This window comes from Eumetopias jubatus, unplaced genomic scaffold (assembly GCF_037043125.1).
Source record: "Eumetopias jubatus isolate StellerSeaLion01/CBP00866 unplaced genomic scaffold, mEumJub1_p1.0 scaffold_13, whole genome shotgun sequence".
NCBI lineage: Eukaryota > Metazoa > Chordata > Mammalia > Carnivora > Otariidae > Eumetopias > Eumetopias jubatus.
In genome coordinates this window covers 92,271,836-92,560,193 of record NW_028274819.1, presented here as the reverse complement: position 1 = coordinate 92,560,193, position 288,358 = coordinate 92,271,836, and the positions used below count along the sequence as shown (strand labels likewise).

At 42.3% G+C, this 288,358-nt stretch overlaps 10 protein-coding genes and 1 pseudogene across 17 annotated transcripts; 6 read left to right on the top strand and 5 right to left on the bottom strand.

The window, feature by feature from the left end:
- Positions 1-3,821: 3,821 nt before the first annotated feature.
- LOC148162679 (sperm acrosomal protein FSA-ACR.1-like) lies at positions 3,822-5,699 on the bottom strand. The gene is made up of 3 exons (XM_088017514.1): positions 5,633-5,699; positions 4,160-4,288; positions 3,822-3,979 (listed from the first exon to the last, which is right to left on the bottom strand). The coding sequence occupies exons 1-3, from the start codon at positions 5,697-5,699 to the stop codon at positions 3,822-3,824; spliced, it is 354 nt and encodes a 117-aa protein (XP_087873640.1).
- A 32,392-nt stretch (positions 5,700-38,091) lies between these two features.
- On the top strand, positions 38,092-40,129 carry PATE1 (prostate and testis expressed 1). The gene is made up of 3 exons (XM_028125931.1): positions 38,092-38,171; positions 39,083-39,273; positions 39,996-40,129. Exons 1-3 carry the CDS (start codon positions 38,092-38,094, stop codon positions 40,127-40,129), a joined length of 405 nt encoding a protein of 134 aa, XP_027981732.1.
- Positions 40,130-68,743: 28,614 nt separating this feature from the next.
- LOC114226031 (prostate and testis expressed protein 2) lies at positions 68,744-145,153 on the bottom strand. 3 transcript variants are annotated; one of them, XM_088017847.1, is made up of 4 exons: positions 145,057-145,153; positions 102,272-102,451; positions 77,455-77,583; positions 68,744-69,340 (listed from the first exon to the last, which is right to left on the bottom strand). In XM_088017847.1, the coding sequence occupies exons 2-4, from the start codon at positions 102,351-102,353 to the stop codon at positions 68,886-68,888; spliced, it is 666 nt and encodes a 221-aa protein (XP_087873973.1). In that variant the 5' UTR covers positions 102,354-102,451; positions 145,057-145,153; the 3' UTR covers positions 68,744-68,885. The 3 variants fall into 3 exon arrangements, 2 of the variants coding, with proteins under 2 accessions (XP_087873973.1, XP_087873974.1); XM_088017848.1 differs by lacking the exons at positions 68,744-69,340; positions 102,272-102,451; positions 145,057-145,153 and adding exons at positions 77,009-77,145; positions 78,031-78,054; positions 78,199-78,250; XR_015766654.1 differs by lacking the exons at positions 68,744-69,340; positions 77,455-77,583; positions 145,057-145,153 and adding an exon at positions 101,753-102,122 and having other exon boundaries at positions 102,272-102,358.
- On the top strand, positions 107,519-109,761 carry LOC114225974 (prostate and testis expressed protein 3). Its single transcript, XM_028125853.1, has 3 exons — positions 107,519-107,567; positions 109,000-109,122; positions 109,637-109,761. The coding sequence occupies exons 1-3, from the start codon at positions 107,519-107,521 to the stop codon at positions 109,759-109,761; spliced, it is 297 nt and encodes a 98-aa protein (XP_027981654.1).
- On the bottom strand, positions 122,847-127,726 carry LOC148162678 (prostate and testis expressed protein 13-like). The gene is made up of 4 exons (XM_088017849.1): positions 124,130-127,726; positions 123,978-124,001; positions 123,477-123,617; positions 122,847-123,156 (listed from the first exon to the last, which is right to left on the bottom strand). The coding sequence occupies exons 1-4, from the start codon at positions 124,191-124,193 to the stop codon at positions 122,954-122,956; spliced, it is 432 nt and encodes a 143-aa protein (XP_087873975.1). The 5' UTR covers positions 124,194-127,726; the 3' UTR covers positions 122,847-122,953.
- Positions 145,154-145,350: 197 nt separating the features above from the next.
- Positions 145,351-158,182, top strand: HYLS1 (HYLS1 centriolar and ciliogenesis associated). 5 transcript variants are annotated; one of them, XM_028125975.2, is made up of 4 exons: positions 145,351-145,434; positions 148,442-148,491; positions 153,886-154,003; positions 156,888-158,182. In XM_028125975.2, the coding sequence occupies exons 3-4, from the start codon at positions 153,990-153,992 to the stop codon at positions 157,810-157,812; spliced, it is 939 nt and encodes a 312-aa protein (XP_027981776.1). In that variant the 5' UTR covers positions 145,351-145,434; positions 148,442-148,491; positions 153,886-153,989; the 3' UTR covers positions 157,813-158,182. The 5 variants fall into 5 exon arrangements, with proteins under 5 accessions (XP_027981776.1, XP_027981778.1, XP_027981775.1 ...); XM_028125977.2 differs by lacking the exon at positions 148,442-148,491 and having other exon boundaries at positions 156,891-158,182; XM_028125974.2 differs by lacking the exon at positions 148,442-148,491.
- Positions 150,407-160,241, bottom strand: PUS3 (pseudouridine synthase 3). Its single transcript, XM_028125972.2, has 5 exons — positions 160,200-160,241; positions 152,956-153,380; positions 152,278-152,843; positions 151,195-151,385; positions 150,407-151,051 (listed from the first exon to the last, which is right to left on the bottom strand). The coding sequence occupies exons 2-5, from the start codon at positions 153,328-153,330 to the stop codon at positions 150,741-150,743; spliced, it is 1,443 nt and encodes a 480-aa protein (XP_027981773.1). The 5' UTR covers positions 153,331-153,380; positions 160,200-160,241; the 3' UTR covers positions 150,407-150,740.
- Positions 160,242-161,610: 1,369 nt separating this feature from the next.
- Positions 161,611-180,457, top strand: DDX25 (DEAD-box helicase 25). 2 transcript variants are annotated; one of them, XM_028125940.2, is made up of 12 exons: positions 161,611-161,673; positions 162,294-162,360; positions 162,664-162,708; positions 163,222-163,357; positions 165,121-165,213; positions 165,298-165,400; positions 166,873-166,987; positions 167,963-168,140; positions 175,365-175,602; positions 176,678-176,840; positions 178,918-179,106; positions 180,396-180,457. In XM_028125940.2, the coding sequence occupies exons 1-12, from the start codon at positions 161,611-161,613 to the stop codon at positions 180,455-180,457; spliced, it is 1,452 nt and encodes a 483-aa protein (XP_027981741.1). The 2 variants fall into 2 exon arrangements, with proteins under 2 accessions (XP_027981741.1, XP_087873551.1); XM_088017425.1 differs by having other exon boundaries at positions 161,611-161,763.
- A 6,271-nt stretch (positions 180,458-186,728) lies between these two features.
- On the top strand, positions 186,729-187,597 carry LOC114226032 (zona pellucida-binding protein 2 pseudogene; annotated as a pseudogene).
- A 16,413-nt stretch (positions 187,598-204,010) lies between these two features.
- Positions 204,011-213,279, top strand: VSIG10L2 (V-set and immunoglobulin domain containing 10 like 2). The gene is given in 16 exon segments (XM_028125933.2): positions 204,011-204,092; positions 205,580-205,710; positions 205,712-205,932; positions 206,160-206,404; positions 206,407-206,436; positions 207,993-208,226; positions 209,164-209,293; positions 209,295-209,407; positions 210,842-210,864; positions 210,866-211,142; positions 211,503-211,619; positions 211,622-211,800; positions 212,469-212,592; positions 212,897-212,921; positions 213,000-213,052; positions 213,182-213,279. Coding segments are annotated over 16 exon segments (2,082 nt in total).
- Positions 213,280-217,939: 4,660 nt separating this feature from the next.
- Positions 217,940-277,242, bottom strand: CDON (cell adhesion associated, oncogene regulated). Its single transcript, XM_028125950.1, has 19 exons — positions 277,164-277,242; positions 275,212-275,484; positions 273,596-273,742; positions 272,600-272,743; positions 271,671-271,958; positions 269,699-269,968; positions 263,632-263,982; positions 257,714-258,003; positions 256,213-256,387; positions 254,299-254,427; positions 250,535-250,738; positions 248,580-248,761; positions 247,682-247,787; positions 242,517-242,639; positions 238,967-239,188; positions 236,781-237,061; positions 233,830-233,909; positions 218,790-219,061; positions 217,940-218,187 (listed from the first exon to the last, which is right to left on the bottom strand). Exons 1-19 carry the CDS (start codon positions 277,240-277,242, stop codon positions 218,024-218,026), a joined length of 3,780 nt encoding a protein of 1,259 aa, XP_027981751.1. The 3' UTR covers positions 217,940-218,023.
- Positions 277,243-288,358: the final 11,116 nt, after the last annotated feature.

Sequence of the window (288,358 nt, the reverse complement as noted above, 5' to 3'; positions counted from 1 at the left end):
ATGAACTATAAACTTCAGCTGAGAAGTTTTATGTCCACCTAAAAATTTACTAGGTGGTAGGAGGGGAGTTGTGGACAGTGAGAGAGACAAACCATTTGCCACATGGAATAAAGTCAGGTTATACATAGAAGCCAGGTGTCACCTGTTTTAGAGCCCCATACCTAGCATCCAGTGCCATCTGCTCTTTTTTTTCTTTTTTTTTAAAGATTTTCTTTATTTATTTGAGAGAGAGAGCTGGGGGGAGGGGCAGAGGCAGAGGGAGAAGCACACTCCCCACTGAGCAGGGAGCCCGACATGGGGCTCGATCCCAGGACCCCGAGATCATGACCTGAGCTGAAGGCTGACACTTAACCAATGGAGCCACCCAGTCACCCCCCATCTAGTCTTTCTTATCAAACAACTTCCCACAAACTCACATAAAAACTCACCCAAGGAGATAGTTATCACTCCTATCCACAGGGATTGGTCTGCCCTGGGTCTTCTAAGAGTAGCCCAGTCCCAGGGAAAAACAACATAAGGTCCCAGAGGTCCTGACACTGACTCTTCATTCATCTCCCTGCTGTCAATGAGTCACAAACCCTTTTCAGCTTACTCTAGCCAAACAAGAGGAGGAATCTGAGAGCACACTTTTCCCCACTGGCTCTTCCCACACCACTTTCCCAAGCTTCCCTGGCACTTCCAGAATCAGAAAGGGACCATGCTAGTTTGGAGGCCTGTCACTCCTGAAAGTTTCCGGGAAAGGGAATTCACAAAGCAGCCCACTCACACCCCAGGATCACAGGACAGCAACCGCAGGGGAAGGAAACTGGAGTGTTCTCTGCTCATGCTCAAGAACACAAAGGGCAAAAACCACTCTGCAGCCAGCTGACCACTGCCTGACTTCATGAAGGCCAGTGTCAGGCTAAAGCACCAGGCTCTGGAGCCTGCCCCTGCCTGAGGGTGCCTGAGAGCTTTGGACAAACAGGCCTCTACTCTGATGGTTCTTGGTGGGGTGAGGCAGAGGGGAACTGAGAGTAGGGTTCCTGGTTGCCCCCGATCCCTCCCCTGAAGGAGGTGAGCTGGGAGGGAGTCTGAAAGGATAGGCTGGAGCAAGATCTAAGCTGGTTTAAGACAAATCAGGAGTCTGAGGCCTCCTCTGGGGTCTTGACCTTGGCCACCAAAGAACAGTTGACATTCAACATCCATACTCTTCGCACAATCCTACCTTATAAAACATGTGTTTAAAAACTGACATATGTGTAGGTGTATATATTGCCAAGTATGTACGCATCCACATCATGAGAAGTCCTGTATGATCTACCCAAAATTTATAATATTAATTACTAAGTATTGGTTTGGGTGGGGTTTTTTTTCAATAATTAAAAACAATTTTAGAACAGTTTTAGACTTAGTGAAAAATTGCAAAGACAATATGCAGTTTTTCAGCCCATTTCACCCGCTGTTAACAGTTTACATTATCTTGGTACTTTTGTGACAACTCATGAAAAAATAGTGACTCATTATTATTAACTAAACTCCATGTTGTGTTCAGATTTCTGCAGCTTCCTGCCTAATGTCTTGTTTCTCTTCCAAAATACTTCATCTTTTTCATTCCTCATGTTTCTTCATCTCCTCTGGGCTGGGACAGTATTTCAGAATTTCCTTGTTTTTTGTAACGTTGATCATTTTGAAGATAAGCATGCAGATATTTTGCAGGATGCTCCTCAGCTTGGGTGTGTCTGATGTTTTTCTCACAGTTAGATTAGGGTTATGATACGATGGCAGGAGAACCACAGAGGTGAAGTGCTGTTCTCATCCCAGCCAACCAAAGGTGTATGCTATCGCCCCGCCGTATCACTGTGGATGTTAACCTTGACCCCCTGAGTCCGGTGTGTCAGGCCACGCCACCATAAGTTTGCATTTTTCCCCTTTCCATATGGTATCCTTTGAAAGCAAGTCACTAAATGTAGCCCATTACATCTGTTTTTAACTTTTCTGTTAACTTATCTGTATTTTTCAGATATTTTGCAATAGTTAGGATTTAGCTTGTTCATGAGAGTATGGCTAATAAGGCAGCTTTTAAAAGAGAAAAAGGCCTCTTGCTGGTCTGGCCTCTCTCACCCTGACCCATCCATATCTCTCTCTTTAGTACAGCAGGACCCAACTAGATAAGCTTAATGTAGACTGGAGTGCTTGAGTTGGGTTTTATGACTGTGGATGCTTATGGGGTTATTCCTGATGTTTTCAAGTTTAAGGACAAGGCTGTGTTCCACAATGGCTGATCCAACTGGCTGTACCTTTATCTCCTCAATTTCAGAATGGAAAAAAAATCCATCAAAAATATTCACATTTGACATTCTGAAAATAAAAGTCAGTATTGAAAAGATATTCTTAAGAGTTCCAAAAAATATTAGCTAAATAAAAATCACACAGAATGAATTTGTATTTGTTAGTTTATAAGAGAAATAAAACACTCCTCTTTGTTTTAATTTATGAATGAAAATTATAAGCTTATGTTAAATAAGGAATTTAACAAGACAATGGTCTCCATTTTTGTATCATGGCAGGTTAGGGAAAGAGAATGAAGGGAAGAGATAAGGACAGAGGAAATGTAATATAAAGGGAAAAAGAAAGAGAGGTCAAAAGAGTGGGAAGAATACATATAGAAGTGGTGATAGAGGTTTTAAAATACACATTGAAAAGATAATAAGATGGTGACAAATATTCCTATAAAAATAATAACAGAAGCATTTTACACTAAAAAGAAGATACAAATCTTTCCTTGCCTAAGAACGTATGAAATTCACTGTTCTTATAAAAGATACTGTCCCACTTTCTCAGTTCCTCCCAAGCTCCTTGGAAGAGCTGCCCATACTCCCTATGTCCTCCTGTCACGGTCCCTTCATTCCTCAACCCTCTGCCATGTGACTCCTGTGCCATTTCTCCTTTCAACCTGCTCTGCCAATCACCTGCCGGTTGTCACAGAAAACAGATAGCGATGCTCCTCTGTCCTGGGTCCCCACCTGCTTCTGTGGCCTTCACCCACTTTCTTTTTTTTTTTTTAAGATTTTATTTATTTATTTGAGAGAGAGAGAGAGAATGAGAGACGGAGAGCATGAGAGGGAAGAGGGTCAGGAGGGAGAAGCAGACCCCCCGCTGATCAGGGAGCCCGATGTGGGACTCGATCCCGGGACTCCAGGATCATGACCTGAGCCAAAGGCAGTCGCTTCACCAACTGAGCCACCCAGGCGCCCCTTCACCCACTTTCTATTCCCATGGTCTCCTGTGTCTGTGATTCGCCAGCCCTGTTCCCACTCCCCTCCCCGGACAATGGAAGCCATCAGTAGGTTCAGAGAATGTGCGTAGCATCCAAAGCTGGTGAGCCCATCTCTGCTGCCGCAGGCCTTGGCACCTTCTTCTCTGTCCATCTGCCAGTGGGACAGGTTTTCCTGAGTTTTCCACTGACCCCTCCAACTCCTGATGTGCGAAATGGAACCCCTGCCCTGTCTGGGTACATCACAGTCACTCCTGAGTTGTGGGACTAGAAACCAGGCAGCCTGTCAGCCAGAGAAGCCAAGTGTTTGTGAAGGAGGAGGAGATACAGGGTGAGGAGAGCTGCATTTGCAGGTGAGATGACACCAAGGGTGACCAGACAGTGTCTGGTGTTGGGGGGGCAAGAGCCCGTGGGCAGGAGGGAAGTGAGGAGGGGAACTGGGAGGAGACGGGAAGATGTTGCGTGCTCCTCAGGAGCACATGTGGAGGGAGAGAGGCCCAGAGAGGGTCAAGGATGGCCAAGGATGGGGACGGGGGAGTGGACACCTCCACCAACAGGGGAAGAACAGTTAGCGAGGCTTCCAGTACAACGACTTCCCTCTGTACTTATTGCAGAAATCTTGACCTTTACAGCAAAAGCTTGAAACCTTCAGGTCCCCACGTATCAGTTTCCAGGACTTACACTCATTGGAGCAGTCCAGCTGAGTGTGGTTGTAGCGAAATCCATCTGGAAGAGAAGGACGCTCATACTCAGGGTCAGAGAGCAATAGTTGGAGCTCAAAGAAAGGATTTTCCCCAACCATGCCCAGTGTGGCCTCCAGACAGGGGCACATCACTCTCACCTTCCTGACAGCGTCAAGAGGCAGGCACCTGCTCAAGCCAGTAGACCCTGATTCAATGTCGTTACCTCTTATATTGAAATAGAATATATCCCTGGTTCTGCATCCTGGGCCTTCCTCCACGGTGCAGTTGCCTTTGCCTGCCTTACATTTGCCCTTTCTAAAAAGACTGCAGACCATACACGTTGTGGCTGGAGCTGTGGAGAAACAGACATGAGCCTCGGGTGGAATGAACTCAGGCTGAGGTGTGCTAGGACACCTTAGGACCCAGGAGTTTAGGGACACAGCATGACTCTAAATACTTCCTCCACACATAATTTGGGGCAGGAAATATTCCCACTAGGTTCCTTCCATTGGATATTTAGGGAAAAGTGGTCTTCCACATAGTGATCTCAAAATCTATTAAGGATAAATAACTGTATGTATACTTCATGAGTGAATTGCATGGTATGTGAATTATATTGCACTAAAACAGTTTACCAAAAATAACCTTGAGCAAAAATATAAGATGTTACCTGCCAGGTGATGTGAGAGATACTAGCAAGTGAGAAATAAGGATAAAAGGCATGGGTTCTGACAAGGCAAGTGAAATTTCCAACCTTGCACCGAACAACACTAAGTGATTATCTTTCTTTAACTTTTGTTCCCTAGGAGCCTAGCTGACCCCCTGCCCCCCACCGGTACCAGCTCTGTGCTCACGTGCTCATAAAAATCTAAAAGAGGGGGTGCCTGGGTGGCTCAGTCAGTTAAGCGTCTGCCTTCGGCTCAGATCATGATCCCAGGGTCCTGGGATCGAGCCTCACATTGGACTCCCTGCTCAATGGGAAGTCTGCTTCTCCCTCTCCCTCTGCTGCTCTCCCTACTTGTGCTCTCTCTCTCTCTCTCTGTCAGATAAATAAATAAAATATTTAAAAAAAATCTAAAACAGGTTACTATGTGAAGGGTCTCCTCTTAGCTGTGGAGTCATTGTGCAGAAGACAACCAAGCACTTGCCTACAGCCACCCTGGGTCAGGGTCACCGGGAGGAAATGGGTGAGAATAAGGATTACACTGGCTTGATGTTGAGCAGGTAGATTTTAGTCTCCAGAGATCTCCTAGCCAAACGCCAAAATTTATCCAAAGTACCTACATGTCTAAGTGAAAAGACTGCTGTGAAAATATTGGTTCAAAATCAGCCATCTAATTACCTCTTCTGGCTCCATTACGGCCCCTAGGCTGCTTCTTTATAGAAAGTCTTGAGCTACCGTTGGCTCTGCTCCTTAGGGCCATCCCAGCCAGCCCCAAGGCCCTAAAGTGGGAAGAGCCCTCGGCCCCAATCTGCCCCAAAGGAGTGACTGACTCCACTCTGAGATCTTAGGAAGGAACCTGAACTCTTTCCCTGGGAGTAGTCGGGGTGGGGACAGCAGACAGAGACCTTAAACCCTTTGGGGGGGTGCAGATCATCCCAGAACCTCATCCTTAACCCTGTTCCCTCCCAGCCAGCTCAGGCCACCACCCTGGGGCTGCTCCCTCACCCCTGCCCGGCCGCCCCAGGGCCTCACCCACTCCTTGGAAGAACACAAAAGGGAAGACTGCCAGCAGCAGGAGCAGGAGCAGGGACTTGTCCATCTCAGTTTGGGACGGCAGCAAGATGCACAGGCTGGCTGGAGAAGGAAGCAGACTGCCCAGCAAGGGCGAGGACAGATTGTTCTAGAACCTGGACTTGACTGCTCCCAAGCTGTGGGCAGAAGCTTCCTTTTGTGTACCCACCAAGGCAGGTTTCACCGCCGCCCAGGCCCAGGAAAGGCTCCCACAGACCTAGCCCCATTGGATACTTCCAAGGACAGAGGATGTCCCACGTGCCCCTCCTGTTCCCTTGAGACTGCCTCTGGCTGAGTGGGGGAGCTGCTGCTTGGCTGGATCTGCTGGGCCCTCAGCAGTCCCTGCCCCTTCACTCTCTGGACATCCCACTGTGCCAGGTCCAAGACAGGGGTTTATGTGGGCAGGGCTTTGCTAACTACCCATTTCCTCTGGGTGCAAAGTCCCGTATGACCACCTCCCCACCAGTTCCATGGCCCAAGCCAGTCCTCAGCCTGGTGGACACCCTGCTTCAGGCCTCAGGTTGTGTTCATCACAGGAGTGGTCCGTACCTTCTTCTGTCCCTTCCCTCTCCCTATGTTGTGCTCATAGTTAGGCCCCTCTCAAAACTGAATCAGTGTTGACAGTGGTGGGGATAGTCATAATAGCAAATATTTACTCAGTTGAAAAGGGGATGAGGAAGGAGTAGAAAACAGGGAAACAGGTACAAACTTCCATTTATAAAATAAGTAAGTGATGGGGATGTCATGTACAGCATGGTGATGACAGTTAATAACAGTATTGTATATTTGAAAATTGCCAAGAAAGTAAATCTTAAAAGTTCTCATCACAAAGAGAAAAAACTTTTTGTAACCAGGTAAGGTGACAGATGTTGACTAGACTTATGGTGATCATTTCACAATATATATAAATATCGAATCATATGGTATACACTTGTTCTGTGCTGGTCTCAGCCTATCAGTCAATAACCAATAGTGTGGTTGGCCCATCCCTTATAACTGCAAAATACCCTTCAGCAGCAACCATCAGGGAACTTTGAAAAAAATAGGTTGATTACTTACAAGACCTGGACATGACACAACATACCTGGGGCCACACAGTGAGGGTGGGGGTGGGGGAGGCGAGCGCATGCACATGTCTGCTTTTCTTGAGGTTGACTGTGGGGTTAGGGTTTATTGGTAAGTTAAAACATAAGAATAGGAGATTGAAGTGCGGGAAGAGGAAAAAAACAAGTGTCACAAACAGTCAGTTATCAAAATCAACCAAGATCTCTTTTTTAAAAAAAACATTTTTTAATTTAAATTCAATTAATTAACATATAATGTATTATTGGTTTCAGAAGTATAGGCCTGTGATTCATCAGTCTTATATAATACCCAGGGCTCATTACATCATGTGCCCTCCTTAATGTCCATCACCCACCCCATTCCCCTCCCCTCCAACAACCCTCAGTTTTTTCCCTATGATTAAGACTTTCTTATAGTTTATCTCCCTCTCTGATTTCATCTTGTTTTATTTTTCCTCTCTTCCCCGATGATCCTATGTTTTGTTTCTTAAATTTCACATATCAGTGAGATCATGATACTTGTCTTTCTCTGACTGACATATTTCGCTTAGCATAATACCCTCTAGTTCCAACCACGTCGTTGCAAATGGCAAGATTTCATTTTTTTGATGCCTGCATGGTATTCCATGGTTTATATACCACATCTTCTTTATCCATCCGTCAATGGACATCTGGGCTCTTTCCATGGTTTGGCTATTGTGGACAATGCTGCTGTAAACATTGGGGTGCAGGTGCCCCTTTGGATCACTACATTTGTATCTTTGGAGTAAATACCCAGTAGTGCAACTGCTGGATCATAGGGGTAGCTCTATTTTCAACTTTTTGAGGAACATCCATACTGTTTTCCAGAGTGGCTGCACCAGCTTGCATTCCCACCAACAGTGTAAGAGGGTTCCCCTTTCTCCACATCTTCGCCAACATCTGTCATTTCCTGACTTGTTAATTTTAGCCATTCTGACTGGTGTGAGGTGGTATCTTGTGGTTTTGATTTGTATTTCTCTGATGCTGAGTGATGTGGAGCATTTTTTCATGTGTCTGTTGGCCGTTTGGATGTCTGCTTTGGAGAAATGTCTGTTCATGTCTTCTGCCCATTTCTTGACTGAATTATTTGTTCTTTGGGTGTTGAGTTTGATAAGTTCTTTATATATTGTGCATACTAGTCCTTTATCTGATAAGACATTTGCAAATATTTTCTCCCATTCTGTCGGTTGTCTTTGATTTTGTCGACTATTTCCTTTGCTGTGCAAAAGCTTTTTATCTTGATGAAGTGCCAATAGTTCATTTTTGCCTTTGTTTCCCTTGCCTTTGGAGATGTGCCTAGCAAGAAGTTGCTGTGGCTGAGGTCAAAGAGGTTGCTGTCTGTGTTGTCCTCTAGGATTTTGATGGACTCTTGTCTCACATTTAGGTCTTTCATCCATTTTGAGTCTACTTTTGTGTGTGGTGTAAGGAAATGGTCCAGTTTCATTCTTCTGCATGTGGCTGTCCAATTTTCCCAACATCATTTGTTGAAGAGACTGTCTTTTTTCCTTTGGACATTCTTTCCTGCTTTGTTGAAGATTAGTTGACCATATTGTTGAGGGCCCATTTCAGAGCTCTCTATTCTCTTCCATTGATCTATATGTCTGTTTTTGTGCCAGTACCATACTGTCTTGATGATTACAGCTTTGTAATAGAGCTTGAAGTCCAGAATTGTGATGCCACCAATTTGGTTTTCTTTTTCAACATTCCTTTGGCTATTCGGGGTCTTTTCTGGTTCTGTACAAATTTTAGGATTATTTGTTTTTCAGCTCTGTGAAAAAAGTTGATGGTATTTTGATAGGGATTGCATTGAATGTGTAGATTGCTCTAGGCAGCATAGACATTTTCACAATATTTGTTCTTCCATTCCATGAGTATGAACGTTTTTCCATTTCTTTGTGTCTTCCGCAATTTCTTTCATGGGTATTTTATAGTTTTCTGAGTACAGATCTTTTGCTTCTTTTTAGGTTTATTCCTAGGTATCTTATGGTTTGGGGTGCAATTGTAAATGGGATCTACTCCTTAATTTCTCTGTCTTCTGTCTCACTGTTGGTGTATAGAAATGCAACTGATTTCTGTGCACTGATTTTATATCCTGCCACTTTGCTGAATTCCTTTATGAGTTCTAGCAATCTTGGGGTGGAGTCTTTTGGGTTTTCTACATAGATTGTCATGTCATCTGCAAAGATGAGAGTTTGACTTCTTCTTTGCTGATTTGGATGCCTTTTATTTCTTTTTGGTGTCTGACTGCTGAGGCTAGGACTTCCAGTACTATGTTGAACAGCAGTGAAAATGAACCAAGATCTCTGACACAAAAGAGTCTCAGTGGAGGCAGGAGGCCAGGCTTTTGATATAGTATATGGCTGGCTATGTGTTTATTCCAGATGAAATGCCTCCTTGAAATGGATGCCTTGGCCATCAAAACTTAAGTCAGGCACTTGAGTTACAAAAAAAAAAAAATGAAAAATGAAAACAAAAAACCCCAGAAAAACAAATATGTTATATGCCAATTATATTTCCATTTTAAAAAATAATTTAAAAAGAAAATGGGGAAAACAAATTTTAAACAAATCATTAGAACTGTCAAAGAGCAGCTTTGTTCTTCCGTAGCATTGTTTTACTGAAGACATGCTGTTCTGTGCAAACTTGAAGAATGTCACGAGGATGATGCCTAATGTGATAGGACACATGGTTGGAAAAGGACATGGTATCACCTGGGGAATCAAGGCAAAGAGAGTGAACACAGAAAATAATGATCTGGTCAGACCTCCTTGTTGAAACTTATGCTCCTCGAACATCCTGCTGGTGCTTCCTAAGGAGAGGATTGTGGAATTCCTGTCGAATGATGTACCTGTTCTGTGTAGCTTGCTGACAATAAATGAACCTTCTTTTAAAGATTTAGGGGGATGCGGCCCCACTGGAAATTGTCCATGGCTGCTATAGAATGACAGCAAAATACAATGGAAGTGGTAACTGACTGCGAAGTCCCACTTGTATATCTGGGACCAGCCAGGAATCAGGTGGAGACCTCACAGGCTCAGTCTGTACCAGTAAACGGTGTGATCACCTGACAGAAGAATCTACCGCCCTAGATTCCTGGATGGCTTTCCTTCATCTGCTCTTTCAGTCAAGCTTCCTCAATGCCACCCTGTCATGTCTCTCCCTCAGGTGCACAGGAAGGTTATCTGACATGGTGGAATTGTGCTGGATGGCACATGCATGTCGCTGAATGATGTGTTATGGATGTTTCCTGGCTTTTTAGGAGAGGAGACATCAGAGGTCCATTAAAGATTGAGAGCTTGACAGATGTCACATATTAAATTTATCTGAGCCCATGAGGGCCTCCCTCCATACTCCTGAAGTTGGGAAAGAGCCTAATTCATGACTTCAGTCCAAGCTTATTTACTAAATTATTCCTTTTACTCCCAATGTGCCCCAGTCTGGAGGATAAATTATGCAACCAGCCTACTCAGAGGTGACCAGGCACAATCTCTCACCCAGTGCAGGAACCTCCTCCTCTGCAGCATCCAGACAGCCGGCATCCAGAACCACCACACTTCCAGGCCCACGTCAGTCCCCATCAGATCTTCCTGTCATGTGTCTAGGCTGAGACCCAACAGGGGAGTGCCTTGGCCAGAGCACAGACTCAGAAGTCAGACCCATCTGGGTTTGAAGCCTCATTCCAACACCAACCCTGGCTAGTTATTACTCTATAATCCCTCAATTTCCTCATTGAGGAAATAGGAACTATAATAGCACTTACGTCATTATGTTACTGGTTCAATTCTTCCTATTAACTTTCTGTTCAATTATTCACTAAAGAATCCAGTTAAGGAAAATTTAATTTAATAATCAGTACTAGGAAATATCACAAGCTTATAGTTAGTGATGCCTAGTCTCTGCCTGTGCGGTCAGCAGTCCTAACTTCACTCCCAGCACACACACACTGACACACACATTCCTCCATATGGACATGCCCTTCCCTTCCCCCAACAGCACACAAAGGCCACAGCTACCTTGCCTCTCCCAAAGGCAGGCTGAGTCCCTGATCCACCATCTCCCATCACGTCCCTCCCTCTCGTTCATGTTCTATCCCGGGAACCTGCTGCCACCATCCAGACCAATGACAAATTGTAGCAGCAAGAACCGGAGTGTTACTTTATGAGGCAGTGAACAGGCTGCCCGGCCACTGGCCCTTCATGGATTCCCAAATTACCACCGTGAACATGTGTCTTCTTCCAACGTGTCTCCTGTGGATTCCATGCAGTTTCATCCATGATGCACAGTGTAATCTGATGGAAGAGCCGCTTACCCTGGAATGCTGATTATAAAACCCATAGGGATAAACCCCCTGGACCCAGCCCCTAAATCTCTCCTGTCTGGCTGGCCCTGCCCACCCCCCCAGCACCATCCCCCCCCCCCCACCGCTTTCCTCTCCACCATCGACACCGACCACGAATGCGCTCCAGCCATTCTTCAATCATTCTTCACCCATCACGGCTCAGCAGCCAGGACATCTCTGGTGTGATGTGGGCTTGGGGCAGGGAAGAATGCGTATGTGGTGGGGAGGGGTACGCACGGGGGCAGAAAGCACTAGGGAAATCAAACTCTTGAGTCTTTGTGTCCTTTTCTCAGATGACATCATTGTAAACTTTCTTTCTGACGTATCAGGGCCAAGCAGGGAGGTGATAAACCATCCGTTACTCACATAGTGATGGGTGGCCTGCCGAGCTAGTAGCAAGTTTATGCTTTATGCAGTGACTCACAGTTCATGCACTGCAGAAACCAGAACTCAAACTACGTCCATTGCAACTATGCCGGCAATTCAGGTATATTGGATGCAAGCAAAGTGGGGGCTCCTGTTTGTGATGTGATGCCCTTCAGCTCATACTCGGTCTTCATACCTGAACTTGCGACTACCTTCCCAAGGCGAGACATCACCACCTGCACCCCAACAACGCCTGACCCCTGGTACTCTTGCCTGCTGCACCCTTGTCATACTACAGTGTCTCCTGAGCCCCCCCATGGACCTGCCTCTCTCCATGGTGGGATGCAGTGAGACAGGAGAGAGCACAGGGAACTCAAGGCTCTGAGAGTGTCAGAGTCCCAGCAGACATCATCATGATAAGGTCAGTGCCCCATTGAGGCCACGTACTCAACAAACACCTTTCTTCTCACTATCTGTTCAGAGACCACTCCCCCAGGTTCCCCGACCTCTCTAAAAAACAAAACACATTTCACCAACTGGAGGTTTACTCTGAGGCACTCTCTAAACAAGGAAAGACAGCAGAGCCTGAGACTCCCTGGAGGAGGGGGTTACGTCTGGAGGAGGGGGTTACGTGTGGAGGAGCACTGAGCTGCTCAAAAGACACTGATAGTAGAAATGCTCTGTCCACAGTTGGTACCTGCCCATCCCCCCCCCCCCCAAGGACTGGTGTAAGTTTTGTAAGAGCCCCAGGAAAGCTGGTCCTTGGAATGGTAGGCTGTTTAGGGGACCTCCTTTCTGAGGATAATGGACAAGCTGTTGGTGCTGAGTTCACACTTCTGCTCTGGGGAGCGCTGGGGGGCGGGGATTCTTCTGGAAAGATTACACTGACCACTGAAGGAAGGGTTGCCTCTGCCACATTTTCATTGTCTTTCCATAAAATACATTTTAAAAATAAATAAATAAAATGCAACAAAAAAAAGACTGTAATAGAGTGATCAACCCCCTCCAACTGGCCCTGGGGCTTTACTGGTTCTGGCACCAAAAGCCTCATGTCCCAGAAAACCCCTTTCTTCCAGGCAGATCAGGAAGGTTTACATTTATGCACATGAAAATAAACCTGGAAGCATAGAGACTAAAATATTTATATTGATTAACCCTGGTTAATCACTGAGCTAATCACTGGTTAATAGACTATCTTTTATTTTAATTTTATTATGCATGATCTTATATATATTTTTAAATTGTCTACAGTGACCAAGTTTTCATTTGCTAAATAGGAAAATTATTTTAAAATAATATCAATTCCTTTCATTGGTCTGGACTTCATCATCATTTGGCCATCCCTGAACCTCTGGAATGGGACCAGACCCAAATCTACCCGTAAAGGCTGGAGATTTTGTGTTGGTGGTTGTTGCTGTTGGTGGTGGTACTCTTCTATTGGTGTAGAGAAATCACCAGACCCTAGCCTAGCCAGACTCGCCCATCTTCTGTTTCTGTCCTTTCTGATTCTCATTATTTTTAAAAGTTCACAAAAAACATAATCTTAACAACCTGAGCATAAAATATATATTCATGGAAACTTCTTTATGAGAAAGAAAATGTTTTAAACTAATTATAAGCACAAATGAATTAAAATGGGGAAAGATTAAAAAATAGATTCAATAACAAAATAAATAATAAAAATATCCTTTATTTCACATCAAGCCTAGTTTTTAGAAAGAGGGGGAAGTAGAAAGGGAGAGACAAAAGAACCAAAAAGAAAAAGAGAAAGAGGAGAGACTTGAAATGTGATAGGACTCAAGAAAGAAGGGGAGAGATAATCTAAAGGAAACTTAAAGATACAAAAAAAGGACATAGAGGAATAAAAACAGAGATTTATAAACCCATGAGATAGACTTTCTGCACTAATGCGAGGAAAGAAAAAGAGAAAAAAAGAAAACCATCTTTGCCTTCAACGTGCTAAAATCTTTCTTCCTTAAAAAAAAAAAGATCCTTTGCTTCTGCACTCCCTCTAGCTACCATGCCATGATCCATTCTCTTCTCAATGTTTCCTTGGAGTTTCTGAAGTCCATACAAGATGGGAAAATAGTTCTAATGGGGATGTATGATGATAGAGCAACCAAACTCAGTGATGAGGCATTGAATTGGGGAGCACATCTATCACTAATCTTGATTTTAGAGACAAATGTGTTCCTGTCTCACACTGAGGTCTTTCATCCATTTTGAGTTTATCTTTTTGTATGGTGTTAGAGAATGGTCAAATTTCATTCTTCTGTATAGAGCTGGCCAATTTTCCCAGCATAATTTATTGAAGAGACTGTCTTTTTTCCATTGTGTATTTTTTCCTGCTTTGTCGAAGATTCTTTGACCATAGAGTTGAGGGTCCATATCTGGGCTCTCTATTCTGTTCCGTGGGTCTATATGTCTGTTTTTGTGTTGGTACCATGCTGTCTTGGTGATCACTGCTTTGTAATATAGCTTGATGGGACTGGAGGAGATTATGCTAAGTGAAATAAGTCAAGCAGAGAACGATAATTATCATATGGTTTCACTTATTCGTGGAACATAAGGAATAGCATGGAGGACATTAGGAGAAGGAAGGGAAAATGAAGGGGGGGATATCGGAGGGGGAGATGAACCACGAGAGACTATGGACGCTGAGAAACAAACTGAGGGTTTTAGAGGGGAGGGCGGTGGGGAGATGGGTTAGCCCGGTGATGGGTATTAAGGAGGGCACGTACTGCATGGAACATTGGGTGTTACACAAAAACAATGAAGCATGGATCACTACATCAAAAACTAATGATGTGGGTGCCTGGGTGGCTCAGTTGGTTAAGCGACTGCCTCGGCTCAGGTCATGATCCTGGAGTCCCGGGATTGAGTCCCGCATCGGGCTCCCTGCTCGGCAGGGAGTCTGCTTCTCCCTCTGACCCTCTTCTCTCTTGTGCTATCTCTCATTCTCTCTCTCTCAAATCAATAAATAACATCTTTAAAAAAAAACTAATGATGTATTGTATGGTGAGTAACATAACATAATAAAATAATAAAAAAAAGATAGAGACAAGTGGGTCTTCTGTGGTGGGAAAAACATTAAGATAAAAAGCCCATTTGAGCAGCACATAAAGAACACTAAGGACGCAAACAAATATGAAGGATGGCCCAAGGTTGCTGAAATGAAAGGATGCATCCCCCCGAAGCAAGACAATTGTGGAGAAAATTGAAGAAAGTGCACTATCAGTATTGATGGGAGAAACTTCGTGTAAATATTTGAAGAACATGCAGCCATCTCGGTGTGTGAAGGAGCACTATCTTTTTGATATCAGGATTATTTATTGCTAATGTAAATAGACATCTTTGTAAATAGTCATCATGAACAAATGTGCAAATCACTGAGCCATTTCTAAGCACATTTTAGTACCGTGTTTAGACTGCTATGGTAATGACAACTTTTGATTCTAAAAGCATACTCAATGGATAACTGAACAGATTGTGGGAAAAAAATATATATATATACATATATACATATACATATGTATATACGTATATATATATATACACACTGGTAGTTTTATTATCCTGAGTCTGTCTACGATCTATCTATCATCTGTCATCTATCTATCTATATACTGGTGGCTATGAAAGTCTATCATGGAATACTATAGATTTTAGGGAGACCTTGTTTTCTTTTATATATAGATATAGCATTTTGATGATAGTATCTTTTTTTTTGATGATAGTATCTTTTAAAGTAGAAAGCTATTTGGCTTAGTCATGTGTGAAATACTACTTTATAGTCTGACCCCTGCTATACCTCTTTTCTTTAGCTTTCTTTCCCTTCCCAAGAAACCTAGAAATAAAATATGAAAGCACAAACTTTAAATATACACAGTACAAAGTAAGTATATAAGTGTAGATGATACTGAGGACCATAGCTTGCTGGGTTTTGTGTTAGCAATGTGAATACCTGATTTTGCAGAAGCTATTTCGAGTGAGGCAGGGGTTGGCCTCTCCACAGCACTGGGGAAGCAGACCAGTCCCTTTCTCACCCTAACCAGGTAATTCAGGACAGCCCTGTTAGTATATTGAAAGCAATACTGGTATATATTTTCCTTATTTGATTGTTATCAGCATGGACCAGGTGGTCTGGGAAGAGGCATGCTTTAATATCACAGCAATTTTGATTTATAAACCAAGAAATTAATTCTGTATTTACTTCATTGAACTTCATAATAGCAATTTTGGCCTGAAGATAGAGTGACATTTAGAAAAATCTTAATGACTGAGTGGATTGGTAACATTTAAAAAATAATTTGATTTGAACCAAAGTGACTTTATACCCAATTCTACATAAAATATCAGAGATCTAACTTTTTTGTTAACTTTAATTGTTCACCAGATGACTCAAAAATTGTTTTAGGGCACTAAATATCTACTGTGTATGACATCTTTTAAACTGGTATATAGGCAAATTTAATGATCAAACCACCATTCATAATAAAAGGCAGCACTTAAATTTTTTTTAATTTTATTATGTTATGTTAGTCACCATACAATACATCATTAGTTTTTGATGTAGTGATCCACGATCCATTGTTTTCGTATAATACCCAGTGCTCCATGCAGTACGTGCCCTCCTTAATACCCATCACCGAGCTAACCCATCTCCCCACCGCCCTCCCCTCTAAAACCCTCAGTTTGTTTCTCAGAGTCCATAGTCTCTCATGGTTCATCTCTCCCTCCAATTTCCCTCCCTTCATTTTTCCCTTCCTTCTCCTAATGTCCTCCATGCTGTTCCTTATGTTCCACAAATAAGTGAAACCATATGATAATTGACTTTCTCTGCTTGACTTATTTCACTTAGCATAATCTCCTCCAGTCTCATCCATGTGGATGTAAAAGTTGAATATTCCTCCTTTCTGATGGCTGAGGAATATTCCTTTGTATATATGGACCACATCTTCTCTATCCATTCATCTGTTGAAGGGCATCTCAGCTCTTTTCACAGTTTAGCTATTGCAGACGTTGCTGCTATGAACATTGGGGTGCATATGGCCCTTCTTTTCACTACATCTGTGTCTTTGGGGTAAATACCCAGGCGTGCAATTGCTGAGTTCTAGGGTAGCTCTATTTTTAAATTTTTGAGGAAACTCCACACTGTTTTCCAAAGTGGCTGTACCAACTTGCATTCCCACCAACAGTGTAAGAGGGTTCCCCTTTCTCCACAACCTCTCCAACATTTGTTGTTTCTTTCCCTGTCCATTTTTGCCATTCTAACTGGTGTAAGGTGGTATCTCAATGTGGTTTTGATTTGAATTTCCCTGATGGCTAATGATGATGAACACTTTTTCATGTGTCTGTTAGCCATTTGTATGGAATTTTTAAAAGTTTTTTATTTATTAATTTTATTTGAGACAGAGTGTGAGCGTGAGAGGAGGGAGGAGCAGAGGAAGAGGAAGAGACAGAATCTGAAGCCATCTCCCCACTGAGCACAAATCCCCCATGCAGGGCTCAATCTCAGGATCCTGAGATCATGACCTGAGCTGAAACCAAGAATTGGATGCTTAACCGCCTGAGCCACCCAGTGGCCCAGCACTTAAATTCTGAATCTAAATTTTAGATGACTCATATATACATATAAAAACCCCAAAAGTAGTATTTTCTATTTTGCCATAAGCCAAATTAAAAACATTCAGCTACATTTTTCTTTTTTGTTGTTCAGCTGTTTCTTAAATATTATTGAGCTTTGGGCTACTTCCTCAAACTGAATGTAATTCATGAATCAATGCACCTTACACATTTAAACAATTTTTGTAAATTTCTCAGATTTTTGTGCTTATAAGCTAAATCACATTCAGCATGTATGTTTTGACATTTGAAATACTTCCCACAATTCTGTAAATTAAAAGAATAAGTATTTTACAGTTCCAGGAATTGTGAAATAAATGTTACCTTAAAAAGATGAAAATAAAGGTATTGGCTTTGCATTATGAAAAAATTAAAATAAAAATAAAATCTATTATGGTTTCCTCCATCCACATTGTAGGTACAGTAAATATTTGGTAAAGGATAGTGGGGCAGGACATAGAATTGTAATCCTTACAGTATAGTAATTAATAGTGTATACTCTGTCCCCAGAATCAGGCTTTAAATCCCAACTATAGCACATTTAGCTCTATGAGCTTGGACAAAGTACTTTATGCTTCTATTTCCTCATTTGTCAAATGGAATAATGACAGTATTTACCTCATTGAGCTGCGATGAATTTTTAAATGATGCAACACATGTCCAATGTTTAAAAGAATGTCTGACAATTAGCAATTGCTCAAACAACATTTGTTCTTCTTTGGGAAAGTAAAGTAGGGAGAGGTTGAAATCAATTAGGATGTGAGAGGGAGAAGACTGTAATAAGTGTATAAGTTATCCCCATTAGTGAATTTGTCCAAAAACAATTTATTAATTACCAACCACATGCCAGGTGCTGTGTTAGATGCAGTGATTCCAGTAAGGAGTGAGACCCAACTTTTCCCAAGGAGTTCACTCTCTAAGTGGGAAGACACCCTGCATGAGGAGCTTTGGTCCACAATTCCTACAACTCAACACCAAAAAACAAGCAATCCGATTCAAAAATGGGCAAAGGACATGAATAGGCATTTCTCCAAAAAATATGTTCAAATGGCCAATAAGCACCTGAAAAAAATGCTCATCAGGAGTCATTAGGAAAATGCATATCCATTAGGGTGGCTCTTATAAACTAATCAAATAACAACAACAAGCAGAAAGTAACAAGCATTGGTGAAGAAGGGGACGAATTGGATCCTCATGAGAATGTAAAGTGGTACAGCCATGTAGAAAATAGTTGGACGATTCCTCAAAAGGTTAATTACCATATAATCCAGCAAGTCCCCCACTAGGTATATAACCAAAAGAATTGAAAAGAAGGATGCAAACAGATATGTGTACACCAATGTTCACAGAAGCATTATTTATAACAGCTAAAGGTGAAGGCAACACAAATGTCCATCAACAAATGAATGGGAAGAGAAAGCATGGATTATATATGACATATAACAAAATATTGTTAAGCCATACAAAGGAATAAAATTCTGACACGTGCTAAAATATGCATGAACCTTGAAAACACACTCAGTTAAACAAGCCAGACAAAAAGGACAAACATTGGGTGCCTGGGTGGCTCAGATGGTTAAGCGTCTGCCTTCGGCTCAGGTCATGATCCCGGGGTCCTGGGATCGAGTCCCGCATCGGGCTCCCTGCTCAGTGGGAAGCCTGCTTCTCCCTCTGCCTTTCTCTCTCTCTCTCTCTGTCTCTCATGAATAAATAAATAAAAAAAAACTTTTAAAAAAAGGACAAACATTGTATAATTCCACTTGTACGAGATACATAGAACAGACAGAGTCATAAAGTCAAAAAGCAGAATGGATGTTATCAGGGAAGACAGAGAAATGGGGAGTTACTTTGTAAGGGAGACTCAGTTTCTGTCTGAGATGATGAAAATATTCTGGAAAAGGATGGTGGCCATGGCTGCAGAATGCTGTGGATGTACTTAATGTCACTGGATGTACCAAAATGGTAAATTTTGTGTTATTTATATTTTACCATGATTAAAAAAAATAATGGGCATGGTCTTGGTTTTCTGTTATTGTGCCATAGAACCCTCTGATTTAGGAGCTATATTATAATATGATTCTGACTTCTGACGGTGGGCACTTCGTACTAGGGAGTTAATATGTGCCAGCCACTGTGTAAAGTGCTTTTCATGCGTTTTATCATTTGATCTTTACAAGAGCCATGGGAGGAAGTTTCCATCAACCCCAGTGTGTAGAGGGGGAAATGAAAGTTTGAGAAGCTTGGGGAATATTCCTGCAATCCATGTCACTGAGTGGTGAGCTGCAATTAGAGCCCAGATCCCTCTGCCCTGCTCTGCTGCTTCTGGTTTTCTGTGGCGGAGGCATTTCGGGCCATCTGCTGGGACCTGGGCCAGAACTTGGGGAAGGAAACTGAGCCCAGGAGTCTGGAGCTGAGTAGAGAGCCCTTGCTTGTCACCTTTTATCTCAGTCTAGCTCATCCTAGTGCCATAATAACTGTGTGACATTGGGTGAATGATTTCATCTCTCTGTTTCAGATTCCTCATCTGTAAATAGGACTATCCTATATCCTATCATATGAAATGCCTAGCAAGTAAGAAGAATAGCAACAGCTTCCATTCACTGAGTCATTACAATGTTCCAAGCACTGTGTTGGGGGCTCCTTATAGATACCATCCCTTTTAATTGTCACATGATGATACAAAGGACATATATATATATATGACTTCCATTTTATAGGAGAAGAAACTTAGAATCAGGGTGGTTAAGTGTCTTCTGGCCCAGAATCCTGCAGCCAGCCCGTGTCAGAGTGCTGCACTGCCTACCGGGCTCTGTTTGAAGCCAAAGCTTGTGCCCTCCACCACTTGGCTCTTCCACCTCCATGGACCATGCAGTAAAGAAGACACAGGGGTGAGTTAGAGCAGAGCCTGATGGCTGGGCCGAGGGGGGAAGGGAGGCCTGGGCCAGACTTAGGAGACCAGGGCTGTCAGAGGGAAGGAAAGGAAGCCAGGACTGGGCCACAGTGATGGTGGTGATGGTGCCAGTCCTCTGAGAACCCTCATGGGGCACTCATTTCTATTTTTTATTAATTAATTAATTAGAGAGAGAGTGAGCATGAGTGGGGGGGCAGGCAGAGGGAGAGGGAGAAGCAGACTCCTCACTGAGCAGGGAGCCCAACACAGGGCTCGATCCCAGGACCCTGGGATTACAACCTGAGCAGAAGGCGGACGCTTAAAGGACTGAGCCACCCACGTGCCCCAGGGCACTCATTTCTAAAGTGTAGAATGAGCATGGGCAGATGCCTCTGTCACTTACCTGCTGTGCACATTCTACAAAGTTAATGAACCTCTCTGACCCATAATTTTTTCACCTGTGAAATGGAGGTTATAACCTCATTGCATTGGAGGGTTTATGGGGTGATGCCTAAAATCACCAGTCCAGCACTTGCCATGTAGTTGATAAGAAACAGCAGATACCTGTGCTTAATATATACCTAAAAGCTATGAAATCAATCCTCATATTCACAGTGTAATGTGGGAGGTGGCTGTGGTACAGAGAAGCTAAGGAGTTGCTCAAGTTCTTTAGGGCTCGTGAGAGAGTGGTGTGTGATTCAGATTCAGGCAATCTTCTTCAGAATATGTGGTCTTTAATACCAAGTCATACAACAACCAGAACATGTCCCTTCCCACTGTCTCCATCATATCTTCTCATCCCAATCAGCCCCAAGAAGGCAGAGGATGATCCGTGGGAAGCCAGTGTCTCTTGCCGGGCCCTCCTTATTTCTGGGACCTCCTCAGGCCTAGAGTGTCATTGACCTGGTGGGATTTAGGATCTGAGACATTTGGGAAATGATTTGGGGAGCTTTGCCAGCATCCCTTCCTTGTTATCTGGCTCACTATTGCAACAGCCAAGGAGTTCCCCTACACATGGTCTCTGTGTTCATTAGAGTTGCTATTGTCATCTATTCAGGGCCCCCAGGTGTCCCAGTGCAGACTCCCCCTTTTTCTTTTTCTCACCCCACCTAGCCTTGGGGTTTGGCATCCAGCCAGAAGAGCAGAACCAGACGACCGGGCTGGCTGGGGCTTACTTGGGCCCAGACGGCGTTTCAAAGTTGCATCACATCCCTTCTTCAACCACAGCTCATTTCTCTTGGGCCTCTTGTCTCTTAGGAGACAGTGAGAGCGAAGGCATTTCTGGAAGTTGATGTTTGCTCAGGAAGGATGGGCAGGATGACGTTTGGAGGAGATCCCTGCAAATCAGCTGAAGAGGTCTGGCTGCATTGGGACAGGGTTGAATGGAACATGCTCCTTCACGTTCAAGCTATTGCAGTAGCTTTCATTACAACAGAAGAACACATTTTTCTCCCCATTGGTGATGCGGACATATTCCACACATCTTTTGGGGCAGCCCAGGGTGGAAAACTGATAGGAGTATTCTGAAGAGCGACAGAGAGGCCCAGGTTAGACTTGGTACGTGAGGGCATGTGGCTGAGAAAGCAGTCCCTGCCTTCCCCCCGTCCCCTGAGGCAGAACCTGAGACTTGCAGCCCCTCCATACCAGGGACAGTCTCCTTCCGGGACAACTCACCCCATCCCCAACACCCCCACACCTTTACAGCAAAGGATCTGCCACAGCTGTACTGTCTTAGGGATTCAGTCACTGAATATCAGGGATGGATGGGAATTTGGAAGTCAACCATAAAACCGGATCGTTGTATAGACGAAGGCATTTGAACTCAGAGAAGGCAAGTAACGTGCCCTAGACTATTGGCTGAGTGAAGCCAGAGCTGGTGAGACTAGACAATTCTGACTCCAGATCTAGTGCACCCCCCCTTTTTATTTTGCCAGAACAATCATAAAATTCGATCTCCCATCGCCCTCCTTCTCCTGTCCTCATCTTACCGCCAGTGAATTGTTGAATATACACTTCTTTGGTCTGGCATGCAAAGTCAGGGTATCTGGATCGACAGGAACCTAAGTTCTTTCTGCAGTTCTTGCCAACAAATTCATCGCAGGAAGTGCAAACTGTCCCTGTAAGAACTGGACATTATGTGAGAAGTATAGGGTGAGACCTAGGCAAGCCAAGTCGTGAGGGGAGAGGGAGGGGTCATCACTGCTGATATTGAGACGGAGACCATGACCCTTGACTTTCCAGACTTCCCTCATCCATCCTCCAAGGACCCTCCCTGCAGAGCCCAAATTTATCAAGAAGACAGGTTTTAGGAGTCACACAGTTGCCAGGAAGCCGTCTCCTTTCTTTCCAGGATCAGCCTGCAGCTGTGGCTTCTGAAGGAGACACTGATATAGGCATTTCTTGCTGGTAGGGATGGGCATGGTTGGCTAAGAGAGAAGACCCAGGGTCCGGTGGGGGGAAAGAAGGAGGAGGATGTCTCTTCTGAATTATTTATCCAGACTTGGGTCTTAGTTGAAAGAAAGGGTGATGTGGCTCTCTACCTTGTCTATCTGTAGACCTCAGTGATTCTGCGTCGTCCCTCCCCCTCACACCGTTCCTAGAGTGAGAGTTTGGTGAAGCTCCTGGACAGCAGCAGTAGCAGGGTCCCCAGAAGAGTTTCCATGGGGGTTGGGAGGGGAGTTTGCAGCAGCCAGAGAGGCTCAGGGCCCGGACACCATCAACCCTGTCAGGACTTTCTAGGACATTACTCCCTGCACCCATCCTCCTGCCCCCTCTGCCTCCCTGCCATGGGACTCACCCACTGTGGAAGACCAGCCCAGAACCAGGATGGCTCCTGGAAATAGGAAGAACAGGAGCCAGTCCATGTATGTTGAGGAAAGGTTGATGAGGCAGGCAATCTAGCTCCAGGAAGGGCTCGGCCACGGAGCACAAGACAGGATGTGGGACGGAGAAGATGCTGTCTCTTCCTCTGTGAGTTACATCCTGGTCTGTGAGAGGTGCAGTTCATTTACCTGTCCGGGGAGGCCCTGCCTCTGAGAGAGTGGGCATTGTGCCACCTCTTCCCACTCCACAGCCAATGCAGGGCCTGAGCCAAGAAACTTGCACAGGAAAAGGGTGACCTTAACTCTCAAAGGAAGACAAGATAGCGACCACCTCATCCCAAAGAAGGCAAGGGATCTCCGTGAGGCAGAGATGGAAGCCACCTTCAGATTCTACAGTTTTTCTGGCTACCAACTGCCCTCACTGAGCCCTGGCACCAGGCTTTGCCCCACAGGCATGCAAGTGCGTGGCACACTCCCGTGTTGTGTTGGATTGCTTGATTCAGCCAAACCACATAACATGGTTATAGGACTCGATTACTTTCAGAGCGTTTCACAGTATAGTCCACCTAATACTCTCAAACCCATTCAGAGGAAGAATTGGTCACCATTGACTAGAAGAAGGGAACACCAATTTATGGAAGGGGGATAACGTAAAGAAGTGCAGGATTTGACTAAGCAGAATCAAGATCAATGGCGTTCCATAATGAGAAAAAGGTGCACGTGAAGTTCTAGAGATGGGAACCTATGTCACAGATCAGATGCTTTTCTCATAATGTCTTCATCTGGTTTTGGTATCAAGGTAATTATGGCTCCATTAAAGGAGTTTGGACAAATGAACTCTTCAATTTTCTGGAAGATTTTTTCTGGAATTAGTAGTATACCTTCCTGAAATGTTTCACAGAGTTCACCAGGGAAGCCATCTGGGCTTCCCTTGTGAGGTTTTTAACTACGGAGTCAATATCTTTCATGGATAGAAGTCTATTTATGACTTTTGGAGTGTCCTTTGGTACTTGGAGTCCTTTGGGACTGCCCATCATCTAGCACAATAAGCACCAGATGAGTTTGCCTATTATAGTTTGCTTTTGTGAGGACTTAAGATAATCTATTTGCAGTGTTTGCAACACTGAGAAGGTGCTTAGAATTAGTCATTTTTTTTAAGATTTTACTTTTTTTGAGAGAGAGAGCACACGGAGAGGGAGAGGCGGAGGGAGAGGGAGAAGCAGACTCCCCATTGAATAGGGAGCCTGACGTGGTGCTTGATCCCAGGACCCTGAGATTGTGACATGAGCCAAAGGCAGACCCTTAACCTACTGAGCCACCCAGGCGCCCCTATAGTAATTATTATTGCTATCTTCTAAGGAGAAAAAGAACCATGTTTAGTGACGGCAAAAACATTCTCGAGGTGAATTTTACATTATAGAATGGCAGAAATTCAAAAGATTCAAATACTAACCCTCCTTCTGTGGCTCTAGCAAGGAGTTGCCGGTGAGAGGTGGGTGTCCTGCATTCTAGTTGGAGACTCTTCCAGTAGCTCTGCCCTGGTCACAGAGCCCTCCGATGTGAGGAGCAGGCTAAGTCACACTGAGTGGGTCCCACATGTCTTCTGGTTCTGGAGGACTAAGGTGATTCCTCAGTTAATTCTGATGGAGGTCCTAGAGGAAAACTCTTGAGACATTGACCCTGGACTGTTTTCTCTCCTTGAAGCATCTTTCTACCCATTTCACAGGTTTGGAAATGGAGGCTAAAAAGGTTAAGTGATTTGCTAAAGTCAAAATGCTAGGGAGCAGAGCTGTGATTGAAGCTTAGGCCTGCCCCAAAACCCATGCAACTTTAATTTATTTTTACATTTCAGCAATATAGAATTATAATTGACAAATAAAATTGGAAAATATTTAAAGTATACATCATGGTGGTTTGATACACACACACACACACACACACACACACATTGTGAAAGATTTCCCCATCCCCCATCTAGATAGTTAACATATCCATCATCTCACATATTTATCTTTTTGGCGGGGCAGAGGGGGATGTGAGAACATTTAAGTCCTACTTACTTTCTTGGCAAATTTCAATTATACAATACAATGTTGTCAATAGTCTCCATGGTTTACATTAGATCTTCACACCTTATTCCTCTTATAGTTGAAAGTTTGTACCTTTTTATGAATCTGTCCCTATTTTCCCCACTCCTCCCCACCCCTGGCAACCACTCTTCCACCCTCTGTTTATATAAATTCGATTTTTTTTTTTTAGATTACACATGTAAGTGGTACCATGCAGTGTCTGTCTGGCTTATTTCACTCAGCATAATGTCCTCAAGGTCCATCCTTGCAGCTTTTTTTTTTTTTTTAGAGCAAGAGAGAGGGTAGGGGGAGGGGCAGAAGGGGAGAGAAAATCTCCAGCAGACTCCCTGCTGAGCATGGAGCCTGACGCGGGGCTCGGTCTCATAACCTGGAGATCACAACCTAAGCCAAAATTAAAAGTCCAGCCCTTAACCGACTGAACCACCCAGGTGCCCCGTCCATGCAGCTTTTAATCACTATGCCAGACGATGTGTGTAAAGCGATGACCCGGTGACTCGGACACAGCAGGGACTCGCTTAGCATTTTTTTCTGTTTGCTGTCCATCCGAAGCACAGACATAACTCTCTGCTGTCTGAGCAGAGGTCAGTAAGTTGAATGTTAAAATATTCTGGAGCACGGAAGTCTGCAAGGAAAGCCAGAGGGGCCAGTCAGTGTGTAGTGGACCAGGGAAGTGCACCTTTTCATAAGTATCAAGGCGAGGACGCAGGATCAGCCTGCTCTCACTACTGAAAGGGCAGGAGAGGGGGCATGTAGCTCACTGGGCAAGAAGATCCTCTTGTGAGCCAGGCATTCTGCATTTAAATCCTTGCTCAACCTCTTGACAGCGCTCTGATCTTCAGCAAATTAGTAACTTCTCTAAGGTCCATTTCCTGAATGGTAAAGTGGAGGTACTACTAGTATCCACAGGACACGCTCGTTGTGATGATTGAATGAGCTAATATAGACAAAGCTATCAGAGCAGTTTTGGGCGAGCCGCTAGTATTTCTAGTTGACCTAAGCTGGGCTGGGGGCAGAGGAAAGGGTCGCTCCAGGATGGGAGACATGGTGTGATGTCACCCATGAAAGTCTGGCACGACAAGCAGGCTCAGGCCGAACTGCACCATGCGATCGTGTCCTGGGGAGAGAACCACACTGATGGGGTTTTAGCCTGGAACACTTGTGGGAGTCTCACCCGCCACGGCCCTAAGCACCTTGCACAGCTCATGATTCCTTACGAGTCTGGGGATCAGGGATCGTCCCTGTTTCTAGATGCTGAAGCTGAGACTCTTCATAAACAGAAGAGCTGAGATCTGAGGCACAATCAATCTGATTCTACTGCGTAAGCTCTTACAGTTGTGGATAAAGCCTTGTGAGTAAGGTGCCGAAGAGGCTTGGCACCCTGAAAGGAAGCTGGGATGAAGCCACTAGAGAGAGGAGTGTGTGGACTTACGGAGAAGGCAGAGCAATGGGGGGACTCTGTCTTTGGAAGGAAACGTGCCTGCTTTCTTAGGCCCTGCCCGACGGGGACCAGCCACAGGCTGCAAGGCAGTCTTCCATGTTCCATCTGGCAATGACTCTTTTTCTCCTTGGGGCCTTTTAAGTATTATTTCTACTTTAGACCTCTTGGCTGACCCCCGCACCCTCACCACCAGCTTTTACTCTTCTCTCTACGGACCCGAGAAGGACCGTTGTCATTGCCCAAAGTACTAGGAGCCCCACTTCCTGGAGGAGGCTGAGGGTTCTGAGAGCATTGCTTAGCATGGCGGTGGAGGGGCTACAGCAGAGTTGAGGAGACCAAACCCCTGGGTGCCAGGGGTCCAAACAAGGGTACATTCTCTCGTTTGCTCCCAACCACAAGCCTCTGAGGGAGGTAACAGGCTGGTTACTTTAGGGGTGAGGAAACAGAGCTCCGGGAAGCGGTGACCCAAGGGGATGAGGACTCCCGGAGCCCTGTGCTTATTGGGACCAGACCGAACAATCTCTTCAGCCTTCAACATAATTTAGGGTGGTTGGGGCATGCTTGGGGATGGGGGTGGGGCTTCAAAATTTATTACCTGGACACAACCCAACCCTACCCCAAGCCCAAATTCCTCCCCATCTCAGACTATTATGGCAAACCCACCCCCTGAGAAGATGAGGGGAAAACGTGTGGCCATCTTTAGCCAGAGGAGAAGTGACTTTTCGGGAGTCCAAGTCTGGGGGTTTTCTAACTGCCTTTGTACTCAGGACTCAAGGAGTGTGTCCAAATACAACAGGCTGCAGAGAATCTGAGGGAGAGGAGGAGTGGGGCTCTTCACCCTTTCCCAGCTCTTACGGCTCCCTCCGGGCCCCAGAACTCAGTGCCATCTCCCTAAACTGTTGCTGTAGCTGAGAAAGAAATTTGGGAAGCTAATTCCTACTGAGGTGTTTTGTTTGTTTTTTAAGATTTTATTTTTTTAAATAATCTCTACCCCCAACGTGGGCCTCGAACTCACAACCTTGTGATCAAGAGTCACATGTTCTACCCACTGAGCCAGCCAGGCAACTCCCCCCCCCGCCTGTAGTGTTTTTGGCACAAGACCACCTAGGTGTATTCCCATGTATTTAATACATAGTGAAGATCTCAACACTCCAGAACTCAACACACACCGAAGGAGGGTAACTGTTAGCCCAAAGGAGTGACTGCGGACGATGAGCCCAGCTCTGTGCCATCTGGGCCCAACCATGAAATAGTTATGATGATAATAATAATGATAAAATAGCAGCCACTCACTGAATAGTCATTGTGTGTCAGGCACTGTGCTCAATTTTGTATGTATTATCTCATTTAAGTATCATAACAACTTCATTATTATTCCCTTTCAGGTGAGGAACTGAGGTCCGGCAATGTTAAATATCTCAAACAGGTGTCTTTTCTTTTTTTTTAATTTTTAAAATTTTTAAAATTTAAATTCAATTAGCCAACTGATAGTACGTCATTAGTTTTGGGTGTAGTGTTCAAAAAATTATCAGCATCATTTGTAGTCAGTGGCAGAGTTGGGATTCATATCCAAGTCTGCTTAACTCCGAGCACGAGCTTTTAATCACTTTGAATGGAGCAATGGCCACTTTAAGGAGAAGCAACTGGCTAAGGTGAAGGTGGCCCCTTTAGGAGAAGGATTCTTTGGGGTATCCTCTGGGCATGTGTTGAGAGCTAAGGAGGGAGGAACTCTATCGTGTAAGTTACAGCATGGACTTGGTGTTCACTTTTTTCATGGCTTTGTCGTGTTTCTATTTTCTTTAAAGACTTTAGTTATATAATTGAGACAGAGCACGAGAAAGAGAGAGAGAGAGAGCATGCAAGCGTCAGCGGGGGGTGGTGGGGTAGGGGCAGAGAGAGAGAGGGAGAAGCAGGTTCCCCGGTGAGCAAGGAGCCTAATGTGGGCTTGATCCCAGGACCCTGGAATCATGACCTGAGCTGAAAGCAGACGCTTAACCGAGGCACCCAAGTGCCCCATCTTGTTTCTATCTTACTGGGGTTTAATCATTTCATTTAGCCTGGGGGTAGGGCTCAAGGTCTCTGCCATCTCCTTCTCTTGGCCACTTCCCTTACCCTTTCGGGGGTATTCTCTTCATCTTCCTGAGCTTGTTTTCCCTCAGGGTGGTCACTGTGAACTTTAGTGGCAGGTTGATGGGATGACCGGTCATGGGCAGAGAGATTAACACCCACCTTGACCGGCTTCTTTCTCAGCCCCAGGCTCAGAGTGTCCCGTACCTCACTGTTACATTGTGGCTCCCAATGTACCAGGACCGAGGGATGGGGATGTACGGAATATGTTTTCTTGAGCCATTGCCTCAAGGTTTCAGTTAATTTTCATTGCCCAGTCCTGGCAAAGGTGCTACCCAAAATATGTTTAATGAACTGTTAAACTAAGCCCATGTCTTCCTAGTTGACATCAGTACTCCCTCTGCACAGGCATAGACAACAATCAGTTCACGTGTGCTTCTCAAGCTCCTACCCTTGGCCCAGCCCTGTCCTAAGCATGCTGGAGAATGCAAGTGAACATAAGTTAAGTCCCCAGAGGTGCTAACAATCTAGTAGAGAAAAATGAGGCTAGATGGAGGAAATAGTCCCAATGTTAAAAGAGATTTCAGTGCCCCAAAAGTATTTTTTTTTTCCCAGCGGCATCTCCCTTGAAGGGAGCTTTACAGAGGTAGGGGATTAGAGAGCCATATTCATGTGGTGCAGGGGTTGGGGGGGAGGTGGGGAGTGGAAGGAGAGGAGGAATATTAGGGAAATACAAGTACTGGGAAAGACAGAGAGAAGAGTGGGGGATGGGTGAGGTTGGGAGCTGATTGTTTGGAGGGTATGAAGTTGGTATGAGATGGGATATGTAATCAGTTGTCTGATTTTGGACATGTTGAATTTGAGATGCCCATTCAAATGGAGACAAGAGAAGTCAGAGAAGGGTTCAAGGGAGGGAGGTAAAGATTTGTGGGGCATCAGATAATTAATAGGGCAAGAAGACCAAGGGCCTATCGTGTCCATAGCCTCAGGTTTTGGGTGCTGAAAAGAAAAAATAAAAACCTGAAACTCAAGGGGCGCCTGGGTGGCTCAGTTGGTTAAGCGTCTGCTTTCGGCTCAGGTCATGATCCCGTGGTCCTGGGATCGAGCCCCAGGTCGGGATCCCTGCTTAGCGGGAAGCCTGTTTCTCCCTCTCCCTCTGCCTGCTGCTCCCCCTGCTTGTGCTCTCTCTCTGTCAAATGAATAAATAAAATCTTTAAAAAACAACCTGAAACTCAAGCCACTAGGTATGATTATCATTATTACTATTACTTCTGGCAGTGGTGCTGCTCTGGTGGTTTGGGACAGTGGCCAGACGCCCCCTTGTAGAGAGGTTGTGCCAGATAAGCCGTCTTTGCTGTCTGGCTTCCACACTGTAGCCGATGCTCTGCCTGAGCTGCTCACGAGGACTCGTCCTGGAGGAGTGTGGGTGGATGTGTGCCTGCTAATGGCCCTCTGAGCAGCAGCCCACACCAGGGGGGGTCGGGATCATGGAAGTGCCAAGAAGATGGCCTCCGACCTAACACGCCAAAAAGCCAAGTGGTGGCACTGAATGGTAGGAGGTGGGACGGAAGACATGTTGGGAAGCAGCAAATAGTGAACACCAGAAAAATGACTTGATAATTAAAAAAAAAAAAGAAATTATGATTCAAATCATGCCCCATTATACCTGTGATACTAGACTGTTGGCTCTTGCAACCGTTTTGAAATTATGGAGACATGGGTACCCCAGGGGATCTGAGCAGAGAGTCCTCCGCATAACACCTTTGGACATGCATTCCAGACTTCTGTTTGGGGGAGGAAGGTTTCTGGGCCCAGGAGTGGGGTATGGAGGTGTTACAAGTATCTCACTTCCTTATACTATGTGTGAGCATATATCCTCAGGACATTTCTAAGACATCCTCTTTCTAGCCTTGGTTCTGAAACATTTGGGCATACGTCTAAATCTTTGAAATGATAAGAGCTGGTTTTTTTCTTCCTGGAGTAGACGGGTATCTTCCAAATGTACCTTTTACCCCTTTCCCACCCACCTCTGAAGGGCGCCAAGAGCTCAGTGCTCCTTGTTCCCTTTTCTCATCTGATTAAGTTTTTCACCTCTCAACTGCTGCCCATCTGGACTTCAGTGATCAGAAACCACTGTAGCTCAAGGCCCCAAGGAGAAGATGTTTTGTTCCTCTAACCCCAAGGGCTGGGTCCCAGGCTCTTCTTGGAACACTGGTCCTGTGTTTGTCAGGAGGACATGCCATTGAACTACTGTGTCCACAACCCACCTCCCCCACCCCCCTCTGGAGCTACATGAACCCCACTCCCACCGCCCAGCATCATCACCCCTCCTTGAGAGCAGGGATCCAATCGGACCTCCCCCCTGCACTTCAGTCCCTGACCAGGGGATGCCTTTCTCTCAGGGCTCCTCTTCTTGACTTTATACAATCCCCCCTTCTGCAGTTTTGTCATGTTACTCCTTCCTAGGCGTTTGCCCTCAGGTTGAAGTGCTTAAAACAGTCTCTCCTTCCAGCTCCCAGATCCTTCTTCCTTCATTTCTCCATGCAGCTCCGGTGTCCCAGCTCTGGAACCACAGCCTTCCTTTACTCAAAGGAGCAGAGACAAAGCTTTCTTCTCTGATCCAGGGCTCATAAGACTCTGTTTCAGTGCATTGAACTCAGCACCTGCTTCCATACTGAGAAAAGAATGGGCCCCAGGTCAGCGGCAGGAAAGCCATGTGGGAATGGAGAAGGGGAGTCAGGACAGCATGGAGACAAGCAGATGGGACTCTGTCACTGGTTTAATGTGGAATGGGAGAGAAGGAAGAGTCCAAGCTCGGACTACGCTCACATCATGACTCTCAGCTGTGCTGTGGGAACACACAGAAGTCAGAGGAGGTGTCTTGGAAGAAGGAACACTTACACCAAGACCTGAAGGTGTATAGGCACTTTCCTAGAAGGGAAGTGGGGAAAGCACGTGCAAGAGAGAAGGAGGCTTCTGCCTGGGACTGAGGAAGGTTCTCCATCGAGCCTAGGGTGCTAGTTGGGTGGGGCTGTCTGCAGAGGGGTGACCAGCAGTGAGCACCCCTCCACCCAGGGAGCTTCCCAGGACCCCTTGGGCTTTCCTGCAATGACCCAGGGGCTCAACTGTCTTTCTTTCCTCCCCAGATTGCCACTACCCGCTGCATCTTATGGAGATTTTCTCCATTTATGTCTGGCCATGAAATAGGCCCCGAGGCTTCCTCTCCCGCGTACACTTTTCAGTTTTGGGATTTTCCTGCCAATCAATTCAAACACAGGAATAGTGCAAGAGTTTTTAAAATCTTCCCACACTCTTATAATCTATGAAAACCTGCTACTGTCTTTCCATGGTTGACCGCTATCGCATCATGATCAGGAGGCAGATGAAACTCTGTTTAGACCTGGATTCTCCACTTGCTGGTCGTGTGACCCTGTGTGTGTCCTTCAGCCTCCCTACCTTCAGCTTTTGCCCTGGGGAAAAAATAGTATCTATCAGGAAAAACTGCAGGGACTAAATTAGTATATATAAGCTATTTAATTGTTTTTAAATGTCATACCTTTTTAAAAAAGATTTTATTTCTTTATTTATCAGAGAGAGAGAGAGAACAAGCAGGGGGAGGGGCAGGCAGAGGGAGAGGGAGAAGCAGGCTCCCTGCTGAGCAGGGAGCCGGATACGGGACTTGATCCCAGGACCCTGGGATCATGACCTGAGCCGACGGCAGATGCTTAACTGACTGAGCCACCCAGGCACCCCACTTCTTGGGATTCTTAAATTATATCAAAATGAATTGTATCAAAATAAAAAAATTTCAATAGCTTGTTTGATTTTTTTTGAGACTTCATTGAATCTATAGGTCTAGAGGAAATTAATTTATATTATTGAATCTTCCATTCAGTAATCATGGTCTGTTTCTCCATTTATTTTTGGATCTTAGTTGGCTTTTCTTAATTATGCTATTTTCTCTTCAGAGAAATTATACAGCTTGTATTAATTAGATTTATTCTTATATACTTAATATATTTCATACTATTTAAAACTTCATTTTTAAACATTTTTTTGCTAGACAGTTCATTCCTTTTTTAAAGATTTATTTATTTATTTATTTTAGAGAGAGAGAGAGAGAGAGAGCACAAGTGGGAGAGGCAGACAGAGAATCCCAAGCAGACTCCGCACTGAGTGTGGAGCCTGACGTGGGGCTCAATCTCAGGACCCTGAGATCACAAACCGCTGAAGCCATAAATTGTACGCTTTTAACTGACTGCATCACCTAGGCACCCCTAGACAATTCATTCTTTATTCCTTTTCATCTGGCTTCCTCTTCTCTCCTTTATTCTTCTCACTGAGGACATGAATGACCTCTATGTGCTCAATCATATGGGAACCTTTCAGGCTTCATTTTCACTTAATCTTAGTAGATGTCTTAGTAGATGAATTTGTACATCATCCTTCCTGTGTTTGGGTGATGCTTTTTTATGAACCTCTTGAGTACCAAGGATACTGCTGGCCCAAAGATAACATGTCTGTGTTTTCCTGGGTTCAATTAGAACACTAGACCCACCTCTGAACATTCAAGAAGATTGACCATGGAGGAGAATTCTGGAGCTGAGATCACTGGAGGATGGGCTGAAGGACCTAAGGAGGTCTGAAGTGTGTGAGGACTCTGTAGACCTGTGGAAACAGATGGCAGCATCAGGAAGCTCCTCTCCTCCTCCTCCTTGAGTGTAGTTGACACACAATATTGCATTAGTTGCAGGTGTACAACATCGAGATTGGACAGGTTTATACATTATGCTCTGCTCACCACAAGTGTAGCTGCCATCTGTCATATACAACACTGTTACAGTAGCTTCGACTGTATTCCCTGTGCTGTGCTTTTTATTCCTGGGATTTATTCATTCCATAACTGGAAGTTTGTACCTTCCACTCCCCTCCACCCATTTTGCGCATCCCTCCCTACTACTCCCCTCTGATAACCATCAGTTTGTTTTCTGTATTTATAGGTCTTATTCTGCTTTTTGTTTGTTTGTTTGTTTCTTTCTTTCTTTTTTCTTTTTTTTTAGATTCCATATATGAGAGAAATCATGATATTTGTCTTTCTTTGCCTGACTTATTTCACTTAGTGTAATACCCTCTAGGTCTATTTCTCTAAGTGCAGATTTTTTTTAAAAAAAGATTTTATTTATTTATTTGAGAGAGTGAGCCAGAGAGAGAGCATGAGTGGGGGGTGGGGCAGAGGGAGAAACAGACTCCCCACTAAGTAGGAAGCCCAATGTGGAGCTCGATCCCGGGATCCTGGGATCATGAACTGAGCCAAAGGCAGCCACTTAACCGACTGAGCCACCCAGGTGCCCCTCCAAGTGCAGATTTGTTGATGGCATTACTATTGCCTAACAATGTCTTTATTTCACTTTATTCCTGAAGAAATAGAATTCCTCTGGATATAGAATTCTATGCTGGCAGTCGTCTGTTTCCAGCATATTGAAGATATCATCCTACTAATTTCTAGTTTCCGTTGTTCTGACTGAGAATTCAGCTGCCAGTCAAACACTCTTTTGCAGGTATTATGTTTTTTGTCTTCTGATTACTTTTAACATTTTTTCACTTTCTTGGACTCTCTGAAATTTCACTGTAATGCTGGATTTGAAATTTTTTCTTGCTTAGGGTTTTTTTCAGGCTTCTTGAATCTCTGAGCTGATGACTTCCATTGGTACTGAAAGTTCTCAGCCCTAAAATTCACACAATGGAATATGACATAGAAAAAACGTGAGGCTTCATACAAAAACATGAATAATTCCTAGGATGAAAACTGTTTGACTCCATTTATACCAGTCTTCAAAAACAAGCAAAAACATAGTGTGGTGGGGTGCCTGGGTGGCTCAGTAGGTTAAGTGTCTGCCTTTGGCTCAGGTCATGATCCCAGGGTCCTGGGATGGAGCCCCGCGTCGGGCTCCCTGCTCAGCGGGGAGTCTGCTCCTCCCTCTCCCTCTGTCCCCCTGCTCATGCTCTCTCTCTCACTCTCTCTCTCTATCAAATAAATAAATAAAATCTTTAAAAATATATAGTGTGGTAAAACTATAAAACCAAACAATGGTTAAATTAAGTTCCATAAGAGAAAGGATGTTTCCCACTAGAGGAAATAGGAGAATGTAGTTAGGGAAGGAGCAGTTGGTGTGGGGAATTTTCTGTGGTTTTGGCAATATTAAATTTCATGACCTGGTTCATTGTCAATGATTTAAGAAATGCACTTATGTTTTCTACTCTTTTTTGCATGTGTATTATTTTTCATCAGTATAAAATATAAAGACTCCACTCTACACACACACTCTCTCTCTCTCACATACACACACACACATACACGCACACACACAGGAAATAGTGGGAAATCTGCTTTGGTCAACTGGTCAGGGACAGTCTCTGAACACAGAGAGATTATTTTTGTAATCTGAAGGGATTCATTTAAATAGTATGTTGAAAATCGAGCAATATAGAGAGCTATGTGCCACCATGGGAGTGCCTGAGGTTTTGCAAAGAGATCTCTGAGCATGGCCTTTGTGTTCTGGCGACTTTCCCATGGAAAGCACAAGAGGATTCCCTAATTTCTCCTCAGCTGAGGTCATCCCTCGAGTGAGTTCTCCTGGTGAGAGCTAGGTTTGTTGATAACAGTGTATTGAAAGTAGAGGAGATTTTTTTGAGCTGTAAGCCGTAAGAGGAACAATGGGTAGATGATTAATTACTTCTGCACTTTTGAATCCTAGGCTTAGCTCCCTAGTCATGTCAATGTCCACGCTCTCTTCTCTGGCCCTCAGAATCATAGGAGGGAACCATCTAGGGAACTGTGGACATATTGAACAATTCTGAGAGTCCCAGGAAATCCCTTGGGATTGTGAGTCTCATGATAGAAAAGAATACACACCTAAAGACTCCCCAGATACACTTCTTTTATGTTCTTTCTTGGACCTGTTCATATTGTCTGAAAAGTACCTGTTCTCACATCCTTCCATAGGGTAGAACTCCTCTGATTTCATCTCGTCTCAGTTACTCAAGGCTGTGCTGGTCGCTGGCCTGAGGGAAAAGAGACAGGCTGTTCTGATCGGACCATTTTCCCAAACCCTGATTTAGAAGAAACTGTTCTGTCCCTCCTAGATCACTGGAACAAGTCCCGTGGGTGCTGGGAAGAGCCCAGGAGCCTAAGGCCATTGGTGCTGCACCGAACAATAATTGGAGTTTGAGACTCCTCATACGTGGGATCTGCCTCAGCGGAGGTCTCCTTCCTCAGATCCCGATGGTATTCACCTCCAGCCCCATGAACCTATTCAAAAAGGTCATTATGTGAAAATATCTTAATTACCAATTATTTTCTGGATATTTTGCTGTATTCCCCGTGCAGAGTAGATCTGTTTCTTTTAAAAGTAATGATAACTTGGGGGGCTTGGTGGCTCAGTCGGTTAAGCTTCCGACTCTTGATTTCTGCCCAGGTCGTGATCTCGGGGTCCTGGGATGGAGCCCTGCATCGGGCTCCGTGCTCAGTGGGGAGTCTGCTTGAGGATTTTCTCTCTCCCTCGGCCTCCGCCCCTCCCCCTGCTATGTACGCCCATGCTCTCTCTGTCTCTAAATAAATAAATCTTAAAAAAATAAAAATAATGATACCTTAGAATTGGAAAGTGAATTTCCATTCAAAAAAACATTTTGTTTTTACTGTCTTACATGGCAACATTGGAGATGCAAACCAAAAATGCTAGTACATAATCAAAACAGCTTCTAATCATACACACAAAGATGCAGTTGGGCACCTACCTAGTCACTCTCAGAGTTGAGTAGTTGGGACAATCTTCTGGACTGACAAGTGGACCCCCAGAACTTTGTGGTGGTGAGAAGAGAAAGCATCATGAGCAAAGGGATTGTGACTGACTTATGTAAATTTCAGGGCAATCAGCAAAAGGGATTCATTCCTGAATACTGTGAAGTCATAGGTCTGAAATATATGACATAAAATGAATTATGTGGGCTGCCTTAGGAGGATAAGACGAGAGTTGGGGGCACTGAAAAATGAAAGAGGGGGCCCAGTAGGAAAATCAGGTATTATGGGTTACTCAGGCTGGAAGTATGAATTTGAGGAGACTTTCGGAGAAAAGAAGTCAATAAAATAGGGTTCAACTATAAGCTAGGAATCCAGGTGGATCACTAAGGCTGAGAGAGGAAAATTCTGGTTTAGGAAAAGTGGTATCATCGTAGCACAAGAGTGTCATCAGGGGAAGAGACAGTTTCTGATGAGGTGGAGGAAGAGAGCATTTCCTCCTTTCTTGTGGGCTACCATTAGCCAAACAATGAAAGATGGAATTCCTAGGAGGTAAAGAAGGGACAGCTCAGAAGGTTAGAGAAAGGAATGTAAAGATGGAAGAGAAGATGCTAAATTCCAGGGCAATGGGAGGAGGGAAAGGGAGAGATCTGTTCGTAAATATGCAGAACACAAAAATCAGTGATGTTGTGTGTGTGTGTGTGTGTGTGTGTGTGTGTGTGTGTGTGTGTGTGTGTAGGGAACACATAAATACTCAATGGTCTCACTTCAAAACTTGACCAGGGTCCTAGGTGCCCTGGGTAAGCAGTTAACTAGTTATAACCTCCGATATACCATGGAGGAAATCCCCCCCACACGTCACTCTTGTCCCCCAGGTCTTCAGCCAACATCTGGCTTAGACCAAGATCCCACTTTGCTTCTGTAGCCCTAAATTGTGCCCCATTGTAATCTGCTTCCTTCCGGTTGCTGTTTCTCTCCCTCTATTGCTTTGCAAAAGCACAGTCCTTTCCTTCAGTTCCTTGCGATGACAACAGAGACAAGTCTCCCACCTGTTAAAGGTATAGGAATAACTGAAGGAAACTACCAGAAAACTTAGAATGAGACTCTAGGTGCGGCTGTTCCTAGAATCCACCAGCTCAATCCCTTCCATGGGAATTGTACCTCCAGTCACCTCTCTGACTGAATACCTAGCACTTCTCAGAGTTGAGGTAACCCCTGCCCCTAATACCTGGCCTGACACCAAGTGGGAAGGACCAGCTACCTTCACTCCAGGAGGAATCTCAGACCTCTGTCTCCTAACAAAATCTGTCTCAACCTCTGGGAAACTCCCAAGAATGGGAAGTAGCTTCCTCCTCAGCTCTCAGTGTCAGGGTCTGCTTTGTCCCAGGGTGCCTAAGTGTGAAACTGGCCCCTCCTGAGAATCCTTGGTCAGTGTCCCTGAGTCTAACCTTCCACTTCTCTCCTCCACTCCCCACAGGTATGCCTTTTTAAGGGTCTATGCTCGGCACCCTTTCTGTGTTGCCATGCTTCGTGCTCATGGACTCAGCTCTAATGAGCACCTTGGCATAGATGACTCTGAGTCCTACCCACCTAGCTCTGACTTAACCTCGTTTTCTCCCACAGTGTGGTTTCATGAAAAAAAAAAAAAACACAGAACATGGCACCCTGGGTGGTCAGACTGGAATAAATCAGGTCCAGGACTTACCTCATGGGTCCTTTTTCTCCCCAGTTCTCCAAAAAGAGAAACTACAGAGTCACTGGTTTCCCTAGGAGCTGAGTACGCCTTTCCAGCATTCCTGTAGTGTCCCCACCCCTAACCCTTCCTGGGGAAGCCCAGCCTGGCAGAGGTATAAATAGGCACCTGGCAGCTTCCTGCCCTAACCTGCTCCTTTTTCTTTTCAAAATGGACAAGCCCCTGCTTTTGGGACTCCCCCTCCTGCTCAGCTGCCTTAGAAGTGAGTCCCTAGCGTTGACGTTGGTGAGGTGGGTCCAGGATAGGGGAATGGGTCAGAGCTCCCTTGACGGAGGGGCTCTTATGGGAGCCTCATGAACGTTCTATACCATGCCTTTCACCTCCAATGCATCACATCCCTTCACCAGAGGCTTAGTCTCCCCCTTAGAGCAGGAAATAGGTGGATTATAAAGGAATTGAGATTTTCATAGAAGTTGCGAGTTGGGGTTTGTAAAATGAGGTCTGCTGAGCACGTATCTCTTTCCCCAACAGTACTCTCTGGGTCACTGTATGACGGCGAACACACAAGTGAGTAGAAATAGATGATGGTGTGGGAGGGGAAGACGGGAGGAGGGAGGAGATGAGCCAGGCAGAGCGGGCATTGGGTGTTGAAAGGAAGCCAGAGATAGACCTTGCGTTTATCTTTCTCCTGTGGTCTGTGCTGTAGGGGCGGGTAGGGTATCCGTGAGGCCCCACGGAGGTGAAGGGAACTGAAAGGAAGGAGGAGGTGCAGAGATGCCAGGAGGCAGGTGCCAAGGCTTTGGAGGGACAGAAAGAGCCTAGCGTGGACCCCAGGTGAACCGCACAGGAGGGAGCCCGTGTGCGGCAAGCCTGACAGGGGCCCCGTGCGGGGCTAAATCTCGGACGAAATTGCAGATTTCGTTTTGTTTTTTCTTGGCAGCACAGTGCATGAGCTATTTGTTGCTGATAACCACTACTACAGTGAGTATGAAGAGGACCTGATTATCTCCGTCTTAAGTTCATTCTTTTCCTTGCCCCGCCCCCTTTCTTTCCCCTCCCATTTTTCCCAGCCCAATCTCTCGAGACCATAAACGCCCGTCCCTCTCCTGGCTTAGCCTCTCTTCATAGAGGCAGATGCCCACACTCCACGGGCCTCTGGGTAAGCCTTCCCAGGACTCCAAGCCGACTTCCCATCTCAAAGGGGAGGCGGGTTTTCTCGTGGCAGCGGGAGGTCGCTTCTCATTTCCATTCCTGGTTTCCCGGCCCCAATGACAGAAATCATTCAGTGTAGGATGTGCCACTTGCAGTTTCCAGGAGAGAGGTGTTCCAGAGGCAGAGGAATATGCTCTGCTACAGAAGATGAGAGTTGCACGACTGGGAGGATTTTCAAGAGTAAGTTGGGGGACAGGGGTGGGGGAAGCTGACCAGACATAGGAGCCCTAGGAAACAGCAGGGACCTTATTTTGCCCCAGGCAGCCCCAGCCCCGGGATGCCTGATCTCTCCCTACCCCCATCATAGACCATCATGAAAAATAGGTGGAGGTGGTCACGGAGGGGTGGGGATCTATAGCTATGGTACCCATATTTTGAGAAGCCTGCAGAAAGCAGGGAGACTGGGTGAAGAGGAAGAGGGGAGGCACAATATGGCCAGTGGAGAGCAGGTGCTTGTTGGAGTGGGGAGAGCAGCTCCTTGTCTGTCCATGCCTGGACCTTCATGGTGGTGGTTTTAAACTGTGGAGATAGAGGGGCCAATGTGAGCAATAGACTCGGGTTAAATGGCCCTCTCGGTTGTTCTACGGTTCGTGTTAAGCGAACACTTGGCATTTATAACCCTGACTTAAACCAGTGTTAAGATTCTCCACTGAAAACATTCAGCTTTGGAAATCCCTCCGTTGCTGCTGTCATCACCTCCCCACCCCTGAGAACTTTTGCAAACTGTTCTGCCCCTGCTTTCCTTCCCGGAAGCCCTCAACGTGCAACATCTTGCAGTTCTGCATGTTTGAATAACAGAGACTTGAACTACACACAAGGTTGTTCTTGTCGGCTGGTAGGGGCTGGTAAGAAGTTTCTTTGCGGAAGCCTATTTGCTAATCTGTTTCTCCTTCCTCCTGCAGAAGATGGGACTCTGTGGTTAACCTTCATGGGCTGCCTGAAAAACTGTGCTAATGTGGACAAAATAAAATGGAGTGTCTACTTGGTGAACTTCAGGTGCTGCAGGGGCTATGACCTATGCAATGAAACCCTGTAGATGTTGCTTGTCCTTTGGGGGCTCCAATCGCTGGATGACATTATTGCCTCAGCCTCCTCCCAATGATTTCCTAGAAAGCCACGTTTCGGATTGCCAAACACGTGGTCCTGCCTTCTGCTTATGTGAGAAAAAGTCCTCTCCTTTTCTAGATTTTCCATCTTAGTCCCTGGTAGTGGTGGTGATGGAGTGGGGGGAAAACAAAACACTTTGAGAGTAAAACCAATGTCTCCTGCAGGTTCTTACGAACCTGTCACTTTGTACGAAAGTTGCTTCAGGATAAGAAGACTAGAGACGCCTGGGTGGCTCAGTCAGTTAAGCACCTGACTCTTGATTTTAGCTCCGGTCATGATCTCAGTGTCTTGAGATCAAGCCCTGCCTCGGGTTCTGGGTTGGGCGTGGAGCCTGCTTAAGATTCTCTCTCCCTCTCCCTCTGCCCACCCCCCATCACACGCTCCCTCTCTCTCTCTCAAAAAACAAAAACAAAAACAAAAATAAGTCAAGCAGAGAGTCAACTATCCTATGGTTTCACTTATTTGTGGAACATAAGGAATGGCATGGAGGACATTAGGAGAAGGAAAGGAAAATGAAGGGGGGAGTCAGAGGGAGAGATGAACCATGAGAGATGATGGACTCTGAAAAACAAACTGAGGGTTCTAGAGGGGAGGGCGGTGGGGGGATGGGTTAGCCTGGTGATGGGTATTAAGGAGGGCACGTTCTGCATGGAGCACTGGGTGTTATACGCAAACAATGGATCGTAGATCACCACATGGAAAACTAATGATGTCATGTATGGTGACTAACGTAACATAATAAAATTTAAAAAAAAAACAACAAGGGAGATGAGAATAGGTCAATTCTTTTCCTGGCTTTCCCCCTTCTTTCTGTGGTAGGATATGTTCTTTTCTTTTCTTTCTTTCTTCTTTTTAAATGTTTCTCTCTCTCGATATTATCCTTTTTATCACACTCCCACTAAAGCACATAACCCTGGCCTCGTAGGGAGGAGAGTAGCAAAGTGAAAAGAGATAGCTTGGGTCTTCTTGAATTTTGTTCACGAATGCTATTCCCAGAGTGAGGAGAAGGGTAGAGCTTAGAAAAGAATTTGCATCAGGAATTCTGAAGAGAGAAAGTTTTTCTGCCTTCTAGAAATGAGACTCTCTTTGGGGGTAGGCGTGGGAGAAGAGAAGCGGGTATCTAGGGAGTCTAGAGATAGTAACTTGCACCCTGATTGCCTGGCAACCTCACAGGAAGGCATCAACCCCTAGATTCGGAAGAGCTACAGGATACTTCCAAGGAGATGAGACCAGAAGCAGCCACACAAATATTCCCATGTGTCTAGCATGGCATGGAAGAAGCTGAAATCGGTGAGATCTGAGCAAGGCATGTGAGTCTAGCCACTGGACATCTCAACAGTAACCTCTGTACAGGGCTGTGCCCATGAGCAGATGCCTCCCCCCTCCCCCACCTCACGAACACTCAGGCTTTCCACTCTGTGTGGTTCTAGCACCCCGGGAAAAATAGGAGTGAGCATGCTCACGCACATGGAGACTGATTTCTAAGAAACTGGTAGGGTGAGGCCTATTTATTTGATTATATAAATATAAGCTCATTTTCCTATTTTTGTTGAACTGATTATAATTCATTACTGCCGCACATATTTTAATGTTTAGATTTGGTCAGCAAGAGTCACTTCAAGCTTGTTCCTGTGTCCTTTCAATATTCTTCATCGTTCTTGGAACATTTCCTTATATCTGCCCCAGCCAAATGTTCCAGGCTCATTTGGTACTTTCCCTCTAGGAAGCCCTGCTTCTTTTCAGCGGGAAAGTTATTTAGAAACCAAAATTGGGGTACTAGGTATGCACATGGCTCCTGGAGTGTCACTGCCCTTAGGGCTTCGCCGTGGCCAAAGTTGAAGAATACATGTGTGTATGTACACGTGCAAGTGTGCGTGTGCGTGCACACACACACACCCCCACACATGCACACTTCCATCTAGAATTTATTCTAGTTTTTTTTCTCTTGCCATATTTATAAATCCCTTCTGTGGTGCTGAGAAACTGGGCTCCTATTATCTTCAATACATTTCTTGTTTTGTTATTCCCCTCTGTACAAGACCGAGCTCCCATTGCCATCACCTGACCCCCTTGGGCTCCAGCATCCCCCCCACAGGCTACTACCAGTGTTATCCCCATGTGCAGATACCCTCCCCGCAACTTTCAGGTGCCAAATCCTTTTTTGGGTCACCATGCACCCCACTTACATATCAATGTTCCTTACCAGCCTGCCACTGCTGTCCACCACACAAGTTGCCCTCCTCACGCAGCTTGGACTCCAATGACCAACTGGACCAAGTGGCCCCTGCTCAATCCACTCAGTCACCAACTGCCCAGGTTTGCCCACATCTACCACCAGAGCACTCAGCAGGGACACTCTCCTCGCCATAGCAGACTCTGACAATCTGCACTAGAGTGCGTGGACGTTGTCCTCACCCACTTGGACTTCCAATAGTCTGTGTTGCGCCTATACCCAGTAACCTCCTTCATGGAGATCTACCTTGCTCAGCCCAAATGGCTTTTAGACTGAATTCTTAGAAAAGGAAGCTGAACATTTAAAAAGTTTTTTTTTTTCTGGGGCACCTAGGTGGCTCAGTCAGTTAAGTGTTGGACTATTGGTTTCAGCTCAGGTCATCATCTCAGCGGGGAGTCTGCTGGAGATTCTCTCCCTCTTTCCCTCCCCCAACTCGCGTGTGTGCATGCGTGGGGGGGGCGCACGTGCACGCATGCGCATGCTCTCTCTCTCTCTCTCTCTCTCTCAAATAAATAAATCTTTAAAAAGTTTTTCTATTCTGCTTTTTCATAGTTTCTATCATTTCCCTCATTTCTTGTAGTTGCACTTTGAAATACTGAGTTTCTATCCATTTTGAAGCCATATTTTCCTGACATCCTTTTGTTTTCTGTAAGTACGGTGTTCAGTGCACTTGTCTCATAACATTATTATATGGGGTTTATTTGCAGTTTTTTGTGTTATACATGCTTAAATTAAATGTGTTTTCCCGGGAAGATCTGCATGTTGGGGCTGGCGGTGGATGGGGGGAGCCTTCCTAACTTCATCTCTTGAAGGCATTGAAAGGAAAGTAGTTAAAATTCTTCACCTCTCTAGAGCAACCTCTACAGTGATTTCCAAGATTTGCTACCTGCCATCCCCTTTCCCACCAGGATTCAAACTTTCTCTTAAAACTTTCTTGTTGCTTCCCTGCTCAATTTCATTTCTACCGACAGTTCCTTTCTTCCTCGGAATGGAACTCTATGTTTGTGGGAGGGATTTTAGTGGCATATTTTCTATATTTCTGAGATCTTTGAGGCCACCCTAGCAGATCCTGCTTTGGTGTATGGCACCTTCTTTTTGCTGTCCTAGGTATTCTGCCTTACTGGTAAGGGAATTTGTGGAGGTCCATAAACCACGCTGCTGTCTCTAACTTGTCCCAACTGGAAGACCACAGGCCTACCTTGATGGTCCTAAGCAAAGATTTAAAATCAGCCCAGGAAGTTTAAGGCAGGTGCTTTCAACCTCCAGCCTCACAGCCTTTTCCCAGTTGTGGCTTACTGTGTTCTTCCGGAGGCTATTTCCTCCTCCTGACGGACAGTGGGCAGGTTTTCCTGCCTCATCAATCTGTGATAGAACTATAACTAGAGAGATGCACCCAAAGTGCTGAAAGAGTACAAATAATGTTTATGTTTCCAGTTTTTCTTTGTCACTGTTAGCAGCACCCTCAGAATAAATCAGGCGATCCATACGTCTGTGTTGAATACTTACAGGGCATATTTTGAAATATTCAGCAGTTGTTTCAGAGCTCTGTCCATAAAAAACATGAGATCAAATAGTAAGCCCCGGATCATATAATATATCAATATAGAGTATATCATATCTCTATATGAGGTTCTGGAGCCAGCCTCCTAGTATTTCAGTCCAACCATGACTGGTGCAAAATTTGTGAGCAGAACAAAAGTTTTGAGGTGTGGTTTTCTGAGAACTGGTCGATCATGAACACATTTCTATTGGGCTTCTATGATTTTACACACATTTCTACAAAAGAAACCCTGTTTTCCTACTATTAGTAATCCTCCAGATTTCTAGTTCCATAGAATTGGTTTGTCTTCCTTTGATCAATTTTTCCAGTCTAAGTCTGCCACCAAGTAAGGAATCTTTGGCCAGACGAGTGTTCTGGACTGGAATCTAGAACTAGAGTACATGTTCAGGGTCTGTCTTCCCTCATTGTTTCCTCTACTTCCTATCCCTTTCCCCCCCAAAATGTGAAGAACAGAGATGTACTCTACTTAAGCAAGAAAATTAGGAGGTGATGGGGTATTGTAAATGGGGCAATAGGGGAGTCAGAATCTCATGGAAATCCAAGATAGGAAACATAATAGGACGGGCTCCAAAAGATCAGACCTGGAGGGCCAGTCTGGGTATGAGGAAGCTCTGGGGATTTTGCCACAATGGTTTATGAAGCTTCCCTTCAAACTCAGCTATAAAATTGTGCCAGTGAGTCTCCTTCTGTCTGTATCACTCAGTGTCTATCTGCTAGTCTTCCTGCTACTGGTCACCTTCTTCACCTTCTATATTGTTTCTCTTCTCTAATTTGAAGTTTCCAATTTTGACTGGTTTGGGACCATTCTAGGCACTAACCACACATCATAGTAATGCCTCTGTGAATCACTTCATTGTTGGAATCTACAGCCAGCCTCTCCATTCTATCCATATAAATGGAATAACCAACCCTGAATGGAAGTGTCTACCATATTCTCTCCTCAAGATGCTAAAGTATAATATGCCTGCTAACATGACACAATCTGGGGCAAATCCCAGCATACATATATTGCAAATATTTCAAAATTAATTTGAATTTTAAAATGTTTTATTATATCTATGTAAATACAATGTGGTAGAAAGCAATAAGCAATTATAACCCTGGATCAGGAGGGAAATTACTTAACCTGGGATAATATTATATTTGTATATATAATTATTCAGTTAAAAAAGAAATATAATAGTTTCTGTAGATTCTAACACATAGGAAGGCAAACATGGTAAAAGAAAAGTTTAACCTAAAGTGAGCGAACAATAATTTAGGGATTCATTTTTGTCATTTCATAGCTTATTATTTTTGTTAGAACACTACAGTGAAGTCTGAAACTCATCTCCCCTTGACATAATCTGTTGCAGGGTTGTGCCAGTAAACACTCAGCTTTTTATCAATGAGTTCACTGAATGCAAGGTAACATTTAAATATTTTTCAGAACTGGGCGGTAGAGTATTCCTCACATGCCAGGAGACAGAGTAGTTGGTCGACAATGAGGCCAAGTGCTTATTCTGATGTTCTTGGCTTTGACCATGAAAGCAAGATAAGATCATTGGAAACATGGTAGCTTAGGGCTGTGTATCAGGTGTAGCTGTGGTCGGTACAGTTTCCCCAAAATGATGCAGGCACAAAGACTCTCTTGTCTAGTTCATTGACTATTCCTTTTGTGGAAGTTCGAGTTTTCTCACTTTACATTTACTTTCTCAAGCCCTTGCTTAATACAAGCTCTTCTTGCCCTCCACCAAATACTTCTTCTATCCTTCTCTCAAATATTTCTTCTAAAATGTCTTGTGATTTCTTTTTTTTTAAGATTTATTTATTTATTTATTTATTTATTTATTTATTTATTTGACAGAGAGAGAGGGAGACAGCGAGAGAGGGAACAGAAGCAAGGGGAGTGGAAGAGGAAGAAGCAGGTTTCCCACTGAGCAGGGAGCCTGATGCGGGGCTCGATCCCAGAACCCTGGGATCATGACCTGAGCCGAAGGCAGACGCTTAACGACTGAGCCACCCAGGCACCCCTCTTGTGATTTCTTGTCCCTATTTCTATCCAGTCTACTTTCTCTTGATTTTTACTCAGAAGCTATACTAGAAAAATACTTTGTTCTCTTTGACAGAGATTTTACCCCAGATTTAGCATCAGAACTTAAGGACAGTTACAGATCATCAAGCGGTATCAAGTGGTAAAGACAGAGGAATCCAAGTAGAAGGCAGAGATGGGTGTTCCCATTTTCCTCTTAATGAAAGCGCTGACACAGGAAATACAGAGCTCCCATGGGTAGATCTACTGGGACAGAGTGCAGAGTAGGGTCTGTGTTTTGAGATAATGTGCAATGATGTTGCCATTGTGTAGGGGAAGGGCAAAGATTACTGGGAGAGATAGTTTAACTTCATTCACCATTAATTTATTTTGGTTGGATTTCATCATGTTTAAGGTAATCTAAATCTTCTCCATACAGCATTGACTTATCCAAATTATCCTTTCCAGTATTACACATGTGTTTATTAGTGCAGCAATGTGTTTCTCTCAGTAAGTCATGGTATACTTGGAACATTCCCGCTTCACAAGCTTTACAAGACAGTTTTGTAAAATGAAACAGATATCTCCCTAAAGAGAGGAAAAAAAGCAAATGTGATCACCTTGCTTAATCAAACCGTCTTCCCAGCAATAACATCTTTCCAAAACCTCATTGGTTTTCTGTGGATGGGAAAGAGCCCCAAAGCTGTGCCTACATCTCATCTAGGTCTCTCTGGACAGGATCAGGCAAAAGCCATCTGCCTCCCACATAGACTCCACCCCAGGTGGGTGTATGGAGAATTCCACTTTCCCCAGTCTCTCCTGTGGTCTCAAATTCCCTCCACACCTTGACTGCAAGGAAGGTGGGCACCACTGGTAATGTCTTGTGTCTCTCTTTAATCCCCACTTACCTGTAACTCGATCCGCATAGTAATAGTGCTCTGTGGTACAACTCCTGTTGTATGGCAGGAATAAATTAAACTTCCAGCAGCGTTTCATATGACTACGGCATTTGAATCCATCAAAGAAATCACATTCATGGCAAAATCGAATCCCTAAAGAAACGAGGAAAGATTGAAAGCAGAGCACTAGGGAAAGTAATTCTGCTTCAGAAGCCTGCCCCACCTGTCAACATTTACACTGGTGAGGTGTAGACCTCATAAGAAGGAAGTTGATATCTTTCCCAACTTCTGCCAGGGGTCCTTACTCCCTTGAGATGGTAACAACCATGACCCCAAGGATTCAAGCCTCCTCCCTCTTCACCCAAGAATGGGGGCAGAAAAAAGACACAAGAGCAGTGAGTGAGAGTAGAATATAGTCAGGGAGGGTAGAGAGACAGTGTTTGAAAAGATCAGGAATATCTCCTCTCATCGTGGCATTATCCAAAACCTGTGAACCAACTGCACCATACATTTCGATTTTGAGCCACCGTCCTCTGTGAAAAGAAGAAGAAAAATTCTCCTTGAGCCTTTTTACAGCAGCCCAAAAAGTCAAGGTTAGAAACCATCTCCCTTTCCTCCCCTCATAACATCTCACCACCCATCACTGCCTCCCTCACCAGGCTTTACCTTCATCCATGAAGACCAATGTGAATATGCTCAGCAGAAGCAACTGCAACAGTCTGAGGCTCATTCCTGAGATGGTCCCAGTGGGAGGCTCCAGCTTTATTTATTCCCATCACGTGCCCTCAGGCATCCCATTAGATCACAGAATCATAAATTTCAGATCAAGCCACCTGAATCCTCTCTACAATGTTCCCAGAAGAGGGTACATCCTGTCTGTGGGTTTGCATTCCTCCAGATACTTAGAACTCAGCCCATCCAGACACCCCATTTCATTTTATTAGATCTAGCATAAGGTACTAATTAACACTGGCAGAGAATCTCTCTTGCTAGTACCTCTTCACTTCGCTTGTAGTTCTGGATGTTGGCCTACAAAGAGCGTGTCTAACCCCACATCCACAGGACTGCCTTTCACATATGACAAAGCTGGGATCACTGAGCATCTGTGAGGGAATTGCTCAGTCCCTTTCAAGTAGAACCATCTGGGACACTGGCCTCAGTGTGACCTCCAGCAGTACTACACCCCTGCCAAAGTGGGTCATCAGGACCAGAGCCTGATACTCCAGATGTGGTCCGACTGCCCAGTGTAGCACCACTCTGAGAGATGGATGGAACACTTCAAGAAAGAGGGGTGAAGAGGTTTAGATGATCTGTTTCCCTTGAGCTTTATTCATTAATTTGTCCAAGGGAGACAAAGACCAGAAATGGTTACAGTGGGAGAGACTTACACTGGGGATGATGGGGAGAGAGCAACACATATTTGGATTAGTCACTAGAAATGGGGTATGAGGGAAGGAAAGCAGCAGGGAGACCTGGAAAGGAGTTTTCTCATCAGTTCTCTGCCTTTTTACCTCCCTCTTTCAACTACTAAGTGTCACTTGATTAGTGAGACTTGCCAACGTACTCATGGGTAAACAGGAAATATTTGGACATATGTGCAAAACTCCCTGACCACGCTCGCCATGTCCCTTTCCTGTTTTCTCCCACATGTTTAACCTGGTTTGTCATTTGAAGGCTTTTCCTTATTTATGTTTCTTCTCTCTTTCCCCTCTCAAGGATGAAAGTGCCATGAATGCAAGATATTTCTGTGTTGTGTTCACTGCTTTCTCCTCAGCACCTAGAAAGAGGCCTTGCACCTATGAGATAATCAAAACTATCTGGTGAAAACATGAATGCATCGTTGGCCTGGTTAACCTGAGAGGCACAATAATTCCCAGTTCACAGGATGACACTCCTTGCCTACCTTGTGGTTGGTGGTCACCATAGAGAAGACAGACATTGATAATGGCAGGTTCCCGTCTTGGGGAAAAGAGTGAGTATGGGGCCCATTTATCTTGAGTGAATTCATTCCCAGAGTCAGACACAGGCTACCCAAATGTGATCCCCCACCATAATCTTCCCCTGCACATCGGGGATGGAAGGTTAAGTGTGCTACCTGCCTACTATGTGATCTTAAACAAGTTGCTCCCTTCTCTGTGCCTCTGGGACCTCACAGGTGGAAACAAGGACTGCCAGAGGTACATCAGATGTAGTTGTTAGGACTTAAGAAATTCACATATGAAGGGGCACCTGGGTGGCTCAGTCGGTTAGGCATCCGCCTTCAGCTCGGGTCATGGTCTTGGGGTCTTGGGATCGAGCCCCATGTCGAGCTCCCCGATTGCTGGGGGAGTCTGCTTGTCCCTCTCCCTCTGACTCTCCCCCTGCAACACATACTTTTGTTCTCCCTCTCTCCCTCATAAATAAAATACATATATAAAAAAAAGAAATTCACATATGGATAATGGTCAGGAAGACCCTACTTAGTGTCAAACATTCTTTAGGCATGTATGCACTTGATTTATTTGAATTCTCTGAACAATTGCACAGGTTAGAAAGAATTGACCTCATCTTCCAGTTGAAGCCCAAGGGCACTTAGAGAGGAAATATTTTTCCCCAGGGAACAAAGTGCATATCTGTTTGATTGGGTTGGCCATTATCTTTCCATTACCGTTTCCTTCTCTTTACAATCTGGAGAAGGGTTCCCAGGATTGGAGATGACTGTGGGGAGAGAGGAAGGGAGAACAGGTAAGAAAAAGTCTGTCTCCATTAAAACATAAAATAAAAAAAGAATCTCTCTCTGCCTGGCAGAGACAATATTCACAAACTAACTCCCACTGAAACTAGGGCGTCCTGCAAGCCTGCCTGGGATCTCAGGGACCACATTCATGAGTCTTGCATTGGGAGCGTGTGAGACACAGGCACCAATCCATGGATAGAAGTCCGGAGGGTCTGAGTTGGGAGAACCAAGCTTATGCTTGGAAGCAAAGGACCCCGTGTTCTGGCTGGGAAGATGCTCCTGCACCATGATCTGGCAACCAGGGATTAAGATCGGCCGTGATTTCCAAGCTTTGTGCATCGTGTCTCTCTCCCTGTGTTCATCCAGGCAACTTTGAACAACATTCTATTTGAAATAGAAGTAACAGAAATTGTGGAAACACACCAAACTTCTAAGAAGTACATAAAACTCCCTTTGTGCTTCCAAATCTGAGAAAAACTGTGAACATTTGCCATTACCTCCATACGAGAATACTTCTGTGCATATACCACAAGTTCACGTTCCTAACAACTGTCATAGTTGACACGGTATGTGTGAGGTTGTGATTTGTTATTGTGGGAAGGGTGCCTTTATCACCGGACCTCTCTTCCCCTCCTAGAATGTGAGGCCCAGAGATGGCGGGAGGTTCAGGAGCTGGTGCCCTGGTAACTCCCTTTAAAAAGGTTAACACCAGAGTCTGCCTTCCAGGCTCAGCCAGAAGCTTTGGCCAGCTGCTTAGCCCTTCAACACCTCTCACCTGAGGATCTCAGTGTGGGCCCCAGACAGACCTTGGACACCTGTGGCCACCTCTCCCTCCCACAGATAGAGAGGATGTGCTCTGTAGCCATTCTTTCCTCCCGCCTCCATATTTGAGCCCTGGAAGCAGGTTCCCAGCCCTCCGCGCTCGTGGAGCTGAGAGTCTGCACCTTCTCCCCTCCTCTCCTGGCTCCTGTTCAAAGCCCTTCCACCCTGCTGTCCCTTCCTCCATGGGAGGTTGTAGGACATGCTGTCCTGCTCCTGCTCTGCTCTTGCCCTGGCCAGAGGCTCACTCTGTACCCACGCCCTGTGTCTGCAGATGGAGGAGTAGGTAATGGACTTGAGGCCACATCAGTTCCTTTGTAGTCAGCCCGAGGTTGGGCTCACCTTGCCCTTGCAGGAGGACCCTGAAAGGGCAGGGGATGCAGGGAAAAAGAAAATAAAAACAGAACCCACCTCCCCACCGCCCCCACCGATCCCAAAGAAAGTTCCCTGCAGTTAGCAATATCCTCTTCCGCCAGTTCTGCCTCCAACCAGCACTTCCCTGGCCCTGCTCAGCAGGGAGCCCACCCGAGTGGGATCATCTGATCCCAGGTGAGCTCATGAGAAGAGGGAGACTTGCTCTGTGACAGGGCTCCCTCCGAGCTCCCACACAGGCAGGAAGAAGGAAGTGTGTGATGGATGTCCAGTCCCATTTCTTCTCCTGTGACCATTTCTTCTGCATGTGACAGCAAACCTGCCTCACTCCCAGGCCTGCAGGGGACATGGGGTCTGGCTGACTAGCTCTCCTGGCCTGCAGTCCACCTAGGCCTGCCTCAGACCCACGCTCCCCCTAGCGGCCGGACCCACCCCACCACACTGCCCTGCATGGCTGGGTCTCACCCCAGAAACCCTTGGCCCCCTCCCGCTTCCTCAGCCCAAATCAGCCTCCTGACCCAGCCCCACTTCCCCCTTTAACTGTCCTCCAGACTTTCTAGCCATGGGTGGCCTGGAAGGTACCATTTTCCCAAACGAGTGAATGAGTTGGGCATAGAAGCCACAGAGCCCCATGTCTTTCTTTTATGCCTAAGAGACAGGACTGAACTGAAATTTCGTGACAATGTCAAGGCAGAGGGAGATCTTGAACCGGGTCCTCTCAGCTGTGAAGTCAGGGATCATGTCTGACCGGTGACAGAAGCAAGGAACAGGAATTCGGGCTCAGACATGGATTTTTGGTCACCCCTTCTCATTGGTTCAGCTCCTACCACATGTGCTGCTTAGGACCTTAACTCACCTAACATAGTTGACAGGGGATCGATTGTGGGGAGGCCAGGAGTAACGATGGACTTCTTCACCGGGACTCCTCCTAAGCTTTCTGCGTGACCCCCTTTCCTGAGGCTCTTCCTAGATGGAGTCAGCAGGATCTCAGTCTCCAAGGCAGAGAGGGCTTTGCCCTGAGGCCATTCCCCAGAGCCCTGTTCCACTGCCCCAGCCTACTGCCTTCCAGCCCCTTGCTCTGGCCGTTGCCCACCACATCTTGGAGTGATAAGTACAGGATGGGAGGCTCCCGTCAGCCACCCCCAAACAGCAGTTCTAGACCAATTTCCAGGACTGAGGTCACAGTAGATGTGCTTCCCTCTTCAGGCTGCTCAGACTTTGACAAGTCAGGCTGAAGAAGAGGGACTGAAAGTTATACTGCCCCCTAGCCGTCACTTCTGCATGTTCTCGTCTACCCAAGAATACCCAAGCGTGAGGGCCTTGAGAGGGAGAACATCCACTTTAACTTCATTTGAATTTGCTCTGAAACTGCATTGGGAAGAATGGGGGCTGAAACCCCAAACATAACAATGTGGGATCCATTCTCTCTATTTTTCCCAGGCTATGAGTGAGCCAGCTGCGTGCTCATCAGGGCTACCAGTATAGAAAGCTGAATGATAGGGCTGAAATAAGAACTAAGAACGTGAAACACTTGGTATTTCTAGCTCTCCATAGTAGCCCAGACCTCTGAGCCAGGGTCGGAAACTTCAACCCGCAGGAGCCAGTCTCGAGAAAATCATCCGCCCGTAGAAGAGTGGGCTTGGACCTGCAGGTGCTCCTCTGGCGTGGGATGAGGAAAAACCTGACAGCAAGGGCAGCAAGCAGGAGTGTCCTGATAAAGGTTGACTGCTAAGACACACTAAGGCTTAGATTTGGCTTGTGTGTGGAAGTGCGCGCAAGAACTGTTTCTTCCAGAATAGACTTTGAATGTGGGGACTAAGATTCAGGGCAGAGTCTGATTTTCCTTGGTGGGTAAATAGCACAGATGTTCACTGAGCTCTGATACTGAGCCTGGATGAGACTGGTCCTTACTCTATAATTTTGGATGGCCACGGTCTGGGGAAACATCCAGGGAATGCACAGACATCTCAAAAAGCTCATTTTAAATGACTAGAGTAGTTCTCTTTGTGTCTCAGCTTCATTGGTAGAGTCACCAACTCTCAGAGCTTTGCTGGCCATCTACAGGAGCCCTTCTAGATGTTCCAGACTTCTGGGAATAGGTCATCTTCCCTAGGTTGCTGGGGGAGGGGAAGAGGAGGTAGTTGGGGGGGAAAGGGAAGGGAAGGGGATATAATAGCCTACTGGGAGTATCAAGATTTGGGGGAAACAATCTATATTTTGCACATGTCTGGCTCAGGAAAAATTTCCCAAGCTTTAACACACTGCAATGGGAACTTTATCAATGACTCAATCATTTCCTGAAGGCCCCGGATCATGTGAACTCACACATCACCCTCTGTTAGATAGGAAGGTCAAAAATTCCCGTCATGCATACTACAGTTAGTGACTAGATCCAGGACCTCAGCAAGAGAGCAATAGAGAACTTCAGTTGCAGAGGGAGGGAGGGGAAGACGTCGCCCCCTAATCTGGAGGCTCCCAGTTACTGCCCGTAAATCGGCCATCAAGATTTCTATTGCTTGCCCTCCCAGCGTCTCATCCGTGTATGCCCGTGCTGCCTCTGACAATCTCTCTGCCTCTCCTTTTTCCACCCTTTTCTTACTGGCCTTGCCTTTGCTTTGGCATTCAAAGACATCACTCTTCCCACCCAATCTTGATTGGGGGGACGGGTAGAACAGGCTAAGATCCTTTATCTCTAACCAGCTGTGACGGCTGCTGTTACCTCAACTACCTGTTCATCCTGGATTTGCTGCCTTCTCCCTCCATCTGCACAGGGGCCATTTAACATCTTAAGTCTCTTATCATTTAGATAACATGCGTTATCTACTTACCTGAATGTACCGTTATATGAATTTCTTTTCCATTATGTGAAATTTCTTGGGACATTTTTAATGTAGCAGATAGAGGAATGACACAGAAACTATTGCATTGTGTTTCACAAAATTTATATATTTATGATGAGCAACCCACTCTGCCACCCCACTCCCATATGCCAAGACTCACACAAGCACCTTTCTGACTCCTGATTCATTTGGGGATATAATAAAATTTACAACTCTTGCTATCTCTCTTCATACATAGGCAACAATGTAGAAATCCCCTGTTTAAAATGGTAGCCTTCCAAAGCAGAGTAGTAGATCCAAAACTTCAGCTCAGACTTTTGCAGCCAATCTTGGGCCTCGTTTTTATGTGCCTGAACTTCTCATTGAAGTTTGAAACAGGAGGATGAATAAGGAGTTCCTTGTAAAACTGAACGTACCGTTTTATTTATTTAAAGATTTTATTCATTTATTTATTTATTTTTAAGATTTTTATTTATTTATTTAACAGAGATAGAGAGAGAGCACAAGTAGGCAGAGTGGCAGACAGAGGGAGAGGGAGAAGAAGACTCTCCGCGGAGCTGAGAGCCTGATGCGGGGCTTGATCCTGGGACCCTGGGTTCATGACCTGAGCCTAAGGCAGACACTTAACCGACTGAGCCACCCAGGCGCCCCTAAAACTGAGCATATAAATGAAAAGTTTATCCTCAGAACTGATGGGATTCCATGAGATTATAATCAATTTGAACCAGGGCCTAGTGTGGAAATGAGATGGTACTGAGAACCAATTATAGTACTAATCTGAATTAGGAGTGAATTTAAGACTAATCTCCTTTTCTTGCAAATATATTTGCACGATGAGCCCTTTGAAGGAGGAGTTTCCAGAAGTGCAGAAATAGAACTTGGAGAGGAGAACTCTGTGGTTGGTTGGTTGGTTGGTTGGTTGGTTTTGACAGGAGTAGTTTGAATTGCTGCTGGATCAAACCACTGAGATGTAGCAACTGGTTCCTCTCTTGAACCAGAAGGGCAGCTGGGTGTGACGGAGAGTGGCTGGGTCTGGCATTCGACCCTGCCTGGGGTTTCAGGGCAGCTGGTGCCTGCGGCTAGTTGGCCAATCCTCAACAACCCTAGAATAGAAACTTTGTTTTGTTCATCATCTTAGAGACAGAACATTCACTCCTGGCTACCTACTACAAGAAAACCCAAAATGTTTTTGCTTCTCTTACCACAGTTGGATACATTATTGCAAAGTCAGTACAGATAGGGAACATGGGAACATGGTTGGGGGATTCAGGACTTATTGGAGAAGACTTCTGAGGCTTGGAATAGTGAAACATTACTGGAGGCTCTGGGACTGGCGGATGTGGAACCAAGGAAAGGTCTATTTGGTCTTTTACGTGATTTTTCTCTTCTGCCTCCTGCAGAAATCAACCTGACCCATTATACCCTGGGTACTGCCCTATCTAGGAATAAAGCAAGATTTGGTATGGAAAAAAGGAAAACTAAACTAAAATAATAATCACATGCATGGTCTGACATTTTATTTATTTATTTATTTTTATTTATTTATTTTAGGTAAGCTCTCTGCCCAACATGGGGCTTGAACTCACAACCCCAAGATCAAGAGTCACATGCCTTACTGAATGAGCCAACCAGGCACCCCTGGTCTGATATTTTTAAACAGATCATGGAACATAACATCCCCTCATCAACCAGGGAGTTTATTTTGAGAAAGGGTTTTCCAAATTCCTTCATCTTTCATTTGTAATGGAACCTGGGGGACACATATCAGAAAATTCTCTTATGGCATAAAAGGACTGCTTCATTCCCCATCAGCCTATGATGCCGGCGGTCAGAGGAAGAGAGGAGAGGAGTGCGAGCAGGATAGCAAAATGTCCCCATTGCCTGTCCCCAACAGGCAGAGAAAAAGGTCACTGTACTGACCGTGGTGATTTAGTTTGATCACAAGGGGGAGTTTAAGTTGTAACTACACAATGGGGGCAAGAAAAACGAAATTTGAAAATCAGGATTTGTTGGAAGATCTTAATTATTCCCCTGCTCAATAATCTCGTTGAATAGGAAACACAATAAAGACAAAATGACCGAGGATTGAGATCTTGCAAGAATGAGGGCCACCAGGTCAGGAAGCCCCTCCAGTTGAGACACCAGCCGAAGTGAGAGAACAGGGAATACAGGTGTGGAGATGCAACTGGAATGACCGACCTTCTTAGTTACGGAAGTGGGGATTGTGGCGCCTACTTCATATTGCTTCGTCAATTCAATGATCTCCCTTGCCCCCCACTAGAAAGAGCCCTGGCAGTGGCTATCTCACGGTTGTTGGTGGTAGTATGATTGAATCGCTATCACCTCCCAAGGATAAGGCTGTAATGGGAATTTTTGTACCCCTTTGCTGGGAATGTAAAGCTTCTACCCAGGTGAAGGAGAATGGATGCTGAGAGATAAAAGGGGTGGGATGTGCTCGTTTTCTTCCATTTACCCCCTTCCAGATCAATTCTCCACCCTTTTCTACCTGCTATCTGACTCCTATGATATATGGATTCATATTATATATGGCCCCAAAGCCTCTGGGCTCTATTTGAGCATGGCCAATGGGAAGCTTCTGCAGATCAGTAGGGATGGAGTAGTTGTGAGGTCCCAGTCTTTAGTCTCTAGGTTCCTTCTTTAAAACATGGCCTCAGGCTAGCTCTGCCCCCATAAAAAGTCTCCACCAAACACGCCTTCCATGTCCAGCAACATCCTTCTCCCTTTCTTCTGCGGATTAGGGACGCTGACAATCCAAATGCCTCTTCAATTTTTGAACTAGCCTGGTGGTTTCCTTATTCCTTGTACAAACCTCTACACATAAAACTCATTGAATTTTTTTTTAGTTTTTTTTATAATTTTTATTGTTATGTTAATCACCATACATTACATCATTAGTTTTTGATGTAGTGTTCCATGATTCATTGTTTGTGTATAATACCCAGGGCTCCATGCAGAACGTACCCTCTTTAATACCCATCACCAGGCTAACCCAGCCCCACACCGCCTCCCCTCTAGAACCCTCAGTTTGTTTTTCAGAGTCCATCATCTCCAATGGTTTGTCTCCCCCTCCGACTTACTCCGCTTCATTCTTCCCCTCCTGCTATCTTCTTCTTTTTTTTCTTAACATATATTGCATTATTTGTTTCAGAAGTACCGATCCGTGATTCATCAGTCTTGTACAATTCACAGCGCTCACCATAGCACATACCCTCCCCAATGTCTATCACCCAGCCACCCAATTCCTCCCACCCCCCACCACTCCAGCAACCCTCAGTTTGTTTCCTGAGATTAAGAATTCCTCCTATCAGTGAGGTCATATGATACATGTCTTTCTCTGATTGACTTATTTCACTCAGCATAACACCCTCCAGTTCCATCCACGTCATTGCAAATGGCAAGATCTCATTCCTTTTGATGGCTGCATAATATTCCATTGTGGATATATACCACTTCTTCTTTATCCATTCATCTGTCGATGGACATCTTGGCTCTTTCCACAGTTTGGCTATTGCGGACATTGCTGCTATAAACATTGGGGTGCACGTACCCCTTCGGGTCCCTACATTTGTATCTTTGTGGTAAATACCCAGTAGTGCAATTGCTGGATCGTAGGGTAGCTCTATTTTCAACTGTTTGAGGAACATCCATACTGTTTTCCAGAGTGGTTGCACCAGCTTGCATTCCCACCAACAGTGTAGGAGGGTTCCCCTTTCTCCGCATCCCCGCCAACATCTGTCATTTCCTGACTTGTTAATTTTAGCCATTCTGACTGGTGTGAGGTGGTATCTCATTGAGGTTTTGATTTGGATTTCCCTGATGCCGAGCGATGCTGAGCACTTTTTCATGTGTCTGTTGGCCATTTGGATGTCTTCTTTGGAAAAATGTCTGTTCATGTCTTCTGCCCATTTCTTGATTGGATTCTTTGTTCTTTGGGTGTTGCGTTTGATAAGTTCTTTAGAGATTTTGGATACTAGCCCTTTATCTGGTATGTCATTTGCAAATATTTTCTCCCATTCTGTCGGTTGTCTTTTGGTTTTGTGGCCTGTTCCTTTTGTTGTGCAAAAGCTTTTTATCTTGATGAAATCCCAATAGTTCATTTTTGCCCTGGCTTCCCTTGCCTTTGGCGATGTTTCTAGGAAGAAGTTGCTGCGGCTGAGGTCGAAGAGGTTGCTGCCTGTGTTCTCCTTTAGGATTTTGATGGACTCCTGTCTCACGTTTAGGTCTTTCAACCATTTGGAGTCTATTTTTGTGTGTGGTGTAAGGAAGTGGTCCAGTTTCATTCTTCTGCATGTGGCTGTCCAATTTTCCCAACACCATTTGTTGAAGAGACTCTTTTTGCCATTGGACATTCTTTCCTGCTTTGTCAAAGATGAGTTGACCATAGAGTTGAGGGTCCATTTCTGGGCTCTCAATTCTGTTCCATTGATCCATGTGTCTGTTTTTGTGCCAGTACCATACTGTCTTGATGATGACAGCTTTGAAATAGAGCCGGAAGTCCGGAATTGTGATGCCGCCAGCTTTGCTTTTCTGTTTCAATATTCCTCTGGCTATTCGGGGTCTCTTCTGGTTCCATACAAATTTTAGGATTATTTGTTCCATTTCTTTGAAAAAGGTGGATGGTATTTTGATGGGGATTGCATTGAATGTGTAGATTGCTCTAGGTAGCACTGACATCTTCACAATGTTTGTTCTTCCAATCCATGAGCATGGAACGTTTTTCCATTTCTTTGTGTCTTCTTCAATTTCTTTCATGAGCATTTTATAGTTTTCTGAGTACAGATCCTTTGCCTCTTTGGTTAGATTTATTCCTAGGTATCTTATGGTTTGGGGTGCAATTGTAAATGGGATCGACTCCTTGATTTGTCTCTCTTCTGTCTTGTTGTTGGTGTATAGGAATGCCACTGATTTCTGTGCACTGATTTTATAGCCTGCTACTTGACTGAATTCCTGTATGAGTTCTAGCAGTTTTGGGGTGGAGTCTTTTGGGTTTTCCACATACAGTATCATATCATCTGCAAAGAGTGAGAGTTTGACTTCCTCTTTGCCGATTTGGATGCCTTTGATTTCTTTTTGTTGTCTGATTGCTGTGGCTAGGACTTCTAATACTATGTTGAATAGCACTGGTGAGAGTGGACATCCCTGCCACATTCCTGACCTTAGGGGAAAAGCTCTCGGCTTTTCCCCATTGAGAATGATATTCGCTGTAGGTTTGTCATAGATGGCTTTTATGATATTGAGGTATGTACCCTCTATCCCTATACTCTGAAGAGTTTTGATCGAGAAAGGATGCTGTACTTTGTCAAATGCTTTTTCTGCATCTATTGAGAGGATCATATGATTCTTGTTCTTTCTTTTGTTAATGTATTGTATCACATTGATTGATTTGCGGATGTTGAACCAACCTTGCAGCCCAGGGATAAATCCCACTTGGTCGTGGTGAATAATCCTTCTAATGGACTGTTGGATCCTATTGGCTAGTATTTTGGTGAGAATTTTTGCATCCATGTTCATCAAGGATATTGGTCTGTAATTCTCCTTTTTGATGGGATCTTTGTCTGGTTTTGGGATCAAGGTAATGGTGGCCTCATAAAAGGAGTTTGGAAGTTTTCCTTCCATTTCTATTTTTTGGAACAGTTTCAGGAGAATAGGTATTAATTCTTCTTGAAATGTTTGGTAGAATTCCCCTGGGAAGCCATCTGGCCCTGGGCTTTTGTTTGTTGGGAGATTTTTGATGACTGCTTCAATTTCCTTAGTGGTGATAGGTCTATTCAGGTTTTCTATTTCTTCCTGGCTCAATTTTGGTAGTTGATACATCTCTAGGAATGCACCCATTTCTTCCAGGTTATCTAATTTGCTGGCATAGAGTTGCTCATAATATGTTCTTATAATTGTTTGTATTTCTTTGGTGTTGGTTGTGATCTCTCCTCTTTCATTCATGATTTTGTTGATTTGGGTCATTTCTCTTTTCTTTTTGATAAGTCTGGCCAGGGGTTTATCAATCTTGTTAATTCTTTCAAAGAACCAGCTCTTAGTTTTGTTGATCTGTTCTACTGTTCTTTTGGTTTCTATTTCATTGATTTCTGCTCTGATCTTTATTAGTTCTCTTCTCCTGCTGGGTTTAGGCTTTATTTGCTGTTCTTTCTCCAGCTCCATTAGGTGTAAGGTTAGGTTGGGTATTTGAGACCTTTCTTGTTTCTTGAGAAAGGCTTGTATTGCTATATACTTTCGTCTCAGGACTGCCTTTGCTGTATCCCAAAGATTTTGAACAGTTGTGTTTTCATTTTCATTGGTTTCCATGAATTTTTTAAATTCTTCTTTAATTTCCTGGTTAACCCATTCATTCTTTAGTAGGATGCTCTTTAGCCTCCATGTATTTGAGTTCTTTCCGACTTTCCTCTTGTGATTGAGTTCTAGTTTCAAAGCACTGTGGTCCGAAAATATGCAGGGAATGATCCCAATCTTTTGGTACCGGTTGAGACCTGATTTGTGATCTAGGATGTGATCAATTCTGGAGAATGTTCCATGGGCACTAGAGAAGAATGTGTATTCCGTTGCTTTGGAATGGAATGTTCTGAATATGTCTGTGAAGTCCATTTGGTCCAGTGTTTCATTTAAAGTCTTTATTTTCTTGTTGATCTTTTGCTTAGATGATCTGTCCATTTCAGTCAGGGGGGTGTTAAAGTCCCCCACTATCATTGTATTGTTGTCAATGTGTTTCTTTGCTTTTGTTGTTAATTGCCTTATATAATTGGCTGCTCCCATGTTCGGGGCATAGATATTCACAATTGTTAGATCTTCTTGTTGGATAGACCCTTTAAGTAGGATATAGTGTCCTTCTTCATCTCTTATTACAGTCTTTGTTTTAAAATCTAATTTGTCTGATATAAGGATTGCCACCGCAGCTTTCTTTTGGTGTCCATTAGCATGGTAAATGGTTTTCCACCCCCTCACTTTCAATCTGGTGCTGTCTTTGGGTCTAAAATGAGTCTCTTGCAAACAGCATATTGATGGGTCTTGATTTTTAATCCAATCTGATAGCCTGTGTCTTTTGATTGGGGCATTGAGCCCATTTACATTCAGGGTAACTATTGAAAGATATGAATTTAGTGTCATTGTATTGCCTGTAAGGTGACTGTGACTGTATATTGTCTGTGTTCCTTTCTGATCTATGCTGCTTTTAGGGTCTCTCTTTGCTTAGAGGACCCCTTTCAATATTTCATGGAGGGCTGGTTTTGTGTTTGCCAATTCCTTTAGTGTTTGTTTGTCCTGGAAGCTTTTTATTTCTCCTTCAATTTTCAATGACAGCCTAGCTGGATATAATATTCTTGGCTGCCTATTTTTCTCGTTTAGTGCCCTGAAGATATCATGCCAGTCCTTTCTGGCCTGCCAGGTCTCTGTGGATAGGTCTGTTGCCAATCTAATGTTTCTACCATTGTAAGTTACATATCTCTTCTCCCGAGCGGCTTTCAGGATTTTCTCTTTGTCTCTGAGACTCGTGAGTTTTATTAAATGTCGGGGTGTTGACCTATTTTTATTGAATTTGAGAGGGGTTCTCTGTGCCTCCTGGATTTTGTTGCCTGTTTCCTTCCCCACATTAGGGAAGTTCTCTGCTATAATTTGCTCCAATATACCTTCTGCCCCTCTCTCTCTTTCTTCTTCTTCTGGGATCCCAATTATTCTAATGTTGTTTCATTTTATCGTATTGCTTATCTCTCAAATTCTGCCCTCGTGATCCTGTAGTTGTTTATTCCTCTTTTTCTCAGCCTCTTTATTTTCCATCATTGTGTCTTCTATATCGCTGATTCTCTCTTCTGCCTCATTTATCCTAGCAGTTAGTGCCCCCATTTTTGATTGCACCTCACTAATAGCCTTTTTGATTTCAACTTGGTTAGATTTTAGTTCTTTTATTTCTCCAGAAAGGGTTTCTCTAATAACTTCCACACTTTTTTCAAGCCCAGGTAGTATCTTTAAAGTCATGATTCTGAACTCTAGGTCCGACATCGTACTAATGTCCCTATTGAGTAGGTCCCTGGCAGACGGTACTACCTCTTGTTCTTTTTGCTGAGGTGATTTTTTTCGTCTTGTCATTTTGTCCAGAGGAGAATAGATGAATGAGAGAACAAAATGCTAACAGGTTAACAACGTTCCCAGCAAATATACTCTATACAAATCAAAGACCTGAAACAAGGTGAAAAGAAAGAGAAAGAAAGAAAAAAGAAAGAGAAAAGAAAAAGATAAAAACAAACAAAAACAGAACAAAACAAAAAAAAACAGAATATGATCAAATATGATCAGGCTAGCGCATAGATCAGTGCCACACACTAGATTTTGGGTGTATTTTGGTCTGTTAGAAGAAAGTGCCTCCTAAAATTTTAAAGGAAGAAAGACTTATCTATGTACAAAATAAGGGTTGATACAATGAAGGGATGGAAGATGACTGTAAAGATGAAAATTATAAAAGATTTTATAAAAGGAATTGATAAGATAAGAAGTTGTTTGAAAAAAGAAAGAAGATTTTTAAAAAAAAGAAAAAAAAAGGGAGAGAATGTGATCAGGCAGGAGACTAGAACAAGGCCATACACTAGTGATTTGGGGTATATTTTGATCCGTTAGAAGAAACTGTATCTCAAAATTTTAAAGAGAGAACAACTTATATATATATGCCAAAAATAAGGGCAACTACTATGAAGGGATAAAGTATGAGTCTAAAAATGAAAAATAAAAAATATTTTTTTAAAAAAAGGGATTGATAAGATGTTGGTTGAAAAAGGGAAAAAGAAAAATTCAAAAAAAAAAACAGCTAAAAAAATATTAATTTTGAAAAACTAATGAATCATGGTAAAAAAGCCATGAATTCTATATGCAGTATTTCCCTAGCGCTGGAGTTCTCCCGTTCTCCTTGATCGGTAAACTTGGTCTTGGCTTGCTGGCTGTTCGTGCTGCTCTTCTGGGGGAGGGGCCTGTTGCCGTGGTTCCCTAAAGTCTTTGCGGAGGCGGAATTGCCCCGCCCTTGTCGGTCCAGGCTAAGCAAGCTGCTCGGGTTTTCTCTCAGGAGCTTTTGTTCCCTGCAAGCTCTCAGTACAGCTTTGGAGGACTAGAGTGAAAATGGTGGCCTCCCAATCTCCACCCGGAGGAGCTGAGAACTCGGGGCCCCGCTCCTCAGTGCACCCCCAGAGAAAAGCAGTCACTCCCGTGTCCCCGGTCTCCGGCCGCACTCCGTGCTCACCCAGCCTGTGACCGAGCGTTTCTATCTCTGGCACCCGACCCCGTGTGGAGTCTCCAAACCCAGCAGATCCCTGCGGTGCACTCCCGCGCTGCTCCTCTTGGGGGAGGAAGGGGAGTCTCCCTGGATCTGCCGCTTGTTGGGTCCCTGCTGGCAGAGCAGTAGCCCGACTGGGCCGCGGATCACAGTTTATGGCAACCCCGAGCTGAGAGCCCGCACCTCAGCTCCGTCTCTGCAGCCGGCTTCCCCGCTCCGATACCTGGGAGCTCTGCCGCACTCAGGCACCCCCGGTCTTTCTGTGACCCCGAGGGTCCTGAGACCACACTGTCCCACGAGGGTTCCACCCTCAGCTTAGCCACTGGAGTGATGTCCCTCAGCGGAGCCGACTTCTATAAGTTCCGATTTTGTGCTCCGCAGCTCTATCACTTGCCAGAAGCGGCCGATGGCAACCCCCTCCCCCGCCATCTATCCTCCCGAATATTGCCTCAGATTCACTTCTCCGCACGTCCTACCTTCCAGTAAGTGGTCGCTTCTCTGTTCAGAGAGTTGTTGCTACTCTCTTCTTCGATCTCCTGTTGAGTTCGTAGGTGTTCAGAATGGTTTGATCCCTATTCAGCTGAATTCCTGAGACCAGAGGAAATCCAGGTCTCCTACTCCTCCACCGTCTTGCTCTGCCCCCCTCCAGAATACACATTCTTTTCAAGTGCACATGGAACATTCTCCAAAATAGATCACATATTAGGTCCCAAAACAGGCCTCAACAAATACAAAAAGACTGAAGTCATAGCATACAACTTTTCTGACCACAATGCTATGAAACTAGAAGTTAACCTAAGAAAAAATGTGGAAAGGCCACAAATACACAGAGGTTAAACAACATTTTACTAGACAATGAATGGGTCAACCAGGAAATCAAAGAAGAAATTTAAAAATACATGGAAACAAATGAAAATGAAAACCTTTGGAAGTAAGAGGGAAAGTATATGGTAATATAAGCCTACTTCAAGAAGCAAGAAAAATTTCATATAAATAATCTAACCTTATATCTGCAGGAGGTAGAAAAGAAGAAAAATGAAGCCTAAAGCCAGAAGAAGGAAGGAAATAATAAAGATTAGAGCAGAAATAAATGATATAAAAACTAAAGAAAACAGAACAGATCAATGAAACTAGGAGCTGGTTCTTTGAAAAAAAAAATAACAAAAATGATAGATCTATAGCCAGACTTACCAAAAAGCAGAGAAAGGACTCAAATAAATAAAATCATGAATGAAAGAGGAGAGATCACAATTAATGCCATAAAAAATACAAGTATAAGAGAATATTATGAAAAACTACATGCCAACAAACTGGGCAATCTGGAAGAAATGGATACAGTCCTAGAAACATATAAATTACCAAAACTGAGGGGCACTTGGATGAGTCAGTCGGTTAAGCATCCAACTCTTGGTTTCAGCTCAGATCATGATCTCAGGGTCATGAGATCCAGCTCCCTCTTTGGACTCCACACTGGGCATGGAGCCTGCTTAAGATTCTTTCTCTACCTCTGCCTCCCCTGCCGCTCATGCTCTTTCTCTCTCAAAAAAAAAAAAAAAGAAAAGAAAAAAAGGAAAAAAATTACCAAAACTGAAAGAGGAAGAAATAGAAAACTTGAACAGACCAATAACCAGAAAAGAGATTGAATCAGTAATCAAAAACTCCCGGGGCACCTGGGTGGCTCAGTCGTTAAGCGTCTGCCTTCGGTTCAGGTCATGATCCCAGAGTCCTGGGATCGAGCCCCGCATCGGGCTCCCTGCTCGGCGGGAAGCCTGCTTCTCCCTCTTCCACTCCCCCTGCTTGTGTTCCCTCTCTTGCTCTTTCTCTCTCTGTGAAATAAATAAATAAAATCTTAAAAAAAAAAAAACTCCCAACAAACAGAAGTCCAGGACCAGATGGCTTCGCAAGTAAATTCTACCAAACATTTAAAGAAGAGTTAATATCTATTCTTCTCAAACTATTCCAAAAAATAGAAGTGGAAGGAAAACTTCCAAATACATTCTATAAGGCCAACTATTACCCTGATACCAAAACCAGATAAAGACATCCCTACAAAAGAGAACTGCAGGCCAATGTTTCTGATGTACACAGATGCAAAAATTCTCACTAAAATACTAGCAAACCAAATCTAAGAATACATTTAAAAAAAAACATCCATCACGATCAAGTGGGATTTATCCCTGGGTAGCAAGGGTGATAGTAACGTGATATACCACATTAATAAAAAAAAAGGATAAGAACCACATGATCCTGTCAACAGATGCAGAAAAAGCATTTGACAAAGTACAGTATCCATTCATGATAAAAACACTCAACAAAGTAAGTTTAGAGGGAACATAAAACATACTAAAGGCCATATATGAAAAACCCACAGCTAATATTATCCTTAAATGGAGAAGAACTGAGAACTTTTCCTCTATAGTCAGGAATACAGGGATGTCAACTCTCACCACTGTTATTTAACATAGTACTGGAAGTCCTAGCCACAGCAATCAGACTATAAAAAGAAATAAAGGTCATCCAAATCGGCAAAGAAGTAAAACTTTCAATATTTGCAGATGACATGATACTATATATAGAAAACCCAAAAGATTCCACCAAAAGACTGCTAGAACTAATAAACAAATTCAGTAAAGTTAGAAGATAAAAAATCAACGTACAGAAATCTGTTGCATTTCTATACACCAACAAGGAAGCAGCAGAAAGTGAAATTAAGGTATCAAACCCATTTACAATTGCACCAAAAACAAGAAGATACTTTGGAATAAACCTAACCAAAGGGGTGAAAAACCTGCACTCTGAAAACTATACAACACTCATGAAAGAAATTGAAGATGACATAAAGAAATTGAAGGACATTCCATGCTCATGGATCAGAAGAACAAATATTGTTAAAATGTCTATACTACCCAAAGCAATCTACACTTTTAATGCACCTTAGTAGCATTTTCCACAGAACTAGAACAAACAATCCTATAATTTGTATGGAACCACAAAAGACCCCCCAAATAGCCAATGAAACCTTGAAAAAGAAAAGCAAAGTTGGACACATCAAAATTCTGGACATCAAGTCCTATTTAAAACATGTAGCAATCAAAATAATATGGTACTGGCACAAAAATAGACACATAGATCAACAGAACAGAATAGAAAACCCAGAAATGAACCCACAACTATATGGTCAATTAGGCTTCTACTAAGCAGGAAAGACTATCCAATGGGAAAAAGACTGTCTCTTCAACAAATGGTGTTGGGAACACTGGACAGCCACATGCAAAAGAATGAAACTGGACCACTTTCTTACACCATACACAAAAAGATATTCAATATGGATTAAAGATCTAAATGGGAGACGTGAAACCATAAAAATCCCAGAAAAGAACACAGGCAGTAATTTCTTTGACATGGGCCATAGCAATTTCTTTCTAGATATGTCTCCTGAGGCAAGGGAAACAAAAACAAAAATAAACTATTGGGACTACATCAAAATAAAAAGCTTCTGCACAGTGAAGAAGCAATCAACAAAACTAAAAGGCAACCTACTGAATGGGAGAAGATATTTGCAAATGACATATCTGATAAAGAGTTAGTATCCAAACTATATAAAGAACTTATAAAACTCAACACCCAAAAAATGAATAATCTAATTTAAAAATGGGCAGAAGACATGAATAGACATTTTTCCAAAGAAGATATACAGATGGCCAGCAGACACATGAAAAGATGCTCAACATCATGTATCATCAGGGAAATGCAAATCAAAACTACAGTGAGATATCACCTTACACCTGTCAGAATGGCTAAAACCAATGACACAAGAAACAACAGATGTTGGTGAGGATGCAGAGAAATGGGAACCCTCTTGCACTGCTGGTGGGAATGCAAACTGGTGCAGCCACTCTGGAAAACAGTATGGAGGTTCCTCAAAATGTTGAAAATAGAACTACCCTGTGATCCAGCAATTGCTCTACTAAATACCTAGTAAGGTATTTAACCAAAGAATACAAAAATACGAATTCAAAGGGATCCATGAACCTCGAATGTTTATAGCAGCATTATCTATAATAGCCAAGATGTGGAAACAGCCCAAGTGCCCTTTGACCGATGAATGTATAAAGAATACATGGAATATTAGTCATAAAAAAGAATGAAATCTTGCCATTTGCAGCAACGTGGATGGAGCTAGAGAGTACTATGCTTCATAAAATAAGTCAGTCAGGAAAGACAAATGCCATATGATTTCACTTGTATGTGGACTTTAAGAAACAAAACAAACGAGCAAAAGGGGGAAAATAGAGAGAGAGGGAGGCAAACCAAGAGACAGTCTCTTAACTATACAAAACAAACTGATGGTTACCAGAGGGGAGGTGGGTGGGGGGGATGGGGGAAAATAGGTGTTAGGGATAAAGGAGGGCACTTGTTGTGATGAGCACTGGGTGTTGTATGGAAGTGTTGAATCACTATATTGTACACCTGAAATTAATTTTAACACTGTATGTTAACTGGGAATTTAAATAAAAACTTTTTAAAAAGCCACAAAGCTCACTGTTCTTACCAAAAGTCTTTCTAAAATAAACTTCTCAGAGTGTTGCAAGCCTGTGGTTAATATCCACAGTTTGAAAAAAGTTGATTTCGGCCATTTTTGCTAGTGTTCTCACTGCTTTTATGGAGAAGCACTCTATTGGTGGTTCTTTACCATTCTGGAAGAGTTTCTCAGGACAAGCTTTTGAAAGGAGGAAGAAAGAATAACATTTTGTTTGCCAGTTCAGTTAACTTTATAGCTTCATTGATGAGAAGGTAAAATATTCAATATAAACATGAAGTCTTTTTTTTAAATTTAATTTTGTTATGTTAATCACCATACATACATCATTAGTTTTTGATGTAGTGTTCCATGATTCATTGTTTGTATATAACACCCACTGCTCCATTCAATACGTGCCCTCTTTATTTTTTTATTTTTTAATAATTTTTATTGTTATGTTAATCACCATACATTACATCATTAGTTTTTGATGTAGTGTTCCATGATTCATTGTTTGTGCATAACACCCAGTGCTCCACGCAGAATGTGCCCTCTTTAATACCCATCACCAGGCTAACCCATCCCCCCACCCCCCTCCCCTCTAGAACCTTCAGTTTGTTTCTCAGAGTCCATAGTCTCTCATGGTTCGTCTCGCCCTCCGAATTCCCCCCTTCATTTTTTCCTTCCTATTATCTTCTTCTTTTTTTTTATAACATATAAGGTATTATTTGTTTCAGAGGTACAGATCTGTGATTCAACAGTCTTACACAATTCACAGCACTCACCATAGCACATACCCTCCCCAATGTCTATCACCCAGCCACCCCATCCCTCCCACCCCCCACCACTCCAGCAACCCTCACTTTGTTTCCTGAGATTAAGAATTCCTCATATCAGTGAGGTCATATGATACATGTTTTTCTCTGATTGACTTATTTTGCCTAGCATAATACCCTCTAGTTCCATCCACATCATTGCAAATGGCAAATTCCGTTTTTGGAGGTTCCTCAAAAAGTTGCAAGTACAGCTACCCTACGACCCAGCAATTTCATTACTGGGTATTTACCCCAAAGATACAAATGTAGTGATCCAAAGGGGTATGTGCACCCCAGTGTTTATAGCAGCAATGTCCACAATAGCCAAACTATGGAAAGAGCCAAGATGTCCATCAACAGATGAATGGATAAAGAAGATGTGGTATATATTTACAATGGAATATTAAACATGAAGTCTTTTTTTTTTTTTTTGGTTGTCAAATGATCCTTTATTGAAACATTTTCCTTTGTAGTTAACTAGCTGGGCATTCCACTGCACCACTGTTGATGTCATGAGGGTGGTGGCCGTCAACATTGCAGCCCACAGACTGGGCAGTCCCCAGTATTTCTTTAATGGTTACAGAGAGTGCTCTGGCTAAAGATCGGTGTCGCATCTGTCAGGCAATATTGACAATCTCATCAAAAGTAATATTTCTACTGTGCTTAATGTTTTTCTGCTTCTTTCTGTCTCTTGGTGGTTCCTTGAGGGCTTTGATAATCAGGGCAGAGGCAGAAGGTACCACTTCAATCCGTGCCTGTCTGTTCTGAATGGTCAGTTTCACCGTAATCCTTAGACCCTTCCAATCACTGGTTGCCTTGGCGATGTAATCACCAACCTTTTTTGGAGACAGACCCAGCGGGCCGATCTCCGGGGCCAGGGCAGACGTGGCACTGACTTCGCCACCGGTGCACCTCAGGTACACGACTTTGATCTTGTTGGGGTCGAACTGAGGCGGCATGGTGGAGCTGGCTGGTGTCGGATGAACCCGGATTCGGGACGACTGAAGAAAGTTGCACCTTTGCCTCCCTGAGCCGAAAGCCAAAAGTAAACATGAAGTCTTAAATAATAGATCTGTAAAAACATGAAATAGGTTGCACAGGTAAGTAATTAAACTGGATTATCTTTCAGTTACAATTTAACTCTGATTTCCTGTGAGTTTTAGTGCCTGGTTTTATTCAAGTACTCAATAAGTATTTTTTGGAAAGAATCCTCATTAATATTTAGAATATATCAGTTTGTTTTTCTAATTTCTTCCTAACCTCTCACTAAAATCTAATTCCATAATTTACTAACATAGGTAGGGTTGGTTATAAGAATCTTTATTATTTTATATGTGGAGATGAGACTGACTTGTAAAATCTAGAACAATGAAATTCTTGTTTTTAAAATTGTCTATTACCAATAGTCAAATTTTGGGGCACCTGAGTGGCTCAGCCGCTAAGTGTCTGCCTTCAGCTCAGGTCATGATCTCAGGGTCCTGGGATCGAGCCCTGCATTGGGCTCCCTGCTCGGCGGGAAGCCTGCTTTTCCCTCTCCCACTCCCCCTGCTTGTGGTCCCTCTCTCACTGTGTCTCTCTCTGTCAAATAAATAAATAAAATCTTTAAAAAACCCAAATAGTCAAATTTGGTATTTGCCTGTCTCTATCTTGTTTAATGTCCACACCACTGACTAGAGTTTGGCAAAGAGAATTTTCCATAAAACTTGGGATGCCTGAGTGGCTCAGTCGGTTAAGCATCTGCCTTCAGCTCAGGTCATGATGCCAGGGTCCTGGGATCAAGCCCCACATTGGACTCCCTGCTCAGAGGGGAGTCTGCTTTTCCCTCTCCCTCTGCCCTCACCCGCACCCCCAGCTCGTGCTCTCTCTCTCGCTCTGCTCTCTCACTCTCAAATAAATAAGTAAATAAAATCTTCAAAACAAAGAGAATATGCCATAAAATTCAAGAGCATTCATTGAACATGCTATGTGTTAATTTGCCATTTGTTGCTCCAAAATTTCAAAAGGAAAATAATTCATATATAACTTGTAGGTTTTGAGTACTGTGAAATAATATTTTTTTGCAATGCTATATTCTCATAAGTTATAACTCACTATTCAATTCCCACTTTATAAAATATTTGTCAAGTGAAAGGAAACTACATAATCCAGCTACTGATCTGTTTATCATGATTGCTTCTGATCAATACCGAAGAAATGTCACTTTAACCTCAGTAGTTTGTCAAGAACATTTCACATATTCCTTATCTGGAAAATCAAAGTAGTTGTCTCTTATAAGAGATTTGTTCATGCTTCCCAATTCAAGATTGGGAAGCAATCAGTATAGCTTCCCAAGCTATATTCATGCTTCCCAGTTCAAGAATGAATATCTAATTTTCTGGGTTACTGGGCAATTTAGTGGAATTGTTAATAACAGGGAATCTAGGTCAGACAGATATTGAATGCATTCTGGCAGTGCCTTTGCAAATTGTTTTTTTTCCTTAGAAAACTTCAATATCTGGGGGCACCTGGGTGGCTCAGTGGGTTAAGCATCTGCCTTTGGCTCAGGTCATGATCCTGGGGTCCTGGGATTGAACCCTGCCTTGGGCTCCCTGCTCAGTGAGGAGTCTGCTTCTCCCTCTCCCTCTGCCCCTCCCTCCCACTTGTGTTCTCTCTCTCTTTCAAATAAATAAGTAAAATCTTAAAAAAAAGAAAGAAAGGAAACTTCTATATCTATAAGACTCAGTTTCTGCATCTGGGTAGTAAAGACGATGAAAATACCCATCTGTGTTTTAGAAGGTTGAGATGAGATGTATGTACATTGCTAAGCACTTGGAAAGTGCTCAAAATACTTTAAATTATTATCTGGTTCCTAGAGCAATAAAAATGATACTGAAGTTGGTGTGAGTTGGCTTTATACATACCTATACAATGATAAATGGAACTGAGGAAAAATTTTGGTAGTTCCAGGGTTTTGTATTATTGACTGGTCTTTCATCGGTACCTTTGCTATGCTTGCAACATGAGTGATGATTTTATTATCTGTTTTTACCAAGCCTAGCAGATTACCAGCAGTATCATAACTGAAAAGAAAGCTAAACAATCTTCTACTTTGATGTCTCTGATTCACTGAATAATATGGTGTATTCCTATTTAAATTATTTATATCCTTTATTTAATTTTTAAAATAAAAATCAAGCTTCTGTTTTGGGGGACAAGACACACACAGACTGCCCTGAAATGTCAGAACCCTGGGAGGGCTCCCAGGGAGTCCGCCTGTGTGTTCAGATGGACCAGCTCCTGAGCACATTGCTTCTTCCTGCACCTGCTGCCCTCCTGTTTCTATCCCCTCTAGAATTGGTATGAGCAGGGGGGCACACAGCCCATTAAAAAAAGAAAAGAAAAGAAAAGAAAAGAAAAGAAAAGAAAAGAAAAGAAAAGAAAAGAAAAAAGAAGGAAGGACAAAAATGTAGAGTACCTATCATATTACTATTATAGGAATTTTTGGTCAAATGGTTCCTTATTATATTTTTTCACCCCTCTGTTGAGATTCCCTACTGTTCATTCATGTCTGTCTTTTGCTATAAGTTCTTGAGAATATAATAGGAATTTAAATTCCTTGTCTGTTAATTCCAACATCTGGGTTGCTCTAAGGTCTTTTTATATTGATTCTCTGAAACTTTCTCCACGGCTTTACTTTCATAGGAAAAGAAAATAAACTTATGCTAGAAAAGTGTATCATTCAATGCTTAAAACTACATTACATTAAATAGATAATGCATTAAAAATGTACAATTTTCCACTATTAAAATTTGATGAATTAAAAAAAGTTGATTGAGAGAGAGGTAGGTAGATAATAGATTTTAAATGAAAATGGGATTAAACTAAACTATTTTAAAACCTTTTTTTTTACTGAACATATTCTAACATGTTTTCAAATCAATAAATTTGTATTGAGGGGCACCTGGGGGCTCAGTCGGTTAAGTGTCTGCCTTTGGCTCTGGTCATGATCTCCGGGTCCTGGGATCAAGCCCTGCATTGGGCTCTCTGCTCGGCAGGGAGTCAACTTCTCCCTCTCACTCTCCCTCTGTGCTCTCTCTCTCTCTCAAATTAAAAAACAAAACAAAACAAAATTTGTATTGATATTATATCACTTCTAAGGATGCATGGTATTTCAGTATATGGATGTATCATGTTTGATTTAGGCAATCCTGATTATTTCTACTTTTTGACTTTTATTACCAACACTGCCATAAAGCTTGTTTCCTCACGTGTATTTTTTTATCTTGTCTCATTCTTTCCCCTCAAATTAAAATTATTTTCTTGTGATTTGTTTTTAATTGAGGTATAATTGACATACAAAGTTATACTAGTTTCAGGTGTAAAACATCATGATTCGATATTTGTATATATTGTGAAATGATCACTAAATAAGTCTAATTAATATCCATCACCACATACACAATTTTTTTCTTGTAATGAGAACCTTTAGGATTTACTCTCTTAGCAACTTTCAAATATGCAAAACAGTATCATTAACTGCAGTCACCATGCTGTACATTAGATCTCCGTGAGTTACTTATTTTGTAACTGGAAGTTTGTAGCTTTTGATTCCCTTCACCCGTTTCATCCATCCCCTACGCTCTACTTCTGGCAACCACCAATCTGCTTTCTTGTTCTTTGCATCTATGAGCTTGTTTTGTTGTTTTTGTGGGTTTTCTTTGTTTTGATTTTAGATTCCACATATATGTGAGATCATGTGGTATTTGTCTTTCTCTCTGTCTGACTTATTTCACTTAGCATAATGCCCTCAGCTTCCATCCATGTTGTTGTAAATGGCAAGGTTTCATTCTTTTTTATGGCTGAATAATATTCCATTTATATATATATATAGTGACTCACACATACACGCACACATATATATATGATTGATAAAGCTTCACCATGTCAATTTAAGGAATTATGGGCTCTTGACGTTGCCAGTTGTTCCTGATTGGCCCTTTGATGTATGTGCATGTATACATACACACCCACACCCACCCACACACACACTTCTGTATGTGGTCAAATCTATCAAACTTGTCCTGTTTTGTGATTGATGTTCTGATTAGAAAAGCTTCTCTGTCACTAGATTATATGAATATTTATAAATATTTTTAATATAGTAATGAGCTTAGAATAAGAGAGCACTTTGGGATTATGTAGATATTGGATCCAACATCAGCTGCGCCATTAACTAGTTGTAACAAACTGTATTTTCCGAAGATGGCTGCAACAATTTCTCCCATACCACAGGCTCTTCTATAACTTTGCTATGCTCCTATCAAAAAGTGGAACTTGGCCAGGCTTGTGACTCACTTGTAAGCAATAGACTGTATCGGAAGTAATGATGCATGATTTCCAAAGCTAGCCCATAAAATGTGATGCAATTTCCACTTTGTTAGAATACACACTTGCCTTTAGAGCCCTAAGCTTCTGTTTAAGAAGTCTGGAGGCTCCATGCTGTGAAGAGGCCCAAGAAACATGAAGGGTCCATATGGAGGTATTCTGACCACCAGCCCCCAGTGACATCACAACTTATACCAGCATCAACTATAAAGACATGTGAGTGAAGACACCTCAATATGATTCCAGTCTCTAGTTCTTGAATCACCTCCACACTCTGAGTCTTCCCAGTTGAGGTCCCAGACATCATGGAGCAAAGACAAGTTATCCCCACTCTACTTTCTGAACTGTGACCATAGTACCAGTCAATACAATAATATTTTTATTCAGCAATAATAACTGGAAAACCATGTGACACTTGTCAAATTACTAGACTTGTCCAGACTTGTCAACTTATCCAGTTAGCATCTGGGAAACCAATCTGTTCTTCAGGTTTCTCCTCTATTAAATTGTCTTACAATAATAGCTACTTCATAGGGAGCTGTGAAGATTAAATGAGATCATACATGAAAAGTACTTAACATGTGTCTAGCACACTCTAAGAGGTCAAACAATAATAGTCATGACAGTACTTAAAAGTAAGGTTTTTTGTTTATTATGTTTAAATCTTTAATACATGTGAAATTTATTTTGGTCTAATATGTAAGGTTGTATGAATTATTTACCAGTTAACTCTAAGCTAACACTTAGATTAGTAGTCAAATTACCACCTTTTAAAAGATATGCAAAGCAGTTCCTAGGTGGCCCAGTCATTAAGCATCTGCCTTCAGCTCAGGTCATGATCCCAGGGTCCTGGGATCGAGCCCTGCATCGGGCTCCCTGCTCAGCAGGAAGCCTGCTTCTCCCTCTTCCACTCCTCCTGCTTGTGTTCCCTCTCTCGCTGTGTCTCTGTCAAATAAATAAATAAAATCTTTTTAAAAAAATAAAAGACATGTGAAGAAAATTCTCCTGCATCACTATGTGCAGATATGGAAGAAGAGCATGTGTGTATCAGAGGAGTGATACTTGGGGGTCGTATCATGTGGATAAAGAAATTTTCACCTAGGTCTTATTGTGTTCATTTGTTCAAGTTGGAAAATGGAACTAAGAAGAAAATCCCAAGATGGGGTGAGCCAAAAGAAAATCTCCAAGCTTAGAGCACTTTTATCTAGGCAGTAAGGAAACCCAATAAGAAAGATTCTCCTCATTCACGAGGAGGAGTGCATTGACACACCTGTACACACTGTCACTCTTAGGTGTCAAAATATAACTTCATTTTCTAACCTAACTTATCTTGTTTTAGAGCTCCATTCCTAGTGATGGTGGAAAACATTTGGTCTTCTCAGCTTACAATTTTGAGGGGGTGGGAACGGAAGCAAAAGAGGTCAGGGAGAAAATGTTAATAAGAACACGGTCTCAGCTGGAGATGGGCTTTAGCCAAATCTCATGGAAAAGCTCTGAAACACAAAATGCGCCACAGACTTAGTCCCATCTTGATGCAAGGAGTCAGCCGTTTATTGGCTGAGGTCTTTGCTCACGTTGGGAGCTTAGCATCTGGGCAAGGCAGCTCCCATTTGGCAGAGGGCAAATCTACAGAGTAGTAAATAGCTATGAGATACCATGAGCTAACTATCAATGCAGCTGGATGGCAGAAGCACTGATCAGCTAGGAGGATTTGGGCTGGATACCAAAACCAAATGAAAATCATTCACTACATTAAAAAAAAAAATTCAGTGCTCTGATGCTGAGAATGCCAACATTTACTCTTGGACCATCGAGGAAAGATTTTATAACTAGAACCCTCTTTTCGTTCAACAAAGCCAAGCTTTGTCCAAACACTGATTCACAAATATTTTTAAAGTCTGTTTTGAGACCCAATGCAAAACAATGATCTCTCTCTTTTTTCCCCTAGACTGATGTCTCCCATCCCCAATGATTCAATGGGTGAGTGAGCCCATACACAACTAGGAATAAAAACATGTTGTTTCCCTAACTCAAAATATCCATGTTACACTGGCTTTTCCAATCTGCTTGTCCATTTTCAAAAGGTTGTCTTCGTATCTTTCTTCATCCTGGCTCCATAAAAAATCCCAATTGAGAATTCCTCAGAAAGGATCATTTTCTCAGACGCAGACAGAGCACACCAAATTACTCAAGTAGAGGGGTGGTTGGTTTACTGTTAAAAATTTTATGTGGCCTAATGAGGGAGGAAAAAGCTCATGGAAATCCAGGACCAGGAACTTCAGTGTGCCTCATAAGGAGAGAAATGCCAGAGTTATTCTGTACCCAAGGAAGCTTCACCACCTTGGCCACACTCCATCATCAGTGCTACTCCATTTATCTCTGCCTATTTACTTCACTCAGTGTCTGCTGGCTTCTCTTCCCACCACTACTAACTTCTGCTCTCTTACACCCTCCGTTTACTCATAACTTCATCTTATAGGGGACACTTTCTAACTATAACACTACCTATGGCATCTCTGTTCATTCTATTATCTTCAACTACCATGCCATCTGCTTTATTATTCACATTTTCTCCTTCATTCTTCCCCTGCTCCTTCATTCTTATAAGGAGTACTGGCCATCTTTGCACAAGGTTTCCATTCCCAATTAAATCACCTAATTCAATCTGCAGCTGGATGGCCACCTGGCCAGCCCGGGCCCTGATAATTCAAGCCAATTTTACCCACACCAAATTGTCTCTCAAATCTTAGTTTCCACAAACTGAAAGTCCCCTACAATTTTCTTGATGCCTCATCCCTATGCCCGTCCAGGTTCTTTTGGCCTGAGATTCCCTTCCTCCAAGAGCTCTACCAAAGAAAGATATGACTCATGTTGCCAACAAATTGGGAAGCCAGCATTATTCCTCTTTTATCTCCATAACCCATGGGTAAAAGGAGAGCACCAAGAGATGTTAGGGCTAATCTAAAGAGAATCTCAACTCCAACCAGAGGAGTGGATATAGAGGAACATAAAGCATGGTCACAGAGTTCTCAGTGCGAGTTTTGGATTATTTTGACCCAATTCTTTGCATTACCATATAGGAGATAATAAATAACCAGTTCCAAATCGAACCCTATCTGTGGCAACCCTATTTCCATCATAAGGAAATCAAAACTGCCGGATGTGAGCAACAGAGATTTGCAAAACTTCAGTCTAGTCTAGTCCTCCATCATTAATGAGACTCAGCTACCTTCCACTCTCTCTCCTTGTGACTTTCACCAACTGGCTTTCTCACTCTCTACCATTGGTTGGAAAAAAAGATCAAAGTACAGGTTTGGGGGAAGAGATAAAGGGGATGGTTGCTTGAAGAATGAGCCAATCCAAGAAAGATGCAGAACTAGACTCCCTCAGGGAGGTTGCAATAGTTACTATGTTTGCAACATATGAGCTCTGTTCTTTTTTCAAAACTCAAGAAGTTGATGTCCTCACAATTGGTCATACATGACAGTTTGGAATAATAATACATACTCCGCCCTGAGGAAATGAAAGAGAGAGAACACAAGTGTAATGACTCTATTTCCTCCTATCATGTTCCCAGGCATGACCTCTCCTCAGAGCTTCACTAACCTTTTGCTAAGCCCAAATGAGCTACAAGGCTGAGTCTATTCAGAAAATGGATTGTATTTCCCCAACTGATAAGAGACACCAACCTTTCCTTTACCCAATATTGTCTTAAGGAAAAGTCCATCTTTGCCATCCCCTACTCAGGACCACCCCATCTTTACCCACCCACTCACTCACGCACAGGTGGTTATTTCTTGGCCACTCTCTACCGCACCTTACCTTTTCTCGTAAGGAAGTAAAGGTTCTCAACAGCACAGGACTGTTGGTACTTTAGGGTACAGGTCTTCATGATGTCATAGCATAACCCAAGATGATATTTTTCACATTCATAGCATGCCTTTGTAGTCTCTGCCAGACACAGAAAGAGGTGCTTAAAGGATGGAGTCTGAAGATTCTCCAGGCCTGTGGGTTTCTCTATAGGAACTTATTATTGCCTAGGGGTTCCTAATCTTTCTTTGACCATTGACTTCTTTGATAATCTTTTGAACAACAACTTATACAGACATGAATCAATTATTGTATCTGATCTCAAAAGATCAGAGTTCCTATGAAATTTATCTATGGACCCATTATTTAACCTGATGGTATCATCCAGTAATGCAGAAAAGGAAGCAAAGAAAGAGATTTCAGCTTCCTTCTTCCAAAAATGGACTAAATTAGTTTGCAAAGAGATAAAACTCCTAGGATTGTAGAGTAAGAATGGATTATAGCCCTCTCTGAAGATTGAGAGGTTTTGTCTTCAACATGTCACAAATGACCTGTTTCCCAAGGACTGTAGATTAGACATAGTTGTACCTCTCAGATATTCCTGCATTTCACCTGGGGGGAAAAAAAAAGAAAAGTCTTCTTTGTCATAATCTCACACACATCTGCCAAAGGCCGAAAAACCAACTGTGGAAATTTCCCCTTCCCCAGCCCATCTCTTAATCAACAACCAGCTCTCCCTCTACCTCTAGGACTTACCCTTACTTGAGCAGACCAGAAAGATTATGCCGAGCAGAAACACAACAAACATCCTGGAACTTTTGTCATGTACAGTTTTCTGTGGAAAGTCCTGGTTGATCTCCACCAGTGGTCTGTCCTTGGGCTATTCATCCAAATCATATAATCATAAAATTTCAGGACAGATAGTACCTCAATGTTCCCAGACTAAGCCACCAACATGTCTCACTACCCCTAAGGCATCTAATTTTTTTAGATTATTTATTTATTTGAGAGAGAGAGCGAGAGAGAGAGAGCATGAGCAGAGGGGAGGAGTGGTGGGAGAGGGAGAAGCAGATGCCCCGCTGAGCAGGGAGCCCGATGTGGGCTCGATCCCAGGACCCTGAGATCATGACCTGAGCTGAAGGCAGATGCTTAACCAATTGAGCCACCCAGGTGCCCACCCCGCTCCGCAAAGCATCTATTTAAAAATTCTCCTGAATGATAAGATCAATGGTACAAATTATATAATCTATACTATTATATAGAATATATTATAATATGTAACATAATATTGTTATATTTTATGTTATATATTATTGTATTTATCATGTTATTATTTTATATATTGTTACATATAACAATAATCTATATTATAATCTAAAATATAATATATACCATACTCCACTATAATATATAATATACATGTATATAATTTCTAAGCCTTGTGCTTTGCAAGTAGAATCAAATTTCTCTCCTACATTTTAATCTTTCAGGTATTTCAAGACAGGATTTGGACATCTAGTTCTTTTTATCTCTCTTCACTAACCTGGTCACTCTCCTCAGAATAATTTCAGATTTGTCTTTGTCTCACAGAGACTGAGGCACCAGGGACTAAGCTCAGACTCCAGGTGTAGTCTGGATGTGGGGGGACCATTGGAGTACCCCTTTTGTGGTGGAGGAAAGGGAAACTTCAGGAAAAAGGTGAGGAAAGGTAAAATTTGTCTAGTTTGTCCTCAGGTGTTGTCAACTAATTGATTTTTTTATTGATATTCTAATTAAATAATTTCTAAGCATATACCAAATGCCAATATCACAGGAAGAGAAGATGCCAAGCAACCAGGACATGAATCAGTGGCCTCACAGAGGTTAAAGTCTAGTTAAAGAGATCAAAAGGACATCAAGCACAGTTGGCTGCAGACATCTAGATGAGGGACATTCAAATTTGACTGCCTGACCGGGGAAAGTTTCCATGAAGAAGGGGGGTTGAGCAGGACTTCGAGGGCTAGCAATGTGTTAGCTGGAAAAGGTGAGTAGGGACAGGCACCCAAAGGAACAGAAATGTCAAAAGTACAGAGAGGTCAAACAGCCTGTCACACTGCGAAGAGAGTGGGTCATGTGGCTGCAGAGACATGAGTGAGCTAGAAACTCACACCCAGAGGGACACCGCTTGGTGGATGTGATGGTGTATGGGTGAAGGGAGGGGTTCAAGGGGACATTGCACTGGTCTTGCTGCTGAGACTCCTCGCTTATAGGATGAAATTTCTTGCTCACTACTGTTCAATTGCAAGATGTCAGTGAAAAGAGCCATTTTTCCTAGAGTGGGGAAAGATAGGAAAGTACCCACTCCTCTGCACCAATACTGAATTCTGGAGAGGACCTCCCTTAATCCCAAACTTAAGTTTGTGATACATATAGGCTCAAATTCTGACTCTGCTGTTTGCCAACAATGTGTCTTTGGGTGAGTTACTGATGTTGAGACTAATTGTCATCTCTCATAGGATCAGTATTAGGATTATATTAAAGTTTGTGAAAAAAAGAAGCTCATATCTGTTAAGGCCCTAGAAACCATCAAGCACTAACTCCCTGTGCAGTGCTTACAATTTCAGAAGCAGCATGGGCCCTTTCACCAGGATAGGCCTCAGAAACTTCCATCATAAGGGGTCATATACAGGAAAGGACATCTGGCTAGGAAAGGCATAGGGTTATGGCTTATAGCTGTGGTTTTGGCATTCAAGGGGCAAGAGCCTGGCTGTGAGGGTGGTACCAGGAGCATCATGTCAAGGGTTAGCTTTCAATAAGGCTGACATTTGGTTTTGGGTGTTCAAAAAGATGGGAAGTTAGTAACCATCTCTTCTAGAATGGACTTTGAAGGCAGAGAGTCAGATTCAGAACTAGCTGTCTAATTTGCCTTGGGTAAGTGAGCAGCGAGGAACAAGTTGAGTTCTGACTCACTAAGATTGGGTAAGAATTGGGTCCATTCTTATAGCTTAGGGTATGCTCCATATGTCGATGACATGCAATTTTACAACTGTCTCAGACCCCTATTCTGAGTTCCAGACTCCCGTCTACAAATAACCCTTCCACTTCAGAAGGCTCCCAAGTACCATAATTTCAGACTGTCTCAAAATGAAATTGTAATCCTTCTGATTCACTAAACCTACTCCTACTTCAGAGTTTAAGAGTCTCGATAAACCTGGGAATAATTCTTTATAGATCCCTTTGCCTCATCCTCAAAGAGAATCTAACAGCAAGTCTTCTCCATTCTACCTACTAACTTCTCACATGGGTTTATTTTTCTCTGTCCACTGCCACTATCATAATCCAATCTGTCTTCATCTCTTGCCTGGTCCAAGCAATAACCTTATTTTTTGGCCTGCCAGCTTCTACTCTTGCCCTATTATAGTCAATTCTCTATAAGGGAGTCAGAGAGCCCTTTTACAGATCATACATAAATGCCGCACTCCTGCTCAAAACTCTCCAGTGATTTTTCCTCACACCTTGAAGAAAATCCAAAGCTGCTCCCACAGCCTACAAAATCTTCCCCAATCTGAGCAAAGGCGACTCTCTCTCTCTTATTTCTTGCCACAATCCCCTTGCTCACTCATATGTCACTCTCTCAGTCCTGGTGAATCTCTCTGTCTCTGAAAGACATGTATCATATGTCTCACTGATATGAGGAATTCTTAATCTCAGGAAACAAACTGAGGGTTGCTGGAGTGGTGGGGGGTGGGAGGGATGGGGTGGCTGGGTGATAGACATTGGGGAGGGTATGTGCTATGGTGAGCGCTGTGAATTGGGCAAGACTGTTGAATCACAGATCTGCACTTCTGAAACAAATAATGCAATATATGTTAAGAAAAAAAAAGAAGATAGCAGGAGGGGAAGAATGAAGGGGAGTAAGCTGGAGGGGGAGACGAACCATGAAAGACAATGGACTCTGAAAAACAAACTGAGGGTTCTAGAGGGGAGGCGGGTGGGGGATGGGTTAGCCTGGTGATGGGTATTAAAGAGGGCACGTTCTGCGTGGAGCCCTGGTTGTTATGCACAAACAATGAATCATGGAACACTACATCTGAAACTAATGATGTAATGTATGGTGATTAACATAACAATAAAAAATTAAAAAAATATCTCTGTCTCTGTTTTAAATATTTTATTTATTTGAGAGAGCGCATGCACAAGCAGGGGGCGAGGCTGAGGGAGGGGGAGAAGCAGACTCCCCACTGAGCAGGGAGCCTGACGTGGGGCTTGATCCCAGGACCCTGAGATCATAACGTGAGCTGAAGGCAGATGCTTAACTGACTGAACCACCCACGTGCCCCTCAGTCCTGATAAATCTTTAGAAAATGTCAACATCCCTTCTCCATCCTTTCCCCTGCTTTACTTTTTAATTGTAACTCTCACTACCTGACCTTACATAACTATTTGGTCACTTGTTTGATTCCTTGACTAGAACAAAGCAAGAACTTGGTTTTATTTACCACTGCATCCCCAGCATCTGGAGGCTTGGAACATAGGAAACACCCCCAAAATATTTGTGGAACAAATGACTCATAATCTTCCCACATGCACTCTTGCATCCTTCTAGTCCATTCTTACAGAGCAACCAGGTTTATCAGATTGATATTTTTAAAACTATAATAAGGAGGTAAAAGTGAGGCTCTGAGTTCCAGCTAGGATCCCAAAATGCTTGTAGGTGGCAAGTATTTTTACATTTCAAAGTGAAGTGTTGTGCTACTTGTGCAGATTGACAAAGAAAATAAATGAAAACCAGTTTCAATATCTAGGGCCCTTTGACCACCTAGAAGGAGTAAAGATATAAACACTAATGTGTCAAAGATAACAGGAGGGTTTTTTTTATAGTCTTGGGGGGGATGCCTTTCAAGATATGGCTCAAAATATATAACCATAAAAAACTGTATATGTTTGGCTACATTTTAAAAAACTTCTGAAGCCGGGGGTGGGGTGGGGAACCAACCACTAAATCGTAAGCAAAGTCCAAATAACAGCTAAGCAACCAGTTACAAAATATTTGCAACTCATAATGCAGACTGAGGACTAACTCTTCCTATGATACAACAAAATCCTAAAAATTGATTAGAAAAATATTAACAATTCAAGAAGAAAGGTAGATGGTTAATGATAACATTAGCTCACAGAAAAACAAATAAAAATGGTTCTTAGGCATATAAAATGTGCTGAGCCTTACTTATAATTTGAGAAATGTGAATTGAAACTAAACTCAGATACTATTTTGACATTACAGATTGGCAATCATCGGAATCTGATAACACTCCCAAATTGGTGAGGTTGGAATAAAGCCACACTCTCAGACATTGCTATTGGAGGGTAAGTGAATACATCAGTAAAGAGGAAAATTAGACAGTGGTTATCAAAATTATAAAGATCTAGAGATCTGACCCAAGTCATTCGGTGGAGTTAGCCTTGCATATCTGTGAAAAGGTGAATATACCTAGTTCTTTATAGCTTGATAATTGCAAGATTGAAAACAACTTATACTGATCTCATTTACATGTGAAATCTAAAAAGAAAAAAGTCAAACTCATAGAAATAGAAACTAGAATGGTGGTTACGAGCGGCTCAGGGTGGGAGAAATGAAGATGTTGGCCCAAGGGTACAAGCTTTTGGGTATAAGATGATGTTCTGGGGATCTAATAATGTACAGCATCGTGATGATTGTTAACAATAGTAGATCTTATAGCAGGAGGGGAAGAATGAAGGGGAGTAAGTCGGAGGGGGAGAGGAATCATGAGAGACGATGGACTCTGAAAAACAAACTGAGGGTTCTAGAGGGGAGGGGGGTGGGGGGATGGGTTAGCCTGGTGATGGGTATTAAGGAGGGCACGTTCTGCGTGGAGCACTGGGTGTTATGCACAAACAATGAATCATGGAACACTACATCAAAAACTAATGATGTAATGTATGGTGATTAACATAACAATAAATATATATAAATAAAAAACAATAGTAGATCTTAAGCATTCTCACCACATATATATACATGCACACATGTGTGCACGCACACACAAAGGTAATTATGTGAGGTGATGGATATGCTAATTAACCTGATTACGTGATCATTTCACAATGTTTATGGATAGCAAATTATCACATTGTACATTTTCAATATGTATAATTTTGTTTGTTACATATAACAAACAATAAAGCTGGGGGAAGAAAGAAGAGAAAGTCTATGGACCAGTTGGGAATAGCTAAATAAATTATTATACACCCACACGATGGAATGTTATGCAGGTAGAAAAAAAGAATGAAAAAGGTTTTTTTGAAGTGAATTTTAGTAACACATCAAATATACCTTTTAGGCTAAATGAGCAACATCTTATTCAGCTGAAGCTGAATTTAACCATCATAAAATGATCTAGGAAATGAGGATAAGGCTGAAATTTTATCAAAAAATCATTATGAAACTATTACATAAAAATAGAGATTGATTTGAAAAGCTTGCTATTATAGTTCAAGTACAGTACTTTCTCAACACCATCAGCTTTTAAATTACTCCTCTGGCCACTATTCTGTATATTTGCAATACCGAATATCAGCCCATTTTTAACTGAATTTAGTAAAGGAATAAAAAAACTGTAAGCCAGCACTGCCAGTCATAGATACTGATGAATGTCATATTACTATCTGGATTTGGGGCATTTCTTTCCCTCTAATAATAATTAACTAAAAAACAATGATCTCTTCAACTCCTGGTCAATGGTGATGATGCAATCTCACTGAAGTCATCCCATAAACTGAAACTCTGCATACTGCTTCATCATCCAGGTTAAGAAATAGAACTTTGGGGGTGCCTGGGTGGCTCAGTCGTTAAGCGTCTGCCTTGGGCTCAGGTCATGATCCCAGGGTCCTGGGATCGAGCCCCACATCGGGCTCACTGATCGGCAGGAAGCCTACTTCTCCCTCTCCCACTCCCTCTGCTTGTGTTCCCTCTCTTGCTGTTGTCTCTCTCTCAAATAAATAAATAAAATCTTAAAAATAAATAAATAGAACTTTGCCAGTACCCCCAGAAGCCTCTCCATGTTGCCCATCCCAGTCTCAGCCCTTTCCTTTATTCCCAAAGTATCCACTATTCTGAATTTTGTAGGAATCACTTTTTTCTGTTTCTTTATGATTTTATCACCCAAATATGTATCCCAGGAAACTATAGCTTAATCTCACCCAGTTGTTGTTTTTCTTTAATTTAGTATGCTTTGGAGACTTTTAAATTATAGGTACTTGAAATTTACCTATTGAAAAATCAAGACTGTTTGATCTGTAGAGTTTCCCACAGCCATATTTTGATGACAGCAAACTCATGGTTCAGTTAAATACGTTCTTATGTCCTCATATTTCTAGTTCAAACCAGATCCATAGGCTTGATCAGACTCAGATGCGATCCCTTTGGAAAGACAACAGGTGATACGTTGTTGTTTAATCAAGGGACAGAATACGTCTGGGCTTCTCTTTCTTTGTGATGTTAGCAGACATTTGTGCTTATTATTTAGATCCATAATCCATCAGATTTTCAAAATGGTGATTTTTTTTTCAAGTTTTTATTTAAATTCCAGTTGGCTAATCTACAGTGTGATATCAGTTTCAGGTGTACAATTGAGTGATTCAACACTTATGTACATCATCTGGTGCACATCACAAGTGCCCTCTCCTCCGGTAACCATCAGTTTGTTCTCTATAGTTAAGAGTCTGTTTCTTGGTTTCCCTCTCGTCCCCCTCCCCCACATCATGTTCGTTTGTTTTGTTTATTAAATTCCACATATGATTGAAATCGTATGGTATTTGTCTTTTTTCTGACTGACTTATTTCGCTTAGCATAATAACTCTCTAGTTCCATCCATGTCATTGCAAATGGCAAGATTTCATTCTTTTTGATGGGTGAATAATATTCCCTTTGTATATCGATACCACATCTTTGTATCTCTTCATAAGTTGATGGACATTTGGGCTCTATCCATAATTTGACTATTGTAGACAATGCAGCCATAAACATCGGGGTGCCTGTATCGCTTCAATTACTGTTTTTGTATCCTTTGGGTAAATATCTAGTAGTGCAATGGCTGGATCATATGATAGTTCTACTTTTAACATTTTGAGGAATTTCCGTACTGTTTTTCCCAGTAGCTGCACCAGTGTGCATTCCAAAATGGTGATATTTAATCTCCCAACTTATTTTTAGTTGTTAGCAGGAATAATTTTATAAAGAGACACTTTCCTCATCTACAATTTGGTTAACCAGTGGTTCCATTCTATGGCTCTCTTTTTTTTAAGACTTTATTTATTTATTTATTTGACAGAGAGAGACACAGCGAGAGAGGGAACACAAGCAGGGGGAGTGGGAGAGGGAGAAGCAGGCTTCCCGCAGAGCAGGGAGCCCAATGTGGGGCTCGATCCCAGGACCCTGGGATCATACCTGAGTCGAAGGCAGATACTTAACGACTGAGCCACCCAGGGGCCCCCATTCTATGGCTCTTGATTACCCTCCAAAAGTAACCATTTTTTTCTTTTTCTTTTTTTTTAATTGTTTATTGTTACGTTAATCACCATACATTACATCATTTGTTTTTGATGTAGTGTTCCATGATTCATTGTTTGCGCATAACACCCAGTGCTCCACGCAGAATGTGCCCTCTTTAATACCCATCACCAGGCTAACCCATCCCCCCACCCTCCTCCCCTCTAGAACCCTCAGTTTGTTTTTCAGAGTCCATCATCTCTCATGGTTCGTCTCCCCCTCCGATTTACTCCCCTTCATTCTTCCCTTCCTGCTATCTTCTTCTTTTTCTTTTTTCTTAACATATGTTGAATTATTTGTTTCAGAAGTACAGATCTGTGATTCAACAGTCTTGCACAATTCACAGCACTCACCATAGCACATACCCTACCCAATGTCTATCACGCAGCCACCCCATCCCTCCCACCCCCCACCACTCCAGCAACCCTCAGTTTGTTTCCTGAGATTAAGAATTCCTCCTATCAGTGAGGTCATATGATACATGTCTTTCTCTGATTGACTTATTTCACTCAGCATAACACCCTCCAGTTCCATCCACGTCGTTGCAAATGGCAAGATCTCATTCCTTTTGATGGCTGCATAATATTCCATTGTGGATATATACCACTTCTTCTTTATCCATTCATCTGTCGATGGACATCTTGGCTCTTTCCACAGTTTGGCTATTGTGGACATTGCTGCTATAAACATTGGGGTGCACGTACCCCTTCGGATCCCTACATTTGTATCTTTGTGGTAAATACCCAGTAGTGCAATTGCTGGATCGTAGGGTAGCTCTATTTTCAACTGTTTGAGGAACCTCCATACTGTTTTCCAGAGCGGTTGCACCAGCTTCCATTCCCACCAACAGTGTAGGAGGGTTCCCCTTTCTCTGCATCCCCGCCAACATCTGTCATTTCCTGACTTGTTAATTTTAGCCATTCTGACTGGTGTGAGGTGGTATCTCATTGAGGTTTTGATGTGGATTTCCCTGATGCTGAGCGCTGCTGAGCACTTTTTCATGTGTCTGTTGGCCATTTGGATGTCTTCTTTGGGAAAATGTCTGTTCATGTCTTCTGCCCATTTCTTGATTGGATTCTTTGTTCTTTGGGTGTTGCGTTTGATAAGTTCTTTAGAGATTTTGGATACTAGCCCTTTATCTGATATGTCATTTGCAAATATTTTCTCCCATTCTGTCGGTTGTCTTTTGGTTTTGTGGCCTGTTCCTTTTGCTGTGCAAAAGCTTTTTATCTTGATGAAATCCCAATAGTTCATTTTTGCCCTGGCTTCCCTTGCCTTTGGCGATGTTTCTAGGAAGAAGTTGCTGTGGCTGAGGTCGAAGAGGTTGCTGCCTGTGTTCTCCTTTAGGATTTTGATGGACTCCTGTCTCACGTTTAAGTCTTTCAACCATTTGGAGTCTATTTTTGTGTGTGGTGTAAGGAAGTGGTCCAGTTTCATTCTTCTGCATGTGGCTGTCCAATTTTCCCAACACCATTTGTTGAAGAGACTGTCTTTTTGCCATTGGACATTCTTTCCTGCTTTGTCAAAGATGAGTTGACCATAGAGTTGAGGGTCCATTTCTGGGCTCTCGATTCTGTTCCATTGATCCATGTGTCTCTTTTTGTGCCAGTACCATACTGTCTTGATGATGACAGCTTTGTAATAGAGCCGGAAGTCCGGATTTGTGATGCCGCCAGCTTTGCTTTTCTCTTTCAATATTCCTCTGGCTATTCGGGGTCTCTTCTGGTTCCATACAAATTTTAGGATTATTTGTTCCATTTCTTTGAAAAAGGTGGATGGTATTTTGATGGGGATTGCATTGAATGTGTAGATTGCTCTAGGTAGCACTGACATCTTCACAATGTTTGTTCTTCCAATCCATGAGCATGGAACGTTTTTCCATTTCTTTGTGTCTTCTTCAATTTCTTTCATGAGCATTTTATAGTTTTCTGAGTACAGATCCTTTGCCTCTTTGGTTAGATTTATTCCTAGGTATCTTATGGTTTGGGGTGCAATTGTAAATGGGATCGACTCCTTGGTTTGTCTCTTCTGTCTTGTTGTTGGTGTATAGGAATGCCACTGATTTCTGTGCACTGATTTTATAGCCTGCTACTTGACTGAATTCCTGTATGAGTTCTAGCAGTTTTGGGGTGGAGTCTTTTGGGTTTTCCACATACAGTATCATATCATCTGCAAAGAGTGAGAGTTTGACTTCCTCTTTGCCGATTTGGATGCCTTTGATTTCTTTTTGTTGTCTGATTGCTGTGGCTAGGACTTCTAATACTATGTTGAATAGCACTGGTGAGAGTGGACATCCCTGCCGCGTTCCTGACCTTAGGGGAAAAGCTCTCAGCCTTTCCCCATTGAGAATGATATTCGCTGTAGGTTTTTCATAGATGGCTTTTATGATATTGAGGTATGTACCCTCTATCCCTATACTCTGAAGAGTTTTGATCGAGAAAGGATGCTGTACTTTGTCAAATGCTTTTTCTGCATCTATTGAGAGGATCATATGATTCTTGTTCTTTCTTTTGTTAATGTATTGTATCACATTGATTGATTTGCGGATGTTGAACCAACATTTATCCCTGCAGCCCAGGGATAAATCCCACTTGGTCGTGGTGAATAATCCTTTTAATGGACTGTTGGATCCTATTGGCTAGTATTTTGGTGAGAATTTTTGCATCCATGTTCATCAAGGATATTGGTCTGTAATTCTCCTTTTTGATGGGGTCTTTGTCTGGTTTTGGGATCAAGGTAATGGTGGCCTCATAAAAGGAGTTTGGAAGTTTTCCTTCCATTTCTATTTTTTGGAACAGTTTCAGGAGAATAGGTATTAATTCTTCTTGAAATGTTTGGTAGAATTCCCCTGGGAAGCCATCTGGCCCTGGGCTTTTGTTTGTTGGGAGATTTTTGATGACTGCTTCAATTTCCTTAGTGGTGATAGGTCTATTCAGGTTTTCTATTTCTTCCTGGTTCAATTTTGGTAGTTGATACATCTCTAGGAATGCACCCATTTCTTCCAGGTTATCTAATTTGCTGGCATAGAGTTGCTCATAATATGTTCTTATAATTGTTTGTATTTCTTTGGTGTTGGTTGTGATCTCTCCTCTTTCATTCATGATTTTGTTGATTTGGGTCATTTCTCTTTTCTTTTTGATAAGTCTGGCCAGGGGTTTATCAATCTTGTTAATTCTTTCAAAGAACCAGCTCTTAGTTTTGTTGATCTGTTCTACTGTTCTTTTGGTTTCTATTTCATTGATTTCTGCTCTGATCTTTCTTATTTCTCTTCTCCTGCTGGGTTTAGGCTTTATTTGCTGTTCTTTCTCCAGCTCCTTTAGGTATAGGGTTAGGTTGTGTATTTGAGAACCAATTTTTTCTAATATCATTTTGAACTCATGAATTCAAACATATTTTATCAGTTTCAATATACTACATTTCTCATCATTACTAAACCTCAAATTATCACATCTTTATGGGAGCCATTTGAAGTTGCCTCTATTTAACCCTTGAGCTGTTTGATAATTATCCAATTATATGGTATGGAAAGATGTTCCAGTCATCTTGTACATTGCTTGCCCCTGACTTGAAATTCAAGAAATTCTGTTCTTTTGTAGTCAGAAATGCTATTTCAGGACCAGAATCTTCTTACCTCTGAATTGATCATTATTCCTAAAATTTTTCAGGGAATAAATAGATAAATAGATGTTAAATACCTTGTGAGTACCATGATATTTTCAATTCAAATACAGGACAACAAAGGTTTTACTCAACTTCTTTTTTTTTATAAGTATATCTCTCTTGTTTCACACTGAAAATTCTGGTTTTCAAGGACATAGAATAAAATTAGAATTATCTATAACATGCATAACATAAAATTATATTTATATGAATTATAATATTGGAATATATAAAATAGAATAAAATTAGAATCGAATACAGTTAGAATATCCCATAATCAATTGTTTGCTTTATCCCACATTACACACACAACGGTCTAAAAATAACAATGTTAATATTACCACCACCAACTATGATTACTAAAATAGTTTTAAAATTTTGCATATGCTCTCCACTTCCCAACAATCATCAGGTTTTTTTTAAATGATTGTATTATATCTGCATCCTATCCTAGAGCCATTACATGCTATCCTCTCTGGCTTTTAATTTTCACTGAATCTTTGTTCTACTAGCAGGTTTACACTGAAACTCCACCAGTAATTCATATGTTGAGGTCTCTCTAGTCATTTCCTTTATTCAAAGCATTTTTTTTCAATGGATTCTTTAGAAATGGCTTATGGGAATAATAATTCTGAAATTCCTGTATGTTCAAACAATGTATGTTTTTTGCACTTGAAAGTGAATTTTGCTAAGTACAGAATCCTTGGTTGACATTTTCTTCCCTTACATACCATAAACATATTACTTCCTTCACAAAGGTCTAATGATTAACCGATTTTCTGTCCCTTGTAAGTTATGGACATTGGCCTAAAAGCTCAGAGGATATTTTTTTCCTTTTTTTTTTTAAGTTTGGTAATTTTACAAGAATATGTCTTGATGTTGAGCTAAGTTGTTGTCTAAGTTGCTAGCATCAGTGACACAGTGGGCTGTTCCAGTGTGAAGTTTCAAGTCTTTTAAAGTCATTTCAGAAAAGTGTTTTATTATGATTATAAATTTTTATTATTCTGTTCTTTTTCCTTGGTTTTCTTTTTTTTAGGAGCTTCTCTTATCTGTATATTGAACCTTTTTGTTTATTTAAAAAAATTATAATCTTTTGGGGCGCCTGGGTGGCTCAGTCGTTAAGCATCTGCCTTCAGCTCAGGTCATGATCCCATGGTCCTGGGATCAAGCCCTGCATTGGGATCCCTGCTCCGCGGGAAGCCTGCTTCTCCCTCTCCCACTCCCCCTGCTTGTGTTCCCTCTCTTGCTGTGTCTCTCTCTGTCAAATAAATAAATAAAATATTTTTTAAAAATTATAACCTTTTAAAATCTATAAACCTCATTTCTTTTAGATTTTAAAATTTCTACCTTTTCCACTTTCTATTTTTCTTAGGTCAATATTTCACTATTTATGCTTATATTCTTTAACTTTGGTTAGTAGAGATGGTGCACCATGGACCCTGAGCATCACAAGGGTCTTCTTTTTGGGTGTATCAAGATGCAAGGCCTTGACCATGCTTTTCTCAAGCTATCACTCAGGGTTGTGTTCACAGAGAAAAATGTTGAAGGATACACTAACATCTCCCCCAGGACAAAGAGCAGGCTTGCTTCTACTTAGTAGGTAAGTGGTTGATTCCTTAAGCTCAGTATTCCCCAGCTGTGACACAAACCCACGGTGAGTGACATCTACCTGGCTCTCAGCTACACTGCCCTGTGGGACTCAGGGAACCTGGGCAAAATGGCGCTCTGGCTTCTGTTTTCACCATGAGAATAAAGTCCTTTGTCTCAACATCTTGCTCCCAGGAAAATAGGGGGGAAAAGCCACAGTAAAAAATTAAGTAAACATGTAGACTATAAAAATCCCACTTCTATGATCATAGTATAAAACTGTAACCTTTTACATCTGCACATGGACTAAAACTGGAAGTTGTATTAGAAAAAATAAAAATACTATCTTTAACTTCAAAAAATAAATAAAGTCCTTTGTCTCTGATCCAAGAGTTTTGTTTCTCCTACCAGCATCTCTAAAACAAGGACAAGCCAGCTTGTTAGCTTGCAAGTAGGGTAAAACCCTAGACCCTTCACTGTTCTTGACAGTCTGGGAGATGAGGATGAGATAGTGACAGGGACATGGCTTTCTGGAAGATGAAGGACAAGGGTTCCCATGGGATTGGGTTAAGAGAAAGAGAAGACAGCTTGGGGTCCATTAGCAGGTGCTCTCACCCCAAGTGGAGGGAAGTAAGGGAACCCCCCCCTTCTCCTAGCTGTTGGTATTACTTTTCTATTGTTGCCTAACACATTACCATTCACACAATGGCTTAAAACAGCACAGATTTATGATCTCACAGTTTCTGTAGGTCTGAAGTGTGGGCACATTGTGACTGGATTCTCTGCTCAGGGTCTCACCAGGCTAAAATCAAGGTGTGTGATTCTCATCTGAAGCCGACAACCAGGGAACAGCTCAATCTGTCAGCCACTATGTGAGCGAGCTTGAAAGTGGATCCTCCCCAAGTCGAGCCACAGATGACTACAGCCTGGCCAACACCTTCATTATGTTTGTGAAAGGCTCTGAAGCCAAAGACCCAGCTAAGCCACACCGATTCCTAACCAAAAACTTTGAAATCATACATTTTGTTGTTCTAAGCCCCTAAGGTTTGGGAAATTGGCTATGGGGCAATAGGTAATGGAATATATTAGCATGTGTGGGGACAAAGGCACAGAGCCCCAGAGACTGGGAGTTATGTAGGCGTGAGGGGGGCACCTACAATAGTGAGACAAGGTGCCGAAGAGGGAGAAGCCTCCCACTGCTCCAGCCATCCCCTGCAGACGAGCTTCTCTTGCTCCCTGCGTGCACCACACTCCTGACCAGAGAGAAGCAATCTCCTTGCAAGTGTGTTTGTGTGTGTGTGTGTGTGTGTGTGTGTGTGTTAAACAATCTTGTCTTTTTCTTTTTCTTTTTTTTAATTTGATTTCATATGGATTTTTTTTTTTTAGATTTTATTTATTTATTCATGAGAGACAGAGAGAGAGAGAGAGAGAGAGAGGCAGAGGGAGAAGCAGGCTCCCAAGGACCGGGGAGCCCAATGCGGGACTCGATCCCAAGACCCTGGGATCATGACCTGAGCCGAAGGCAGACGCTTAACCATCTGAGCCACCCAGGCGCCCTTGTCTTTTTCCCATAGGGGAAAAAAAAAGCACCTGGATTCAAATGGCAAGATTTGGGAAAAACTTGCAGTGGGGCCCAAACAACCCAGCTGTGTTGGAAGATGTGCACCTAACTGTGGTCTACTCTCCACCTCTGAGCCCACAACACTAATGGCCTCTTTGAGCTACAGGTGCTGTGACCAATGACTGTCAGTTGGAGCTTCTGGCAACAAAGAAACAACATCCACCGGGAGATACTCTTTGGAGATTTGAATTTGTCACCTCCTTGACATGGCTCTAGCCCTTTTGAAAAGCAGCTATTGACCTGCTACAGAGTGCTTGTGAAAACTGAAGGCGGATCCAAGGGAGCCTTGTGATGTATTTTCTGGCCTGATATTCACATATGGGAGTGAGTCAACTCAGACTCAATAACTCGGTAGGTGGGCAGGGCCCCAAAGGCCTCACTAATCAAAGGAAATGGTATATTCATGAGACATGGGAGATATCTTCTCCTCAACTGTGGCTGACCTTTGTATTTTCTTAGTAGTGATTTTTAAAAATCAGACTTACCTTTTGATGAAGTTAAATTTATAATCTTTTTCTTCTGTAATTTGTGCTTCCAGGTTCTGTTATAGAAATCTTTATGTACCTGAATGTTGTGAATATTTTCTCCTAAGTTTTCTACTAGTGGATTTATCATCTTAGTTTGTACATATCAGTATATGATCCATTTAAAGTTAATATTTCTGTACAGTGTAAAGGAAAAGTTACATCTTTTCCCATATGGATATCCAGTTGTTCCAGCACAGTTTGTTGGAAAGACTACTAATTTAATAATTCACCATTAAGTGGATTTTTATAGACACTCTTTATCTAATTTAAAAAGTTCTCTTCTACTGTTATCTGATGATAATTTTATTATAAATTGATATTCAATTTTATCATCGTAGTTTTGTTTTTCTTCTTCCAAGAATGTGGAGAATTAAATTGATTCCTTCCTCTAATGTTAAACAACCCTTGCATTCCTGAAGTAAATCTTTTTTTTTTTTTTTTAAGATTTTACTTATTTGGGCGCCTGGGTGACTCGGTTAAGCGACTGCCTTCGGCTCATGTCATGATCCCGGAGTCCTGGGATCGAGTCCCACATCGGGCTCCCTGCTCTGCAGGAAGCCTGCTTCTCCCTCGGCTTGTGTTCCCTCTCTTGCTGTCTCTCTCTCTCTCTCTCTGTCAAATAAATAAATAAAATCTAAAAAAAAAAGATTTTACTTATTTATCTGACAGAGAGAGGGAACACAAGCAGGGGGAGTGGGAGAGGGAGAAGCAGGCTTCCGTGCAGTAAGGAGCCCAATGTGAGGCTCAATCCCAGGACCCTGGGATCATGACCCGAGTGGAAGGCAGATGCCTAATGACTGAGCCACCCAGGCGCCCCGCATTCCTGAAGTAAATCTACCTGGTCAAAGTAGATTATCCTTTTTGTATATTACTGAATTAAGTTTGGTAATGTTTGTTTTGGAATTTTTGCATCAGAGTTTGAGAGATCAGTCTCAAAAAAATTTTCCAACATCCTTATCATGTTAAGGTTATCCTGGACCCATAAAACTAAGTTAGGGAGTGCTTCCTAATATTTTGTTCTTTGAAAGAATTTGCATGAGGTTTTTCCCCTTGATGTTTGAGAGAAGTCACCAGTAAAGACATCAGAGGCTACGATTTCCTTAGCAACAGAGTTATAATTATGGATCCAATTTCATTAGTAGTAATATTTCTTCTTTTGACAATTTTCACAAGTTAATTTTTTTCAAAAATGTTGTGTTTTGGGAAATTGTTAAATTTGTCAGTATAGGTGGATGGTTATACTATTCTCTTCGTTATCTTTCAAATGTCTGCTGGAAATGTAGTGATATACCTCTTTATTCCTGTTATTTCTTTTGTTTTGTTTTTTTGGGTTTTTTGCATTTGCCTTTTTAAAAATCTTGTTTTTAAAATTTATTATTCATTTCTTTTTGTTGCAGTAGAACTGACGCGCAAATGTTACATTAGTTTCAGGTGTACAGCATAGTGATCTGGTAGGTTTATACATAATGTTAGGCTTGCCACAGGTGCAGTGGCGACCACCTGTCACCCTCCAGCGTTATTAGATACCACTGAGCAGCCCCTGCTGTGCACTTGATCCCCGTAACTTATGTTCATTCTATGAATGGAAGCCTGTATGTCCCACTTCCCTTCACCCATTTTGCCCGCCTCTTCCCCCTTCCCATCTTCCTGGTATGCTCAAGTTTTGTGTTCTCTCCATTTTTCTTCATTCAAGCTGTGATTTTCAATTTAGGATTTGTTGATTTTGTCCTTTGAATATTTACCTCTGCTCTTCTCTTTATTTCCTTTCTTAACATTTTTGCCTGATATGATATGCTCTCCTTTGTCTAGCTCCTTGAGGTAGATATTTATATAGTTAATGTTCTGCATTATTTCTTTACTACTATATCCATTTTAAGACTATAAACTTTCCTTTTAGCCCTGTTTTAGCTGCTTCCCATAATATGAATGTCACATGTTCATGAGCACTCACTTCTAATTTCCATTATGATTTCTTCTTTAATCCATCAGTAATTTAAAGGTTCTTTTTGTTCCAAACAGTAGGGAAATTTTCTAGTTTTATTTTTATGATTGATACATTCCTTAATTCCACAACGGTCAAAGAATATATCCTGAATTATTTCAATTTTTTGGAATTTTTACATCTTGATTTATTGTCCAATTTTAGTAAATATACCACATGCACTTAAAAAGAATAGGTACTCTGGGGGCACCTGGGTGGCTCAGTTGTTAAGCATCTGTCTTCGGCTCAGGTCGTGATCCCAGGGTCCTGGGATCAAGCCCCACATCGGACTCCCTGCTCAGCGGGAAGCCTGCTTCTCCCTCTCCCACTCCCCCTGCTTGTGTTCCCCCTCTCACCGTCTCTCTCTCTCTGTCAAATAAATAAATAAAATCTTAAAAAAAAAAAAGAATAGGTACTCTGCCTTTGTTAGATGCACTATCCCGTAGATGTCAACTAGTTCAAGTTTTACTACCCAGATAACCTATATCCTTACTGATTTTTTTGTATGTTTATTCTATCAGCTATTGAGAAAGGTGTAATAAAATCTCCCCTAATGAGATACCTCATAATGAGATGAGAAATAATACCTAATTCCCTTATTAGTCTTGCCATTCTTTTGGTTTCTATATTCTGATGCCATGTTATTAGGTGCAAAAACACTTTGAATTATGGTTATCTTCCTGTAGGTTAACCTCTTTTTCATTATGAAAAGTCTCTCTTCTTTCTTGCCTGAAAGTATACTTTTTTGATATTTGTATAACTATGCCATTTTTCTTTTTTTGAGTTAGGGTTTTCATGGTATGACTTTTTTTAGTCTTTTACTTTCAACCCTCCTCATTCTTGTTTTTGATGGAGCTCATAAATAGCACAGGGTTGGGTTTTTGAAAATACCATCTGACAATCTTGGACTATTAATTAGAATATCTAATCTTTTTATGTTTAATTACTGGTGTATATAGAAGAGTATATTTAGCACCTAATTTTTTTTTCCTATTTGAACTGTTTTAGGTTCTTTTAAAATTGTTTCCTGGACTGCTTTTGGATTTCTCAAAAATATTTATTATTTCATTTTCATGTACTTATTTATTTGCTGTACTTTTTATTTAAACTCTTTCTAAATTGTTACCTTGATATTACTGATTACATCTTTAACTTATTACAAAAAATAGCCAATTATTCCTTTTCCCACTTTACCAGTAATTCTAGGACCTTAGCATACATTCATGTAGGCCTACCTGGCTTTTGCCTTATTGTTGTAATTATTTAAATGCTACACAGCCAAGGAATAATCAGTGAGCTTGGAAGATATGTCAAGAGTAACTTCCATAACTGAAAAGCAAAAAGAAAAAAATGAAAAAGATAGAACAGAATAACCCAGACTGTGGGGTGATTAGAAAAGGTGTAACATGCCTAGTAGGAATACCAGAGGAAAAGAAAGAGATAAAGGAATGGAAGAAATACTGCAAGTAATGACTGAGAATTTTCCAAAATTAACTAGAAACACCAAACCACATATCCAGGAAGATTAGAGAACACCAAGCAGGATTTTAAGAGATAGTAATAACAGACAGCTGCTCCGTGAGCCACAATTCCCAGTCCTCCTTCCCTGCTGCCCACATTGGCATTCCCCCAGACTATGAGATGCTCAAAGAGGAGCACAAGGTGGCTGTACTGAGGGTACCCCAGAGCTCGGCTCTCATGGCGACCACTGTGATCATCCTAGAGATAAAGAGGGGCATTATAGACTTTTAAATGGGTCAATTCTCCAAGAAGACATAACAATCCTTAATGTGTATGTGCCTTGCCACAGAGCACCAAAATATGTGAGGCAAAAACTGATAGAACTGCAAGGATAAATAGATGAATCCACTGTTATCGCTGCAGATTTCATTTCCCCTTTATCATTAATGGATGATCCAGTAGGCAGAAATTCAGAAGGACATGGCTGAGCACCAATCAATCAACTAGATCTAATTGACATTCACAGAATATTTTATCCAACAGAATACACATTCTTCTCAAGCTTGCATGAACCATTCACCAAATAGACATATTCTGGGCCACAATACCTCATTAACATATTTAAACGAACACAAGTCATACAGTGTATGCTCTCAGATCTCAATGGAATTAAATTAGAAATCATAACAGAAAGATAGCTAGGGAAAAAAAACCCCAAATACTCAGATTAAATAACGTACTTCTAACTTCCGTATGGGTCAAAGAAGAAGTCTCAAGAGAAATTTAAAATATTTTGAACTGGGGCGCCTGGGCAGCTCAGTCGTTAAGCGTCTGCCTTTGGCTCAGGTCAGGATCCCAGGGTCCCGGGATGGAGCCCCGCATCGGGCTCCCGACGCAGCAGGAAGCCTGCTTCTCCCTCTCCCACTCGCCCTGCTTGTGTTCCCTCTCTCGCTGTGTCTCTCTCTGTCAAATAAATGAATGAAATCTTAAAAATAAAATAAAATATTTTGAACTAAATGAAAATTAAAATATATTATCAAAATTTGTAGGATGCAGAGAAAGCAGTATTTAGAGGCATGTTGAATATTGCAGGATTGAATGCATATATTAGAAAAGAATGAAGATTTAAAAATCAGTCATCTAAGCTTCCACCTTAGGAAACTAAAGAAGAGAAAATAAAACCAAAGTAAGCAGAAGAGAAATAATACAAATTAGAACAGAAATCAATCAAATTAAAAATCAATAGAAAAAAATCAACAAAATTAAACACTGGTTCTTTGAAAGAATCAACAAAATTGATAAAGCTCTAACCAGAGTAGCTGAGAGGAGAGAGAGAGAAGACAAATTACTAATATTAGAAATGAAAGGGAGGCCAGGATTCCTGATTCCATGGACATGTAAGTGATAATAAAAGAATATTATGAGCAACACCATGCCTACAAATTTGCTAACCTAAATGAAAAGGACCAATTCCTTAAAAAACATGATCTGTCAAAACTTACACAAGAAGAAAGATATAATCTGCATAAGCCTAGATCTATTAAAAATATTGAATCAATAGTTAATAAGCCCCCAAAACAGAGAGCCCCCCCATACTCTCTATAGGTTCACTGGTGAATTTTACCAAAAACTTAAGAAATTATACAGATTTTCTACAATCTCTTCCAGAAAATAGAAGCAGAGGGACTGTTTCCTTAAAAATATGGAATAAAACTACTTATTCTACAGATTTTTTAAAACAATAATAATGAGCATTATTAACAACTTAAACATACACAACGTTATATGTCAAGTATGTGCCAATAAATCTGAGAAAATATTAATGAAAGGGGCAAAAGATTGGAACTCATTAGGGAAATGCTAATTAAAACCACTTCACCCATTACAAAAGCTAAAATTAAAAAGTCTGATCCACGCAAGTGTTGGCAAGGATGGGGAAGGGCTAGTGAGTGAGCACTCTTGGTGGTTATGTAAAATGGTACAACTTCAGAGAATAGTTTGGCATTTTCTTAGAATTAAAATTATATTTACCATTTGACCCAGCTATTCCACTCCTAGACAATTCCTTAAGAGGAAAGAGTGTATGTCCATACAAAGATTTATACATGAATGTTCATAACTTCTTTATTTGCGATAGCCAAAGTCTGGAATCAATTCAAATGTCCATCAACAAATGGATAAACAAATTGTGGTAGGTCCATTGGATAAATACTACCAGGCAATATAAAGGGATAAACCATTGACTCAATAATGTGGATAAATCACATAAAAAATATGCTGACTGAAAGAAGCCAAACCAAAAAAAGTACTTGCTGAATAATCTCATTTTATAAACTTCTAGAAATGCATACTGATCTAAAAGTACCAGAAAGCAGCAGATGTTAGGAGGCAAGGCAGAGATAGGAGAGAAGCATTACAGAAGAAATTATAAAGGGTCACATGGAAACTTCTAGACCTGATGAATGTGTTCACTGTCTTGATTTTGGTGATGGCTTCACAGCCATGAAATGCCAAATATTATCAAATTGTACACTTTAAATAAGTGCAGTTTTTTTGGATGTCAATGACACCACAATAAAGCTATTATAGAGAAAAATATTTTAAAATAAAACGTAATGTATTTTAAAATTATCATTGAGAGACAGATGGACATTTTGTACTCCAGATATGTTACAAAGAAGGACACAATATCACCTATGCAGTATTTCAGCCTAGAATGCATAGTATCTAAGACTAATGATGAGGAATTATCAAATGAACTCCAAATGAATGTTCCACATAAAAAGGAGGGAGGACTGTATAATATATATGTATGTACGTAAATGCCATGGAAGACAAAGAAAGCCTGCAAAATTAGAATACGAGTGATCAAGCAGATAAAAGTATTGTATCAGTGTTAATTTACCAAAGTTGATAACTGTTACTATGGTTGTGTAAGACAATAACTCTATTCTTAGAAAATAAACACTAATAGAATTTTAAGTGCTCTAAAGCCATGATGCAGGGTGCCTGGGTGACTCAGTTGGTTAAGCAACTGCCTTCGGCTCAGGTCATGATCCTGGAGTCCAGGGATCGAGTCCCGCATCGGGCTCCCTGCTCAGCAGGGAGTCTGCTTCTCCCTCTGACCCTCCCCCCTCTCATGCTCTCTCTCTCTCTCATTCTCTCTCTCAAATAAATAAATAAATAAAATATTTAAAGCCATGATGCTGGTAACTTAACCAAAACAGTTCAGCAAGTGGGGAAAGAGGTGGGGCTGAAGGGGGCAGCAAATGAGAAAGAGCATACAGCAACTGGAAAAGCAAATGGGATTAAATGTTAACAATATGTGAACCTGGGGGAAGGAGAAATGGTGTTCTTTTTTTTTTTAATTTTTTAATTGTTATGTTAATCACCATATATTACATCATTAGTTTTTGATGTAGTGTTCAGGAGAAATGGTGTTCTTTGTATTGTTTTTATTTTTGCAACTTTTTCTGTAGGTTTGAAATAATTTCCAAATTAAAAAAAAATTTTTTTAATTTTAACTACAATAGGAGAAAGTGTTTTATCCTCAAACAAATGAACCCATCTTCAACTCTTCTATGGCATTTTAGAAATGATTTATACCAGAAATATATAAAACATAAAGTATTGTGGGGGCACCTGACTGGCTTAGTCAGTGGAGCATGTGACTCTTGATCTTGGGGTTGTGAGTTCGAGTCCCACATTGGGTGTGGAGCCTACATAAAATAAAATTTTAAAAAAATGTTTTAAATATGAAATAGTGTGATTCCTGGACTCAACATTAATGTCATCAAGATTGAAATGACTTTCAAAAGACTTCTGGGGAATTTCCAGATGATCATGGATTTCTCCTTTCAAATAAATTGACACAGAATTTTGTATCTCAATTCCATTCTGGTAAAACTTTTTCCACAGCACTTGAACATTTGCAAGGGGGAAAGGGGGGAGATACTGGTCAAAGAGTACAAACTTAGAGTTAGAAGATGAGCAAGTTCTAGGAATGTAATGCACAACATTGTGATTACAGGTAACAATCCTATACTACATTATTTGAAAGTTGCTAAGAGAGTAGATCTTAAATGTCCTCACCACAAAAAAGAAATGGCAATTATGTGTGACACAATGGAGTCATTAGCTAAGGCCATCCTACTAGTTAGCTAACAACCACCACTGGGTTGAATCCTATCGCAATATGTAAGTGTATCAAATCAACACACTGTACACCTTAAAGTTACACATAGCTGTATGTTAAAATTATATCTGAATGAAGTTGGGGGGAAAACATACATTTGCAAGGATATTGGCCTCTACCTTTTTCATTCATATTGGCGATTTAGCCAAGAAAGCTTTGATTTTTTCTTTTTTTAAAAAATTTTTAATTGTAATGTTAATCACCATACATTACATCATTAGTTCTTGATGTGGTGTTCCATGATTCATTGTTTGTGCATAACACCCACTGCTCCACGCAGAATGTGCCCTCTTTAATACCCATCACCAGGCTAACCCATCCCCCCGCCCCCTCCCCTCTAGAACCCTCAGTTTGTTTTTCAGAGTCCATCATCTCTCATGGTTCGTCTCCCCCTCCGATTTACTCCCCTTCATTCTTCCCTTCCTGCTATCTTCTTCTTTTTCTTTTTTCTTAACATATATTGCATTATTTGTTTCAGAAGTACAGATCTGTGATTCAACAGTCTTGCACAATTCACAGCGCTCACCATAGCACATACCCTCCCCAATGTCTATCACCCAGCCACCCCATCCCTCCCACCCCCCACCACTCCAGCAACCCTCAGTTTGTTTCCTGAGATTAAGAATTCCTCCTATCAGTGAGGTCATATGATACATGTCTTTCTCTGATTGACTTATTTCACTCAGCATAACACCCTCCAGTTCCATCCACGTCGTTGCAAATGGCAAGATCTCATTCCTTTTGATGGCTGCATAATATTCCATTGTGGATATATACCACTTCTTCTTTATCCATTCATCTGTCGATGGACATCTTGGCTCTTTCCACAGTTTGGCTATTGTGGACATTGCTGCTATAAACATTGGGGTGCACGTACCCCTTCGGATCCCTACATTTGTATCTTTGTGGTAAATACCCAGTAGTGCAATTGCTGGATCGTATGGTAAAGCTTTGTTTTTTTCAGTAGCAGTTAACAGTAACTTCAGGAACTTGAGTGCAAACATTTATCACATTCAGATGGTTTACCATATCTTTGAGATGAGCCAGGCCATGAATAAAGTTCTCTTTTTCAAAATGCTCCAAGCGTGGGTTTATTTTTTCTTTAAAAAAATAAACAAATAAATAAAACTTCTTTTATCAAAATTGATACTAAATTTTGCCCCTTCGAAAGCCAGAGAACTTCTGTGTGATAGAGATTTTCTTATTTTCCACAAGAATATTTTTTAAATGTGATGATTTAGAAACTTACTTTGGATAAAGTTGATGGCTCTTTCAGCTGATGACAGAATTTCTTTCAGAGTTGTTTGAATAGTCTGTTGTCTGTTGTGCATGTAAGTCCTAAAACGAGTGAGTGGCGAGGATGTGAGGAGATTCCTTTCTCACTGAAGTAGGAAAACCAGATGGTCACCAAGCATTGTAGGAGTTCCATCTGCAAAAAGGGAAAGGAAGCTTTTGTTTCAAAGTTCTGCATGATAAAACCACCTTTTTACCATTGCCAAAAAGTCATTGACTTTTAGAGTTGCCAAAAGAGACTCATGATCTAAGAATTCTTTGACGGCTTCAGCATGCACAGAGCAAGCAAAACCAAAAGGAAAAGGAAAACTGGTAACACTGAAAAAATTTCCTTTAGTTTTATCCAATTGTAAAATGAAGGAGTATGGCAAAAGTGCCAATTCCTCAATGACTGCTTCAAATTTTTAAAGAAATATCAACTATCCTATTTGACAAGGAAAATGGATTATGGATTTTTTTTTCCTTTGTTGCAGGACACAAATCAGTGCCAACATGGTTCATTAAAGTTTATCCAATATAAGTAGAGCTTCTTTTCATCTAGCAAGCTGGTAAGAAAATGTATGGAAGGGGCACCTGGGTGGCTCAGTCGGTTGGGCGACTGCCTTTGGCTCAGGTCATGATCCCCGGGGCCTGGGATCGAGCCCCGCGTCCGGCTCCCTGCTGGTGAAAGTCTGCTTCTCCCTCTCTCTCTGCCTGCTGCTCTGCCTACTTGTGCTTTCTTTCTGTGTGTCAAATAAATAAATAAAATCCTTAAAAAAAAAAAAAGAAAGAAAATGTATGGAAGCCCCAAGAAAAGGGTTTTGTAAAATGGCACAGCTCCATTTAGAAACATGCCAATTTTTTCTCCTTTTTTTAAAAGCTTTTTTAATTTACTCATTGGAGAGGCATGAATGGGGGGGAGGGGCAGAGGGAAAGTGAGAAACAGACTCCCTGCTGGGCAGGGAGCCTGATACAGGGCTTGAACCTAGGACCCCGAGATCATGACCCTAGCCAAAGGCAGATGCCCAACCCACTGAGCCACCCAGGTGCCCCAGAAACATGCGCAGTTTTTCAAACTGAGCTTTCTTAGGAAAAATTCCTAATCTTCCAGACAGACAGAAGTGAGATGCACTTTCATTTTATCTGGCTTCATACTTGCATTCATGAGGATATTTATACACACACACACAACCACTGTGGCCTTGTGTCCTAGTAAGTTCAAAGATGCAAATGAAAACATCTAATTCCTGTTCTTTCACTTACTTCTATTAGTAATAAAGTCTTGGGCACTGTTAACATTTTGCAGTTTGTTGCCAACATTAAATATGGAAGGAAATGATAAATATCCTTTAAAGTGTAGGAGCCAAGAGCAGGCCACCCCAAGATGGACTATTTTGGCATGAAGATTATTTTGAGTCAAGAAGCAATCCGTCAGGGCTCCTGGGTGGCTCAGTTGAGCGTCTGCCTTTGGCTCAGGTCATGATCTCAGGGTCCTGGGATCCAGCCCCACCTGGGGCTCCCTGATCAGTGGGGAGTCTGCTTCTCCCTCTCCTTCTGCTCCTCCCCCCTAATCCTGATCTTTCTCTCTCTCAAATAAATCAATAAAATCTAAATTTAAAAAAAGCAATCAATCACAAGCCAGCAGATTCAGGAAAAGTTCTTTACCCACCTCTCAACTGCCTAAAAGAATTTAGATGGAGCACCTGCTCCAGGAAGAGAGCTATCACTGTAGATAAAACTACAGTATGATAAGAACTGGGTATGGTAGATGGGGAGGAACCTAGCCCTCATGTCCCACTGTTTCTGAATGGCCCAGCAAACCTGTTTACTAAACATTTACTCTTTTTTTAATGTTCCAGTAAATTGCATTCCTTTCCTCTGAAGTCCCAGACTCCTACCTCCTTCTCCTTAGTTTGGGTGGACATATATACCTGATTTTGCCTGTCTGTCTTTGGAATTTCCGTGTCTGAGGGGTTCCCCATATGTATGCTCTTAAATTTGATTTTTCTCCTGTTAATGTTTCATGTCAATTTGCTTTTTAGTCTGGCCAAAAGGACCATGAAAGGGACAGAAATTCTTGCTCTCTGACAAGAAGTTAATGAAAAATATAAAATTTTCTATCAAGGTTCATAGAACCCATGAAACTAAGGGGACCCTAGACCCCATATTAATAAATTTTGCTCAGGAATGAAGGTAAGGTGCTAACAAAAATCTGCAACTCACCTGCATAAGATCAGTCCATAAGCAGTTCTGAAAGGGTTTTTTGAAATTTTTCATTAGCCACTGGGACTTTTCATCTAAAGCATTATATTAACAGCAATATTGTGAATGAAGCTAGAATTTTAGTGACACTGATCTATGCTTGAACCTCAGCTGGGCTCCTTGATAGACACTTCACCACCAGGGTGTTGTGAGGGCTCCATGAAACGATCTAAGTAGAAGTGGCTAGCATCGTGTGTGGCACATAGCAAAGCACTCAGTAAATGCTGGTTTTGTTCTTCTTTCCTTCATCTCTTTTCCCACCAGCAATTGGAGTGTAAGGGTAATTTCCCACTCCACCGGAGTTTTTAAATGATCATTATCTCACACTCTAGTCTCTATATACCCTCTGGAAAGTCATTGCTGCCCCTGGGAGCCCAGGAACAAAGTAGCCCGGTTTCTGACGCTGTGCCAAGGTCCATTCCCCAAAACAAAGGGCAGCACTTAGAAGTACAAGTTAAGAGGGTTGCTCATCTGTGGTATCATCAAGATCTCAGTTACCCACCCTGAAGCCAAGAGAGACCATGAATATGAGGACACAATGTTCTGCTTTCTCCTCCCCAGAGTGGGGCAAATGGCATCTATGCTGAGTGGATGGCCGTCTTATCATGGAGTGCATTAATTTGGGACTCTGTATCAGTGGGATAGTGGATAATGGTATCATGTGTTGTTTATCCTTCACTCATTCCCTCCTTCATTGAGCTATCATATGTTCAGCACATCATCACGTGCCAAGCAAACTGCTAGGTCAGAATAACAGAACTTGGTACCCATCCTCATAATTTACATTATGAAACCATAGAATGTTATGGTTGAAATATAACATCACAGATAAATGCCTTGCTAAAGATGCCGTGAATTACATAGTAATCAACCAAAGGTCTCCAGACTCCCAGGAAAATCCTCTTTCCATTGTACCACACTGCCTCCAGTGGTTCTAATACTTATTCTTTCCTATGTCATACTAAATTAAGAAAGAAATTGTTTTCAAGAGAAAATCTGATGGATGAGGTACTGGGGGAAGATGAGGAATAAGTCAGAGGACCCCAGTGTTTGGGTAGAATTGCAAAATTCCACAATCCTAACTGGAAATAATCCAGTAGAAAAGAGATTTAAAACTCAGTGGGCTGGGGGAGATGAACCATGAGAGATGATGGACTCTGAGAAACAAACTGAGGGTTCTAGAGGGGAGGGAAGTGGGAGGATGGGTTAGCCTGGTGATGGGTATTAAAGAGGGCATGTTCTGCGTGGAGCACTGGGTGTTATACACAAACAATGAATCATGGAACACTACATCAAAAACTAATGATGTATGTATGGTGATTAACATAACATAAAAAAAAAAAACTCAGTGGGCCTTTCAGAAAGCATCTGCCAAGGAAGAAGAGTAGGCACTGAAAACCAACTGCAGTTTAACCTAGAATGTCCTTTGCTTCCTTTGCTATGATTTTAGAGTCATTCTCTTTAAACAGATAAAGCAGAGAAAATGGGTGACAAATGAAATGCTCCGATAGCCTTGTAAACCCAAGCACCAAAGGCTTAGGGCTTTGCCTTCTTGATAAGCCTCTGGAAAGTCGTGAAAAATGCCATCCAGTTTCTAAGATTCTCTCCTACAATATGACAGAATAGAAAATTAGGTTCACCATCTTGTTCTCCATTCTACAACCAATTCTTTTCAAAGAAACCAATTCCCTGTCTGAGGCTTTTGGCTCTCTTCTTAGGCAAAGATGGGCTCCACACTCCGAGTGGTGATAGAAAAAGAATATTGTCAACTCTGTGGCATTTGAACTAAGACGTATGTCACCCAATCCTCACCTGATGTCTAAAAATGTCAGACTTGATATGTTTTAATGAACATATTGTTCCTACAGAAAAGAACATGTCATTAAATTAGCTGTGTATGGAAGATTCCTATATTCCAGCCAAGGTGCCATCAGCTCACTGACAGGTTTAGGAACCCTAGAATGCCAGGACTGGCCAGCGCTTTACCCATGGTGAACCTTAACTGAGTTAACTTTTGTAGAGACAGATACCTAAATCATAGAAAAACCAGCTGGTTTACAATATAAATTTGGTAAAGATCATGTTGTGTGTTAATTCTAAGGGGGATTTCATAGCCCTACAGAATAAATGGTCTCTGGCTGTGGAGAACAGATTTCTGCTAAGGTGAAGTAGTCCTGGGCTGAGAATCAGAAGTTCTAGGTTGAAGGCCCAGCTTGATCATAGATTCTCTTTCACTCTGCTGTTTCTCACCCATAGGGTGAGGAGCTACATAAGCTTTCCTGACTTATACATTGTCCTACTTTCACGCATGGGACTGTGCCTGGAACACAAAAGTTCCCAGTAAATGTTTGCTGAATGTATGAATAAATCTTCAAGAGGCAGGGGCGCCTGGGTGGCTCAGTTGGTTAAGTGACTGCCTTGGGCTCACATCATGATCCCAGGTTCCTGGGATCAAGTCCCACATTGGGCTTCCTGATCAGCAGGGAGTCTGCTTCTCTCTCTTCCTCTCCCTCTGTGCTCTCTCTCACTCTCTCAAATAAAAAAAAATAAAATCTTTAAAAAAAAACCTCCATGAGGTATTGAATCAAGGTGGTTACAAGTGTGGCCTCCACTCACTATGTAATCATGGGTAAGATGCTAGACCTCACCAAGCCTGTTTCCTCCTCTGTAAAATTAGGATAAGAATGATAACATCATAACTATAACACTAATTACTATGAGAAAGATTTTATTAAAAAAACAAAGTTAGCTTAATGTAAACCCCCAAATTTATCAATTATCATTATAATTTACTATGGGGGAGAGAGAGAATAAACTTGAGCTTCCAGAGGAAACCTTGTGTGATTGGTTCCCTTTAGGCATGAATAATCCCTGCCCTATGATGAAGGTTTCGTCCCTATAACCTGAAGAGCCGTTCTTGCAGTTCCTGGCTTCTTCCTGTGCAAGGGACTTCTGGCTCAGAATGGACAAACATTTCTTGATGGTTTTCTTCCTTTTCTGCTTCATTGTAGGTGAGTCACAGACCTGAGAAGTGGGCTCCAGAGACAGGCTGTAGGGAGCCCCTGGAAACTCTACATGTACCGTAGGTACCCATGGAGGGCTGAGCCTTGACCATATTTATGAGGGAGGGGAAGCCATTCTTCAGAATGCTCCTTCTGCCTTATGGGCCATCTTTTCTGACCTCAACATTCTGCCATTCCTCACCAGGGGCTCAAGCCTCTATGGCTGCCCCTTCATATTCTTTCTCCATTCTGTCTCTACCATTCTCTATAATTCAAAATCCCAGCAAGATTTTTCTGAGGACATCCTTTCATTCATAAATCTGTATCCCATCTGCTGACATAGCTGGTCAGTCTATAATGGATAATTTTGTAGCTTGTTTCAGTGCTGGACAATGGCTTTTGATACCCTTATCAGGGACTTTATATGAAAACAAATGATTATAGGAGAGGAAATATCGGATGCTCTAGAATCAGAGGTGTTTTGTTTGTTTGTTTGTTTAATGCTTCAGTCGCTGTCTTAAAATCTCTGTACCTTTGGTTGCTCATCTGAGAAATGGGGAAATACAAAGTTTTTGTGATAATTAAATCAGATACAAAGTAAGAGAACATGGCCCAATGAAATGCTTGATAAAAGCTACTTTCCTTTTGCATTTAGGCGCACCAGGGAGAGGTTTTTTGCTTATTTATTTCTTTTATTAAACCTGTATTTCAGGGGCACCTAGGTGGCTCAGTCATTAAGCGTCTGCCTTCAGCTCAGGTCATGATCCCAGGGTCCTGGGATCGAGTCCCACGTTGGGCTCCCTGCTCAGCGGGAAGCCTGCTTCTCTCTCTCCCACTCCCCCTGCTTGTGTTCCCTTTCTCGCTGTGTCTCTCTCTGTCAAATAAATAAATAAAATCTTAAAAAAAAAAACCCTGTATTTCAATGAGCTCACCCCACAATACCACATAAAATGCCACTACCTATGTCCTAATTCATGAGGACTTTACATATTCAGTTCGAAGTTCAAAATTACAGAGTATATTACCTAACATTATCTAAGCAGCAAATGTGAGCAACACTAGCTTGGCGTAAAATATTTTCAAGCACTCACCCTCATTATTACACTCCCACTGATCTACAGTGCTGTCAGTCAGGTAGGCTAGGCCATCATTCATAGAACCATTTTAAAGCTGGAAAAACCAACGCCATGGAGGCTAAATCACTGCTCTAAATCACCCCAGTTAGAAGGGCTGAAATAGGGACAAGAAGAATCCTTTTCTTCTCACAATGGCATTTCTCTGGGATAGGAAGTTGGTAAGAGCTCCCAACTTTTTACTACCCACCACCAGCTCCTCATCTACCCCTTGGACCCCACCCCCACCTCCCACAATCAGGTCTAGATAATTCCAGCTCCTGTGAAAGTCCCCCTGGTCTCACTCACAGCAGCTCTCCGCTCTCCAGGAGTGACACCACTGAAGTGCATGACGTGCCACCTTCGCACACGGACAGATCGTTGTAGAAGAGGCTTTGGTTACTGTGTTGCCCAGAAGTTCGAGTCATGCATGACTTTAAAGATCTTCCAGGGTAAGTTAGAGGGTCAGGGGAGGTAATGTGAGATTCTTGGAACATTCTTAGGCGAGTACTTCAGCAATTTCATATCTCTACCCAGGGTAATCCAGGAGAGGAACCAAAGAGCAGAATGCCCCTGAGCTCAGGTCGCTGTGCATGCAGACAGAAGAGGATGGGGGACAATGAGACAGGAGGAAGAAGGGTGTTCTATATTCCCAATAAAACTGACCAAACAGATCTGAACTCTGCAGACACTAAAGCACTAGTTGCTAATCTTCTACCAGGAATAGGAATGAAGCAGCTATAGAGAATTGAGCGTTGTTAGGGACCCCAGGCAAACAACTGTGAAGGGGGTCAGTGATTTCTGCATCTCCCTGCCTCTGTCCTTTTGGTAGGTGTAAGCTGCAAAGCCATCCCTTAACCTACCCTGATGCCTAATTAAATTTTCAGACAGGACTAGTGTCAGGTTTGACCTGTCTTTACAGAACTTAGATCACTGGGTTATTTTCTATGTTCCTTCTTATTACAGATAACGTTCTGCAGTTATCATATATGGTGTGTCAGAAATTCTGCAGAGACTTGACCTTTGATCTCAACAATCGGACTTATGTTCATAAATGTTGCAAGCACAATTTTTGTAACCTCAAAATCTAAAATATTGGCCCTCCTGAGGTCTCACTTTAGAATGTTGTCGACATTTCTCCCCCTTCATGCTCTGCATGCCCTTGCTTTCCTGTCTTGTCCATCTTCGATGTACGGCAGCTCTCTTTCCTTCAGTGTCATCCTTCCTGGTGCCTCCAGCTTGGTTTCTACCTCAGTCAGAGGATAATGATCCTGAACAACAGATTTCTCCCATGACAGGGAATGGCATTTCCATGCTCCAAGAAGCCTGTCCCAAGAGGCTCAGTACAGCAAAATTTAAAACATGACTGTTTTCAAACCTTATGATTAGCTTAAATTAGTTGAGGCGGACTAGAAACACTTCAGCTGATATTTGGATCTGAAACTCCCATTTACTGTTTACTGAAATTAAGCAGAAATAGCAGCCAAATGGATGGTGGACACATGATATTTTCCTCTATGGACATATTACTTTCCCAAGTGGACCATGTTCCCTTCAAACTCCGTTATGACTTTCTTGGCCTTTGCAGAGTACATTCATATACAATGTCTGTACAAATCAGAAAATAAGGAAATCCCTGGCTCTGTGATAGTCATAGCTCACATGCGGCCACTCAAGATGTGTCTGTCAAGATGTGCACTCAAGATACATCGCAACTCTCCCTTCTTCTCCTTCCTCTCCTAATCTTTCTCTGTTCCTTTCCTCTTTTGCTATCCACTTCCACTATCACCTCCCCAGCGACCCACACCATTGCTGTACAAATTCTCCCTCTCTGAATACCCAAGTCACCTTATGGATACCTTTTTTGACGCTCTCTCTCAATGAATCATTTCTCTGTTTGTCTTATTTGCCCAGTATGTTACAAATCACAGCAAGAACAGATCCCGTGTCTTACTCATTTCTGCTGCCTTTAGTGGGCCAGTGAAAGTTTACTGTGTTTAACTGAATGGCCAGTGATGTTGATGAAATTTTTCTTGTGCATCTACTTAGTTTGCAGGACTTATGATGCTTTTATGCTTTTTCTGGCTGCATACCTATTTTTTTGAGTGTATAGTAATGGTAATCTCTACTCCCTACCAAACAAAGAATGTTCACTATATTATGTTTTCCTTGAAGGGATTATGCCAAAGACATTTCTTTTTATGGGACACTTCAGTATTCAAATATCTTTAAAGTTTTTTTTTTTATTTATTTGACAGAGAGAGAGCAAGGGAGCACAAGCAGAGGGAGTGGCAGAGGGAGAGGGGAAAGAAGGTTCCCTGCTGAGCAGGGAGCCTGATGTGGGGCTTGATCCTAGGACTCTGGGATCATGACCTGAGCCAAAGGCAGATGCTTAACTGACTGAGCCACCCAGGCACCCCAGTATACAAATATCTTAACCAAAAATTATTTTTTTAAAGATTTTATTTATTTGTCAGAGAGAGAGAGAGAAAAAGAGCACAAGCAGGGGGAGCAGCAGGCAGAGGGAGAAGCAGACTTCCCGCTGAGCAGGGAGCTTGATGCAGGGCCGGATCCCAGGACCCTGAGATCATGACCTGAGCCCAAGGCTGACGCTTAATGACTGAGCCACCCAGGCGCCCCACCAACAATTATTTTTGATGGGATTCTTCCAAAACTCATTAGTTAATCTTACTTCAAAATTCATAATCAATACTACTATTATAAAATAGAGGTGTAAGTTTAGAAAGGGTAATCTGACCCAATTCTATTGGAAATATCTGAAGGCACAGGTTTTCCTAGTTTTAATGATGTCAAGATTGATCACGTAGATATTTTTGTTCTCAGATTTATTTTATACAATATACAGTTTCCCTTCAATCTTTTATCTGACAGCCTTAGTCTCCATTGATTATTATTAACTAGATCCAACATTCATTATGAGTTGAAATATAACTATTTTATCTTCTTTTTTTTTAGAGAGGGAGGGGGAGGGGCAGAAGCAGAGAGAGAATCTTAAGCAGGCTCCACACCCAGCATGGAGCCCAACGTGGGGCTCCATCTCACAACTCTAAGATGACCTGAGCCAAAATCAAGGGTCGGATGCTTAACCGAATCAACCACCCAGGCACCCCGAATTACTTTATCTTAATTGGAGTATAATTCATATATAATAAAATAACTATATGTTAAGTATACAGTTTGATGTGATTTGATAAATGTATAAACCTATATAACCACCATCCCAGATAAAACACAGATTTCCATTAACCCAGTGAGTTTCTTCAGGTAACCACCCACTCTCAAAGTTATTGTTCTAACTTCTATCATCATAGTATAATTTTACCTGTTCTTGAATTTATGGACTTGAACAAATGAAAGTATATGAAAACTACTCTCTCAAGTCTGGCTTCTATCAGTCTCCAGATATTTTTAAGATTAATGCATGTTTTTCCTTCCACGAAGAGTTCTTTTTTTTTCCCATTGTATACATATACAATAATTTATTAAATCAATTCTTGTATTGATGGACATGAAGTTGTTTTGAGGTTTGGGTTATTGTAAATAAAGCTATTATGGACATCCTTGTAATAAGAGTTTTGGTGGACATACACGTTCATTTCTCTTGCGTAGGTAAAAAAAAGTAAAATTTCTAAGTCATAGGGTAGCCATATAGGCATATACATAATTTCGAAAGAAACTGCCAAAGAGCTTGTGAAAGTAATGATACAAATATATAGTACTACCAGCACTGTATGAGAGTTCCACATACCTCCCATCACCAATTATTATCAGTCATTTAAATTTTAGCTGTTCTAGTGGTTGTAAAGGGTATCTTTCACTTTCCTGATAATTAATGGAATTCAGCCACTTTTTATGCCCCAGTTAGAAAATAATTTATGCATGTTTCCTTCTAACACTTACATTTAAATTAACACTCAAATTCTCCATTTGGAATTTATCCTTGTAAGAAATTGATCCAATTTTATGTATTTCCACATAGCTATCCAATTAGCTCAACAATGTTTATTTAAAAGTTTATATTTTTTTTCAACTAATTTGAGATGCTCCTTTCATAGTACACTGCATTTCCCTTAGCACTAATACTAATTCTGGGTCCTCTACACAGTTAAGTTTTTCTATCCATTACCTCTATCTTATAACATGCACAAAGAACAAATTCAAACCGGATTATAAGCTGAATATGAAAAGTACACAATAAAACTAGAAGAAACCATAGCATGCATTTATAACTTTGGAAGAGGCAAAGGTTACTTACTTAAACATAACCTAAAAAGCAAAACCATTTTTAAAAAATGATAAATTAGACCACATTAAAATGAACGATGTCTGTTCATCAAAATGCATCTCTAAGAGAGTAAAAGGCAAGCTAAAGACTTACAGGAGATATCTGCAATACTTATATCTCCCATAGAACTTGTATCCAGAACATAAAAGTAAGTCTTACAAAAAACTGAGGGATTTTGTCACCACTAGACCTGCCTTGCAAGAAATGCTGAAAGGAGCTATTCAAGCTGAAATGAAAAGATGCTAAAATGGCATCTTTAATGGCATCAATGGCATAAAAACATACAAAAATATACAACATGCTGCTATAGGTTAATATAAAAGTCAGACTTAGAAAAAAGACGGAGGGGCAAAGAAGCAATATAAATACAAACCAACCAGAAAACAATAAGATAGCATTAGTAAGTCCTTACATATCAATAACAACTCTAAATGTAAATGAATTGAATTTCCCAGTCAAAAGACATAGAGTGGCTGAATGGATAAAACAAGACCCAATTATATGTTGTCTGTAAAGACTCATTTCAGTTTAAAAAGAAAAAGAAGACTCATTTCAGTTTTAAGGACACACACAGGCTCAAAGCGAAAGCAAGGAAAAAGATATTCCATAGAAGTGGAAACCAAAAGAAAGCAGGGTAGCTATACCTATATCACACAAAACAGACTTTAAGCCAAAAACAGTAATAGGAGACAAAGAAGGTCAATACATAATGATAAAGGAGTCAATTCATCAAGAAGATACAATAATTATAAATACATACAAACCTAACATTGGAGCACCTAAATGTATTAAACAAATACTAACACATTAAAGGAGAAAGAGACTATGATACAAAAGTAGCAGGGGACTTTAATACTCCACTTTCAGCATTGGATAGGTCATCCAGACAGAAAATCAACAGGTAAACAATGGACTTAAACCATACAAGATGAAATGGACCTAACAGACATTTATGGAACATTCTATGCAACAGAAACAGGATACACAGTCTTCTCAAGTGCACATGTAACATTCCCCAGGATAGACCATATGACAGGACATAAAACAAGTCTCAGTAAATTTAAGGAGACTGAAATCATACCAAGTATGTTCTGACCACAATGGTATGAAACCAGAAATCAATAACAAGATGAAATTGAAAAATCTACAAACATATGGAAATTAACACCATCCAGAACAACCAATGACTCAAAGAAGAAATCAAAAGAAAAATTAATAAACCGACAGCTAGCAGAAGCAAGGAAATAGCAAAGATCAGAATAGAAATAAATGAAATAGAGACAAGAAAAACAATCTTAAAATCACCAGAACTAAGAGCTGGTTTTTCAAAAACATAAACTAATTGACAAACCATTAGCTAGACTAAGAAAAAAAGAAGATTCAAATAATAAAATCAGAAATGAAAGAGGAGACATTACACTGATAACACAGAAATAACAAGAATTATAAAAGACTACTAAGAACAATCATATGTCAACTAATTGGTGAACCTAGGCAAAATGGGTCAATTCCTAGAAACATACAACCTACAAGTCTAAATCAGGAATGTCTAAAAAATATCTAAATGTCTAAATAGACATTTTTCCAAAGAAGACTTCCAATGGCCAACAGGTACATGAAAAGATGTTCAACATTACTAATCAAAGAAATCTAAACCACAATGAGCTATCACCTCACACCTGTTAAAATGGCTATCATCAAGAAAAAAAAAACAGATAACAAGTGTTGAGAATGTGGAGAAAAAAGGGAATTCTTAGGCACTGTTAGTGGGAATGTAAATTGGTACAGCTACTATGGAAAACAGCATGGAGGTCTTCAAAAATTTAAAAATAGAACTACCATATGGTTCAGCAATTCCACTTTTGGGTATATACCCAAAAGAAATGAAAACAGGGTATCAAAGAAATATATGTACTCCCACATTTACTGCAGTATTATTTATAATAGCCACGCTATGAAAATAACTTGTGTTCCTCAATAGATTAATGTAAAAATAAGAGATGTGATACCCTCCTCCCCGCCACACACAGGAATATTGTTTAGCCATGATAAAGAAGGAAGGAAATTCTGCCACTTGTGACAACAGGATGAAACCTTTTTTATTTTAGTTTTTAAAATTTTTAAAAAAGATTGTATTTATTTATTTATTTGACATAGAGAGAGGAGAAAGCATGAGCCGGGGGAGAGGCAAAGGGAGAAGGAGACTCCCCACTGAGCAGGGAGTCCAACTCGGGGCTTGATTCAGGAACCCTGTGATCATGACCTGAGCCAAAGGCAGATGCTTAACTGACTGAGCCACCCAGGCGCCCCAACAGGATGAAACTTGATGGCATTTTGTGAAATAAATTAGAGAAAGACATATACTGTATGATCTCACTTATATATGGAATCTAAAAATGCCAAACTAGTAAGAATAGAGTAAGAAAGGTGGTTACCAGGGTCAAGGGGGTGGACGAATTGAGGAGATGTTGTTTAAAGATACAAATGTGCAATCAGTAAATAAATCCAGGACATCTAATGCAAAATTAGTGATTTCAGTGATTACAGACGATACTGTATTATTAACTTTAATGTTGCTAAGAGACTAGATCTTAATTGTTCCCACCACAAAAAAGAATGATGATAATGTGACATAATAAAGGTGTTAGCTAATGCTTCGGTGGCAATTATATTGTAATATATAAATGTATCCAAATTGACACATCATACACCTTAAATTTACACAATGTTCTATATCAATTATATCTCAATAAAAATTTTAAAAAGAATTCTTACAAATCAATTTGATAATGAAAAACTACCCAACAAAAAAAGAGGCAAAAGACTTAAACAGGTCCTTTACCAAAAAGAATACCCATATGGTCAATAAGCATCTGAAAAATATTGATGAGACTGTAAATTGGTATTTTGAAAATAATATGATAAGTATATTCTCAACCTCATTATTAGGTGCATCCTAGGATTTAGCAGTTCTACCCTATGTAGCAAATGAGTGAGTGGTCCACCAAAAGATGTTTATAAGAATATTCAGAGGAGGAACAGGACAAGAGAAATGACAGAATTAACATAAATCACACAATCTGAAGTCATAATTATAGCTCTAATCCCTCCGATTCTAAAGACTCATCTTTGTTTCATGACACTGTGGGAGACTGGACAGACTTACAAATTCCCCAGAAAGTATTTCTTTCTTCAATAGAAAGTAGCTCATCGGAGGGCCAATGTGTAATTTCCATTTGAATTCCCCTATGATAGGCATGTGACTAAAATGTGTTACATTTTAATCTTTAAAGCCTGTAAGGAATTATTTAACAGTTTCATTGCCTGCTACTTTTCAAGAATGCAATTTCATTTAAAACCCTAAGATTCTTGAGCCCTTTAACTGTTCCCAACCATGTTCATCCTAAATCAAATTAGGAAAATTTTTAATCATTATTTCTCATGCGTTTAGAGCACTTGATATAGCTATTTTGCTTCCTCCGAACAAACAACCCACATAGAATCAATTTTTTTTTAATCAGTGCTATTTTCTAATGAAGGATTTGCCATAAAAAGAAGGAGGAGGAGGAAGGGGTGGGAAGGTTGGAGGAGTAGGAGGTTCATGACTGCTTTATTTGTGACAACAGACAGCAGAAAATATAAAATGTGGTGTATTTATACAGTGTAACACTACACAGCAGTATAAGGACTGAACTATTGCTATATGCAACAACATAGATAACTTCCAAAGACATAAGGATGAAGAAAAGAAGCCAGGCACAAAAGACTACAGTTCATATCACTTATACAATTCCACTCATATGAAGTTTAAAAACAAGACAGAAATATGGTGATAGAATTCAGAAGTGTAGTTATATTTGAGGGTTATGACACAGGAAGGAACAGAGAAAGCATTACTTCAATAAAAATTGTTTTGACAGCCATTTAAATCATCAAGGAAATCTTTTGAAGAAGTTGTCCTCTTTGTCTATTCATGTATTAATACCATGTTGTCCTAATTATAGAAGCCCCATTGTTGATTTCAATATTAGAAAAAGCGAGCCCTCCTTCATTGCTCTTTGTCTTCAGCATTTTATTGACATTTCTTGTTTGTTTATTCTTTCAATTGATCTTTATAGTCAACTTGTCTAACTCCAGGGTAAAAAGTTATGGTATGCTTTTATTGGTATTTTTCATTGGTATCTTTTATAGGTTTTTTTTTAAATAGTTTTTTTATAGTTTTCTTTATATGGGTTTTTTTCTGCTCTAAACGAGACATTCCATTTTATATTCTAAGTAGTTATTATATATGTGAATGCTATTGATAAATGAATGTTAATTTCATGTTCTAATACTTTAATAATTTTTCTGTTATTCATAGCAGTTTGTCTATTGATTCTTTGGTTTCATCAGATATACACCCTTTCATTTGCAAAAGAAAATAGTTTTGTCTCTTCCTCTCAAATTCTAAGGCCTCTAATTCCTTTTTCTTGTCTAATTACATTGATTAATTTTCTAATATTATACTAATTAGCTGTATATGTAGTGAACGTCCTAGCCTTGTTTCTTATTTTAGCATGAAACCATCTAATATTCCCTATTAAATAAACTACTGGCTTTTGAACTGAGATATATATAATTTTATCATGTTAAAGGCATTCATCAATTCCACTTTTGAGTTTTTTTATAGATGAACAGGTGTTGAATTTTGTGAAATGACTACTTGTTACCCTTTAGGATGATAATCTGATTTTTCTGTTATTATATTATTACTTGATATTTTTAACACTGAACCACTCTTGCATCCCTAGAATAAGGCTCACTTGGCCATAATGTGTGGCAGATTGCATCATCTGGCCCCAATTCTTCACCCCTCCTTTATGTGTACATCCTTTAATGTGCAAATTTTCAATGTCCTCCCATTTTCGGTGAGATTACCTGCCCAGTTTCCTAACTCCAGGCATGGCCATGTAACTAGCTTTGGCCATTGGAGTGTTAGCAAATTTAATGTAAGCAGAGGTTCAAAATGGGTTTGGGTCTTGCTTTCTTATGCTTGTGCCATTGCCATGAGTAAGACATGTCTAAGCTAGTCTATTGGTCCCAGGAGAAGATGAGCATGCAGAGCAGAGCTCAGTCACCCTAGTTAAGGCCAGGCTAAATCAACCAATCTCCAGCTACCCACTAGACATATGAGTGAGCCTGGTCTCACTGAGATTAGCAGAGCTGCCCAGCTGAGCAAATCAGGATCATCTGAATTCCTCAGACACAGGAAAATAATTTATAATTTTAAGCCACTGAGTTTTGGAATGGTTTGTTACTCAACAGAAACGAAATAATTCATTTTATGTTATCCTTTTAACTGATATTGAAATCTGTCTGCTACTACTTTGTCAAAGATTTTTAAATTGATGTTTATAAGTGAAATTTTTTTATGTCAGACAAGATAGACTTTTTTTCATCATCGAGTCTTTTTAATGACAATCTCTTCCAATTCTTTTTTTTTATTATTATGTTCAGTTAGCCAAAAAAAGTGAGATTTTTATAATGCTCTGTATTACATAAACTCATTTGGATTTGGATATTATTTGTTTAATAAAAAGAATGTTTCCTTTCCTTATCTATACTCTGAAATCGTTTAAGTAGCATTGGAATCATCTACTTATTAGTTTTTTTGGGGGGGCACCTGGGTGGTTCAGTCGGTTAAGCATCCAACTCTTGATTTTGGCTCAGGTCATGATCTCAGGATTGTGGGATCGAGCCTCACAGCAGCTTCCATGCTGGGCATGGAACATGCTTAAGATTCTCTCTCTCCCTCTCCTCTAACCTCCCTAAAAAAAAAAAAAAAAAAAAGGTTTTTTGGAATTCTTCCGTGAAACCATATACATGTAGTGCTTTTTTGGGAGGTGACAGGAACTCTTTTATAATTTTCTCTATTTTTTATTTTTTAAAGATTTATTTATTTTAAAGAGAGAGATATAATCAAAAACTAATGATGTAATGTATGGTGATTAACATAACAATAAGAAATTAAAAAAAGAGAGAGAGATATAGAGATCAAGCACATGAGTGGGAGGGCCAGAGGGAGAGGGAGAGAGACTCTCAAGCAGATTCCGCCCTGAGCACAGAGCCTGCAGCAGGGCCTGATCTCAGGACCCTGAAATCACGACCTGAGTCGAAAGCAAGAGTCAGTCATTTAACTGACAGCACCACCCAGGCACCCCAATTTTCCCTATTTTTTAAAATAGAAATGAGTTGGTGTAGCCTTTCTAATTCTGCTTGGGTCAGTTTGGGTAAAAATTCTATTTTCCTAGAAAATTACTTATTTCAGCTAGATGTTTATATTGATTTGCATAGGATTATACAAATTAATTTTGAAATTTAAAGTAAATATTTTTTAAAATTTCCCCAGTTTGGATGTTTATTTCTCCTTCGCAGTATCTAATATTTTGTATTTGTGCAGTCTCCTTTTTAAATAACAGGTTAACTTTGTGATTTGCTTAGTTAAACTTTTTATTTGTTGTATTTATTTCCTGTTTTCTACATATGGCGGACATATCCTAAGGTATGGGATATACCCAATGAGTCACCCCTTGAATAACACCCTCCCCTTGAGTGTGGTCACAACTTGTGACTTGCTTCTAACCAATAGAATGTAGCAAAGGTGATGGAATATTATTCATATTATTATGTTACATTATATAAGACCGGATTTTAGCAAACAAGAGAGAGACACTCCCACTGGCCTTGAAGAAGTAGTGATGTTGTAAATTGACTATGGGGATAGCCACGTGGTAGAGAACTATGAATGAATGGCCTTTTGGAGCTGAAAGAGGCCTTAGCCAAGAGCCAGAAAGAAAATAGGAAACTCAGTTATACTACTACAGAGAGATGAATTCTACCAACAGGCCAAGAAGAGTTTAGAAGTGAATTCCTCCTAAATTAAGTTTTCAAATGAGAACATGGCTTGGTCTACCCCTTGACTGCAGCCTTGTGAGATTCTGAGCTGAGGACCCAGCTAAGCTCTGTCTGGACTTCTGACCTATAGAAACTGTGAGATAATGTGTGTGTTTAGGCCACTAAGTCTATGGTACACAGCCACAGAAAGTACACGGCCATATGGAATGAATACACTATCTCTGAGATTTCTGCTTTTAATTATTGCTAGTTCTTTCCTTTTTTCTGCTTTGTTCTTGGTCTGCTATTTTGAGTTGAGTGTTTAATTAATTACTTTTTAAATTTTATGTGTAATTAATGCTATGAATTTTCCTCTGATAAATGCTATAGCTGTATTCCATAGTTTTTGATATGTTTTCTGTTAAGAAATTCCGCATTTTTTGGAGAAAGGGGAACCCTCCTACACTGTTAATGAGAATGCAAGCTGGTGCAGCCACTCTGGAAAACAGTATGGAGGTTCCTCAAAAAGCTGAAAATAGAGCTACCCTATGACCCAGCAATTGCACTACTGGGTATTTACCCCAAAGATACAAATGTAGTGATCCAAAGGGCTATGTGCACCCCAATGTTTATAGCAGCAATGTCCACAATAGTCAAACTATGGAAAGAGTCTAGATGTCCATCAACAGATGAATGGATAAAGAAGATGTGGTATATACATAAAATGGAATATTATGCAGCCATCAAAAATTGAGATCTTGCCATTTGCAATGACATAGATGGAACTAGAGGGTATTATGCTAAACGAAATAAGTAAATCAGAGAAAGACAATTATCATATGATCTCATTGATATGAGGAATTTGAGAAACAAGACAGAGGATCATAGGGGAAGGGAGGGACAAATGAAACAAGACAAAACCAGAGGGGGAGACAAACCATAAGAGACTCTTAATCTCAAGAAACAAACTGAGGGTTGCTGGAGGGGAGGGGCCGGGTAGGAGGGATGAGGTGGCTAGGTGATGGACATTGGGGAGGGTATGTGCTATGGTGAGCACTGTGAATTGTATAAGACTGATGAATCACAGACCTGTACCCCTGAAACAAATAATACATTGTATGTTAATAAAAATAAATAAAAATTTAAAAAAATTCTGCATTTTTTTTTTTGCCTGGATTTTCCTATTAAGAGCTCCTTGATAACATCTTTCTGTATTTCCAGGTTGGGGTACCTTTCTGGTCTTGTTTTTAACTTCTACTTTATTGCATGTGGTAAGTGAATACTGCTTATATTATTTCTATTTCTTGGCATTTATTGAATATTTCTTTGAGGCCTTGCAAAGATTTCCCAAATTCAGATATCTGGAAAACCTCATCAGACTTCATAGAACACACTTACTCTAGGAACATATTTATAGTGCATACTGAATACAGCTTTTATTTAAAGACAAAGGATACAGTGCAGCAAAAGGAGAGTGCGGACAAAAATTGGGAAATCCAAGAGACATTCCATGCACAAGCTCCCAGGAGTCCTCATTTACATACAGATGGCTCTCTGTCACTGGATTGCACAATCAAAATCTGTGTGAGGAATCTCAGCTTCAGGGCTATTTTAAACAGTTCTTTTTGTTGTTGATTTCTTTTTTTTTAATTTTTAAAATTTTATTGTTATGTTAATCACCATACATTACATAATTAGTTTTTGATGTAGTGTTCCATGATTCATTGTGTGTGACACCCAGTGCTCCATTCAATACGTGCCCTCTTTAATACCCATCACCAGGCTAACCCATGCCCCCACCCCACTCCCCTCTAGAACCCTCAGTTTGTTTCTCAGAGTCCACAGTCTCTCACGTTAAACAGAAGTTCTTAATGAGGGTGCATGTGGTTGGTGGGGAGGGGTGGGGTTATAATGTCTCTGACCACGTGATCAAGCCAGGCTGGAAAACAGTTCATTTGTATCAGTAAATAAAATGATGCTGGGAGTCACCAGGGGAGTTTCAGACTTTAAGGAGCACATCATAAAGGTTTTTATCCTGGCCAAAATTCCAAACATGTACTGAGAAAAATATGGACATTTTACAGTTCAGATGTAAATCAACTCTATCCTCCACAAGGCAAATATATGTGACCAATCTTTGTGAATGTTCCATGTGCATTTGAAAAGCCATGTTCTCTATTTCTGGGTTCAGGATTAGATATAGTTTTATAAGATCTACCTTAATAGTCATGTTGTATACGTCTTCAATCCCCTTGCTAATTATTTACCCACATGATCTGGTGATTAGCATGCATTTCTTTTTCTCATCGTATCTCCTATAATTTCTATAGGAGAGTTGTTAAGAAAAGTTGTTGCTGTGGTATTGGCTGCCTGTTTTTATTTTTTTTTATTTTTATTTTTTAAAGATTATTTTATTTTGAGAAAGCGAGAATGAGAGAGAGAGAGAGTACATGAGAGGGGGCAGGGTTAGAGGGAGAAGCAGGCTCCTCGCTGAGCAGGGAGCCCGATGCGGGACTCGATCCAGGGACTCCAGGATCATGACCTGAGCCGAAGGCAGTTGCTTAACCAACTGAGCCACCCAGGCGCCCTGGCTGCCTGTTTTTAATAATCTATATCTTTATTGTAGATTAGTGACTTTAATAATGTAAAGTATATTACCTCTTTTGATGATTTTAAACCCATAAATAGGCTCATAATCCATATGGGTTTTTAATATGTATTTTCCCATTCATTTATATTTACACATTTTGAATTGTTTTGACTTGGTCATATTTCTAAATCATCAGAGTGTTAATTTGGTTGATATGTTTAATCAATGCTGTTATAATGTTTTATGGTGTGTGTGTATTTGTGTGTATCTTTTCTACTTTTTGGTCTATTCCCTTTTATACTATCTCTTTTTTTCTCTTTTTAAAAGTTTATTTATTTAAGTAATCTCACACCCAACATGGGGTTTGAACTCACAATCCTGAGATCAAGAGTCCCATGCTCTTCAGACTGAGCCAGTCAGGTGCCCCTATACTCTTTCTCTATTTTAGGGGGAGGGGAAAGTATTATTTAAGAAGACATGTGTTCCCATATGGTTTAAAATCTTAAGCATGTGTTTATCTTCTGTTTTGTATCACATCAGTCATGTTATCTATCCCTTTTCCAAATAAAACTGTAGTATCTAAATTTATGTGGCCATTATTACAAAAGTCATTATGATTGCAGCAGTGTGTTTCTCTCAGTAAGTCATGGTATACTTGGACCATTCCCTCTTCACAAGGTTTACAAGATAGTTGTGTGTAACGATACAGAGATCTCCCTAAAGAGAGAAAAAAAGCAAATGTGATCACCTTGCTTAATCACACCATTTTCCTAGCAATGACATCTCTCCAAAACCTCATTGGTTTTCTGTGGACAGGAATGAGCCCCCAAAGCTGTGCCTACATCTCATCTAGGTCTCTCTAGATAGAACCAGGCAAAAGACATCTGCCTCCCACACAGGCACCACCCCAGGTGGGTATATGGAGAATTCCACTTTCTCCAGTCTCTCCCGTGATCCCAGTTTCCCTCTACACCTTGACTCCAGGGAAGGTGGGCACCATTGGTAACGTTTTGTGTCTCTCTATAACCTACACTTACCTGTAATTCGATCACTATAGTAGTAGTGATCTATGGAACAACTCCTGTTGTAAACTGTTAGGTTGATCTTCCAGCACCTTCTCAAGCCAGTGAGGCATCTGTATCCATTAAAGTGGGCACACTGATAGCAAAATCGAATGACTAAATAGAGGAAAAATTTAAAGCAGAGCTCTAGGGAAAATAATTCTGCTTCAGAAGCCTACCCCACTATCAACACATACACTGGTGAGGTGTAGACCTCACAAAAAGGAAGTTAACACCCTTCCCAACTTCTGCCAGGGGTCCTTACTCCCTTGAGTAGGTGACAGCTATGACCCCAGGGATTCAAGCCTCCTCCTCCCTTCACCCAAGGCTGGGGGCAGAAAACAGACACAAGAACAGTGAGTGAGGATAGCAGAATGTAGTCAGGGAGGATATAGAGACAATGTTTGAAAAAATCAGGAATGTCCCCTCTCATTGTGGCATTATTTATCCAAAAATTGCAAACCAACTGCACCATACATTTCGATGTCAGGACTCTGTCTCCTATGAAGAGAAGAAAAAAATCTCCTTAAGCCATTTTACAGCAGCCCAAAAAGTCAAGGTTAGAAACCTCCTTTTTCTCCCCACATAAGCTCTCACCAACCATCACTGCCTCCCTCACCAGGCTTTACCTTCATCCATGAAGAGCACTGTGAATATGCTCAGCAGAAGCAAATGGAACATCCTGGGGCCCATTCCTGAGACGGTCCCAGAGGGAGGCTCCAGCTTTATTTATTCCCATCACGTGCCCTCAGGCATCCCACTAGATCACAGAATCATAAATTTCAGATCAAGCCACCTGAATCCTCTCTACAATGTTCCCAGAAGACGGTACATCCTGTCTGCATTTGCATTCCTCCAGATACTTAGAACTCAGCCCATCCAGACACCCCATTTCATTTTATTAGATCTAGCATAAGGTACTAATTAACACTGGCAGAGAATCTCTCTCGCTAGTACCTCTTCACTTCGCTTGTAGTTCTGAATGTTGGCCTACAAAGAGCGTGTCTAACCCCACATCCACAGGACTGCCTTTCACATATGACAAAGCTGGGATCACTGAGCATCTGTGAGGGAATTGCTCAGTCCCTTTCAAGTAGAACCATCTGGGACACTGGCCTCAGTGTGACCTCCAGCGGTACTACACCCCTGCCAAAGTGGGTCATCAGGACCAGAGCCTGATACTCCAGATGTGGTCCGATTGCCCAGTGTAGCACCACTCTGAGAGATGGATGGGACACTTCAAGAAAGAGGGGTGAAGAGGTTTAGATGATTTGTTTCCCTTGAGCTTTATTCATTAATTTGTCCAAGGGAGACAAAGACCAGAAATGGTTACAGTGGGAGAGACTTACACTGGGGATGATGGGGAGAGAGCAACACATATTTGGATTAGTCACTAGAAATGGGGTATGAGGGAAGGAAAGGAGCAGGGAGGCCTGGAAAGGAGTTTTCTCATCAGTTCTCTGCCTTTTTACCTCCCTCTTTCAACTACTAAGTGTCACTTGATTAGTGAGACTTGCCAACGTACTCATGGGTAAACAGGAAATATTTGGACATATGTGCAAAACTCCCTGACCATGCTCGCCATGTCCCTTTCCTGTTTTCTCCCACATGTTTAACCTGGTTTGTCATTTGAAGGCTTTTCCTTATTTATGTTTCTTGTCTCTTTCCCCTCTCAAGGATGAAAGTGCCATGAATGCAAGATATTTCTGTGTTGTGTTCACTGCTTTCTCCTCAGCACCTAGAAAGAGGCCTTGCACCTATGAGATAATCAAAACTATCTGGTGAAAACATGAATGCATCGTTGGCCTGGTTAACCTGAGAGGCACAATAATTCCCAGTTCACAGGATGACACTCCTTGCCTACCTTGTGGTTGGTGGTCACCATAGAGAAGACAGACATTGATAATGGCAGGTTCCCATCTTGCGGGAAAGAGTGTGGGGCCCATTTATCTTGAGTGAATTCATTCCCAGACAGAGTCAGACACAGGCTGCCCCAAGTGTGATCCCCCACCATAATCTTCCCCCGCACATCGGGGATGGAAGGTTAAGTGTGCTACCTGCCTACTATGTGATCTTAAACAAGGGACTCCCTTCTCTGTGCCTCTGGGACCTCACAGGTGGAAACAAGAGGTACTCCCAGAGGTACATCAGATGTAGTTGTTAGGACTTAAGAAATTCACATATGAAGGGGTGCCTGGGTGGCTCAGTCGGTTAGGCATCTGCCTTCGGCTAGGGTCGCGGCCTCAGGGTCCTGGGATTGAGCCCCACATCAGGCACCCTGATTGCTGGGGAGTCTGCTTCTCCCTCTTCCTCTGGCCCTCCCCTACAACACATGCTTTCATTCTCCCTCTCTCTCTCATAAATAAAATCTAAAAAAAAAAAAAAAAAAGAAAAGAAAGAAAAAAGAAATTCACATGTGGATAATGGTCAGGACGACCCTACTTGGTGTCAAACATTCTTTGGGCATGTTACGCACTTGATTTCTTTGAATTCTCTGAACAATCACATAGGTTAGAAAGAAATGACCTCATCTTCCAGTTGAAGCCCAAGGGCACTTAGAGACAAAGTATTTTTCCCCAGGGAACAAGGTGCATATCTGTTTGATTGGGTTGGCCATTATCTTTCCACTCTACCATGCTGTTTCTTTCTCTTTACAATCTGGAGAAGGGTTCCCAGGATTGGAGATGACTGTGGGGAGAGAGGAAGGGAGAACAGGTAAGAAAAAGTCTGTCTCCATTAAAACATAAAATAAAAAAAGAATCTCTCTCTGCCTGGCAGAGACAATATTCACAAACTAACTCCCACTGAAACTAGGGCGTCCTGCAAGCCTGCCTGGGATCTCAGGGACCACATTCATGAGTCTTGCATTGGGAGCGTGTGAGACACAGGCACCAATCCATGGATAGAAGTCCGGAGGGTCTGAGTTGGGAGAACCAAGCTTATGCTTGGAAGCAAAGGACCCCGTGTTCTGGCTGGGAAGATGCTCCTGCACCATGATCTGGCAACCAGGGATTAAGATCGGCCGTGATTTCCAAGCTTTGTGCATCGTGTCTCTCTCCCTGTGTTCATCCAGGCAACTTTGAACAACATTCTATTTGAAATAGAAGTAACAGAAATTGTGGAAACACACCAAACTTCTAAGAAGTACATAAAACTCCCTTTGTGCTTCCAAATCTGAGAAAAACTGTGAACATTTGCCATTACCTCCATACGAGAATACTTCTGTGCATATACCACAAGTTCACGTTCCTAACAACTGTCATAGTTGACACGGTATGTGTGAGGTTGTGATTTGTTATTGTGGGAAGGGTGCCTTTATCACCGGACCTCTTTTCCCCTCCTAGAATGTGAGGCCCAGAGATGGCGGGAGGTTCAGGAGCTGGTGCCCTGGTAACTCCCTTTAAAAAGGTTAACACCAGAGTCTGCCTTCCAGACTCAGCCAGGAGCTTTGGCCAGCTGCTTAGCCCTTCAACACCTCTCACCTGAGGATCTCAGTGTGGGCCCCAGACAGACCTTGGACACCTGTGGCCACCTCTCCCTCCCACAGATAGAGAGGATGTGCTCTGTAGCCATTCTTTCCTCCCGCCTCCATATTTGAGCCCTGGAAGCAGGTTCCCAGCCCTCCGCGCTCGTGGAGCTGAGAGTCTGCACCTTCTCCCCCCTCTTCTGGCTCCTGTTCAAAGCCCTTCCACCCTGCTGTCCCTTCCTCCATGGGAGGTTGTAGGACATGCTGTCCTGCTCCTGCTCTGCTCTTGCCCTGGCCAGAGGCTCACTCTGTACCCATGCTCTGTGCCTGCAGATGGAGAAGGCAATGGACTTGAGTCCACATTCATTTCCTTTGTAGTCAGCCTGAGGTTGGGCTCACCTTGCCCCTGCAGGAGGACCCTGAAAGGGCAGGGGATGCAGGGAAAAAGAAATCGTTAGCCATCAGGGAAATTCAAATCAAAACCACACTGAGATACACCTTACACCAGTTAGAATGGCAAAAATTGACAAGGCAAGAAACAACAAATATTGGGAGAGATTGTGGAGAAAGGGGAACCCTCTTACACTGTTGGTGGGAATGCAAGTTGGTACAGCCACTTTGGAAAACAGTGTGGAGGTGCCTCAAAAAATTAAAAATAGAGCTACCCTATGACTCAGCAATTGCACTCCTGGGTATTTACCCCAAGACACAGATGTAGTGAAAAGAAGGGCCATATGCACCCCAGTGTTCATAGCAGCAATGTCCGCAATAGCCAAACTGTGGAAAGAGCTGAGATGCCCTTCAACAGACGCATGGATAAAGAAGATGTCCATATATACAATGGAATATTACTCAGCCATCAGAGGGGATGAATATCCAACTTTTACATCAACATGGATGGGACTGGAGGAGACTCTGCTAAGTGAAATAAGTCAAGCAGAGAAAATCAATTATCATATGGTTTCACTTATTTGTGGAACATAAGGAAGAGCATGGAGGACATTAGGGGAAGGAAGGGAAAAATGAAGGGGGGGCAATCGGAGGGAGAGATGAACCGTGAGAGACTATGGACCCTGAGAAACAAACTGAGGGTTTTAGAGGGGAGGGGGGTGGGGGATGGGTTAGCCCGGTGATGGATATTAAGGAGGGTGAAAACAATGAATCATGGATCACTGCATCGAAAACTGGTGATGTATTATATGGTGACTAACATAACATAATAAAATAAATTTTTAAAAAAGTTATTTTCAGGGCTGTTGACCTCAAGCAGTAAATAAAGAAATAAATAAAAGAAAATAGAAACAGAACCCACCTCCCCACCGATCCCAAAGAAAGTTCCCTGCAGTCAGCAATATCCTCTTCCGCCAGTTCTGCCAACCTCCAACCAGCACTTCCCTGGCCCTGCTCAGCAGGGAGCCCACCCGAGTGGGATCATCTGATCCCAGGTGAGCTCATGAGAAGAGGGAGACTTGCTCTGTGACAGGGCTCCCTCCGAGCTCCCACACAGGCAGGAAGAAGGAAGTGTGTGATGGATGTCCAGTCCCATTTCTTCTCCTGTGACCATTTCTTCTGCACGTGACAGCAAACCTGCCTCACTCCCAGGCCTGCAGGGGACATGGGGTCTGGCTGACTAGCTCTCCTGGCCTGCAGTCCACCTAGGCCTGCCTCAGACCCACGCTCCCCCTAGCGGCCGGACCCACCCCACCACACTGCCCTGCATGGCTGGGTCTCACCCCAGAAACCCTTGGCCCCCTCCCCCTTCCTCAGCCCAAATCAGCCTCCTGACCCAGCCCCACTTCCCCCTTTAACTGTCCTCCAGACTTTCTAGCCATGGGTGGCCTGGAAGGTACCATTTTCCCAAACGAGTGAATGAGTTGGGCATAGAAGCCACAGAGCCCCATGTCTTTCTTTTATGCCTAAGAGACAGGACTGAACTGAAATTTCGTGACAATGTCAAGGCAGAGGGAGATCCTGAACTGGGTCCTCTCAGCTGTGAAGTCAGGGATCATGTCTGACCGGTGACAGAAGCAAGGAACAGGAATTCGGGCTCAGACATGGATTTTTGGTCACCCCTTCTCATTGGTTCAGCTCCTACCACATCTGCTGCTTAGGACCTTAACTCACCTAACATAGTTGACAGGGGATCGATTGTGGGGAGGCCAGGAGTAACGAGGGACTTCTTCACCAGGACTCCTCCTAAGCTTTCTGCGTGACCCCCTTTCCTGAGGCTCTTCCTAGATGGAGTCAGCAGGATCTCAGTCTCCAAGGCAGAGAGGGCTTTGCCCTGAGGCATTCCCCAGAGCCCTGTTCCACTGCCCCAGCCTACTGCCTTCCAGCCCCTTGCTCCGGCCGTTGCCCACTGCATTTCGGAGTAATGAGAACAGAATGGGAGGCTCCTGTCAGCCACCCCCAAACAGCAGTTCTAGACCAATTTCCAGGACTGCAGTCATAGATGCTCATATGCTCTTCCTTTTTTTTTCTTTTCTAAGTTTTTATTTAAATTCTAGTTAACATATAGTGTAATACTGGTTTCAAGAGCAGAATTTAGTGATTCATCACTTACATAGAACACCTAGTGCTCAACACAAGTGCCCTCATTAACACTCATCACCCTTTCAAGTCTTCCCTCTACAGGCTGCTGGGACATTGACAAATCAGGCTGGAGAAGTGGGAGGGGACGTTATACTGCCCCCTTGCTGTCACTTCTGTCGTCTACCAGAGAAAACTCAGGTGTGATGGCAGCTGAGAGAACACTGACCCACAAACTTGTTATAGAGTTATACTGGGGAAAGGTGGACCCACCACTGTGCAACGTAACTGTATGAAATTCACTATTTCTCTTTCCCCAAGCAAAAGTGAACAGAACATTCTGTCTTATATGCTCCTGTAATGCCAAAGCCCAAGAACATAACTGCGGTAAGATAATGGAAGATTTCAGTGTGTGAGAATCTCGGGAGCCACACACCCCCGTAGCCTGAGTAGGTGGCAGATGACTCAGCCAGCAGACTACCCTCAGAGGTCAGCTGTCCAAAGAGGCCATAGCCCAGGGGCTGCAGCTGAAGCTTTGTGCCACGCAGGGAGACAAACCTGGCACGGGGCTAGTGTAGGACTGGCCTGCTAAAGTTTTAAGTGTCTCGGAGGCTTATATTTGTCTCGTCTGGGAGTAAGCCCTAAGATCAAGAACAGTTTCTTCTAGAATGGCCTTTGAAGTCAGGGACTCAGGTTCAGAACAGACTGGTTTCTCTCAGATAAGTGAGCAGCATGGAAATCAACAGAGTTCTGACTGGTCCTAACAAGGTGAGATCTAGAGTTCTACAAGCCAGCAGGACCCTAAACTGAAGAAATATCCAAAGGATTGTGTAAATCCCTAAAAGGAGCTCAACTGAATTGTTCTGGGGATGTTCTCCTTGTATCTCTTTCCCCATCTCCAGATCTCCCTTCCCTTTGTGATTTTCTGGGAATTTCCAAATGCCTTTCTAGATGCCAAACTCCTAGGCACCAGTAGTTTCTTCTAGAAGGCACAAGGAGGCTAGTTTGGGATGGTTAGAAAGGACTCCATTCCCAGACCAAGCCCAGAGTCAGACACAGCTTCCGGGATTTTTTGAATGCTGAGTCAATTCCACCACTCCCCGTTCGCTTTCCCAAAGGCCTGACCCTGGGTCTCTCAAATCTCCCTATTTGGGGAGAGACAAAATTCAGTTCTTCAACTCTTCCCACAATGAGTGACCGCATGAGAGCATCCAAGTCAGAGAACGACTGATCACAGAGGGGCACAATTCCTAAATGCTGCGCTTCTGGCACCTGTAAGGGCATGCTGCATGCTGCTCACCTTCCGGGGACTCACCGAGTGACACTACAGCAACCTCTGTTTTGTATCCCTGCCTCAGCTGCCTGGCCTTTCTTTCCTGACAGGGGCTTTTGTCTCTAATTAATAATATACCTCTTCCCACTGAAACCGGGCTGCAGCAAGGGTGATATTAATGATAGTTTCTTCTCTGCTTACCTGGCTGCCAAAGGGGAGGACTTCTGGACCACAAATTGTTCCTGTTATTACAAACAACATGTTCTGCCCTAGGGCACAGAGATACCATTTAAGAATCAAAACTGTTACTCTCTGGACAGCCAAGTTCTATAAATTTAAAGCAGCTGCTCTGGAAGCTTTTGGTTGCATAAGAAAGTTTGGATGGTCTGATAACCACTGAGTTACCAATGTTTATACAACTGCAAGAGCAGCTCCCACTTCTACCTTTCTGACTTGTGAGAATAATGATCCATCTTGCTGTCTCCCTTCTTTCAAAGAGAATATTAAGAATATCCAGTCTTAAAATGTGGTTCAAAAAATAGCAGTTTCAGGATTTCATCCAGGCCTTTTTTGTAGCCATGGGTTAGCAATCAATCACCAGAGACTCTGTTGCTTGAAAAGGATAGGATCCACTGAGCAGAGAGCCAGCTTCTTCTTCCTCTTCCTCTGCCCTCCCACCCCGCTCGTGCTCTCTCTCTCTCTCTCAAATAAATAAAACAAATCTTAAAAAAAGAAAAAGAATTACACTAATTATAGTAGAAATTCATACTAGTAATTAAGTTAATTAAAAAATAATTACACTAACCTCAGGGATTTTGTGACAATGAAATTTGATGATTCATGTAGATGGTTTAGAATAGCATCTACTATAAGAATATGTTCATTAGATGCTTATGATTATGATTAGGACAGCTGACCCTTGAACAAGAGGTTCAAGGAGGTTAGTGGCACCAACCCCTGAGCAGTCAGAAATATGCATATAACTTTGACTACCCCAAAACTTAACTACTAATAGCCTACTGTTGACTGAAAGCCTTACAGATAACATAAATAGCTGAGTAATACATTTTGTATATTATATGCATTATATACTGTATTTTACAATAAACGCAGAGAAAAGAAATATTAAGAAAAACATAAAGAAGACAAAATACATTTATAATACTATAGGTATACTTATTGAAAAAAGTCTGCATATAAGTGCAGTTCAGACCCGTGTTGTTCAAGAGTCAACTGTACAGCCAAAGAATTCCAGAAGTGGCTAAGATCGAGTTGAGTAAGAGTTCCAGTGGAGCAGAAGCTAACATGGAACATCAACTACTGCATTTAACTGGCATAGAAGTGAAGATAATACAAGTCCCCTTTGCTCTCACATCAACTTGCAAGCGAAGCCCTCTATAGAAGTGTTTACAAGAAGCACAGACACCAAGCCCAGGGAAGAGATGTTCGAGACGTTCCCGGATCCAGCCACTGAGGTGGTCAGCCCTGGGGCCGAGGGGCAGCCAAGAATGGGAGGAAGCCTCTGAGACCTGGATTCAACACTGCCTATGTTCCAAAGCAGCTGATGGCAACCACTTAACAGCCCTGGGATGAGTATCTGGTCTTACGAAGAGTAGCAGATATCAACCTGTTCCATTTCTGACCACGTATCTGAGAGAGAGAAAAATGCTCTGTGTAGTTACTGAGGTTTGAGAAATGGTGTTACCTACACAGAGGAGAGAGGGCAGTGCACACAGCACTGAGGAAAGTGATGGCTAATGGTTTTCACAGTAAAATATCATTATGGAAATTTAGATTTCTGAAGAGCTCTGATAATTTCTCACTGTTAATCTGAGAATATATAAGGCTTAGAACTGATATCCTAGGCTTAAGCTTAGCTTTCTTTTTTAATTTTTTATATTTTATTTTGCACTGCATTGCACTACATTTTTCATCATGATAAGTGTACTCTATAATCCCCTATATCACTTATTTTACCCATCCCCCCACCCAGCTCCCCTCTGGTAACCATCAATTGGTTTTCTAGTTAAGAGTCTGTTTCTTGGTTTCTCTTCTTTTCCTTTGCACGTTTGTTTTGTTTCTTAAATTCCACATACGAGTGAAATCATATGGTATGTGTCTTTCTCTGACTTATTTTATTAATATTCCTCCCAGCCTTGCCCAAAGGGACCTATGGCTGTTTACCAGGGGAACTGTGCACTGGGAAAAAGGAAATATTCAGGGGCGCCTGGGTGGCTCAGTCGGTTAAGCGTCTGCCTTCGGCTCAGGTCATGATCCCAGGGTCCTGGGATCGAGCCCCGCATCGGGCTCCCTGCTCCACGGGAAGCCTGCTTCTCCTTCTCCCACTCCCCCTGTTTGTGTTCCCTCTCTTGCTGTATCTCTCTGTCAAATAAATAAATATTTTTTAAAAAAGGAAATATTCAAACCTTTCAGGGACTACTAGAAACTGGCTCTGAATTGACACAAATTCCAAGAGACCCAAAACATCACTGTGGCCCACCAGTCAGAGCAGGCACTTAGGAAGGCCAGATGATTAATGGAGTTTCAGCTCAGGTCCATCTCACAGTGGGTCCCGTGGGTCCCTGAACCTTCCTGTGTTCAGATAAGTGATTTACCTGATAAAGAGTTCAAAATAATGGTCATAAAGATTCTCACTAGGTTTGACAGAAGAATAAATGAACAAAGTGAGAATGTTAACAAAGAGATATAAACTATAAGTACCAAACAGAAGTCATAGAGCTGAAGAATACAATAATGCACTGAAAAACACACCAGGGGGTTCAAGAGCAGACTAGATGAAGCATTAGAAAGTATCAGTGGAACATACCCACTGAGAGCATCAAAACAAACAAAACGAATTAAAACAAGTGAAGATAGCTTAAGAGACTTATGGGAAAACATCAAGCAGGCCAACATTCACATTATAGGATCCCCAAAGAAGAGAGTGAGAAAGGGACAGAAAATTTATTTAAAGAAATAATGGCTGAAAACTTCCCTAACCTCAGGAAGGAAACAGACATCCAGATCCAGGAAGCCCAGAGTATTCCAAGTAAGATAAACCAAGAGACCCCACCAAGACACATAATTAAAGTGTCAAAATTAAAGACGAGGAGAGAATCTTAAAAGCTGTGAGAAAAAACAACTTGTTATGTAAAAGAGAACCCTCATAAGACTATGAGCAGATTTCTTAGCAGAAACTACACAGGCCAAAGGAAAGTGGCATAATATATTTAAAATGCTGAAAGCAAAAACCTGCCATCCAAGAACACTCTTCCCAGCAAAATTATCCTTTAAAGTTGAAGAAGAGATAAAGAGTCTTCCAAAAAGCAAATGCTAAAGGAGTTTATCACCACTAGACCAGCCTTGCAAGAAATGTTAAAGGGACTTCTTTAAGCTGAAACAAAAGGGCACTAATTAGTAACAGGAAAACATGTGAAAATCTCACTGGTAAAGGTAAATATATAGTAAATTTCAGAATAATCTAATGTTGTCAGGGTGTTGGGTCAATCCCTTATAAAGCTAGTATGAAGTTTAAAAGACAAAAGTAATAATAAAAAAAAACCTGTAACTACAACAATTTGTTAACGGGTACACAAGATAAAAAGAAATAAAATGTGAGATCAAAAACATAGAATGTGGGGGTGGAGAGTAAAAATGTAGAGCTTTAGAATACATTCAAACTTAAGTTATCAACTTAAAATAGATTGTTATAAATATAAGTTGTTTTATGTAAGCCTCATAGTAACAGTAAACACAAAGTAAAAACATATAGTAGATACACAAAAGATAAAGATAAAGGAAACTGAGCATGCCAGTACAGAAAATCATCAAAGTACAAAGGAAGAAAGCAAAAGAGGAAGAAAGGAACAAAGGGATTACAAAATAGCCAGAAAACAGTTAAAAAATGGAAATCAGTATATAACTGTCAATAATTACTTTAAATGTGAATGGACTTAATTCTCTAATCAAAAGACACAGATTGATTGAATAGATTTAAAAAAAAGCCTATATGCTGCCCAGAAAAACTCACTTCAGGTATAAGAACACACACAGACTAAAAATAAAGGGATGGAAAATGCTATCCCATGCAAACAAAATGAAAAGAAAGTTTGGGTAACTAAACATATCAGAAAAACAGATTTTGAACAGCCAGACTACAGGGACACCTGGTGGCTCAGTTGGTTAAGCATCTGCCTTCGGCTCAGGTCATGATCCCAGAGTCCTGGGATCAAGCCCCTCATCAGGCTCCCTACTCAGCAGGGAGACTGCTTCTCCCTCTGCCTGCTACTCCCCCTGCTTATAGGTACACTCTCAGTCTCTCTGATAAATAAATAAAATTAAAAAAAAAAAGACAGACTGTATAAAAGACAAAGAAGGTCATTACATAATGGTAAAAGGCTCAATCCAACAAGAGGATATAACATTTGTAAATATTTATGCACTCAACATAGAAGCATCTAAATACATAAAGCAAACATTTACAGACCTAAAGGGAGAAATAGACACCAATACAATAATAAGTAATAAAGTAGGAGACTTTAATAAAAATAAAAAATAAATAAAGTAGGGGACTTTAACACTCTGCTTTCACCAAAGGATAGATCATCCAGACAGAAAATCAGTAAGTATACACTGGCCTCAAATGACACATTAGACCAGATGAATTTAAGACACATATACAGAACATTCCATCCAAAAGCCACACCCTTCTTAAGCACACACGGAGCATTCTCCAAGACAGATCATAAGTTAGGACACAAAACAAGTCTTAATAAATTGAAGGAGACTGAAATCTCATCAACCATCTTGTCCAACTACAATGGTATGAAACTAGAAATCAATTACAAAAAGGAAACTGGAAAATTTACAAATATATAGAAATTAAACAACATGCTACTGAAGAGCTAACGAGTCAAAGAAGAAATCAAAACAGAAATCAAAAAATATCTTGAAACAAATGAAAATGGAAATACAACACACCAAAACTTGGGGGATGCAAAAGCAGTTCTAAGAGGGAAGTTTATAGAGATGAATGAAAGAAACAAGAACAATCTTAAATATACAACCTAACTTTATACCTCAAGAAACCAGAAAAAGAAGAAATGAAGCTCAAAATTAATAAAAGGAAGGAAACAGCAAAGATCAGAGTGGAAGTAAGTGAAATAGAGACTTAAAAGGCAATAAAAAAGATCAATGAGGAGCTCGGGTTTTTTTTTTTTAAAGAAGCAAAATAGACAAACCTTCAGTTAGACTCAAGAAAAAAGAGGGAATGCAAACCGATAAATCACAATGGATTTCTAAAAATTGTTCATGTAATCTACATGAAGGCAGGAAAAACTAAAAGACAAATGAAAAACAAAAAAAATAGAAAACAAAATAAATTAAATGGCTGACTTAAAGCCTAAAATAACAATAATTATCTTAAATGTAAATGTTCTAAATACATCAATTAAGACACAGAATGGCAGAGTGGATTAACGAACATGATGCAATTCTGTTATCTATAAGAAACTCACTCTAAATATAATATTAACAGTAAAAGGATGAAAAAGACATAGCATACAAATAATCAAAAGACAGCAGTTCTTAACAGTAGATAAAGTAGGCTTTGGGTCAAAGAAAATTACCAGAGATAGAGAGGAACATTCTATAAAAGGGCCAATCCATCAAGAAGGCAGAGCAATTCTAAATAAGCATACATCAAACAATAGAGTGACAAAATATGTAAAGCAAAAACTAATAGAACTGAAGGAATAGACAAATCCATAATTATAGCTGGAGACTTCAACATCTGTTTCTCAAAAATTGATAAAACTACACAAATATTTAGCAACACCACAATCAACCAAAAGAACCTAACTGACATTTACAGAACCCTTCAACCAATAGGAATTCAGGTCACAGAGAACATATACTAAGGTATACCACATCTGGGCCACAAACAAATCTAAACAATTTAAAAGACTTGAGCTCACACAAAGTGCATCCTCCAACAACAATGGAATCAAACCAGAAACTCGTAACAAAAAGAAAATCTACAAACACTTGAAAACTAAACAACTATGAATAATCCACAGATCACATAAGTAAGTAAATAATCCATGGATCAAAGAAGAAGTTTCAAGGGAAAAAATTTTAAATGCATTGAATTGAATGAAAACTAAAATATGTCAAAATCTGTAGAAAGGAGCTAATGCAGTGATCCTTTTATAGATCCTTTTATAACACTAAATGCATACATCTGAAAAGAGGAAAAGATTAATACTCTAAGCTCCCATCTGAAGAACCTAGGAAAACAAGAGCAAATTAAACCCTAAGCAGAAGGAAGGAACTAGTAAGAGAAGAAATCAATGAAAATGAAACAGAAAAACTGAACAAAAAAAGAGCTGATTAAGGTCTATAAACTTTAGAAACCTCTAGTAAGACTGAAAAAGTAGAGAAGAAATATATTTCCAGTAACAGATCAAGAGTCACATGCTTTACTGACTGAGCCCGCCAGGCGGCGCTATTTCCAGTATCAGGAACGAAGCATGAGCTATCACTGCAGACCTTGCTGATATAAAAAAGATAAAAAGGTAATACTATGAACTACTCTATACAAATAAATTTGACAACTTAGACAAAATGGACCAATTTCTCAAAAATTAGAGACTACTTCAACTCACCCAATATGAAATTATTTTAATAGTTCTATAACTATTTAAAAAATTAAATTAGTAATCAAAACCTTGGCATCTTATTCTATGAGGTCAGTACTACACTGATATTAAAACCAGACAAGGGCACCTGGGTGGCTCAGTCGTTAAGTGTCTGCCTTCAGCTCGGGTCCATGATCCCAGGGTCCTGGGATCGAGTCCCACATCGGGCTCCCTGCTTGGCGGGGTGCCTGCTGCTCCCTCTCCCACTCCCCCTGCTTGTGTTCCTGCTCTCGCTGTCTCTCTCTGTGTGTCAAATAAATAAATAAAATCTTTAAAGAAAAGAAAACCATTACAGACTTGTCAAATCATATGTTGTACACCTGAAACTAATGTTACATTGTGTGCTAACTGTACTTCCCTGAAAAATGTAATAAAATAAAAAGAAATTGGGCGCCTGGGTGGCTCAGTCGTTAAGCGTCTGCCTTCGGCTCAGGTCATGATCCCGGGGTTCTGGGATCGAGCCCCGCATCGGGCTCCCTGCTTCGCGGGAAGCCTGCTTCTCCCTCTCCGACTCCCCCTGCTTGTGTTCCCTCTCTCGCTGTGTCTCTCTCTGTCAAATAAATAAATAAAATCTTTTAAAAAAATAATAAAATAAAATAAAATAAAATAAAAAGAAATTATTGACCACTATCTCACATGCACAGAAATACAAAAAAACTCTAACCGATATTAGCAAATAGAATCCAGTAATATATAAAAAGAATTATGCACCATGACCAAGTGGGGTTTATTCTGGGAAGCAAGACTGGTTCAACATTCAAAAACCAATCAATGTAATCTACCATATTAACGGATTAAAGAAGAAAAAAATCATATGATAATACCCATCAATTCAGAAAAAGCATTTAATAAAATTCAAAACCCATTCATGATTAAAAAAATAAACTCCCAGAAAAATAAAACTAGAGAGGACCTTCTTCAGCTTAATAAAGAGTAATCCAGGCGTCTGTTAAGCGTCTGCCTTTGGCTCGGGTCATGATCCCAGAGTCCTGGGATCGAGCCCCACATGGGGCTCCCTACTCAGTGGGGAGCCTGCTTCTCCCTCTACTTTTCCCACTCCCCCTGCTTGTGCATGCGCTTGCACTCTCTCTCTCTCTGGCATATGCATATACATAAATAAATAAATAAAATCTTAAAAAAAAAAAGAGTATCCCCCCCACACACAAAAAACCCCTACACATAATATTATGCTTAATGGTGAAAAACTGAATGCTCTCACCTTAAGATTGGGAACAAGGCAAGGATATTCTCTTTCACTACTCTTATCAATATAACACTGGAAGTTCTACACAGTGCAATAACGCAAGAAAAGGAAGTAAATGGACTACAGATTGGAAAATAAGAAATAAAACTGTCCCTATTGGCAGATTATATGATTGTCCATGTAGAAATTCCCAAAGAATCTACCTAAATAAATAAATAACTAATAAGTAAATTTAGCAAGGCTGCAGATACAGGATAAATACATAAAAGTCTGTTGTATTTCCGTACACTAACAATGACTATGTGAATATCAAAATTTAAAACATAATACCATGTATCATTAAATAAAACAATGAAATACTAAGTTGTAAATCTAACAAAACACATTCAAGAATTATTTGCTGAAAACAAAATACTGATGAAAGAAAGCAAAGAAGATCTAAATAAACTGAAAACATACCATATTCATAGATTCAAGATTCAAAACAGTAAAGATGTCAATACTTCCCAAATTGATATACAGATTTAGCACATTTCCTATCAAAATCTCAGAAAGATTTCTTGTAGCTAGAGACTAGATTATTATAAGATTTATATAAAAAGCCAAACAAACTAGAATAGCCAGCTAGAACAATTTAAAAAAATAATAAGGGCAGGAGGAACCTGATTTCAAGACTTATCACATAGTTACAGGAATGAAAACTGTAAGATACTGGTGGAGGGACAGACACATAGATCAATAAAACAGAACAGAGATGCCAGAAAGAGACTAACATCATTATGACCAACTGATTTTTGACAAAAGGGCCAAATCAATTCAATGAAGGAAACCTTTTCAACAAATGATACTGGAATAATTGAACATTCATAGGAAAAATGAAATTCAACCTAAGTCTTAACACTTTATACAAAAATTAACTCAGAATGGATCAGAGATTTAAATATAAAAGGTAAAACTATAAAACTTTAAAAAATATTTGGGCTCTAGGGCTAGGAAAAGATTTTTTAGACTTGAAACTAAATGTATGATCCATAAAAGGGAAAACTGATAAAATGGACTCAATCAAAATGTAAAACGTTTGCTTGGTGAAAGACCCTATTAAGGGGGTGAAAGACAAGCTACAGAGCAGAAGAATGTATTTGCAAACCACATGCAATTGACCCTGCAACAACAAAGGGGTTGGGGCACCAATTTCCCACACAGTCGATAATCTGCATGTAACCTTTGATTCCCCAAAACCTTAACTAGTAATAGCCTACTGTTGACCAGAAGCCTTACTGATAACATAAACCATTGACTAACACGTTTTGAAAGTCATACGTATTATATACTGTAGTGTTACAATAAGGTAAGCTAAAGAAAAGAAAATATTAAGAAAATCATAAGGAAAATATATTTACAGTACTATATTTAGATTAAAAAAAAAAACCCTACATTATCAGTTGGCCTGCACAGTCTAAATCTGTGTTATTCAAGGGTCAACTGTACTATATACTATCTATAATGCAGCCAGTTGTTATTTGGTAGACACTACACTAACATGCATTTTCCCACTTAATTTTCACAACAACCATACGAAAGAAGTCAGATTATCATCTCCATTTTAAAAGTGAGAAAACTGAATCAAAGAGAGGCTATATAACTTGCCCAAGTCACAAAACTAGGCAGTGGAAGAGTCAGAGTTTGAGCCCAAATAATAAGACCTCAGAGCCTACACTCTTAACTATTATGCCATATCCTTCCCTATCATTAAATGTGTTACTGAAGGAATCTAAAAATGAAATAATTAGGGCTGAACTAGTAATTAGTAGTAAAAAGGGAATGGAAGTGAGAGAGATGAGGCTTTAAAAGGAAATAAATGGCAGAACTTAATAACTCTAAGATATATGGGGATGAGAAAGCATAAAAAATGATAATTTCTTAAGTGTTGGAAGCCTGGGGAAATGATGATACCACTGAAAGGAATATGAATATCATAAGGGTGAGTCCAGAGGGAAACGATGAATAGTATTTTAGATATGTTGTATTGGGAAGACAAAGATATTCATGTAGAAATCTTAGTACACAGCTAAGATACATTTTAGAAACCAGGAAAGAGGTAAGAGTTGGAAATAAAGATTTTGAAATTTTATCTCACATAAAACGAGTAGTGGAAGCAATAAAACTATGAAGCTCTTTGGGGCACCTGGGTGGCTCAGCCAGTTAAGCGTCCAACTCTTGATTTCAGCTCAGGTGATGCTCTCAGGGTTGTGAGCTGGAGCCCCACGCTGGGCTCTGCACTCACTGGGGAGTCTGCTTGAGATTCTCTCCTTCTCCCTCTGCCCCTCCCGCCACTCTGTCTCTCTCTCTCAAATAAATAAATAAATCTTAAAAAAAACAAACAAACAAACTATGAAGCTCCCGAAGGGGGTGAAAAAGGACCATACTTTGGAAACCAGCAACGGTTGACAGTCAGAAGGGGAGAGGTGAGAGGGGAACCACGACAGGGTAGTCTCAGAGTTCACCGGATGAGTTTCAAGAAGAGAGTAGGCCGCCTTCTCCTTTCATTCCATATTCTGTCTTGGAGATCTCATTCCCACCCATTACTTAAATAACTACCCACCCACACACAAATATCACAAGGCCATACCTCGCATCTAACCTCTACACTCGGATTTCTAACTGCCTGATTTTACCTCCACCTGGATATCTCAAGGGCATCTCAAATTCACCATGCCCAAAATCTAACTCTGTCTCTCAAAATGTGGTCTTCTTCCAGTATTCCCTATCTCAGAAAATGGCATCCAGTTGCAAAACCTAGAAACTTACAAATAATTCGTGACCGCTTTCGTACATCAACCCCAGCCAATTCATGGTCACGTCATTTAGGGTTTTATCCACTAAATCTATCTGTCCTCTCTTTGCTGTCTCTGGCTATTACCATCCTAGCCTAAGCCACAACCATCTACCGCCTAGAATACTGCAACTGCCTCCTATTTGGACTTCACATCATCTTGCCCCCCTCAAATGCATTCTCCTCAATGCAGCCAAGATAAAATTTCAAATGCACACCTGGGTATGTCACATAACACTTCCCAATCTTCACTTTAGTGAGTTTCCATAGTTATTAGGACAGAGAGCGAAGTCTTTGTCTTGGCCTACGTGACCTACATAATCTGGCCCTTGCCTACCTCTCCAGTCTCATCTCTACCCTGTCTCTTTGCTGGTCTTTTTTCAATTTCTTGAATTTTCCAAGCTCCCACCCCCAATAGGCCTTTGCAAATGCTCTTCCCCCTGCCTAGAAATCTCCTTTCACCCCCATCTCTCCCCTCCACAACATTTCCCCTACTCATCCTTTAGCTCTTTGTTCAGTGGCACTATGTTAAATTTCCCCATTATTAGATGTTTTTATTAGACCATTTGCCTCTCCTTAGCACTGAACACAGTTGTTATCTTACAATAATTTGTGATTGTTTGATGTCATTTTCCTCAATCCAACTGGAAGCTTCATAAAGGAGGGGGATCATGTCTTTTTATGTATCATCAAATCACTAAGACATTGCATAGTATCTAACACAGGTATTGTGAAACCAAATAAAGGATACCTCATTTAAAATGGAGCTGAGGGGCCAGAAAGGAAAGGTCTCGTGTCCTACCTCTACTGTCAACTGTAGATCCCCAACAAGAAGAGATGTGTCTTGCATTCCCAACAAGAAGCCTATATTTGACTACACCAGAAAGAGGAAGGAGGCTTTTCCTACAAGCCTGGCAACAGCCTGGCCAATGAGAGACTATCACAACTCAGCCAATGAAAATCCACAATACTTCAAACTCCCAGTTTATCCCAATAAACTTTTTGCTTAAAACAGCCCCTCCCAACTTCCTCCTTTCTTTATAAAAAGAACATTCCTCTCCTTTGTTCTCTGTACTTGCCCATCATTTTGCTATACCTTGCATGTCCCAAGTTGCAATCCCCGGCTATTCCCAAATAAACATGTTTTTGCTGGCAAAATAACTGACAGTTTTACTTTTAAGGTCAACAGTGTTCAATAAATATTTACTGAATAAATTATCAAACACTCTCAAAAAAAAAAATAATAAAAGAGGATGGGAACCGAGCAAAAATACTGGAGATGACCCTTAGGAAGATCCTTAGCAACATCTGAGAGTACAGTTTGAATATACTGATGAGGGTGGAACAACAGCAATGAATATAGAGCGAGGACAAGTGTGGGGGGAGGGGCAGCAGCATCCAAAGAGCTGTTTTCATTTTGCTTTTCCTTAGGCCAGTGTTGTTCTATTTCCAAGACTAAAAGAAGAATGAATTGCAAATGTCAGAGACAGGAGATAAAGAGTCAGATAAGAGAGGGCTACTTTGAAGGAGTTGGAAAATGTCAGCAAAGGGGTGAGGTAAGCAAACATATCATAAAGGGGGGATTAACTTAAGCATGACAATATAACCAGTTGAAAGTAATATTTCAACACAAAGATAAAGATGTTGCTGGGTTAATAAACAGCTAAACCTAAGCAGGGAAAGCATCTGAAAGAGAGCTGAGCTATAACCAAGAGGTAAGGAAACCATATTAAACGGCATTAATCAGCAAAATCCAGATTATGGGAAACTCCACAGGACCAACAACATGGTTCCTTCAACAAACTGCACAAGAAGAAAGTGGAGGAGGAACTTATAAAAGAAACTTAAAAGACTGATCAACCAATCACAACGTGTGTACTAGACTGGATCTTGGTTCAAACAAGCAAAGTAAAGAAAAAAAAGGGGGGGAAGGTAGAAAATTAAACACTGGCTATTTGATGATATTAAGGAAATACCTTAGATATTTTAGGTGTGATAATAGTATTGTGGTTATGCTTTTAAAAAGTCCTTTTTTAAAGAAATCATACAGTAATGTTTATAGATTTCAGATGCCTGATATTTGCTTCAAAATAATACAAGAGGAGGTATGTGGATAGTGATGTAGAAGCAACAAGATTGATCATGAGTTAATAATTATTGGAACTAGGCACTGAGTTCATGGGGCTTCCTTATATACAACTTTTTTAGGTGTCTGGAAATTTCCTTAATGTTTTTAAGGATGCAATTTGGTTTTCAAGAATAGGATTTTTTTCCCCATATACTCTTATTTTAGATGGCCTTGGTTAAGGTTTCTTGACCTAGGTTCAATGGATTGCAGAGAATCATGAAGATTATTAAATCACAGCTAGGCAAATTTGGAGCATGAAGTGATCCACCGAAAAACAAGAATTGAGTTGAACAAAAGATACCACTTGAAATATGACAGGAGTTAGATCCTTCAGGTTGTTATCGATAAAAGGTTTTCAAAGATCAAACTTTATCATAAAGGATAACAAGAAAATAATTGGGGGTGGAAATAAGGAGCACGTTGAATGATCAAAGCAGTAGGTAAGAAAAATGACTGCTCGTTTCTACAAATTGGGAAAATTTTGTCAAAGAAAAAGTCATACAGGTATAAAATGACCAAACTAGAACAGGGGACATTTGCTCATGAGGAAAGAAAAGAATGTGTGGCACTAAAGTAGTGTTGATAGTGGAGATCTAGGCGTAAGGGTCATTCAAATCTTTACAACCTACATTGTGCCATCTTGTTTATTCCTTTTTCTTCCCCCACAACAAATCCAAAGTGACTTAGAGGTCGTCCAAAGGCCCCGAGACTAAGGGGAAAAGTGTTTGGAGAAAAAGGATTAAATATTATACTCTCCCTCTCATTGAATCCTGGATTTAAGAAATAATATAAATTTGTCAACCAGCACCTGCCTATCTGTGTGAAGTGAGATACAGAACGCTCAGACGGGGGAGGACCAATTGTTTAGCTATGTTGCAGGACAGTGACTAGAATACTGAATCCTGGGGACCTCTACGCATTTTCTTTTCTAGGTCTCATCCTCAGCGATTCCCAAAACGGGTACATATACCAAAAAATTTTTTTTGTTCTTTAAAGAGTGAGATATGGAAAGGGGGGTAGACGGGAGCATTCTGGAGGAAAGCCGCGAGTGCTGTTCTAGCAAGGAAGTCAGTGTGGCTGGAGCACGGGTGCAGAGGGACGTCGAGAGGTGCAGAGGGACAGGAGACACAGCAGGGGGTCAAACAGCCTTGTGAGCCACGGAAAGGGCTCAATGCGCGCCTCGGTTTTTAAACAGAACCTGTGTGGGTCAGACCCCAGGTGGATCTTCTAAAGAGGCGGACCGCTGGAGATGGCTCCAGCTGAGCTCCAAGAGCCTTCCCTTCCGACGCCACCCACCCCCTCAGCCGCCTGGAGTTGGGAAGGGTGGAGACGCAGTCCACTCAGGTGGACTGAACGCTAAGGCGCCCCTGCCAAAACCCAGCTAACTAGCGTTAAATAAGTTTAAAGCGTCCCCTCCTTCCCTACCCGTGCTCCTGAAGGCGACGCAGATACGGTTCCGGGTAACGCGCCAGTGCAAGGCGGGGTTGGAGCACTTCCGAATCCATGCCTCAAATCCCGGGCTTTCTCCCGCCTGTGGGAGAAGGCCAAGAGAAAATGAGCACCAATCAGAATGTAGACTTGGAAGACGCTCTCCCTCAGAGCCAATAGGAGGGCTGGAGGGCGGTGCCGAGGGCTCGGGTTCGCTCTTCTGGTTTAAACCGCGGCTGCCGGGCGGTTAACTGCGGCCTCGGCGCGTGGGCGAGCTGTGCGCCTGCGCGAGCTACCGGACGCTAACGGAACCGTGCGTAGCTGCGCTAGCCGGGCGGCTGGACTTGGTGCAGCGAGCGGACCTCGGCGGGGCGGGTAAGCGGACAGGGGCTGGAATAGGGGGCGCACGGGCCCAGGAGGGCCGGCTGCCCGCTGCTGTGGAGAGGTCGGGTTTTGAACAGGGCGGAATGGGAGTTCCCCCCGCCCGGCGCGGCTGAAACGCCTGAGATCCTGCTGAACCCAGGTTTACTGCTCCCCAAGGCACGTGTAAGCTCTGTCGTGCTGTGCCCTTGGAGTGCCTGCGTCCCTAGAGGTCACTGTGGGCGCCCGCGGCGCGTCCGGCGTCCACTGCCTGCCTGGTGGCTGCAGCGGTGGGCACGTCCCTGGCCCAGAGGGTGGCGGGGGCGGTGCCGCCGAGGGAGCCGGGTTCCCGGGAGGCCGCGAGCATCCGAGGCGACAACCACGCCCGGGGCCAGGTGGGCACACGATTGTCTTTGTTGTCGTGCGGGGACCAGAGTCTTCCCAACCCCTGGTTACGCCCTTTGTGAACTTCTGGGTGTAACCGTGCGTGCACCTCTCTCCCTAATGAGTTAGGATAGCGTGGAAAATCTAAGAACTCTATATAGTCCTACCCCAGATGAAAATACACCTTTTTTCTGACTATAAAGTTATACAACCCCATTGTTTTTAGAAATAAATCCAAGAAGTACGAACGTATAAAGAAAAAAAGGGAAGGGAAGAAAATACTAGATATATTCCATCGGCCTCAGATAACCGTAAAAAAAGAAAACTTCATATTTGGGTTTCCTTCAGATATATTCGTTACGAATATATATTTACATGATTATGCTCATAAAATATTTTTATATAATTGTCTATTTTGAATATAATAAAGCATATTCATCTTAAAAGCCCATTATGCCTTAGAATTTTCGGAACACGTGTCTGTCAAATACAGATATGCTTTACCATTCTTAATAGATGTATGGTATTTCTTGCAGTTGCTGTACTGTACAGTATATTATTTAACCAATGCCCTAATGATGGACACCTGTTTTTCCAGTTTCTTCATCATAAAATAGCATGATGGTTGTTACGTGTATGTATACATATTTGCATTCTTGTTCAGTTTATCTCCTTGGGGTAATTCTTGGAAGTGGATTATGGCTTAGAAATTGTGGTGCAGTTTAAATTGTGATTCATGATGCTAAGCTGCCCTCTAGAAAAATTGATATCCTCCACCCACCCAGGCATACAGTGTAAGGGTGCTTTTTTCTCCACCCTCTAACTGGCACTGGATATTGAAAAATCTTACCAATCTAAAAGGGTATCTTAATGTGTTTGTGTTATTAATGAGATTAAACATCCTTTTCTATGTCTATTAGTCATTATTTCTTAAATAATCTGTAAATGATCTGTCTTTATTCTGGTGTGTGTACCTTTTAATAGCTTTCTAAGAGGAATTTGAATTTGTCATTTTTAATCTGTTACAAGTGTTCCCCCCAGTTGGTTGTTTCTTTGGATTATGGTTGTCTTTTGTCAGTGTTTGTTTTGTTTTGTTCTAATGTTGTGGTTCTTTAAGCTGCGTGCTTACCTCCCCAGAGTAGAGGAATTTGTTGTAACTCTGCAGTAGCCGCCCTGTAATGGTTAGAATCCAACTACTATCCCAGTTTAAAATCCTCCCCTTCCACCCTTGAAACCCTTTCACTTGCAACTACTAAGCCTGGGACACTGACTTGCCCCAGATTGTTGAAGAGAAGGTACTGTTGGGTATTTTGGTCAATATTATCAGAATCTGCAAAATATAAGCTGCTCTAGCTTCTATGTGAAAGTTTCCCCCTAAGGGAAAGGATTATCAGGTCTTTATAGAAAAAGAAAGAATGAACAGTTACCTGTGGGCCTTAGTAAAGTTTGTATTTTGTTATTTATAAATGCCCATGTTCATACATTTAAGAAAAAGAATGGGAGTGTGCCATAATTTAAATGCAAAGAAGATAACAGGTTAATCACTCTACAGTATAGGACATATGCCATAAAAAAATCTCTTTGGGCTTTAGTGTTGGAGATTCTCCTAGCCCAGAGTCCTATTCCATTTCTATCCCTGCTTTATTATCTTTTTAATAGGTAGTTTTGTATTACATGAACATTGAAATAAATGGTGTAATACTTCTCACAAAGCACCATTTTATTTATATATATGTAGGTTACATATATATTACATGTTATATATGTATATATAACATGTATAATCTCATTTAAACCTCACCACCTATTGGAATAATTCCATTTTCCCAGAGAAGAAAGGAAGATCTAAGGCCTATTTCTAACAGTTATTAGTCCCTACCTTGAGTCAGAAGCTGAAATTTATAACAAATCTTCCCTCAGATAACTTAGGTACTTTTGCAAAGTTACATTTTGGGATTCATCATTGCTTCATCTATGACGATTGTCCTGAGTTTATCTATAGTAACATGTTATCAAAAAATATTATCACTAAATACTTATTCTACTAGATTTGATAGTATAGTCTTGTTAACCTTGAAAGGATTTTACTTAAGATATAAGACCTTGATATAACTCCTTTGCTTCTATAGAATCTCCGAAGCATGGCTTTTTAGTTAGTGTTTTTTGTCCCATGTATCATTTCTTTAGAGTTGATGTTTTTTATTTTTAATTTTTTTTTTTAAGATTTTATTCATTTGACAGAGAGCACAAGCAAGGGGAGTGGCAGGCAGAGGGAGAGGGAGAAGCAGGCTGCCCAACGTGGAGCTCGATCCCAGGACCCCGGGATCATGACAGGAGCTGAAGGCAGTCGCCCAACCGGCTGAGCCACCCAGGCGCCCTTACAGTTGATGTTTTTAAAATAGTGATTTCAGGGGCGCCTGGGTGGCTCAGTCGTTAAGCGTCTGCCTTCAGCTCAGGTCATGATCCCAGAGTTCTGGGATCGAGCCCCGCATCATCGGGCTCCCTGCTCAGAGGGAAGCCTGCTTCTCCCTCTCCCACTCCCCCTATTGTGCTCTCTCTCTGTCAAATAAATAAATAAAATCTTAATAAATAAATAAATAAATAAATGGGGATTTCATAAACGCTGTTCTCGTTCCAGGTTTTTCTTTAACTCAAAAACTAATGGCAGTGGAGGTACACTGAAATAAGGTAGGAAGTTGAAAAAAATGAAGTGTTTTGGTTTGTCCTTACATCAAAATAAAGGAGAAAGCAATACTTTAAGAACATTCAAGGCATTATGAAATGTTGGCAAATCAGGTTCCAAAAACCAATGACCTGATTCAAAATCCAGATGACCTGGATTGTGCAATTGGCTAGTAAGAATAAACCTTAAGTTATTTTGTACCACAATTTTTCCATCTCTAAAATGAGGATCTTTTCCAGTTCCTACTCTGCTAGAATGTAAAAGCTATTGTGTGTCTTCTTTAGTACTACAAGGTCACTTGACTTTAACTTACACTATTTTACATCCTAAACCTGGAACTTTTTCAGTTAAGTCTTGTTTCCGTGGCCCACCCACTACTAAGCTTCTGTGGCACTTACACAGTCTCAGTTTACTCTATATGTTAATATTGTTTGTAATTATCTCGTATGTTGTCTTAGCCAGCAGCTTGAGGATATAAACCATATTTGTATCCCTATGGTTTTGAACCTAAGTAGGAACAAACTGTTTGTTGATGGGTAAGTAAAACTTTGAATCTCGAACATACAGTATAAATATTTCATAAATGTACAGAAGTATTACACTCTGCAGTGATGAAAATTGTTATTGAGGCAGAACGTCTGAGTTCATTTGATGTTTATTATTTTAATGGCTATAAGAGCTAATGTACCATTTTAAAAGAACTTTGAACTCTTTTGAGTAAATATTGGGGTTAATAATATTTTGAGGATTACTTCTCATCTTTGAGAATAAAGCCCCACCTTATTTTCCTGACCCTTGGGTCTCAGATGTGCTTAAGTCTGAAACCTAGGTGTTATCCTGAAAGCCTCCCTACTTTTGAACCTCTCGTTCACTCAACCATAAAACCCTGTTGCTTCTCCTTTCTTAATTTCAAATTCATCTACTTCTTTCCATCCCCCTTACTACAAATCTAGTCTAGGCCATTATCATCTAATTCTTTGATTACTCTAACAGCCTCCTAACTGGTCCCACTGTCTTGCCCTCTTCCAATCCACACCATACCCAGAGCAATATTTTTGCTACACAGTCCCGGCTTGTTTTTTTTTTTTTTCAGTGGCCTCTCAAGATAAAATGTAAGCTTTTTTAGGAAGGCCTACACGACTCTACAAACATGATCCTTGGTTCCTTTTCTAAACTATGCTCTTGTCGGTGTCAAGCTGTACTCCTGTATTTACAATTACCTGCAGGTAAATCTCTCAAGCTTTATACAAACTGCATCTTCTGCCTCGGACACACTTAAAGTTCTGCTTCTTTATCCCCACTTTAATGGGCTCCTACTTGTTCTGCAAGATTTAGCTTGGAAATCTCTTTATAAGAATTCTCCTAAACCACTACATCAGGGGGTGGTAAACTCCATGGCCTATTTTTATATGGCCCCTGAACTAAGCTAAGAATGTTTTTTTAATATATGTAAAAATGTTGTGAAGAAGAAAAAGATGGGGGCACCTGGGTGGCTCAGTCAGTTAAGCATCTGCCTACAGCTCAGGTCATGATCCAGGGTCCTAGGATCCGAGTTCCCAAATCGGGCTCCCTGCTCAAGGGGAGTCTGCTTCCCCCTCCCCCCCTTCCAGCTGCTTGTGCTCTCTCTCTCAAATAAATAAAATCTATATAAAAATTAAAAAAAAAAAAAAGACTGTAACCAAGACCATTTGTGGCTCACAGCACTAGACTGATAAGCTTTGTAAGAGATGCTGTGCTTTTATTCAGTTAGGTCACTTTCAGGTAGTGTGCCTTTCGTAAACTAATGTATGAAATATTTAACTGACTAAATTTCTTATTTTTAATTTCTCTTAAAAAATAAGACACTCAGGCAAAGCTCTTTGGAGAATTCAGATGAGTAATGAATATTTCATTTGCTTTTTAAAAAGACAGCATAACAGATTAGACACTTGCAGAAGCAGGCTTTAATGAATTTGAACACAAGGCACAGGTTTCCATGTGTATGTAAACTCCTCTCCATTTCACAGTTGCTTTTTGCTTCTTCTATCTCTTAATCCTTCTGGGGAAAGAATGAGAATGTTTGAACTCTTATTCAAGCTAGAACTTCCTTTATAGGGCTTAATGGTCTTTGGGTTTGGGAGGGGGTGTTTTTTTTTTTTTTTTTTCAAAGAACTGATCATCTGAATTTTAGGACTTCTTGAAGTACATATTATCTTGTATTTCTTTTCTATTCATCTACTACTAGCTAGTTGTTGCCTCCTAGATCCTGTTATGGTTAACTGATGCTTTTAATTTCTGTATCAACACAGACTCTCTTTGTTGGTTTCTCCAAAAGAGTATTTTCTTCCTCCATTGTATCATTACAGTCCCTTTTGGCTTTTGTTTCTTCCTCATGGAATAAGTGTGGGTGCTCAATGCGTCCCCTACGTGCAAAATGCTGGATCCGGGTTTCTAATCCTTGGCATTTGGGACGATCCATTAGGGGTTTATATGTGCGCATTTTCACTCCTTCTACAAAGGCACTGGTCTGCTTTATGACAGAGGGCTTAACATTTCTCCATTCTATCACTCCATCCATCTTTGGTCCTATAATATATACAATCAGATATTACACGGATGCTTTACCACAATAGAATCACCTCCAAACTTTATATAAATCTACCTCTCCCCATGCCCCACATAACTTTGGTTCTAGTAAATAACTGTATCCTAGGATTTTCCTGTCATACCTGTCCCACAGGGTACTGCAATGGAGTCCAGTCCTTGTAGCATGCTATACAACATGTGTGTTTTAACAGCATGATTAGCCCATAGTTGTTGTAGATGGGTAACATTGAACTCCTGAACCTCCCGGTCATAAATCCACTTAATATTTTCAAACTTACAATCATACAAGACTAGAGGAAATTCTACGGCCATACTAGAGAGAAAAAGAGACAAGAAACAGTATGAAAATACACAGCAGCCATCCAACAACCTTGTATTCTAAGATGGGGGGAGGGTAGGTAATTGGGTTAAAAGGAGGGGAAAAACTTTGTCAGTATTGATAACAGATTAAGGAAATAAAAAGATGATCCCTAACCTTGAACAGCTTTATAATTAAAAGAAAAAAAAATCAAACCATGGATCAACCAGTTAGGCTTGATCTATAGTAGGGTAAATTTCAGTGGTAACAGGTCACCTGGAAGTGAGCTGACTTGTCTCAACCATAATGCTATAAAATTATTTTTTATATTTTTCCAAACTTGTTAATTTTGTATGGTATGAAGTAAAAAGTAGATCTCATTGCTTAGGAATGAATTGTTGGTTTATCTGACCTCAGCCTCCTCTCAAAATAAAAGTCTGACTATTCTTCCCATCTTTCCTACCATTTTAGACACTGAAAATTAGGAAAAATTCAAAAGTACAATAGTATCACTACCCAATAATATAAAACAAGGAAGATTTAATATGAATAGTTTACTCACTTTTAAACTTCACCTAACAGAACCTAACAATAATACCTCTCAACATAAATTCAGGGGAAAAAAAATTTAGAAATGAAGGTTATTTTATTTAAGGGGCCTGGTCCAAACACCTATTTCTTACTAATGGGACAGAACAAGAGAATAAAAAGATAGCCTTCCTGTGTGTTCATAACATTCTACAAGATAGATTAAATTCTTCATGAAGACAAAATAAGTGACCTAGTTAATCAGACAACTGTTGGGAGAGGAAGATATGTTAACCTTCAATCATTTAAAATATTTAATATATTTAAAAATATTCTAAAGGCAACACTTGTTTTTTTGTTTGTTTCGTTTTTAACTTACCTGTACTGAGGTTTCTGTGGGTTTTTCTCTATGTTCAGCAGCTCATCAATAATCTCTGGCTTCTCCATTCCTTGGCCAATCAGAAAAAGGATAGCCATCATACAGCGGACTTGATGATAAAGGAATGCCTGCCCAATCACTTCAAACTGACATAACTGGAAAGGTTCTTGCCATCTCTCATTATCCAGGCTCTGGCCCACCAGCTGTACTTGAGCAGACAGAATAGTCCTCTGAAAATTAATGACTCCATTGGCTACATCCATTTTACATAAGTTCCTAAAATCATGTGTGCCAACATACTTCTGAGCTGCATAGTTCATGGTTACAATGTCTAAATCAGCACGAGGGAAAAAATAGCGGTAAGTCCGCTCCAGACAGCTGAATCTAGCACTGAAGCTGGGTTCCACAGGGGCCCAGGCCAGTACACGGATGTCTGGGGGGAGTACCCGATTGAGAATGTGGGTATAGCGAATCTCTTTAGCAGCATCGTTGATTTCATCTTTTACATTAAAATCCTCTGAAGTCCTGCCCTTCAGAAAGTGAGAACGAAGGTCAAGAGAAATCACCTGTAGAATTAAAGAGAGATGTTTGTGTTGGAGACACAATCTGAACCCTTAATATGTACACCTAGAAGATGTTGGTATTGCTTACTTTGAGAAAGAGTATAGTGGCCCTTACCTGTCCAAAGGCACTAACTCCTTTGTCTGTTCGCCCACACCGGTGATAGTTGGATGTCTGTCTGCTTTCTACTAGTCGAGTCTTGGTTAGAGCCTCAAACAGTTTCTCTTCAATTGTATTGTTTGTGTTTTCCTGACTGGCAAAGCCCTGGTATCCCCAGCCCAGATAGGCTATCTTTAGGGCTACATGTCTTCGACCATGAGCACTGAAATCAAATGCACGCTTAGCTTTTCCAGCTCCTAAAGAATTTTCTCTAACGTGCGAGTTTTTGTTGTTGGCCTGTTCTTTTTTAAGTCTTTGTACCTCCTGCTCCAGTTCTTGTACTCTTTTTAGGAGTTTCTCAGTCTGGATTCTATCTATGTCATTTTCAGCCATGATAAGACAACCAACCCCAGGAATAAAGGAATCATATAGGTCCACTCGACCTGAAAAGAGAGTAAAAGGATAAAAGTTTCAATGTGGATTACTTTGGTGATGTCAGTATCATTCCATTATGTGCAAATAATACCTAAGATTTAATTTAATGCCTAAAGGATATATTTTGCTTCTGTCCAGGGAGACAAGCATTAGCCTAATTGTTATGGGTTGATCATCCACAGATACTCTTCTTTTCCATCCTGTCTGGCCAGTTCACAGGGGAAGAGGAGGGGGGAATAAGAAAGAGCTAGCATCGTTAAAGTTTAATCAGGGAAAATGTAGATCCCATTTCTCTCTTTTTCATTAGCTGAGATTATTTAAGGACTGATGTTACTGATATTTCTTCATTAAAACATTTCCTTTTGACTTTTCATTACACTTGTCCAATCTTTTTAATCATAAAATCTGTTCGTATAGAATATATGTGTCTATTTTTTTTCTAATTTTCCAATATTGCAGATAAAATTAGTGGCTTGTATGTTCGAACATGTAACACTCAGCTCTGTCTTAAAGGTGCTACAGTGGAGACTAGCCTGATTGATGAAACTTATCAATGATTGTACTTCATATTGGATATAGAGCCTGAAGTCGAGATTTTCCCATTATAAGCAGTTTTGATGGCAGAAAAAAGGTAATTAAGCATCATGATCCTTTTTTTAAGTCAAATTTATGTTCTGTACCTCCAGCAGTTAGAAGAGTCAGTCAGGAAAATGTAATTAAGATGTTGAAATTCCTGTAGTACGAATGTACTACATCCTTAAAATTGGGACAGTGCTAGACAATCTATGACTGACAGTCACTTTAGTTATGGATTATCTCCAAATCTCTTCTAAGGCCATGTTATCTAATTCTTGGTAGCTCATTTAGTTTTTAGCCTTTGAGAGTTTCTTATATCTATGATAGATTAAAAGTTTAAATACAAAAAAATGAAACTATAAAAGTACTAGAAGAAAACCTTTTTTATAGTCTTGGAATGGGAAGGGGATTTCTAAGTAAGAACTGTAGAATCGCAGAAACTGTAGAAAACCAAAATTGTGACTACCTGAAATTGAAAGTTGTACCAGCAAAAAATAAAATCAGAAGGTAAACAACAAACTTGGAAGAAAAATAATTATGGCAAAGGGCTAATTTGCTTAATTAAGAAGTATTTTATGAATATATACATTAGTTTTAATTTAAGGATCCAAAAGTCCAACAACCTGAGAGGTGAATGGGAAAGGAAAAGCATTTCATACAAAAAGGGGGAAAAAAAGCTTATAAAAATGTATGAAAAGTTGTTCAGGTGTACTCAATTTAAATGCCATTCATATGAGAACTATTTTTTACCAAACTGACTGCAGAGAAGGTTCGATAGTGCACCACTTTGGAGAGGGAATGAAGAAAAAACAGGCTCTGGAAGATGCCATCAGTACAGCTTCTTCAGAGGGCATTTGACAACAGCCAGCAAATTGAGCACACACATCTTTTGACCCACCTACTCCATTTCTAGAAATTTTACACATACACTTGCACAAGTATGAAAAAACTTAAGAAATACTCATTGTAACATTCGTTTTAACAAACTGTAACCTAAATTAAATCAGGGACTGAATGAATAAATGATGGTATATCCATACGTCAGAATTCTGTGCAACTTTAAACAAAATGAAGGAAGTCTACATGTCCTGATAGAGCTGGATCACCAAGACTGTCTTTAAGGTTCAGAAGAGTTGTATAATATGCTCCTTTATGGTGTAAAAATGTACATGTGAGGGGTGCCTGGGTGGCTCAGTTGTTAAGCGTCTGCCTTCGGCTCAGGTCATGATCCCAGAGTCCTGGGATCGAGCCCCACATTGGGCTCCCTGCTCCGCGGGAAGCCTGCTTCTCCCTCTCTCCCTGCTTGTGTTCCCTCTCTCGCTGTGTCTCTGTCGAATAAATAAACAAAATCTTAAAAATGTACATGTGAATATGGAAAGATTTTTACTAGAGAAAGCATAAGAAACTGCCTTTGAGAGTGAGACTTGGTAAGGGGAAGGGAGATCCTTACTTAAATTACATGTGCAGGACAGCACAGGGAAATAAAGTCTGTGGTATTGTAATAATAGCGTTTTTTGGTGACAGATTGCAGCTATACTTGTGAGCTTAGCATAACCTTGTCAGATGTACACCTGAAACTAATGTAACATTGTATGTCAACTATATTTTATTTTTAAAAAATTACCATGTGCATGTACTAGTTTTTCAGTTTAAAAAGAAAAATTACAGGGTATAAAAATCCTTTAAAAACAACAACAGCAAAAAAGAAAAATTGTAGGGATATAGGAAACAGTGGGCAGTAGTTATCTATCCTAGATCCAGTAAGGAAACGAGCACCGGTATTTGGTTGATTTGGGTTCTAAAATTTAATTCAGTGACAGGGTACCGGGATGAACAGATTTAGCCTGGCAACTGAAGATGTATTAAAATCACTTAAACATAGAGGGGCAACTGGGTGGCTCAGTTGGTTAAGCATCCTACTCTTGATTTTGGCTCAGGTCATGATGTCATGGGTTGTAAGATCAAGCCCCATGTTGAGCTCCATGCTCAGCGCAGAGTCTGCTTGTCCCTCTCCCTCCTCCCTTCCACTTGTGAGTGCATGCGTGGGTGCTATCTCTCAAATAAATAAAATCTTTAACAAAAAATTTCTTAAGCATAGGAGTGTTTATATGTATATCACTGCTTTTGTGATGGTTTTGGATTATGTCACTCATAGTCAAAAGGACTCTGAAGCCAGACTGCCTGAGTTAGACTTCCAACTCCACCTCTTACTAGCTGTGTAACCTTGTGCTGTTTAACCTCTTTATGCCCCATGTTACTCATCTTTTGAAAGTAGATAATAAGAGCACCAGTTCCTCACCGGTGAGGATTACATGAATTAATAAATGTTAAGCACATAGAACAGTGCTGGATATATAAAGTGTCCCCCTAAGTGTAAGCTGTATAATGTCTATTAAGCATTATGCCCCATATCATGTAGTCGCAAGTTTTGTTTTTTGTTTTCTTTAAGATTTTATTGAGAGAGAGAAAGAAGAGCGTGAGGAGGGAGGTGGTTACGGAGATAGAGAATCTCAAGCTGACTCCTTGCAGACGCAGGGCCTGATCTCAAGACCCATGAGGTCATGACCTGAGCCAAAACCCAGGAGTCAAACACTTAACCAGTTGAGCCACCCAGGTGCCCCAAGTCACAAGCTTCTATAATGCCAGAACTCACCTGTCCTGTCCTTGGAGCCACTAAAGGTAGCAGGAACTGCCAGGCATTAGAAAGTGGGAGCAAATAAGAAGAGAGTGGAAATGAAAGCAGATGATGGTTTCTCTGGAGCTGAGTTAATGCTCCTCCAAACTGCTACCATATGACCCTGTACTATAATCTATATTTTATAACTATTAGTTTATGATTGCCTTAGCCATTCTTTCTTCATCTGACTACAATAAAATAGGGAATTAATAATTTAAGAACTGGGAATTACCAGAAATCTGATCAGTATTTTTTCTTGCAGAAGGTCCTACAGTGGAGGGGAAGCAATGGAGGAACTCATGGGACCCAATGTACAAAAATGGGCCAATGTAGATCCAGAAGAACGAATGTTGGCAGCCGCTACAGCTTTTACTAATATCTGTGCAGGGCAGGGTGAGGGAGATGTCAGGAGAGATGCCCAGCCTATCCAGTATGATCCCTACAGTAAAGCTTCAGTAACCGCAGGAAAGCGACCTACTCTTCCTGTGCAACTGCAGTACCCACATATAGAAAGTAATGCAGCTTCAGAAACATTCTCCGAGGCCTCCCAAAGACTCCGAAAGCCAGTGATGAAGAGAAAGGTGTTGCGAAAGAAGCCAGATGGGGAAGTATTAGTGACCGATGAGTCGATTATCAGTGAATCAGAGTCTGGTACAGAGAATGATACGGATCTCTGGGACTTAAGACAAAGGCTCATGAGTCTACAGTTCCACGAAGATAGGGAATCCCCAGATGACATTTCACAAAAATTTAATTTACCACATGAATACCAAGGAATTTCTCAAGATCAGCTCATTTGCTATCTACGAAGAGAAGGAATGGGCCCTCCGGCTTATGAACAAGACCTGATTGTTGCCAGCCGACCCAAGTCCTTTATTCTCCCAAGGCTGGACCAGCTGAGCAGAAACCGGGGCAAGGTAGACCGGGTAGCCCGATATTTTGAGTACAAACGAGACTGGGACTCAATGAGGTTACCTGGTGAAGATCACAGAAAGGAATTACGCTGGGGTGTGCGAGAGCAGATGCTTTCTCGAGAACCCCAGTCCAAGCCTCAGCACATATATGTTCCAAACAATTACTTGGTGCCAACTGAGAAGAAAAGATCTGCCCTTCGCTGGGGTGTTCGCTGTGACCTTGCAAATGGTGTCATGCCCAGGAAGCTTCCCTTCCCTCTTTTTCCTTCTTAAATATTTTTTTAACGTCTTTTATGGGATTGTTTGGGGGTAACCTGGTTCTTTATCTCTGTCCTATTTAAATAGAAACAACTAACTTGAAAGCCCATGGAACATTATACAGTAAGGACTTCACCCATCATTGGTCTTTCCTAGGTGTGTACATTGGTATCAAATACCACTTCACTTCCAAATTACCACTCTCAAATCCACTAATTGCAAGAGAAGTCATGCCAAAGAAAGAAAAACGGACATAGTCTTTCCACTTTGTCAGCACCGTTTCTGTTCTCTACTGTTTTTAACCTTTGGCCAATGTGAGTTGCTGTTTTTAAAGTTGCTGGGCATTAAGCTTATTCATTAAAGAATTGGGATTTTGTGAACTTGATCTTATTTTTACTTACTAATACTTCGCAAAGTAAGATGATCTCAAAACTGGGTTATGACTCTGCCTCCAATCATTACTCCCCATCACACTCTCACCACTTAAATATTGAGAGCCAAAGGAAAGGAACAAACAACTGTTTATGCACACAATCTTAAAGGAACAAAGAAAAGTAACATATCTCCATTACTAAAGGAACATAGTAAATCCAGAAAATTTAAATGTTTTTTAATAGACAATAACAGTATTACATGACATACAGGATTCTAACCCAAGTTTTATTTCAGAATTACTTCAATAATTTATTGCCCTCCAGTTGTCACTTCTAGAATACCATGCTTTTTATAATTTGCCACTGAGATTTTCTTGGAGATGATGCCTGTCACTGAAAAAGAATTTACTAAATCTGGAACTAGATGTAGACACAAATACCAAAATGAACATGGCATATTTGGGTGCAGACCAAAACAGTAATTCTGTTCACCTTAAACTGGATCTATTCTTGATGCTTCTAATCCAGTGAGGATTATCTAAAATCTGGAGGTTGTGCTTTAGCATCTGAAGCCATTAGAGTGACAGCAGAAATAGTTTGCTTGTTCAAGGGAAAATAGCTATACAATGTAGAAATGAGTTACTTTGACCATTACTCTCTGCTAAAATATATCCTCTCCGTAATATTCAAGCTGCATCATTCATCCGGTTCCACTGTGAGACATTTATCAGGAAAGAAAGAATCAGTGACTCAAATATAGATGTAGGATCTGCTCACTGCAAATAAGTAAAAACTGCAAACTATCCAACAATAGTGAAATGATTCAATGGAGTATCAGTCATTGAAAATAATGGGAAGCTAATGAAAAAGTGCAAATTAAATGAAACAGGTTGTGAACTATACGATCACAGTCATGTGCACATACAAAGCACAAGGAAAAATCAAAATGTAGTGGGATTAAAGGTTTTATGCTTTTAAAAAACTTAAAAACCACATGGCATTTTTATATGCAAATTACACCAAAGACTTAACTCCTTTAGATTATCTCAAAGCCCAACAATTACCAACGCAGAGATTACCTAGTTTAACCCTTTTTAACCAAAGAACTAGTTCAAAGGGTTTAACAGGTAGTTAAGATTTGTGGCAAAAAGGACTTGAGCCCAAGACTCATGACCCAGTAGAGCTTCCTCCAGCACACCCTAAGCTGACCTAACGCTTGGAAAGGGGCTGCCAAATTACCACAACGAGGGAATTGGTGTGTGCGCTGAGCATCGACTGTAAACAAGCAGCTATCGCTAGAGTTTCAATACATTTTTTTAAATTTTCTATTTATTCATTTGAGACACAGAGATGGAGAGCGTGAGCAGGGAGAGAGGCAGAGGGAGAGAGAGAAGCAGGCTCCCCGCCGAGCCAGGAGCCCGATGTGGGGCTCGATCCTAAGACCCTGGGACCATGACCCGAGCCGAAGGCAGACGCTTAACCATCTGAGCCACCCGGGCGCCCCTCAATACAGTTTTTGAAGTTAAAAGATTTAAATCTCAAAATATTTGTAACTAGTAGAGTAGGAGAACGCATTTTCCATGATAAACCTTATTTTAAACCAAAGAGGGAAGGAGGAGGAATAGCCATAAGGATCAGGAGACACGCACTATTTATCAGTAACAGTGAAAAGCAATCTCCTAATTTGAAAAAAGTCGCCTCGCCTCCCTCCCCACATACTACCGGAATCCTGACCTCTACCGGTATTTAGTTTTATGAGCAAACAATTGTGAGGCAGCCGACTTAACTACAAGTCCAAGGGCCCTCTAAGAATCCAATTGAAGTTTCTACTGCTGTGAGTTTCTGCCAGGAGCTGCAAAAAGCACCAGATACAAAAACACGGTCCTAAGCAAGATCCCACTTCCACCCATCAATGCTTTGAAGATCAAGATACGGAAAAGGGGAAAAAAAGGTCCAGCTCTTTGTCCATTTATCCGTTCCTCTTTGTATAACCCAGAAAATAATTCATCCCCAAATCCCCTTCCTTACCTTCCGGTTGTCGACCACGCAGCTTTTAGCGAGACAGGAAGCTGTCTCTTTGCGTCTTCCGCGCGCGCGCCCACAGTCTCATGGGAAATGTAGTCCATCCTTGTGGGAAATGTAGTGCCAAGAGACGGAGGTGTAGGCTTGACGCTGAAATCTGCCTAATATTTTCTAGTCTGGCCACCACTTCTCCACCTCCGACAAAGCAGAATCTGGGGCCTATAATAATACAAGAATAAAAGGATAAATTCTAGTGCGATAAAATAACGGAAAAGCAGTTTTTCAAATGTCTGCTATCCTTATGTGAAATTAACATTAAAGAACCTGAACCGATTTTATACCTACTCAAGTTAGTAGAAAGTTATCATTGCGAGAGAAAAACATTTGCTGTTAGGATCCACATGTGAAGTTTGAAAAGGAATTTGATAACCTCAAAACAAACGATTGAGGTGCCTGAGAATGACCGAACACAGAGGGGGGAGTCTTGCTTCAGCACCACGGAGAGATCATAACTAGGTTTTTGGTTTGTGGGTTTTTGCAGAGATGCTGATCTAAATCTCAAGATTCCAGTTAGAAAACTGAAAGAAATCTAGTTCTTCTGTCCAAATTTAACAGTCAGTAGCACAAGGAATCTATGCCAGATTATGCAGATACGGGTAGGAGGTAGAGGTTGTACCGCAAGGAAAACCGTTATCTCAGGATTGCATTAGCAAAAGGGCATGTACCAGCATTAAAATTAAAACAAGCGGGTATGTGGAAACATCACAGGTATTAGAACAGGGGCAACAGTTAGAACTTGAACAACTTTACTTCCTCTTCTCATCTTTCGCATTTGAATTAATTTGTCAGGTGAAACTCACCCATTTTGACCCTCTACTTTCCTATGAAATTCTCTGGTCTTTCTGACATCTAGTAACGTAGAAGCGGATATTTCGGGGAAGCATGGGCAGGAGTGCTTGAAGCCACCGGGCGGGGGCGGGGAGCGGGAAGGGTCCAGCCTCATCGCCCGGAGAATTGCGTAGTAAGTGGTGGGTAAGGGAGGTAGGTCTCTCGAATCAGTGCGAAAATTGCTGCGGCTTAGAATCTCAAGCTGTTGCTGGCTTAGCAGAGGTCAGGAGCAGGCGAGTGTTCACGACACTGGCGCCCCGTCGCGGGTTTCTAACACCTGGCGCCGAGGCGCGGCTGGTCAAGTGCAAACTTGCCTCTGAAGGCTGTTCTCCTTCCCCCGCAGCCCCCACCTCCTCTCCTGGCTCCGCCCCCCTCTCTGGAGCTCCCGCGCCTGCGCGCCGCGCCGCGGGTGGTCGCGGGCGCGTCAGCCTGCCCCCAGAGGAAGCCCATTGGCCGCTGGCTGGAGCCGGGCGCTGCCTCGTGCCGGGGGAGGGCGCACGTGCTGGGGGCGATAGCTGCGATCGCGGCTATGGCGTCGTTACTTTGGGGAGGCGACGCCGGGGCGGCGGAGAGCGAGCGGCTGAACAGCCATGTAACCGCCGCTGAGCCGGGGAGGGCAAGTGGGCGGGGGCCACAACCGCACTCTGAGAGGGAGATGTGCCAGGGAGGGCGGGAGGAGAGAGCCCCGCTAGCGTGTGGAATGGGTGTCAAATGGTGCAGGGGAGATGTGGCAAGGATGTGGGGAGGGCCGGGGGCAGGAGACCTCGAGAGAGACACGAGACCTTTGGTTTGAAAGGGCAAAATGAAGACCCCTAGAAGTCCCGGGAGAGAAAGCAGCTGATAGTCCCAACTAGACCTTGGAGTTTTCTGCTCTCCCAATTTGACCATTGGGCCTCGGCTAGCTTCCATCTTACCGACCACCACGCTTTGCTACCCACATCCCTTCCTCGTGCTGTGACCCCCAAGGACTGCCACATTTAGATTAGAGGACTATAAAGAGGAACTTAAGGTACAGGGGCAGCAGAAAGTCTCCTTCGATTTTAGCATAATTCATAGCGGTGACCTATTCCTGAAAAGAATCCAGTGTCAGAATTAATACCTGACACTGCAAAGGAGACAATATTCGGGTGGGTCCCTCCCTGCTAGGGGGGTGCACTGGGCTGCTTGGTGGCTTGCTTCCTAATATTGGTTGAAATTTGTGTCTTTCAATAGTTTTCAAACCTCATCCATCCCCGGAAGAACCTTCGGGGTATTAAGAGTACTACAGTCTCAAACATAGGTGAGTGCTATTAGATAAAGCAGATTGGCTTTTTATTAATTAAAATTAATTTTATTTATTTATTTATTTATTTATTTATTTATTTATTTATTAAAAAGCATTGCTTTCCTCAGGTCCCTGGCAACTGAAATGCCTCTGGCTCCCATTAACTGTCAAGGTCCTCCACTACCTTCCCAGTCTTTTAACCCACTCCCTCATTGAATGACCCTTGCTGTCAGTGCATACTGTGGAGATGGTGAGATACTGGGATCATACACTTTAAATTTCTGTTTGGTATTTATTGTTTCTCTTCCATTCTTTTAGATGGTTCTATTAATAACATGGAAGAAGATGTTGAAGAAGATGTAGGTAGGAGATAAATTTATTTGCGTATAACCTAGCACTCTGTATGAGTTAATCATGATTTTTCACAATGGGAGCGAATAATATAATCTCAATTGGAAAAGAACTGTCTTCTGTTTTCTTTATAAATAGTGACTATCAGAAGAAATACTAAATGAGGAGTAGGCCATATTTCTTTAGGGGAAGTTGAGATGGAATAATGCAGCAATGGGTTAAGAGTTTTCAGCTGGCAAGGAAAAATTAGGTCTGGTGGTGATAGATTAAAATTAAAAAATTAGGTCTGGTGGCTTGCTCAAGGTCAGAGGTTGGTATAGCAGCAGAGCATAAGAAACTGGATTCTTGTGTAGAAAGGAATTCTCAGTGTTGTCATTCTTTCTAGAACCTCCTTTTAGAGGGAAGATGAGAGTAGGAGCAGTTGCTTGACACACAGTCTCTGATTGGGAAGGAGCAATTTATTAGATTCATCTAGGAGGCTAGATTTTCACCTGCAATATCTCCTTTTTAATTTTTGCTTTCTAGTGGATTTGGCAGCTAATTCACTCTTAAACAAGTTAATCCGGCAGTCCTTAGTGGAATCCAGTCACCGAGTTGAAGTCTTACAAAAGGATCCCAGCTCTCCACTCTACTCAGTGAAAACATTTGAAGAGCTGCGGCTGTGAGTATTTTTACTCATTTATTAGGGAGAAATTCCAGAAAGAATGGTACAGAACAAAAAAAAATCTAACAATAAAAACTCTCAGAATCCCCTTCATGTTCTAATAGTCAATATTAAAATGAGATGTGTACATTTTGCATGCAGTTGAAATATTCAAAAAGGAGGACTAGGGTACCTGAGTGTGCAGCAAATTGAGAACATCTTGATGGTAAAATATTTTAACCTTGCCATGCTAAGGGGGATAGTTAAGCTCAACACAGCCATATTGCTATTCTCCGTACCATAATATGGATATAGGGACATTGATGGCCCACATACCCTCCCTCACCCCCTTTAGATAAGTTATAAGCTTTTAACTTCCTAATTATATTTTGTTTCAGATGGTATTAAAATGAGTAACTTTCCCAAATGGGTTTGCATTTCCTAGGGATCTATCAACTAGCATTAAGGAACTGTATTTTAACAGGAAGAGTTACTGATAGGGACCTATGTAGAGGGGAAATATCCAAAATCCCAATGCCCCAACATTTTCTAAGTGGAAGAAGAAACTTACCTATGATTAATAGTTGGCTGCCAGTAATCTGCCAAGTAACCAAATACAAAATATACATGTTGTTGAAGGTGGAAGTGTTCCAGCCTAATTCATTTTCTCTTCTTTCCATCATCTATCATGAGACCCCAGGAAAGATGCATTTAAAAATGCTGGCTCAGGGGTGTGTGGGTTGCTCAGTCGGTTAAGCATCCAACCCTTGATTTCAGCTCAGGTCATGATCTCAGCGTTGTGAGATCAATGAGCCCTCCGCTGGGGTCTCCGCTGGGCATGGAGCCTGCTTAAGATATTCTCTCTCTGCCTCTGCCTCCCAACCCAACCCCCACTCATGTGTTCTCACTCTCTCTCTCTCTCTCTCAAAAAAAAAAAAAAAAATGTTGGCTCAAAAGGATGAGGTAGTATTGTGTCTTCTGCTCCTAGACAGAACTGAGGTAAGAATTACCTCAATAAAATTTTGTCTTCTCTGAAAATTACTTTAAAGAATCAAAGATTGTCATTAATTAAAAAAAGTTAAACAGTATAGGCATCTGGCTGGCTCAGGTGGAAGAGCATGGGACACTTGATCTGGGGGTCATGAGTTCGAGCCCCATGTTGGGTGTAAAGATTACTTAAAAATAAAATCTTTTTTTTTAAAGATTTTATTTATTTATTTGACAGAGAGAGACAGAGCAAGAGAAGGAACACAAGCAGGGGGAGTGGGAGAAGGAGAAGCAAGCTTCCCGCCGAGCAGGGAGCCCGATGCGGGGCTCAATCCCAGGACCCTGGGATCATGACCTGAGCTGAAGGCAGACACATAATGACTGAGCCACCCAGGCGCCCCTTAAAAATAAAATCTTTAAAAAAAAAAAGAATTAATACAGTAACTCTCAGTTTTCTGCTTGTGTGGAAAATAAGACTCTTCTGGCAAATTGATATACTTCTATCAGATGAGTTTTTCCTTTTTTGCTTGGGTCAACCAAATGTTCCATGTTAGGCTATTATTACTGTCCTCAACCTAGGCTTAAAGCATAGTTTATTATTTGAGTGGTCCAACGGTACAGGCATGATTGTGTATGTTTGGGAGTTGAGGTGTAAATTGTATATTTCTAGATATTACCTTTGAAGCTTAGTTGCAGAGTGGCTTAATTTAAAAATACACCTTTTGAGTTCATATTTCTGAGGCTACTGACCAATCATAGGGGCTTTAAGTATGTGCTTTTTTTTTTCTTGATAGGAAGGAAGAGTTATTAAAAGGGATCTATGCAATGGGATTTAACAGACCATCCAAAATCCAAGAGATGGCCCTCCCTATGATGCTGGCCCACCCGTGAGTTTCCAGGGCAGTGCTGTTCCAACTTGGTTTTTAGTCTGCTGTATGCAGTTTATGCCCAGGTGTCTCTCTTTTCTACAGACCCCAGAACCTCATAGCCCAGAGCCAGTCTGGAACAGGAAAAACAGCTGCTTTTGTCTTGGCAATGCTAAGCAGAGTTAATACCTTGGAATTGTTCCCACAGGTAAGAAAAGGTTGAGGGAGAAAGGGGAATGCTTGCAATGCCAGTGATATTTTAGTAATGGGCGATATTACTGCCATGGTGTGATAGCATTTCAAATAGACATTCTTTCATAAAATCCCAGAGCATTGGGCAGCAGGATGGAACAGTGATAGGAGCACAGGCTTTATAGTTTGGTTTCAATCCCAGCCTCTCTACTTACTAGTAGAATGTCTTAGGTGAGTTAGTAGAGCATTTCAAGTCTGTTTCCCTGTCTGTAAGGATAACATCTATAAAGGCATGGATCATTCCTGACTCTGAGCACAGTGCCTGGCTTGGTGAATGAATGAATGCCTCATAGGATTGTCCTATAGATTAAATAATGTACCTCTTTCACACTGTGCTTGGTCTGAAGTAAGCATTCACTAGTGGTGGCCGTATAGCTGTCGGACCAAAGAATCACCCCGTCCGCTGCTTCCTTTAGCAGAGGGGAGACTGAGGCTTGGAGAGGCACGTGTCTCACATGAGGTCACAGATGTCCGAGAGTGGCTGAGCAGGGACAGGAAGTGCACTTGCCCTTCTCTTGGTCTAGCTTCCACTTTTGGAAAGTGTCTGGTATTCTTTCCCTGTTATTTCCACGCTGTGCTCATCAAATCATGTGACAAGCTGACGACCTGAGTATTGAGCGCACCCCATGCAAAGGGTTCTTTCGGGAAGCTTACAGTTTGATCAGCAAGATAAGCTGTGGGCGTGGGTGACTGATGCCTGGTGTATGAAATTTTGTGCTTTATTAGATAGGTTCACTGAAATACATATTCAGGGTTTGGTACTATGAATAAAAATTCTTCAGGAAAAGCTGGGCTTAAACCCATGTTGAGAAATGTGTGTGGAAACAGTTGTTAGTACCTTGTTTTCCTTTCCTCTGTATCACAGATCCTTAATTGAAGCCCGTAAATGCATTAAGTATCATCAGTTTCTTCCATCAACATTTTCCTTCCTCAGCAGCCACCAGATATAGGGGGTTGGAGGTAACAAAGGAAAGAATTTTAGGGAATATTCTGCCAGAGGTGTATACAATCGATTGGATCAAGCAGGGAGTGTTCTGGAAACCAGCAGACTTTTAATAGCAGGCAAGAAATGTTGGGGGTGACACTCAAGCAGTGATTCACCTTGCATTTCCTTTTCTTCTTGACTCCCAGCCTCCCTGCACCCCACTCTCTCCCACAGAAAAGAACCACCGCAGGATCTGTGGTTCTTCATAACTCTTTAGAGAGGAATATATAAAAGGTATTTCTCTGTCCTTCAGCCCCTTCTCCCTTCCCTTACTCGACATTCACCTCAGATCTATCAGCTGCTAAATTGTGTTCAACTGAAAATACTTTATTCAACCAAAATCTCCCAGTTTCACCTGTGTCTCCCTGTACGAATTTTAATTGTACTTCAGATTTGTACAATGGCTTTTGTGAGCCTTGTGACTTGCCCCTTCTCTCTCGCAGTGCCTCTGCCTAGCTCCTACTTATGAACTGGCTTTGCAAACTGGTCGTGTGGTCGAACGGATGGGAAAATTCTGTGTGGATGTTCAAGTGATGTACGCCATTCGAGGGAATCGCAGTATGTACCAGTAAGCCAGGCCTGGCGGAATTTTTAAATCCCGACTCGACCACCAGCAAGCATGTTCTGTACCTTCTCGGCTTTCTTGTCTCTAAAATGGGAGCTATCACAGCACCTGTGCCAAAGAGCTTTGACTAGAATTAAATGAACTGATGCAGATGCAGCACTGTGTACATGCTTGACACGTAATAAAGACCCTGTACATGTTAGCTGCATCACTTCCACATCCTGCAAAGATGATGGTTTTGGCTTTTTTTGAGGCTCAGTTGTTTCGTGCAGAATAACTTGTACTATGTTACGTTTTCATTAAAGTATTATGTGCGTGTAGCTGGAAAAGAAAGTCTTTAAAACAGAGAAGGTCAGAAGGTAAAGGTCTCGTCCTCCAAAAACCTGTTTCCAAGGATAGTAGTTTTGTTCACAGACTTTTGTGGTTTGCTTTCTTTTTTCGGTTCATACACATGTGGATGTACATGTATGTATTTGTTTTTGTAGAGTGTTTATGAAATTGGGAGCATTTTTTTCATAGTGTCTAAAAACGTACATGTTTTGGACATCATTCCATGTCCATTCATATAGTCCCACCTGATTGTTTTGACTAGCTTCATAGTATTCAATAATTTATTTAATGTAACCCATTGATAGACATTGTGCTTTTTTTCCACTTGGGGACAGTTGGTAGGTTTCTCACCACTGTGCCGGTGTTTCTGTAAGGCGGTGGGATTGCTGGAGGGTGGCTTTTTAACTGACCATGGCGCAGAATCCAATAGGCAGGACTATTACTACCCTAAACCTAGAAACGGGGGGTTTATCCTAAAGCTCTGCAAAATCCAAATCCGCGATGACTCTCAGGGTTCACACCTGGAAAATCGTCACGAAATATACTTGCGCTTCACAGCCCAATGTTGCATGGCCCTGAATTGTGGACTGTGAGGGTCCTTTGCATCTGAAGGAGTCAATCAACCCTTTTCTCTCTAGTTCCCAGAGGCACCGACGTCACCAAACAGATTATAATTGGCACTCCTGGAACTGTCCTAGATTGGTGTTTCAAGCGAAAATTAATTGACTTGACTAAGATTCGTGTGTTTGTCCTGGATGAAGCAGACGTGATGATTGACACACAAGGATTCTCAGATCAAAGCATTCGTATTCAGAGGTAAGTTTCACATTCATCCTTTCTCTTCCTGGATCTTCGATCTGGAGGGGGAGTTTGATTTGTCTGCTGCTCCCAGTTGTCTTCACTGCTTGATTCCCCGCTTCCTTTGCCTCTAAAACAAATCTGGGTGTTCAGTATTTTCACCAGCTCAGCGGGCCCTTAGACTGCTGTCATTTTCCCACTTCTTTAGTTTGTCATCTTGCCTGATTGCTTTCACTGTTTGCTTTCATTGTTTTCACTACAGGCCTGTACGTGGAACCCAGCAAATCGTGCCACTAATTTTTCTAGTAAGAGCAAAAGTCTAAAGAGAATTTATTGAAGTCTGAGACGGCTACTGTGAGGCTAACTGCTAGAGAGAACACAGTAACCTGGAATCAGGAGCCCCGTGATCTAGTCCTGACTTTGCCTCTCATTTGTCAAGTAAATCCTCTTGTTTTCCTAGGCCTCTCTCTCAGGATCACCCAAGGGCCTTAAAATTACAGATTGCTGGGGCTAACCTGAGCCTCACTGGTTTAGAATTCTGGGATTGGGCTCTAGGAATCTGTATCACTTATTAAATTCAAATAGTACTAAGGGGTGCCTGCGTGGCACAGTCGGTTAAGCATCTGACTCTTGGTTTCGGCTCTATCTCCCTCGGCCCCTCCCACTCATGCCCACCCCCCAAATAAATAAATAAATCTTAAAAAACAAAAAACAAAAAACAAACAGTACTAGAAGACCTGTAATGAAAAACAGTGCAGTGGTCCTTCTAGAGAATGCCTCTCTGTTCTGGTATTAACCCTCATAGTTTAAAGAGTATGCTCAAATGGCTATTTCTTAATGTGTCACTGTCTGCTGACTGCTAGTATAGGAAGTGGGAATCCAGCTCTTTTGTCCCACACCCTCTCCCCACCTTCCTGTCCCCTCTCCCACCTTGCTGTGGTTACAGTATAAGAGTTGGCTACATTAATAGTGTTGTTATCATTAGGACATTATATTGTTCATTGTCACACAGCACATTACTATGATTATGTTTCTTCTTGTACAGCTGTTTCCCCTAGAATTAATAATTGCCTGTTTTCCTTCGTTTGGTTAGCATCACTGGGTAGGGACCCTTAATTTTTCTCTGCCCATTTCATCATATGTGTCGTGTGTCAGTGATATCTCCAAATAGGCAAATACATTTACAAACTCTGTCAATGTCTTTTTTTCCTGAAACTCTCACAATCTCTGTCCAGTTTCAGTCCACACTGGTCATACAACAGTCACTGTAGGTCTCCCTGGCCCTCATTTACGGTTTGGAATCTCCTGTTTTCTGGGTGTTTTTCTTGGTTTACTGTCAGTTCACTCACTATCCAGGAGTATATCCTCTAGTGGCTTCCTTAAAATAATGTTGGGAAGTTCACTTTCTATCTCCCACATGTTTGAAAATGTCTTCATTGTGCCTGTAAATCTGATCTTTTGTTTGCTTGGATGTGAAATCCAAGTTAAAGAATTCTTCCCGTAAATTCAGAGTCAATGTTGAAAACAAAATTTTTTTTTTAAATACTGTAGTTAATACTCTCAGTTCCAGTGTTGTTGCTGACAAGTTTAATGTCTTCCTGATCCCCAAACTTTTGTAGGTGATCTGCTTTTTTCTCTCTAGAAGCTTTTGGAATCTTCCTTCTTCACGGTACTCTGAAATTTCTCAATGATATGCATTGGCTTGGGTCCTTTTTATTCTCATCCCTTGTTCTAGACGTATAGTGCACTCACCCTGTTCATTTGTAAAACTTGTGCCTGTCAGATCTGGGAAAATTTCTTAAGGTCATTTCTTTCCCTACAGTGACCAACGTTTTAGAAAGCAGGACACAGTCATGGCAGACAAAAAAAATATATAATAATATAGAAAAAATAGTCATACACGTGTGTTATTAACATTAAAATATGGGAAATATATGTTTCTTTTAAATTATATATCACCCTATATTTTGTTACATAAATGCTACTATTTAAGCAAAACAACAGAACTAGTTAACAGTGGCAATTAGTCGTAATTATTAGTATGACTAATTAAATGAATAATATGTATGAGAAACATAATGATATTTTATAATGTCATCTTTGACAGCAGTTTATTTTAATCTTTTTAAATTCATTATTGGATGCTTAAATTTTATACTCTGTGCTGTTGTATATTCTTAAGATACTCAAATATAAGACTTCTTACAAGGAGAATGTCAATGCAGTAGGACTAATTAAAGAGCTGTTACCTGTGTTTAAAGACCCAACCAGTGGTGACCTATTTCTTTTTGTCTCGTAGTGAGGTAGGCTATTTCTACTCTTTCCCTTTCCTCTTCCAGTAATAATTCTTTGAACTACCTACAGCCTTCTTTTTTTGTATGTGGTGGGAAAACTGAATACAGTCCAATGTAAAATTCATTTTGACTTGGTAGCTCTGCTCTTAGCAAGTTCATGCTGACTCCTGCTATTAGTCCAGTGTGATGTCCTCTTCACAAAAGTGTTCAAGCATGGATTATTTAAGAGTTTACTTTCTAGCAACACTAGGTTTTTAAACACACAAGAATTCGTGTCTAGCTTTCTAGAAATGTCCACATCAACTCTGCAGGCTTGTTTAGTAGATCAATTGTTTGTCGCTCTGATCCCTTGTGCTGAAAATCCACCATTTAGGTTACCCACATCTAAAATGTCCATCATTGGGTTGCCTGGGTAGCTCAGTTGTTAAGCGTCTGCCTTCAGCTCAGGTCATGGTCCCAGGGTCCTGGGATCAAGCCCCGCATCAGGCTCCCTGCTCTGCGGGAAGCCTGCTTTTCCCTCTCCCATCCACCCTGCTTGCATTCCCTCTCTCGCTGTGTCTCTCTCTGTTAAATAAATAAAATCTTTAAAAATAAAATGTCCATTATTTTCAAAAGCTCTGAAGTACATTAGCTACCATTGTGGTTCTCAGGGAAAATAGTGGTGAAGCACGTAGGCAATTTAGGCTTGGGAAGTCAAAGATGGATTCCAAGTTACAGTTTTTAGCAAAGGAATGAGAACGTCTTGTTCAACTGGGCTGCCCTTTCTTTCTTTCTTTCTTCCTTCCTTTCTTTCTTTCTTTCTTTTTTAAAATTTATTTATTTGACACAGAGAGACACAGCGAGAGAGGGAACACAAGCAGGGGGAGTGGGAGAGGGAGAAGCAGGCTTCCCGCGGAGCAGGGAGCCCAATGCCGGGCTCGATCCCAGGAGCCTGGGATCATGACCTGAGCCAAAGGCAGATGCTTAACAACTGAGCCACCCAGGCACCCCTGGGCCGCCCTCTTCTGGTGACATTTTTGAGTTCTGCAGCCACCTTATTTCCTAAAAAATGAGTAATTTTGTTGCTACGAGTGTAGGTAACACCAGATAGCTCAGCTTATCGTTTCTGTTTTCCTATCATCCTTTCCTCCATTCCCATCTTCAGTGTATTTTCAGATGATTAGAGAAGGACATTCTTTTTTTCTCATACTTTGAAGATACGATATTATGACTGGCCAACATTTTAACTCTTTTACATGGCCTCAACAGTGAATGTATCTTATAGGCAGATGTTCAAGGTGACGCCCTTCTTCCATTTCCGTACAGGTAAAAATCTTACTAAGTGTCTCAGCAAGTTTTGAGGAAGCTGAAAAGTAAGCAAAAACTTTGATAACGAAAGCTCAGTATCACAGTTAAGCAAATGATTCGCCTTTTAGAAATGCTATTCTCAAAGTATGTGGGGTATTTAGCTGGCAAGATCTTTTCCTTTTCTTTGATAAGTTTATAGGCTGAGTGGAAGCTGCCAGAATTTACATTTGCACTGTCCGCTGCACGTGCAGACAGTTGCTGAGAAGCTAGTTTGTATTTGGATGTGATGTCAGCAAGATTTAGATTTTCTGTCTTATTAAAACTTCAAAGAAGTCAAGAAGATATTTTGAACTCCCATTTTTCAAATCCTCAGAGATAGGGGGAATATATTTTTTGTTGCTGTGATTTGACATATCACCTGGTATAGTGTACAAAGCATGATCATTGGTAAGATCTTACAGAATTAGCTCTCCACTGAAAGCGGTAAGACCATCGCTGCTCAAAATGTCTCCATCTGTTCACCTGCAGGACATTTTATTTGCAAGTGCCGAAGCAGGCAATGTAACTTTACTCAGCTTCCTAGAGATTTCAAGGGAGGAATGCAGTGATGCACGTCTGTCTGTGCGGTATGGCCAGACAAGTTCAGTATCCACTGTTTCCAGCTAAGCACTGTGTGCTTTCAAAAGGCAAAACAACTTTGAATTTAGAAATGTTGCCTGTCTCATCCTGAACTCGGGAGGTTCAGTCTCCATATCCACTTTTCACGCCACCTTGCCCCCAGTTCTTCCTTCATGCGGTACAGTTGCTCTGGTTCTGGTCTTTGCCTCTTGCACCCAGTTGAATGTGTCCTTCTGTCTGTCGTTAAAATAACAACAGTCGTTTGCCCTTCTTTTTCTGTCTTGTGTGGGTTATCCTGCCTTTCTCTGTTTCTGTTCTGTAACTTCCTTTTCTTGTTATGGATGCAATATGCTGCTGTTGTCTCTCTGAGAATATTAATTATAGTATTTAAAATTTTTTTCTGCTCTCAACGTTGGTTCTGAGTTATCTAAGTTTCTTCTTGTTTCTTTGCTACGTCTGTCTCTTGTGGTGGACCATCCCCCCTCGTGTCTGGTGATACCTGGCTGGCCTTTCATAATCTGTGGTTAGGAACCAAGAAGCTTATTGACAGCTCGAGTGCATGGTGGGGCTTGTGCCTCGGGCAGCTCCTCTCTAAGATGATCGTTACTTGCAGGTCATTAGAACTATGGAGTATCTCTCCTCTCCTCCCTAGGAGACATACACTTGGTTGCTGGCCTCCCGGGAGCAGGGCCAGGGAATGGGCTGCATACTCTCATATGCATATTTTCACTTACTCCCTATTTTCAGCTTTCTGCTTTACTCTCACCTTCGGCTGAGGCTGGCATCCCCAAGGCTGGGATTTCTGTACAAACTAAACCTCTAGTCTCCTACTTGTACATGCTCACCTGCCTGAAGTAAGGTGGGATACAGCTGTTCCTTATACACATTTTCAGCCAGCCTTCCTATTTAAAATAATTTTGGCCAGGGGCACGTGGGTGGCTCAATCAATTAAGCGTCTTCCTTCAGCTCCGGTCCTGGGATCGAGCCCCGCATCAGGCTCCTTGCTCAGTGGGAGCCCTCTGCCTGCCGTTACCCCTGCTTGTGTTCACTCTCTCTCTGTGCCAAATAAATAAGTAAAATCTTTAAAAAAAATAATAATAATTTTGGCCAAAGATCAAGTGAGACTCCCTTCTTGCTATCCCTTGCCAATAAGTTGGTATATTTATGTATAACCAAGAATGAAAGATTCAGAATTCTGGGAAAGATGCAGTAGTCAAAAAGGGCTTTCTCTTCAAGAGAATATTAAGTAATAATTAGGGCATTTATGTTGGTTGTTCATCCCTTCGTTGTTGATTTTCTTCTTTTGCTTAAAAAAGATTAAATTATAGTATTGTCCCATAGAAATATAATGCAAGCCACATGTGTAATTTTAAGTTTTCTAATAGCCACATTTTAAAAAAGGTGAAATTCATTGTTATATTTTATTTAACCCAACATATCAAACAATAGCATTGTAACAAGTAATCAATTTAATCAATATAAAAATTATTAATGAAATAGTTTACATTCTTTTTCTCATACTAAGTCTTCGAAATCCAGACTGTTCTGTAGACTAGCCCATGTTTCCTTCCTTGTGCAATCTGTGTACATTGTCTTTTTGGAATGAAATGGGCAAGTCTTGGGATGCCAGTCCTGGCGCCATCTTTTTCCAGATGGAGGACTGTGTTACGGTAGACAGCCAAGAGGTCCCCCCCTTCCTCCCGGCCCCCACCCCCCACCGCAGCAAGCTAATGCAGAATTTTCCTCATATCTTCTCACACACCACTCCTGCTTTCTCTGGCCCCTGGTGCTCGTAGCTCTGAGCGCTCTCACAGGTTCTGAGGGAGCCACTGCCTTTGCAGCCCAGCCACCATCTGCATCACTGTTTCCATCTGTACCACTCACATGAGGGCGTCATCTGCTTTCTCATTTACCATGCTTTCCCATCTTCCAGAAATACGTTGACATATCTCCAGTTTCTCCTCTTCTGTTCTCTGTGTTGTTGTGGGTTCATATCTTTCTATCTCTTTATAATCGTACTCGTGGTGTGTGGGAAGCTGGGGAGGTACGCATGTAGACAGTCTACTGTAGTTGCCCAGAAGTCTGTCAAATCATTACGTAGAAAAACTCCCCAGATGACCCACGCCCCAGGCTTGACGTAGTGCCTGGGAGTCCCTGGACCCCCTGATCTCCACCACTCTCTTTTAGCACTAATGCCGTATCTTCTAGGTGGTGTCTTCTCAAAAGTGGTGATTTCTGTCTGTTGAAATCAGATTAAATTCAGATTTATTGATGTATAAAATATGTTCAGAGAAATACATGAATCACAAGTATGGAGCTGAGTGAAAATTCAAAGAGGCTGTGTTCAGACGATGGCCCAGACGGAGAACTAGAACTTTACCAGCACTTCTAGAGGTCCCCTATGGCTCCTTTCCTGTCACCAGCCTCCACCCACCCCCATCCCCACCTGCTCCTCCCCAGGATTAACCTCTGTTCTGACTGCTGGCTTCATAGATTCATTTTGCCCATTTTTTAAACTTTATGTGAATCAGCCCTGTGTTTGTTACGGGTTTCAGCTCACATTTTGCATGCAGTAGCATTTCCCCTTTGTTCCCCTTTTGTTTCTATCCAGGTCCTTCCCATCCCAAAGAAAGTTAGTGTGGCTGTTGTTCTTTCCCTCCCAAGATATATAACACCTGCCATCGAATGACTAGCCTGTTTCTTTCCTCCCATTTCACTGTGTGTGAGGCGGATACCATGAAAGAGTATCTAGACCAACACTCGGGGCTCCTGATTCTGCCTTGCTTAAACAGAAAATCGGCATGAAACGCCCCAGACCCTCCAAAATACACATCTAAACTTTGCTCTTGAGCTCCACGCTCAGCTCCTGTGTGTTCCCAAATTCTTGGTGGCAAGGAGGGGCAGGACACGTGGCCCTTTGCACAGAGGTGGAAGGCGGCACATCCCCCGCTGACCCTGGTGGCAGTGGACAGGACATGCTTGATGCCCCGAGGAGAGCGGCAGGGATGGCAGTGGCTGACGGCGTCTTCCCTGCCCCTTACAGAGCTTTACCTTTGGAGTGCCAGATGCTTCTCTTCTCAGCGACCTTTGAGGAGTCTGTGTGGCAGTTTGCAGAGCGAATCATTCCAGACCCTAATGTTATCAAGTTACGAAAGGAGGAGCTGACCCTGAACAACATCCGACAGTATTACGTGCTGTGTGAGAGTAGGAAAGACAAGTACCAAGCCCTGTGCAACATCTATGGCGGCATCACCATCGGGCAGGCCATCATCTTCTGCCAGGTAACCATGTCCCGGTCTGTCTGCGCCGTGCCCGGGCTTACCCGCAGAGAGTCCGACAATGGAGGGGTCAATGATGCCAATAAGGGCCAGGCACCCCCTTCAGCAGTTTGGGTACAGGAGGCTATTTAATCTTCAGAACAAGTTGAGACAGAAATGAATCTGTATGGAAAGAGTAAGTGATGGAGTAAGACTTCAAGATGATGTTAAAAAAAGGACATCCTTATTTCAGAAGGATGGCTTCTGACGTTTCTCCATATAGGTTGATGTTTATTGTGGGGTTTTTATAGTTCTCCTCAATCAGATGAAGAATATTCTTGTCTAGTTCCTAACTTACTATGAGGAAAGTAGCCACTCAGTCACTTACTATTAATATTACCCTATTTTTATTTTCGTATTTATTTTTTGCTCTCCGACATGTTTCACGTTCACGTGTTGGTTTTATTTTCTCTCTACCACGTGAACACTGTAAACTCCATGAGCGCAGGACCTCATCTGTGTTACTTACATAGCCCCACTAGAATGGCACCCTCCTGGCACAGGGACGGCACTGAAAACCTTATCGAATAAAAGAAAGCTCACTTCTGCCACGGACTAGCCATGAAAATCTTGGGCAAGTGACTCCATGTTTTTAAGCTTTGGGTTTGGGGTTTGTTTGTTTTTTTATTTTTTAAATGAAATCAGGTAGCTGGTTCATCAAATTGTTGTGATAACAATGACCATAATGCATATAAAGATCTGGACAAGACACCAGGCAGACAGGAAGCAGTCTTACAGTGCCTGAGGTTGTCTTCACTATGTTATCCCATTTGGGCATCATCCTACCGCGTGCGGTAAGTGAGCATTTTATCTCTCCTTCATGGCTGAGAAGGCAAAATTCACACAGGTTGAGAGGACGTGACCCTGAGAAGCACAGGAGGTACCGCATTAGAAGGTTCCTCTAGGGCTTGAGGGAGAGGTAAAGCAAAACTCCTGTGCAGCCCTTTCCGTCTTCCTCACCATGCATATGTGAGCATTGCAAACACAGCCGGTCTGCTTGGACTTGGGGTGCTATGCTGGGTTTTGTGTTTTCATGTAGACTCGTCGAAATGCCAAGTGGTTGACTGTGGAGATGATGCAGGATGGCCACCAAGTGTCTTTGTTAAGTGGAGAGCTGACCGTGGATCAGCGAGCCTCCATCATTCAGAGGTTTCGGGATGGGAAAGAGAAAGTTCTTATAACAACCAATGTCTGTGCTCGAGGTGTGTGTGTGTGTGTGTGTGTGTGTGTGTAAACATTTAAAGTCAAGTTTATTGAAGTATAATTTACATATGATAAAACTCACTGATTTTAAGTTTACAGTGAGTTTTGACAAACGTACAGTCGTGTGACCATCACCATACTCGAAGTACAGAACAGTCCACGCTCCCTCCAGAACTTTCTTGTGCTCCTTTGCCGACAGCCTCTTCCTTTTATCATCTGACCCCTGGAAACTACTGATCAGATTTCTGTCTCTGTATTTTTGTCTCTTCCAGATGCTGTGTAAGTTAAATCATATAGTAGTTGGCCTTTGTGTCTGACTTATTCCACTCGACATTATGCTTTTGAGTTCATCCGTCTTGTGACATATATTAGTAGTTCAATCCTTTTTATTGCCGGGTAGTATTCCTTTGAATGGATGTACCACACAATTAGTTCGTCCATTCACCAGTTGATGGACATTTGGATTATTCACAGTTTGGGGCTATTTCAAATAAAGCTATAATAAACATTCATGTATAGGTCTTTCAGAGACATGTTCTCATTTCTCTCGGATAAATACCGAGGAGCAGGATATCTGGGTCATATGGTAAATGGATATTTAGCTTCGTAAGAAACTGTCTTCCAAAGTGACTACCATTTTCTATTCCCACCAGCAATGTAGGAGAGTTCCAGTTGCTCTGCATCCTTGCCAGCAATTGGTATTGTCACTCTTTTTAATTTTAGCTGTTCTGGTAGATGTATGTGGCATCTCATTGTGTTTTTAACTCAGGTTCCCTAATGATGTTGATCATCTCTGAGGTGTTTTTAATTTCAAAACTATTGACTACTGAGGGGAAAAAAATCTTTGGTTTTTTTTTTTAAGAGAAGGGCCTTCCTACGGCTTTCAGCCTCCCTATGCCCTTGCCTAGACCCCATACTTGAACCTTGTTTCCTAATTCATTCTTAGTTCAGCAGATAGAAATGAGGACCTGCCGTGCGTGTAGAGCTCGGCACTGTGGAAGAGTAGCCTGAAAAAGGATGAGGTCCCAGCCCCTTGGGAGCTCAGTGCCTGGACGCTTACTATCTAGCCCAGTGATACCCAATAGAACTTTCCACATTAATGGAAATATTCTACTCTGTGCTGTTCAGTTGGTAGCCACTGGCCATATATGGCTGCTGGGTACTTGAAACATGGCTAGTGTGACTGAGGAAATGAATTTTTAATTCGGATTAAAGTTAGATGGCCATATTGGATGGCGTGACGCTGGACCTAGGAGGAAAGGGAGCACCAAGGGCTCCAAAGAGGACAAGGCTTGTGACCCAGACAGCTTCCTAGTGCCGGGGGCCGGAGGTACTGGGGGGTCACAGAAGTCTTCCTAGGGAACATCAGATGTGAAAGGTTTTGAAGGAAGGGTAGGGAATCCAGTTTGGTAAGAATTGTCAGTTTGCTTGGGAAATGGTAAGACCATGTGACTGCAGCGTTGGATTTGAGTCAGGAGAGGAAGAGATGAGACTTCACATGGTGTGGAAATCTGGAACTGTTTGTTCTTCATCCTGTGCAGTTGGGGCAGTCAGGTCCTGAACACAAGTGTTCTGGACGTTGCCATGGTGACTGTGGTCGGAGAGATCAGAGGAGGAGAGAAGAGGGGGAACCCGGCTGGAAGCTGTTGTAACAGTGAGGCAGGGGATAAAAAAGACCTGGGTGGGATGATGACCAGGGCATGGAGCGGAGTGGGGTCCCCTGAAGGGTAGAGGACTCTAGACGGGGGGCCTGCTGGGGACTTAGCACGGCAGGAGGGGAGAGGAGGCCTGATCTCTGTGGGCTTGGTGAGAGCCCCTGTCCACAACACACACACAATCTCTGTACATATTTAGACTTCTGTGGAATGAGCTTCTACTGGCACTCTTAAATCTAGCATCCTAGACATACTGTGCAAGCAAACTGCCTGACCAAAGTATCCACTTCCATGATGTAAAACCAAGTTTTATTTGTAAATTGTGGCTGTTACATGAGAATTCCCTTGGCAGATGTGGTTTGCGAATAGCTATGTCCTAAGGAAACAGTTGCAGGACCCTACAGCATCTCTCCTCTTCTAGGGATCGATGTGAAGCAGGTCACAATTGTTGTGAACTTTGATCTCCCTGTAAACCAAGCTGAGGAGCCAGACTATGAGACCTACCTTCACCGCATAGGGCGGACAGGACGCTTTGGGAAAAAGGGCCTCGCCTTCAACATGATTGAAGTGGATAAGCTGCCCCTGCTTATGAAGATCCAGGATCACTTTAGTAAGTAGCACCTGTCACAGTGGGAACCGTGGACCCTGCTGATGTTGACAGTGATGGCGTGTGTCACAGACCTTATACCCAGAGGCTTAGGGTAGCTCCGGGACAGGAGCCAAGGAGTGGGGGGCTTTTAATTCACAGTGCCAGGGTCCCTACAGAGCCCCTATGGTTGATTAAATCATCCGTATATGGTAGCTAAAGAACAATGGAAGAATCCAGTGGAAGGAGTATGAGTTCAGGTTTGTGTTATTGCCCATTGTGGGACCTGGGGCAGCTTTCCACGTCCGGTAAAGCACCGCCTAAACAAAGTAGTAAAGTCCTTTAGGATTATATTCTGTCTCCAGCTTCCTCTCTTATTTACATTTTTCCCTTCCTCTGGCCCCACCCTAACAGCTAGGATGGTCCTGAATTCTGAGATCTGCTGTCCTTCCTCCAGCCCCCCATCCAACAAGGCATGCTCCAATAACCTGCTGGGGCTCTTGGACTGGCAGCTTGCCCTCTGATGGAAACTGATGGAAAGCGCAAGAGTGACCTAAACTGTGGTGTCCACCTCTCAAATTACCCCATACCCCAAAGCCCATGGATGTGGCTGGGGAACAGGGGAAGAGGAACACCCAGATGACCCCAAATATATCTTCACCTTTTGGGAAATTGGTACTTAACTTGGCGGGAAGCAGTGGACTCTGTCCTGGGGAAGTGCACAGAGACACGTATGCAGTCTGAAATACAATTTTGAAAAGTCTACAGACTGTAGCACGTCCATGGCCCCTTCAGGGAAGTTGATTAAGCACCCCTGTGTTAGGAGAAGCAAGGAGGGATGGGGGAAGAAAGAACGTTACGATCCACTCTTGCTATGGTCAACGCCGTATGACCTAGTCTTGGGAAGTGACCTCAGTGGAGGAGCCCCCCTCCCTGTTGCCATCCTGCACCCCACCCTCCCTGATACACTCACCCCCACACACAGGCCCACTTTATTCCTCCTAGCACGAGCAGGCCCCTTCCCAGGCTCCCCTCCCTTGCACTCTGGCCTTTTTCCTGCCCAAGTATCTAGACACACATGTTCTATTGTTTGGTGCATTGGATGCTATTTTAGTCAGTATTAACTGGTTATTTTGATACCATCTCTTCCTAAACTGATCTCGAGAACGTTCCTCTCTCAAGGCTTTCCATGCAAGGGGTCACAGGAACACATATTTGCAAAGGTGTCACTGTCTTCAGAAATTCACAGTTGAGTGGAAAGAAATTCCATTTAGACCCTGGGCTCAGACTGATTCCATTCTCTCTCCTTCTAGACAGCAGTATTAAGCAACTCGACCCTGAAGACATGGATGAAATTGAAAAGATTGAATATTGAAGATAGAACTCTATTGCTTGTGAAATATCCTAGTTTATGTGAGAATGTCCCAGTGGGTTTCAAAGGTAATTTTTTTCCGTTGGGGCTTTTACAAAGTGAAACTGTTAAATATGGCAAAATAAATGTCATGGTAGCCTTAGTCTTAAGACCTGAGGTCTTTCTGAAACCAGATTGGCGTGAAGCACATGATCTTTTTGAATAAAAAAGCAAGATTATTTCTTATTCTAATCTCATTTACAGGTAAACATCTTTGTGTGGGCCCTGGGATGTTGCGGGACTTCATTTCCAGGATCTGAGCACACCGTGCCGCCTGTGAACATGTCAGGGTCCACGAGATGGCAGTAGGACCTCACTGGTTTGGGAAGGTGAGCTAGCGGGCCAGAGAAGCCCTCCAGCTCCAGGCCTCCCTCCCGGGCCTGCTCTCCCATGCAGGCACGTGCGCGCACATACACCCCTTAGGTGGGAGTGCAGGGTGAAACCTTCAAAAAGTAAAACAAATTTGAAAGAGAACATTTTGCTTTTTTAAATGTTTCAGTTGACATACAGAATGTGAAAATATTTTCTCTGCTTGGTTTCTTAATGTCTTCAAAATAGAGTAGGTTTAATCCATCATCAGCTATCTAATAGTCTCTGAAAATGTGTCTTTGTTATAGACATTTCTTCAAAACAGGCCAGGGAGGGGAGGACCCATTCGCCTTATTAAAGAAGCCACACTTCATTCAAGGTATATCTGAGAATCCCAGACGTTTTCCTATAAGTCCCATTGAGATGCTTTTCATTTCTCACATTTGCTGCTAACAAGTGAAACAGTGGGCTTGAGGAACCCGGGGAAATTGATACTCCCGCAGAAAGCTGGCGCAGGTCTGCAGTCTGCAGCTAGAGCCCAGGCCCTGGCTCTGTCTGTCCCACTGAGCCCCACCGACAGCCACAGAGACTGCCCCCATCACCCGGGCCTGGAAAGGTGTTTCTGGCATATCTGTTTTGGTATTCCACGCACGGAGCTCTCTGCCCGTGTTTTATCCCCATGAGCAGGGCTCAGAAATACATGAAAACCATCCAGCTGCCTCGCTCCCTGGCGGACGTTTATTGTGCACCCTTTACGCCAGACGCCAGCGAAAGGGAGATGAAAAAGAAGTTACGGTCGTCTCAGACTTCAGAGTAACGGCAGCCTCAGAGGAAGACAGCAGGGTAACAGACTGTGCCGAAGGAGGGAGGGGTGTGCAGGTCACTGGTGCTGCTCGGAGGAGGGGCCCCGAACACCAACGGGGCCGGCTTCCCAGAGAAGACACTGTCTTCTTTCACGAGAGGGAAATACGTATTGAATGGTGCCTCTGGTCATGTCCTCAGGGCCGCCTTACGCTTACCTAACATGGGCCCAATGAGGCAGCCTTCCGGGTCCAGCTCTCCCGCATGTGGTCAGTCTTCCTGTCCACTCAGTACCCAGCCCCCCAGCACAGTGCCCAGCACATAACAGGTGGTCACTAAATATTTGTCGAGGAAATAATCCTTTGCCATTTCTTCATTCACTAACATTCTTCCCTGAGGTTTTCCATCCAGAGTTTTGAACTGCAGTTGTATGGCATAAGATGACTGTAGGAAGTACATCAAGACGTCCTGCTCTCTCTCTTTGAAGTCAGTGGGACCGTGTGTCATACTCACCTCTGCACTGGGGAGTTCTAAATGAAACTACCATTTCCCTATCCAGTTCAGATCTCCCACAGACTCTCTACCGGTTACCCTCACAAACGTTTTCAGGGATTTCCCTTTGGCAACTGTTCCCACAGGGTCTGCAAATAGTGGGCATTCTTCAGCCTTCCCCTCAGCCCCTCTCCTCACATTCTTTTGTCTCCAGCAAAGCCGTCCTGTGTTCTGTGTGCATCACAGCTGTCTTAACACTATAGCTGTCCAGTTTGGTGAGTCAACAGTCTGGAGGCTGTTTTGCAGGGTGCAGCTCCTTGCTGGGAACTGCAAGCAATTTCACATCTCCGTGCAAGGCCTGGCCAAGGTCATCTCTCAGTTGATGCCTGCCTGAGGAAGGAGTCCATGGAGAGGCAAGGAATAACCAGATGATTTCAGTGCCTCTGTGGGCTGGGTTAATCAGCTGTGTATTACTTGGCACCAAATACTAAACCAAATCCATTAAGTTGATCTTGGCCAGCTTGATACTGTTAGCATATTGAAATTCACAATTACATAGAGCAGGGCTGTGACTCCCAGTGGGAGTTGTGAGTGAACACCTCGCCTGGGGCACAGCTCCTATGATGTTAGGTGCTGGATCTAAGGCAGCTGAATAATAGGAAAGGCAAACGCGTTGGTCATCGTCTGGTAGGATGTCTGACAGCCCTTCTCAAGAGACGTTATTGCTTTTGGTCCTGAGGAAGTGTGGATCCCCCTAGCAAAGCTTGGTCCCAGCGGTCTCTGCACATGTGACCAACAGTGGAACGTCTCAGAGGATCGCTGGCGGAGGGGGGACGAGCAGTACCTTCCAGCTCTGGGGAGGGGAGCTGGTTGGGTCCAGCCTTGCTTCTGCTCTTGGTCCTCTCCAGGGCCCCGTCTCCTTCCCTTTGATTCAAGGAGGGACCGCACTGAAAAGAGGACCCGAGCAGAGACTCCACAGCTGTTGGAGTGGAAAGTGAGATGGGCGTTCAGAGCAAGGACCTCTCTGTGGGCCTGCACTTCTCTGCCCTCTGAGCTTGAGGGCCTTCCCCTGATCTTTCCTGCTGTTGTAGGGAGCCCATGCTTGCTGATCCCGCGGGCACATGGGGCCCAGCAAGTGGGCCTAGGTTAGTTTTACCACAGGACTAACAGAGTTGGGTCCTCTTAAATCCTACCTCCCTCACTCCAACCCTCCCTCCTTGATGGCAGAGAACCATGTGTATTAAAGACACTCATAGCATTGTAACCCATGGACTATGAAATATCTTGGTCTTGCTTGAAATATCTCAGACTGTGCTTCAAGGAATACCAACTTTATATTCTTGGAAGAATCCCAAAACAACTCGCCCCAGAATTTTGTATACTTTTTTTTTAACCCATGGCTGAGAGGAGAGTTAGACCTTGCCCTTCTTACTTTTCTGTCTGCTGACCCCCTGGCCCCGCTAATGTTTTTGGTTCTAGGTTCTGCATTCTCCCAGGTTCTTGGCTCTCCCGTGCTCCCTGCTGTCGAAGGAAGGATGGGTCAGCCAGGCTCTAGCCTTCCCACACCCCTCCCTCCTACCCCAGCTGGACTGCCTGGTGCCCTTCAGAGGCAGGCTGTCAGGGCCATGGTCTTGAGACACTGCCCTCTCCCCCTGGTATTCCTTATTGCTTTGTGTCTCAGTCAGCTCGGGCACCAGAACAAAACACCACAGACTGGGTGGCTTAACAGAAATTTCTTTTCTCACAATTCTGGAGGCTGGAAAGTCCAAGATCAAGGTCCAGCAGCGTTCAGTTTCCGGCAAGGACTCTCTCCTCCCTTTGCACCATGTCCTCACGTGGCAGAGAAAGAGAGCACTAGCTCAGTGCCCTCTCTGGTGTCTCTAATCCCATAATCCCACCACCAGGGCCCCTCCATCACAACCTAATCACCTCCCCCAAGCCTCACTTCCAAATGTGGTCACATTGGGACTAGGGCTTCAACATAAGAGCTTGAGGTGGGGGTGGAGAACAAACGTTGTGTCCCACCTGCCAAATAACACTTAGCGATCTCCCATTTTAAAACTATCCATATCCAGAACACTCCATTCACTGTCATTTAAAACTTGCGGTGAGGTTGAAGCACCATTATCCTCTTATAATGTGGTTTTCCACCCCACCATTAAACAGGCAACTCTTAGACCCTTCTAATGTAATACAGGGACCGCACCAGAGATGGGATGATTCTTGGTGAAGAGAAGGAACAGTATGTCCTGAAAATCTACAGAGAGTCCCACTGCCCCGGTAGAGCTGTCAGCCCTCCTCCCCCAGTTAACTTCCACTTCTGCTTGGGTTAGAGACAACCAGAAGCTCTAATATATTAAGAAAGATGAGCACTGAAAAGTTGACCCCCCCCCCCACTCTTGTATTCCAGAAGAAATGAAAGAATTTTTTTAAGAGATTTTATTTATTTATTTATTTATTTATTTGAAGGAGAGAGACACGGCGAGAGAGGGAGGGAGAAGGAGAGGGAGGGAGAGGGAGGGAGAGGGAGGGAGAGGGAGAAGCAGGCTTCCCGCCGAGCAGGGAGCCCGATGCGGGGCTCGATCCCAGGACCCCGGGACCATGACCTGAGCCGAAGGCAGGTGCTTAACGGCTGAGCCACCCAGGTGCCCCGAGAAATGAAAAAATTTTCTAAATGAGAATCTTTACAGATCTAAAGTCTTTAGTCCTTAAAGAGAAGTGTGGGCCACTCTCTCACTCTCTTCTTTGGGAATTCATCTTTGCCCATGATTTTTTTCTATTCGGTAGAATGGCCATGGGTTTCTATATTCCCATTTCTAGAATATATTTTTCATGAGGGGATAAAGTCTTATTTTTTTGTAAAGATTTTATTTATTAGAGAGAGAGAACATGAGTGGGGGGAGGGGCAGAGGGGCAAGCAGACTCCCTGCTGAGCAGGGAGCCCAACTCGGGGCTCCATCCCAGGACCCTGAGATCATGACCTGAGCTGAAGTCAGATGCTTAACCGACTGAGCCACCCAGGCGCCCCTAATGTCTTATTTTGAGCTTGGTATCATGTTAGGAAGAATGATGTGGTTTCACTCTAGTCCCGTAGTTTGTGATTTGTGCCTTGGAATCCCAGTTGGAAGGAAACGATTGACCAGGACGCTTTGCTTTTTGTGAGGTTTAGAGGCATGGTCAAGTATAACAGCCTCAGGCATGATTTAGAAGGTAGAGCCTGAGCAGGCTACTTTGTGAAGTAATGAGCTCCCCATTCATGGGATGATTGTTCCATCACTCAGAAGCCTCCACTAGGGTCACTTGCAATGGAGACTGTACTTCTGGTTCTTGAATTAGCTGGGAGTTTGGAATACAGTGATCTCAGAGACCCTGTCCATCCTAAAATACCATGTTTCCATGACTGCACACAGCAGAGCTATACTACACGTGGAAGAACATGAGCCATAGAAGCCTTGCACAGAAAATTGTTTTCCACAAAGGAAAAGAAAATGGAGTGATTAAGTTGTAACTGCACTCTGTCTTAACTTTCAGATTCACGGGCTTCTTCCCCATGGGACCATCCCTTTATATCTATCTTCATCAACTCATGCAGAATGTGGATTATTTTTCACTTAATATTTATATCATAAAAGCAATAAAACAGCAAATAAAAGTAGGAGGGGGAAATTACCAAAAATATCATTACTTCATCATAACAATTATCTTGATGTAGTCCTTTCCATCTTAGTATGACTATTTGTAGTTAATCATAGTGCATATATGTTATGTCTCTTTATTTGAAACATTCAGATGTTTTTTCCTATTGCTGCATAGTCTTTGGAATTATTAAAAATAATAATGGACCAGACTACTCTGTCAGGTGAATATAACACAGTGCATATTCCTAGCTTTGTTAAACATTTATGTGGTGTCCAGTTTTTTCAACATATCGTAATGATAAATAATCAGTAAATCTTCTTGCCCATTATTTTGAATTACTTCTTGGGATTGGAGATGTTCAGTTTTGAGTATTAGGTAAAAAACAGGCACATTTTTATGGCTTTTGGTAGATGATGGCAAATTGCTTCCGGAGGGCCATGACCACACCAGTTTATACCATCCCTCTGATTTCACCTCATCTTATCAGCAAGGGGTATTTTCATTTTCAAATTGCTAGGTAACTTTTTCTGGTTCACATTTCTTTTAATACAAACGAGTGGATTTTTTTTTTTATATGGTTCATTGTCTGAAAGTCATCTGTGGTGTCCTTTGCCCGTTTATCTTGTGAGAGCTTAATGTCCTTATCAAGTTGTGCAAAATACATGTGTGAATTGATTTTTCCAAATAAAGATATTAACCATTTTTCCTAAACCACATCTTTCCAGTTTGCCTCTTTTGTTTATATTATGGCTTACCCACAAAATTATCTAATTTTTATAGTGGAATGTATCAATAATTTTGTGAGTTTTGACTATTGGTTCTATAGCACTGCTCTAGAAAATATTCAGTCTTGGGAGCGACGGACCAGTAGGGGAGCTGACCCCAGCGGTTTGCTCCACTCTGTGGAGGAGAGATGGGGAGGCGCTGGGCCTGAGCTGAGGTAGGAAGGAGCCCGCCCCTCGATGCCTCCCGCAACGCTAGTCCCTGAGCCGTGATGCGAGCGTGGGTCCTGCTCTCCGCGGTGCTCTGGTACCTCCCTGGAGGTGGATGGCAACGTTCTTCTGAACGTACCGGGAAAGGCCTCATTTATGGCAAGCCCGGCACCCAGTGAAATATATGTAAAATTACATCACAATAGCCCAATCCTCGCCTATATGGATTTTAAACGTGCTTAAAAAGAAGCAGTGGACCCCACCTACTTATGGATTGGCCTAATGAAAAGCCATTAACAGGAAATAAATAAATATAACTAAAACAGGAAAGCTGATGATAGAAGATTTTCTGGAGGCTTTGTCTGGACTTTACTTACAAATGTACTCTCTTATAAGACTGTCAGAGCGGAAACTCAAGAAGAAATGATAGTGAAGCAGAGATATGACTTTACGATCTTTGCCTATCGGGAACCTGATTATTCATATCAGATGGCTGTACGTTTTACCACAAAGTCTTGTGAAGGAAGATACAATGACCTGCTTTTTAGAGTGCTGAAGAAAATCTTGGATAATTTAATCTCTGATTTGTCATGCCATGACATAGAACCATCATATAAATGCCATTTTGTTAAAATTCCCAAACATGGCCTCATGCATGAGCTATTTATAGCCTTTCAAGTTAATCCTTCTGCACCAGGGTAGAAAGGTACATGCAATGATTCTGCTGATTGTGAAGATACCACTAATCATAATATCCTCCAGTGGTTTTAGTCCTGGGACTTTTAGTCCTGATGTTGATGTTACTTGTCAGAGCTGCATTTCCATCTGTATTTATGGAGCTAAATCTTGCACATAAACTTCAAACAAAAATCATATTATGAAGACCAGAAGTGAAAGTATCGTTACTTGCTTGTGGAAGTGGGGAACATAAGATAATTTGTTCACATCCTGGAGCAACAGAGATTCATTAAGTAAGACCAATAAGACCAAAACATTGGAAAACATACATTTTATAAACTTCAAAATGATAGTTGACATGGCATTTCTAAGAAGGAATCTAATATCTCCAGTGGACAAAAGAAAGTGTATTAGTGGATGATTTTCAATGAAATATGTTTTGCTGTTTACAAACTGAATCTGTTGCTCTGTACCTAAGCCTATATTACGGTCAAGAAGAGTAGCAAAGTATAATATAATAAAAACTTTATACTTTCCATATATTAATTTGTTTGAAATCACTCTGATATGCTATAAGGCGTATATATTACCTTTGTAATTAGAACCAAAAAAAAGTTGTTTCTTTTGGTCCCTTTGCTTTTAGTTTGTTTTTTAAATAGTTTTAAAAGTATAGTGTTAGATTTATAGAATAATTGGGCAGATATTACATAGAGTTTCGTATACCCTGACCCCTCCCCAGTTTCCCCTACTATTAACCTATTGCGTCAGTGTGATACATTTGTTACAAGTAATGAACCAAAGTTGATACTATTATTAACTATAGTTCATAGTTTACATTAAGGTTCATTCTTTGTGTTATACAGTTGTATGGTTTTGACAAATGCATAATGCCTTGTGTTTATCATTACAGTTTCATACAGAATAGTTGCACCACCCTAAAAATCCCTTGTGCTTTATTTATTCATCTCTCCCTCTTGCTCCAGAACCCTTGACACCACTGATTTTTTTTAATATCTCTCTGGTTTTGCCTTTGCCAAAATGTCATGTACTTGGAATTATACGGTATGTAGCCTTTTCGGGCTGGCTTCTTTCACTTAGCAATATACATTTAAGATTCCTCCATGTCTTTTTGTGACTTGATCATTTTTTAGTGTTGAATAATATCCCATTGTATGGATATATGAAGGACGTCTTGGTTGCTTCCAGTTTTTGGTGATTATAAATAAAGCTGCTGTAAACATTAAAAAAAAATCAGTCTTAGTCTCCATTATTATTGTGATTTTTATCTTTAAAAAAGATATTTGACTTTAATCCATCTGAAATTTATTCTGGTGTGAGGCATATCAAACCAATCTCATCTTCTCTTTTTAAAAAGTGTTAATAATTCCAACACCATTTATTGAGCGATCCTTTCCTTTTTCCATTTTCTTCTGATATCTCCCTTATCACATTAAATTTCTATACATTTATGCACATATAATAGGATTCTGACCACCTACTTAATTCCAGTTTTTTCTTGTGCCAGTACCACAGTTTTAAGTATTGTTACATAATGTGTTTTAAGGACTTGCTCCTCCTCTTGGTTACTGCAGTTCCCTCTCATTTTTTAAAAAGATTATTTAGAGAGAGCAAGCACGCACTCGTGAGCCGGGGGAGGAGCAGAGGGAGAGAGAATCCCAAGCAGACTCTGTGCTGAGCCCAACACAGGATTCGATCTCACAACCCTGAGATCACGACCTGAGCTAAAATCAAGAGTCGGACGCTTAACCGACTGAGCCAACCAGGCACCCTCTCCTCATTTTTAAAAAATATCATTCCCAGTTTTATTTTTCGATATTAATTTGAGATCCATTTTATCAACTTCCAAAACACCCTCTGGATTTGGTTTGACTGCATCCATTTGGCAGTAATAATTATTCAGTCCATACTTTAATTTGTGGAGAATTGACTTCTTTGCAGTATTTTTTTTAAAGATTTTATTTATTTATTTGAGAGAGATCTCTCAAATAGAGTCTCAGCAGACTCCCCGCTGAGCAGGGAGCCCGATGCAGGACTCGATCCAGGGACCCCAGGATCATGACCTGAGCCGAAGGCAGTCGCTTAACCAACTGAGCCACCAGGCGCCCTTCTTTGCAGTATTTAATTACATGGTAGGTCTTTTCTGTCTCAATGTGCAGAGGCATGCTGGGGGTACGGACACAGAGGGAGGCTGGGATTGCTAGGGGATACGGGTGTTGGGAGGACTCAGGGGGCTGTACCTGGGCTGGGCCATGCATGCCTGCATGCCGACCTGTCTGCCAGAGAGAGTCCAGGTGAGGGACACCGGTGTAATCCTGCCGAGATCAGGAGACCTGGCGACTCTGATACCTGGCATATTGTTAGCCCATTCTGCTAACCGAGGATCCTTCCAGCTCTAAAACCCTCTTCACCTCTGCCCCATGTGGTGGAAGACCCCGCAGTGCCGTTCCTGCCTCACGTCTGCTAGACCACGGGGCGGTGGAGGGGGGAAGGCGGAGACCCTTCTCCAGGATCCTGTGGATCCTAGCAGCCCACCGAGGGCCGACCCCTCACAGGTGTTTCGCGCCGGCGGGGAGAAGGGGCGGAGGGCAAACCTGTGCAGCCCCAGCGTAGAGAAGAATTTTGTCTTAGCTGATGCGTTTCAGTGCACCCGGTCTCGGACTGCAGTGTAAACAGAAATCACCCAGAGACCGTGGGACTCTGCAGCTCCCTGAGGAGTAGGTCTGGACGGCGTCCGTGCTGTTTGTCTGCAGACCACACCTTGAGGAGCAAAGTTTGAGAACACAGATCTATGTGGGAATTCCTGGCTTAAAAAAAAAAAAAAAAAGTGAGTTAGGGGACAGGGGTGGCTAGACTCCTAGTCACCATTGTGCTTTCAAAGTATGTGTATAGGCAAGGAACACAAAGCCGTTTGATACATTATCGGGAGAGTAATGGGATGGGAGACTTTCTTCTACGTGTGTGTTGCTTTAAAGTGTTTGCAAAGAATAAAAACTGTAAAAAATATTTTAGTGAATGGGAAAAACAAAAGTGGTTCATCTTGCAGCCACAAAGGATTAGCTAGGCCACATCACTTGCTGTCCCTTCTCTGGGTGACTGTCCTCCTGAGGTATGCTTTCTCTTTTGCTGGGGTGGTTTTCGAACAGCCTGCTTGGATTTGCTCTCGTCTAGAAGCATCTGAGGCTGTACCCACTGCCCAAAGGGTGAAGATGAGGCCTTTAGAGATGTCAACAATTCCCTCATTCCTCATCTAGGGTTAACCCGCTGCCAGACCCAATGACCAGTGACGCCCTCCACAACCACCGAAAGCATGAAGGAAAATCTCGGAGTTCAAAGTTTGCCTTTCTTACTGGAAGAATTTTTATTAGGCCAAAGCGTTGACAAGTTTGTCATTCCCAGAATCTGCTAACACCCTCCCTCCATTCCCTTCAATTTTTAGTGCTTTTCCCCTCCTCATTTTTAGAGGGGAGGAAAAACTGTCTTGAACAAGCAGAAAGTTTTATCCAAGGTGTTTGGCAATGAGTCCATGTGCTGGGAAAGATTTATGTCTCCGTTCTCTGGCACTGCCTGGTGTGAGCTCACTTAAAACAACTGAATAAATGAGTTCACTTTATCCTGTCAAAATGGAACTGAGGGCGGCATGGTACCCAGCTGGGGTCCACGGGGACCCTGAGGCAACGTTCATGTCTCACTCACTTGTGCTGAGCTCAGCCGTTTTTATGTCTGTCTGAGATCATTAAAACGAGGAGGGCAGGGAGCAGAAAGACCTGTGGAATGAATGGTGTGATGGAAACACCACTCAAAGCCCACAAGGCTCAGCCAAAAGCCTGAATTTAGGGGTTCACTTACGAGGCTGCCTCCCTACCAGTCTTGTCTCCGCCAGTTAGCAGGCCTTCAGACGGGAGCAAGACCCGTTGGCTTGACCAGAGCTCCTTGAAGGGACTCCCCAAGCGAGATTTCTTCATGCTGATGGTCACAAGAGTATTTGTTTCCCTTAAGTCTTATTGTGTCATTCTTGTGGCCCTACGACCATTAAGACTGGACCCGTTGAGACAAGGCCTTATTGTAGAAAAGGAACATGGATTCTTTCCTGGATGGATTGTCTGGGCCAGGCTCAGTTCCATCCGTTTACATGGGTTGGGGCTCGGGATGCTTTGTTATTAACTCAAGGCAGCTGGCCCCAAGGGAGGGCTGGTGCTGCTTAGTCCCGGGCAGAGGGCACCTGGCTAGCTGGAGGGCCCAGGATGGCCCATCTGGGAAGTGACTGCATGACTCTCCACTCTCCCCAATGCTAGGACTTATTCCTCCTTCTAGAGTCCTCCAGCTTCAGCCAGAAGGAGGGGTGGTTTCTGTCTTAGGGTGGGGAACCTGGGGCTGTAATAACCCCTAAAACTTTCTTGGCATTTAAAGGTGACAGAGTGTGTCCCCTAGACTGTAGAGGGACCATAAGGGTGTGGGGATTGTGCCTTCTTCCAAAAGAAGGAAGGAGGGGGAGGGAGGGAAGGAGGAAGTAGATCCTCTCAAGTCCTGGGAAATTCCTGTGGGAAGGTAATAATGCCATTTTATAAATGTGGAGGCTGAGAGGTTGTGATTTATATATGTAAATATATCCTTTAATCGATTTTTTACTTAAAAATGCAACTAGTTTGATGTGTGCTGGTTATATTTTTCCAACATGCATTAAAGCACAAATATGCCTGAGACAAAAATTGTCATGGGTGTATCACCTTGGATGCTGTGCAGAGTGCCCTCATCCCACGAGGGCAGTGGCTCTCAGAGTGGCCTCATGACCACAGAGCACACGAAAGCACCACATAGATGTTAACTCAGACCCAGCCTTTCACAGCTTAGTTAAGAAAGACAAGCAGTGTCATGTGAATAACATCTGCATCAAGGAAGACAACCTGAACCTTACACATACGGGTGCAGGGAGCCAATGCTGGCTCATTTCTCTCTGACTCCTCTGGTCAGAATTCACAAGAACTGACAAGGAGGACTTAAGCAGCTAGCTCCCCATTGTTTAGAGCAGCTCTGTCCAGCAGAACTCTCTATAGTGATGGAGAATTTCAGTATCAGCATGGTACTGGAGACAATTCTCCACGGGTCTTTTGTATGTCTACACAGTTTTCAAGCAGAAGCACTGACTACCTTTTTCTGTACAATTTTCAAGGACATTTGTGTAGCCAACAGCCTTGGACAGTAGAATTAATGTCTTCCTCCAGAGCACAAAAACAAACAAACAAACAAAAACAACCAGCTGGCTTCCTGCCCATTATAAAAGATTCGGGTTCCCTAAAGTAGGGTTTCCTCTCTTGTATTGCTACCCACTGCATATGCAAGTATCCTCTGGCCCCCCCTCATGAGAACCAGAGCTCAGGAAACTGGAGCAAGAAAATGCTGATACTCTGGCTACCGATGTTGCTATAAATAATAACGTCCTTAGTCTTCTGCGAGCATTTGTGAAACTGGCAGATTAACTTGTTAGCTTGCACCTAGGGGAAGATATGAGATTCTTCACCTTCCCCAACACATTGTCCAACACATGTGGCTATTGAGCTCTTGAAATGTGGCTAGTGTGACTAAGAAACTGAATGTTTAGTTTGAACTCATTTTTCCCCTAGTTTTTTTGAGGTGTAATTGACCAAAAAATTGTATCTATTTATTTATTATTTTTTAAGATTTTATTTATTTATTTGACAGAGAGAGACAGTGAGGGGGGAACACAAGCAGGGGGAGTGGGAGAGGGAGAAGCAGGCTTCCCGCTGAGCAGGGAGCCCGATGTGGGGCTCGATCCCAGGACCCTGGGATCATGACCTGAGCCGAAGGCAGAAGCTTAACGACTGAGCCACCCGTGCGCCCCGGATTGTATCTGCTTAAAGTGTACAATGTGATGACCTGATACAAGTAAACATTGTGAAATGATCACCACGATCGAGTTAATTAACATATTCATCTCAAATAGTTACCTTTTGTTTTTGTTTTTTTTGGTGAGGACTCTTAACTACTCTCAGCAAATTTCAGGTATATAATACAGTATTATTAATTATAGTCACCATGCTGTATGTGAGATCCTCAGAACATATTCACCTTGTAACTGAAAGTTTGAACACTTTGATCAATATCTCCCTCTTTCTCTCAACTTCCAGCCTCAGGCAACCACTATTCTACTCTGTTTCTGTGAGTTTGACACCCGCCCCCCTTTTTTAGATTCCACATATAAGATTCCATATATACCATATAGTATTCGTCTTTCTCTGGCTCATTTCATTTAGCATAATGCCCTCCAGATTCACCCATGTTGTCATAAATGACCGGATTTACTTTTTTATGGCTGAGAAATATTTCACTGTATAATTATACTAAATCTTCTTTACCCCTTCATCCCTTGGTGGACCCTTAGTTGTTCCCTTATCTTCACTATTGTGGATAATGCTGCAATAAACATGGGGGTGCAGATATATCTTCAAAATACTGACTTCACTTTCTTTGGATGTATACCCAGATGTGAGATTTATTTTTAAATAGCCACATGAAGCTGGGGACTATCCTATTGGACCACATAGCTTAGAAGGTTCAAGCATCAACCAACCTGACCAGGTAGAGGGATTTTCTACATTGAGAAGAAGTTGAGACTTAAGGCAATCGCTATTTTCAGTATTTGAGCGTTGATGATTCGGCAGCTCTAGGAAGAATGGAATTTTTTATTATGTCTGGAGGAGTTTCCTGGTACAGCTCAGAGGTGAAAGGAAAGAGAAATTGGGGCTGAGTTCGAAGCTTGGGGATGGGGAGATATTCTTGCTACAAGATATATCTTCTGGAAGAGGCTTGGAGGCTAAGAGAGAGACGATATGGACACAGGAGACAAGCAGACCAGTGGCCCTTAAGGAATTTACCCTGCCCTCCCCTCTACCCCTCAGCTTGAGAATATTCCCCATTCACCCCTGGCTGGTCAGAAACCCCTCTGGGCCTTTTCAGCTCCCCAGGCTCTTGCCCCCTTACCTCCTGGCTCAGAACAATCACTTCTTTGATTGCTGGCTCAGGTTCTGCTGACAGGTCAGGTCATATGTACCTAATCAGGAGGAGCTGGGGCCTGAGGGATGATAAACGGGGCTTCTCATTTCAATAAAGTTTGTACAGAATATTGGAAACAGCTGTGGGCCTTGGCTGGCGGTGCCAGAGCCCATGGGGGCCTGGTGTTTGGGGGAGGAGGGTTGAAATCGGGAAACACCAGGGTGAGAATCTAAAGGGTGCTTTGCCACCCGAAAGCTGAGAAAGCTAATGAGCCTAGTTCAACACCAGGTCCTGCTGGAATCCTAGGCTTTGCGGGGGGGGGGGGGGGGATGGGGAGCACTCTGGAATCAGAGGGCTCAGGTCACACCAGGCAGGTCTGGGTTACCTGGCATTTATTCACATTTATGTAAATATGCCATTCATTTCCCAAATGCCACCTAGATTTCTCTGCAAGCTGCTTTTCTCACCTAACGTCGTGAAAATCCTCCAAAGTGTTCTTTTCCTTAAATTGTGGTAAAATATATACAAAATTTACCATCTTAATCATTTTTAAGTGTACAGGTCACTAATGTTAAGGATATTCACATTGTCACGCAACAGACCTCCAGAAATTTTTTACCTTACAAAACGGAAACACTGTACCCATTCAACAATTCCCCTTTCCCCCTTCCGCCCCAGCCTCTGGCAGCCACTTTTGTCTCTCTCTCTTCTTTTTCTTTCTTTTTCTCTTTCTCTCTTTCTCTCTTTCTCTCTCTCTCTCTTTCTCTCTCTCTCTCTCTTTCTTTCTTTCTTTCTTTCTTTCTTTCTTTCTTTCTTTCTCCCTCTCTCTCTCTCTTTCTTTCTTTCAAGATTTTATATATTTATATGTCAGAGAGAGAGCACAAGCAGGGAAAGTGGCAGAGGGAGAGAGAGAAGCAGGCTCCCTGCTAAGCAGGGAGCCCCACATGGGGCTCGATCCCAGGACCCCAGGATCATGACCTGAGCCTTTGGCTCAGACGCTTAACCTACTGAGCCACCCAAGCATCCCAACCACTTTCCTTTCTGTCTCTCTGAGTTTGACTACTTTAGAGGTCTCTAAAGTAGAATTGTACAGCATTTGTCTCTTTGTAATTTACTCTCTTTGATAGTTGCATAACATTACAGTATGTCTATCGTTCAACCACTACTAGTATTTTTGCCCCTGCAAAAAAAAAAAAAAAAAGGTATCAAAACTTTTTATGCGTATCCTTGCATACTGGAATTTGCTGCCTTTGTTTGTTTGTTTGTTTGTTTGTTTTTCTGTAGGATAAATTACCAGAAATGACATAGCTGGGTCAGAGAGATACATATTTTTAGGTTCCATCCAGATCCCTTTTCCAGAAGTCCGGGTAATCCCCATATTCACAGGGTGATTGCTGCTTCCCCCACATCTCCTCCAGCCCTGGCTCTCCTCACTCTAAGTTTTGCTATTCTGATGAAGGAAAAGTGGTGTCACACTTTTATTTTATTTTATTTTTTAAAGATTTTATTTATTTATTTGAGAGAGAGTGTGCATGAGAGAGAGAGAGCTCATGAGCAGGGGGCAGAGGGAGAAGCAGACTCCGCACTGAGCAGGGAGCCCGATGCAGGGCTCGATCCCAGCACCCTGGGATCACCACCTGAGCCGAAGGCAGACGCTTGACTGACTGAGCCACCCAGGCACCACGCTTTTCAAGTGCACATTTCTCTAACTACTGCTGAGGTCGTGCACCTTTCCCTAAATGCATTGGCCGTTTACAATAGAAATACAGATGCATCGTATTCGTGTGTTTTGTCCATTTTCCTGCTGACTTTTTTTTTTTTCATCGTGTGGAGGAGCTCTTTGTGTGTTATCCATGTCAGATCTCTATTGCTGGTAGATCCTGAAATATTGTCTCCAGTCTATAATTTGTTTTTTGACTCTCTGCGATCTTTGAATCCTTTGAAACTTAAAAAAAAATGTACATTTATCTTTTCCTCTCTGGCTTCTGGATTTTCTGTTTTGTTTAGAAAAATCTCCTCAAATCGGAGATTGCATAAATATTCTTCTAATGTTTTCCTCGTTAAATTGCTTCAAACAGTGTTTAAATTTGTTTAAAATATTTCCTCATGAAATTGTTTAAATATGGAGAACAATACATAAATTGTTTTACATGTATAAATTTAAATACACTTAAATCTTTCTTCTATTTGGAATTTAGTTTTAGTAACTTGTGAGATACAGAGGTGAACCTTGTTCTGTTTTTTCAGGGAGCCAGTGGTGCCTACACAATTTATGAAATAAACCATCCTTTCCCCCACTGGTTTGAAATAGCACTTTTATTGTATATTATCCATATGTACTGGGGTAGATTTCTGGACTTGGTTCATTTTCTGTCCCCTGGATCTGTTTATCTTGTCCTTTACCCTTAATGTATGATTTGATCACAGTGATTTAGAGTCAGTGTTCCTAAGGCCGCTCTTACCTAATTTTTCATTGTTTTCATTGTTAAGATTATACACGTCCTTTCCAGCTGTCACAGCCCGTGAATGTCGGTAACTTTTCAAGACAAGCCAGAGTAAGTCCGGGAAAGCCTGCCCATGTGCGCGCTCAGGAATCAACCATGGCAGAGGCTGGACGATATTAGATGTACATCTACTATGTGCTCGGCACAGCTCTTTTCAGTAAAGCTGGGGCTGGAAGACCGGAATTTCCCACACTGCAGTGACTCATAACACTTTAAGGTTCTGGCTTCTCAGCTCCAGACCTATCCTCGATACACTGCTTTGGGAAGGTGGCCTTGGGCCCTGCGAATCCCATTTCTGCTTGCCTGCTGTTCCCTATTTGATCCTTGTGACCAGAGCCACTAGAGGGAGGCTTGCGGGCCAGAGGAGGAAGGGTGAACACGTTCCTTCCCTTTGCATCTGAGTGTTCCCTGTAAGCAGAACCCCAACCACCTTCACCCCAGCAGCAGGCCCGTCCCGAGATAGCAGCTGAATGCTTGCAGCTTCTCCAACACTCACAGCTTCACCATCCACCACGCACCCCACACTCCTCCTCCAGGTGCCCCTTCCTCGGAGTCTGGGCACAAGCCCAGAGGTCCTTCCTTCCCATGCAGAGCCTCCTCCCCAGAGCTCTGGGTCCCTCCTCAAATGTCTAAGGGCTAGTAGCGGCAACCTCTTCATCTGGTTTCCCGAGGACACCTGAGCACTAGTTATCAATTCTTTATCCTTTTTTCTACTGACTGGTGTGATTTCTGTCTCCTGACTGGACCCCAACTGACACAGGTAAGGGGGAATGGAAGTTTTCTGGGGGCTGAGGGTTGCTTCTCTTGGCCACCCCGCAGGGAACTCTCCTCCCTCCTCCTTTCCCAGAATTATTTGGCCGCTGGTTGTCAAGGAGATGGCTGACAATTTCCAGTTTGCAAGCCTCCCCCAGGAGCTCTACAGAGACATTCTGGAAACTCCCTACTCCTTCCTGCTCCCCAGCCAGGGAACTTGGAGAATCTCGCCAGGTTTGGGCCGGGGGTGGGGGGCCAGGGCATGGGAGCGGGAGAGAGGTGCTGGCCAGGCCTGCAGATGGAGAGGGCGAGACAAGCGGTTTCCTTGGGCCCTGGCTTCATCCATGGACTTCAAGTGCCCGGCCAGCTCTGCTGGCCCTGTCCAGACAGATACCTACTGGGTCCAGACAAGGCCAAGTTCTCTCACCAGGCCCTGAGCCACGGCAACGTGTCTCCTGCCATGACTCCAGGCATGGCGGGAGCCCCTTTGCCAGCTACGGTGGGGAAGAGCCTGGAACCTTTTCTGGGGAGGGACCTCAACCATTCCTAAGTTCCTGTCCCTGAAACAGGGAGCCGCACACACTGTTGCCTGGCGTCATGCCCCCGGCTCTGGTCTATTTCATAGTAATTACTGTGGCAACATGATCGTCATAGCAGGGAGGTGGGTGTGAATCTCACTCTATTAAATTCAACTAAAGCTGACTCCATTCCTGGGATCCTGCCCCCACACCAGAGCCCCACCAGAATCATCGAGGCTTATGTACAAAGTACCAGAAATAGGGAGACGGTTCTAACCCCGGGCCCATTGTGGTTGCTGCTGACCTTTTCAGTGGCCGAGCTCTGGGGGGCTTTCCTTTTCTCTGCCCTTGTGAGTCATGGGCCTGGCCTCTCAAGGTTCATCCTCTCCCAGGGACCCAGGGACCTCTGACCTCTCCCCAAACTCAGGGAAGTCTCTTCACCTGCCACCAAAGGCATGCTCCTTACTCCGTCTTACCACTTCACGGAGAACACCTAACACAACTTTTCAGTGATTTCATGCTTCTAAAAAAATAAAAAAATGTTAACTTGGGGATGAAGCAGCTTTTTTTTTTTTTTAAGACTTTATTTACTTATTTGACAGAGAGAGACAGCGAGAGAGGGAACCCAAGCAGGAGGAGGGGGAGAGGGAGAAGCAGGCTTCCCGCCGAGCTTGGAGCCCAATGCGGGGCTCGACCCCAGGACCCTGGGACCATGGCCTGAGCCGAAGGCAGACGCTTAACGACTGAGCCACCCAGGCATCCCTAAGGCAGCTTTTTTTTTTTTTTAAAGATTTTATTTATTTATTTGAGAGAGAGAATGAGAGAGAAAGAGCACATGAGAGGGGGAGGGTCAGGTCAGAGGGAGAAGCAGACTCCCCGCCGAGCAGGGAGCCCGATGCGGGACCCGATCCCGGGACTCCAGGACCATGACCTGAGCCAAAGGCAGTCGCCCAACCAACTGAGCCACCCAGGCGCCCCTAAGGCAGCTTTTGCATCTGCTCTGCAAACATCCTCGAGGCAACACAGAACGGAAGACCTGGCTAAAGCTTCATCTGTTTCATTTTTGCAGAAGTCTCATAGAGTAAAGGAAGACACCCTTACATCTCATCCCCAAATGTTACAGTATTAAGAAAAGTAGAAACATTGTCTTACGTAATTGCAAAACCATTATCTCACAAAACAGAACCTTTCTCTAGCATTGTCTCATAACGAATCAGCCTCATTTCCAGGGAAGACCTGAGACCTGCAGTGGGGAAGGAACGTGCTTGGGGGTGCCTCGGCTGGTGGGCCACAGAGCTGGGATCTGAACACTGACCTGGTTCCAAGCTCTGCTCTTTCCACACCCCCATGTTTGCACAGTGCTCCGTGCACCCACTCCTCCAGCTCTTACAACAGCCCCGAGAAGCCCCTGGGCCAGCATGACAACCCCGTTTTTAACGGATCGGGAAACAGAGACCTGGAGAAACAGAGTGTCCTGCGCACAGTGGCACGGTGAGGGGGAGGGTAGCTGGCTGTGAAAGTCTCCGGGAATGGTAAAGCAGACAGAAGGAGGGTTAGCTACCAGGCAGAACTGGCATGGAAACCAGGCCTCCTTCTTGTGCCCCAGGAGGGGCTCTAGCCACCATCGCTGCACCTCGATCTCGTCCTCCCCTGCCTCCCCTGTCTGCCCGCCCTGGTCTGCTGGTCTCCCTTTCTTCACCCCTCTATCTAGGGCCTCATTCATTTCCTCTCTGGTCTCCAAAGAGCAGTTAACAAAGTGACTAAGCAGTGACCCCTGCAGGGCCCTCTGTCCCTCTTGCCCTTCCCCTCCTCCTCTCAGCCAGGAACACAGTGGGAGCCGTGTAGGGCTGCGGAGCCTCTGGCCCATTTCCTCTCCAGTCCTCGGCTCATCTCCTGCCGGGCTCCCCAGGGGGCCTCCGACAAGGCACACATGGACACACGTGGAAAAGCTATTTATTTCCAGGAGCATCTGCTTCCTCTGCTCCAGGCTAGCTGTCCCTCTCCTTCCACCCTCTGCTCGCCCCAAAGCCTGAGGTTTCAGAACCAGGATTCAGAATGGTCACAACCGGCTGGAGCAGCGGGACACGCCGCTGCCCATAGTGAGGCCCACGTCTGCCAGAAAGTGAGGCGACAGCCCGGAAACCTGAGCGCCCGTTGTTGCCAGACCACTACCTCCTCAAAAGACCTGGGGAGCCCCCATGGAGCCGCCATTTCCTCTCAGAATACAAAGTTCTGTCCAGACTTCCTCGTAGGCCTGGGTGAGGACGCAGGCATGCAGAAATAAATGTTAACTGGATGGAGAAACAAAACTCCAACACAGTATGTGACTGGAGAGGGATTTTGAGTCTTCTTGTCAGAGAGAAAAGGGCCCTAGCGGTTCCACAGGCCCCTGACCAGCCCGGAGGGGACAGTCTCAGGTGGGGACCAGCTGGAGAACAGCCAAAAGGGTGAAGCTACAAGGGGCGCTCGGGGGAAACAGTGGAGAGGGCCTGAGCCCGTTGGTAAAATGTGGAGAGCAATACTATTACATGGAGTGTGGAGAACACAGCACGTGCCGGGCGAGAAATGGTAACTCGTATTATTATTCAGGCAGAGAATAAAAAGCCTGGACACGCTGTTTCAAATTTCGAATGACTTTCATTTGGAAGGGGGTAATGAATAGTTTTGCCAAGTTTCGGTGAAAGAACTCAACCCAGACATTAGAAGTATGAGGGAAGCAGATTCTAGTTCACCCTAAACAGAAAGAGGGCAAGAATGAATGTTTATTGAGTGTATGCTAGGTCCTAGGTGCTTACAAGGTGCTTGATATGTGTGGTCGCATCTTACCTGTCCAAAAACTTGAAAGTGTAGTCAGTATTATGCTCTCTTGAAAGATGCAGACAAGGAAGCTCAGGGCGCGTTGCTTGCCCAGGGTCACGTGGCTCTTGTGGTGCCCACCCACTGTTGGTCAACTGGAGGGCTGAAGGGCCATCTTCCCAGAAGGCTGCAGATCTCACCCATTCAGAGCCCTCAGCCTGGTTCTCCAAAATCTCCACTCAACTCAAGAGTCTGGATCCTCAAGTCCATCCTTGTAACCTCTTCTCTTCTAAGTTGAGCTGGGAGAATACTCCACTGTTGGCCTCTCATCGCTCCTAACTCCACACCATCCCCTCTTCCTCCCTCCAGGATCTCCCACAGCAATGATGCAGGTGTTGATGTGAGCCCTTGGGACACAGGTAGGCTGTCAATGGAAGCCCCACAGTGAGGGGGCCTGCGTCCACTTGAGCAGGAGGGGAAGATGGGAAGCAGGCACCAAAACCTGGGGGGCCTACAGCCTCACCTGCCCCTGGGCCTAGGCCCTGAGCATGCCCAGAGCAAAGCACAGTACCAGGTTACCCTGGCTTGGCTGACGTTTTTTGGGAAAGAGGAGTAGGGAGAAAGGGAGGGGTCCTGCCATATACAGCATGGTGCCTTGCACTTAGCAGATGCTCAAGAAATGTTTGTTGAATTAATTGTTCACATTCTTCAGGTCAAGGCGCATAAATAATTTTAATAGGCAGGTGCTCTATGTGCATAACCTCATTTATTCTTCTCAGGCTCAGAGGGGATAAGTTACATGCTAAGATCACATGATAATGGAGAGGCAAAGCTATGTTCTGACCACTGTACTTTCTTGTCTTTCCAAAATGGAAGACCTTGCCTCTCCTGGTCCCTGAGCTCCCACAGCATCAGAGACAGGAGACCTGGACCTGCTCTCCCATTCTGGTCATGCCTCCTCTTCCCTTCCAGATGGGACTGCAGCTCTGCCCTGGCCGGGGGCGGGGGGAAGGCTAATTTTATATGTCAACGTCACTGGGCCACGGGGTGGCCAGATACTGGGTCAAACATTATTCTGAGTGTGTCTGTGAAGGTGTTTCTAGAAGAGATTAACATTTGAATGGGTGGACTAAGTAAAGCAGATTGCCCCCATCCATACCATGTGGGTGGGCCTCATCCAATCAGTTGAAGGCCCGGATAGAACAAAAAGGTTGACCTTCCCCCAAATAAGAGAGCACTCCTTCTGCCTGACTGCTTTGAGCTGAGATATCAGTCCTTTTCTGCCTTTGGACTAGGACTGAAGCATCAGCTCTTCTTGGTCTGAAGCTTGCCAGTTTTCAAACTGGAACTTACATCATAGGCCCTGCTGGGTCTCTGTCAGCTTGCTGACTGCAGATCTTATAATAAATCTCTTTTTCTATACACACACACATCCTATCAGTTCTGTTTCTCTGGAGAGTCCTAATACACCTTCTTCCCTGACTCTCCCTTCCAGAATCTCCCTTACATGGGAGCCTATATCTCAGGGACCATCTGCCATTCTGTTCGAAGCCAAGTTAGGAGGGACTAGGGGCTCATGACCCTAAGGAGGGCATGGAAGGGTTCAATGAGAGTGGGACAGGGGTCTGTCCACTAGCCTAGGACAAGTGAGAAGCCGAGAGAGCCATGGTGGGCACCTCTGGGCCCAGGAGGAGCCTGCGGGGCACTCAGCTCCTGTCCCAGCTGAGCCCTGATGAACCTGACACCAGACATCAGAACCCCCATCTCACTGGGGTCCGGGAATCTCACCCTATACCCAACCCCAGAGGATGGAAAACTGACCTCATGTCAGGCTGTCTGTCAGAGACCGCCAGGGAAGCGGGAGAGCTGGTCTCTGCTCCAGCATCAGGGTCTGCACTTCGTAGATCAGATCTGACCGGGGAAGTGAAGGATGGTGCACCGACTACATGCTGGGCACTGTTTGCCCTAGTGCGTGCGTGCATGTGTGCAAGTGTACGTGTGTCCGTGCAAGAGAGAGAGAATTTTATCAAACATTTGTAAAAGTTTATACAACAAAAATGTACAGCTTGATGAACTGTAACCCCGACCCAAGTCAAGAAATAGGACATTACTAGCACCCAAGAAGGCTCTCATATGCTAATACAAAGTTTTCACGTGATATCCACAATCATCTTTACAAGAAAGGAGGTGTTATTATCCCCATTTATCTGGAAAGAAATGAAAGTTCAGAGATTCTGAAAGTTCAGAGATTCAGAAATTTCCTAGTTTCGTAGTCCATCAGTCAAACCCGAACTCTGGCATTGTGTTTCACCCCCGAGCTCCTTCCACCCTCTACCAGCTTCTCCCAACAAAACGTGAGCAAAACACAGAGGGGAGGAAGGGCATTTGAAGGTGTGTTTGAATCTCCTCGACGCTGAGGTCTGGAGGACTGCAAGCAGGGCTCCCACGCCGGGCAGGTGGCTGGACTCGCTGAGACTGGGGCCTCTTTCAACTCTATGCTCAGTGACTTATTTTGTTTTATTTTATTTTATTATTTTATTTTATTTTATTTTATTTTATTTTATTTTATTTTTTAAAGATTTTATTTATTTACTTGTCAGAGAGAGAGAACACAAGCAGGGGGAGCTGCAGGCAGAGGGAGAAGCAGGCTCCCCGCTGAGCAAGGAGCCCGATGCAGGACTCCATCCCAGGACCCTGCGATCATGACCTGAGCCGAAGGCAGCCGCTTGACCGACTGAGCCACCCAGGCGTCCCTCAGTGACTAATTTTATACTATCATTAAAATGAAAATGCAGGGAGCTCAGGGGGTGTCCCGTAGATCTGTCCCCGCCAGGTCTTGCCCTCCCCAACTCCGCATTATGAATGGAGTGAATCATCTGGTAAATAATTCACTTGTCATCGGGCCAGTGAGGGTAACAGGAGAGCGGGGGTGGAGGTGGCAGAAGGCTGAGGTTGGCAACCCGAGCCAGACCCCCAATCCTTCCGGGGCTGGGCTTTGCTCTGGAGAGAGAGTGCCGAGTGTCAGGCAGGAGCCCCAGATGGACAGCCACCCGGGGAGATGAAGCCATGGTGGGTCTGAGGGCTCTGCCCAGACCTCTCTGGCTCCTGCTGTTGACACCCCTCTGCCTTCTGCATGTGGGGGCCTCCGGTGAGTGACACTCAGGCCCATTCCCCACTCACATCCTGCTATTTCTCCGCCTGCCTTCCTCGGGATCTCCCTTTAACACTTGCGTGGCCATTCAATGAAGTCCATCAACTTTGTTTATCCACTAGACCTTAGCCCGCGTGCCCTGAGTGACCACTCTATGCCAGGCAGGGGAGGCAGGGCTGGAGCAGAGAGAGCATGCTGCCTTACCCTCCCAAGTCTGGGGTTGTCCCGACGGTCCCTGTCGGGTAGTAAGCATGGAGCGACATGGTCAGATCTGGGCTTCCAACTGTTCCCTCCAAAGTGGATGGTCTTCAGGTTGCTGAGAGCCCTTGGGAGACCAACAGTCTAGCTGAGAGATGCTGGTAGCTTGGGCCAGAGCAGTGTCCACAGGGTTGGGAAGAAGCAGCTTCCTTCCGGGTTAAGTGTTGTTCTTGATCAAGTGAATGGCAGAATTTTGCCCTCGGTCCCTCCCCTCCAGCTTAATGCCTGTCTTCTCTTCTTCTCTTCTCTCTCCGGAGAAGCTGCGAGCAGTGGGGAGAGCCTGAGATCGGGAGCTAGGCTCCACTCCCAGCTCCACCACCTACCGTGTGGTTCTAGATGAAGTGACTTCATGCTCAGAGTCTGAGGGGGATGTGATTACTGGGTAAAGGTAACGCGGGTGCAGGGCCTCACACAAAGGAGGCATTCAACAAATGGAAGCTAGTGTGAATCATTCCTGTGCCTTGTTTGTCATCTGAGGCATTTATTGTCGTCCATGTGTGCTGAAGCTCTGCACCTTATAGTTACCTGGCCACGGGGGGACAGGAGAATGTGGGGCTCAGGCACATGCTGGGGTTCCATGCTAGGTCCTGAGCAGAAAAGAACACCGTAATGACTAATGTCACACTCCCCGACAGACTGAAAGCTCCAGGGAGCAGGGATGGGGCAGCTCATTTGTCATCGTTAACCCTGGCACCTGGTACGGGGCAGGCACCCCATAATTGGCAGTTGACCACTGAATGCTGGATGGGCTGACGGCAGGCTGGTGTCACCTTTCTCTTCTGTAGTGGGTCTGGAATCCCCCGTAGAATCTTTACACAGAGACCCCCAGAACCTGAATTGCCAGTGGCCGTGCAGAACTCCCAATCTTGGGCTGATCATCAGATTGACTTCCGGAAGCTTGTTAAAAATACAGATTCCTGGGCCCCGATGCCCTGGGGATGCTGACTCTGTGGTCTGGGATGAAGCCCGGAGTATTTATTTTTATCAAGCCCCCACACTGGTCTGATGGCACAGGGGATGGGAGCCTCAGCTCCAGTCTGTTCCCTGACCTCAGTCAAGGATTCCCCCAGGCCGCCAGCTCCCTCAGCACAGACAGGAAACTCCGAAGCTCACTCAGAAACCGTCTCTTCCCCACCAACTCAGAGGAGAAGGAGGAGGGGCCCAAGGAGGGGAAGGAGGAGAGCCCAGCCCAGCCCCGATGTCCTGCATCGCCGCTCTGTCCCTAGGGCAGCCCCGCCTGACCCACCGAGCCCCTGACTAGGAGGCCACGTCCATTCAAGGAGTGCGGGGTGGCTCTGTGGAGCTGGCCTGTGGCTCCGGACCCTCACCCCGACCCCCCCCCCCCCGCTCCACCGCCAGTGGTCTTCTGGAGCTTCACTCCCCTGGGCTCGCTGACTCCCCGGCCTGTGGCTGTCACCAATGGAACGGAGTCCAAGGTGGAGGCCGGGGCCTTGGCTCTGGGGGCCAAGAGTCTGCGGGAGCTGCAGGAGGGTGCCTGAGGCCGCTTCCCATGCCAGGCCCTGCACTCGGCCAGGGGCCGGCTGCACACCCCCTACTCCGGCCTCACTCTGGCCGTGCTGGGTGAGGGGCCTAACTGGGACCTGGCTGACCTGAGTTGCTTTGCCTCTACTTGCATGTGCTTCCCGTTGCATGGGGCTGGGCCCACGTTCCACAGGGCCTCACGTCCAGGGACGGAGAACACCTGGACTCACAGGGAACAGAGGGCCAGGGCCCTGTGGGCAGGCCAACCCCCCAGCCGGGCATGGGTCTGTAGTAACAAATGCAGGGCCTCTCCTGCCTCTGGCCTGTGCCCGTATCAAAGCCTTGGGTGAGGCTGAGCGACCTGTCCCCCGTGGAGGGGACCTCTGTGGTGGCCACATGTGCAGTCTGGGAGGGCACAGAGCCTGTGACGTTTGCCTGGCGACATCAGGCACCTCGAGGCCTGGAGGAGGAGCTGGTGGAGGTGATGGAGTGATGGCTTCAGCTAGACCCGATCAACAGGACACACCTGGGCTGGTACATATGCAGTGCACACAATGCTGTCAACCGGCTGAGAGTGATGGGACCTTCCCTGATGTCATCTGTGAGTCAGACTGGGGAGGGGGGGCGGGGGTGTGGTCAGGGCTGGCCCCTACCTTCCCATCTGCACCCTGCCTCCCGACACACCGCAGGGCCCCCAGCAATGCCCCAGCCCGCTGAGCGGCTCCAGTAAGCGAGAACCTCAGGGCACTGTACCCCCTGGGACCAGAAACGGATCTAGTACAGGGGTTCCAGCCTTTTCCAGGTCGTGAGCCCCTCTTCCCAGGAAAATGAGCATACATTCAGAGTCACAATTTTACCTATAATTATGGTAAAAGGGGTGGCCCATGGAGCCTGCCTTTGGGTTGAGCCGGAAGGCCTGGCAGGGACCAACTGAACCCTCAGGAAACCAGGGAGCAGTGGGCAGGGAGGCAGCAAGTCGGTCCCAAGTCAAAGGCTGAGAGACTCAAGTTAGAAATCAGAAGTCTGTCTTTAAAGCACTTGAAGAGGGGCGCCTGGGGGGCTCAGTTGGTTCAGCGTCTGCCTTCGGCTCAGGTCATGATCCCAGGCTCCTGGGATAGAGCCCCACGTCGGGCTCCTTACTCAGCGAGGAATCTGCTTCTCCCTCTCCCTCTGCCCCTTCCCCTGCTCCTGCACTCTCTCTTTCTCTCAAATAAATAAATAAAATTAAAAAAAAATAAAGCACATGAAGAGCAAACAAAGGATCACTTCTCAGAACTTACAAGGAACCCCAAAACAAGCAAGGAGAAAGAAGTAGCAACCGAATACAAGAGTGGACAAAAGTTCTTTCAGTAAAGAGAACAAATAAAGCTAATGAACTTTTGCAAATTAAAAAAAAAGTAATTTAAAAATGGAATGAGAAGTCTGTGAGAAGGAAGGAGACCAGGATGGCCTAGAGCTACGCTGTCCAACGTGGCTGCCGTTCGCGTGGCTCCGAGCGCGGCAGATTTGCCCGAATCAAACAGCTGTGCTCAGCCTACCAAATGCACGCTGGATTTTGGAGACTTAGTCTAAAAAAGAACATAAAATAGTCAAATAGCTCATCAATAATTTTTATAATCGATTACACATTGAAATAACATTCTGGATGTATTTGGTTAAATACAAAATATTATTAAAATTATTAAAACCCATTGGTGCTTTTTGCTTGGTTGGGTTTATTTTTTCTTTTCAGGATTTGGCTACTGGAAAATTTTAAAAATCTGTGGCTCGTATATATCTGTTGGACAATGCTGGTCTAGAGGATTTAAAAAGCCAGGACTAGCGACGTCTTGTCTTGTGGGTGGTGGTTTGTGGGATTGCAAACTCAGGACCATGGAGGAGGGAACCTTCCCAGGTGGGGGCTTCCAAGGGCCTCTGGGATTCCTCAGGGACTCCGAACTCCTGCTCACCCACTCAGCCCCTGCCCCCCTGACCTGAGAGCTCAGCTCTTCGCTCACCAGCCCCTCAGAGGAATCCATCTTTCCCCACCCACCCACTTCTCCCTACTTCTCCTATCCTTCACCCTGTGACCTCTGGGCCCCCCGGGTGGGCCTCGGGACCATGGTGCACTGGTAGCGAAGTCTGTCCAGCCCCATCCTCACCCACTTCTCCACCCAGATCCCTCCTGTGCGATGCTTCCCATCCTCGGGGCTGTGACTTTGGTCTGCACCTGGCCTGGGAGGCTTCCAACTGCCCCGCTGCAGTGGGAAGGGCCCCAGGGAACCGGCCCTACCGCCCTTAGCAACGTCACCTGGAGTCAGCCAGCCATGCAGCTCCCAAATGGCAGTGTTTTCACCTGTGCTGGCCGGCCCCCAGCCCTGGCGCTGCCCACCCTCTGCAGGATCACGCTGTGTGAGTGGACTCAGGACACAGCAGGGCTCTGATGTTCCAGGCAGAGGTGTGGGTGGGGGCCAGGGGAGAGCCCTCGAGGGGCATTGGACTCCAAGACTTGCCATGTAACAAGGAGATGGGCAGCACTCAGCTCAGACCTCCCTCCCAACTGCTCTCCGCTCCAGTCCAGTCTCCACCACACTGCCCTGTCCTCTGCAGCTTGGGCTTGGAGCCCCGTGACACCCTCCTGTCTCCCGGCCTCCAGGGGCAGCAGGCTGTCATTGACCTCACACTATTACTGCCCTCTTGCATGTTGGTTGGTCTTGAAATGTGCCTTTAGCTTTCTCTCTGCTTTGAAAACTTCTATCCACCTCCCAAGACGAAGTTCAAATGCCAGCCTATTTTCAAAGTCCTCCTCCCTGAAGCCCCGGTTTGTCTCTGTACGTGTACTCTAGCATTCATCAAATTATATTATAATCTTGTCCTTGGTGTCGTTCCCACGATTTCTCTGGCACACGGTCAGCCCTCCATAAGTGGTGAATGAACGAATGAATGTGTCACTGAGTCAGTGGGGGAATGAGTGAGTGAAGCAATAAATGAAGGAAGGGGGGCACCTGGGTGGCTCAGTTGGCCAAGTGTCTGACTCTTGGTTTTAGCTCAGGTCATGATCTCGGGGTCATGAGATCTGAGCCCCTCAGAGGGCTCTGCACTCAGTATGGAGTCTCCTTGAGAGTCTCTCCCTCTCCCTCTGCCCCTCCTACTTGTGCTCTCTCTCTCTCTCTCTCTCAAATAAATACATGAAAATGTGAATAAACGAAGGAAGGCGGGAAGCGAGGAAGGAAGGGAGGATGGGGGGAAGGAGGGAAGGGAGGAAGGAAGGAAGGAGGGAGGGAAGGGCTAGGCCTACCAAGCCCCTCTTCCTCCTGTAGGGCCATGCTGAGCCATCATTCCCCTCCAGAGGGTCCCCTCTGAAGCCCCACCTGCTGGACCACAGCCACAGTCGGAGACCAGTTCATCATGCTGAGCTGTGAGTGGCTGGGAGGCGAGCCCCCTGCCCTGCTGAGCTGGCTGGACGGACGGCAGCAGCCCCTCGCTGGCCGTCCACCTCCTGCAGGCTCAGGGAGACCTGGCTGGCCGAGAGTTCACCGGCCGGGGCACTCACCGGCTCAGGGTCCCGGACCCCCCCTGCCAGCTCCAGCTGGGTGAACCGGGCTGGTGGCTTGGTTCTGGGGTGGAGGCAGGAGAGCAGCCCTTTGGAACCAGGAGGAGGGGCTCGGGGGGCTGTCTGTGCCAGAATGCGGAGTGAGTCAGGAGACCGAGTCATCTCATCTCCCGGGGACTCAAGTTTTTTTCGATCCATAAGATCAGAGGGTTTGGTCTGATTGGTCTGATATATAAAAATATATATATGGCTCACATTATATTTTTCGATCCATAAGATCAGAGGGTTTGGTCTGATTTGGTCTGATATATAAAAATATATATATGGCTCACATTATATTTTTACTGGACAACACAGGCCTGTGTTGTCCAGTAAAAATATAATGTGAGCCATATATATAATTTTAAGTTTTCCAGTAGCCACATGTGAAAGAGCAAAAAGAAAAAAGAGAAATGTTTTATTGAACTCAATATATCCAATATATTATTACGTCAATGTATAATAATAAAAAAATTATGAATGAGGTATCCTATATCCTATTCTGTCCTCAGAATCTGGTGTGATTTGCTACAGCACATGGCAGTGTGGGCCGGCCACAGCATGAGTCACTCGCGGCCGGGGCTCCTGCCGTGGGACAGCTCCCGTCTGGCTGCCCCGGGACTCTGTCTCCCTCATTTGCATCAATTTGCATGAGAGGTGCCTGATCATATTCCTGCCTCGCATCAATCGGTATTTCAGGCGCCAGAGGTCTCTACCTCTCTCACTGCCTCTATGTGTTTTGGGTCTGCTTTCTTTCTGTCTTCATCTGGCCCCGCCAGTCCTATTTATTGCCAGCTCAAGAAAAAAAAAGAGTTAAATATTGAAGTGAAAAATGTGAGAAAAGCACACAAAGGAGCAGGTACATATAACGGTTCTCACAAAATGATTCACGTCTTGGTCTCCCGGGGCTCCCAGGAGGCCCTCCGCTGGGAATATTTCCCTCCCTCCGTCTCGGGGCTGGAAATTCCATCCTAGGAGATTCACTGACACCTGAAGTTCTGAGTCTTTAGGACTCAGTCCATAAAAACTAAGCACCTGCTCTGGGCCCAGTCCTGTGCCCGGGGCAAGGAACTGATGGGCCATTAGGGAGAAGGAGGCTCCATGGCAGGTGCTAGGAGGGAGGCGGTTAATACAGAGGTGAGTAAGGCAGGGGCCCCACCGGCGGGAGCTGAGACAGGAGTGGGGTAGCTGAGGGGCATGGGTGCACATTGTTATTCTCAGGGAATCTTGGAGCAGATGGTGGTAGGATTCGGGCATAGAATGGGATCCTGGAAGAAGCAGCAGACTGGCCCAAGGCAAGCTTCACTATCAACTCCGCTAGCCCTGTCTTCTCACTCTCTTCCCCTCCACGGTTGGCCAGCACCTCACCCCCAAGCCTTCCCACTAGCCCGGGCGCCGGGGACCCCTTCCAGCCTTACCCTCTCTGTCCCCGCAGAAGCTCCGCAGTTGGCTCCGTGGCACAGTGGCTCAGCCCCGGGTGTCCGTGCTGGAAGGGGGCGAGGCCTGGCTGGGCTGCACCCTCCTGGGAGGCATGCCGCCTGCCCAGCTCCTGTGGCTGGGACCCCAGCAACAGCAGGTGGAAGCCGGCACCCCTGGATTCATGCTGCACCCTGAGGGTGCCCAGCTCCACCTTCGCATCCGGGATGCTGACCCAGCGCGCCACAGGGGCGCCTACCAGTGCGTGGCCCGCAACGCCGTGGGCAACAGCAGTCGGAGCGTCCTGCTGGAGCTCCGGAGCGAGTCAGGGGTAGTGGGCGTTTGTGTGGCGAGGGGCAGGGGCAACCTCCAGCCGTGGCCCTAAATTAGGGCGAAAGGCACGGGAATCCTCTGCTCCAAAATTTGGACACGCGAGCTCCGCAGGCCCCGACAGGCCCTCCCAAGCCCGGACTCAGATGGGCTTATGTGAACGGGACTCTGCCGCACCCTCGAACGCAGGCAAACGGTTCCCCTTGCTGTCAGAATCATCTTTTGCTCAGTTTAGAGATGAGGAAACCCGTGCCACGCTTCGGTTTGCCTCTCCACGAAACGGGAACAAAGTTGGGTGCGGGGCTTGCACGCACGCCGTGCGGTTGTGGCGGTGCAGGCGCCACCCCCAGGATACCCAGCTCCTCCCAACGTCACCATCCGCCGCCTGACCGACGGGAGACACCGGTGAGACGTGCAGCTGCGGTGGGCCGCCGAGGGCCCCGGGAACCTGACGGGCTTCCTGGGGCAGCCAGGGCCAGCGTCCCAAGCCCGGGAGCCGGGGCCCGGGAGCCGGCAGCCAGAGTCAGGGAGCCTGAGAGCAGGGGCCGGAGGCTGGGGGGCGTGGCCCCGGGGGGCCGCTATGCCTTCCGCGTCCCGGCTCTGAATCGCCGCACGGCTGGACACCCCTCCGAGGTGAAGACACCAGGCGCTGGGGCTAGCGCCGTGGAGGGACTCACCCTTTCTCCACAAAACGGAACCCCAAACCCCGGTTCATCTTCCTCCTCACAGGGCATCCTTTACTCCACTCCTTTGCCTCCATCCCAGGCGCTTTCCTGTCCTCCACCCTCCCCTCAGGCCATTCTCCACTGCTGTCTTTCCCATCCCTCCCTGGGAGGCTCTGGAGGCCCCAGGCCTAGGGGTAGGAGCTACAGTTCAGCTTGAATCAGAAGAAACGGGGATGGGGGCGGGGGGCACAGGGTACTGGTGATTAAGTAAGAGTAGGGGCCCAACTCTGTGCCTCAGTCTCACCGCCCAGGGCACAGGTGGGCTCTCGGCTTCCCACTGCTCCCTCTCCATTCTGGGAACTCCGTATTTCATGGTGTCCTTCCCTTCAGGCCCAAGCTGCCAAGATAATTGGCCTGCTGCCTTCTGTGCCAGAAATGGGGGACTTGGCTGGGGACTCGAAAGCCCAAGAGCACGAGGCATGCAGAGCCCTTCTTTCCTTGGGAAAGACTTGACCTCCGATTCTGTGGGTCCAGTAAGTATTGCCCTTGATTGCCTACCATGGGGCATTGCCTGCTTGCTGCCCTCGAAGGCTTTGCTGTCCAGTTCAGTAGTGGTTCCAAAACCAGGTAAGCAGCATTCTCCCCTCTTAGCGGAGCCCCTTCCCCGTCTATCCAGCAGTGCTGGGTGCAGCGGGCACAGGAGTGGTGGTGGCAACGGTAGCCTTCCTACTGGTGTTCCAGTATCCTGCCTGGCACCGGAGACTTTCCCCTGTGAGTGGGAAGCTCAAGGGCAGGGTTGCTTGACTCCATAGGGGGCCAGGTCTAGACCTATCTAAGGAGAGATGCAGACCCCCCCCCCCGCCCCCACCCCGGGCAAGGGATCTAGGCTCTTCCTTAACTGTGACCTCTCCCCAGTGCTAGCTGTCCATCTGGGCTCCGACTCCCAACCTTAGGCATTTGCGGCCACCCCCCTCTGGGTTCCGGGGTCTCTAGCACACAGTCTGTTGGGGAAGGGAGGGTTATTTTCCCGGAACCTACACTGGGTTGCTCAAGTACTGCAACTTCTTTTCTTCCTACAGGCCTTGGCCAGTTGCTTGTTCCCATGTGAGTGTAGAACCCCAGTCATCCTGGGGGTTGGGGAAAGGAAGGCCGGGGAGGTGCACTCTTCCGCTTCACCCTCAGGGAGCCAAGTCACCAATACAGGGATTCAAGGGAAGGCCTGGAGGCACAAGCAGGTGAGCATGATTTTATCCCAAAGATAATTACTCATATGTAAGGAGAACAGTCCTGAGTTTCACGCGTAATGCTCAGTCTCTGGTCCTGAGAACAATCTGGGACACCTCTAAGGCATCTGTCTTTTGTAGGCATCGAACCAACACCCACCACCCCAGGTTCGGATCCTGCACAAGAACCCACGGATGCCCCAGTTAGTGTCACCATCACTGTGACTGCAACGCTGTGAGCCCCAAGGGGAGCACCAGATATGCATGGACGAGACAGGTGGGAGTTGGAAAGATCCCTGTGTCACACTTGGTCTTAAAACCAAGATGGCTAAGATACTGGCTACCTTTCCCTGCTTCATACCCAGTCTTCACAGGAGGACCAGGCTCAGCTGCAGGGCCTCTAAATGACCCGGTTACAAGAAAAGTCCTGGCCCAGCTTGTGGCAGAGAGAGGTGGAAGGATGAGGGAGACACACAAGTGGAGAAAAGACAAGCCGGGTGTCCAAGGCCACGTGAGAAGGGTGGTCCTGGGCACGGTGCCTGGTGCGTTATGAGCAAGCTAGCCGCTTCCACACAAAGCCTGTGAACTGAGCAGTTGCTGAATAAATCCTACTCAATGCAGTCACTACGAGAGGGCTATTTCAACTGCAGCTCCCACAGGGAGAGGCTCAGCCCAGCGTACGTGCTCCCTTCATTCAACAGTAGCAAGAAATGTGCCCTTCTAGTTCTTGATTTCCCAAATCTCAAATTCCTTCCCCAAGAACACAAGCTTCGGTGACGGGAGGGACCAGCTTCATCAGAGGGGCAGTGGAGTCAGGTGCCCATCCCTGGGTCCCTGTGGCTCTTTTCGCTTTGGTAGAGGGGTATCCCCGAGTCTGCAGCAGTCAGAGGGACGCACAGTCACTGGACTGCGAGAGTGTGTGCCAACATGACAGAGCAGAGGTATTCCAGATGTTCCTGCCTGCCACCAGGCCTGGGGGGAGCTCGCTGACAGGGGATGGGGGCTGTTCCGGAGTCGTACTCTGTCAGCTGTCAGCATGACTCATGGGCTCCAGTGTGTGTGTGTGTGTGTCTGTGTGTGTGTGTGTGTGTGTGTGTGTGTGTGTGTCTGTGTCCCCGAAATCTGGGTGAAACACAAATGAATGCTTGTTCAACCGACTAGAAGAGTCGGGACTCCAAGCTGCCTCGGCAGGGGCCTCAGAGGAGAAGTAGCAGCAAGAACCAGAGGATGACCTTGCCAGCAACGAGTGGTGCCTGAGAGGAGACGGGAAACAGACAGAAACGGAAGTTGCTTCTTAGGTTCTCACAGATTCAGACTTTATTAGAAAAGGGATTTCAAGTTCTCTCAAGGCGCTCAGGACTGGAGCTAAGGTTTAAGGGAGGCTTAGTTCAACATGGGGAATGAAATATGACAAGGCCCCACCCCATGCCAAAGACCCTGTTGGCTGTCTGTTCAAAGCAGCCCAGACACTTTGATTTTTTCTTTCAGGGCTGCTTTTCTTGAGGAGGCTAAGTGTCTGCCCAGGAGTTCACACAGATGTTGCTCCAAGCGAATGGTAAACACAGACAGCAGGCCAGAAGGCCCACTCCTCCCCATGCTCCTCAGGCTGCTCTCCGTCCCTCCTCTCTTCCTTCCAAAGAGATAGAGATCCCTACCACCCCCCCCAAAGGGGACACCTGGGCTCAGGTATTCTCCCAGCCTCCCCATAAAACACTTGCTGGCCTAGATCCTGTTCCTTCAGGGTCTGGATCTCTGCGGTCAGAACAGAAGGGATTAACTCACGTGGCTCTGGGATGTACGATAGGGATTTTCAGGAGAGGACGGGGATGGCAGTTCCAAAGAATTTCCAAGGAAGACGTACACCCACCCCGACCACAAGCTATAAGCAGCTTTCTACAAACAGGGAGTATCTGACGGTCCCCATCTTCACGTGCTACTCTACAGGAAAGCAGCATTCTCTTTTAATATAAAGTCATATCAACCAGGTAAAACCTGTCAACGCTACATCATTTAAAATATGTACAGTTCCAAACATAACATTACAACTTTCAGGAAAAGAAAACACACTTTTCAATAGGATACAAAAACATGCATCTCAAAGCCATTACTTTAAAAAAACAGAGCAACACAGGTGGAATGCACCACGAGGTCAAGTTCCTGGCAGTACTCTACCTGGAATGAGCTCTCTGTGACATGGTCAGCCTGATACAGACGTAGTGGTCTTCACAGACTCACTGCACAAACACAAAGCCCAGAAAGAAATGCTTTTGGAAAAGACCACTTCACAAGGTGTTTAAACATTGCGAGTTCATGTACATCCTCCACAGCACCTGTCAGCCGACTACCAGTACCTAGTGGGTAAAAGGACACAGTGAAATGATACAACAGGAGCGGGGGCGGAGTTTGACGCTAAAACAAAGAACCACAGAGAATTCTAAGACGAGAAGGAACATGAAGAGGTCTGACCAAAGATGTGCTCACTAAGCCCAGGGACGATCCCGTTCCCGGGGGGGCGGCGGCGGTGGTGGTGGTGAGGGCTGTCACTGGGAGACTCCGGGAAGACCAAGTGATAAGCACGGAGCTCTGCCCGCGTGGGACAGAGGGTAACTTCTGGGCTTCAGGGTCACAGTCAGAGGAACCACGCGGCAGGGGTGGGCGAGAGCGTGCGGAACTGGGCTGGCTCCATCGCAAGAGGGAACCGCATGCTTTTGGAAAGCAGTCTGGAAAACTGGAAGGAGTAATCTGAGATTACGGCTCCGGGTAAATCGGGTTGAAAGGCAGGCTCTGTGGTGGGGGGGACTGTGTTGGAGATTTGTTGGGAGGGTTAACGAGAGAGCACACAGCAGCACCGAAAACGGAGCCTGGTACACAGCAGTCACGCCACAGATGCTGCTGTGTCCTGACTTCCTGGGGAAAGCGACACCAGGCAGGACTGTTGTTGGTGACGGTGTAGGTCATACAAGTTCCGAACAACTCAAGGTTAGGGAGAATGCATAACTCCTCAACGGTAAGGCAATTATATATATATATATATATATTTATATATATATATATATTTATATATTTATATTTATATGTCTCAATATATAAAAGCATTTTTTATAAATAAAATACAATAAAAGGGATAACACTTAAAACAGCGTTACTAATAATATAAATAAAAGCAGTCCACAATGAGATTGCCCTAAAGATAAAGTCGTCTTCTCTTCCTAGTGGACAAATCCCATATTCAAACTCAATCTTTTAAAAGCAGTTTATGACCTAAGGCTCATGCTAGTACACCTCTGTTTCCTGAATCAAAATGACTGCCCACAGATATCTACTCCCCAGTTTTCTAAAACCCCCTTTGTGACAGCATGGCTGTATCTTGGTTGGCAAAACACAGGGTATGTTTTCATATTCTGTGCACTAGGACTCTGTCCTTTGTTAGTCACACAAGTAAGGGAGGCAGCTATCCCCCTCCAAAGCTAATTGCATCTACACCACATGAAGAATAAATTCAGTATACTCTAAGTACGGACATTGGGAATGCAGAACTTGATTCTACAGTATCCCTAAAACCTGACCCTGAAATCATACTCACTACATTCTACTCAAAGTCATTCTTGCATAGTGACCCAGCTCAAACAGCGTATTTCACTAACAGCTCTATTTATAAGATACGTAGGCATATATAAGGGGATACTGATTTACATAAACAGTTGATTAACATAGTATTCTAGTCTATTTCACTGCAATTTCTGGGAAACTGTGAACTTTTTTCATTTATGCTGAAACTGCCTGACTCTACATAAAGAGAATCATTTTCTAATTTTTTCCCCAAAGGGATGCACAATCCAAAAACAAGCAGTGATCTACTGAAGCTTGACTCAAGCTATTAAAATAGCTATTAAATAGGAGTAGTGTTTTCTCGTGGGATTTTTTTTTTTTTTTCTTTTAGATGTGGAGAAGAAAAGCCTTCCAAAGGCAGCTGCAAATGTCCTTGTCACTCAGAGGGAGCCGTAACTATGATTTATGGGCTCTGCTAACCAAAGCTTCAGGTGTGTGTTTACAATGACGACATTCTAAAAAAAGTCAGGAAATTTCAAACCATACCCCTTTCCCTCCAAATTAAATCTTTTCTGACACTCACATCTTCCAAGTGTTGCCCATGTTGGAAGCTTGAAAAATAATAATTTTCGGGTGGCATGACACCGGGAGCACAATGTGCGTCTTTCTTTCCAAGTCGCCACTTTAAATTCATTTTGTCCTACTCTTAGAAACAGTCAGAAAGAGCCCTACAGTGACAATCTAATAAACCAATCCAATTTTAATGCAGTGGGACCTGAGGGCTATCTTTTTCTCTCCAGCCGTGGTCCCCTATCTGCATACAGCAATAACCCCACAGACCTTAACCTCAACCATGTTCATGACACCATCTGTGACTAGTGCCTAGAAAACCAAACATCATTTGTGCTCGTGTGCAGACGGAGAGTCGACAAGTCACCTATCACTTCTGTGGAAGGCACTCATACAATTCATAAGACACCTGCTATTACAAACACTAGGTTACAACTGAGCGTGACTTCCAATGTTCTCAGAAAGTCTGATAACACAATACATCAAAGAATAGCTTTCCATCTGAAAACTTCAGTTCCCTCTTAGCCACACTGGCCAATAGGCTGGATCCTTGCAGGAGGAGCTCTTATGGCCACTGAGGTTCTCAGAAACATGGAATGATCCCACCGCTCTCAGATGATTGAAAACTACACAAAACTAGGTTGTTTCCTACGGGAGGGGGAGGAAGGAAGAGGGAAATTTTAAGGCATAAATAATACAAAAGGGCACACACTTTAAGATACATTCATAGGACATTACTACTACAAAAAATAAATAATGATTTTCTCTGACTTGAATTCATGTCCTTCACACACAGTCCATCCCCAGGCCTGTTTTGTGCAGTTACTGGCTTAAAGTGGGAACATGACTGGTCATTTGCACACCTCAGGTTTCTTGGGGTTGCTGAAGGATCCCTGCAGGGCTGTCTAAAGGAATGCCAGGAGGAGACCAGGTGGTCTTTTCAGTACAGTCCTTGGACACAAGGGGCAGAATAAGAGGATTCCAACTTAAAATTTTGTTCTCTGTTTCTGAATGGACACAGCTGTCTCCTGAAAAACACAAAGGTTTGGGAGCATTATGAAATCAGAAAGGCAGATTTTGACAAAACAGTCTCACAACATTACTTTGAGCAATAAAGAAAGAGTAACGAGTAAATGTAGAGCCCAGTTACGCTGAGTTTGACTTTGAGAAAGAAAGTAGGTTTCAAAGATTTAAAATAAGGTTGGGCTCTCATGAACAGTTGTACAATTCACCTGAGGGCTAAAGCAAACCCCTGAAAATCCCGCAAATAACCGCTTTAAGGAAAGGCTACAACTCCAGAAGCAACTCAAATGATAAAAAAGGCCCATGGTCATAAAATACATTCTTCCAGCAAGTCTACTGTTCAGGCACAAACCAAATCAAAGCCCATTTGGATTTATTCTCCAAAATGTAATGGGATTAATAGCCTGAGATGAAGGACATGAATAACAGAATTTCACAGAATTCCTTATATAGTCACTTTTTCAAAGTCCCCAATACCTCCCACCCAATATTTAAAAAATATGTGAGTTGATCACAGAGAGAACATCCTGAAAGCAACTGTCCTCACATAGGTCTTAGCTAACTGAAGACCAGCTAGAAACTTAGGATTTATAATGTCTCCCGGTACCTCTGTTGAACTCTGCTGTATCTTCTGAGCACTCAGAGTTGATCTCATTCCTACTGTCCCGACAGCAAGCATGCTGAGGTCTCGGTGCCATGTCGTCTTTGAAACTCTCCTCAGGTGACTGGCCACCGTCGGGAACTGTGGAAGCCAGACATGCAGGCATCTTCATGTGACTGAGGGGCTTCATTTCCAAACCATCCTGAGGATAAGGTGCTACCACTGGGACCACAGGAAGGGGGCTGATGCTGAAAGTGCTGTTAGTTTTGGTGAAACACCTACGAAATACAACCAAAAGAAACAGAACTGTGTCTAGAGGGATCAATAATTAAAATACACTTAAAAAAAATAATTAAAATACGCTTATTTTGAAGTACCACTTGGTATTTTGTATTCACAGATTCTTAAGAAAGATTAGTGCTCAAAAATAATGAAATGATTCACTATGATTTGAAATATTAAGAACTCAAAAACTACAGTTAAAATGGAATACAGCAGAAGAATATACCACTTAAGAATAAAACCATATGTGGGGCACCTGGGTGGCACAACTGGTTAAGAATCCGACTCTTGGTTTCAGCTCAGGTCATGATCTCAGGGTCATGAGATCAAGCCCCGAGTTAGGCTCCGTGCTGAGTGTGGAGTCTGCTTAAGACTCTCTCTCCTTCTCCCCCTGTTCCTCCCCCACATCTCTAATAAATAAATAAATCTTAAAAAAAAAATAAAACCATATGTGAGGACCTATCTCACAGGCTTCCTTTGCCTTCTGAAATTGTCTTCCATTTCATAATTAACTGGTTCCTGAATATAGCACACAGAAGAAAAAGGCCGTTGGCCACTGGAAGGAATGGGGGAGAAAAAGAAGAGAACAGAAAGCTAAGAAACCTATGGCCACATGAGAGGACTAATTTCATGAAAGCCAACAAAAACGCACAGCTTTGAAATCAGATAATACGTTCCCTCTCACCCTTGAAAAAACACTACATGGATTAGACATTCAAAATCCAGGTTTTGTTTATTTTTAAATTTTTTTCTTTGCAGAGCTAGTTGCTAGAATTTATTAGCACTGAGCATTTCAATTCTGCTCTACTTTTATTTCCTGCCCTCATCTAAGATACGTGTTTTCTTTTTTTCTTTCTCTTCTTCAGACTGGATAATTTCTATTGATCTTCTAGTTCCCTGATTCTTTCTTCTGTTGTCTCCAATCTGCTGTTAAGCTCATTCAGTAAATTCTTCATTCCAGTTAATTGTACTTTTCAGCTTTGGAATTTCCATTTGGTCCTTTTTATAGTTTCTATTTCTCTGCTGCAATTCCTCATATGTGAATTCATCATGTGTTTATCTTCCTTTAGGTGCTTGAACATATTTATAATAGCTGCCTTAAGTTACCGCCTGCTAATTGTGATAGCTGTGTCACCTGAGGGTCTGTTTCTATTGGCATTTTTTCCATAAGTCTCACATTTTCCTATTTCTTCACATGTATAGTAATTTTTTTTTACTGTTTTTTTCCCCCCTCTAATTTTCTGGTTGTTCTGTTGGTCTTGAACTCCATCCTCTGACACCTTCTGTTTGTGTCCTTTACCCAAGACTGGAGAATGCCCTCCTGCAAAAATCCATGAACAAATGTCAGACATTGTCTTTCAAGTTTAGATTTATTCAGTTTCTGCCTGCTTCTGGTTATTCTCCAATACTTCCAAACGGTCCAGATTTCATCATTATTACCCTTGGATGATTGAGTTATTCCATCATTAACAGAAGCTGGAATTACAGAAATATATTTTTTATTTCCATAATTTTAAGAAGAGTCTCACGAAGACATTTCATTTGGTTTTGATTTAGGTATGTTAGGTAGGAAACACATAGCACTGACTAGTAGTATGATGTAGCTAGGCAATGTTAGGGAATAAAGGTAAGAATTCTTTGGATTTCCACCTTTTTAACATGGAATGGTACATTTCTGGGGCATATGAAAATCAGTAAAAGGAATCCAAGCAAATGTTACTAGCATCTCTGTTGGTTCAAGTTATTGGAAATACCAAATGCTAGACAGGAAGAAAGATCTGAACCTGAAAGAGAGTAAGATATCTGTCAGTAAACCAGATCCTTAATTTAAGTAAGTCCAATATTAATTTCAAATAGAGAAATATACTTACTATACATTTAGTGGAATTCAGATACTCGTCACCTGAAAGGAAAGCAAAGTATGTGAGGCATTCATTTGTACAGAATAGTTTGAGTAAAAGATTATTTAATAGGACTGTCTTTTAAGTTTTAATAATATAGAAATATATACCTGATTCAAATAAAACCCAACTGTTTCCATGCATGTCTTAAGCCAATAAAAAATGAAGGAAGCACGAGTATAGAAGGAAGTTTGCTGGAGGCAGAATCAGAGCTTTGGACTAGATAGATCATGATTCCAGGAGAGTATGGCATTCCTTATTTGTCCCATGCTACATTTTATTCTATTCTAAATTTTAAAAGCTTTCCTGGGATGCTGGCAAAGGTGAGCACTAATCTCCTGACAGCCTTTAAATAATGTCTGTGTTATTGGGTTCTTTCCTTCTTGGATTTTGTCAGGTCTCTTCCACTGTCCCAACACCCAGGGAACCTGAGAATCCCCCTGAATTGTTTTCAGTTCATGGGGATCAAATACAGACTCTAAGTAAGGTATTTACCCAAAATGTGGGGCATGGTCAGAGGCAAAAACAAAAGAAAACAAAACAAAAAACAAATAAAACAAAAACCCACAAAAACCCCACCTTTCTGAATTCAGACACTACTAATGAAAATTTAATGGATACTATCCATTTATATAAATAACCTTACCTACAAGAACCTTTTATTCTAAAAGCATCTGCTGAACAACTTCTAAATGTCAGACACTGTGGTAGACACTAAAAATATAAAGGTAAATACAGCATATTTCCAGCTTCCAGTCAAGCAGAGGAGATGGGACAAGTAAACAAATGGTTACAGTGTGATGCAGTGTTATATAGTAAGATATAAAAGACACTGTCAGCACTCACCTGTGAAATGGGTAGTAGTATGTGTGGCTGATGAGAAAGAGCACTTCCCATGTGACCAACTAGAGACCAGTGTCTATTCTTTCCTACTCAACTGTCTTATAGTCAAGGAAATTACGTTAGGTAGTGATTATTGAGTTAGAGAATAAGAAGGATTCCGATTTCCCAAAACCAGAATTATCTCTGTTCAGGGGTATCTATGTGGCTACCATGATTTGTTGGAAATAACTTCTAAAAATTAAATTGCTGGTTTCTAGCTATGACTGATTAGTTTGTATCAGAAGAACTCTCCTGCCAACGACAACTACAAAGGATGGAGAAAGTTTTATTTTAAATCTGCTGAAGTCATCAGAGGGCAACTACCAAAGCAAGCACCTGAATGGCTGAGATTCCAGAGAGAAGGTAAATGTACACCTGAGTTTCAATACCACTTTTCCTCTTGAGGCATTTGCCCAATTCAGTGCAAAAAGAAAAGGCTAAGACATCAAGCAAAAGGTGGTGGCTGCAAAGCTAAGAAGCCAAGCAGGACTCCCGACACTTTCATGGCACTGGGAAGATAGAAACTGGAGTTCAGAGTCTCCTAAAGAGAAAAAGATGTTCCACTGGGACCCTTGAAGGTTTATGCTATAAAAATAATGGTGAAGTAGAAATAGACAATGCTTTTATAGACACTGAAACTCATCAGTAAAACAGGTCCATCCCTAATTGGATGAAAATCATTTGCCCCTTGCCAAAACCAATCCTTCTCTGGAGGGAGAAAACCTCCTCCAGAGCCTCTGTGAGTTTTTATATGCAATGCCCAGAATTCATAAAAAGTTACCAGGCATTTCAAGAGAAAGAAACAAGAGAAAAATAAGTGATGCATATACTGACTTAGGAGGCAAAGACTTTGAAAGACCTGGATGCATATATTCAAGAAAACCAATGACAAGACAAAGAATTTTAACAGAGACCTAGACTCTACTATTGGGATATCTATACTAAAATGTAGAATAACTGAAATTGAGAACTGAATACACGGGGTGAAGAGCTAACTGGGCACAGATGAACAGAGGTCCACTGCACATGAAGCAGGCATTGCACACCATTCAGACTGAAGTATAACAGAAAGGATGGGAAATATAGAAGGAAGCTTAAAAGACATGTGAGGCATAGTGAAAAGCTCAAAAATGTATATAGCTGGAGTCTCTCTGAAGGAGAGAAAAGAGAATGGGACAGAAGCCATATCTGGAGACATAAGGGCTAAGAATTTGCTAAAACCAATGAAAGCTCCAGCACAGATTCGAGAAGTCATATGAACCCCAAGCAGAATAAATACAAAGACAATTACACTTTTGGATGGGAATAATTAAACTGCTGAAAGCAAAATACGATGTGAAAATTGTAAAAGCAGCCAGAAGAAACAGACATTATTACTTTAAAAGGGAACAGTACTAGCTGCACAGATGATTCTCTTCACCAGAAATGACAGAAGCAATAATGCAACACTGTTAAAGTACAAAAAGAAAGTAACTGCCAGCCCGGAATTCAATAAACTACAGAAAGGGTCCTTCAAAGAGGAAGATGAACTGAAGGCATTTTCAGACCAAAACACTGGGAGAATTTGTGACCCTCAGATCTGTATTATAAGAAATATCAAAGGCAGTTTTTCAAGTTGAAGGAAATGAATGCCAGCAGACGCAAGAAAGGAAATACAGAAAGGAACAAGAAGAAAGGTAGTGTTAGGAATTCTGAATAAATACTGACTTCAAAAAACAGGAACTGTAATGTCATAGAGGGTTTTAATTATTTGTAGAATGAAGACCTGTGACAAAAATAACACAAAACCCTAGAGAAGGAATGGAGTTAAAAATGGTCTAGGAAGTGGTAAAGTACTATATATACGGGACTCTGATTCAAGTCATAATGTCCAGCACCAAGCACATAGTTCATGGCACACCGTATGACCTCGAAAACATCAGATTTTTTTTTTTACTATCCTTTTTCTTAAGTAAATTCACTATCGGGGGGTAGAGGGGGCCATGACTAAACTAATTGGAAAATACCTTGTAATACCTTGTTAATGCCCAATACTAAGGTAAGACATGTCCATTAAAGTGAGAATGAACAGATACACTTACTCCTGAAGCTTTTTGTATCCCTGTAGTAATCTCCGTCCTTGTTCAATACTGGCTCTGTTGTCTGGGTTTCCTTTTATCTGTTGGTTTCAAAGTTGTCTGACTTAGAACTTCAGTCTCCTTGAGGGCAGGCAATGACTGTCCTCAGTGTCAGAGAAAGCTCTTAAAACAGTGAGACATACAGCACACACAGACAGGTCCTTAAAAAAAAAAAAAAAAAAATTCCTGACGGTGATGCTGTAAAACTAACTGAGCTTCTGGCTTGATGCCTCATTTCTCCGCAAGAATCTGGAAGTCACACAGAGGTCCTAGAAACCTAAAAGACCAAAAGGGGTCATCAGGTCAGAAAGGAAAGTTTTCATTTAAAAGAAGCAAAGTTAAACTGTAGGGAAAACAAAAAAATACTTGCCAGAATTAGAAAAACCAAGGAAGTTCCCTAAAAACAAAATTTTATAAATTAATAATTTGTTTAGGTAGATAGAAGATGAATGAAATTTCATCATGTTAACATAAAATAATGAAGACTCACCGGATAGTAAGAAGCCTTAAATTCTTCTGTTTCTTTCCTTCTAGTTTCTTTTTTTCTGTTCATTTCTTGCATTTAAAGCAAAGGATGAGATTTTTAAATGAAGTGTAAAGGCGGCCCTAACAGTCTGAGTGTGAGGCACCTCTGTGAGGCAGTGGAGGTGAATTGCATGGGTGGGGCAGGACCGAAGGGATGGCCAAGACAGAGGGGCCATGGCCAACTATGACGGATGATAACCCGGTTTTTCTGTGTCGGAATAAACACACAGATTAAATACACAAGATGTTTTAAAATAAATGACATATATTTAACAAGAAAAAAAAAGTACAATTTTACTATTCCCTGTTCCTTGGTATCTATTTTTCAGCGAAGTGAAATAGGAGATGACAGTCGCCGTTCACTTTTGTTCTGAATTGTGACTCTCAATTCACAGAACGGTGTTGAGAGTAAGATCATCCTTCGAGTTAGATGACCTACTTTCCAACAGGATAAACCAAACTGATTTAAAGTTTTCTAGTACACCAAATCCTGACTCCTAATCATCAGGAATTAACCATTTAGATAACCACATGTAAATAATTCCATTCTATTCCAGGTATCTACATGTGTTGGCATAAAAATGGCTTCAACTTAGGGGTTATGTGCTAAGACACAAGCATAGAGGACAAAGTATATAAAAAAGGAATAGGGGCGCCTGGGTGGCTCAGTTGGTTAAATGTCTGCGTTTGGCTCAGGTCATGATCCTGGAGTCTTGGGATCAAGCCCCGTGTTGGGCTCCCTGTTCAGCGGAGAGTCTGCTTCTCCCTCTGCTCCTCCCCCCTGCTCGTGTTCTCTCTCTCTCCTTCACTCACTCTCTCTCTCAAATAAATAAAAGTCTTTATAAAATAAAATTAAATTTAAAAAAATAAAATAAAAAAGGAATATAATACCTGTTCTGAATAGAATTAGGAATATAGCATGTGAGAACAATTTTACTGATTAATACTTGAACTAAAATTTCCAAAGCTTGTCAGGTAATCACATAAAAAAATATAAAGACCCAAATCTATAGGCAGTGAAAAAGAACAGGTCAAATGAGTCTATCTGCAAATATCTGACATTCATCAAGATGCTCTTATAGTGCACATCTTACAGTTCATATAGTCAAAGAGTTTGTAATTTCACTGCCTTAGGCTTCTCAAATAACCCTTCAATTGCAGTTATTATTGGCTTAAGGCAGAGTGAAGGTTTTCACGGAGTTGTCTCTGGCTCAATGAAACTACTTTTCTTAATTTTAAGTTTAAAAACACCGAGTAAATAGAACTCTGGACATCTTGCCACATACAAAAATGTGTGCTAAAATGAATTCAGGTGGTCTTAGTTTACCAAGATATCTTTCAGTTAACAGGAAAGACCTGACAAACCTGTAAGATGGAAAAATGACTATTATAGTGTCATAAAAATAATATTCTTGAACCCACCGTCTGAAGAGCACACACTAGGAAACAAGAGATTGGAGTAGTGGCATAGAATTGTGCTTGGATGAGTATGTTGCTTTAGTATTTGACTAAATGTATTTTGGACATTCTAGCAAAATTATCTAGGACCTCTGAAATATTTTCTAGTGAAGTGTTCCACTTCTGTATACACAGTTGGATATTTGTTAAGCATGATTACATACAGAATTACTCCGATTAGACACCTGCATAAATTGTGCATTAAGTTTCCTCTTTTCATTATCCCTAGAGGGCAAAGACTGGCTATCCATGAATTTCTTGGATGTGTGACACTTACGTTCATGAGTATGTTCTTGAGACTTCTGAAACAGTCACATCTTGGTGGTGGTTTGTATTAATATTCAGCTCACTTCTGTTTCCTCTTGCCTCAGTGTCTCTGTCATTTTGCTGGCCCAGCCCTTATTTTTGGAGGCTCATCAGTTACTATGCAACAGAGCCCTGATGACATTCCCCAGTGGCCATGGCTGTCCCCCACTCTCATGGTATACTCTTTAATGGGAGCTGCCCTTTGGGAATTACCTTACTGGGGATTGTCACATAATAGGTGACAATAAATGACTGAGTACATTACTGAACATGACAAGTTTACACGCATGCTATCTTACAAATAAAAAGACCAAAAAACAAAAACAAAATATCTTATCCTAACCACCTGACTCCCTGACAACGGGCCCTCGGTCTCCATCTTTTAAGTAGGAAATATAGAACTTCCCCAAAAGGAAGGTATTGAGCAATTTTAAAAACCAGACACAGTGCTGTGAAGTTTTTTCCTAGGGGACCAGGCAAGATTACCACAGATGGAAAAGAAACGAAGTTTTAGGTTTTGTGTGTTTTCTGCCTTTGGTTTTTATGGCTTAGTTCTGAAGTAGCTATGTGATCAGCCACAGGAGACGGATTGAGTCATAACAATTCACTTGCTGGAAGAAAGGATTTAGGCATACTCAACAAGTAGTCATTTTCACAAACTTAACAAACCAGCTGTGTAGCTCAACTCGTAGGCCAGAAAGAGCTAGTACTCTAACGAAATGTTTGCGTGCTCATCTCTACACACTATTTCTATCTACGTGGAAGGTTCCAAGTTGGTGAAAGAGTGTCCCCAAGCCCAGCAACACACAGACTTTCAAGGTCGTCATCAGCAAAACCTTGGAGATCATTCATGGTATCTGTGCTTCCTAAGGCACTAAGTAATTTTATTTTTCCTTTTGACCATCAGCCATGTATAGCTTGCGCTTTTTTCCCCAGATGGATTATATACATATTTCCAAGCTGATTTTTACTTGGCTACTTCCTGCCCACTTCCAATCTCGTTAGGACCCTTAATTTCTTATTCCTTCCCGATGGGACCTCTCACTTCGTTCGTCTGTGAATTCCATCAGTGTCCTCTCTACTCTTTTACAAATTATCAAGACTGATGGTAAACAGGCAGGACTTAACGTCAATCCTTTCCCATTAAACTCGCCAAGCAACTGACAAACCCCAGTTGATTACATATCCAGAATTGTGCCACTGCCTTTTAAATTGAGGAGAGGAGAAGAGAGGAAGGAGAATAGAAAGCTTTTGATTTATTTGATTAAAATCTGTTACATTCTTGAAATGCACAAGGATTTCTCAATTAAGTCTTTAGTGTAGGGGTCTGGCTCCTCACAAAGCTGCATTCTATATGCCTCTTTCTAGCTGTCCATGGTGACCTATTACATATCATTCTTAAATTGTGAAAAGTGTTCAAATTAACTGAATACAGTGAAGCAGGCAGTCATTTACAACATGCCACAAAAGCACGAGAAGCAAATAAAACTCCACAGATGCTGGAATGTACATTCCCCTCTTACTTGTTCTCACATTTTCACATCAGTACTCCAATTTAGACAATAAATGCAACATTTTCTCTCCAGATAGTTATTACCAAAACAGAGGGGATGATAAAAGGGGTCTCAGGCTGGCACTGACTTGTTTCTTAAGAGCCCACTCTACAAAATATATTTAAGTTTAAACCCAAGAAGGCATGGCAGGACACTATGCAGCTAAGATTACAGAGGGGGCAAGCCCTAAGCAAGACTTCCTCAGTTCTTAGGCACCTGTGGAATACGAGAGCCACCCTGGGTAAAGGTGAGTTTGATGTGGTGTCTAAAAGGATGACTCCCAAGGGTGTGCCAAGGGGTAAACAGTTTGTCCTCCTCTCCTGCAGTGATTCCTAGCTCAGTGGTTGCATGCAGTTACCTAGATAGCCCCCTGCCGGCCTCCTCAACCAATCCCTAGTGTCTTTTTTTTTTTTTTTTTAATTAGCACCTCTTAAATCTTGCAAACTCATGTACTTCTCTTCATGTCTACCGCAACCGTCCTAGGGCACAGCTTCTCCTCTGCGCTATTGCAACAGCCATCTCACTGGTCCCCTGTATCCTCTCTTGCCCCATCCAATGTATTCTCCAAACTCCATCCAGAATGTTCTAGCACAATACTGTCATTCTTAAAATCTCTTGCTGACTCACCACGGCTCTGTATGACCTACTTGCACTCACCTTTTACCTCTGACCCCTTCGCTTGCTTGGTTCCTGCCACATTAGTCTTCCTGAAGCTCTGTTTGGATCCTGGCATTCTGCTTTACAGGTTTTGCATAAATGGTACCTTGGATAGTTTTAAACCTATCCCCTTCTCTTTTACCTAGTTTTACAAATTCTTCAGAGTTTCAGAGCAAAATGTCGCTTTTATGATTTATTTATATCATTTTGAAAAAAGGTTATGTCTCCCCATCAAACTATAAGCTCACTTATAGTGAGCAAACCAGGCAGGGACAATGCCTGATTTGCTTACTGTCCTCCAGGACCTAGCTGGGTGTCTGGCCCACTACAGACTTTCAACAAATGTTTGCTGAATGAATAAATGAACACCTTTTCCTTTCACTCTCCTTATGCTATCACACCCCTTGCATCATCTCCTCGAAGACATTTCAAATAACAGCACCAGAATCTGATGCTTTATTTGTTGTTGTTATTATTACTATTATTATTATTATTTTAATGTAGGCTCCACACCCAGCATGGAGCCCAACATGGGGCTTGAACTCATGACGCTGAGATCAAGACCTGAACTGAAACAGGCGTTGGTGGTATAGTGGTGAGCATAGCTGCCTTCCAAGACCTGAACTGAAACCAAGAATCGGATGCTTAACCGACTGAGCCACTCAGGCACCCCTCCTTGAAGACATTTCAAGCCCATAAGCAAAAAATAATAAAAGAGAGAACGCCTTATAAAAAGGATGTCTAAGCACTTTAAATATTTATGAAATAAGGCAAAAACAATGCCTTAAATAACTAAAAATAATCAGACATAATTACTGTCTCCCTTGGTGATCCCACCCATATTTAAGTTTTATCACTTAGATGCAAATGACTCCTAAGCATGTCTTATAGTCCTGATCTACCCCCTGAACCCAACAGCAGCATTTTCATCTGTGTCCTTGCTTAGATATCCGACTGGCACTTAGAACTCTAAATGCCCAAAACCAAATCCATCACCTTTCCTCAATATGTCATTTTATTAAGTTCCTTCTTTCTTTCTTTTTTCCAAGATTTTATTTATTTATTTGAGAGAGTGAGCAAGCACGAGTGGGGGTGGGGGCAGAGGCAGAGGGAGAAGCAGACTCCCCCACTGAGCAGGAAGCTCAAAGTGGGGCTCAGTGCCAGGACCCTGGATCACGACCTGAGCTGAAGGCAGACGCTCAACTGACTGAGCCACCCGGGCGCCCCTTAAGTTCCTTATTTCTATGACTATTACCATGGCAATTACCATGCCATCCATGCTTGAAACTTTCTATTCATCTTGAGCCTTTCTTTTTTTCTAGATCCCTACCAGACAATGGCCAAGTTCTAAAGATTCCCACTCTACGGGCGCTTGGGTGGCTCAGTTGGTTAGGCATCTGATTCTTGATTTCGGCTCAGGTCATGATTTCAGGGCTGTGAGATAGAGCCCCACATTATGCTCCATGTTCAGAGGGGAGCATGATTGAGATTCTGTCTCTCCCTCTGCCCCTCAATAAATCTTAAAAAAAAAAAAAAGATTCCCACACTAGAACCCCCTCATCCCTTCGTTTCTATCCCCACTCCTTGCACAAAAGCTAAGGTCTTTTGTTATAGAAACCATCAGACTGGTCTCCTCCCTGCAATCCCATCCGTGTACTGCCACCACTAATCAAGCCTAAACACATCTCTCAAATACATGGCTCCTCTTCTCAAAATTCTTCCGGAGAAATATGATGCAATTAGCCCATTGTTTTTCAACATTTAACCAATATCCCCCACTCTTGATTAACACACACACAAAAAATCTCACATCCCTCCTGCACCTTTATTATTGAAACAATAGGGATTTTTTTTCCATTCCTTAAACGTAAAACTGCAAGATTTAATGTGCTTCTTCAAACCCTACTCACTGTATTTGGAGCTCTGTTGTGAATCACTATGATTAGACTATGGGCTCTCTGGAGGTGGGACCTAGGCCAGCACCCAGTATGTGGCAGGCGCCCAACAAATGTTTATTAAATAAACTATTAAACCATGACAGGATGACCCATGACATAAACTTGGTCCAGCCTTCCATTTTAAATCCTGCTACCCTGTACTTGTACTTCACCAGCCCAATTATTCCAGTGGTTCTTAAAACATGGTCCCACGACCAGCAGCATTAGCATCAGTAGGAATTCATCAGAAATCCAAATTCTCAGGCCCCACCCTATACCAAGTGAATCAGAAACTCTAAGGGTAGAGCCTCATAATCTGTGTTTTCACAAGTGCTCCAAGTGATTCTAACATATGCTGAGGTGTGATAACCAGTGAACCACACTATCAGCATACCTTGGGGAGAATGAGGTTTGCTTCCAGACCACTGCAATAAAGCAAATATCCCACTAGAGCAAGTCAAATGAATTTGCTGGTTTCCCAGTGCACACAGAGTTATATTAACACTCTACTTTAGTTTATAAAGTATGCAATAGCATTATGTCTAAAGAAACATGTATATACCTTGATTAAAAAATACATTATTGCTAAAAAATGCTAACCATCATCTGAGCTTTCAGTGAGTCGTAATCATTGATCGGGTCACTATAACAAATAGAATAATGAAAAAGTTTGAAATACTGCAAGAGTTACCAAAATGTGAAAGAGACACAAAGTGAGCAAATGCTATTGGGAAACGGGGGCCAACAGACTTGCTTGATGCAGGGTGGCCACAAACCTTCCATTTGTCAAAAAACACAGTATCTGCAAAGTGCAATAAAGCAAAGCACAATGAAATGAGGTGTGCCCATATTCAGCCTTAGGTAAGCCCTCATATAACTTAACTGAAATTATGTCTCTTTTTGTGCACACATTAGCTCAACTGGCATTAGGAAATGCAAATGTACTGTTAGTAATGTCAATATTCTAAAAGTGTAAATTGACTAAAATTCTGCATATCTACCTCTCAGCATTCAAAGTTTATTATAAATTTTGCCAGTTGGGGGATCTTAAGCAAAGATACCTGTTTTCAGTTTCAAAGTCAAAAGAGTTAGAAGCTTTAAATTTAATGATTCCAATTTTCCAGAGTTGAAGGTAGGTACTTACTGATATTTATCTGGCCAATCACTAAGCATCAAAATCACATAAGGGCGGGCGCCTGGGTAGCTCAATTGGTTAAGCGACTGCCTTCGGCTCAGGTCGTGATCCCGGAGTCCCAGGATCGAGTCCCACATCGGGCTCCCTGCTCAGCGGGGAGTCTGCTTCTCCCTCTGACCCTCCCCCGTCTCATGTGCTCTCTCTCTCTCTCTCACTCTCTCTCTCAAGTAAATAAATAAAATCTTTAAAAAAAAAAATCACATAAGGGCTCCTGGGAGCCAGGTGAGACATCGGACTAACCTTGGAGGCAATGCAGGCAAGCCAAGACTTGCCCTAAATAGGCAGACTCTCAGGTAGGAAGAAGTAAATTTAAGCCAGGGAGAAACAGAAGCTGGTTTTCTCAGGCTAAAGAGAATGCACCTATGTTCCCAAATAAAAGTAAAACCCCCACACATGAAATGCAAGAAGTCATCAACTTGAAAAATTAATAGAACTATAATTGTCCATTGTCTTAAAGGAAAAAAAAAACAAAACAACAAAACCAAGTATAACAAAAGCCCCCAATACTATACACATATACTCACTCACACACACATTCACTCACACAAATATACAAATGGCCATGAATGCAAGATGGTACATACTGGTCATAAAAATTCTTTTAAGGAAATGGGATGTCTTATTGGTAACCAGGATGATAACTTCATCATGAAGACGTGATTAACAGCAAATTACCAAAATCTATCATCAAAGTATGTTGGGATGATTTTACATTTCCTAGGGCAATTTTCCATTTTTCAGATAAGAAAATAGCCACAGAGAGATTATATAACTTTCCCAAGATCACGGATTTAAGCAGTGGCAAAGCCTATGTCTGTCTACTTATTCTCAAGCCAGAGGTTCTCTTGCAACATCGCTTTAATGCCAATGTTGAATTGAGATCTGCTGATGGCCACAAGATTCACAAAAGAAAATACATTACGTTTTTAGGCAATATCATTTGTTTTAATTAAGTCTATTTGATTACTTACCAGGTGTATGAAGCATCTTTAGCATGTTCCTAACAAAATGTGGTAAAAAGCCTACCACCAGCTCAGGACAAAAAATATGGCTTCAATGTTATAAACATCTTAAAATGTAGCTAGGTCAGAACAGAATTTTAAACATGTAACAAACAATCTTAGTGCACAAAATAGGCAGATGGCTCTTGCTAACACAGACACCCTAAGATGGGCTAAGTAAATGATAAGGACAAATCTCCAGGAAGATTTATTGCTTTTGCTCTGAAACTCTCAAAACACATGCTGAGCAATGCATTGCCAAGTCTATAGTTGATTAGTTGACTGGCTACTTCCAAGTTCTGGTTTTGGTAACTTCCAGACAAACTCTTAACCTTGTAATTGATTTAAAAAATATAGGTCGCACCCCCATTTCAATAATGAAATATCCAAACTCCAGTCCACACTCGTTATTTAATGTACTAACTCTAACACAATTGTTAAATTGTAGAGTTTTAGAGCTGGGCAGGGCTTCTGAGACCATGTCACCCAATACCATTGTTACGGGAGAAAAAGAACTAAGGTTTCTGATGGACACAACTTTAATACAACGGAAAATCTGATAATCTTTTGGAGTTACTATGTCTAGAGGCAGCCTGAAAGCTTCCTGGATATTGTCAAAATTTAAATGGACATGTTACTCTACACAGTCCTATCTTGTTTGAAATACTGTGAGTACATAATGCCTCTTACAATTTTTTAAACCCCCCCAAATGAAAAGAAAGGGGAAAGAAAGTGAGATTTTGCTACTTAGTTATCACACAAGGTTTTAAGAATTAAAAAAAAAAAAGTACTGAATAATCCAGTAGGAAAATTTCAGTAATATTACCATTAAAACACATTACTTTATACACAGGGTTTGTCCCCTAACATTCAAACCTGCTCTCATTCATAACACAGAGCGGAAAAGAACAGGTGAGAAAGACAAAGTCTGCATATAGAAATGATTCTAAAGATTTCAGAAACATCAAACCTTTTAATAACATCTCAGTGTTATTATTAAAGTGTCAATATTGAAGTGTCTTTAATGTTGTCCATCTATCTCAAGACCCCAGAGCCCAGAAAGGTGAAAATTGTAAAGCAGGGTTAAAAAATTGGGAACAGCCCTACACGTAAGTCTCCATATTCTGAGATTTATAACCTACATAAACTGTCAAGAACTTCCTTAGGTGAAGGGGGCAAAAGAAGAGTCCTACACTGTATTCCCAACAACCCTTGCAAACAGAGCCGTGTACCTGTTGTTGTTCCGACAGTTTCGACAGCTAACGCACTGCAACGGGTCCGTCCGAGGTACTGCTGTGTACATTGCACCACCCTGGTCAGGGCAGAAGTACAGGGAAAGAGAGAAACACACATTGTGAAGGTACCACAGACTCATAACCAAACAAGGCTATGCTTGTCATTCTTCACCAATAGTTACAAATGAGTTCCATACAACACTGAAACTACACTCTACAAACTAACTGCCATGGTTTTTTTCCATGTATTTTTGTCCTGAAAGGAGCCAAAGAAATGGAGAAATTTAGTCACTTCCGTTTCAGTGGTTCAAATCTACTGGGCCCCAAATACACTGTACATTAGAACCTCCTGTTCATTTTTACTTTTCTAGCAGTCACAGAAGAATTTTACGCGATGCCAGTTGGAGAAACAGGGTGGAAATCTGTTTGAATGATGTCACAAGATAAACCCATCTTCATTTTCCTGTAATTATTTCGATTAGGTCTGTTCACTTGACTACACTAAGTTTTAAAACATGTTTTATTTTTCCAGATGGAGTAGATTCTCAGCCAGCAATGACTTGGAGGGGAGGATTAATATTTTGATGTTGCTTTTGGCGGAAACTGCCCGGCAATTAAGAAAAATGCCCAGATTAACACATACCTCATTGTAAAACACTTGCTTGACATATACAATGGCAAGAGTTCTTCACAACTGATGTTCAGAATTGAACCAGCTTTTGGTCAGAGTAAAAATTCTGCTTTCAGATGAAAAACAGAACTGAGTCTGATAAGGGTGGGAGAGGTTGTCACACTGCACCCAAACCCAGAGCAGTTCTTCAAGGTTAGAGAAAGTTCAGGCAATTGTTTTTCCCAGAATACTTTCCATTTCCATTCATCTCATAACAACAGCCAGAATCTAAGCAAACCAAAAGCACTGAAAATGTCTCTCAACATTCCTGATCCAACTAGCAACAGGAATTTTTAAGAAAACATTGCGAGAAAGAATATCCTCTGCTATGTTCAGTCTGTGAGCATGAGCTCCAAAGCGTCACAAAATGAAGTTAACCTACGGGGTAATGGGATTAGTTGAATCACTAAACATATCAAAGTTAATTTGATGATTTTTATGATCGCCAGTATTTTGAAAATTTCCCCATTTCTTCCCACCCAGAAAAGACAAGAAAACTAGTGAGTAAAAACCACAGATGATAGCCTCTAAAACCGTACACCTAAAGGGGCAACATTATTTAAATAGCAATTCATTGTTCAAAAAACCCAAACTGCTGTGTCCAAATCCTCAAACATCAGATTTATTTTTTTTCTTCTTATGGAAATAGCATGTGCTATTCAAACCTTAATGTTTTCTCCTTTCGTTTCTTGGACAATGTTAGTAGTCTGGACTAGGAATGGTGACCAAAAAAGTTTACAAAGTCTGAATATGAGCCATGTCTTTCCACGTAAAATAATGAAATCATTATTCTCTTTTGGCAATGAGATGCACTCAAGCAAATTAGGTATTTTTCTACAATACACTAAAACTAGATCACACAAAATGCATTAGATGTCCAGCTTTAAGATACAAATATATATTATAGTTTTGTTCTCCAAATGTAATATTTTAATAAATCTTTGTTGAAGTTGAGGATGAAAAACTCAAAACTTTTTCAAATTTTAGCACCTCATGGGTTATGGCAAATTTATCTGTAATCAGAACAATGACAAAAACTTCAATGAGTGCTTAATTGCACAATGAGTGCAACTAAATGTATCACCCATTTGATTGAAAAATAACATGGATGCACATCATCCAAACAATGTAATAAATCAAACTTCCTAACGCAGAGAACCACTAACCAACATAAATGTAAAATATGCTAGTCATTCTATTCCCATTTCAAAAATTAAACTATATCACCGAGTTACCTGTGAAATAAAGTATTTTTCAAGGTCTATCACTCCTTGTGGCTAAAGAACACTAATATTATAAAAGGCAAAAATCCCAGGGCGCCTGCGTGGTGCAGTCAGTGAAGCATCCATCTCTTGGTTTCAGCCCAGGTCATGATCTCAGGGCGGTGAGATCGAGCCCCGCGTCAGGCTCTGCACTTGGTGCAGAGTCTGCTTGGACTGCCTCTCCCTCTGCCCCTGCACTTTCTCTCCCTCTCTCTCTCTCAAATAAATAAATCTTTCAAAAAATAATAAAAAATATAAATAAATAAATAAATAAATAAATAAATAAATAAATAAATAAAAGGCAAAAATCTTACAGGCAACAACCCTACCACACCTTGGACACAACGAACAAAAGAAACTCACTACAGGTCGGAAGTCACAATCTGGTGGCCTGCAGACAGGCTCCACGTGGCCTCCACAATGCTTTCAAAAATTGGAATCAGTTGCCAACATGTAAAAAATCTGGCAATTCCACCTAGATTTACAAGATGTTTTGAAAAAAACCAGAAAACCCAGCAACCCCAGACCCTCAGTCCTGCGTACCAACAACTGGAGTGAGTTGTAGCTGGTGCTCTCCAGATTGTTACCACCTCCACTGCTTCTGTCTCATTCTCAACTTGCTTTGCTCAATTTCATGATCTGCCTGACTCCTCTAAAGCATATGAGTTTTCAGACCCTGCTCTTAACAAGGCAAATTTAAAGTACTGGGTCCACTCTACGCCCAATGGGATTTCCATCTCTCAAAAATAACTTCCAGCCAGTTCGTTACTGGTATTCCACTTTCACTGTGAAATAATTTTAAAACATAAACCAAACTGATGAACATAACTATCACCTGACAATAGAAAGCTTATAAAGATTACTCTGTATCAAGAGGTTGCCAGTAATACATACTATTTCCAGTCTAATGAACCCATGAGATTTCTATGTTGACGAAGGCCAAGTAGTCTGACCCTGTTCTTGCTTCCTGGCACCATGCAGCATAGGGAGGCTTTATTTATAATTAGGTCTCTTACATTTACTAGGTGACGGGGATGTTCAAAATCCACATGTGTCCTGGTTAGTGAGCTTGTATGCCCCGAGTAAAGCCCTCCGTTTAAGTTCCCATTCATGATTCCATTGACTCCATTAGGGATTTTATGGTGAAGATGGGAGCAGCCATTGCTGAGACCTCCATTGCTTATGAAGCTTCCATGAACATTCCCATTTATCCGATTTGTGCCAGGCAGAGTGGTGTATTCCACCATCTGCCCATTAATATCTGACCCCTGGTAGAGATATCCTGGAGGGTCATATTCTGTTAAGAGAGAACAAAAAAGAAAAAAAAAAGTAAGATAAAGAAAAAGACAATCTTCTTGCGTAGGCAGTTTTATTAAGAAACGCCTAAGAAACTACAAATACCCTAAAATAAAATGCCTTAAATGTGTTCACTTAAAGTCTAATTATGAGATATGCTTTAAGAAAGTTATAGCTCTTTCCTTGTGTGGAGATAGCTAGGAATTTGGAGTTAATTAAGGCTTTGTTAATGGGAAGAGAAATTAACCAGAGAGAAATTACTCAAGAGAATTAATATATCATGCAAGTTGAAACTATCTAAGTACTGGCAACATTAAGAAAAAGTGTTTAGACTCCCACACACTTCAAAGTGCCGAGAGAAACTATAAAACAACAACAAAAGGCAAACATTAGGTAGGATATTTTAAATAGTAATAAACAACACTTTTAAATGAAAGGACAGAGTTGCTTATATGTTCACTGACTATCAGTTCCTTCGTTAACATAGTCCATGTGGAAGTTGTGGGGTACTAAAGGCAAAAGGCTAATTATTCCATTTCCTTATATTAAAAGCACTTAAATAGTTGCCTCAAAATACCAATTTCCAGAGGCACACTTGCTAGATTTATTTAGAACAAGTGTAATAGCCCTTAGAAAATACAGCACCTAAACTGTACAGGACTTGTTGGCAGAGTTTTGATGAATTCTTCAAAGGTATCAGAGCAAGCCAAGACTGGATTAGGTGTCCTTCCTCCTATTACTGAACTTCTTACAGGTGAGTTATTGTCAGCATTCCTGCTTATCTTTTCCATTAAACTATAAGCTGATAGGGCAGGGGACAGGTTTACTTTTTTACCACGGTATCCCCATTGTTTAACACAGGGCCAGGCACATCAAAGACAGCAATGAGTATCTTCTGAATATGACTGAATGAATATCACTACCATAAATTTCCACCTTTGAACATATCACCAAGGCACAAAGGAAAACGACCTCAACCAGATTAAGCTTGCTCAGATGACCAGAGAAACACTTTTCTTTTAATGATTCAGTGCACACTCACACAATTGAAGTCAATGACACTGAAACCAATCAAATGATCTCTCCAACCCTTTCAGCCTGGCACCATCCCCATAACCACCACCTCTTTCCCTGTCTACCTCCTAGAAAGCACCAATTCGATAAAAACAAATCACCTTTTTTTCCCCTTGAACTATTAGCTTTGATTCTCTTATTCTGGGGACAGAGGGGAAACCAAAAAAAACCTCCTCCCACCAAAGACTACAGTCTCTGCTTGCTCCAATTCCCCTGTCTGGGAGAATAATAAAGGTGGAAAGGGGAGGGGAGAGAATTAGGGGAAGAAGAGGGAAAAGGGGTTCTAGGCTATCTGTTTCCATGCGGCACCATCACTCCCATTACTAGATACATGTAGGGGCCAGGCTGGAGCAGTATTGGTATATCAGGAACTGAAACAGGACCACATTACCTTCATTTGTGTCATTCAGTAACAGTAACCTAGAAAAGTATTCCTTTCCCTCATTTCCAGCCTTTTCTATTCCTGTTACCAAGACTTGTACCCATACGAAGGTATTCCAGCAACACTTCCAAAGCTCATGCTTCAAGAACGCATGCTCTTTGGTGGTCTGACAAAGCCAGAGTTTCCCAGCACAAAGTCGGCTATTTACTTAGAGACCTGCCTGGTTTGGGCTTTGCTGTTTATTTCTACTGGGCAATTTCATGGGATGCTCCAGTTCCTGTGACTGACAGCTAGAACAGTCTTCAAGTCTCCTCCCCTGACCGCAGAGCACCTGATGTGCTTTATACCGTGACACTAACCCATGGAAGTATTAGAGATCCATATTTATCCTGATGATACTTTCCTAGCCCTCTTTAGAAAAAGACCAGGAAATATCGATGAATGGCTTACTCTGTATGGTGTTTTGCTGACGGTTCTTCCAGAGGCACATTGCAATGAAAACCATGAGAATGAGGACCATCACACCTAGCACGCAGCCAACTATCAGATACAACATGTCGCTGCTTCTGGTGGGGCTGGTTGCAGGCCCAACGTTTCGTCCACTTCCCGAAGAATTTGGAGGGGTACTCAAGTCTTTGACGGGATACTCAGAAGCTCCAGGAAGGCGTTTTACTAGTTGACATATAAAGGAAAACATGATGTCAGAGTGAATACAGGCTCTATGAGACGGTTTACTCTCTGAAGGAGGTCTGGTTAGGAAAGCAAGCCAGTCTGTTTACACTTGTTACTGAGATGATCTGACCACCAATGAGTCACAAGGAGGGCTCAAAAGTTTAAAAATCTGATATGCCAAAGTCTCAGTCCACAAATTCTAGAGAAATCATAAAGTCAGAGAAACAAATGCCCTCGGTCCAACCCAAACTGCTATCTGATTATCTGCTCAACTGTTTTTGGAGAAAACTCCCAGTATTTCAACTTATGGATGGGATGAAAACTCCTTTCTATGTGACACACTTTGAGCTGAATAAGATTCAAAGTTACATATTTTATGCCTCTTTTATGTGATTGAGATTAAAGATATGACTGTGGACCATTCAAACAATTATATACACAATCCCCAAAACCTTACGCTTAATATTAAGCATTCCCAAACCAACGACCTTTAGAGTCCACATAAATGTGGTTCTTTTACCCAATTCGTTGATATTCTGGAAAAGAGTGACAACAAAAGCTAGTAACAGGTGGGACTCAAATCGCATTTTCTCTGTCCTCAAATAACATGTTCTTCATGCTTTAAATGCTATAGAAAAGCAGCAAAGCATAGTGGCTGACAGCTCGCTCTCTGGGACCAGACTGCCCAGGTGCATACTCTGTTTCACCACATATCCTTAGCTGCATAACCTAAACCTCCAGGAACCAGTTTCTGCATGTGGGAACTCGAGATAAGAATAAAAACTCTATCGTAAGGTTGGAATGAAGAGTAAACGAGTTAATCATGTAAAGCACTTAGAACAGAACACATGGCAGTGTTCACTCAATTTTGTTACTATTAGGTATATTATATTATATTTCCTGTTATGGCTCCTAACAACCCAGTGGAGCAGAGAGGTCCTTAAAAAATTCTACTTCAATAGACACTATGTTGAGGTTCAAATTTCTAGCACCTTTATGCAGAACAGGGCTAGGAATCCATAAAGAAGAGGACAGTTTTCAAAGGAAAGAGGTCTCCAACACTGAGAAGTGGATGAATACTTGGCACTCTAAAGGAAATTCCTACTTCAGGTGGTATGTTGGATTAGATAATTCTAAGGTCCCTGCCAGTGCTAAAGAAAACAAACAAGTTTCTGAAGCAAAATAGACATTGCAGATCATACATTAAAGATCACATTTACCCATGGGGAAGTCCATCAGGTTCATTCGCTCTTCATTTACTCTTTATTTATTCATAATTCTACCAAGCTTGATGATTTTGCCAGTCTCCAATAAAGTTAAAAATTTCTGTGGCGGATGGTGAGTGAGGCTAATACTAGGAAGAAGAAGAGGAGGAGGGGGAGGGGGAGGAGGGGAGAAGGAAGGGAGGAGGAGGGGGAGGGGGATGGAAGGGAGGGGGAGGGGCAGGGGGAGGGGGATGGAAGGGAGGAGGAGGGGGTGGGGGATGGAAGGGAGGAGAAGGGGGAGGGGGATGGAAGGGAGGAGGAGGAGGGGAGAAGGAAGGGAGGAGGAGGGGGAGGGGGATGGAAGGGAGGGGGAGGGGGATGGAAGGGAGGGGGGCGATGGAAGGGAGGGGGAGGGGTGGGGGATGGAAGGGAGGAGAAGGGGGAGGGGGGAAGGGAGGAGGGGGAGGGGGAAGGGAGGAGGGGGAGGGGGTGGAAGAAGAAGAGGCTAAGAGCATGAAAGAAGAAAAGTAAGATGAGAAACCAAAGAACTAAAGAAAAATCATGACAGTCTATGATCTTTAAGGGCAGGAGAAAATGGCTGTCATCAACACCTCCATCATTCCTGGAAAACCTTACTGAATTACTAAAGACAAGACAATCATTGTTCATAACAAGAACCTTGACTCGTTTCTTAAAAGCAGAGACTGTGTATCCTACATTCTCTCTTTGAACAGGCTGGGAATTGTGTCATACATTTTAGAAAGTTATTCAATATAAACGGTTAGTGTTTTAAAGAGGTGTTTTCACTTGTCAGTGACCTGAAAGTCTGTAGGTAGAACGTTTTCTTCCCCAGCAAAGTCCACTGATGAGGCATATTATTATAGACACAGTTATGCTATAATACTATTTAAACAATACAGTTACTACACTGTTGTCTGTGTTTTGCCTGGCTAGATTCTTAAATGTCTTGGGGACAGAGATGATAAATTTCATTTTTATTTAATTTTGTCCCGAGTATTACAACACTCTAGAGGCAAGTAAGAAACGTCCATTAATATATCACAGTAACTACTACAAAAAGCCCCTCAAATATATACTAACCAAAGTAAATCTAAAGGTCTGTGTGTATACCTATGTTTAAAGGTAGATTTGGTGTGTGGGTTTTGCAGCAGAAAGTCACATGACTTAGCATTAAAAGATGAAACTATGTCTTGTCTTTACAGTTCAATTCTTCTGAGCCTCAGTTTCTTCATCGTTAAATCGACATCATAAAATCACCTGTAACAGACACTAAAAGGCTGCCTGGCCCATTCAGCCGCCTTTTCCTCCCACACTAGCAGAGCCCCAATTTCATTCAGCTGTCCCCTCAAACCCCGCACAACTCGAGCAGGTCCTGGTCAATTCCAGGGAATGGTCTGGGGAGCGTGTGACTGAGACTAGCCACTGAGACTAGCAGGGGTGGGGAAAGGTGAGGACTTTGGGAAATTTCCTCTTGTTCTTTAAAACAGACACAAGCTAAAACAGTCCCTTTTTGGGGCGCCTGGGTGGCTCAGTTGGTTAGGTGTCTGCCTTTGGCTCGGGTCATGATCCCAGGGTCCTGGGATTGAGCCCCGCATCGGGCTCCTTGCTCAGTGGGGAACCTGCTTCTCTCTCTCTCTCTGCCTGCCGCTCTACCTACCTGTGCTCGCTCTCTACCTCTGTTAAATGAATAAATAAAAAATCTTAAAACAAAACAAAACAAAACAAAACCCAGTCCCTTTTTCTGCCAGATTAACTGTGACTGGACATGAGTTTGTAAATAGCCACGTTAGCTGTTTCTATTATTGACGTGTAGCACCGCCATCCTAAAAACAGAAGATACTTCACAATCTACATATGTCAGCAGAGTTGAGTCACATGGAAATTAATGAATATGATCGATGCTTACGTAAACTAAGTTTTAGATAAGTGCTCTAGCCAACATACTCTATTTTCTGTTGGGACAGTCTTAATGCCTGCACCTAGGAAATGGTCCAGAGCAGACGCTTCCTTAGGTAAACATATCAAGAGTCACAAGGAATAATGCAGAGTTTAATTCCTGTACCATCCGGGGGAAAAAGCACGAGCTCTCATTCCTCTCCTACCTTTAGTTTCGCAGATCATCACGTTGCTAAACTCGCTTTCTCCCCCTTCGTTGAAGCACTGCATTTTAATATCGTAGGAGGTTTCTGGCTGCAGATGGCCAATCATGTGCCACTGCTTTGAACCTAGAAAGGAAAAATAAATGCGGATTTTTACATATCGTACGACCTGAAGGGTGATCTCAAAATGAGGTTGGAATAGCACTTATCACCATAGAGTCAGTCTGTGCAATGAAAATGTCCTTAATAGAAGTATTTCAGTAATGCACCACAGATAAACAGCATTCCTGTTACGTGCCACAAAACAAAGAACAAGAGATACACCGAATTAAAACGATACCTGTGCGTTGGTACTAATACTCTGTTTCGTTATAAATAATTAGTGGTGAGTCTTTCATAAAATGCACGTTAATTTCATGCACAGGTGAAGGAAAAAAAAAAAACAGTCTTCTGATGTCCCATTTTAGCCTAGCAAGTCAATCCACTCTGCCCACCAGAAAGGAATACTATACACGAGATCAGCAAATGGTGCCTTACCCAGGACAAGTGACCGTTTATTTACAAGACAGGTCTTAGAGAAACTCTCAATCCCACTGGACTGGACGTGACATGAACAGACAGCTCAGCACATGCATGAATAAATGGTTGAGAATAATCAAAAAGCCGAATTTACTACGGAAACCTCTGGGTTCCTTGAGTCAGGGTCCCCAAGCCATGCAAGCATCTCTAACAGAATGATTCTGTTATCCACAGCACATGGCCAATGTTTCGTTTAGAAACGCTCTTCAACTGAACGCTCCTGTATAAAACACTCTCCATTTTTACTTTTCCATGGGCATGTGACAAACTTTAATAAACAGGGACACTTCTGCCAGATTCAATGAACTCTTCAAGCACCTTTAATCCCTCTTAGAAAATACCTCTTCAAATCGTTTCCACAGTTCCTTAGAAGCTCAACTATATAACACCTACTGATTTAAGAATTAATTGAAGGAAAAACAAAGCCAAACCAAGCATCCAAGTCAAATATACTCGGCTGACAGGACCAAGAGCACTAGGTTCCTTTCTAATTCAACACAGACAAAAATCCTGCGAACCAGAAACACAACCCCTTTTGCAGGTCACCATCACAAAATCCCTCATTCATAAAGACCCATAGTTTACATGGAAGAGAATCTGCTTGTTCTAGGATCAAGGGACTCTGAAAGGCTTGAGAGGTAAGGAATTCTATGCCCTCCTTATAAGTGTAAAGAGGACCTTACAATAAACTTGACTCAAAATCTTGACTCAAAGACTAGAATAGATCTACTTCTAAATTCCACAAACTTTCTCAAAGACTTCTATTTTTTTCTCTGTCCTTGGGTATTTCCTTGCCCAGCCCTACCCTCACCTAACTATAAACATTCTTCCAAATAATTACCACACTAAATTTGAAGTTTTCCCTTCAAAGCCCTAGTAAAAATGGAATTAAACTACACTTCTGATATGTTACAAATGAGAGAAAATTGTTAAAAGAACACAAATCTCATTAGATTAATATTCCACTATTAGGGTAATTCTTCGAATGGCTAAATGACAGGAAGCACTAGCAGAGAGAAAGAGTCTTTACTGATCATTGATGAATAAGACAACTAAGTGTATTATCAGGTTGAAAGTCAACCAACCAGCATATCCTTTGCTTAAATGGGTAATTTTTTTTCTCAAAGGATGTTTTAGAAAAGGTGAGAAACCAAAGGAACAGGCTTAAAGATTAGGATGCCTGATACTTTGATTTATTTGAAACTCAACTTAACCTTATAAGATAAAAATATCACACAGAGGGTGCCTGGGTGGCTCAGTTGGTTAAGTGAATGCCTTCAGCTCAGGTCATGATCCCAGGGTCCTGGGATCGAGTCCCACATCGGGCTCCCGGCTCAGTGGGGAGCCTGCTTCTCCCTCTGACCCTCTCTCCTCTCATGCTGTTTCTCTCTCTCTCTCTAATAAATAAATAAATAAAATCTTAGAAAAATATATATCACACAGAGGCACTGGTATGCCAGAAACATTTACAGTTTATCCCAATGTGGAACTTAATTCAGAAGATAGGATAACTTAATATCATTGCTCTTAGCGGATTCTTTAACACTGTAATCGAGTTTCAGATTTTTTCCCAAAAGCTTAAACAATTCTGAGTCAATACACATAAGTAATCTAAAACTTTACTTTAGAGAGAACGTTACGTGCAAAGGGTAAATACTTCTGTTCCTTGGTTTGGGAGAACAGGCCAATAGTTTAAAACTGCCACAAAAAGAATTTCAAATGCATAAACTTGAAAATAAGGAATAAGCAAATTACACAGCACAGTGAAGCCCACTTAAACATCTAACTGCTCCGTCTACTAAGTTTATAAACAAGTTCTCTGTGAACCATAAGGCAAACTCACATTTGCAGACACTACTAATGGATACAAAAGCTCCTGTAAAGTAATTTCCCAGTTCCACACACTATATTCACATCCCCCAAGCTTGCAAAAGTTCAAAGATTTAACTAGAGAGTACCTTGAAAAACTGGTCACCAGTGGATATTTCTAGAGAGTGGAACCAGGAGAGGTAGGGAAAAGAGTGACGAGAGAGAGAGACCAGAGAGAGAGGTGTTCGTTTTATTTACATTTACCTTGTTCAGAACTATTTTATAGCAAATGTTTAACCCCTGTCAAAAGAGTTTAAAAATAGAAGTCTGACAGCCCCACTCTCCTAACCCAGCTAAACTAAAACTAGGACTCGAATCTAGAACAGTGACTAACAACTCTTACTCTTTCTTCTTTTTGAATAGCCTTTCTAGAAAGTGAAATGTGCATATGGAAAAGTGCCCATAACCCAACAGTTCGCTGAAGTTCAGGAACTGAATGTACCCATGGTACCGATACCTAGGTCAAGAAAGGAAATAGTACTGGTACCCCAAAAGTCGTCCCCATGCTTCCTCAGGTCACTTCTCCCTCAAGACAGCTATCTTAACTTCACAGAATATCTGGCCACTAACAAGTCTCTGACTTCATTTCCTCAATTCTTCATGTTTAAAGCAGATTTTAGAAACTGATTCGTTTCCTACTTTTCCAGATGAAGAGAAATAATCACTCTTTTATTCAAAAAATATTTACTGAGCACCTACCATGTGCCAGGTGTTAAAACTCAGATGATAACCTTTTACTACTTTACAAAAGAAATTCCACTGGTTAACTATCAAAAGGAATGCTACAATATTTAAAGAAACCTGATATAGCATACTTAAACTAGTTTATTATAAGGCTATTTATACCAAAAACGATATGCAGTATTTGATGTCTGGAAGTCATATGAAAATAACCTTGGCCTAGGGCCATTTTCTGACATGATCCATCTAGGATGTTAGCAGTTCAAAGAGTCAGAATCTTGGAGTGCAAAAAATGATTGGAAGAAGCCTTCCTCCCAAAGCAAGAACCCCTTCCAAGATATTACCAAGAAATAAGCATCCAGGGGCACCGGGGTGGCTCAGTCGTTAAGCATCTGCCTTCGGCTCAGGTCATGGTCCCAGGGTCCTGGAATCAAGCCCCGCATCTGGCTCCCTGCTCAGCGGGAAGCCTGCTTCTCCCTCTCCCACTCCCCCTGCTTGTGTTCCCTCTCTCACTGTGTCTCTCTCTGTCAAATAAATAAATGAAATCTTAAAAAAAAAAAAAAGAAAGAAAAAAAGAAATAAGCATCTAGCTTCTACGGAACACCTCCAACATCAGGGATTTTCTTATTTTGTTAAAAACGCTGTGTTGGAGGGGTCTTCCTTACGCTACTTCCTTTTAGCTCCCCTCCCCCAACTGGCTGAGTTTCTCCTCCACTTAACAGTCATTCAGTATTTGAAGACAGCTGTCATGTTGCTTGTTCATCGTCCCTTTTCCAGCCTCATCATCCCCAGACATTCCCTTGTTCTTTCTGGACTCCAATCATTCCTTCATTCAGTAAATCCCGAACACATTCTCCCTGGGAGCAAAGGCTCCTTGCCTACAGAGAGGCTAATATTTGGTGGGGGAGACAAAGTAAATAATTTCATATATCCACACACATATGCAGACACACCCACTTCTTACACAGCAACCGTGATAAAGTCTATGATAACAGAACTGTAAAGACCACGGTTAGAAATTACACCAAGGGTATCTCATATACAGCGGTGGGGGTGATCTGAGGAAGTAACATCTAAGCTCACAACAGAAAAGTGGAGTGACCTCAATCAAACACTGGAAGAGGAACACAGGAGGTAGCAGGAAGTGCCCTGTGTCATTGTCCTGAGGCAAGAGAGGTCTTGGCACACACGACGAAACTCAGAGGGCCAGTGTGTCACGGAAGAGACACAGAGAGAGTGGGGAGAGGTGAGCGAGACTGGCGGCAGGTGTAGGCAGGGGCCAGCCAGACCATCTGCAGCCTTCAGACCACATGCAAAGTTCTGGATTAGATTTTAGATGCAGGGGAAAGGCGGTTTCAACACCCTTTCACTGTCTTGGCTGGTTTTTACTCTATGTATATTCCAATTTTTTGGCATCCCTAAAAGCGGATTACATGCTCAAGATGCAATCGTTCTAGTACAGACTTCAATGAAATGGGGACTGAGACATTATTTTTTTTAAATATAGCTACAAGGGGTGCCTGGGTGGCTCAGTCAGTTAAGCATCTGCCTTTGGCTCAGGTCATGATCCTACGACCCTGGGACTGAGTCCCGCATTGAGCTCCTTGCTCAGCAGGGAGCCTGCTCTTCCCTCTGCCTGCCGCTCCCCCTGCTTGTGTGTGTGTGTCTCTCTCTCCTTCTCTCTGAAAAATAAATAAATAAATAAATCTTAAAAAAATATAGCTACAAGTTGCAAGTGACTTTTATACTCAGGTTACTATTCATTTAAATAAAACAGAAAACAAAATTCTTTTTCAGATGAACTACTGACAAATCATATCTCCCCCATACTTTGGTAACTGTTTCTATAACCAAAATGTAAGAAACTGCATATATTAAATTGGAAAAATGGTCGTGCCTTGGGAAAAAGTGAAAGTAATAATGTACATAACATTTCATGCCTTCTCTATCTTAACCTGGGATGATGTTTTTCATAATACTTATAAACCCTCTCCATCCAAAGCTCTTTACTGGGACTCCAGCTTGCCAGGGGGACTTACCTTCTACCACATCCCGCTTGTAATCACTGTCATTATCACTATCTGTCGGCCGGTAGTAGATATAAAATCCTTGAATGGGAGTATTGTTGTTACTTGATGGAATGTACTAAAAAAAAGAGAAGCAAAGACTTGTCAAAGACAAGAATAAATGTAACTTTCACAGCCATGAAGATTCATTTATCTCTGCAGCGATATTTTTCTAGCTTCATTTTGCAAACATCCTTGATGCCCATTTTGAATTTAACTCAAAGGTAGTCAAAGGTATTAAGAGCATTTAGTTTTCTGTTGGGCGGAGCAAAAATAAAGTAGTGTATTTCACAAGGTTCAAAGGCATAAAACATTTAGTTCAAAATAAATAAATCTTGCAATGCCTGGGTGGCTCAGTTTGTTGGGCATCTGCCTTCGGCTTGGGTCATGATCCCAGGGTCCTGGAATTGAGTCCCATATTGGGCTCTCTGCTCAGTGGGGAGCCTGCTTCTCCCTCTTCCTCTGCCTGCCACTCCCCCTGCTTGTGCTCTCTCTCTCTATGTCAAATGAATAAATGAAATCTTAAAAAAAAGAATAAATAAATCTTGAAAGGGCAATTAAGTTAACACTTGGATGAAAGCTGAGGAGACAAGTGTATTTTTAACCCTGCCCCACTTACCACATGTGCTTTTTAGACAAATATCTGTGCCCTTCAATTTTCCCATTGAAAATTTTAACTATTTTAATAGTTAAAAACATGTGCTATTCATAATATCCTGTCATCAGAATAGTAAATCGATCGTTAACACAGCCAAACACTTAAAAATTAAAAACATTTTGCTACTCATAATATCGTGTCGTGAGACTAGTAAATCGACCGTCAACATGGCCACACGGGAAAGCATCTCGTTAGAGAAGATGTTCCACTTACCGTCCACTTCAGCATGATCTGAGTATCGCTGACAGCTTCGGTGTATGCGATGTGAGGCCCGGTGATGGGACGGTTAGAAAAGCGATTGGGGAACCCAGCCACCTGATAAGGACGAGACGCTGAACTCCGGAAACTCTCACCATAATGGTTGATGGCAATGACCCTAAACTTGTACGTTGAACCTTTTGAGGGAGGAAAGAAACCAGTTTTTAAAAAACTTGGCCATATGACAGCTGAAGGTACAATACTCAAAATAGGAAAACTGCGCTCCAGTCTCTACGCTAACAAACACATCCTCTGAAGCCTATAGAGTAAACAGATTTCAACCCACTTGCCAGCCAACCAGCAGTGGATGTTCATGATGATCCAGATTCCAAGAGCTTATGAGGAGTCACCGGGAGACAATGCCACGAAAGATTAATGACATCTGTCACGGAAGGGGCAGGTGGAGAACAGGAAAGAGCACGTTTACTTTCCTTACCGTCATGTTCTAAAGTCATAACCATCAAATACAGTATTAGTTGAAGTATCTGTGCTCAAAACTAGGTTCTTTTCCCTTGAAAGAAACAACTGAAGCGAAGTTTAATATGGCGGATACACTTCAGAAGGGGTGCTGTGTGGGTATCAGCAGATGACACTCTGATTTCACCAAGAATAGGATAAGAAGGAGCAGATCTAAACTACAACAGAAGGCATTTATTTGTATTACATACTAAGAACTTAAAAAGAACTCTAAGGATTGTGAGTTTCTGAAGCTCTGCATCTAAAGAATAAATTAGACTCCTAGAGCACGTTTCCTGATGGCTCAGAAATAACCACTGCGCTTCTGAAGACGTTTTCTGTCTATAGAATGCTGTTTAGCTTCACCCACATTTAAAACTTGTCACCTTCTCCCAATGATACCTACAGGCTCCTCTCTTTACCTGTTTAGAGAAACACAGGCACGTGCCGCTAAGTACATCTAGAAGTCCATAAACAAAATGGTCATGAAACCTAAACAAATAAAAGCCACAACAGTGTATTTGTGATTACTGGTTTTCTCTTGTGCGGTTTAACTTCCTGCATACAGCCTCAAGATATTGGGGGTGATGGGGGGGTGGCTGGGGGGGGGGTCTTTCTGCTGAAACAAAACTTAGCAAAGAAGCATTAAGTGTTCTCTCGTTTCCCTAAGCCTAAGCACTAAGTATAACTACGCTGTGATTCATCATTAGATCAAACAATTTTAGTCAAATAACAAGCAATTTTCCTCTTCAAACATGTAATCATAGCAAAACACCTATACACAAAGATGTCACCGCAACGCTCTAAGTTATTGACAGTTAAAAATAATCTAAAACCCAGAAAAAAAGGATGGGTTAAGTAAATTATACTATACTTATACAGTAGATATATAGTTATTAAAAAACTGAGTTTTTGAAGAATTTCTAATGACACTGGGAAATGCATATGATATAACATGGGGAAAATGGGGTCACAAAACAGTATTTTTGGCATGATCCCAGTTTGTATTAAAAAAACAAAAAGGCTACCAAAAATATACCAAAGTGAAAACAATGCTTATCTCTGGATGGGTGGGCTTCAGGTGACTTACTCTCTTCTTTCTAGTTTCTTTGCTTTCAAATTTTCACACAATAGGCTCCTATTACTTTAATAATTAGAAGAGTACAAAATCATTACAAATATGCATCTAAAGTCAGCACAGGGTGCTGTGGGTGGCTCAGTCGGTTGAGCATCTGCCTTTGGCTCCAGTTGTGATCCCGGAGTCCTGCATCGGGCTCCCTGCTCTGTGGGGAGTCCACTTCTCCCTCTGCCCCTCCCCCCACTCGTTCTCTCAATCTCTCTCACTCTCATGCTCTCTCTCTCTCTAATTAAATAAACAAAATCTTAACCAAAAAATAATAATAACAATAAAGTCAGCACAGACGGCAAAAAGGGAAATGTTTGAATATTACTACCTGGCTCTAAACTACGAACTTCCACAGAAAGTTTGGAAGGAGGGATGTCTTCAGCTGCCACCAGCCAATCACTGGTCCTCATCCGTTTGTATTCGACCTTGAAGGCAGTGATTGGAGAACCCCCATTGGCCCGCGGAATCCAAGTGACATAGACAGAGGTCTCTGATGCCGTGGAGATGGTAGGCCGGTCAGGTGCCTCTGGAACTAAACACGGAAACATCCATTCCAATAACCCATGGTGTCAGAGACAAGAATAACTCAAATAAACTGAAAGGTATAAATCCCAAGGATCATTTTATTAAAGGTTCGTCACCAAACTTATTACCAGAGTTAATAATATTATGACTATCTTCCTGCCCTCTGTCAAAAGCTAATGGGCAATGAAATGGCCAAAAACAGGAAATAAAAGGAAGGAAAAGCAAGATAATCTATAAACTTGAGAATTAGCTCTAAAAAACTGAAAGTCAATGGTCATGAGAATAGTGACCATGCTACTTTGGACTCACAGCTAAACAGTGTATAAGTAATTATTACTTGGTGCCTCAAGTCTGAATGTGGTTATAATTTACAGTAAATGTTCAAAATTAGGTGTTATTTTGTTTAAATGTTTTTCTTTATCCATCCAAGCTACATAAAACACATTCAGCAAATGATCTACAGATTATTAGCTATTGCTACCATAGCCTATCTTAACACACCTCAAGCCTAGAGGAAAGCTACTCCCAGAAAACAGACTGAAAGCGGTAGAGAGAGAGAAAATTTGACTAATAAATCAACAGGGATATTAATGGGAAGGGAGAATGCTGCGCAGGATGAAAGCAGGAAGACAGGGTGTGTAGTTAAACAAAGAAAACTGCTCTCAGCAATTAGATGATCCACCTGATCAGAAAACGGGGATGAGAGAACCAATGTTGAGCAGTTTCAGTTCGCACTGCCAAGGGGAAGGGATGTCCTAGCCCACAAGAGTCTAGAGTCCCGTGGCAGGTAGAAACATCAGGAGTACGTCCATCCACCATTTAAACCATGTACCTAACGCTTCTTGCTAACCAAGCAATCTTGTGGTTATAACTGGCTTCCCACTTGGTTCCTCCAAGGAAAGAATGCTGAGAGAAACCATCTGGTCTGTGTGACGGTTACAGGGCAAATCAGTAAATCACCACTCTGGTTTACATCCATCCCCTCTGAATTTTGTACAAGTGAGCTGGGTCTCAGGAGACTATCTTTGGGCTGGCTAACAGTCAAGTGTCCAGAGCTGAAGGAGGAGGACCAGCTCCGGGCCATGGTTATGCTAAGGGAGCCCTGTCTGTCTAGCCAGTGTCACATTCCTTAAGCAAGACCACTCTGTCTCAACAACTCTTTAGCCCGAACACAAGTGCATTGGGAAGAACACAATGATGTTGCCAATGGTACCTGTATGGAGAAAATGGTGGCATTTTAAAAACAAACTGCATAATGGAGAAAAAGAGGAAAACATTCAAAGCAGGCAACTTCTGAATGATACTTACTGTATTCCTTTCAAGTTAGAAAGCAATGGAAACAGAATGAACAGAACTGTTAGTGAATCTCTTTTTTGGTACTAGATAAACAACCTCCTTAAACTGATTCACAGGAGGTTAAAACTCATCAAAGAAAAAAACACCACAGATCAAATAGAAAAAGGTTATTAGGGAAAAGAATCTCTACAGAGGAGAATCTTCAAGATCTAAAAGAAAGAGCATGTGACATAAAACAAAGACAAGTTGGAGTTTAAAAATCCAAATGTGAAGAACTGCTGGATGCCTGCTGGATGACCTCAGGCAAAGCTGTGTGAGCTCCATGAGTTCCAGTTTCCTAATCTGTAAAACTGATAGGCTATCTCCCTCATCCGGTTGTGGGGAAGATTCAAGAAATCACTTCTTAACAGCTATATCTGCCCAGATAACTCCAAACTTCCAGAACTGAATCCATAACCTGCACCTAAAAATCCTGATTACCTAGCTTGGTAAATGGTCCCTGGCCACCCCAGCCCAGAGTCACCCCATTTCTCCCTTTCATTCCGTACGGATTCAATTCCCTTTGTCCTTCTCCATCTACACTGTCCCTCCGCCCATTATTTCTCTAGCCTCATCTTCAGCCATTCCCCTTTTCCCCCTCCTTAAAGTTCTTTAGAGTTCTTCATAGCTTTCAGGGAAAGGGAAAGGCTGAAATTGGAAATACATCATACAAGGTACTCCCCTGCCTCCCCCCACGCTGGTGTCACTCCCCACGGCAACCAGTCAAACCAAACCAATTCTCTAACCTCCACACCTCTAAATGAAATACAACATGTCCATCATCCATCTCTTTGCATAGGAGCTGTCTTTCCCTAGAACTTCTTTTCCTGTTCCTTCATCCATTCTTGTCTTCACAGCAGTCCTGTCTTCGAGGCTTAGCTGAGGGAGCCTCTCTTACCACCACCTGCCTCTTCTACATTCTCCTCTTGTGATCCCATTAACACCGAGGGTAGACTCTCAGGCATAATGAATCCAAATCATTATCATGGGTTCATTTGTCTATATTACCCCCTATATGGTTATTGACTTATCGTCTAGGTCATCCTCTATGCTCTAAACCCCAGGAAGGCAAGACTTACTTTACCCCCGCTGCAACAGCATTTAGTCCTTATCTACCAGAGTATGTTAAACAAATCATAAGATTTTTGTTTTTCAGAGGGCAGCTTTATTCAGATAAAGCTGATACCCGTGTAAGTAATCTGCTTCAGGCAGCTGAACTGCTCCTCAGAGGTGAAAGTACTCAAGCAGAAGAAGCTCATGACACTGAAGAAGCAGAGGGGTTCCAGAAGGTGTTCAAATGTTATGACTTGCTTTTGTCTGAGACCAATTCATGAAAGACTATAAAAATAGGGAAGAGAAGCTTGAACATTCTCAGAGCAATGAAATTTTAAGCCCTCCCTAGATGTCCTCCTAACACCTATTAACACAGTCACAGAAAGTTACATTATGTTGTAATTGCAGAATTGATAATGTGAAATTTAAATACTGAAAAGAAGTCATTTGAAAACTGTATTGCTATGACATCTAAAAACCACTCAGTTGGGGGGCGCCTGGGTGACTCAACTGGTTAAGCATCCAAGCCTTGGTTTCGACTCACGTCATGATCTCAGGGTCTTGAGATGGAGCCCCGCATTGGGCTCCGTGCTCAGCGGAGAGTCTGCTTGTCCCTCTCTCTCCTGCTCTGCCCCTCCCTTCTCTAAAATAAATAAGTGAATCTTTAAAAAATAAAAAATTAAAAAAATAAAAATTAAAACCATACAATTGGCATGATACAGCAATAAAACAAAGTATGACACTGACAAGATATAGCAATAAAACAGTATGGCATGTAATCGTTTGGTTAAAAAAAAACTAAACCTTACTATAGGTACCACCATATATTTGGATAAGTCACCAAAAAAAAAAAAAAAAAAAAAGGTTAAAGTATAAATCTGGTTTCTTTGCCAGAGAGAAAAACAGAAAAATGCTTTTTATGAGTTATAAAACCTTAGTACCAGAATATTTTGAACCTGTGTTTATTACCTTAAATACCAATCATGACACTGAGTTACCAAGATCTGAGTACAGGACATTAAAAAATGGTTGAAATAGGACCTGGAAGAGCTATATGGTAGGCTATAATCTGAATGACAATCAAATACCCTCTCTCACTCCATCCCTCCAGTAATTTGAAACATGTCAGTTACACTGGTAAACAAACAAAATCAATAAAATGAAGATTCTCCACTTTACCTCCACTATGCCTAGAGGAATCTGTAAGGACCACTCCAAAGTTGTCCATAGCCTCTGAAACAACAGGGCGCCGAGGGATGCCCATGGGGGGAGAGGAAGCCTGCGTGTTTTTTGACGAGGTTGTTTTCTCTGGAAAAGTTAGAAGACATATACTCATCTAAAGCAACAGAAACTTCTGTGTTTATGTAGAGGAAGAAAAGATACTATAAAACTCAACTGGTATATAGATATAAGAGCTTCTCTGTTACAGTGTCTAAATTTAAGACCTACATTGTAAATACTTAGCTCATCTGAGGAATTGAACTTGAAAAAGTACTTTGTCTTTCTCTAGTAGCTTTAAGGGAAAACTAAAAGGTGTCTTTCTTCATCAGGCTAACTTTCATCTACACAAAGCTAAATGACTAAAGGCTTTCAAATGATCCACCCATTTTTCTTCTACCTATTTCTTAATTCTAAAACATAAAATTCATGCTTAAAGAGCTTCTGTTTCTTTATGGGAAAATTATTATGTTGAGTTTTAAAATTCCAAGAGGCAAAAAGTGAAAATGGGTGATTATTGTAAAACTGAAATACATGCTTATTATTCGGTATTTACAGGTCAGATTCTATAAACAACTGTGGACTAATTATGAAAATGCAAAATATAGTTCAAGAAAAAAATACAGTTCAAATAAGAAATATTCATTATTTTTCTAGCTAGACTCAATAATTAGTATGAAAGGGTCTTTTCCAAAAGCCAATAAATAAATTTATTCTCGATCATACCTCCTTTTTATTTTTGTGCCATACTAAAATACTCTTCTGTCCCGTTCCCCTCTCTACTCACTGGACTTTTCGTCCATTTATGTCCAAGCTATAATGGCATCTTTCCCATCAAGCCCACCCTCAACAAGCTACCGCACAGAAAGAACATCCTTTCTTCGTACTCCCCTGGCCTCTTCTCTCTAAGTCTTTTCCTTGTCATATTTTGGCCTCTTTGCTGACACCTTTGCCATCCTCCACTCTATCCTTACCCTGTAGCCAGAACCCCCCGTTGAAACATAGAGTAGACAGTGTCACAACTCAGCTCAAACCCTGCAATGCGTCCGGCTCACTCAGAGTCAAAGTCAATGTCCTTGCAGGGTCGACAAGGCACCGTGCGGTTTGGCCACTCTGTCATCTCCCTGAGCTTTCTCCCCTACAGCATCCTCACTTTGCTTCTGTCACAGTGGCCCCCTCAGTGTTTCTAGGGTACATCAAGCACACCCTACCCCGGGGTCTCTGCACTTGCTAATCTATCAGCTCGGACGGTTTTTCCCCAGATATCCATGTGGTTTTCTACTTCACCCTGGACATTCTGCTCACTCTTGACTGCTCGCTGAGGACTTCTCTGGCACCTTGCTTAAATTGTGTCAACTGCTACCCCATCCACTTCCTATAACCATCCCCTAATTTATTTCTCTTATCAGCATGCATCACTTTTTAATGTACTTATAACTTAGGTGTAAGTCTCTCCCAACTAGAATGTGAGCTCCATGAGGGCAAGGAGTTTTGTCGACTTTGTTTACTGCCCGGCACATAAAAGGCATTCAGTAAATATTAGCAGAACTGAAATCCTGCCTTGTAGTTGGTATTTATCTATGTGTCTTACCCTCCTTAGCAAAGCAGAAGCACCATTAGGATGGGTCTTGTCTTGATCATCTTTGTTCTCCCTGCATCACCTACCCTAATGCCTTACATATCATAAACTCTCAAAAGTATTTGTAGAACATTGGATGGGATGGAATAACACAATATGCATGGCCAAAAACCGTATGATAATAAAATGATTTAGTGAATTTATATACAAGAATCTCTACAACCCAAAAGGACACTTAACTAACGAAGTGACATCAAGTCAGCCAGCTCATTCCTCTTAAGGAAGGTGATACTCACCTTTGCTGGTTCGGAAGGTGAGCATGGCAGGCTGCCCTTCACCTGCTGCACTTCTTGCAACCATCAAAACTTCATAGAGACTAGAGGGCTCCAGTTCAGTTAAATGGAGCTCATTTTCACTTCCTGGGACTCGAACCGTGTGCCAGCTTCCCACCAGGCCAACACCATCATCTAGCTACTCAAGAGAAAATAAGCCATTAAAAAAAAAAAAAAAAAAAAAAAGGAGACTCAGGGCACAAAAACCTTCCATTCAAATTTGAGAAAATCAATTTCAGATGAATTCTGGTATGAAACAAGACAAATATTTATAAATATTATGTCAAAAAGACATAATATTTCTTCATGCTAAAAAATAGAAGGAGACCTGTAGCAAGAACTTAGGAATTCTTACGAATAAAAAGACTCCTAGTTCTGCTACTTACCATTAACTTACGGCCTCAAGCAAGTGATCTGATCTTCCAGAGTTTGCTTCCTTTACTAGTAAAGGAAACAACAGTCCTTTCTTACTGGGCTAAGAGGAGCATAAAATAAGTATATAATAATCTGTATTAATAATATATAATAAATTAGAGTATGTATGCACATATGAATTCTATAATTATCCATTATCTATTTTCAGCATTCTTCATGTCTTGACACTTTCCACATGTATTAGGGGAAATACATTTTAAAAAGATCCTCTCTGCCGTGTCTTAGTTAATGGAACCAGGAAACAGTATCGCATGGAAGTTTTTGTGTGGGTTAAGAATCCCAGTGAAAGTTTCTTCACCTGGAATCATCAGGTTAGAAACAGTGAATAAACTTTCAAATATCACCATGTTAGTTTTTCCAGATATTAAAAATATTACTATTCAGTGATGGGTACCAAAATGGCTTGGACAAAGAAAAGTATTTTAAATATGAGGGCATCTTTGGTTCATTTACTAGTATCATTAAACAAAGAGAGCAGATTTTCTCATTTTGCTTTAATACAAACCTCTGGAAGGATAAACACTGGAAAATCAACTGAGAGGATCAAGGTTCACCCGAATCAATCACCAAACAACATTAGATTTCAATACAATGACGGAGGACAACTTGAAATAGAAATAACCGTCAGAGATTATGCCAGAGGACTTGTTCGGGGTTTCTAATAAGAAACTGCTTTATTTGCTAAATAAACTGTATTTTACTATCTCAGAAAGGGAAGAGATGACTTTTTAAAAAGTGGTTTCTAGAGCTTTATACCCAAGTGGTTAAAGTGTTTGACAAAAAATGTCAGGAAGTCACTGGGCTCTTTGAATTCCTATTTTGGGGGAAATTACGTAAACTTTATTCTTACTTCTTTTATAAGACTGGTAAATCCAGCATGACTGCTGGGATAGCTCTCCCAAACTCACAGTCCTAGAACACTCCTGTTCTGTTTCCTGCTGTTCCATAAATGTCAAAGATAATAAGCATGTGTTACACAACACAATGTTAAGGCATGCAAAGAGAAAGCTGGTAAATGAGAAGACGTTACCTTTCGATACTTCACGAAATAGGCATTGATGGGCAGCCCACCATCCTTCCCTGCCCTCCAGACCAGGTGGTACGTATCAGCTGTGTAGGTCTGCGGAGGGCTCAGAATGATGGGGGCGTCAGGGACCGAGGCAGCACTAGCATTTTTCTCTGGTGCTGAGTCCACTGCACTGGAGTGTTCCTTCACTGGAAAGGAGCTCAATAATCCAGCTTCTGAACCATCTCTTTTATCATTCTGAGTGGGATTGGAAGCTGTGACCATTTCCACTTTTGTATTTGTTTCAAAAGGAACTGCAGAGGATGGGAGAAAGAGAGAAGAGAGAGCTTGAGGAAATTCATTATTTCAGTGCATTTTCTACACAGTGATCTAACTGCCCACATGGATACTGACAATCTGAGCCCAAGAACTGAAAACAGGTAACATTTCAATTTGTAATTCACGGAAACATCTAACCTCCAGGAGCAACCTCTTATTGAAAAATCAATTACAGGATGCAGTAGTTGAGTGACTTGAAGGATGTTATTTTTCCTTGCTCTACACTAGTATTCCCTTTTTACAACAATTTGCTAGTTTAACCTCGGAAGATTTTAAGTTGAAGAACACAGGGCATTAACTCCAGTTGGTAATGAAACAATGCATTTCCTTGGGGACAAGGTGAACTAAATAGTAAGCAAACAGTCAAGAGTTAGGCTATTACCTACTGGGCAGCCAGTCTCCAAAGACAGCCCCGCAGTATTGACACCCTCCGGCAGTCCCCTCCCCGCTAAATCAGGGCTGGCCCCAGGACCGGCTTTAACCAAGGGAAGGCAGAAGTGAGACTGTGCTCTTCCAGCCTTGAGTCTTAAGAAGGCTTGGCACTGCTACTCTTTGTGTTGCAACATACAGACAGCCAAGCGAGCCATGCAGAGAGACTACAGGGGTGTGGGGGGATGGAAGGAAGGAAGGGGAGGCAGGTGGGGATTCCAGCCTTCACACATATAGGAGTGAAGCCACTTTGGCTGTTCCAGCCCCAGGTGTCATCTGACTGCAACAGCATAAGAGAGCCAAAGCAAGGCCAGCAGAATTGCTTAGCTGCATCCGGTCAACCCACAGAACTATAAGACATAATAGAGGGGCTGTTGCAGGGGCGCCCAGGTGGCTCCATCAGTTAAGTGTCCAACTCTTGGTTTCGGCTCAGGTCATGATCGCGGGGTCATGATCTCAGGGTTGTGAGATCGAGCCCTGCATCGGGCTCCACTCTCAGTGGGAAGTCAGCTTCTGTCCCTCTGCACCCCCCCACCCATGCTCGCTGGCTCACTCTCTCTCAAATAAATAAATCTTAAAAAATAAATAAAGGGGCTGTTGGATAACTAAAATACTTACCCTACACAAGCAAAACAATTTATATTCAACAAGAGGAAAGAAATGAAACAAGACTAGCAAAGATAAAGGAAGAATTTACTTATTTCCAAAGCAAGCCCTCTTTCCGGATAGAATCGAAGGTTGGCTTAAGAAACTGCCACTCTAGGGCGCCTGGGTGGCTCAGTTGGTTAAGAGACTGCCTTCGGCTCAGGTCATGATCCTGGAGTCCTGGGATCGAGTCCTGCATCGGTCTCCCTGCTCGGCAGGGAGTCTGCTTCTCCCTCTGACCCTCTTCCCTCTCGTGCTCTCTATCTCTTTCTCTCTCTCTTAAATAAATAAATAAAGTCTTTAAAAAAAAAAAAGAAAGAAACTGCCACTCTAGTAAATAAAGAAATAAAAGAAAAAAAAAAGAAACTGCCAATCTAAAGAAAAATAAAGCAAGCCCACAGTCTTAATATGACTAAAAGCATCCAGAACATCCAGAGAAGGGAAAATACTTTTATTTAAACTGAAAAAATAAATAGGTTGCATATATCCCCTCACCCCCCCCAAAAATTTACTGAGCACATATTATGTGCCAAGCATTGTGCTAGACATTTAATGAATATGATCTCATTAAATTCTCAAAAAACATTCTTAGGTGGATAGCATCACTTCTACTTTACAGATAAAGAAATTAGGGTTCTGGGAGATGGTGAAAAGAGGTGGCTGAAGAATGTTAGTGGTGCCGCCGCCAAAAATGAGAAAGCAGTCTAGGAAAACAAATATGCTGCCAGCACCATGAAACCGAAGTACTGATGGCTTGCTTGCTCTACAGTGCTATTCATCCTGGCGACGAAAAGATCTCCTATTTTTGACCACTTGTGTGGAGGAAGGGAGCAGGGGAAACAATGTGAAAGCGTTTCTTTTGCACAATGAAGTCAGATTCCTGGTTTAAAAAAAAAAAGGTGGTTGTGTTTTTCCAACAATCACCGCAGTTTAGGAGAGAAGCAGCAAAAAACAAAACAAAACAAAACAAAAAAAACCCATAGCTAACGGTGTAAGGTCAGTTCTCAGTTTAAAAGAGAAAAGGTGTCCCAGACGCGTCCTCCACTAAAGAAAATAAAACGCCAGTGAGAAAATCATATAGGAAAAAACGAATTAAGTTCACTGAGACAAACTTCCAAAATATTGCTCCTGGAGCTGCCGTGTTTACCTAGTGAGTCAGAATGTGGGCTGGCTGTGAAGGGTGTGAGCTGGTGCGGCTGCGGGTGGAGGGCCTGGAGCAAGAGCAAGGGGCGGTGATTAGCTGTGGCTCAGGGTGGTGGAGAACGACCTTTTTATCATTAGTACTTTCCTGGATCCTCTGGGCTGGTTACCACTGGGAAGTGGTATTTCGCAGGACAAGAGCTTAAAGACCACATGCCTCATTTGATCCAGAGGCATGAGACAGACTTATGCTCCAGCTGGGGTCTAACCATATGAGGATCAAAATTCTACTTCTGCCATTTCAGAATGCAATGAGACTTTTCTGTAACTTTTATTAGGAAGGGGATTCAATTCCTTCCCCTCTACGACTTCCAACAATATAACTTGAGCACTCACAAGCTACTAGACACAATTTATAAGGCCCCAATGCTACTTTCAAAAGTTTTTTCACATATGTTATTTCAACTTATCTTCAAAACAACTCCGTGAGGGCACCTGGGTGGCTCAGTCGGTTAAGCATCTGCCTTTGGCTCAGGTCATGATCCCAGGGTCCTGGGATTGAGCCCCATCGGGCTCCCTGCTCAGCGGGGAGTCTGCTTCTCCCTCTACCCCTCCCCACTGCTCGTGACCTCTCTCTCTCTCTCTAACACACACTCTCTCCCTCAAATAAAGTTGGTTAGGCGACTGCCTTCGGCTCAGGTCATGATCCCGGAGTCCCGGGATCGAGTCCCACATCGGGCTCCCGGCTCAGCGGGGAGCCTGCTTCTCCCTCTGACCTTCTCCCCTCTCATGCTGTTTCTCTCTCTCTCTCTCTCTCTCAAATAAATAAATAAAATCTTTAAAAAAAAAAAGTAAAATCTTAAAAAAAAAACTCTGTGAAACAGTCAGATGAGAGATCTAGCATTTTTAAAGGTAGAACACTTTTTGAATTGGAAGAGATTGATAAAACTCTGCTTTTAATGGTAATGAGTTTAATGGCTCTGAGTTGAAACTAATTAGACAAGGAATATAACCAAACTTGTCAAAGCCATTCCCACCGTGACCACCCATGGCAGCCACCCCTACCCGGACTATCCCAAGTCAACTCCCATTATAGTTCTGAAGAGTTACAACCCATTCTACAAATATTTGTACATCCAAGACCTCAAAACCCAAGGTCTATGGAAAGAAAAAAGGGGGCGGGGGGCAGTCATCTCTCTCTTTGACCTTGCTTACTGCCCTCTTCACAAAAAACAAAGTAAATAGCTCTCAGTATGCTAGAATTTAATAAGGCTCAGACTCCTATAAAAAGAAATGGGTTGTTCTATATTGTTAGAAGCTTTAATAAACTCAGCTGGGTCTTAATAATTACAGAGCGTGCAAAAGAGGAAATGCGAGGACCACTTACGTAGGATGTTCGTGATGGGGTTACTTCCTATACATGAAAATGGTATTTATCAAGACTTAAAATCCTGGGGAGGGGGGGAGGCAGATTTTAAAGATCTAAGAAGTCCTAACCTAAACAAATTGGCTTATGCATCTTCTAAGGGATTCAGATCTTTCATATTTAAAGTGAGGCAGTTAAACAAACTACCTAGTTCCATCAGCTATGACTATCTCATCATGTCCCCGGCTACCCTGTATTTACATGAAACAATCACTTCAGCCAAAAGCTAACCAAGCAGCACCTGGGTTACACCTGTCCTACAGCTAACACTTTTGAGTAGAGCCACTCTTATTATTGCTTGGCAAAACAGATATATAAACACACACCTGTATACATACACACGCGTGTTTATATGTATAAGTTTATACAACACTCAACTACCTTCTTTATTTGAGGTTTCTTAAAATGACGAAATCAGTAACTATTCCCTCCTTCCCTAACCACTACATGGGATAATTATCATTTAATCATAATTAGATAGTAATAATTAGAACCTAATACTTGGAATTTGAAGGTTTTCTATTGCCAGACACCATTCTAAACACTTCACACCAGACTGCCCAGGTGCATACTCTCTTCCACCACGTATCCTTGGCTGTATGACCTTAACCTCCAGGAACCAGTTTCTGCATCTGGGAACTGGAGGTAAGAATTCCTTAAATTCCCACATCCACCTGAGGAGTAGGGCCTTCACTATGTCTGTTACGCAGATGAGGAAACAAGCAGGAACGAGTTCGACAGTTTGCCCCAGGTCTCACAGCTCCTAAGTGGCAGGGCCAGGACGCTTACCCAGCCTACATGCTTAACCCCCACATCATCCCCACCTCTGCCATTCACAGAGTAGCACAAGAGTATCAATGGAAGACCTTGGCCTTCCCCACTTCTCCCCACCTCCAGCTTCATCTAGAGCTAGAGGGTCCTTGTGTGCATGTGAATGGAAATACATGTGTACCCATCCAACCTCTGTCTACTTCGCCTCCACTCCTGTGCCAAAGACCGCCCCTTGTCCACTCTCCAGGCTGAAGGGTACTGGCCACTGGTGGTGTGGCCTACACTCTGGAAGATGGGCCAGGGAGAAAGAGCTGTGTGGAACCAGACTTTGAACTAATGAAAGCAAGGAATTCCAGAGCCCCGTCCTGCTGTACAGAAGGAGGAACATGGGCGCCAGGCTTGGGTAAGCACAACCCCTTACCCTCATGGACTCTTTGACCTGTGGGATCTGAGGCCCCAGGCAGAAGAAGGCCACACAAAGCTCTCTAAAGCAGGGACCTCAGTTGCCAAAACCAAGGGCAGTACTCTGCCTCTTGCATGACACATAAGGTGACAGTCTCCACTCAACAGACCACCTGCGGGGGAAGGCTGTTCTAAATACTCACTGACAGAAGGTCTGAATTTGAATTAAGTCCAATTTGAATTAATAATATTGATACTCTATATACTAGTTCTTCAAAAACTGTACAAAGCTTTTAAGACATCCTCACCAAAACTCAGTAGAATATCAAGAATGAATGTTATGCATCCCATTAGAAAGGCAACTTTGAATACTATTTAATAGGACCATGATTCTACTTTCTCAATGAAAGCCAACCCTTGAGACTTTGGATACTGTACTTGTCAAGGGCTCCCCTGAAAAATGTCTGCAATGACCATTTTCAGTAGCTTAAAAAACCGAAAGCATTAATCATGATGAAAAGGGGTCCTAACTGGGGCTTGCTCCTAAATGAGAGCTGTCCACAGAACAAATACAACCCTAACAAAAAGATCAGAAATGGAGATTAAGGTTCATCCGGTTCATGTGAAGACCAAATACCAAAAACCACAGTTCTGTATTTCACTGTCTCTGGGAAAATATATCTACATTTAGAGATTGCTGGACTCATGAAAATAACATACTTCAAAGCACCTTATCCCCTACTATCAGAGGAAGCTAATCACCCGAGAAAAAGAACGAATGGCCACTCACCCACTGTGAGGATTGCCTCCGACCGCGTGGTGCCATGTTCATTCGTAGCTTCGCAGGTGTATTTTCCAGCATGTTCCTGAGTGACAGCCTGAATGTGCAGAGAGCTTGAGCCAGCTCGGGACATGATGAGGTAGACAGGCTCCAGGTCAAAGCCCCCGGGTCGTAAGTGGGATTTCCGGGATTTAGATCTAAGCACTTGAGATGGATGGCTGGTTATCAACCCATGCCTGTGGTACCAACGCATGACAGGGATTGGCACTCCAGTGGCATTGCAGGACAAAGTAACAAAGTCTCCATCTACCACCTGTGCACTTGCTGGTGCTGTAATTATAACTGGCTTGAGTCCACCGCCTATTAAAAAGGTAATTCACACATAAAAAGAGTAAGAACACTGTTGTATCTACAATGCAAAATTATGTCAATTCATCTTACTGCATAAATGTTCTCAATGTTGTGCCCACGTAGCAGTCTTAAATGCGTCTTTTATACACGTGTTTCTTAACAGTGTTTTGTTTTGTTTTTTTTATTGAAGTATAACAGACATATAACATTAGTTGCAGGTGCACAACATCATGACTCAACATATATATACACTTTGTGAAATGATCACCACAGTAAATCTGGTTACAATCCCCTAAGCAATGTTTTACATTTACAGTATGGAGAACACATTCATTCACTGAAATAACAGTGTCTGCAAAGTCACGTGCAAATAGTGATACAGTAATGATAGTAATAATTAAAACAAAGATATCACTTCTTATTAGTTCCCTTCTCAACTTTCAGCAAGTAAAACTGTCCATAAAAAGTAGAATTCTTGGGGCGCCTGAGTGGCTCAGTTGGTGAAACATCTGCCTTCGGCTCAGGTCATGATCCAAGGGTCCTGGGATCGAATTCCACATCGGGCTCCCTGCTCAGTGGGTTGCCCGCTTCTCCCTCTGCTGCTCCCCCTGAATGTGCCCTCTATCTCTCAAATAAATTTTTTAAAAAAGTAAAATTCTTCATTGTAGGCTCCTAGACATTTCCTACTTAGACTTCCGGTCCTTTAGGAAAAAAGGAATGTATATAAAGGAATCTGTTGAGAGCTTTCCACTATGTATCCCCTACACATCCAACCACTGTAAGTAAAGAACATGTGAAGCCAAAACCTCAGACTTGAAACATGAAAACAGTATGAAATAGCATAAAACAAAATAATACTCCTTCACAAAAAAATAGTTAATCTGGGGGAAACATCTGATTACAAAAATCCTGGGAGAGAAACCAGTTCTAAAAGCTGATGAACGTTTTTCTTGCCATATACATGAACCACACTTTTTTCCCAAACTATAGTGATGCCAACTCTCTTTCCTTTTGGTTCTAGGTATTCATTCTCTGGAGGTCTTCTTTTTCTTTTTTTCTTTTTTTTTTTTAGGATTTATTTCTTTATTCCAGAGAGAGAGCACACGCACAAGAGGGAGGAGGAGAGGGAAAGGGAGAGAGAAACTCAAGCAGACTCCGTGCTGAGCACAGAGCCAGACGTAGGGCTCAGTCTCACAACCCATGAGATCATGACCTGAGCTGAAACCAAGAGTCAGGCGTTTAACCGACTGTGCCACCCAGGCGCCCCTGGAGCTAATGTGAAGTGCACCTACAGTGGAATATTAATTACAAATGGCATTTTCTCCAGCGCACCCTTTCCTTCCTCTAGTCCTACTTCCTACATTTGACAAAACCGTGCATGATTAGATTTCTGAACTTTTGCCAATCTAGTAAACGTTAAGATTTTGTCTCACTGGTAATAAGCTGTACCTCCCTGAGTATTAATGAGATTGAACATCTTTTCACCTGTGTCACTGATATTTTTCCTTCTTTGTGAAATGCCTTTTGTACATTTTTCGATTGGGTCATTTATCTTTTTGGTAGTGATTCAGAGTTTTTGTACATTCCAGATACTGTTCCTTTATTAGTTCTACATGTTATTAGTATCTTCTCACAGTATATTGCTTTTCTTTTCATTTTTAATGCTATCCTTTAATAACAAAGATGTTCTAATATCAATGTAGTCATATCAATCTTTTTAAAAAAAATTAGCTCAAAATGTCTTAAGTTTTGAAGCCCAATCAGATAGATACTCAACTATATTTTTTTCAAAAATCCGCCATCTCGAGGCACCAGGATGGCTCAGGCAGTTAAGCATCCAGCTCTTGATTTCGGCTCAGGTCATGATCTCAAGGTTGTGAGATCGAGCCCCACATCAGGATTCATGCTCGGGAGGAGTCTACTTGGGATTCTCTCATTCTCCTTCGGCTGCGTCCCCCGCCCCGCCCCACTCATGCTCTCTAAGTAAATATATAAATAAATAAATTTTTTTTGGTCATTTGCCTTTCATAGATAGGACTTTAATCTACCAGGAATTTGTCTGTATACATTATGGGCTAGAGATTTAATTTCTTTTTGTCCAATTTGACAACTAATTATCCCACATCAAAACTTGAAATGGATAGCCTCCTCTTGGTGATCTGCAATGCCATCTAAGTCAAGTCCTTGGGTGCAAATGTCTTTGGCTGTCTCTGTCTCGTTCTAAGAGTCTATTTGTTCCTGCACCAATACGTCATATTTTAATTACCACAGATTTCTGTATACTAATGTCTGTAAAAACAAGTCCCCCATGTTCTTTTTCTTCTTTTCCTATGTTTTAGCTATTCTTGGGCCTCTGCTCATCCATATAAATTTCAGAATCAGTCTGTCAAGATCCTCAAAGTATTTTGATAGGATTTTAATTGAAATTGCATGAATCTACAGAAAAGGGTTTGAAAAGACCTGACAGCTGTCTAATACTGACTTTGGGTATCTACCAGCTGGTATACCTTTCCAGGTTACCTAGGTCTTTTTAATGCTGCTAATATTGAAAGGTGACTTTTTTAAATTATATTTTCTGTTTGTTGCTGGTTATAATGATTAATTTCATGTGTCAGCTAGACTGGGCGAAGGGATGTCCAGATAACTGGGTGTGTCTGCAATGATGCAGCATTAGAACTGGTGAACAGAGTACAGTAGATGGCCCCATCCAACATGGTGAGCACCATCCAGTCTGCTGAGTGCTCTATAGAATGAAAATGCAGAGGAAAGGTGAATTTTCTCTGCTTAAGCTGATTCATCTTCTCCTGTCCTAGGTCACTGAACATCAGTGCTTCTGGTTCTCCAGTCTTGGACTTGGGTTAAGACTTACACCATCAGCTCCTCCTCCTCCCCACAAATAGATTACACTACTGGCTTGCCTCCTTCTCCAGTTCCATAACCATGTGAGCCAATTCCTGTAAGAAATCACCTCTTCTTTGTATTTTATATATTCCCTTGGTTTTGTTTCTCTGGAGAAACCTAATACACTGTTATGTAGAAAGACATTGATTCTTGCTTGTTGGTCTTCATCCAGCCATGCTGCTAAATGTTTTTATTATTTCTAATAATTTGCCAGCAGTTTGAGAATTCTCTATGTTGGCAATCATGGCAATTATAAATTAATAATGATTTGGTTTCTTTCTTTCTTATCCTTACATAGTATATTTTTCTTGTCCGTCTGTGCTGGTTAGAATCTCCAGTATGATGATAAATAAAAGAGATTTTTAAAGAGAATCTTTCCAATATTTCACCACTAAAAGTAATGTTTCTTGTAAGTTTTTGTTAGATACTTTTTATCAAATTAAGAAAATTCCCTTCTATTTCTATTTTTCTAAGAGTGTTTAACATGGATACTGAAATATGTCAAATTTTTCTGCCTCTATGGATATAATCATATTATTTTTCTTTTTTATTCAATCAAAAGGATGAATGACACTTTAAAATTTTCTGACAGATTCCTGGGATGACTCCTTAGTCAAGATATATTTCCTTTTCTTATATGTTGATGACTTGCTAATATTTTATATAGGATTTTTGCATCTATGTTCATAAATGAGGTTGGCCTTCGATTTTCCTTTCTTGTGCCATTCCCTTGTGATTTTTAGCATCAAAATCATACTGCCTGGAGAATTCCCATTTTTTACTTTTCTCTGGAAGAGTTTGTGTAATATTTGGGACGGTCTGTTACTTGAAAGTTTAGTAGAACTCTCCATAAAACCAGCCAGCCTGATGTTTTCTCTGTGGGAAGATTTTAAAACCCTAATCAGTTTCTTTCTGATAGTATAGGACTATTCAGGCTTTTTCATTTCTTTTAAGTCACAGCTTTACTAAGTTGTATTTTTCCTAAGAATATGTCCATTTCTGTCTATAGTTGTAAAATGCTGGCATAAAGTTTATCACAGTCTTATTACTTTCCATCTCTACAAGACTTTTACTTTTTATTCCTATTATTGTTTATTTGTATTTTGCCAAAGATTCGCCCATTTTCTTAGATTTTACAAAGAACCAACTTTTTTCTTTATTGATCCTCTCTCCCTCTTAATTTTCTATTCAATTGATTTCTGCTCCTATCTTTATTATCTCTTTTCCTCTACTTTCTTTAAATCTCTTCTGTTTTTTCACTTAGCTCACTAGTTTTTAGTCTTACCAGTTTTCTTTTATAAGCATTTAAAGCTATACATTTCCTTCTAAGTTCCATTTTTGCTATATCCTACACGATTCGATCTGTGATATTTTCATTACCAAAGTATTTCATTTTATTTTATTTTTTAAAAGATTTTATCTATTTATTTGACAGAGAGAGACACAGTGAGAGAGGGAACACAAGCAGCGGGAGTGGGAGAGGGAGAAGCAGGCTTCCCGTGAAGCAAGGAGCCCAATGCAGGGCTCGATCTCAGGACCCCGGGATCATGACCTGAGCCAAAGGCAGACACTTAACCAACTGAGCCACCCAGGCACCCCACCAAAGTATTTTAAATTTCCATTATAGTTTTTTTTTTAACTCCACTATTGAAAAGTATAATTTTACATTTCCAAATACATGCCAATTAAAAATTGTTTTTTATTATTAACTTCTAAAATAACTGCATGAAGGTCAGAGAACTGATCTGCATGACAATGATTCTTTGACATTTGAAATAGTTATAGACAAAAGATTGATTTCCTAATATATAAAGAACTACCAATCCACAAGAAAGAAGACCAACAATCTAATTTTTAAAATGGACAAAAGAAAATGAACAGTCAATACACGGAAAAGCAAATTCAAATGACTCATACACATGAAAAGAAGCCTAATTCACTCATAATGGAAGAAACATAGATCCAAAGGTACTTTTTTTTAACCTACCAGACTGGCAAAGATTTAAAAAACAATTGACAACACCCTGCCTTGGTAAGGATAGGAGGAGACAGGCAGTCACACATCGCTGGTCAGTAAGAATATAAAGACAAGTGACAATTTTGCAGAGCAACTCGGTGGTATCTACCCACATTATCAATGCAACCTGCTTTTATTCAGCAAGTTCATTTCTAGGAATTTATTTTACAGATATAAACACCTGTGCAAAATAATCTCTGCAGAGGGACATTCACTATAGAACTCCTTAAAATGGCAAAAGATTAGAAATAGCCATCAATAAGGTACTAGCCAAATCATTAAAACCATATCATGGAATACTAATAATCAGCAATTTGAAAAAGGAAGGAAACACTCGTTAATACAGGAAGATAGCCAAGATATGTTAAGTGAAAAATTCAAGATGAAGAACACACCACCATTTAGGGGAAAAAAACAAACAGATGTTATTAAATGCACACAGACATGTTATGTGTAAGTGATCATAAATGCACATACAAGGATATTCAAGAAACTGATAAAACTAATTAGTTCTAAAAGCAATATGGTTGTCTGGGGAATAGGAATGAGAGACTTTTACCCCATGCCTTTTAAACTACATAGTAACTATTAAAAAAAAATAATTAAAAAAAAATTCTTTAAATGAGGTTGATCTTGCTTCATCATGGAAATACTGACCTGCAACTAGAAAGGAACGTGGGAAATAGGCATTAGTTCTGTTATGGCAATAGGATTATGCCCTTTTAGTGAAAATGATTTAATTTTTAACCAAAACAAAAGCCAACTGTAAAGTGAAACTTCATATGATTGTAGGACCCAAAAGCCTACCTTTTTCAATTTCAAGTCTCCCAGTAGACTGTATGAACCCAATCCCATTATCTGCTACACACTGATACAGTCCCGAATCTTCCATGGTCACACCACTGATTTTCAATCCGTTTCCTGCAGTGAGATGTCGTGGGGAAGGATGAACAGGCTGTGCATTATGGAACCAGGTACGGTTTGGAGTTGGGTTCCCGTGCACCTCACAAGTGAATTGCACTGTGGCGCCCAGAGAGACAGTCTGATCCTGCAGTCCTTTAGAAATCGAAGCATTTTCTGAAAATAAAACATATAAATCAAACTCGAGCCCCTAAGAGGTACCTTTTTAAATTATCACACGAGACACAGAAAATCCTCCCTCTACTAGTAACTAGTTGAAACCAAATTGCATTGTTCACTCAACATTCTCCCATCTGCTGTGGTCATCCAGACAAAATTAGAAATGTATTCGAACTTTCTTCTAATTCAATAAACCCTATGTTACTAATATGTCATTGTCTCTTTTTCTAGATCTCTCCACCCACTTAATTCCTGCCAACACACACACACACACACACACACACACCCTTGGGCTTCTCTGAGCATTTGATTCAGGTGATTTCTTTAAAATAAATAGTTTCCCTGGATTTCACACTAAATAAGAGCCAAAACAGAAGAATGCTTATTTGCAAGTTAAATGCTTTCCATGGTCAGTTCTGCCTTAAGGTTAGACGGATGCTTTACTATCCATCAAGTCACTTACACCTAGACAAAGTAAATCATTTACCAACATTTGTAACATATCCCCAAATTATTTGACTATGCATATTAATCTAGACCTGATTATCATTGCACTTTAAAGTTCACCTCCCATACCCTTCCCTGCTTCCCATGTTACCTATGTCAGGCCATTGTTGCAAATGAACACACACAGAAGTCTATGAAAACTATCTTTATTATGAAACCACTTACTACCTACTTTTTCTGGCTTTCATGAAAATCTGGTTTTTTTTAAGATTTATTTATTTATTTGAGAGAGTGAGAGTGAGAAAGAGAGAGTACATGAGAGGGGGGAGGGCCAGAGGGAGAAGCAGGCTCCCCGCCGAGCAGGGAGCCCGATGTGGGACTCGATCCCGGGACTCCGGGATCATGACCTGAGCCAAAGGCAGTTGCTTAACCAACTGAGCCACCCAGGCGCCCCTTTGAAAATCTGTTTTGATAAAGGAAAATATTTTCTGCTGCTAGACATGACAGCGACGTAGGTAGCTGGAAGAAAGAAAGGAGAAGCTTTGAGATAAAGACTGTATATTTAGAATGTGGGTGGAAATAATGCAAATTTTATGAGCCAGATACAGTGAAAGCATTCCAAAAGGGAAAATAAAATGACACCGATCTTTTTATTTTATTTTATTTTATTTATCCACTTGACAGAGAGAGAGAGAGAGAGAGAGAGAGAAAGCACAAGCAGGGGGAGGGGCAGAGGGAGAGGGAGAAGTAGACTTCCCGCTGAGCAAGGAGCCTGATGCGGGGCTCGATCCCAGGACCCTGGGATCATGAACTGAGCCGAAGGCAGACACTTAACCGACTGAGCTACCCAGGTGCCCTGAAACAGATTTCTTTTTGAGATGACATCTTTTAGTCAGTACTCTTAGTTACTACTACTGGGTCCTACACACTGATACAGCCCAGAATCTTCCATCCTACCGAATTCCCGTCTCTTTCCTCCATGTCATTAGGAAGGAAGAACAAGCTCTGCATGACATAACCAGGTTGGGGGTGAGGTTCTCACGAGCATCCCAGGTGAAATGTTCTATGCCACAAGAAATACTGCCAAATTCAGCGGCCTTTAAAAAAATGAAGCTTGTTCTGACTACTGGTATAGGTGTTTCTAGCTAGTCCCTGTTTCATTTGTAGTTCCCAAATAGATCCTCTATTCTAGCATCAGTTAGACCAGAAAATTAGCCTGACTTGAAAAACAATTTAATAAGTAACATCTTACCAAGTACATTAACCATGTAAGTCACATGTTGTATGTCTCCAGACTTGTTTCCCACTATACAAGAATAGTTTCCCGAGTCCGTTGGGTCAATGCTATCTGTGGCAAGATGAGAATACAACCTTCTCCAGTTGCTTCCCCGCAGAGCGTCCTGACCATCCTTCAGCCAGTGCACTTGAGAAGCTGGGACCCCACTCACCACACATTCCAGGGTGACAGGGCTATGAGAAAGGACAGCTAATGCCTGTGACAGTGTGGGGTGAAGAATATGAAAATCCTCTGAGGAAGGGCCTGGAAAAAGAAAACAAAAAATTTTTATAAACTATTCACTTCCAGTCTCTTCCTTAGCAAACCTGTGAGCCTTCCCATCTTCCCATTTATTCTTCTTTACACTACACAGCCCTACTCGTTAGCTAAATCATTTTTAGTTGAGAATTAAAATTAAAACACTTTGTGACCCTTGAGAGCTATTTCTGAATTAGCAGTTGAGAAATGTCGAATTTTTGACAAGTCCAGAAACCACTATTTTGTTGTGCTTTGACTATTGGTTCTATCTCAGTTCAGCTACCATAATCTGTAAGAGAAAAGATATATATTTTTTTTCATAATTCACAATTAGCCACCATTTTGATTACCAGGGATATAAAGTTATATTTTCTCTATAATTTCTTCTTATTTGAGCAAAGGGTCAAGTTCTCCATGTGCTTTCCACTCTGTCAATCTTGACCAAAATTCTCTTCTAAAAATTCATTATCTTTTAAAAACACGTACAATACCATTCTATAATGCATTTATGTATTTAATTTTTCATAAGACTCTCTTAGGATAAGCAAACAGGATCTGAAAGAAAAATGAACGCTGCTTTCCCAATGTTTTATAAGGAATGCTTCTGAGGACTCTTCCTAGTCACAATTATTCTCCCAAATACTTACGACTCACAAGAAGCTTTCGGCCAATGGGTTCAACTTTTAATTCATGTGTGACAGGATTAAAAGCTGCACATTTATATGATCCCTTGTCCTCTAAAGATACATTCAAAATCTGAAGATTCCCTGATGGAAGGATTAAGTAATTCTCTGAGGAAAGAAAAGAATGCAGTTAGGCCTCCGTAAGGAGGACACCAATCAAAACAAATGAAGGGTGATAGTTGTGCTTTAAATTTAGATGTAAGAATAGCTGCAAAGAAACAATTGGGGAAAATGTATTAAGTGAAAGAAAGGGAAAGTCGAGGCAGGGGAAAAAAGAAGTCAACAATACTAGAGGAACAAAAATCAAACCCAGCAGAAACATCTGACAACAGATCATTTGTTGAGAACACTGAAAACACAAGCATATTTAGGAAAAGATACAATGACCGTAGCTACCGTCCTGAGCAAACTTCCACCTACAGCACTGACCCCCCAGTGTCCATTTATGTCTATCTATTCATTTTTTTCCTCAACAAATCCTGCCAGCGAGGGCCCAGCCACAGGTGCTACACCAATCAAGAAAGCAAACAAAAGCCCCGCACTCATGCAGCCAGCATTCCAGCGTGAGAAATGGGGGTGGCAGAGAAAGGGGTAAATAAGATACAAGCAAACAAAAACATGTATAACACCATGCCATGAAAATTAAAAAAAAAAAAAAAAGGCCAAGTAAAGGGGACAGAGAGCAACAGGACATATTATTTTAGATGGGGCCGTGAGGGAGGTCTTCTCAGAAGAAAAAATATCCGAGTGGAGACCGGAATGGAGGAGGGAATGTGGGGTTGTAATCACATCTACAATGTAGCCGTTTGTCCTCGTCTCCGCTTGACTTCCGAGACTTACGCATGTTTTTGGTATCCACAGTCACTAGCATACAGAGCTCAAAAGTAGGTGAAGGACATTTGTTCCGTGGGTGTCACTGGTTTTTTGTTTTTTGTTTTTTTTTTTTGTAAAAAGTCTCACCTGTGGAATGTTTCAGCCACTTTCCCCGGATTTTATAGCGCACCTCAGCCTTGGGGTTACTATCTGGTACCTTGCAGCCAATGAAACCAGTACTTTTTTCTTCTGCTGTAATAACGTGCTTTGTTGCTGAACCAAAATCACCAAGAACTAAAAGAAATAAGTAAATAAGTAGATAAATAAATAAATGCAAACTTGAACTCTCTCTCCCAAAGGAAATTTAAAGCCAGAAGCCACATGGGCAAAATGACCATTGGTAACAACTGATCCCAGTTCACAGAGTGGCGTGATATTTTTTATCTCAGAAAGTAGATGGGGTAGGGGTGCATGGTTGAGCGCTAGAGCTAAGTCATGGCACCCTTTTCCAGAGGTCACTGCTTCCAGGAGACTACAAGAAAAGCAAGCAGCTCTTAAAAACATCAGCATCTTAAAAACACCTTAAAAACTATAAAAATATAGTCCTTCCCATTCTGTCAGGATAAACCCTTTTCAAATCCAGTCCCTCATCAAAACACACTTTCCTTACGCATCTTTATTCTGTGGGTAGCTACTCACATTGCAATAAAATGGTTCATGGGAACGAACCTAGGACATCGAAAACCCAAGCAGTGTATCGTTTCTCTCTCAGTTCCTCTCACTACTACTTCCAGTTCACTACAGATGGAGCCGCTTTATTATCTCCAAGGCTGAAAGTCTTCGGCCGCCTGCCACTAGGAATTCAGCCTTCCAGTGCGTGTCCTGAAGCTGTCCATGGGTCATAGCTTTACAAAAACATTTACTCTTCTCAGTTATGACAAACTCACGACTCCTGGGGAATCCAGATTTGTTCTGTAAATAGGGGTGCCCTAACAAAGACATTTTCCATTACTGGAAGCCCTCACCATTTGAAAGGCAGATGGCTCAAACCTACTGAGAAAACCACCACATCCAGATTTTCCATAAGTTCAATACTCAACATTCCTTTCTCTACGGTCAATTATTTTTTTTCCTGCTTCGTTAGCCTGGTTTCAATCACATAAATTAAAATCATTCAGTAATCAAAACAAATAAGACAGTTAGATATGAAAGATAAAGGACGGCATGAAACAACTAAGTGTCTAAGGAGACAACAGCTTTTTTGTTGCTGTTGATGTTAAGGACTTTTATTATTTTTTTTTAAGATTTTATTTATTTATTTGACAGAGAGACACAGACAGAGAGGGAACACAAGCAGGGGGAGTGGGAGAGGGAGAAGCAGGCTTCCCACTGAGCAGGGAGCCCGATGCGGGGCTCGATCCCAGGACCCTGGGATCATGACCTGAGCCAAAGGCAGGCGCTTAACGACTGAGCCACCCAGGCGCCCCGATGTTAAGGACTTTTAAATATTCACAAAGGAATTCAGAGTTCGCATTAGAAAACGGTCCTAACTATGGAAAAGTTGTTTCCGTGCCCCTGTTATAGATGGAGACACGAGGCTAGGCTCACAGAGGTTCAAGTATATTTCCCCCAAGAGTCAAGGCTGGGATGAGAATGCCTGTGTGTTTACTCCAGAGCCCATGCTCTTCCCTCTGTTGAGCAATGCAAGTACTAACAGTAATTCCAGGAAAAAGCACAGATATCAGAGACAAAATTCAACTCACCAGCAGTGGAGACTGTCGCAGGGCCGCTGACCACGGCACCGATGCTACTATTGGCTACGCACTGGTAGGAACCCGAAAGGGAGGGATTAAGAGACAGAATAGTCAAAGTCCCCTGATGAATCTCAATCTGTTCCATGTTTCTATCCAATCGTTTTCCATTATGCAACCATGAGATATGAGCGGTCACAGGTTTAGCAGAACAATGTAGTACTACGGGTCCACCAAGTTTCTGGATGGCAGACAGTGGCTCAGAAACAAAATAAGGTGCCAAGTCTACAAGGAAACATTCCCCACGCGCCAATGGGCGGGGGGGGGGTGGAGAGAAAGGAGATAAGGGGAGAGAGAAAGAAGAGTATAATGAATACATTTCATCTGAAATCTATATAACTACAGGCAAGCCCTTATTTCATCATGCCTCTTACCGTTCTTAATGCTTGTAAAAGTTCTAGCAACATTTTTATACGCCCGTTTTTGGAAGGAAAAAAGGGCAATACGTTAACCTAGGACTTAATGATTAGGGTAGAAGAGATGAGAAACCTTCTGATATAAATCAGACAACCTACAAATTCTGTAAGTGAGAAATGCCAAATGGCTCTTTTCATGAAGTACCTTCTAAGAAATGCAAGTTAAGAATCTGGAAAAGTGAAGACAACTTGCAAAATAAAAAGAATTCTCTCATAAATCACCAAGAATTTAAGACTAAGTTATTCTATAAATAATGGCTACAGTCTTACTACTTCCCTTTAATATAAAACAATGTTCAGTCATGCTGAAATACAAAGTCTATCCTTTTTTGGATGTAAGGCTACGTAGAGTGTCAATTTTAAAATTTTATTTGGTGTTTAGTTTCATTTGTGACATCATTTCCTCAGCAACTTGGGGGGCAGGGTGGGTTCTCGCACTAACGGATCAAAACAGATCACCCTCCTCCACCCAAAAGGGTGGGGGGGGGGACAAGAATACTGTTAATCTGGGGGAATAAACTACTTCAAAGAAAAAAAAATTCAATAGATCGCTAACCCTACTTTCTCAGGATATTTCGTCAGAAATATGAGGGACGTGCCTCTCTTGACTAAAACCTGAGGTGGTTGTTCAGCAAAACAAAAACAGAAATAAAACCAGCTGATCAGCTTTTTGGCTTACAAAAAGTTATACAGTATTCTTAACAGAAATAATAAATATTACTTAATGAATAAACATCACTTGTATTTCTATATTACTTCTATAGGAATCTGTACACGAATCTAAAATTAAAGAAACACACGTGGGCTGTGCACTGGGTGCGGGCTTATATACGCAGCTGACAATCAATGCTTTTAAGCTTGTCAGTAACAGAGGTAGAGAAAAACGTAGACAAGGTCATGTGAGAAAGTGGCAGATCTGGGATTTGAACCAAGTTCTCTCCAAGCTGAGTACTAATACATGCTGATTCTAAAATTTCTTCAGTGGTATGGAGTCAGCATCTTATTCCTGTTATAATTTCCAAATTCAGACTTTTGTAACATATCCTCTTATTGAAAAGAACATGATAGGACGATATTTGTTTTTAAGGCAACAAGAGGAATAAATTATAAGGACAATGCTAGGAAGGCCTGCCAATGCCCAAAACACTACCAAGAAATCCTGAAATTGCTGAATGAGTCAGTTTTTAAATCATTCAGCTGGGTCAAACAAATCTTAGAAATGTCTTTGGAAACCATGACTATCAGTAAGGATTTAAAGCTGAAGTTGTTTTTTTTTTTTTTTATAGGATTAAGAAGAGAAAAGCTTGAGTGTAGACATGACCATTCTTGAGGATTAAAGAGCACACTTATGGTGCCAAGCATGGAGTCATGTATAGAATGGCTGACTCGCTGCATTATACTCCTGAAATTAATATAGCACTGTATGTTACTGGAATTAAAATTTTAAACTTAAAAAAAACAAAACCACAACCATTCTTCAACTCTTACCTGAATTCACAGAAGGCCACAGAATCGTAAGAGTAACAACATACAGCAGTGTCTGTAAGGGCCAAGGAGCTGGATGCATAGCGCCAGATTACAGAAGCAGGCAGGACAGACTTCCGGGCTTTGTCTCACTAAAAGACGTCCAGAAAAAGAAAGAAAGATCATCTAAACCCCCAAAACAGCTGAGATCTCGTATCTCAATCGTCCCAGTTGTGAACACAATGGCTACCATCTATTTTGAAATCTCTGTTAAGAGTGTGGCAAATACAAGGTACTTGATGATCCATATCTCCCCAATTCATAAACTAATCTCTAGACACTAAGTTAATGTTGGAAGTTTTGCTCATCCTTCCAAGGCAGTCCTCCTATTATACAGAATCAATCACTTTACATGAATATTTGATTCAACTGCCTTTAGTGCCTTTGTTTGTACATTTTACAAGCATCTGAAACTCAACACCACCAAAATGCACACCCCCTTTACCGCCCTAAAATAGAAACAGTAACCAAAACAACAAAATGGTAACATTTACATAGTGCTTAGTATGTGTCAGACACTATTTCAGTGCTTTTTGTAGACCCAAAGACCACTGTAGTGAGACTAGACGGACCGGTGGCAGGAAGGGAAGAGGGAGACCAAGTAGGAGGTAATGTAATCACTCAGGAGAGAGATGAGCACATGAAGGGTCAGACCAGTGAGTCAACTGTGGAGGTGGTAAATAGTAACTGGACTCAGAATATATTCTAAAGGTAGAACCAACAGAATTTGCTGAAGACTTGGCTAGAGTATGATCAAAAGATGTGTCAAGGATAACTCTTAGTTTTTGGTGTAACAGAATCCATAATAACTCTGTTTACTGAAATGGAGAAGACCAGCAAGGGGGAGATGGATTGAAGGGTTTCGTTTTGGGAAGGTAAGTCTGAGATACCCATGAGGCATCCCAGTACTATTGTCAAGTCAACAGCTGCATATAGGGATCTGGAGCTGTGTGGAGAAGCCAGAGCTGGAAATATAGATGTCAGAAGTACAGACATCAGACCTATTAAAGCCCCAGCACTAGACGAGCTCTAAGGAAAGTATGACAGAGGAAAGGAGAGACCAGGCAGGAGCCTTGGGATACATCAACCTCTAGAGACCAAACAGAGAAGGAAGCAGTGAGGGAGACAAAGAATAAGTAGCCAATGAAATAGGAAGAAATCCAGGAGAATGTTGTGTCCAGGGAGAAAAACAGAAAAAAACATTTCTAGAAGGAAAGCGTGAGCAACTATTGCGAACACTGCTGAGAAACAGAGTAAGGCGAGACAGCACCGTGAAGGCGCGATAAAGCACAGGTGATACTGACAAGAGTGGTTTCGATGGAGCGGGGACTAGCATCTGATGGTAGGTTCAGGACAGAATGGGAAGGGAGGAAATGAAGAAAGCACAGAAAATCCCTTCTAGGGCTTTGCTACAAAAGGGCAGTGGAAAAATAGGGAGAATTGCTGGAGACACACAGCAGTCAAGGGAAGGATCCTTTTTGTGTTTCTTTAATGTAGAGACAGCCTAGCACATTTAGCTAAAGCTTAAAAAAAGTGTCACAAAACCCAGCACTGGTAAAGGATGTGGGTAGAAATCGCGATCGTCTACTGTTGGTGGAAATATAATTGGTAAATTCTTTTTGGAGGGATTTTGCATTATCTATCAAAAATCATTCATTCATGCGACAAATGCTTACGGAAAGCTTATTACATGCCAGGTACCATTCAAGAAGCTGAGGAGAGAACAATTTAAAAATATATAAATAGGAATAAGTGACACAGGCAAAAACATACCCCTTCTATTCTAGTGGGAATGGACGACAAACATGATAAATAAAATTACTACAATTAACACTGTCCATGCCATCCTCCAGATATGGTTCATTCCTCCTCTATGCTTCCTCCACCCCGGGACACACATCCACCACTGCACTCATCACTCTGTTCTGCAATGTATCTGGTTACATAACTATGTCCTCCTTGAAGGCAAGAACAATCTCATATTTAACGTGGGAAATTCTAATACCTAGCCGAAAACAGGCACTGAAGAGACATTTTTCAAAATGAAAGGAACACCTTAATAATATAATTTCCAGAAGTACCTTAAAGAGTAGTATTTAATGAGACCTGTCATCTCACATGAATTTGGCATATTCTAGCTATATTTTGTATTCCTTCATTCATTTATTCACTCATACACATGATTTTTAAAATCAGCAAGAACATAATAAGTGCCTACTATATGCCAGGCACCCTGCTAGGCTAGGGATCCAAAGAGTGGTTATTATGTCTGCAAATTCTCCCCCAAATTCCTACTTGGCCAGCGTTGGCCACAGAATTCCTACGACTACGGAATATGACAAAATGTAACGAAAGAGCTAGATGAATGACATTTTAGAAATGGGAATTTTATGTGTATATTCACTTATGCAAAGGTTAATTCTAACCACTGATAAAACTGGGTAGAAATACAAAGCAAGGCACCTTAAATAATGGCTTCTAATTAATTCAAAGAATGTCTCCCGGTATCTGTTCCCTTCTCTATGCCATGCACTCCAAAATCTGAGTTGCCAACTCAAGTTTATCTAGATCACAGATCATCAGATCATGGACTGCCTTTTAAGTTTTTTCTTGCTGACCTCTTTTAAAAAGTGGGAGAGGATATTTTGGTACAACTCACTGGCAGAAGAGGCCAGCTATGTGAAAACGTTTTTTGGTTTATTTGAATTCTCACTTGGTTCAAGGGCAAGGACTGACACATCCCTGGTAAGCAGTCAAGGCAAAGTAAACATCCAAATAACTTGTTAACAGGAGCCACTGTCCTGGAGAATGAGGACGAGGGGCGTGCTTCCTTTTGCCAAATCTTTCCTCAGCTATTTATTTATTAAAAAGCAGTGAAACAAATACCAGAGTCAACTTTAACCCTAGCACATGATCCGCCGAGTTACTTTACAGCTGTCCTTGAAAACTTCACAGCTCATGATTGCTACCTAAATGATCCCACAGGACCATCCTTTATGAATTCTATCTTTCTCTTAGGTTCCTTGCAGCAGGCTGACAGTTGATTTTGGAGGCTGGGAAGAACTTACGACCATAACGTAAATATTTGTTGACTTCGTTTATACTTACCCAAGGAAAGCTTGCTGTGTTTGTTAAAGAACTATGATGACGAGAACAAGGACCTGGATTCTATTGCATTAGGAGTCAGGTAGCTTGAAATTACATTCGACAGCCACCAATATCTGTAACCTAGGTCCGATCTCACAAATAAACACTGCTGACCACAAGGAAAGCGAGATGACGTATAAAGCAGAATACAGCCATTAGCACTGCTGGAAAACTGTTTAACGCTATGTCACTTACTATCTTTGTCCAAAAAAAAAAGTAAACTCTTAATATTAGCGTTACTGTTATTGAACTAAGAAGTTATTGGAAAACAACTATATTTATATTTACATATAATGTAAATATTTATGTATTTTCCCTGCATTACTTTAGCAAATGGACAATTTTGTTTGTTTGGCCAAGTTTACTGCAACTGAACGAGGCTCCTGCTCTCCTCTTAGAAACAGGCCAGTAGCCTTAACATGTATTTTACTTTTCTTACCTACAGAAATTTACCTTGGCAAGAGAGACAACAGCCTTAATTTCCTCTGCATAGAAATTGCTAACCCATCCTCCTCTTATCCCCTCTTCTGATCTGGAAACAGTGGGCAGCAGAGAAAAGGTCCACGGTAGGATCATAACTGCCAAAGGCTGTCTGACCTCTGTTCTAGCACACATATCATCCAAATATTTTTATGCAAAAATTAAAAACAATTCTGATCTAAATCATATCAGATGGAAGAAACAAATGATTTAAATCACAATGTCATGTTTTAAACTTCAGTGTTTTTCTCATTTAAAAAATTTTTTAGGGACACCTGGGTGGCTCAGGCAGTTGAGCATCCGCCTTCGGCTCAGGTCATGATCCCAGAGTCCGGGGATCGAGTCCCACGTCAGGCTCCCTGCTCGGCTGGAAGCCTGCTTCTCCCTCTCCCACTCCTCCTGCTTGTGCTCTCTCTCTCTCTGACAAATAAATCTTTTTTTTTTTTTTTTAAGCACCTAATGTGGGGCGCCTGGGTGGCTCAGATGGTTAAGCATCTGCCTTCGGCTCAGGTCATGATCCCAGGGTCCTGGGATCGAGCCCCACATCAGGATCCCTGCTCGGCAGGAAGCCTGCTTCTCCCTCTCCCTCTGCCTCTCCCCACTGCTCCTGCTCTATCTCAAATGAATAAATAAAAAATTCTTTAAAAAAATAAAATAGGGTGCCTGGGTGGCTCGGTCGTTAAGCGTCTGCCTTCGGCTCAGGTCATGGTCCCAGGGTCCTGGGATCAGGTCCCGCATCGGACTCCCCGCTCAGCGGGAAGCCTGCTTCTCCCTCTCCCACTCCTTCTGCTAGTGTTCCCTCTCTTGCTGTGTCTCTCTCTATCAAATAAATAAATAAAATGCTTAAAAATAAATAAAATAAAATAAAGCACCCAATGTGGTTATCATACCAGATGATATTTTATTTTGTAATTTTTTAAAAGATTTTATTTATTTATTTGAGAGAGAGAGAGCATGAGAAGAGGGAGGGTGAGAGGGAGAAGCAGACTCCCTGCTGAGCAGGGAGCCGGATACGGGACTCGATCCCGGGACTCCCGGATCATGACCTGAGCCAAAGGCAGTCGCTTAACCAACTGAGTCACCCAGGCGCCCCCAGATGATATTTTTAAAAAAAATGCTCAAGTTTTCTTCACATATTCTACAATGTTACTTTTACAAGTAGAAAACTCTTAACGAAGTTTCCACAAATATTCATTGAAAAAAAAAACCCCTACACATTTAGCACAGAACAAAAGCAAGTAAACAGAATTCTACCACCTAAACATAACACATCAATATTTTGATGCATTTCCTTCTAATCCTTTTCATATGTGTATATGTACATAACTAAGACTATAACATATATGCAATATAGTTTTAAATCCTGCTTTATTCATCTTTTCTCTAATGATTTTTGCTCATTAAATAATTCATAAACACAATCTATAACAGCTATAGATATTTTATTGAATAGATGTACTTTAATTTACTTAGCCACTTCCTTTTGGGTAATTAGGCTACATTTTTTATATGGGTGGTGTAGCCATGTATATTTGTCTTGCTATTACAGATAATGCTGTTATGAATATCTTTGTCCATAAATCTTTAACCACTCTTTCTACTTACGTCTTTAGGATAGATTTTTTTAAAGTAGAATTACTGAGCCAAGAGCACAAACTTTTTAAAATATCTTATTTGTTTATTTTAGAAGGAGAAAGAGAGAGAGAAGCAGACTCCCTGCTGAGCACGGAGCCCAACATGGGGTTTGATCCCAGGACCCTGGGATTACAACCTGAGTCGAAACCAAGAGTTAGACGCTTAACCGACTGAGCCACCCAGGAGCCCCAGTACAAACATTTTTAATACTCTTAACGTATATACTGTCAAGTAGTTTTCCCCCCAAAAAAGGCAATAATGTACAACCCTATGCCCAAAAGTCACCATCAGCATAGTGGAGGGCAGACACGCAGTCACCAAAGTATGGTTTGCATCCTTACCCTGTGGTGAGCAAAGCATGGATGTCACACACGAATTTGAGCAATTAATTAAAATATTTGATAAGGCACAGAGCAACATTCACTGTTTAATCTATTAGGGACTTTTAAAAACAATCTTCTAAATTTACATAACAGTAACTACAACAAAGGGAGCCCATCTGAGTGGCTCAGTAGGTTAAGCATCTGATCTTGGTTTTGGCTCAGGTCCCGATCTCCCGGTGCTCCTCAGCACGGAGCCCTACTTGAGATTCTCTCTCTCTCTCCCTCTGCCCCTTCCCTCCCCTGCCCACCACACACACTCTCTCTCTCTCAAATAAATAAAGATTTTTTTAAAAAAAGGAACTACAAAAAAAGGTAAAAGGAATGTGGACCACATTTATTAACCCTTGTTAATCTCTAAACTTCCAATTACAAAAAACACCATGGACATAAAAATCCCTGCTTTTCACCCAAAACTTATTGTAAAGTAGGATGCAGGGTCACTGTTGTTATACTGGGTGATTTTAATTTATAACATGCATTTCTCTAAAAATAAATTTGTATGAGAAAACTGCTGACAGACACTTTTCGGCAATATTTGCTGGCATTCAAAATAGTAAATTACCATTCACTTCCAAAACTTTATTCTCCCTTCCCTACTGCTTTTCTTGCCGAGCAGGGAGCCTGATGTGGGGCTTAATCCCAGGACCCTGGGATCATGACCTGAGCCAAAGGCAGGCGCTTAACCAACTGAGCCACCCAGGTGCCCCTTGTCCATAACGCATTTAAACACCTCTACTTCCCTAAACTACTAGAGGTAATAGAATAACTCTAGGCACTGGATTTTAAATTGGGTTTGTTCTTGCCTTACTACTGGACTTGAGCAAAGACGTGATCAATTCCCAGTGTGAAAATCAGAACTCTTGAGGCTTACCCAAATCACTGGTCTCATAAGAAATTAACAGGACCATGAGGAAGTTCTTCTACCTGCTTCCTATCTTCAGAGGAAGTTAATGGCCAACACAATTCTATTATTTTCACTGCAGTTCTGCGTGGCTGATTTAAGTGAGAAGATGGTCCCAAGAAAGCACCTGATAGTACCATCTCTCCAGGGAAAAGACTATAGGGTACAAAAACCCAAAAACAAAACAGAACGGCTAAGCGTAGTACCCTATTAAAGCTACAAATCAGGGGACAACTCTTTCCTCCAAGCTATAAAAATCCCTGGAGGGCTCCCCACTTTTGCACTGGATGAGTGCTGCTCCCTGAATGCTAGCCTAATGTCCCTAAAGATGACTGGTATATGTCCCAAGTTACAGGGCTTCCTTTAAGCTCTCCCTCACATCTACGTAGAAGGCAATTTGTCTTATATAACATACCGTACTTTTATGCCAGCCCAGGCTTAGCAGCGTTTCTGTTGGCAAAAGCAAGCTAAAGGTATGCCTAGTCTTAGAATAAGAAAGGAAATACTTCCCTAACATTTACTTAACTTATTGTTCAGGTTGTGAACTTGATGCTTTTATAACCTCTTTTCAACATGCTGCCAGAATAATCCTTTGGGAAAAGTCCTTCCTGAATTTCTAGATTTGATTCCTTTGTTTTTGAAGCAATGCATTTGCTTTCCTACGGATGATCAAAGCTGTCTCTCTGAATTACCCTCCTCCCTAGACACCTATATCAAACTTTCTTATAGTTTTCTTTCAGGTTTAGGGAATAACTGTGATTAATCTGTGAACAAAAACTCCGCTTGGGATCCATGTAGGTCTTCAAAACAGAAAATTCTTCAAAGTTTCCTTTTTTAAAACCATCTTATTCTGCATGACACACAGTAATTTCCTTCTTTAAAAACAAAAGGTTGGCCTTTATTTTCAAATAATCTATTCCATAACATGCTACTTCTCCTGTTGATTTAAAAAATGAGTCTTCTGGGCACCTGGGTGGCTCAGTTGGTTAAGCGACTGCCTTCGGCTCAGGTCATGATCCTGGAGTCCCGGGATGGAGTCCCGCATCGGGCTCCCTGCTCAGCAGGGAGTCTGCTTCTCCCTCTGGCCCTCTTCCCTCTCGTGTTCTCTGGCTCTCATTCTCTCTCTCTCAAATAAATAAAATCTTAAAAAAAATAAAATAAAAAATAAAATAAAAAATGAGTCTTCTGCAGTAACTAAACAAAAGAAAAAATAGAACATGTCTACTTAAAAATTTTTGAATAAGTGCTCTCAAGATTAATTCAGCACTATTTCAATGAGGGAAGTCAAACATACGCTTTTTTTTTTTAACTCATTGAGCTACCTTGACTTTAATCACATCGAATTATAAATCTCTAAAAGTTTTCTTCATTCTGAATATTTGAATAATTTAGCTAAGAAGCTAAATTGTTTCCTGCATGGACTTCTCAAAGAACCCTACTTTTTCTAGAAAATACTCAGTCCATTAATTCCATACACAGGGCATCTACTTTGGGCAAGAACCCATGAGGGGGTACAGAGATTAAGGAAGATGAGGTAGGCATAATTCCTGAACTAAACGATACTGCAGTCTAATTGAGAAAAGAGGGCGTGAACATGATTAGCTTTGGAATAAAGTGTCATCACCCCAACAGGAGCGTGAAATATATTCAGAGGAAGCTATCTTGTATGCATCAGGCTCTGCTGGGAACTCAGCCAAAGACGGGATGTCTGCCTCCCTGTGGCTCGTGCTCAGGTGAGGGAAGTGACAACTAGCAAAGCCACCCAAGCACACGCTCACCTAACAGAATGACTAGTCTTTTTGCCACAAGGGCCCCTGTAGTCATTCCACTTTTTGGACGGCTTCTCTTTATTTGGCACCACAACTTTTCCAATCAGAAACGAAAACGCAGTACTTTGATATTACAGCTTCGGGCAAAGATACACCCACCGGTTTCCACAACCCCATGGTTTTTAGTCAGAAAGTCTCATCTAGGAGAATTGGAATGGCCTGCTGTATTTGCGTGAACATTGTGCTCTGTGTAGAGATGCCAAGTGAGTGGGAGGAAGGGGAGCGTTTTCTGCTAAACTCTCTGCTCTGTGTGCACCATTTCTATGAGTTGGGGAGCACTCCCCTGTTTGACCTGATTTTGCCATCAGGTGTTTTTCTGTGCTGCAACTCTGTGATTCAGTTCCACGTGAATGCAGATCACTCCTTAAAAGGACCTGCTGTCTGAACGTCGATTTTCCTGCCTCTCTACCATCTTGGGAGGAGGACGTCCTCACGGCCCTCCTTCACCAGCCACCAGCCTCAAGTCTTCTCTTCCTTGGTTGAGCACAGTAACTCCACTGCACCGTATTTAAGAACATTCTGTATTTACTTTCAAAATACTGTTTATCACCTATACAACTTGTTTGTTTGCTTGTTTAGAAATTTGTTTTTATTGCTCAGTTTACTTGTTTTTCTCTCTGTAAAGACTGTGGCTATTGGATCAGGATGGAATACATCATGACTTTTCCCCATCAAAATCAATGGAAATGGTTTTCACTAAGAGGCAACGCTTTTAGGAAATAAAGGCTATCAAGAATTAAAGTAGTTAAGGGAGGGGGGATGGGTGAGCCACAGAATAAAGCAGAAGTGCTACAGGAAACAGAAGGCTCACTTCACCTGGACTTAGAAGGCTGAAGGAGACTTCTCATGGAAACAAGGATCAGGCGAATCTGAATGGATGAGTCTGGGGGTCAGGAGGGAGGAAGGGAGGGAGAAACAGCAAGGGGAGATGGTGCTCCAAAGAGAAGGAACTACATGTGCACAGAATTAGAAGGAGAAAGGAAGTATGGCTGCAGAGCCGAGGAGGAGGAGGAAAATAAGGGGAGGGGGGTAAGGCGGCATAGGGGAGTAGAAGCTACAGCACACAGAACAATATAAATCAGGTCAGGGTATTTGGCTTTTATCCTGAGAGGGGAGTATTAATGGCTTTTAAGCAGGCAAGGGACAAGATCTGACTTGTGCCTTTGAAAAAATCATTTATGCTGCCATGTGGAGTATGGCTGAGGAGAGGAATGGAGGTTAGGAGGCCCTGGGGAAGGAAGATGGGGGCCTGTACTAGAGAAATAGTAGGGAACAGACTTAAAAGATTAAAAAAAAATTTTAAAGACATGGACATATTTACCAGGTGTTATTAAAAGGAGGCACTAATAGGACTTGGATAGTGAATGATCTGGACTGGGAAAGAAAAAATCTCTTAGACGTCTTTGGAATATATCACCATCCACTTCTGTTTCCCCACTGCTCTGACCTTAAATAAAGGAACAAGGCTGCTGTCCAGATTTCTACTTGGACAAGTGAGTGTGGGACGTGCACTAAGTACAGGAAATACATGAGAGGCAGGGGGGCTTTCCATGGCTTGTTATCGCTGTTCTGATGGCAGCAGGGAATGCAGAGCATGTCCCTTAAGGCGCAGAGAAAATGAGCTGAGTTGGCCATAAGTGGAACTCGAAGACAGAGGAGGCAAGCAGAAAGAAGCCTGAAGTGCCTCAGAGATTTGAGGGGACAGTAACAGACGAAACTGTTGCTCCCTTTTCAGGAGGGGAGAATCCAAAAAAAAAAAAAAATCCACCGCATTGGAAGGCGTAGCAACGCCTCTTTTGAAATAATCCACATGACCAACACCATTAATAAAAACTTTTAAAAGAAAAAGAAAAGGGGGAGGAACTAGGGAGGAACCCTCAGATTTCCTAAAAATGAGTTTCAAAATGTCACTGAGTTTCATACGCATCTCCGTTTTTTTTTTTTAATTTAAATTCAATTAGCCAACATAGAGGACATCATTGGTTTCAGATGGAGAGTTCAGTAATTCATCGGTTGTGTGTAACACTCAGCTTAGGGTAACCAGACCCATTCCTTAACCGTTGACTCCTCCGGGATCACTCGAGCCTTTGATCCGCATGTACACATGGGGCCTCAAAAAACTGAGAATAGTAACTGCCACACACCTTTCAGTGATTTCACTGGAGGAGTGGGTAGGGGCGGGAGGAGGGTGAGGAAAAGCTGCCAAGTGCCATCATGAGTCCAGTTGCAACAAAGACACCATCTAATTGTCAGCGCGTTACCCTACAGGGGTGATTCTGCTTCGTTCAGAAATGAAAGAATGCCTTAAAGCAGTCAGTCATGTGCAACTGACAAGGACGCAAGCATGCCCTGACCGGCCAAGGAGCTGGGAGGCAGTGGGAGCAACATATAAATCTTCTAAATGTAGGGCTGTAGGACATCAAACAGCCAGGTCCCCATCAGGAACGTGTAGCAGTCTCTCCTCAACCAGAACTCAGACCCCTCCACATGAAACACAGCTCTTCAGAGGGCCCATTTGATGAGTACATAACGATAGCACCCTCACTCAGAGCGACTCCTTAAAACTGTGCACACCTCCAGACCTCACAACCCTCCCCCCACCCCATCCCCCGAGTCTCCATCGAGTCAGCCAGGCATACACACTGATCCTGCTGCTGCAGAAGCATTTCCTTTCACTGTGGACCGTCAGAAGGAGAGGAAGAAAATGGAAGTGACTTCCAGTTATGGCACCAAAAAGGCCAAATGAGCAAAGAGATAATCAACTCCACATGAGCCACTTGGGCT

Bases quoted from the DNA above. Each gene is read 5' to 3' on its own strand.
- PUS3 (XM_028125972.2), bottom strand. From the start codon at position 153,330: ATGGCTGAAAATGACATAGATAGAATCCAGACTGAGAAACTCCTAAAA. The intron at 151,386-152,277 runs GTAAGTTAAAAA...TTTTCTCTCTAG, and splicing joins CCACAGAAACCTCAGTACAG to TATGGCCGTAGAATTTCCTC. The intron at 151,052-151,194 runs GTATGACAGGAA...TATATATTATAG, and splicing joins TGCAGTACCCTGTGGGACAG to GACCAAAGATGGATGGAGTG.
- LOC114225974 (XM_028125853.1), top strand. From the start codon at position 107,519: ATGGACAAACATTTCTTGATGGTTTTCTTCCTTTTCTGCTTCATTGTA. The intron at 107,568-108,999 runs GTGAGTCACAGA...TCCGCTCTCCAG, and splicing joins CCTTTTCTGCTTCATTGTAG to GAGTGACACCACTGAAGTGC. The intron at 109,123-109,636 runs GTAAGTTAGAGG...TTCTTATTACAG, and splicing joins GACTTTAAAGATCTTCCAGG to ATAACGTTCTGCAGTTATCA.
- CDON (XM_028125950.1), bottom strand. From the start codon at position 277,242: ATGCATCCAGCTCCTTGGCCCTTACAGACACTGCTGTATGTTGTTACT. The intron at 275,485-277,163 runs GTAAGAGTTGAA...GTTTCCTTGTAG, and splicing joins GTGGCCTTCTGTGAATTCAG to ACTTGGCACCTTATTTTGTT. The intron at 237,062-238,966 runs GTAAGCCATTCA...CTCTCTTAACAG, and splicing joins TCAGCAAAACACCATACAGA to AATATGACCCTCCAGGATAT.
- LOC148162679 (XM_088017514.1), bottom strand. From the start codon at position 5,699: ATGGACAAGTCCCTGCTCCTGCTCCTGCTGCTGGCAGTCTTCCCTTTT. The intron at 4,289-5,632 runs GTGAGGCCCTGG...GTTTCTCCACAG, and splicing joins TGTGTTCTTCCAAGGAGTGG to CTCCAGCCACAACGTGTATG. The intron at 3,980-4,159 runs GTAACGACATTG...CTTCTCTTCCAG, and splicing joins ATTCTATTTCAATATAAGAG to ATGGATTTCGCTACAACCAC.
- LOC114226031 (XM_088017847.1), bottom strand. From the start codon at position 102,353: ATGCACAACAGACAACAGACTATTCAAACAACTCTGAAAGAAATTCTG. The intron at 77,584-102,271 runs GTAAGTTTCTAA...TGTGTCTGGCAG, and splicing joins AGCCATCAACTTTATCCAAA to AGACTACAAAGGCATGCTAT. The intron at 69,341-77,454 runs GTAAGGTGCGGT...ATGTTTTTACAG, and splicing joins TTACTTCCTTACGAGAAAAG to ATCTATTATTTAAGACTTCA.
- PATE1 (XM_028125931.1), top strand. From the start codon at position 38,092: ATGGACAAGCCCCTGCTTTTGGGACTCCCCCTCCTGCTCAGCTGCCTT. The intron at 38,172-39,082 runs GTGGGTCCAGGA...CCCATCTCAAAG, and splicing joins CTAGCGTTGACGTTGGTGAG to GGGAGGCGGGTTTTCTCGTG. The intron at 39,274-39,995 runs GTAAGTTGGGGG...TTCCTCCTGCAG, and splicing joins GACTGGGAGGATTTTCAAGA to AAGATGGGACTCTGTGGTTA.
- DDX25 (XM_088017425.1), top strand. From the start codon at position 161,611: ATGGCGTCGTTACTTTGGGGAGGCGACGCCGGGGCGGCGGAGAGCGAG. The intron at 162,361-162,663 runs GTGAGTGCTATT...CCATTCTTTTAG, and splicing joins TACTACAGTCTCAAACATAG to ATGGTTCTATTAATAACATG. The intron at 165,214-165,297 runs GTGAGTTTCCAG...TCTTTTCTACAG, and splicing joins CCTATGATGCTGGCCCACCC to ACCCCAGAACCTCATAGCCC.
- LOC148162678 (XM_088017849.1), bottom strand. From the start codon at position 124,193: ATGGGCCCCAGGATGTTCCATTTGCTTCTGCTGAGCATATTCACAGTG. The intron at 124,002-124,129 runs GTAAAGCCTGGT...TTCTCTTCATAG, and splicing joins AGTGCTCTTCATGGATGAAG to GAGACAGAGTCCTGACATCG. The intron at 123,157-123,476 runs GTAAGTGTAGGT...TTCTCTCTTTAG, and splicing joins CTATAGTGATCGAATTACAG to GGAGATCTCTGTATCGTTAC.